General features: G+C 40.2%; 1 protein-coding gene across 2 annotated transcripts; it reads left to right on the top strand.

Annotated features, from left to right (window-relative positions):
- The first annotated feature begins 21,268 nt into the window (after positions 1 to 21,268).
- On the top strand, positions 21,269 to 147,752 carry AGTPBP1 (ATP/GTP binding carboxypeptidase 1). Of its 2 annotated transcripts, XM_075211064.1 has the most exons (27): positions 21,269 to 21,427; positions 23,643 to 23,709; positions 59,891 to 60,021; positions 71,817 to 71,884; positions 72,150 to 72,213; positions 74,059 to 74,202; positions 77,003 to 77,134; positions 79,266 to 79,359; positions 82,386 to 82,423; positions 83,281 to 83,489; positions 84,705 to 84,882; positions 86,514 to 86,611; positions 86,778 to 86,894; positions 95,137 to 95,840; positions 96,929 to 97,012; positions 97,842 to 97,928; positions 98,008 to 98,156; positions 99,225 to 99,312; positions 101,448 to 101,592; positions 102,935 to 103,088; positions 103,705 to 103,885; positions 104,727 to 104,856; positions 107,401 to 107,532; positions 111,652 to 111,828; positions 127,459 to 127,619; positions 131,529 to 131,561; positions 143,986 to 144,074. In XM_075211064.1, the coding sequence occupies exons 2-26, from the start codon at positions 23,678 to 23,680 to the stop codon at positions 131,539 to 131,541; spliced, it is 3,510 nt and encodes a 1,169-aa protein (XP_075067165.1). In that variant the 5' UTR covers positions 21,269 to 21,427; positions 23,643 to 23,677; the 3' UTR covers positions 131,542 to 131,561; positions 143,986 to 144,074. The 2 variants fall into 2 exon arrangements, with proteins under 2 accessions (XP_075067165.1, XP_075067164.1); XM_075211063.1 differs by lacking the exon at positions 131,529 to 131,561 and having other exon boundaries at positions 21,270 to 21,427; positions 143,986 to 147,752.
- Positions 147,753 to 244,725: the final 96,973 nt, after the last annotated feature.

The raw sequence follows: 244,725 nt of genomic DNA, 5'->3' as shown, positions 1-244,725 counted from the left end.
CTACCAATATGTTTTTGGATTGTGGGAGGAAACCGGAGCACCCAGAGGAAACCCACGCAAACACGGGGAGAACATACAAACTCCACACAGATAAGGCCATGGTCGGGAATTGAACTCATGACCCCAGCCCTGTGAGGCAGAAGTGCTAACAACTTAGCCACCGTGCTGTCCTATGTATGATCAATAAAGCACAGAAACACAATAAGGGTCATTTATACAACGCAAAAGTGTACATTCGTAGCACAAGTGTTCTTTGCAATGTAGTGCACCTATTTTAATCTGGAGTTATTGGAAAAAGTACATCTGTGCAGGTCAAGATGGCATGATTTGCGGTTTACAAAAAACAAGGCATGTGGAGTTAGGTGGATTGATGGCATAACTTGTGTAGTGCTACATTGGCACACAAGCATGCCAGCTTTTGTGGTGAAATGCAGAAATTATATTGCTTAGATGGCATTATTTAAATGAGTTAAAGTAATGGGTATGGCATATTTAGAGGGGCAAACCCTGCTTTGTGGACAGAGGAAGCAAGTGTACCTTCCCTTAAGAGGACAGAAGGGGAGACAAGAAAGGAGCAGGGCTACAGCAAAAGTGGGGTCTGAGGGGCGCAGGGAAAAACATGGTGGAGGATAGTTATGATAAATGTACAAGACAAACATTCTGTCTCTTAGGAGCTAAGAGACAGGTGCACTTACAAATTAGAGACTGGCACACCATGAGGAAGAAAGAAACAGACACACACACACAAAGGGGGCAGAGGTACACAAATACAATTGGAACAGCACTCTTACTACTTAAAACCACTGGTCCCCCACAGCCAATCCAGCACTATTTGCCAGGTCAGTACAAAAGTGGGTAATCCTGGTGGATACAAGCAAGTCACATGAGCTCAGCAAGCAGACTACTCAACCAAAAGTTTGATCCAGGAAATGCCTATTATATGCTCAAACAGATAACGGGATCCAATATGGATTCTCTTTCATGCAATATTGGCCATCATGGAAGAGGGCAAATTAAAAGGCAAGTTTAACAAATACAGATAGCTATAATGGCCGGAGGTGCAATTATCAGAGACATCATGTTTTACACTTACCTTTTTTCTCCAATAGCTATGCTTCCTTGGGTTCACCAAAAGATAAAGAGAGGGTGCTTTGGTTATCCTAGTGGCATTTGACCGGCCCAGTAAATCAAGATTCTAAAGATGGTTACCAGGATCTTTTACTGAAGGTCATATTTTCATCAGTATATTGACTGTAAGGTCTCTCAGACAGCGTGATTGAGACCATGCTTAAGGCTAGAAAGGTTGTTTCAGGCAAAATTTAACAGAGTATGGAAAATATATTGGAGCTAATAAAAGGGTTAACATACTTTAAGTTGGTCTGACTTTTGTCATTTTTCCAGGAGGGTCTGGACAGTGGCTTGAACATAGTTCCTTAACGGTACAGATATAGGGACTGTCAGTTTATTTTCAGAAAAAAAACTGGCTATTTTCACAGAGGTGCATACTTTTTTACAGGGATACCTTGTGTTCTTCCATCTCTGTGACATCTCCAACTTCTCCAATTTTGCCTTACCCCTCTCTATCCACAATCTCCTTTCCTTAAAACATCTCTTTATCCTTTGCCCCCATCTCCCACCCAAAGTCGCTCGCACACTGTGTCCCATCAACAGCATTAACTCCATTATCTTTCCGTCCTCCCTCGAATCCCTCATCATTCCCATTTCTTCCCTATCAGACAGCCACTGTTACTCTTTACAACTCCTCACAGTGTCACTCTTGACACTGGTGCCTTAGTTACCTCCCTTTGTCTCAGCCAATCTAAACTCTAACCCTGGCACTCCCCTCTTACTCGTCTCCTCCAAAAGAGCTCCTGCTCCTCTAAACGCCAATGGAGGAAATCCCGCTCCATTGCTGACTTCATCCACTTTCAATTCATCCTTACCTCCTACTAGTCTGCCCTTTCTCTTGCCAAACAAGCCTATTTCACATCCCACATCTCCTCCTTGTCCAATAAATCCCGATGCCTCTTTGCTACCATTAATTATCTACTGTGTCCTCCCCTTTCATCCATCACTGCTCTTGACTTTTCTACCTTCTTCAAAGACAATATTGACTATCTACAATGATATCTGTTCTCGTCAGACTTGCCTCCCTCCACCTGTCCTCTCAATCACTCACTCTGCCACTCTTGGCTATTACCTACCTGAAACTGTGCCTGAGATCCTCTCTTCTACAACCTGTCCTCTCCCTGTCCTCTCCTAGTTTCACTGCTCCCTCTCTTCCAATGCCTGTTGTCACCTTTCTCAGCTCTTTAACCTCTCTCTCTCCACTGGTATCTTGACTTAGCTCTCAGCTACCAAATCCTGACTTTTAGCTCCTACGTAACATCACGAAAATCCGTCCCTTCCTCTCTCAGGAAGCAACCAAAATCCTGGTCCATTTACTCATCATTTCTTGTCTCAACTATTGCAACTTCCTTCTCACTAGCCTCCCTGACTCTCACTTTTCTGACCTTCAATCCATACAAAATGCTTCAGCTAGGCTCATCTTCCTCTCCCATCACAAATCTTCCGCTACTCCTCTGCGTACAGTCCTTCATTGGCTCCCTATCCATTTCAGAATTCAGTTCAAGCTCCTTACCCTCACTAACATCTCTGACCTTGTCTCTAGGTACATACCTACCCGGCTACTCTAATCTTCCTCTGACCTCTATCTCAATTCACCCTTTCATTGCCTCCTCCCATGCTTGCCTCCAAGACCTGCCATGCTGCACCCATTCTTAGGAACTCTCTCAGTCCTTCAAACGCTCACCTCCTAACCACTCTAGCCATCACCTCTCTTTCCTCGCCTGCCATCTCCATTTTCTCCCAGTTGGTCCTACTGTCTCTCAGCTCCCCTTCCTCTAGAGTGTAAGATCTCGCAGGCAGGGACCTCTCTACCTGTTGTCCCATGATGGTCTTCTGTCTGACTTCCTCATATGTCCTGTCATGTATTTTGCTGCACTCTGTGTGAGTCCCCATAGCATTACGCACACTCATCTGTGCTACGTATGTGTATTACCTCTTCTATTTGTTACTTGCTTCTGTATCCGACACTCTGTAATCTGTGGCGCCTTATAATAAATAAATAATAATAATAATAATAATTCCTTTCTCTGATAGCTGCATGGGAACTAACTTTGGTACTGGCAGCCTTACAGCATCCACCATTTGGAGACTGCAGAGTTTACATTTCTCACTTTGAAGACTGTTTTTCTCATGGCAATCTCTTCTGCGAGAAGAGTTTCAGAGCTAGTTGCTCCACTATGTAGGTCTCATGTATTTCTTCGTATGTCATACTTTAGGAGCACATCACTGTCCTGCGTACAAAAGCCCCTTTTCAACCTCAGGTGCAGTCAAAATTGCACCTAGAAGGTGACTTCCAAAGAATAGAATTCCCTTTCTTTTTTGAATGTGGTCAGGGCTCTGAGGCTTTACATGGATATGACATTATCTATAAGAATGACTGATTACGCTCAAAAGAGGATCTGAGCAGCGACTAAACAAACGATTGCTAGATGGATCACTTTTGTAATATATATTAGATTATATAAATATATAAGATTAGGAAAACTATCAAGGCACATTCTGCTAGATAAGTCAGTGCCTCCAAGTTGTACTGTGTTCAATATATTTAAGTCCAAAAAGGTTTCGGATTGCATTCAGCAATTTCAGATAGTACCCTCCCTTAAGGGCAGCTTTTGAATGTTCCCATGGTGCAGTGTCCAGCAATTGATAAAAAGGCAAAATAATTTATGAGAGAGTGAGAGAAGCTCACCTTGTTCAGGTCTGTGGTTGTGTGCAGTATCGGTTGTCCTTGTAGAGAGAGTCTTGTGAATGTTTTTCCAAGTTAAATGTATCAGTTATCCTTGCAGTCAGTATCTTGTTTATCAGTTGTCCTTGTAGGAAGAGTTTGGTGGATATTTTCAAGATAAATATAATGGGCATCCATGGAGTCAGTGCCTTCTCTGCTTGTGGTTATAACATCTCCTTGTTGGTTTATAGCTTTTTTGCGTGCTGTGTATAGCTCACGTTTGTCCCATGGGTGGGGACATTGGGAGGTATCTTCCGTTCACAGTTGTTCTGCTTGTCCCGATGCAGGGAGTGAAATGTTGGAAGGTATGGCAAAATGTATATAGCTCTTGGTGTTTATAGCTTGTAGTAATGTTTGTGGTGGGCAGCTAAGATGTGTGCCGTGTTTATAGCTTAGTGTGTGTGCTAAAATAATGGTTAATAAAAGCATGTCACAGTGGTTGGGCAGAATATGGTTTGGACTGCAGGGATAGTTGGTGACAGAAGGCATCGGGGCACAGGATACACAGAGAAGAGAGGCAGAGTAAATGGAGTATGTGAGGTGGGACACCAGATGCAGAGATGAGGCACAGTGGCAGGTGACCTTCCACAGTTGTTCCTTCTGGCAGCAGAGGGGCTGCCAGTAGCTCAATGTACGTCATGTACCTTCAACTAAATTATACATAATTTGTGCTATAGTAATGTAAGGCTGGTCATAATATGTATGCCTCTTTACTATGCACTGAAAAGTTGAGCAAACACTATTTTCCTTTTTTTATGAAAATGTAACAATAACAAGACATATTCTTCCCTGCATATTACAGAATTATTCATACCATGTAGCACAAAGGGGCACATTCAATTAGCCGAGAGGTTCCATAGTAGCACGCAAAAATTTAATCAACCCCTTAGGATGTTGTTCAGTAGTATACAAATTTTACAGATTTCTTTTTTAAAATATATAGACAGGTATGGGATATATAGCACTTTGAAGTACGACTCATGAAGCCATCAATGATCATGCCCCAATGGTACCTGTACTTTGTGACGTATGCTTTGTGCTAGGCGTGGACTGCAGTGATGTTCTTCAAAAACACTTTGTACAGTAAGGGGGAGTGGGTTATAGGGGAGAGAGAGGGAGGTAATATAGGAATATGGGGGTTGGGAGAGAGACGAGGGGAATAAGGAAGGATAGGAAGTAAAAGTTCATGCGAGAAGAGACAGAGTATGGATGTAGAGGTAATCTAGAGTGTTAAACCAGTTCTTACTGTTCTTACTGATTTCTTATTGTTCTGCTTTAGTGTGATAAAAGGTTGCCTCTTTTATTCTATAGGTTCAAAGAACTATAATGTTTGGCCATCTGGCTGTTAGATTACTACAAGTGGAAAGAGCTTCATTTGAGAGCAGAAATCTATATGACAACAAAAGGGTTATTATTTGAAATGTAATTTTTCATTAAGATATAGGGCCTGATTCATCTATGAACATGTTCCCGGTTGGAACTGTGGGTTCGGGGTGCAGTGGATTAAATAACACGTAACACTCAGATTGTCTAACTTATAGTTTATTTGATGTAAAGAATTAAAATAAAAGAGTAAATATAATACAACGTTAGTATAATACAAAGAGTAAATATAAAAAAATACTTTTCCAACAGATCATCCAGTATATATGTTTAATCACAGATACTGATTATTGATTATTCCCTAGGACTCCGCCTTTCTCCGTGTCAGCCTGGCACGTAAACGCAAAAGCTAGGAAGTCTACTGGTAACAAACAGTTTGGCTGTAACAACAGGTGCTTGGCAATTCTGCAGCATCCCAAGCTGAGGCAAGGTTATGTTGCAGATCGCATATAATTTATAAACATGATCTTGGACTTTCCATTGGTTAATACTGATAAAAGCTTGAGCATGTGCAGTTGGCCCAAAGTCACCTCCTTAACTAGAAATGTGTAGAAGATTCTAGAAAGGCCTTGATTATATAAGCATTGCAAATTCACTTATTATATAAATAAATTCAGTCTTTTGATTGCTATAATAGAGATAAAAAGTATACATTTATCTGCATCTGCGCAGTAACCCTGAGACAATGCCCTGGCAAGATATGTTGGCATTGTCTCGACTCTTCTGTGTTTACTAAAAGCATTTAAAGTAATATGCACATGAAAGTATAAAACAACAAAATGGGGTTTCAGCAGGCATTTTATCACACCTGCCACAAAACGCAATGTGAATGCAACTTGCATTTAAAACAAATGTACGTAACTTGCAGATCTGAAGATACGTTTCCATTTGATTCTGGGTATAAGTACACTCTGGCTATACTTACTTGCCATATCTAGACAAAAAACAGACCACAGGATACGGAAATAAAATATTTTATTAAATAAATTACCAACTCATAATAGTATAATCATTGATAAAAATATGTTTTTTTGTTTATTTTTAATTGTAATATATATTTTATTTTTTACATGGATGTTCTTAATGCGCACTGTATATATATATATATATATATATATATATATATATATATATATATATATATATATATATAAATAGCCTCTGTATAGCTTCTCTTATTTTCAAACACATGTTCTGGCATGTATACGTGTAGTCATTGTCATTTGGTACTCACACCTGCCCTGTAGCTGGTGCAAATGATCCGGCTAAACAAACATGTACTTAAGAGATGCCCTGAACTTGAATTGGCCGCATATACATAGGCTCGCCCTCGCGTGGCCTTACTATATATTCCCTACATCAGTCCTCCACTTCTCATCACCATTCTGCCCTTTAAGTCATAGGCAGTTAGAAGTGTCAGTTGCGTTCGGACATGAATTACATACAATTGCATTCAATGGCGTAAATCCCGTTCTGGCTAATGCATAGAGCTTTTCCCAGCAAGATACGAAGATGAATCAAGCCCATAATGTACAACTGTAGCTGGAAATTCACTAGTTTCCCTATTCATGATTTCGCAATACATTATGTTAGATTATTGTGAGACTAGCTGTGCTGAGGACACTACCAGGAAGTAGTTATGGACATCATATTTATGCCACTCAGGCTGAACACATACCAGTTACCATTGTGACTAATAAAATGCCTGGCAACCTATGCAGAGGATGTCCTGACAAACGGATTTTTTTAATGTAAATATATATGGCGAAAAAGTAGACCGGTCTCTAGGATAACCTGAGGTGCTCATACATACTAATACCATGCCCACTGAAATCCTAGCAAAAGCATTGACTATATTGCCCATGCTTTCCAATAGCATTGCAGAGTCATTCTTTGTTAGCAACGGGAAGGTTGACTGGGGGCTTTTTTTGTTTTTACATAAAACTGGTGAAACAATAAGACAATTTTTCAGAGACATTTGCCACAAGTTTAATATACGCAATACTAGCAAGCTACTTCTCAAAGTAGTCGATATTAACGAGTTTCTCGTTTAAAACACTATGGTGCTATTCATGTCCTCTGTGGGCTGACCATCCCCGCTCTTGTTCTTGGTCATACCTCTCTGACAACTGGTCATACCGTGACGTGACGTGAAGCGCACACTATTTCTGAACCCCTACCATTACATTCCACTGTTGAGCTCTTCAAACCGCAGTTTGACTCAGAGAATACCAATGTCCCCACCCATGCCACAGCATACTGGAGCTTTTTGAAGTACATGCCCTGACTTTATTAATTGCCTAATTCTAAAGGGATCATCTTCTTTTTTCCTTGTAATCCAAAGGAAAAGACACATATGAATACCACTGAATTGCTCCTGGTGGAGCCCCAGTGCGTGTGACAGGACAGGAAGCCGCAACTAATCAATCCAGAGCTGCTTCGCTCTTGTCAAAAGAAAGCCGCTCTGATTGGATATCTGTTATATATACCCCACAAGGGATCTCAATGAAGTTCATTGTATCAATGACATTCATTGATGAATTGTACTTTTTTTTTTTTTTTTTGCTGGCATGCTTTGCCTAGGTCATTGTTGGCTAACCTGTGACACTCCAGGTGTTGTGAAACTACAAATCCCAGCATACCCTTCCAGCAATAAGCTGCTATCTATTGACAAAGCATGCTGGGACTTGTAGTTTCACAACACCTGGAGTGTCACAGGTTAGCCAACACTGGCCTAAGTAATTCAGCCCATACTGAACAGCATACTGATCCATTTAAAACAGGGGATCCCATGCTGCACATTTTTACAGTTATTGTGTGACCAGACCAGCTTGTTATAGCCAGTGCTAGTTACAGCTTTTGCAAGGTGACCCCCATGCTGTTCATTTCCCTGCCTTAGCGACAACCAGCCCAATTTATGATAAATAATTTATTAATGTAAATTTGCTTGTAACACTGCAAAGAGCCATGCTGATTACTATAAACATCAGCACATTTCCTTGCTCTAAGAGTGAAGCAACCGCATCACTTAGCCTGCTCACAGTTATATCTGCAGATGTGTCCATGTCTAATTTACTCGAAATTATGTGACAACGCCCAGGGCCATAACTAGGGTTGTGCGATAGGGGTTTTGCTCCCCTTTGCCTGTCTCCTGTTTTACACTGTGCCCTCCATGCTGCGTTTGCTCCCCTTTACTTTTTGTATTACCTTCTTTCTTCTCTTCTGTTTTCTTCTCTTCTTCTCGTGGCTCCTCTCAGTGCGCTCCTCACTGCAAGTGTCAGGTGTGATGATGTCATGCGAACATTCAGTGCGAAGGGAGGGGAGGAGGCAGCCGCGTCAGATAAGTATTTTCTTTTCTGGGCCCTGTCGGCCGCAAAATGCGTTTGGCCTGCGAGTTTGACTCATCTGGTCTTGAGTAATGTATTATAGAGTTTAGATTTATGTATATAGGACACATCAGAATGCCTTGCTGATTCTTTGCACATGTTTTTTCATTTATATATTCTCTTTCTTCTAAAAACTCCATGCCTTGCATTGTCTATACATGCTATTAAACTATAAAGCAAAACCATTAAACCATTATAGAAAGTACTAGACTCAAGTAGATAATAATACCACTACTCCCACTCCTAATAATATTGTGTATTTTAAAAATTAAATACAAACATCAATAATTAACATAACAAAATCAGGTATTAAATGCACTAAATTCAAGAAGAATTTCTAATAAGTCTGTTTTCGATGAAACGTTTTACAGGTTCTTTCAGGTTGCAAGAAGTTAAAGAGTCGTGACCACAAAGTTCAAATATCGATCTTTTATTGCAAACAAGTAAAAATATAATAATCAAATACTTAGCTTCGATAGTTCTCTTAGAAATATGTTTAATCAGCAATTATCCAGGGCCCCACTCTATCTCTCTCTCTCTCTCTCTCTCTCTCTCTCTCGAGCTGGATAGACAAATGACTGGCATCATTACCGACGGTCCAGAACGAGGCAACTTGTGTTGCAGCAAAACCAGCTTTTATAGAGCGGAAACTAAGGGTGTGGGATATTATTAACATATAAGATATAAACAGAATTAAGAACTTCTTATTGGTACAGCTATGAATAATAAACAGTTTCACTTATTCTACGCAGACGTAAAGCAGTGAAGTTACAGGGGACTTTCCAGTACATGCGGAGGTAGCACAGAGACAACGCCTAGCTGATATATGTATATAGACATATCCCGGCTTTGCCTTGGTTACATCAGCATTTCATGTTATACACAATAAAAGTACAAGAACAATAAAATGGAGTTCAGTGGCCATTTTGTTTGGCTTGTCACAAGGTCAGACTAATCATAGGATGTTAACATTAAAAAGCTTCATTGCTGAATAACATAATAATGGTATAAAAAAAAAAAAAACTGCGTATAGGAATAAGCCGCATCCAATAAAGACTATTTTAATGTATTTGATTGGTGAAATTATATGTCAATCAAAGATTAACAGCCAATAAATAGGTAGTGAGAATTTCACCGTGGCCCAAAATACAATCACCAGGATGACAACATAATGCCACTACTGGCAATATAATATTAACTACTGGTACAATACTCAAGAATATACTTTGGATTAATGCGTAAACACCTTGGATCTGATTCATTAAGGAAAGGAAAGCAAAAAAAAAAGTAACTTTGCATTTTGTCAAAACCATGTTGCATTGGAGGGGGAGGTAAATTTAAAATGTGGGGAAAGATTTATAGTTGGGGTAGGGCATGTCCTAGATCAACTTTATATTTCAGTGTAAAAATAAAGCGATCAAGTATTTGTGTGCTACATGAAAATATAGCCAGTATTTAACTTATTCGCAAAATAATAAATTCATTTGCACCCCTTTTTTTTTGTAACATGGTATGTCCAGGAGAAAACTTACTCCTTTTTTGCCTTACTTTCCTTAATGAATCCTTTATCGCTATATTAAGAGGGGTCAGCAACGAACAATTGAATGAGCAACATAATGCATTGAATAAATAAATAAAATATTACATTAATTTACACTGGTATTGATAATATTATTATGTAAAAAGTTTGTGTCTTATGAGTTGTCTTTTATTCCAATTGTTAAAGGGGTGGAAGTTTAATCAATAGTGAAATGCAGAATTAGTACTGGCCATGATACATCATAAGATAAATAGATACTGATATCTGTCAGACCACATACTGAGATGTGTTGGTTACAATATACTGCATTACAAACCTAAGTGAGTAACAGCTATACCAGCAAAAGTTACAAGTAAACTTAAGAAAGGTGAACTTAAATTGTATAACATAATAGTGATATTACTATTATGATTACTATTAACTAATCATATCAAATGAAGGTTAAATGCACCCCATTGGATGTAGGCATATTTGAAACACTATATTTTTTAATAATTATTTCTGTGTTATGATGATTGTATGTTAAGTGGTAATAGCACAAATATAATTGGATTAAGAAATGACAATCTTCCTAGGGTCAATATAGTGTAACAAAAGGAGGCATTTAGCTGGCAATATGCAGAGAAAGCAGGGAAGTAGAGTAAAACATTGGCACAGTTATGTACCTAGGTGGAGATTAAACCAGGTAAAAACATATGTGTAGTTTAAAATTGGTTTACTTACATGATTTAAAAGCTGCTTCCTCTCAGCAAACAGACAGGATGGGTCTGATAGTCTAAACAGAGCCAGGGATGGGTGTTTCCTTTTAAAGAGAAGGTGGGTGTGTCACCTGTCCATCAAGCTAGGCCTGTGGGAGGAGTGTCAGGTATAAAACCCTGCTTGTTTCATTGTTCAGGGAGATCAACGCTGGGCTAGCTGGCTGATCTGGACAGAGAGCTGGACTATGTATAGTAAGCGTTGAGGGTCTACATAATTGCTGTGCAAGTATACGGTGTCAAAACATTATTACCATCCTGACATAAAGAACCATAAAAAGGAAGAAGTTGTACGCGTGTGCTTCTGCAGTAGCGGGCTCTTGCCACAAGTGGTGTCAGGAGTGGGATTCTTCGGGAAGCAAGTTTCCGCTACCCAACCCGTGCAGACGTCAACATGGAGGAAGTACTGAGAACCCTCGTGAATGTGGTCGCTGCGCAGCAACAGCAGCAAACTCAGATGCTACAAGTCGCCGAGGCACAGGTGGAAAACACAAGTCTCTTAAGAGAAGAGTTAAGCCAGGTGAGGCATGACAGAAATGAACCACCTGGTCCTGTTCTCCAGAAAATGTCACCAGCTGATGACGTAGAAGCATATCTGGTGTCCTTTGAGAGACTTGCAAAAAGGGCAAAATGGCCTCCTAAAGATTGGGCTGAGAGACTGGCGCCATATCTGACTGGTGAAGCTCAGTGAGCTTATATGGATCTAGATGAGGAACGGGCCTCTGATTATCTGTGTCTAAAGTCTGAGATATTGGCTTGCATTGGAGTTTCCGGGCCAGGCCAAGCCCAGCACTATCACCAATGGTGCTATGATAAAGAAAAACCGTTCAGAGTGCAAGTGGCTGAGCTTTCTAAAATTTTAAGGAAATGGCTGCAGCCTGAGGAGAATTCGCCTTCTCGGATTATTGAAGTTCTGGCGATAGATCACTGCATCCGGGGACTGAACCGCAATTTGCAAAGGTGGGTTCTGCAATCAGACCCACAAACTTATGAAGAGCTTGCCACCGTGGTAGAAAGGTTTTGTGCGCTACAGCAAATGACTAAAGAACCTGCATTTGTGCCAAAGCCGCTGCCACGCCAAAATCCGGGTTTGACAATCCTTGCCACAGGGCCCAATGGCAAAACTGCTACGGACAGAGGGCCAGGTGCAAAGCTGTCTAATCTGAAGTGTTTTGAATGTGGTGAGCCAGGCCACTTTAAGGCAGAGTGTCCTAAACTACAGGAACCCATGGACTGTTCTGTAGCACATATTGGACCTGCATTTCCAAGTTGTTTTACCATGAGTCCCACATCAGGAAGTCCTTGTTTGTTCCGGGTGACTGTGCTAATCAACCAAAACCTTGTTCTGGCCTTGGTTGACTCGGGGAGTGAACTCTCATTGGTTTCCAGCTCTGCTTTACCCGAAACCATAACTTTTCGGTTGCCCAAAGTGAAAGTTTTTTGCGTACATGGCACAACAGAGGAGTATGAAAGAACAATACTACCAGTCACACTTAAAGACAAAACTGTTATGGTGGTAGCTGCCATAGCACCTAAACTCCCATATCCACTCATTTTGGGGCGAGACTTCCCACTGTTTAATGATGTCCTCGGTGAGCGGATCCGGCCGGACATGCCGGCAACTGATGCAACGGTCGGAAGCCCGGTCTTAAAGGAACTGCCTAAGAATCCACAACATCTGGACATCGATCTTTGGGAACCGCCAAACTGGAATGTCATCCTGGGAGTCACAGCAGGAGTTCCACAAAAGCATCCAACTGTGGGTAAAGATGGACAGTCCAAACTAGCATTGGTCGGTGATGTCGCAGATGAGCCCACCCCGCCTGTCAGTGAGGATACGGACTGGTCCGCAATACCAATTTTGTTTCCTTTGCAGGACTTTGCTCGTGACCAACTTAATGATGCCACTTTGGGACATGCCTTTAAAAGTGTGACTGAGGTAAATGGGGTAGCGAAAGCCGCCCAGCCTGCAGAAGGTATACCATATTTTATTGTTAAAAATAATTTCCTGTATAGAGTTGCTAATGTACAGGGGGAAAAAGTAGAACAATTAATGGTTCCTCAGGTCCATGTAACCCTAGTGTATAAAGCAGCACATACACATGTCTGTGGGGGACACCTAGGGGAGGATAAAACACGGGAACGAGTTCTGCTTAGGTTTTACTGGCCCGATGTACACATGGCAGTGAAAAAGTATTGCCGGTCCTGTCCCATTTGTCAGAGAACCTGTCCCAAACCCATGTACAGGGCACCTCTCATTCCAATACCAATAGTACAAGTTCCCTTTGAATGGATAGCTATGGACCTTGTGGGGCCCCTGGAAAAATCCGCATGTGGGCACCAATATATACTAGTGGTGCTTGACTATGCAACCAGGTATCCAGAGGCAATTCCCCTACGAAACATAAAGTCCAGCACCATAGCTATAGAACTTGTATTGATGTTTACACGCTTGGGAATACCCAAAGAAATTCTCACAGACCAGGGTACTCCATTCATGTCTAAACTGATGAAGGACATGTGCCAGTTGCTAGGGGTTACGGCGCTTCACACCTCTGTATACCATCCACAAACAGATGGCTTGGTGGAACGCTTTAACCGCACATTAAAGCACATGCTCAGGAAAGCAGTGGCTCAAGAGAAAAAAGATTGGGACACTCTTATTCCCTATTTGATGTTTGCCATCCGTGAGGTACCTCAAGCTTCAACAGGGTTTAGTCCTTTTGAGTTATTGTTTGGGAGACAGCCCAGGGGTATCTTGGATATGTTAAAAGAAGGGTGGGAGCAGCAAGGTCCCAGGGAGCCAAATCTGATACAATTTGTGTCCCAAATGTATGAGAGGCTAGGAAAGATAGGGCCCATTGTGCAGCAACATGTAAAAGAGGCTCAGGAACGCCTGTGTCACTCACCGGACTGTGAGTGCCATTTCCCGTGTGTTCAGGAACGGTGGCCGTCCGCCATCCTGAGGGTCTGCGCATGTGCAGCCCTTATCAAGCCTTCAATACCTGTTGCTTTTAATTGATTGGTCAGGCAACCCTCCCTATTTAAACCACCTGTGATCATTACCTGGTTGCCTGATCTTGGAGTCTCATTCCCCATGAGCCTCTGAAGGTGTTCCTGTGTTCCTCGTGTATTCAGCTTCTGCTGATTCCTGTTTACTGCTATTGTGGTTGCCAGACCACTTCAACTCTCCTGTGTTCATCGTGCCTGCACTCAGCTGATTCCTATCCGCTGCCTCCGTTACTACTACAGAGTTCCTGCTCACTTCAACTCTCCTGTGTTCATCGTGCCTGCACTCAGCTGATTCCTATCCGCTGCCTCCGTTACTACTTCAGAGTTCCTGAGTGTCTCAACTCTCCCGTGTTTATCGTGTCAGCTCCCCGCTGCCTCCGTTACCACTACTACTGGATACCAGACCGCCTCAACTCTCCCGTGTTCATCATGTTTCCAGTTTCACTTACTACTGCTTCCTGAGTATTGCTTCTTTGATTCTGGATTACCTGCCGTGCGCTGCACCAACCTGATTACCGCTTCCACCCTCCAGTGGTCTCTCCTCCTGCCGGCCTTCAGCCTTCAGGTATCCCTGCACGTCACTCTGACAGCCTGCTCTCCTGAACCGCGGTATGCATACTTTCCATTGACTTTGCTTTGGTATTGCATATCCATCTGGACTGAGTTGTGTTCTTCTCCGGAGCCTCCTATCCACTGAAGCTATTGTTACCATTGACTTTGTTTTCTATTGCCTGGATTGCTATTGTGACTTTGTATACTTCAAGCAGCGCTGGTCAGTTATTGTTGTATTGTGGATATCATCGTGGGATCAAGTTCTGTGTGCCCCGTGTATACTCTGCTTTACATTCATCTCCTCGTGCCCCTCCTCACATATATATAGCAGTGGTACAACTTGCTGACGCAGACCACTGACTCCTGTTCCCTGTGACACCCGTTTCAAGTATCCTCTCACATAGCAGTGGTACAACTTGCTACACGCAGACCACTGACTTCCCCGTTACCTACCTTCACCTGGATTCCATTCCTTCACTATAGACAGCGGTACAACTTGCTATACGCAGACCGCTGACTCTCACTACCTCCTCACTACTCCTGGACATTCCTCCTCACTATAGCAGTGGTACAACTTGCTATACGCAGACCACTGACTCTCCTCACATTTCCTTGTCCATCTGGTTCCTCGTGTACATTCATCTACTCATTACCAGTTGCTGCTAGTCATAGACTTTCCTCGAGCATTCTCTCACCATCTGCTGTTTCTCCTGTTCCGTTGTCACCCTGCTACCAGAGAACCATAGTACCAGCTATATTACTCTGGTAAGTCCATCATCTGGTGATATCCTGGGCAAAGACTCCTAGTGCTTGTGACAGCCAGAAGAAAAGTTATGACAAAAGTGCTGTTGTTCGATCTTTCAAGCCTGGGCACAAGGTCCTAGTCCTGGTTCCTACCCAGGAAAGCAAACTTTTCGCCCATTGGCAGGGTCCATATGAAGTTCTAGAGGCTGCCGGTCCTGTCAATTACAGAGTCCACCAGTTAGGTAGGAGAAGGGAGGAGCAAATATATCATGTGAACCTCATTAAACCCTGGCATGATGAGGAAACCTCTCCTCAGGTAGTGAGTACTGCCATTGAAAAGTCTGAAGTGCCCATAGAGCCAGCCTTGTCCATTCAGCAGAGACAACAGACTGAAGAAATGATTTGCCGGAACAGGGATGTCTTCTCTTCCATTCCTGGGCGCACTACCTTAATCGAACACGACATTGTCACTGTGCCAGGAGTCATTGTCAAGCAGAAGCCATATCGTATTCCAGAAGCCAGACAGGTGAACGTGAGAAAGGAGGTCGAGAAGATGCTCCAGTTAGATGTAATTGAAGAGTCCACTAGTGAATGGAATAGTCCCATTGTGCTTGTCTCGAAACCCAATGGGACAATTAGGTTCTGCAATGACTTTAGGCGCCTAAACAGTATGTCGCAGTTTGATGCCTATCCGATGCCACGTGTGGATGAACTAGTGGAAAATCTTGCTGGTAGCAATTATTTAACAACCCTTGATCTAACAAAGGGTTATTGGCAAGTTCCCCTGACTTCCACGGCCAAGCCAAAGACTGCATTTTCCACCCCTGATGGTCTCTATCAATATAAAGTCCTACCCTTTGGGTTGCATGGGGCACCTGCCACCTTCCAAAGGGCTATGAATAAATTGCTACGACCTCACAAAGCTTATGCAGCTGCTTACTTGGACGATATAGTGATTTATACCCCAGACTGGGGATCACATTTAGCCAAAGTTGAGGCGGTCTTAGCTTCATTACGGTCCGCAGGGTTAACAGCTAACCCAGAGAAATGTGCCATAGCCATGAGAGAAGCCAAATATTTGGGGTACATTGTTGGTCGAGGGCATGTAAAACCCCAGCTAGACAAAGTGGAAGCAGTCAAAAATTGGACAAGACCAGAGAAAAAGTCACAGTTAAGAACCTTTTTAGGCTTAGTAGGTTACTACAAGTGGTTTGTAAGCCACTTCGCCACTAGAGCTGCTCCACTTACGGACATGTTAAAAAAAAGTTTTCCAGATAGATCAACCTGGTCTGACTCTGATCTTCGATTAGCTCTTTGTTCCTCTCCAGTTCTACAAGCACCAGATTTTACCTGGAGGTTCTTCCTCCAAACTGATGCTTCTGGTGTTGGCTTAGGTGCAGTCTTGTCACAGGAGAAGAATGGAGTAGAAAATCCTGTCCTGTACCTAAGTCGTAAGTTGCTTCCAAGGGAACAAAAATATGCCACTGTGGAGAAAGAATGTCTCGCCATAAAATGGGCTACAGAAGCTCTGCGCTATTATCTCCTAGGCAGAGAGTTCACCCTAATAACAGACCATGCACCATTAAGATGGATGCAGAACAACCAGGAGGTAAATGCCAAGGTAATCCACTGGTTCTTGGCACTGCAACCTTTCAAGTTCTCAGTAGAACATAGGCCTGGGATTCTACACAAAAATGCAGATGCGTTGTCACGAAAATATGCGCTCCTCGCGAAATCCGCGTCCCCCTACTTGGAGACGCTAGGGGGAAGGATATTTAACAAAAGGAGGCATTTAGCTGGCAATATGCAGAAAAAGCAGGGAAGTACAGTAAAACATTGGCGCAGTTATGTACCTAGGTGGAGATTAAACCAGGTAAAAACATATGTGTAGTTTAAAATTGGTTTACTTACATGATTTAAAAGCTGCTTCCTCTCAGCAAACAGACAGGGTGGGTCTGATAGTCTAAACAGAGCCAGGGATGGGCGTTTCCTTTTAAAGAGAAGGTGGGTGTGTCACCTGTCCATCAAGCTAGGCCTATGGGAGGAGTGTCAGGTATAAAACCCTGCTTGTTTCATTGTTAAGGGAGATCAACGCTGGGCTAGCTGGCTGATCTGGACAGAGAGCTGGACTATGTATAGTAAGCGTTGAGGGTCTACATAATTGCTGTGCAAGTATACGGTGTCAAAACATTATTACCATCCTGACAATAAAGAACCATAAAAAGGAAGAAGTTGTACGCGTGTGCTTCTGCAGTAGCGGGCTCTTGCCACAATAGGTTGCACAAACTTGTTTGGAAAATCGACTATCTTTGCTACAACGCACTCTGCAAATCCGAATCTATGGCCAAGTGACTGCTAAAGTTTCAAAAAGCACCTGTGAATCACTTGCAAACCTTTAATTACAAGTGGTTCTCTAGTTCGGGTGTTTATACATCCACTACTTACACTTGCCCCTGACCACCCACCAAAAAACTATTTTTCAGTCATATCTGCAACTATGTCCTGGTCTGAATCTGTAAGGCAATTGCTCGAACACTCCCTTACTATACATTGCTTACGTTAGAACATCCTTCCCTCTTCAGGTGTAAAGAGTCGTAAGTTACTTACTCGAAATCAGGACCAGAATCTTGAGGTTTATTTTAATGCTATTTTGCCATAATAAATAAATAAACAAAATGTATAAAAAGAGAGGTTTGATGAATGGACTAAAAATTTTAATCAACTAACAAGATTTATTTTAATTACACTAAATATTTATTTTGATTTTTATAAATTACTTGTGGATTGGAGTGCATTTGTTCCGAACATTCCGATTTTCTGGTTATACACATGCTAAGGCTATGGCTATAGCCTAAATATCCTGAATATTATAAGTGTTAATAATATTAGTATCCAGGTAATTCCTTCTCGTTTGATTTCCCTGGACTCTGCTATTTTAACGTCACAGTTTCTTGTCTATGTTGAGTTGTGTACTCTCTGCAGTCCTTGTGCTTTAGTATTTGTTCCTTGCCCTTATTTATTTATTGTTTTGTTCTGTGTCATAAATAATAAATATTTAATTATTTCATTCACACATGTGCCTAGTTTACAGCAAGAGTGAGAATGGTCAGTATGCTTAAACCTGGGATTTCATAATCTCGCTGGATCTCCTGTAAAGGTTGTGACAGGATGCAAGGCTCAGAATAGGAATATATCTGAGTTACACTAGTCGGCTATCAAGATAGGTTTTTGGCATTTTATTTTTGTGACAAGCCTGTTCTATGACTGTTCTGCCCCCCAGTTAGTTATTTTTGCCTTCCTCTACTAATGTTCTGTTATATTATGCTTTGTCTCCACTGTTTTTTGTTTGTTAAGCTCTTCATTGCATAGTCCAATGTTTCCATATAGCCTGGTGTTTTTGGTTTCTTTCACGTCCCCACTATTAGTACTAGCTGTTAGTGAACTATTGCCATGGCTAAATAGAGTTATAATAATAATAATAATATAAAATTCCTGATTTGTTTAGTAGCGGAGATGTTGAAGCTTATAACATATCCTAATGGTCATTTCTCAATACATATATCAGTTAGTAGATACAGGAGAAAATCTATTTAGATCTGTTTTCTATGTATTATCAGTTTTGACCCTATGCAGTCATTTGTCCCTGTCAGCCCTGTCCGGTCATTTGTCCCTGCCAGTGCCAGTACGCTGACCGCCAACAGATGAGGCAAAGGGATGCGTTGTCTAATGTGCATGTGCGTGCAGCGTGCCCAAACAGGAACAAGGAAGCGTCCCGCTGGTAGGCAACGGGACGCATCTATTGAGAGGAGACAGGTAGCTGTCTCCTGCACTTAGGGGGGTATTCAATTGTTAGCGTTAACAAAAAAACGAGCGCTCAAAAAATCTTAGCGTTAATACGGTAATTACTCGCGGAATTTCAGCGAGTAAACTACCGTATTAACGCTTTTCGCGCGCAATATTACCGTATAAACGGTAATATTTTTTGAGCGCTCGGTTTTTTTCGTTAACGCTAACAATTGAATACCCCCCTTAATGTCAGTGCGGAGACGGCGCCTGACATATGTGAAATTAATTCTGTGAGATCTAACATCCACTATATTTTATGTTTAACTAACATTGATAATATAACACTAACGGGTCACTATTTCTTATTTTATGTTCAAGCACTTTAAACACTATATAAGTGGTATATTAATAGGAGTTTAGTACAAACATAATATTAGGATTATAAGTATCAATATATATAAATAGGGAGTACTAAAGTGGCTAGCAGCCTTTGGTTGCCTTTTTTTTAACAGTTTTTGATTATTTTCGGGATGTTATATTTCACTTTTCCTTTTTTAATATTTTGCTAGCTATACTTTTGTATATTTTTCAAGAATATTAATAAAGCAATTTGCAGATTTTATATTATTATTTATTTGGTCTTGGAGTGCCTCAACTTGACACATTTCTTTTTCTTTGTTTCCTGTGATCCCAAAACTGCCAGTTTTCAAAATAATTTAATTACTTTTTAACTTTATCATTGAAAGAAGTGTGCTAGTATGCTAATCTGTTTTACAATCGATGTATTGCCCTTTTGTCCAAGAACAGTTCTATTAATGAGTTCTAAAGCCAATTCATAACTCTCTTATGGAATATAGCAGAGATTTGACAATAATTCCAGTATACATTATATTATTTTCTGCACCTATACATAAGAAACATAATTATATTATTTTGATTCCTTGGGTTGATACATTATCCCTATAGGTTCCTTATGGGGCATATATGTGTTGTTCACACATATTACATTGTTACTTTCAGAGGTTGCAAATTTATATAGAGGTCTCCCCAAACATGAATTAAGTAAAGTATTGTTTGATCCATTATGTTTCCCATAAATATATAGTAAACTTGGAATTACCTACGTATAATTGTTCCTCACCAAAGACATTTTAATACATCTTTTAGGATCTGCTAAGCTCTTAAATGGGCAATAAAAAGGGTTGATTACTCTTATTTGATAACAGGGTATCCCTGAGTAAATAATTTGGGTAAGGTAAGAACAGAAAGCAGACCCCTGAAGTATGTATGTTTCCTTCATAAAATACATAAACTCCTTCTTTGCTTTTACATAGCGATTGCTGGAAATTATTTTGACTAAGGCTATTTAGATATTAGTATAGATCATGACAATATTAACATATTATTTGCATAAGTATCCTAATTAGGCTATAAACATAACATATTGCTTGATAATTTTGTTTCCAATACAGAACTATATTACATTTAAAATATAAAATGGTCCACAATGTTGAACATATCCTTTCCAGGTCTACATTTTAAATATTTGCCGCTGGAAATGTCCAATTTTCACAATTGCCCAATTCCATTTCTGTATATTTAATTCATTTTCAGTCTATTCTTATTGTCTGTACTTTGTAAGTTCATATGTATTGAAGTATCCAAAAAAAGAACATTATTACTACATTCAGCAAAAACATATTGATAAAGATTTGACACCAAGGCTCACCAAGAAAATAATGATTTTAAAATGTTTGCAACAATGGGGCAAAATGGCCAAAATTGCAAAACAACATTTGGGTGGATCACATCTCACCAGACTGTAATGTAAGATATGAGAAACTGCAAATGAAATGAGAACAATCTGGGAAGCTTGCATATAAATATGTTTTTACAAAAATGGTCTGCCCCAGACACAGATGATTTTATGAATAAATTGTATGCAATGTTAATAACAAATGTTACGTATGGCAATGAAAATAAGTGTAAATACTGATAATGCACAACAAATTACAGAACATGTTGTACAAAGAATGTGATTAGGATTGGTATATAGTTAAACAAAAATAACTCGTCTCTTGTCAGTGTTTTGTTGTGACCAGAACTGGACACCTCCCCACCCATCACCAACAGGATATTTTAGCCCCGCCCAGTACACAATATGTCTACGCCCATTGCGTGTAGCCCCGCCCACCTTGGAGCTCAGCGCCGGCACACACAGCTCATGGAAGCAGAGGCCACGCCCTGTGTCTAGTAGGTGTGCGGAGTCCGGACACGCCCAGTTCCCCTGTCATCGGATCCTAGCAGCATCGATCAGTAGCTCTTGCTCCGTTGCCATCTGCTGCTGCTGCGGTCTGTATGCTGCTTGCAGTCCTGGGAAGGAGCAGACTGGCCGTATGATCGGCGCACAGATCAGGTGATGAGGCCTGGGGACTGCGGGGTGTCTCTGATGCTGCTGCTGCTGCGGCAGTTGTCGGGGTGGGGGGAGGAGCAGCCGCAACGGGTGGACGCTGTGCAGACTGCTCACTGCGCTGCTCACACCCTGCACCTGCCCGGCTCTATGTGGCTGTATACATGTGTGTGTATAGATGGTTGTGGGGGAGACGGGCATTGTGACTGTGTTGTCATAGAGACACAAAGCGTCTTTCTAATTTGTGTTCTCAATCTTGGCCAAGATCTGCCTTGTGCGCAGTAATTAAGACAAGTAATGCCACTCTTGCATACAATATGATGGGCGGATAAAATGTCTTACTGTAAAGCTTCGTCAGCTGTGGCCACAAGCTGCAGAACTAACTTCATTATATGATGTGTGCAAGAGGGGTAGACAGTAGTGTGAGGTGCAATTGGATGAGTGGCAAACCCTAATGTCATAAAAGAAGAGTCCCTGCTCCATTGGAGCTTACAGTCTAAATTCCCTAACACACACACACACACACACACACACACACACACACACACACACACACACACACACACACACACACACACGTACGTACGTAAATTTTGATAGCATCCAATTAACCTACCAATATGTTTTTGGAGTGTGGGAGGAAACCAGAGCACCCGGAGGAAACCCACGCAAACACGGGGAGAACATACAAACACTCCTCACAGATAAGGCCATGGACGGGAATTGAACTCATGACCCCAGCGCTGTGAGGCAGAAGTGCTAACCACTTAGCCACCGTGCTGCACCACCATTTCCTTGATTTAAATTTTGCTTATTGTATCTTATTACTACAATATTAACTACTGTCTTGTGCAATTAAAATGGGCTCTCTTTTCACTTCTACACTTTGAACCCCTATTTTAAGGGTTGTTACCCACTACTGTTAAGCGAATGCCAGTGATACTGTTTGTTATATGTCACCAGTTTTACCATGTGGTGTGTGAGCAGCACTTGCATCTGTGATCAGGATAAGGGCTGTGTGTGTCAATGGAGGACACTACATTGCCCCACTTGAGTTCACTTGCAGGTTTGTTCCCGTGAACAGAGTGAGTTCTGCAGCTCTTGACAGCAGGTGTAAGTGGACATGTGGTCATTGGAACCAATAGGTTCAATCCTAACTTGTTTTCATGCTTTTACTAGTGCCAAAATTCAATATTCACTAAAAGTGACTGGAACAAGGTGACTAGAGCATCTAAGAAGACCTACATTATACTCTTTGTATGTCCTAAAAAGAACTCCCCCTATGCTCATTCCTGGAGCAAGCATAAAATATTTCTATGCACAAGAGACAAATGTCAGATGCTAGCTGTAAAAATGGCTCATGCTAGCTCCTGGGTTACTTCTGCTCTCATTAGACTAACAAGCTGTGATGTATGAGGAAGCCACCCAGGAGCAAGCAACAGTCTCTATGTAAACCATACTCTATCTTAAAAATGACAGGTTCTCATTAACTAGTAGTTTGCACTAACTGGACAACATTATCACATATTGCACACATCATCAACATTTATTTATATAGTGCCAGCAAATTCCGTAGCACATTATCACATATTGCACACATAAGTTTTGTCATAGTGAAGCTGTGTATAATGACAAACCAGTACTATGTACCGGTATGTTGTTTTTGACCTTGGCATTAGCTAGGTTAACCATCTCCTTAAAATAAGCACTTATAAACGTGGGTATCTTTAATTTGCCCACGGTGTAATGTGCTCAAGTGTGTTCAAACACTCTAGAATCTTTAGGGAGAACTCACAAAAATGTTTATATTGAATGCTATCATGCCATATATGTGAGACCATGTTAAAAGCATTTTCTTGTGTCCATGGTGCATCCATTCTCAATGAATGCTTGTGTGTATTGAGAATATGTTCTCCATATTAATCGGCATCCATTTTTTTCCATTTAATTACTGATGTAAATTATCCAGGTTCTGTGGCTTGTTAAATCCAAGTAACATAAAGATTGACTTCAATCAGCCACAGAACCTGCATAATGTAAAATTTTCAGTAATTGAACTGGCATGAGTTGGCAAGTCTACCAATTAATCATTTAACATGCATTTGAACAAACCTTGTATGAAATCATGCCATGGGCGTATAAGAAATAAATGTGAAATGCTGATATAATTTGTTGTTGTTTGCCTTTAGTTGTTCTAATTGGTGTTTATTACCGTTTTCAGGAAATGAAATGGTGGAGTGAACATATAATATCAAAATGAATAAAATGAAAGGGCCCACTGAAAAATGGTGAGTGCAATTAATAAAGAATGAGCCGTCAGTCTGGGTTAGACTGGCAATTTGTATTGTAACTATCCCTATCATTAATATTTCATGCCCATTTGATTGCAGAGCCAATTACTAACAATGAAGCAGAAAACGTACAAATAATAATTTTTGCAATGATGGGTAGACTACTTCTTTATGGTCGTCAGATATGGAATCCTTAACTGAAGCTACTAGATTCTAGAACAGGGGTTGGCAAACACCGGCATGTATGCCAGACCTCCACGGAGCATGCAAGTAAATGGGTAAACTGCAGTGGAAAAAGCGATTAGGTTGTAGTAATGCAAGAAAAGTAGGGGAGTCATTGTCCAGTAGCAGGAACCATATACCAGATACCATATAGCAGTGATTGGTCCTACAAGGAGAAGCTTGAGGCTGGGGCGTCATTTGTGTCTACTGACAGCTGCCGCACTCCTCTCGCAGGTCTGCGTTTATTGCTTTGCAGTTTGCAGCAAGCAGCGTTAATACCTTGTTCGGGGGGTTCCTGCTTTGTGACAGCAGTGAGGTCATGTCACCTAACTCCAGTAACCGAACGTCGCCGGTACACCACCCGTGACTGTTTCCTTTCACATGACCACCATCGGTATAGAAAAGTGAGTGAAGAATTTATTCCATAAGTCATTAAGATTGGTACACTGTCATATACCATCATTATACCCAATAACTTTTTGCATAATAATTGTTCCACTCTTTCTAGTACTTATTATACATGTCCTTATAAGCAATTAATAATAATTAATAGTATCATGTTATTAGCATGGTACAATAATAAATAATATCTATAAAAATGTACAACTGGCAGACGTGGGTTTGATTAGATTTTAGCCGGCACACGAATAGAAAAAGATGGCCGACACTTGTTTGAGAACACAGAACAACAACCACCAACTGTAAAGTTTCTAGTTTCCAGATACACTATATGGATAAAAGTATTTGGCCACATCTGTTAATGATTGAATTGAGGTGTTTCAATCAGACCCGTTGCCAGAAGTGTATAAAATCAAGCACCTAACCATGCAGTCTCCATTTGCAAACGTTTATGATACAAAATGGGCCATTCTGAAGAGCTCAGTGACCTCAAGCATGGTACTGTGATAGGATGCCACCTCTGCAATAAGACAGTTTGAGAAATTTCATCCCTTCTGGATATTCCATGTAGCCAACTGTAAGTGAAAGTGGTGTTTAGGAACAACAGCAACTAAGCCACGAAGCAGAAGACCACGTAAAATTACAGAGCGGGGTCAACGACTGCTAAGGCGCATGGTGCGTAAAAGTCACCAACAATCTGCTGATTCTATAGCTGAAGAGTTCCAAACTTCCAATGTCATTAATGTAAGCACAAAAACTGTGCAGCGGGAGCTTAATAGAATGGGTTTCCATTGCCGAGCAGCTATATGCAAGCCTCACCAAGACCAATGCCAAGCATCGGATGGAGTGGTGTAAAGCACACAGACACTGGACTGTGGAGCAGTGGAAACGTGTTCTGTGGAGTGCCGAATTGCGCTTCTGAGTTTGGCAGTCTGGGTTTGGCGGATGCCTTGAGAATGTTGCCTGCCTGACTGCATTATGCCAACTGTGAAGTTTGGTGGAGGAGGGATAATGATATGGGGCTGTTTTTCAGGGTTATCTCCAGTGAAGGGCAATCTTAATGCTTCAGCATACCAAGTCATTTTGGACAATGCTATGCTTCCAAATTTGTGGCAACAGTTTGGGGAAGGTCCTTTTCTATTCCAACATGACTCTGCACCAGTGCACAAAGCAAGACTGCAATGACATGGTTTGATGAGTTCGGTGTGAAAGAACTTGACTGGTCTGCATAGAGCCCTGACCTCAACCCCAGAGAACACCTTTGCGATGAACTGGAACGGAGATTGCGAGTCAGGCCTCTCGTCCAACATCAGTGCCTGACCTCATAAATGCTCTACAGCGGCGGTTCCCAAAGTGTGCGCCGCGGCTCCCAGGGTTGCCGCGGCGCTGTCACTGGGGTGCCGTGGGCCAGGCAAGAAAGAAAACAGAAACGTACCAATCCGCGCGGCGCCGGGACCCAGCAGCCTCCTCTCTCCCGCAGCTGTCACTGACGTCATTCAGTGACAACTGCGGGAGAGAGGAGGCTGCTGGGTCCTGGCGCCGCGCGGATTGGTACATTTCTGTTTTCTTTCTTTTTTTTTTGCCTGGCGCGGAACAGAGGGGGGCAGAGGGGGGCAGAGGAGGAGGGGGACAGAGAGCAGACCGAGGGCAGAGGAGGAGGGGGACGGAGGACAGAGGGCAGAGGAGGAGGGGGACGGAGGACAGAGGGCAGAGGAGGAGGGGGACAGAGAGCAGACGGAGGGCAGACCAGGAGGTCAGAGGAGGAGGGGGGCAGAGGAGGAGGACAGAGAGCAGAGGAGGGCAGACCAAGAGGACAGAGGGCAGACCAGGAGGACAGAGGGCAGAGGAGGGGGACAGAGGGCAGAGGAGGGGGACATATGGCAGAGGAGGAGGGCAGAGGAGGGGGCCAGCGTGACAGAGGGCAGAGGAGGGGGCCAGCGTGACAGAGGGCAGAGGGGGCAACGTGAGAGAGGGCAGTGTGTCTGGTTGCAGAGGGGGCAGTGTGCCTGGTTGCAGAGGGGGCAGTGTGCCTGGTTTTAGAGGGGCATTTTTGCATACAACTAAATAAGTATTTCTGTCGTGACCTAAATACTTATTACAACTTTTTGACCCAACTACCTCTAAAACAGGACTGTTAAGTAATTATTTTGGAGGGGTGACTCTAAGAGTGCCGCGAACTGCAAAAGTTTGGGAACCACTGCTCTACAGAATAATTGGGCTCAAATTCCACAGAAACACTCCAACATCTTGTGGAAAGCCTTTAAAAAAGAGTGGAAGCTGTTATCGCTGCAAAAGGGGGACCAACTCCATTTTAAAGTATATGTATTTGAATACAATGTCATTATAGTCCCTGTTGGTGTAATGGTTAAGTGTCCGAATACTTTTGTCCATATAGTGTGTGTGCCTACACAAAGAATGATCAGTTTGTAACAGTATATCCTCTAACTGGTTTTTTTTTTTGGGTTTATTTTTAATGTGTTAAAAACATGTGTTGGTTACAGGTGATCCAATACAATCAGATTTAATTGGCCAAATTGATGGATAATCCGATTGATTTCGGTGGAAATTTTTAATCCAAAATTGATTGGATCAAAGTTGGATGAAGAGTTTTTTGTTTTTTTTTTATATTTTAATCATGCAATTAAACTACAGCAATTCTACACATGCCATATGCCACCCATTGTTTTTGTCCTCTGTCAGGCCAAATTGTAATGTGGGTGAAGCAGTCATTTGTTTTTTGAGTTGAAAATAATTAGTTTGTAACGTGTGTCTGTGTGGTATGTTGGTGTGAGTATATAGAAATTCAATAGTTTGTTCAGAAAATAAAACAATTGAAGCATTTTTGACTGGCTGTACTCAACTTCCCCCAACTCCCCTGAAAAGCTCCCTCCTCTGGCCAGCACCATTTGTAGTAGGAAAAGGTTGTGCTTGTCAGGGGCAAACACAGGATTTTTAAGGGGGAGATCCCCCCCCCCCCAAAACAATATATAGAGAGAGAGAGAGCTGCAATGCTGTACTGTACAGCAGCCGCGGCGCTGTCAAAGAAGCGTCCAGTACAGTGCTGCTGTGTAGGGGCAATGTTTAGAGCCTGTTCGCGGAGGGGAGGGGTTTCTGGAGAACCAGAAACCCCCCCCCCCCCCCTGCGTGCACCCCTGCTTGTCTGTCTTGAACAACCAAATAATGTAAGTATGGTACATTAACAAAATGGATGACAAATAATAATAAATGGTGTCTAACTAAGGGTTTTTCAAGATCTTGCTGAAACATAGGGGGGTATTCAATTGTTAGGGAGATCGCTGAAATACTCGCGCTCCAAAAATATTACAGTTAATACGGTAATATCTCGCTGAATTTCAGAGAGTAAATTACCGTATTAACGGTATTTACGCGCAATATTACCGCATTAACGGTAATATTTTTGGAGCGCGAGTATTTCAGCGATCTCGCTAACAATTAAATACCCCCCATAGTGTTAAAAAGCTGTTTATTTTTAACATACAAACATTTTTTTTTTTTTCAATTTACACTTTTCCTCTAAATGAGGTATAATTGTAGTTAAAAACTGTGTTGCTGGAGTGGTTTGCTTTGATGACCCCACAGATACTTTCTAAGTTACAGCCTGTTGTATCTGTGTGTCAAATCGGTGTCGCCAACCACACTTGTTTGTTGGATTACCTCACAGGAGCACAAGAGTTAAAATTATTGTCCCAACAATCTGATCTATCCATTTACCTCGTGTGACAAGTTCCACAAACCGTTCACTGCTGGTTAAGACTGGTTTGCAAACTTGCTCTTTGAACAACAGACTGATGTCTTGCATGGATTTATAAATAAACTAAACTGAGAAACCCATATTACATGTCCCTGTTTTTATGGGTGTAAACTTAATGGGGGTAACATGCATTTTCAACATGGTGAGTAGATATTCATTTTAATATATCAAGAACATTTATATATAATCATATATGTTTTATTAGAATCAAATTATTTGATTCAAATTAATGAATTCAATTAATAAAACACTAGAATCATAATCCTGCAGTAATGGAGAGTGGTCCAAATTATGCAACAGAGACAAAAATACATTGTATTACTTATTCAGCCTCAATATTTAATATTTGTGATACAGGTGTATAAGTAGTATGGAAATGAAATATACATTGTGGAGGGATTGAGTGAAAGGCGTACTAGTACTTGGTAGGACCCCCTTTACAGGATAGACTTCAGTTGTTCATGGTATGAATTCAACAAGGTGCTGGAAACATTCCTTGGAGATTCTGGTCCTTGCTGACATAATAGCATTGCACAGTTTCTGCACAATTGTCTGCTGCATGTTCATGCTGCAAATCTCCTGTTCCACCACATCCGGAAGGTGCTGTATTGGATTGACATCTGCTGACTGTGGAGGCCAATGGAGTACACTGAACTCGTTGTCATGTTCGTGGAACCAACTTGAGATAACGTGTGCTTTGTAACATGGCTTGTTATCCTGCTGGAAGTAGCCATTAGAAGATGGGTAGACTGTGGCCATAAAGGGATGCACATGATCAGCAATAACACTCAGGTAGGCTGTGGCATTTAAACAATGCTCAGTTAGTATTAAAGGGCCTAATGTGTGTCAAGAAAACATTCCCACACCATTACACCACCACCTTTGACACAAGGTAGGATGGATCCATCGATTCATGTTATTTAATTCTCACCCTACCATTTAACTATTGCTGCAGAAATTGAGATTTCTCAAATCAGGCAACAGTCCAACTATCCACTTTTGATGCGCCTGTTCCCGCTATAGACTCGGTTTCTTGTTCTTAGCTGACAGGAGTGGAATCCTGTAGTGTCTTCTGCTGCTATAATCCATCCAGTGCAAGTGTTGACATGCTGTGCATTCAGAGATGCTCTTCTGCATACCACTGTTGTAACACATGGTTATTTGACTTACTGTCACCTTCCTGTCGACTTGAACTAGATTGGCAATTCCCCTCTATCATTAGCTAGGTGTTTTCTCAGTCAGAATTGTCGTTTACTGGATGTGTTTTGTTTTGTGCACCATTCTCTGCAAACTCTAGAGACTGTTGTGCATGAAAATCCCCAGGAAATACCAGTTTGATATACTCATGTAGCGCTGGCAGACACGAACGTCTGCACATGCGCATTAGGGAACTATAGTCAACCAGCAACTACAATCCCCGATTTGCACTGAGCTGAGACTGAATTACATGTATGAGATACTGTACAGACTACCTCACTATTTTCATTCACCTACAAGAGAAATTCACAAACCTGTGGTGTGAGGAGCCTACGATATTGAAGTGACTATATGGTCATATCTAAGGGATAGATGGTGAAATCCCCAAAGTGTAAACATATGTCTATGCTGCTGAACTTCTTTCATGTTAATTGTTTGATATTAGTTATATTTGCCAGATGATTGTAGTTTACAGAGAGGTACCTCTTAGTAGAATAATAGAGAAGAGAGAATATATATGTATTATATAGTACTATTTATCAATTTATATACAATTGTTTGTTTAAACTACAATTTATATTTTTTATTTAAAATATTGGAAAATCCCGTTAGAAGCTTGAACCACACTAATAAATGTGCCAGTGTGGCGTCTATACATAATTCATGTGTGATATTATTCATTAGTATGTGGTTCTGGTCCAGTGAAGGGGGGCAGAGGGTTCCCTGGTCTCCCTCTGGTGTTGCTCCAACCAGGACACTACCCAAAGAAGACCCTTGGGTAATCAGACCAAGGGGGAGGCACTGCGCAATCCGGAATACAAGATACTGGATTCATTTACAGACCACACACACAAATTGATATATACACCCTAACCGGAACAAGGGGTGTTACACTCAAGCCACTCCTTCTGGCACCAACAATCCTATAACGGTCAAACTCTCTTGGATCACATTTATTCTCCATTTTGGTGTTTGCTCTGAACAACCAATCGTTACCACATGATTTGCTGATTAGATATTTGCATTAATAAGCCAGTACTCCTAATAAAGTGTGCACTGAGTGTATATCCTGCAAATGATATGTCTGGCACTGTGTGAAGTTTATTAAGTCATCCTAAACTAATGCATTCAATTTATCAAGTGACCGATTTCTTCTATGTCTGTCAGTTAGCACATATTATGGTCAGTTAGGGGTCTGTGCGTCAAGCTACGATGTGCCATTGAATGGATAAATGGCCATCGCAGATTGCATCAGGGGCTTATTGAAGGAGGAATCAAATATTTGTCCTGCCATATTTACGTCTCTCTTTGCAGTCCCCATAGATTAATATGGGGACTGTGAAGTTCTGCAATGCATGATGCTTTGAAAAGTTTTGCATTGCACAGAAAGATCTCTCCATCTCAGGTTGGTGTTATCTTTCTTTTCCTATGGGATCCTGCTGAAGCCCTCCTGCTTTGCAGGACTCATTACAACGAAAGCGCTTCCTCTTCTCACCGACAGTGCTAGGCTGACGGTAAATTGGAAAATGAGATCCCAGCAGAGGACTCACTTCGCCGGGGCTCCCGAGATGCTGCAGCATGATGCATTCCAGCGGTGCTTCAATATGCATCGCTGCAAATCGCAGCGATGCATATTCAGTGGCACCGCATTGTAATGATGCATAGACCCCTTAGCCACTGGAATAAAAAAAAAATCCTATTGTTTACATTAACTGCCATGTGCAGGCAGTAGACAAATACTGAATTACTGTGGGTGACATACATAGGTACGGAAAGCTGCAGTTTCATTACCCCAAATCTTGTCTACATTCACTTAGAAGCTCTGAGTACAGGCATGGAAAAATAAAGTAGCTTTATTGTCCATGCTCTTGGGTGTCTGGAAACAACTATAGAAACAAAAAAAAATGTTTTTGATAATAGATGACATCCTTCTGGGCATACCTTGGAACAGACTATTCTGAACCCAGTCTTCGATACAAGTACCATCATCATCATCACCATCTATTTATATAGTGCCACTGATTCTGCAGAGCTGTACAGAGAACTCGCTCACATCAGTCCCTGTCCCATTGGAGCTTACAGTCTAAATTCTCTAACACACTCACATACACACACACACACACACACACACACACACTACGGTCAAATTTGATAGCAGCCAATTAACCTACTAGTATGTTTTTGGAGTAGGCTAAACTAACAATAACTTCCTTAACCACTAAACAACAAAATCACTTAATAGGGATTCAAGGGGTTAATTTTGGACGGTGGTTTATTAAAAAACAAACAAAAAAATATATAACTATTAAAAACCATTTGGTTTAAAACTAATGTACATCAACCCATGACAAAGAGTACTTGGTATTGAGGCATTCAAATTAAATCAATATCTGTAATGAGTACTATAAAAGCTGAAATCATTATTTTAGAATACATATACATGGGTATATTATAGATAGATCTGGAAAATTGTCCAAAAATATTGCCTTCCTCTGGATTAATATTGGTATTCAATAAACAAATTATGATCAGATATGAGAGATTTGAATGTTTTTCAATTTGGAAATTAAATTAACTGTACCCCTTTGGAATCCAGTCAATTAGGGTCACACATTAAAATCTCCATTTCAGAATGCTTCAAAAGTATAGCATACTGTGAAGATGGAAATCACCTTTTAGTTTTCCACTGTTGATGTGTTTTTTTCACTCCACTTAAAAATTGAATGTGGCTGATGATTTAAATGTCAGGAAGCATTTAAAGAACTACTTCACGTTGAAATAAGGTTAATATCTTTCATTGGAGATTCAAGATAAGAACTTTATACCATATACTACTATTAAATATGGATAAAGAAGCACAATGATAAATGGTCACATTTATGCATTTAATTTTAGGATTGTCTTGTAATCCATTTTATAAAATAAAATGTAATTTAATGTGATACATCTTACTTTCTTTACTCAGTAAGCCAAGTTAGTGATGTGCTTAAAGTGGGCCAGTCGCCTACATGCAATGGAGCCATCCAGTTTGTGGCGTGAACCAGGATGCAGCCTATCCATTTGTTATGAGCCAGTGACATCATTGACACAATGCCTGACTAATACTCATAACATATTGGTTCCTGTTGATGGGCTGCTTTCTTACGACTATAAAAAATAAAATTAAAATTAAAATATCTGTAAAAAAAAAGCACAAAATGTATTCTACCCAATGTATATATGTCCACTTTAGGTTGTTTGTCTGATTGTCCAAAATGCTTTGTCAGCAATTAACCACTCCGTATGGTGTCCCAAAACATTTTCTACAGCCACTTAGCCTCTTTGCTTAAAAATGTTAAATACCACTAGGTATTCGCTAAATAACAGTAATGCTGCCTCAGACCAATGTTACAACCGGCTCATTGCTTAGATGAGTTTCTAATTTTTTCCATTGAAATACACGGGGTGTAGCTGTTACAATTTGTCTTTAATGTGCATCTGAAAATGTTCCACTCTGTCACAACTGTTTGTAGCACCGTGAGAAGTGACAAACTGGTAGGACTGAGAGAGAAGGGCTGTTATCAAAACTGTATCCACATAAACAATAAAAAAATGTAATTAATGCAGCACATGACACTTTCCAAAGTAATGACCTTGAATCTGGTGCTGAAAGAAGTGTTTGCTTTTGTGCTGGTATAATATAAACAAAAGATATTATTTATCCTTAACAGAAGAATTTTAATTGTTTTTTGAATGGACTAGGTTTAAAATGCCATTATGCGATATACATGTAAATGCTAGTAACAATAACTGAAAGTAATGCTTTTACCAGCACTTCCCTGATAGAAAAAAATGGAAGCAGTTGTGGATAATACCAGTCTGTATGCAGATATAAATGGGAATATAGGGAGTACAGCATTTTGCACTGGCTGAAGGGGTCATAATGTAGAGTCTACTTAGGTGGGAAAACTTGGCAAGAGACGATCCTTAAGAAGACGAAAGCCCATGGCACACAGATGTTTTGAATGCTTCATTTTGTTAAGCCAGTAAACTGACTAGTGAAGGTTTTTTTTGGTTTTTTTTTTTACCGTCAGACAATACAGTACCCTAGTTAGACATTACAGAGATTGGAGACAGGATCATCTCATAGGTAACGCCTATTAAAGCAGCAGAGTAGAACCAAAATTTGGTGTGATGGTGCTAGAAATTTTTTCTTTCAAGATCAGGTTTTCAACATGTGGTTCTTAAAGTCTTCTAAATGGGCTTTGGCAATGATAGTCCAATCCCATCATTGTTTGGTCCGTTACACACACAATTTCTGGCAAACGTTTGCATATATTTGAATGACTGCTGCATTTATGATCAGTACAATAAAACAGAGTTTCATTGGAGCACTTGTTTAGAACAAAGTACATTGTACTGTAGGGAGGCTTTAAGCACATGCTTTAAACCAGGGTTGTCCAACCCGCGGGCCGCATGCGGCCCAGTACGCCTGTAAATGTGGCCCAGAAGGAGTTTTGGTTGTGGCAAGGGGGCAACACTGTTAATGGAAAAAAAAATCCTGCAAAAAAAAGAAAAGAAAATACTTACCTTGCGGTCACGTCAGCTGGTACTCCGGCTCCCTCCCTTGTCTCCTCCTCCGTGCGGTGCTCACGCCCAACATCCATTGCGGAGCGCAGCACAGAGGAGTCACCTGCGTGAGAAGAACAATCAGCATCAGAATTGGAGAAGAGAAGAGGACAGGAGAACAAGCCGATTAAAAGGTAAGTTAAGGGGGATTTTTTTTATTATTTCAAGGGACGCTGACCAGTGAATAAAAGTCACCTGGTCCTGGAACATCATGGACCTTATCTCCCTGCTACATACTTCTACTTGTAATACTAATGGGGCATTATATATTATTCTCTTTGGCCCATTATAAGTTGTTATCCCTTAACTAACATAGTGGTGTAATTAGCTAAACAGGTCACAATTTGGGGTCACAGTGATGTATATGTCAGGTACCGCAGGCCTGGTCAGGGCACCCTGATATACAATGCCTGGCTTAAATGCACTTTATTGATATTGCATCGAAACAATACAAAAAGTGATTATAGTATAATAACTAGAGAGGATTTTTTAACAGGGCGATTGAAAGGTAAGTAAAGGGGGATTTGAAAAAAAAGTGATTATATATATATATATATATCACTTTTTTTCTCAAATATATATGTTAACTATGTTTTCTATGGTTTTTTTGGATGATCAGCTATCGTTATTAATAGTGTATCTTATGTGCGGCCCAAACCAACTCGTCGTCTTCCAATGTGGCCCAGGGAAGCTAAAAGGTTGGACACCCCTGCTTTAAACACTCGTGTGTGTATATAAGCAAGAGTAAAGTGTAATGTTTTGTTTACTCCTTTGACCAGTGTAGTTTTTCAATGTCCATTGTACAGTCATGGGCAAAGGCTTAGAGAATGACACAAGTATTGGTTTTCACAAAGTTTGCTGTTTCAGTGTTTTTAGACCTTTTTGTCAGATGTTGCTATGGTATATTGACTTAAAATTACAAGCATTTCATAAGTGTCAAAAGCTTTTATTGACAATTACATAAAGTTTATGCAGAGTCAATATTTGCAGTGTTCACCTTTCTTTTTGAAGACCTCTGCAATTCCCCCTGCATGCTGTCAATCAACTTCTGGGCCACATACTGATTGATGGCTGCCATTCTTACCTAATCACTGCTTGGAGTTTGTCAGAATTTGTGGGTTTTTGTTTGTCCACCCGCCTCTTGAGGATTGATTTAAGTTCTAAATGGTATTAAAGTCTGGGAAGTTTACTGGCCATGGATCCATAATTTTGATGTTTTGATACCCAAGCCACTTAGTTATCATTTTTGCCTTATGGCAAAGTGCCCCATCATGCAGGAAAAGGCATTGTTCGTCACCAAACTGTTCTTGAAAGATTGGGAGAAGTTGCTCTTGGAGAATGTTTTGGTACCATTCTTTATCCATGGCTGTGTTCTTAGGCAGAATTGTGAGTGAGCTCACTCCCTTGGTTGAGAAGCAACCCCACACATGAATGGTCACAGGATGTTTTACTGTTGGCATGACACAGGACTGATGGTAGCACTCACCTTTCCTTCTCCGCACAAGCGTTCTTCCAGATGCCCCAAACAAAAATCCCGAAAGGGGATTCATCAGAAAAAATTACTTTACCGCAGTCCTCAGCAGTCCAGTCCCTGTACCCTTTGCAGAATATCAGTCTGTCCTTGACATTTTTCCTGGAGAGAAGTGTCTTCTGTGCTGGCCTTCTTGACATCAGGCCATCCTCCAAAAGTCTTCGCCTAACTGTGTATGCAGATGCACTCACACCTGCCTGCTGCCATTCTTGAGCAAGCTCTACACAGATGGTGTCCCGATTCTGCTTCTAAATCAACTTTAGGAGAAGTCCTGGCGCTTGCTTGATGTTCTTGGGCGTCCTAAAGCCTTCTTTACAACTATTTAACCTTCTTGAAGTTCTTGATGATCCGATAAATGGTTCATTTAGGTGCAATCTTACTAGCAGCAATATCCTTGCCTGTGAAGACCTTTTTGTGCAAAGCAATGATGACTGCACGTGTTTCCTTCCAGATAACTATGGTGAACAGAGGAAGTACAATGATTTCATACACCACCCTTCTTTTTAAAGCTTCCAGTCTGTTATTCTAACTCGATCATGACAGAGTGATCTCCAGCCTTGTCCTCGTCAACACCCTTACCTCTGTTAACGAGAGAATCACTGACCTGATGTCAGCTGATCCTTTTGTGGCAGGGCTGAAATACAGTGGAAATGTTGTTTTTGGGATAAAGTTCACTGTCATGGCAAAGAGGGACTTTGAAATTAATTGCAGTCCATCTGATCAATATTCATGACATTCTGGAGTATATGCAAATTGCCAGCATAAAAGCTGAGGCAACAGACTTTGTGAAGAATATTTGTGTAATTCTCAAAATGTTTGGCCATGACTGTATATAAGTACTTAGAGTATGTGTGTGTGTATGTGTACGTGTATATATATATATATATATATATATATATATATATATATATATATATATATATATATATATATATATATATATATATATATATATAAATTCAGGCACACACATGCATTAAGATTTTTGCCCATCAATTCCTATATTGGGATGTTTTTGTTGGCTATGAAACAGAATTTCCTTGGAGAATTGCTCTTTTTAAATGATCTCTGTAACCTTCTTGCAGAAAATAGAACAGGACTGTGTTCTGGAGCAGCATAGCAGACTAGTTCCCACATTTTGGCATTATACTTTTGGCATTTCTTTGGCTTTATCCCTGAGTTACTTTAGTTAGCATGTAATTATTGATCACTTGCTGGTATACAATAATCATGTTTTGCAAATGTCTAAATTGACCTGCAATTCTTCGGCCATGGCCAAGACTGATAAAATTAAGCTTATTTTTGTCAACCACACAAAACCTTTTTTTTTTATTTACGATTTTGATTCTCTATGTAAAAATGTGTAGCAACATTTTTTTTTATTATTCTTATTATTGCAGTACTGTATTACCCAGACAAATCTATGTGATAAATACTTTTGTGTCAAAAAAGACAAAAGTATTATAGGAGTGATACCTTTGTAAAGCTAACCAAAAAAAAAGATGGTTATATTTGCTTGCTCTCTCCAGTGCATATATGTGATTGATAGAAGTTTCAGGTAGTTAGAAAAACTAAATTGTGATATTGTTTGTTTAGTCTTTGAAGAGCCGATCCATGTTTTTTTTTTTTTTGTTTTTTTTTAAGACAAATTGTAATGATATTGTGTATGTAGATGGACAGGAAACAGTGTTCCTAATTATCTATTCAGTTGCCCCACCTAATGACTGGATCTATTCAGTATGGCCACACATCCATGTGACCAAATTGTCAACATCATGAAACCCAATCGTTTGGCAGTCATGCCGAGCAAATGGATAACAGTGGGTGAGAGAAGCTCTCTGCTAAGAAATACCATCTGTCAAGTGTGTCCGCTGAAGAATTGTAGAATTGGCTTTAGCATGGTGTATATTTGTAGATTACTAATAAATCAAATGAGGGAAATTCATTTTTCATGCACAGCATAACTAGTTGAGCAGTTTCCTTGAATGTAAAGTTCTGCTAATAAATAAAAGAATATGAGGTCAGTTAAAGCTTTGTGGGCAGTATAATATGAATGCTAGAGTAGGACATCTGCTGAAAAGGAAGAAAGATGTATTAGTCTTCAGTCCTGGAAAAAGCATGTAGTAAGATGGGAGGAGTCCTTATTACAGTCTAAAAAAAGCAAGGGGCTGCCTACATTTTAATGCTTTGTGGTTAAGCTTTTCCAGCACTACATGATGCAGCACATATCGGCTCACTTGTCATCTAAAAATGAAAGTGTTTTATTCCGGAGGAATACTGTAGAAGGAGTGCATCTCATGTGGCAAATGCCCTCTCTTTAGTGCCGATCTTCAACAGAAGACTAGGTGGTAAATGTATTAAGGTCCGATTTCTGCAAATTTGCGTTATTCGGTGACTTGCAGGCAAAATGTAAAACGGCAATGTGTTTAAAGGCACTGATGCTGGACTAGAAGGCCTGGCTCGCAATCTCCGTTCCAGTTCATCCCAAAGGTGTTCGATGGGATTGAGGTCAGGGTTCTGTGTGGGCCAGTCAAGTTCTTCCACACCGAACTCATCAAACCATGTCTTTGTAGTCCTTGCTTTGTGCACTGGTGTAGAATCATGTTGGAATAGAAAAGGGCCTTCTCCAAACTGTTGCTACAAAGTTGGAAGCATAGCATTGTGCAAAATGACTTGGTATCCTGAAGCATTAAGATTGTCCTTCACTGGAGATAACCCTGAAAAACAGCCCCATATCATTATCCCTCCTCCACCAAACTTCACAGTTGGCATAATGCAGTCAGGCAGGCAACATTCTCAAGGCATCCACCAAACCCAGACTGCCAAACTCAGAAGCGCAATTCGGCACTCCACAGAACACGTTTCCACTGCTCCACAGTCCAGTGTCTGTGTGCTTTACACCACTCCATCCGATGCTTGGCATTGGTCTTGGTGATGTGAGGCTTGCATGTAGCTGCTCGGTAATGGAAACCCATTCTATTAAGCTCCCGCTGCACAGTTTTTGTGCTTACATTAATGACATTGGAAGTTTGGAACCCTTCAGCTATAGAATCAGCAGATTGTTGGTGACTTTTACGCACCAGGCACCTTAGCAGACACAGACAGACTAGGGTCAATTTTGATAGCAGCCAATTAACCTACCAATATGTTTTTGGAGTGTGGGAGGAAACCGGAGCACCTGGAGGAAACCCACACAAACAAGGGGAGGACATACAAACTCCTGACAGATAAGGCCATGGACGGGAATTGAACTCATGACCCCAGCGCTGTGAGGCAGAAGTGCTAACCACTTAGCCACCGTGCTGCCCATGCACCATGCACCTTAGCAGTCGTTGACCCCACTCTGTGATTTTATGTGGTCTGCTTCATGGCTGAGTTGCAGTGTTCTTAAACGCTTCCACTTTCTAATATCACTTACAGTTGACCGTGGAATATCTAGTAGAGATTAAATTTCATATGTCTTATTGGAAAGTGGCATCCTATGACAGTACCATGCTTAAAGTCACTGAGTTATTCAGAATGACCCATTTCTATCACAAATGTTTGCAAATGGAGACTGCATGGTTAGGTGCTTGGTTTTATACCTTTTGGCAATGGGTCTGATTGAACACCTCAATTCAATAATTAATAGGTGGGGCCAAATACTTTTGTCCATATAGTGTATTTAGTATGACCTGTTGATACTTTGGAGCAATAGTTTCTTATTGGCCCAAGTTACCAAGTAAAGTATGTTGTTATTTTTGTTTGTTTTTCTGCTGGTATTTTGCTGTTTTTTTAAGTCATTTATATAAAATAACAATATATAAAAAACATTTCCTTACAAATAAAATATAACATAAGACCTTTCCATTGAGCAGAGTCTGGGAGAGAAGGGAAGCAATTAACAGGAAAAGAGGGATTCTAGTTAACCCAAAATCTAGTATCCCCCCTGGTGCACTGGAGAGTCGGGAAGGAAAACGTTATTTAGTAACTTTGGACTGGTTGCTCTAAGCAGGTTCCAGTGTTGAAAGGACTAATGGAGTATTAAGACTTGCTCTGGAATTAATAAGTTGTCGCCTCCAGAGTCCTTCCCATTTCCATGACCTCAAAGATGTAAAATAGAAAACACTAGACTTGGGGCTAATAAATATCACTCTGCCTCTATTGTATGGCCTAGGCTGGGGGCTAATTGATTGTGTTACCAAATGCAACAGGAGGGAAGGGACAGCTAAACTTGCATCAGGGGTACCTAGAAAGGCTCTATTCTATATTGCCATCTCTGTAACCCCTCTGCAAAGTTCTGCTTCTCCTCTTCAGCAGGGTGTTATGGGTTCACACTAGTGTAGGCTGTAGGCATTTTTGTTTTGCATTGCACCAGCGAGTTGACAGATTAATACAGTGCACAAGATGATGGCAGGGGCACACGCAGGGAGGGGGGGTTTCTGGTTCTACAGAAACCCCTCCCCTCCGCAAAGATCGGGGGCTAAACAGTGCCCCTACATAGAGGCACTGTATTGTACAGCAGCCGCAGCGCTGTCAAAGAAGCGTCCGCGGCAGAGCTGTATTGTAGTACAGCACTGCCGCGGACGCTTCTTTGACAGTGCCACGGCTGCTGTACAATACAGTGCCGCCGAAATGGAGCTGCTGCACATGCGCAGCAGCTCTCTCTATTTAGTTTTATGACCTAGTCTAAGGCCTATATGTTTAAAGGAGATTTAGAACTTATTTATTAATAGAGGTTGTTTGAATCTCCTTTTTTATTTTTGTGCAACTTTCATAAACCGTCCAGACAATCTGTGTTCCCCTACAGCCCCTCTGATTGGGCCCTGACTGGGAGCTGCCACAATGAAATCTCAAAGTGGGTGATACTTTGATGAATATGCTGAAAGCACAATAACTTCTGTGACTATATGGTATAGTTTCCCCTGAAGCTTATACATTTTAAATAGGGTATTTACATAAGCGAAAGAACAAAAAAGACAGTTTATCAATGGGTTTTAGAAATCACATGGCATATAATAATATTGACTTAAACAGACATATGGTAACATGTACCGCGTAACTTCTGCCATACAAGAGAATTGGAGACTGTACAGCTATCCATCATTGACCGCATATAAGATATTATTTTCAGACAGTGTTTTTCCTGAGATTAATACAGTAATTCTGTCACGCATGGCACGTTTTCACACTGTTTCTGCTTCTTGGTTAAGGGAAAAATGGATGTGATCAATTTTAATTATTGCTGCTGGCCGACCAGATGTTTGCTCTTTGCGTCATACGGGAGCAGGATTTTCCTCTTGTTAATGTCTGCAGCGATGGGATCCAAGAGATTGTTTACATATTAGCATTGCAGTAGGCAAAGATTCTGTTTAATAGAGTTTAAATTAAACTATCATCCTTCTCTAGATACCGGGCATGTGTTGATTTGTTATGCATTGCTTTTAAAATTAACTGGCACAAACTCTTAAAGGCTTTAGAGTCTCTTACTAAGAATCTTAAGGAGAGAAGGTAAGATAAACCCTCTTAAGTGGGTGCAGTGACAATGTCATTTAGTAGACTTCGAATATTGGAGCATTATTAGAGAACATGGAGTAATTAGAAACTTGATTTCACAATCCTGCTTTAAAAAAATCCTATTTTCCTATCATTTTAAATCAAATACAGGGTGTTCGGAAAGTCACTGTGTACTCGTGTATATTTATTAACACACGTTATACAATGTATGATACATGATGTAAACACGAATGATAGTTATAAGCAATGTTGAAAATTACCACCGTTGGCATCAAGACAGGCTTGGATTATTTTTATTTTGTTTCTAAACACCTCTATCAGTTGCTCGCTTGAAATAGACTGAAAGAATGCTGTTTTTTGACGGATGAATGCTGTTATCTGTTTTCACAGACGAACTACGCTTCATCTGTGAAAAAGGTCACATTCAACACTATCTGTATTCTCTGTGATAAATTGGTTAAACCATCTGCAATAGTGTATTCAGGGGCGGACGCAGGGGGGGTTTCTGGGTCTCAAGAAACCCCTCCCCTTCGCTAACGAAGTGCCCCACATAGCGGCACTGTACTATATAGCAGCATACAGCACCGCCGCGGACGCTTCTTTAACAGCGCCGTGGCTGCTGTATAGTACAGTGCTGCAGCAGCTCTCTCGTTTTTGTTTTTTTTGTTGTGTTTTTTTGGGTGCGTGCGCCCCTGGTAATCTTTTCTTATGGTCAGTTGCTTTTCAGTTCTTGTACCGCCATTATTTTGTATGGGAAGAGCCATAACTTCTTTCTCCCGGCTTTATGAACAGTTCCAAGACCAATATCATTCTACTGGGCTAACTTTCGTAATGATTTTGATGGACTCTGCAGCATACTGTCAGAAATATCCAAAAGTTTCTCCTCTGATAACTATGCTGGCCTTCCACAGCGTTTGGCATCAACCACAGATGATGTTTCGTGAAACTTGACGATAATGTTAAGAACTACATTGCGATGTGGAGCAGGTGTGTCTAGGAATTTTTGAGTAAATCGCTGTCGCACCACATCTGTGCATCTATCCCCTTTTCAGAATACGTGTTCGATTAGCCATACACGTTCAGTTGTTTAAAACCATATTGGGATCAAAATCTGAAACAAAATATGGGGTCTTTTCATAAAGCAGTGAAAACCGTGGAGAATTGAAGCAATAGAGAAGTTGCCCATGGCATCCAATCAGCTGCTCCGTATAATTTTATAATATGCAAATTAGGAGTTACCTCAATGCTGATTAGTTGCCATGGGCAACTTTTCCACTGCTTCAATTCTCCACTGTTTTCACTGCTTTATGAAAAGTGCACAGTGACTTTCCGAACACCCTGTATATAAATTAATGAAATAATCAAGACTAAAATTTACACAACATTAGTATCCCCTTCCCCACACATGCTGGGGATATATTTTATTAACCATCCCCTGGCATTGAACCCAGCATCCTGAGCCAGTGCTTTGCCATCTACCCAGCTGTCCTAATGCAAAGTAAGCAGTCAGCAAGGGTTCAACAAGAACAGGCAGCAATGAGGTTCTGTGGCAGAAGCGTGACCAATTCCAGGTTCGGTGAAGGGGTATGGCAGTGGCAGCTGTATAGTTTTACAACTGGGGACACCAGGTTGGTGTGTGACTGGCTTGGCCAAGCAGTTTGAGTAGGAGTAGTCAGTGACATCTAGTTGTTGAGAAACACCATAAAGTATGTTGGAGCAAGGTAGCAGATTAAACCCATCACTTCACAGGCTCATTAACACTGGTATTATTAATACATGATCAACACACATTTCAAGGCCTGGCACGTGCCCTTTATCACTGTGTGTGTGGGTTTCCTCCGATTGCTCCGGTTTCCTCCCACTCTCCAAAAACATACTAGTAGGTTAATTGGCTGCTATTATATTCTTGTTGGTTTCTTTCAGTCCGTGTGTGTATGTTAGGGAATTTAAACTGTAAGCGCCAATGGGGCAGGGACTGATGTGAAAATAGTCTCTGTACGGTGCTGCGGAATTAGTGGCGCTATATAAATAGCTGATAGTGATCGCTGATGGAAAAAACAAGAACAGTATAATGCACAGACCAATACATACACAAACACTTTCTGGCATCCTAGCTTCTCTTTGCATCAATGTCAGTATTGGTTGCACCCTGCAAAAATGTTAACCCTTGGTACATTGCAATGAATTTCTATAATAAGGGACACTGTGCATAGTGCAGGCAAAATGCTTTTATCTGGGGGTTTTTCCATTTATTTTTTTATTATCCGTCTGCACAAGACCTAACTTTACTGCTCCAGGCCACTTGTGATAAACTTTGAAGGTTAATGCTAACAAAGTGCAAATGTGTAAAAATTTAAGGCAACCAGTTTTTATCGATATGGTGAAAATTAGGCAATGAAAGTCTGGTTGCTATGTGTTATTGCACATTTTTGGGGGGTTGAATAAGTAATGTCAGCTTCTACTTCTAAATTATTCATTAATTGAAAACTAGTGCTCCAAAATCTCATCCATAAACATATATATTCCACAGTTGAATCCAAGGGTGATAATGGATCTGGTTTATTACCAGTGGGTGTCCATTGGAAACATTAGCTGTGTGCCAGGCACTTGCTTGTGATGGTTTTCATATCTGGAGTCTGAACAGCAGTGTCCGTGTTTACATTTCAGGTGTCAGTCTCCAGTTTCATAACAAAGATTATTAGCAGTGTCAGGACAGAATACATCAATTATTTCTTGTGTTTGACAATCCCTGTATCATACGCAGTACACCACAGATTTCAGATTGCTTTTAGCAGTATCCATTTAATATTACTCATGGAGAATTTGACTGACCATATTTAGTAATATTCATGTTCCTTTGACATTGCAAACTTCATACCTAACTATGGTATTGGTTAATTTTAGCTCAGAAAGTAGATTTTGATCCCAGTATTTGTGTTTGATTTAATTACAGTGATATATATCCTTGGGGAACCATTATTATTATTATTACTGGACCGTACACTAGTTTGGTGATTAAGTTGTGTGTAAAGGATCCAGTTTCTCTTATAAGGCAGCATTGAGCTCACAGTCCTTTTTAGGACTGTTTCTAAATGGAAATACATACAGAACATTACAAATATCTGCTTGAATTTAACTTAATTATTTTTGTATAACATTTCCAGGTATCACATGCAGATATTTCCATTAATAGGCTAATAGGGCTGCTGGTCTAGTCCGGTTCACGATCTGCTTACTAATTGCCAGTGCTGCCAACCAAGCGTTCCCTGTTGACAGAACTGTAATGTGTAGTAAGCTGTCGGCCAAAATATTTGTTCCTGACCTTTTGCGGCTGTAGACCAGCCACTAGCCGGCCAGGCAGCCTAAGCCTAAAATATTCTTGGTTTGTTTGGGCAGGCCAGTCAGATTGATTTGGGTGATTAACATAGCTCCGCAGGCCATCATTTGTGCACCACTAGTCAGTAGCATAGATTTCTCTTACAGGATTGTCTTGTGTTCTGCCCAGACTCAATGTAAAACTGTATCACTTCACATGCAGGTGATATCATTTTAAAGGAACTTTGCATACACCGTATACACAAAAATAATTCCTGTGTATTTTTCTTAGTTTGACTGTCCATGGACACGGTTATGCAGTAATCATATTGAGAAACTGACAGAGCATCTACTTTACACAGGCACACACAGCTCTTGTATATGGAGACGTTGCGATATCAGTAATGTCATACTTGCCAACCTTTTTAAACTTCTTTCCGGGAGATCCCAGGCAAGGGGGCGTGGTTGGAGGGCGGGATGGGCGGGGCGCGGTGAATTGCTCCATGTTGGCCCAGCCCCCGTGACAAAAATGGCATTTTGACGCGGGGGGGTTTGTGGGGCCAAAATGCAGCGATTCACCGCGAATCGCGTTATTTTGACAGCAAGATGCCGCTTGCGAGATATTTGCCTGCTCTCCCGGGAGACCTACCCGAATTTCGGGAGTCTCCCGGACATTTCGGGAGAGTTGTCAAGTATGAGTAATGTGGCTGTGGTTTAGATTCCTAAAGTGCAAGGAAAAAATATTTTTAACTTTTTGTTTTAATAAGTGATTGAATACATTTATTCCAGCAAAAAGAAAAAGGAATGAGGTTTTAATTTAAGTTTTAACAGCAGCAAATCAAATTTGTCACAACAGGAAAATTCCTGTTCTAATAAATACTTGGCACCTAAATTTAGTCTTGGCATTATTCTCATATGTGAGGCATATTTTGCTCCAGCTAACTAGGAATTTGGTTACATTTGCCAAGACTGCAGAGTGAATGCCTTCCTGGAGTGCAGCACGTGACATATGTCTCTTCTCTAGCTCCAGAGACTACTGTTTAACTCACACAATTAATATAACTGTTGGAGATGTCTTGTTTCACCACATTAAATATTGTTTTCATTCCTTGTTGTACACGCTGGCTGCTACTCTTGCAGAACACTGCCTGATGTTTTTGCATGTTACTTTCCCTATGGAATGAATAAGTCATTTAGAAAGAATCCGATGCACAGCAAGGTTATTTATGACAAATTAGAGGTCCTCTGTGAATTATGCATAGAATTTTCAAATTGCCTACAGCTATTTAAAAAAAAAAAAAAAAAATGTCCCTGGTCTTTGTAACCTGGGATGTAGCAATCTAACCATTCAAAGTGGACTTGCTTCCTCTTAAAACCACATTGCTGACTTTAACCCATACTCTATTCCTAATAAATTCACTGCCTGAATGTTGGTTCAATCTGCACAAAGTCTGCCTCCATTTTCGCAAATGAAAAGTGAAAATCTTTAGAGGCACAAGTGTAAACCTCACATCAAAGTCCAATTTCCTACTCTTTTAATACCACCCATTTTTAATTAAATACATTTGTTTTTTCTTAAATTGCTACTTGGTTTAGTCTTCCCAGCCGGCTGATCCCTATCTTAACAGAACTTTGTTTGTTTATGGTACCGTGCCATCTCACCTCGTATTGTAATCGTTCGTTCCTGTACGCCGCTGCGGACGCATAGTGGCGCCCTATAAATAAAAATTAATAATAATAACTTGGGCAGCTGACTTCTGTCTCACGTTACCTATGCGCAATGCAGAGCGGTCACAGGGTATATGAAAAGGGAGTGCACTTTGCTCTCCCTCCCTGTGTGGCCCCTTTGAAGGCTGGAGGGTTGTACCAGTTTTTGGCTGGTTTTCATTGGGTCAGGGAGAACCCCATGCTGGCTTAGGATTTGGAGATTGGAGCGTTCTGCTTGTTTTTAATTGATATATTTTTGTCTTTAAACAGAAGTGTGGGACATGATGAGTGTCTTTTTTACAATATGTGAAGATTGTTGACACTGCCTGGGTGTAACATGGAGGTGTAGAATAGGACCTATTTAAAGCCAGCTCAAACCTTGTGTAAAACTTGTGTCCTTTTGCATGGCAATGGGTGCCTCTAAAAATGTACACTCTAATTTCTGCACTGGTACATCTACTCCATACTTTGTTAGGAATGCCTTCACTCTGGCCAACTCCTTGCTCTGTGATCCTATGTTCCTTGGCGGAAATCTAGGCGTAGTTGTGCAAGTCGAAGCGCACGGCCAGGTCAAAGTTGTATATGCGATGTTGAGTGCTATGTTTTTGCTTCGTAATTTACCTCCACCGTGTACGGAATAAGTACACACTAAAACATTTAACAAATATGGATTGGTTAGCTTCAAAGTTCTCAAAGAAAATTTGTAACTACCTCTTTCGGAATGCATGGTGAAATGATTAGTATTATTTTTTTGTAAACTGACAATGCAAAGAGATGAGGCTTCTTTTTCTTTTTTTGGGGGGGGATTTAAGTCCCTGCAATGTGCCTCTGGCATGGTCATGGAGGCACTCTGCAGTGATTTTTCTTGCCCCCCCTCCCCATAGAAGTGCGCAGCAAAGTCAGCGATGTTTGAGTACCATATTACCCGGAACTGAGCGCAGACGAATATCGCCATGTTGTCTGGTGGCTCATAGCAGAGGTTTAAATTCCCCACCTCCTTTTCCTGTTTTCCTCTCGGTCTGTTATTGCCACATAGTAGTTAAATAAATGACTCTCTCACACACACTTAAACATTTTTCTGAAAGTAGTTTTGAATTATTTTTTTTGTATGATACAGATGAGCTTGTATGTATGAATTCAAAGTGAACTTTGATAATAAGCCAGATTTGGCCTTGCTACGTTCATATCCTGTGATTGGTTGTTTAAGGACTGGGTGAAGAAACACAGTAAACAGTGCTGGCTTTGAGAAGAATTATTTAGTGTTTGGCCTTGTAACTACTGCATTCATACTATACACAAAGTACAAAAGTAATAGTCAAGCCTCCTTCTTTCTGGCCACCTCTGCATATAAAATGTTCTTTTATTTCAAACATTTACGTTTCCTTAAGTGACGCCACTTCAACTGACATCTGGTTGATTTACTGTAAATTAGAGTCATGGTAGCATGACCTTCATCGGTTCTGTTGATGGTTTCAGTTTATTAAAACAAACATACTTATGTTCCATTTTTGTTTTTAGTTCTGTGTTTTGCTGCCATTTGATTATAGTGAAAAAAACACTGTGTTAGCGAAGTAAACATTGCAGCGCGTTTCCCAGATGATTCAGATGTGATGATCGCTATTTAGGATGTAACATTGACTAACTCCCAACATTTTACTTTACAAATCTCTTAATGCAGTGTTAAATATTAGTATGTCATTTGATCTTAATTTCTGGCAGGCATATAAGTTTCTTGGGTATTAGCGCAAGGAAGACTGGATCAGATGACAGTTTGTACCCAAAGAGCTTCAGCTGAGCTGATGTAGCTAATAGAAGAACCTGATACAGGTGGTGATTAGTTGGGATAACATAGTCTGCTTATGTGCTGTGCTGCAAACCTCTGGGAACTCTTCTTTGACATTATTGTAAAAATAATAAATATTTAATAGAATATACACTGTGGTGTTTTTTTTTTTTATCTGCACACAGCCTTCCCTGACCAGTCCAGTCATTAGCTTATTGGAATTTGTATTAGTTGGCTGTGCCTAACACAGTAGTGTAGAGTAAAACGACCTGGGAGCCAGCATAATGCAGTTTGACAGGTCAATTTGAAAGTTGAGTCTTGACTGTCCATCTAGAGCAGTGATAGGCAACTTGAGGGTGCGGCCCTCTAACATTCAAAAGGGCGACATATTACCCTTAATCTCAGTAACAAGTTAAAACAATACATTTTATCAATGGAAAAAGACCCCGATTTGTCATAACATATCAGCCAGCATTTTAAACAAGTGTTCCAAGCTATAACAAAGAAACCTGACAATAAAGGGGGTGGTGGCCTCATATAAAGGCTCAGAAGGGGCCTCCTGTTGCCCACCACTGCGGATAGAGACTTGCTTCTGGGCTGGCTTGCTCTGCGTCTGTGCGTGCTGGAGAAAGCCTGCCAATGAGAGAACATAGTGTGTTTGAATATATTGTCCTCCCCCTGGTGAACCCTGTGCACTCTGTAATAAAATACAAAATATGGAAAGAAGACCAAGTTACAGGTCCACTTTAAAGCATCTATAAAAATACCTAAAAATTGCATTTTATAAAAGTTGTCCTAATAATCATAGTTTTTGACCTGCCCTACATATGAGATGTTTCATTACGGTGACACTGATTGGCTCACACCATTGGCTTCTGATTGGTGCAAAGAGAATCCATTTACTTTCACCTTGCATATCATCGCAGTGCTATGAGTCCAGTGATTCTTCATTTGTTCTTTGCATGTCCCTGCAAGAATAATGGTAAATTTGCTGTCTGGTTACCTCAAAGTGTCACTAAACGCATATCTTGAAACATTGTCCCTGTGCAAACTGGGACTTGGCAATGCCATATCGGGGACAATGCTGAGTAATGTAGAGTTCTGCCAAATCTTCACAGGTGAGTGCCTGGAAACTCTAGGCCATCACCACAAACCCTTTCTCTGCCCTTAAAAGTGCTGTCTGCACTAGTGTCAGATAATTGCTCACTTTGCTTATGGTTAAATTTCAATATTGCCATCAACATTCATAAGCATTCTTCTTAATGCTAATTGACCAGCCATTTCTTGAATTTGACTTTCTCGATGGGGGAGGACAGCGCTTAAAGTGATAAGTAGTATTATTATTTTTCGGGAGCCACATGAGGTCCGCCGTACAGAGGGCAAACAACAAGACAGTTCATGGTATAACAACATGGTACAACTCTCAACATAGCTATTGTGGTGCAAAGGGTATATACAGGGCATGCTGAAACCTGTGTCCAGGTGGGTGCAATTAACAGGTTTAGAGCCATTGAAAGAGGTGCAAAGACAATGGAGGACTGAAGTCAACGGGCAGAGAGCCCAAGAAAGAGGTGCGCAGTGTAGCTGTTGAGCAAAAGATATAGGCAATGAGAATAGGAGGGACGAGAGCCCTGCTCACTAGAGCTTACAATCTAAAGGGGCAGACAAACTGTTAACACATGGGGTGAGCCAATGTATGGCAATTTTAGGGCAAGAATCAAGAGTGGGAGAGATGTAGAATAAAGAGGGTGAGGTATACTATAAGGTGAAATGGTTAAATGGAGGACTAGTAGGCTATTAGAAATGTGTATTTTCAATGACAAGTTATACAGATTAGGGGATAGTTTGATAGAACAAGGGAGTGAGATGTAGTTACCAGAGGGGAGAATACGTGATTGTCATTGGCCGACCGGAGTGGGCGGGAGGAAGTATGTATGGAGATGCATGGAGCAGTGGAGTTGGCGAGAGCCTTATACATGCGGGTGAGGAGTTTGAAGAGGATTCTGTAGGGGAAGGGGGAGCCAGATGTGGAGCTGTGAGAGAGGAAAGATAAGTCTAGCTGCAGCATTAAGTATAGGTCAAAGAGGTGCAGGGGAGGTTAATAAGAAGGTTGCAGTAAAAATAAGAAATGATCAGTGAGTGGATAATAAGAGTTTTGGTAGCATCTTGGGAAAGTAAGGGTATTACTAAGTAAGGGTTAATGCAGTGCACCCGAAGCTTACATACCTCGAATATATGCATCTCTCGATTCCTATTGTCCGTCATTTGTATATTACTTTTATATTAAGTATGTTTGTGCTTAGCCAGTAATTTTGTAAAATTTGTATTGAAGACATATTTTTTATTATTGTCTTACCTTGTAATTGGTACTAGGTGTTTTGCAGTATGCATCCGCTGCGTTTCGTAAATGCCTCCAGTCATTAGCAAACACACTTAATAGCGTTTAAATATTTATCTTTTGATTTTGTTTGGATTTATCTGTGTAGTTATTGTATACCTTTCCACCATAATGATGGTGAAAGGTGGAACATTATAAGGGAGATTCAGTCCAACACGATGTCCTGCTGTGCATATTGCTGTCTATTGCAGTAGAGAATATCCACTCTTTTTAGTCACACCTCTATGGGGAGCGAGGATCTTTAGCTGGATTGCATTGGATTGTTATCCCCTATGACTGATGAGTGAAATCTAGTGCATTGTGACAAGATTCTAAACCTACATAGATCCTCTGCACTCACCCTGCACAGACTGGGGTGCACCCCAGTCTGTGCATGGTGAGTGCAGAGGATCTATGTCTGTTTTTGTCTATACAATGTAAGTCCCATCACTCTTGCACCCCATTCTTTACATTAATTCGAACTTGTGTTAGGTGAGTCCCAGGTGTCCCATGGCTGCTAGTGCTTGGGAAAGACTTGCCTTTAAAAGCTGTGTGCAGGTAAGCCTTAAGCCCCGATAAATAGCATAGCATTTGATCATGTTAGGACTGACCAGATTGGGAAGAGTTTGGCGTGAGTTGGTCAGCTTAACATATATTGCAATATGTGGAACTAACATTCCCTGTTTTTAATATAGAACAGTACTTTTTAAGATTCTGAATCTGTCTAGTGTAACCTCCCATTAAGGTATTATCACCTATGTCTTTTTTTACAACAGACAGGTAAATGTACATCTGAATATTGCACATTTAGTGCCCAGAGTTTGCTCAGACCTCTCAATCATCCCCATAATATTTACTTAAGAAACATATGACCAGAACAATTTCTATCTCATGTATGTATTGTACTGGAAATACTTTTCTTTTTGTGTAGTTTACCTAAGTACATTTTATTTGCTCCTTAAAAAAAAAAAGTATGCTGCTTATAAATCTTATATATATGTACACCAGGTTCTTAGGTTGGGGACCTATGTCATTCCTTAACACAGGTCCCAAATCCAGTCCTCGGCCAGCCCTAACAGCTTATGAATTCCAGTAGGTCTCTTGAACTCCCGGGAGAGCAGGCCATTCTCTTACATCCTTTCCACTTCCTAGTGAATTGGGCAGTGTTGGAACCTTCATAACGCGATTTGTGATGAATTGCGTAATATCATCGTAGGATCGGGAACCAAGTGACGCGATTTGCCGCGCCCAGTCCCCTTCTGTCCTCACACTTCAACTCCTGTCTAGGGATCTCATGGAGGCAAAGAGTGGTAAGTATGCCTAACAGTGCAGGTTTTTCAGGTTACAAGTGACATCCTTGGTAGCACCTGTGCATCTTTTATAATGTGTCAGTCAGTAATGAATACACCTGTACCCCAAGATGGAGAGATGGAAAACATGCACTGTTAAGGTCCCTGAGGTCTGGATTTGGAAAATCCTGCCTTAACAGAAGAAATTTGTAATTTTAAGTCCTCTCTTTTGTATAGCAAATTGACTTAAATAAATGAAAAAGCAAAGATGATGGTTTTTGGAATCTCAACTAGAGAATACAGAGATTTTTGGTGTTTATCTCCTTTTGTTTAAAACTCTAGATGGATCATATGATTAAATAGACACGTTGCAGTGTCTGGGGGCATTATTCGTATCCGTTTTAAGTTATGAACCACGGCTTATGAATGTGACATCAAGAATTCACTGTTATATGGCTCACTTTATATAGAATTTGTGTATTTCTTATTTTAGAGGCTAGGTTAGCTGTTTCTATTACTGTAGCATTGTTTAGTTACAGAGAATTATTCTGACACTGCACTGATTGCTAAAGTTGCTTTAAATGATCAAAAATCAACACACATTGTAAGTTTCTGAAGGAAATGGATTGGTTACCAGTTTCATTAAATTTCTATTCTGTAGCTAAATTTACACACATAATTGTTATCTCTGGCGTTCCACAAAATTGTGTAATCTGTTGAGGGTGTCCATTTTGAGCTATTTTACTAGGCACAGATTAGATAGTGTGGTTTTAAGAATTCCATTTATGAAAACGAAGTGGACAGAGAGCCTTGGCTTTTACCGCTCCATTTTCTTGGAACTAACTTCTTTGCGAAAGTAGATGTTATTTTTGCTAAAATGTTTGTAGATGAACAATGCATGTTTTTAACACCAATTTGAGTGTACATTGTTTTTTATGGTTCTGTATGTCTTTTTGCATTTGATTTGAGTCATTTTATGTGGGGCATAACCTGTAAATTATTTTCCAGTGTATTTACCTGTTAAGTATTTAAATAAACTAGAACAAAGGCACTTTACATTGTTTTGCCCCTCATTACTTTTACATAGTTAATAGAACCCACAAATATATCCCAGACAATATGCAACCTCTAACTAATAATGATAGCACACATGAGTATTTTATTGCAGATATGGTTGTCTAATGAAGTTTTATATTATTATATAAAGTTTTATATATAAGTGGTGGGTTATATGTGGGTAACACCAGAGGCATTGTGGGGAAAGCCTTGCTGGGGCTCTTCCTCTATAAAAGCATTGCAACGTGTTGTAATGTTTTGAACCTGAATCTACGCCCTGGTGCGCTAATATTCCTTTAGGATAACACTTAATATGTAAAGATGCCAACCTCTGTAACAATATCTTTGTACCCTCCCACCACCACCCCCAATCAGACATGTTGGAAACAACTGTCATTGAGTTGGAACTTGATTGTTCATCTTCATTTGTACCAATGATAAAATTACTGGTGTTTAAGAATTCCATTAAGGCGAGTGCCATCTATAGTGTTGTTGTGTGCATGCGCTATCCACAATTTCTTTGTGCAGGTATTCACTAGTTTTGTGTGGAAAGGCTAGAAGTATATGAATGCCGTTTGTATTTCCAAAACCTTAGTTTTGGGTTGGGATGTAACAAATTCATCATTCAGCTTGGTCTTTTGGCTAAATCTGGCCATTTTTCTATAAGGATTCAACTTTGGTTGAATCCATTGCCGACACCAAACCAAATTCAAAGTGAGCAGCGCAATAACGCACAGGGAAGATTGTTTTGAAGATCTACTGGAATTCCATCTTGGGTGGGATTCCAGTAGATCTCAGGTTTATAATAATAATTACTTTGCAGTGCAATAAACAGGCAAGCAATTGTAGTTCACTTCACCAATTGCAAATTTCAACTTTTGGCATGAGCTGTCAGTTTAATAAAAAATGGTCCACTAGTATAGCTAATATTTCACGAGTAGTCATAGCAACAGGGGTAAAATCGCATATGTAAAGTTTGTCAAATGCATGCATTGTTTCATACATGTTGCTAGCATGTGAACAGCAGTTAGAGATGTCTGCACTTTAGAACAGCCATCTCTTACGTATATGCACATGTTTTGGGTTTTTTTCGCCCAGCAACACCTAAATAGGCACTGTGTTCAATTAAAGTGTTTCAAATACACAAGTCAGTGAGAGATCATAATTTTCAATTTTTAGTGCATCACCAAACAAGCTTCATTATGAAGATCGGATAATATTTAAAATCGTACAATAATTATTGAAAAGCACTATTTAGTAGTCAAATATAAGAATTATATATTGTAACAATTATATAGCAATGTAAGTAATGAATATGGAGTACTTGCCTTACTCTAGATTAGCGCTGGCCGGCCGGTGGTGCGGAGTCTAACGAACCCCCTGGTGGTCGCCAAGAACCGCCGCAAGGCGGGATGGGCTTTGCTGCGGAGGATCGCAGGTCGCGGTCCACTGGTCTGCCTCTAGAGGTAAGGGTTTAGGAGGTAGCCCACGATAACACTGGAACTGGAAGGTAGGATCAGGATAGCCGAGGTCTGGTACACTTTGAGTGTTGATAATACGTAGTCAGCAAGCCTGGGTCTGGTACACTTGGAGTGAAGATAATACGTAGTCAGCAAGCCTGGGTCTGGTACACTTGGAGTGAAGATAATACGTAGTCAGCAAGCTGGGTCTGGTACACGAGGAGTTAATGACTGAAAAGCCTGTAAGGAGCTGGTACACGGGAGACACACGAGAAGCACCTAGTCAGGGTACATAGGAAGTTAAGTAATGTAGAGATTTGAATTCCCCGCCCCGACTGTCATGTGACAGCGCCGCCGCGACCCGGAAGGAAGAGAGGATCGCGGCGCTGGAGCGAGGACAGGTGAGTTGTAACATATATTAACTTTAATATCCCCCATAGCAATAAAGGAAAGAAGAGAATGTAGCACAGCTGTCACAATCTCCACACTGGAACAGACCTTCCATACTTCTTTTTTTTTTTTTTTAATTCCATTTTATTTTTTTCATGTTTGCATTTATTCTGTTTACCTTGTTTTGTCCATGTTTTATGTATGTCCTGTTTTCCCTATTGTACGTTGCTGCGGAGCACTATTTCGCCTTACAAATCTATGATATTAATAATAGCACAAATGTGTCTGCCTAACAAGTAAGCATCTGTTCTAGGCCATGAAAAAGCCTATGGCAACAGTTTGTCTTAAATGACGGAGATGGGAGAAACTGTACATGGGTGAGCAACAGCCCAGGCAATTCAGAAATCTGTACGTTATGGGAGGGTAACAGAAATGAAAGCCATTGTAAAGGAAAATTCACATCATTTGTGTTGTTGGTATATGTTTTTCCAGCATAAAGAGGGTTAAAAGTGGAACATTATGACTCGTGTGGAATCTAGTGCATTGTTACAAGATTCTGAACCTGTCTGGCGCAGTCACCCAATAAGGCATGATAACAAGGGGACTTTATACAGTGGAAATACAACCAGATGATCCCTTTTTTATAAAAGACAGGTAAATATAAAGCTGAATATTAAGGAAGAAAGTGTGTGGGAGACCCACATAGCAAGTAGAGGAAGATTCTATGGTCTGATAAGGCCAAGTATGAACTCTGCAAGCCTAAGCCTATACTTTAGGCCTAGGACATACCTCCTAACGATGCCCAAATTAGATGTGACAGTCCTGATTTGAGGGCTCTGTCCCGCCATCCTTATCAGAACAGCTTTGTCCCGGTCTGTGGGAAGTTCTGTCCACTTATGCACTGCATGGCAGATCAGTGGTGAACAACACGGCAATGAATTTGTTTGGAGAGGAGGACAGAATGGGGCAGCCTAGCGCTTCAAATGCCACACCCCCATCCCACTGCTGGAGGGAAAAACATTGGGAGGTATGCTAGGACACTGTTGCTATTAGAGATGTTCACTGACCCCTGTGTTATGGTTTTGGTTTTGGATCTGGATTAACTTCGTGTTTTAGTTTTGGCAAAACTGCCCTTGCATGTTTTGGTTTTGGATCCCTATTTTTTTTTTGCTAAAATCACATGTAAATTTGTTTTCCCCCCCCCTACATTATTATCAAATTCAATAACACTAATTTCAAGTCATTTGCAGGCAATTTTGACCACCTCACAGGTCACAATATTATTGTCATACACTTTCAAACAAAGACTGCAGCAGTTCTTGCCAGTGATAACAAAAAGGCCATTGTCATGCCTGGGCATAAGACCAAAAAATCCACCTCTTATGTGTGGAATTATTTGTACACAAATCCTGACAAGTTGTCTAGCCATTTGTAGCATTGTAAAGCCACAGTCAGTAGAGGTAGAGACCTTAACCATCCAGGAATCTCATCCATGTTACGCCATTTGATGCGACTTCATGGAAAGCTTTTGTGAAAATCAGAAACTTATGCTAAAAAATAACAACAAGAAGTCCAGCATCAGCTACCTCCCTTCTCTCAGCTAGATCCCAACACCTGCAGTCTACACCCACAACACCTTCCTCATCAATATCCTCACACGTGATCGGAGTTAGTCCTGCATCCAAGTTTCTAAGGCGAGATGACTCCTCCCCTATCCAGGACTCCTCAGAGGAATCCTTGAGCGTTAGGCCCACCGCTGCTGATCCTACTACTGGGGGTGGATCTTCAACCCAGAAGCAGACCAAGAAGAAGACTACTAATAGTTTACAACAATTAACTGTTAATCCTTTGCAAGAGGAGGCAAGTATGAAAGCTGTCACCCAGTCGCAAAGCGGATCACAGACGCCATGGCAACTATGCTAGTATTTGATTTGCGTCCAATATTAATGCAGCTAGTTTTAGACAATTACTTGAGGTCTTGTGTCCCTGTTACCAAATTCCATCACTACACCATTTTACTAGAAAAACTATTCCTCACCTCTACCAGAAGGTTCGTAAAAATGTAATTATGGGGCTATAAAGTGCCATTCAAACCACTGTACACTTAACCACAGATATGTGGATAAGCGTAACTGGGCAAACTAAAGATTATATGATTGTGACAGCCCACTGGGTTGGTGATTCGCCTTCACCAGCAGGGACAGCAGCAGCATGTACCAAAGTACGTCACATTTTTCAGAGGCAGGCTACTCTTGTGTATCATCTGCTTCACTAAGAGGTATATTATTATCATAGATTTGTAAGGCACCACAGTGCTCCACAGCGCCGTACAGTAGGAAAAAAAAGGACATTTGTAAAACAAGAACAGACAAGGCAGACAAAATGAATGAAGACATAAAAACAAAGGGTATGGAGGAACCCTGCTCATTAGAGAGGAGCGAGTGTGGCTCAGAGTGAAGATTGAGGTAGTTGTGAGGGTGCAGTAGTGTGAATAGTGTTATTGAGGATAAGGTCATCTATAAAAAAAAAAGAAAAGAGATGGGTTTTCAAAGACCATCTAAAGATTTGAAGGCTGTGGGAAACTGAGTTGGTAGAGAATTCAATAAGTGGAGAGCAGCACGGGAGAAGTCTTGAAGGAGTGAGAGGTGGTTATCGGAGAATAGGCGCAGGTCAGAGGCCGGGGTAGGCTAGACTGGGGGGCAGGGGAGAATCTGCCCCCCATGCCGGTCCATTAATGGGCTAGTTTGGGCTGGCTCACTGGGCCACCTGCATTTTTTCCCATTAAAACAGGCCGCTGAGTCAAGTCTTGCCCCCCGGGCTGAAATTTGCCAGCCCTCCCCTGGTTAGAGGTGTAATATTGCTGATAACCTGTTTGAAAAACTAAGGGATGTCATTGCAACATGGCTTATCCTGCTTGGACTCTCCTGAGGATATGTGATTTCTGAGAACACCACCAATATTGTTAGAGCATTACAGCGGAAGGAATTCCATCACATTCCTTGTTTTGCTCACACAATCAACTTGGTGGTACAGAACTTTTTAAAAAATAACAATGACATGCACGAGATGCTGTCTGTGTCCCGAAATATTTAGGGTCATTTACGGGATTCTGCAACAGCGTGTAGTAGAATGCAGCAGCTACAAAAAGAATATAATTTTGGGGGAATGTACTTTAGTCCAGCACAGTGGAGAATACTTTCTGTGTTGTGCAAGGTGCTGAAACTACTCGAAGTAGTCACCTGTGAAGAGAGTGCAGATACTTTTAGCTTGAGTCAAATGATTCCCCTAATTAGACTTTTTGAAAAGCAGCAAGAGAAATTGAAGGAGGAAATGAAACAAAGCAATTCCACTAATTATGTTGGACTTGTAGATTAAGTACTTTATTCGCTTCACCAGGATCCAAGAGTTATCAACATCTTGAAATCGGATCATTACATTTTGGCAACTGTGCTTGATCCTAGATTTTAGAGCTATGTCTTCTCTTTCTTTCCAACTGACCCAGATCTCAAGAGATTGTGTACTTCTGCTCAGCAAGCTGACAGCTCAAGTGGTACATGACACAATGACGTCTCCTTCTTCAGTTTCTCTGGAAATTGCTGCTAGGAAAAATAATGTAGAGTGTTTTAGTATCATTATGACTGAGAATGGAGAGTGACGACAGCAATGTCACCCCTTCTATTTCTGTATGAGCTATGGCACAGTAGAGTATCACTGGATACTTTTAAGAACACTGGCAGCCCTATTATAATTTCTGTTTCAGCACTGAACCCTGCCACCTCTCCTATTTGAGTGACCTATGGTACAGTAAAATGTAACTGCAGATTTAGAAGACCAAGCCTGCCAGCTCTATTATTTCTATTTCAGCAATGACAATTAGCAATTGAGCAATGAAGCGCTCCTTTGTCTGTTACCAGTACAATGTGACTGCAGATTCACACCAAGACTGCCAGCCCTATTATTTGTATTTCAGCAATGACAATTAGCATTGCAGCTCTCCTGAGTGTCACTGGAGACGTTGAAGAACACTGCTACCCCTCCTCCTTCTTTTCTACCTATGACACTGCCCAATTGCACCAGAGATTGCCAAGAACTGTGCTACTCCTTCTGTGTCCCTCTATGAAATGGCGCCGTGGAGGGCGGTATTTCTAGAATCCAAAACTCGTGAGATCCGACAACGTCACAATGACGTTTTTCCTCGTTTTCAATTCTGAGTGCGTGCGAAAGTACAGAGTCTGTTCGATACTCCGATCTGCTGAGTTCGAGTGTGTTCGATTCTTGGGGAACTGAGCCTGAGCATCTCGAATTGTTGTAATATGGCCCAGTGCAATGGGGATGCTTCGATGTTTCAAGTAAAATTGTCAAAATAGAGGACAAACATACACAGGAGGAAAGGCTGCTACACCCAGCAATTGACCTAGGAGAAAATGTGTTTTTCATCATAACAATGATCTAAATTATAACAAAATTCACATTGTCTTAAAGGTAAATAAAATAAATCATGGGGTTGCCCGGTCAAAATGTAGTCGACAAAACGGCTGTGATGTCCTCTTATTTTCATGACATAAGTTATAAATGAGCATATTTTAGTAGAATAAAAAAGAAAACTTAAGGGGTGGTCCAAATATGATGATAGTAAGCACTTGTCATTGACCCCCAAGTCCTTAAAATGTCATTGGGCAGATTTAGGCATTTTCATAATTGCACTCCACTGAATCTCTATATTTTTTTCATGCTCTTGATTGATTCCTGTTCGTTTCCACTAGGAAAGTTGGGCTGCTTTAACCCCTTTGGTCTAGGCAGTCCGTTCCAATTTCTGGGGACAATTACTGTGATACACACTACAAAGAAGTTGCTTTCTAATACTGTCAGTTATGGTAATAAAAAGCTAAACTTTTTTTTTTCTTTGCCCACCTGAGGGCATTGTGAAACCTACAATAACAGGTAGGTGAGAATAACACCATTTTAATACATAATGGGGGGAATTTAATATGGTAGAAATCTCCACTCATTTTTCTTTGCACCGAAAAATGAGTGGAGATTTGTCAAAATCTCCGCCGCAAAGTTTGCGGTTATTTGAATTCCCCCCCATAATGTCATGTGTAAAGAAGCACAGCCACACCCATGTTGGCCACTCCCTCACCACTATGTGGCTACACCCCCGTCTCTTCTCCTGCTATGTGTGTGCGAAGGGGCCCCAGAATGTTGCTGTATTGGTGCCCCAAATTCCGCTTGGCGGCCCTGGTCACGGATCCTGTAGGTTGTTAATGTCCTGCTTCTGGCTCTTGGAGTAGGACAAATGAGTGACAATCTTGTTCATAAATAAGCCACAGACTTAGATGTTATGCATAAATATAATGTGTCCTATTTGAAAATATATTTGATTTATTTTTGTTAATTTTTATATAGGCATAATTTTGTTATGGTGTGTAGACTGCTAAAACACTTTTGTAATTACAAAACAAACCCCACATATCTGTAAAATAAAATAAAAAAATAACTGATTGTTTTCATAGTATATACTGTCAAAATACACAATTCCTGTATTTATGTAGTGCTTCTTCATTGTTATTTTGTAGCCTTTCAAACAATTCTCGGATTGTGACTCTCTTATCGCAGCTGGAAAAAATCAACACGGAATCGTTAGCCCTGGATCCAGATAATGCAAGATTTGTCACAGCAAAAATCCTGCACTTGGCACAAACCCAAGGTAGAATTACACTGTTTCAAGTAACAATACTAGTGATCATCTGTGAAATAGCAAGCCTTTTGAGTTTAATTCTAAACAATGTATGTATTTAATGTACCGAACAGTATTTTCTTTAGTCCAAAAAACGTGTTGCATACAATCGCAATATTAAATGGATTGCTTATTTACATAAAATTTAGGGTGGCATAACGTTCTCTGACAACTTAATTTGATGCTCCAAGGAAAGAGTTTGATATTTATAGGTAAAACATTTAGTTAAGCTACTCGTGAGAAATAGACAATCACCTACATCTCTCAGTACCCTTGAGGGTGAATGTTTGAAGAGCCCACCCACTCACCCTGCTCGGTCTCCTTTAACTCTGGACCACTCATTTACACTCTGTATCCAAGCGAAAAGCAACACTAGGACTTAACTGCAGGAGGAAGACTGTCATCAAATTCAGGCAAAGGTTCTACTATTATGCTGGTGTTGAGTTATATAAAATGTTACTTAATTTGTGTCTTGTGGCCTCTAGAATTGCACGTTTTTCAATCCTGTTTTCATGGCTGTGCAGAAGTGTGATTTGTACTACACCCTTGTTGGAACTGTCCTTATGCAAATAAACTTGGGCAGAATTTATGAAATGACATATTCTGTTATTACCCTTAAACTTTGAAAAATCAATAGTAGCTAGATACTAAAGGTGTCAATGTACAGTTATAGAGGTTGAAGCATGGGTGGGTTGGGGGGATTCTATGAGCTTTGGAGATGATTGTAGTATGATAGGGCTAGGTTGGACTTAAGGTGATCCATCACCTTCAGTAACATATACATGTCAGTTGAACCATTTCAATAATGGGGAACATGTTGAGGTAGAGAAGAGTACTCCAAGTGTTTCCATCTCCAACTAAATTGAACCTTCGAGATGACTTTATGAAGAGGGGCGGTGTAGGTTATTTCCAGAATTGAGCTGTAGTAGCCCTAGCGGCGATTAAAATATGGCCCATCGCGTATTTAGTGAGGTCTAGCTAGGGACAGAAAAACTGAAATAACTCAAAACATTGGGTTATAGAGTATTTGCTGGAAAGGGAGAGGTCCAGCAAAATATGTATCCAGGGGTGTAAGGCTTTAGTGGAAAAGCCTCAACCCATGTCAAAATTATACACTATGTCAACCTATAACAACCTAGTCTATGTGTTAACGAGAGAGAAAAACAAAAAAAGTGAATATAGAAAATTGAGTTGGAAAATACCTGAAATATCCTGAGAAAAATTAAAAAAACAGAGTTGCACAAACACAGATAAATGAACGTCCTCTTCAGTGAGTATATTGAAACGCCTAGAGGGGCAGCTGTAAATAGTCTGAGGTTAAGCTCATAGGGGTAATGGAGGGCCCTTGAACGAGTGTCACGGTTCAGGAAATGGATCTTTCGGTTTGCCCAGATTTGCACTACTCAAGTAAGGCGCAGAGTCTAATGGGGAGACTGTATTCACCTGGATCCGCCACAAGGTGGTTTGGCCTTTGCCGCGTCTATCCCGCAGGTTGCTGCCGCTACTAGGAGTACCAGGCGAAACCCCTTAGGAGAACATGCAAAGATGGTCAGCAATGGCAAACAACATGAGGAGAAGAGTAGTGGAGATCGGCCGGTACCACAGGAGAGATGGTAGCAAGTACACTATAATGTGTTCGTTTTGCAGTAGGCAGGTTACCACTGGAAAGGTGGTGAACTACACAGTAGAGTGTCAGCTCTGTGAACAACAGGTTACCACTGGGATAGTGGCAAGTACACTATGGAGTGTCAGCTCTGTAGTCAGCAGAAGAAGAGGAACCACATCTAGCACCTAGGCGGTAACTAAAAGAACAGGCACCAAACATCAGTAGGAAGTGCTTTTTAAACTTTGGAGCCAAAACCCTTAGCCAATGAGAATGGAGCAGAGAGAATGAATAGATCGATTCTTCGCATGCGCAGACCCAAAATAAAGATGGCGTGCGACAACGAGATATCATTGGAAGGGAAAAGTGACTGTCCGGGACCTACACTTATGAGAATGGTGCCTCCCCACAGTGGTGAGCACAGTCAGAAGAGGAATGTCACTTGAAATCTGGTTGGATTAAGCAAGAGGTTAGGAGAGAAATGTAGATGAAATGGAGATCCATCAGGAAACTTCAGTCTTTTTCCGATTTTGACCAATCTCTTAGGATGCGTGTCCTGGAGATAGCTCCTATCTCCTGGATTCCAATGCTCCAGGATTTCAGCAAATTAACACCATCTTTAACTGCAGAGATCACGTGTGTAGAATTGTTCTGTCGGATGATAGACTTAACCGGGAAGCCCCATCTGCAGAGAATCTTGTTGTCTCTTAGCGTTTTTGTAATTGCGACGAGAAGATTTGTGTTTAAAACACAATCAGAGCAGCCGGGCAGCACACTGTCAATGCTGAACGGACCTGCACAGTGTGCAGCCGTCAGCAGCAAGCCCCTGCTAGGGGGAGCGATCGCCCCCCCCTGGATCCGCCACTGGTCTATACCTCGACGGGTCAAAACTGTTTTGGCGGCACGACGGGGGACCTACACCATATTAAGCAGGTGGTTTTAATGTTATGACTGATCTGTGTATATCCTAGCATAACTATAATAATAACAAAAATAGTACCAGCAGCTGTGCATATGCTTTGTCCTATCCTATTGTTTTTGTTACGGTGTGGTTTTTGTTTTACTTTTCTAAACATTAATAAACATTTACTATTTAAAAATAGGATTGTTCAATTTAATTCAGAATTTCCATACCACCGACCCCTTTATGACCTCACTCGTAATGGCCCTTTATACACTGGAATATCCTACATTTCATAGCTTTACTTTTTCATTAAATGTACACATTGCAGTGTAATAAGGAGGCAGGGAAGCTTTCCACAGGAATATAGCTAAACTTACAGTGCTGGAAAGTAACAGGTGCCAGGATCAAATTAAACTAATAAACTGAGTGTGTGGAACACTTTATAATACACACAAAGAACTTTTTAATAAAACATAATAAAATAATCAAGCTGTATTTCAATGTAAATTGATATGCTGACAGAGCCCGTAGAAGGTGAGTATCTCATAAGTTTAATGCAACACACATAATGTTTTAGTGACCTTCCATGGGAAGAAAAAAAGTACTGTAATACAAGCACAGTCAGATAAGATCACGGTAATAAGTTAATAAAAGTTCCAAAGATTGAAAGCTTGATTATTTTTATACTGTTTTGTTAAAAAAGTTCTTTGTGTGCATTATAAATTGTTCTGCACGCTCAGTTTTTTTAGTTTTATTGATTTATTCACTTGTACTGGCACCTGTTACACTTCCAGTGCCGTGAGTTTAGGTATATTTTTGTTAGTACACAGTCTCCTTCACCAATGCAGGGGATAATTCAGAGTCCGTTTTTTTTTTTTCTACATGTATTTATAAGTATTTTTATCGCAAAATAGTGGTTCCACGTAGATTTATGTCCCTGTACCCATTACAGCCAGAAGACCCAGCACGCTGGGAACAGGTTCCTATAGTGGACACACCGGTGGCACGTCTGGCGCGTCACACTACACTTCCAGTTCCGGCAGCTGCCAGTCTTCAGGATGTCACTAATCGGAAGGTGGAAGGATTTTTTAAATCCATTTATGGAGCAGGTGGAGCTTTCTTTAGACCCATGTGGTCATCTGCATGGCTTGCTAGGGCTATGGAAACTTGGGCTGACTGACTAGCAGAGGCATTGCAGGATTTGGACCTCTTTCCCCTGGCTTTACACCTGAAGGTGGCCTTGGGGTATCTGTATGAGGCTGCACAGAACACGGCATCTATGTAATCTTCAATATCTGCTTCTGTGGTGGCGGCTAGAAGATCTTTCTGGCTTCGGTGGGTGTGGAATTCAAAAGAGCCTTGGAGGTCCTTCCTTATTCGGGCTCGGTACTTTTTGTACTGCAGTTGGATAACATTGTTTGCCAGGCTACAGGGGGGGGGGAGCACCTTTCTTCCTGTGAATGTGCTTAAGCCTCGTACCCCGAGGTTTAGCTCCTCCCGCTAGCCCTTTCGGGGAGGCTCTGCCTTTAGAAATCAGACAAACAGAGGTAGGTCTTCTGGTTTCAGAGGTCACTCCCATAGAGGAAGGTCCTCATCTGTTAGCAGGCATCATGCCAGACTCCTGGGTAAATCGGCAGTCTGACTCGCACCCCCCTCTCCTCGCGGGAGTAGGGGGGCGTCTGCGACTGTACACAGAACAGTGGATAAAAAATCCTCTCAAGATCCCAGGGGATAATGGCAAGGGGATATATTATAGATCTAAGTCAGGCCCCTCATCGTTTTTTGCAAATCTGCATTGCGTAGATTCTTTTCTTTCGGCAAGCGTAATCTGCCCGGTCCTAGAGAACCAGAGATGCCAGTGATTCTATTAAAATCTTATATTGGTTTCCAAGCCGGACGGCTCCTTCCGTCCCATTTTCAACTTGAACTCTAAGGCTACACCTTAGAGTAGACAGGTTTCAGATGGAGTCTCTTCGTTCAGTGATAAATGGATTGGAGGGGGGAGAATTCCTGGCGTCCATAGATATTTGGGATGCATCTCTTCATGCACCCATCTGGGAGGGACATCAGCCGTTGCCCTGCTTCACGGTAGGAGTGGTCTATTACCAATTCAGAGCACTTCCTTTTGGCCTTGCCACAGCGCTCAGAGTATTTACAAAAATCATGGCAGTAATGGCTGCCCGTCTCCGTTCTATGGGGGTGAGCATAGTACCCTACCGCGACGACTTGCTGATCAAAACCACTCCAGATCAGCTTCTGCATCAGCATTTACTCCTCACCATAGAGACCATGCAGCTTCACGGTTGGATTATAAATGTGCAGAAATCTCCGTTAATTCCAGACCAGAAGATGATTTTCTTTGGTCTCATCTTGTATACCAAAAGACAGAAAATCTTCCTTCCACAGGACAAGGTTCGCTTAGTACAAGACCTAGTGACCAGGGTTCTAGGCAGCCACGGGCCTTCCATGCTTCTTTGCATGAGGTTACTGGGCGAGATGGTCTCGACCTTCGAGACAATCCCCTACGGAAGGTTTCACTCGAGATGCTTTTAGTGGATCTCCTAACGAAGTGGTCAAGTTCAACTCTTCACTTGGAGCACCAGAAGATGCTGTTGACTCCAGAGGCTCACTTATCTGTCAGGTGGTAGAAAATTCAAGAAAGCCTAAGCATGAGCAGATCCTTTGCCCCGTGCTCCTAGATCATCATAACAACGGATGCCAGTCTAAATGGCTCGGGCGCAGTGGCACCTACATTTGCACTTTCAGGGTCTTTGGTCGGCACAGGAAAGTTCCCTTCCAATAAATATCCTGGAGTTGAAGGCCATGTTGAAGGCTTTCAAAGGGGCTCAGCCCTAATTCAGGGATTCCCGGTATGTCTATAATCGGACAATGCCACGGCCGTGGCATATGTCAACAAACATGGTGGGACAAGGAGTCCAAGGGCAATGTGCATAGCAGCCCAGATATTTGCTTGGGCAGAACAGTTCGTCTCATCTGTGTCAGCCGTATTAATTCCAGGCATTCAAAATTGGGAAGCCGACATCTTAAGTCATCACACAGCAATACCAGGGGAATGGTCAGTCCATCTAGAGGTATTTCAGATGCTGGTCCAGAAGTGGGGCCTTCTGGATCTAGATTTTATGGTGTCAAGACACAACCGCCAGGTTCCCAGGTTCTGCTCAAGAGCAAGGGATCCAGTGGCTGTGGCATTGGCGATGGACATAATGACATGCACTGGCATTTTCGGTTGGGGTATCTTTCCTCCCATTCCAGTGCTTCCCTGAGTCCTCTGGTGGGTCAAGCAGAGAGTGCTCCCAGTTATACTGCTAGCTCCCAGTTGGCCACACAGGGTATGGTATGCAGACATCCTTTTCATGGCAGTAGGACAAGGACTTCGTCTGCCTCTTCGCAGTGACCTCCTTTTGTAGGGTCCATTTCAGAATAAGGACCTGCCTCGGCTGACTTTAATGGCAGGGTCCAAAGGTTTTTACTCCAGGGTGGTGAATACCCTGTTACGGGCTAGAAAGCCGGTCTCAGCCCACATTTATCATAGAATCTGGCCCATTTACATTAAATGTTATGAGAACCAGGCACACCTTACAAATTTAGTTTGTCCAGGTTGCTGGGGTTTCTTCAAAGGGGTCTTGACGCAAGGCTCCGCTTGAGATCCTTAAAGGTCCAGATCTTGGCCCTCTCCATCTTTTTCCAGAGACGTCTGGTGGACCTTTCCAGACGTCCATACCTTTTTTGCAGGGTGTCCTGCACATTCAACCTCCCTTTGTTCCTTACACGGCACCCTGGGATCTGAATTTGGTACTATCAATGCTACAGTAGCCTCCCTTTGAACTCTTACAGTCAGCGGACCTTAGATTTCTGACATGGAAGGTGACATTCCTGCTGGCCATAGCATCAGCTAGATGTGTGTCAGAGCTTGGGGCTCTTTCCTGCTGGGAACCTTTCCTGATCTTCCATGATAGGGTGGTGCTTTGGACTGTCCCTTCCTTTCAACCGAAAGTAGTTTCCGGAGTTCACATTAATCAGGAAATAGTGGTTCCAGCATTCCAAGATGCTTTTGCAGGTTCCGTCTTAGAATATCTGGATGTGGTCAGGGCATTACTTATTTATGTCCAGGGTATCCGACGTACGGTTTTTCTTTTTGTCCATTGCTAGATGGCTTACCATTACAATAAAACAGGGGCCTCGGCTGATAAGCTATGGCGGGCAACCACATGGTCCTCAGTCACATTCACCAAATTTTATCGGTTCATTGGGTTTGCGTCCTCAGATGCTAGCTTTTGGCCATAGCGTGCTACGAGCTGGGCTTCCAGGACTGTGCCTCCCTTAAGGGGGCTGCTTTTGTACGTCCCCATTGTAGCAGTGTCCCCCAGATAGGATGAAGGAGAAAAGAGGATTTTTATACTTGCTATAAATCCCTCTGTTCTTCTGCTGTTTGCTTCTTGGTTGTTCTACTCCCTTTCCTTGATGGCTTTAAAATTACACTGACTAGCTACATGGGGTTGCAGAAGGGAGGAGTCTGTCAGCAGCCACAAATTAACTAGTTTAGTTGCCAACTCCACACTCTCCAACTACAACCCCATGGTAACAATGTCCCCTAGATGGAATCGGAGAAAGGGATTTATCGTAAATATAAAAATGCTTTTTTTTTTTTATTACACCGCAATCACTTAATTATTTTTTTTAAATTATTTTGCAACTAGTTATATTCAGGAAATTATAGGGATTCCCTTTTTCTATTCAGTTTCATTTGTTGTGAAAATAAGAGTCACGGAGTGCCCCAATGTTACGTTTCCTTTTCTTTTGGTCTTATAAATCTTGTCTTTCTCCCTCTCAATTTTGCATCTCCGATACCCACAAAAAGCCCCCAAATTACCTCAGTACATGTACATGTCCTTCACACCCCTATAAGTGTCTCAGCCCTCCCAATAATCCCCCCCCTCCCCATCATGCCCTCAAATGCCACAAGTACTGCAAAACTCCATTCAGACCTTCCCACATGTCACTTAGGCCCCATTCACCCAAATAACCACACTCACTCTTCGTAAGGGGTGGCAATGACAACCACTACTAACTAAGCAACTAATGGACACTAGTCAACAATGAATTACCACTGATTGATATAACCCTGCCCAAAAAAAGTGAATTCCTTGGCAGTCAGGATCAAGAATCACAGTATTTTCTGCGAGGAAGGAGGGAGATCATGTGTTGCTGACTGCTCTGCACTGCATCCTCCTCTGCACTGCCTAATCCTCCTGCATTGAGCAGTCATGTGACATGGAATCTGATGCTTCCATCATTCTCTTCATTTTTCTTTTTTTATGTTGAAGGCATTTAGCTGCACACGTTGCCCCAGCTCTCACTTATTCAATAGCAGTCTATACATAATCCAGGAAGGAGCTGGGGGCTACATCAGTTAATTAAAAAAATTGATATGTGTGATGAAATGATATAAGTTGTATTGAAAAGCATACTGCAAAGACTGCATTGGGAGTCTAACAAGCTTTGCATAATTCATTTGTCAAATATAAAGGTTTGTTTAATAACATGACACAAATCTGCTTTAGTCCCCAGAAATCAGACCTTTGCCCTGATTTCTGTAGCATAAGTTGCTCTGGGTTACAGCACACTTGTAATTAATTGGACATATTTAAATAATGTAACCTGTAATTAGCCTTCCAGCCCTGGCAATGTGCAAGTCTGGTTTAAAGGGAACCATGTTTTCTAGTGTGGAATTTGCAAATTTGCCTTCAGGCCAAAGAGCATAACATTTTGTAATAGCTGTCATAACTTGCTGTAAACATCACATGTAGTGGAAAAATCATGATTGCTAAAAATAATTTAACTTGGGATGTACAGACAGCTATGTGCCATTCTCAGTATGTGTGGGTTGGCATTTGTCAGCACTTGTCAACGTGTCAAGAGTTCTGTAATTAAACTTGTACCGTTCGCTGCACCTTGCTGGGTGTACTAGGTATGAGTGTAAATCAGAGTGATATTCAATGAGTGATATTCGTATGCCACGAGTTGTTTATGGTAAGTGTAAAACACAAAAATATGCACATATTGATATTATCATTTTGTGTAACCAGCGTTTGTATCACTGGGTTGCTTTAATCTTATGAGGCAAGTTTCCTATGAGTAGTCTGTTTGATAGACGTTTATATACATGTAAAATATCTGTTACGTTAACCATTTTTTTTTAATATGTTAATTTCATAGTGTTACACACGTAGACTATATAAAGCAACGGATAAGATTACAGATCTGCCAAGGAATAACATGTGAAAACAACTTGTACAAATTTAAATGCTAAGGCTACTTCTTGAGTTTGCTGTGCAGTTGGTTGAATTTTGTTCCTGTAGTATTATGTATCTTAATAAAATTTAAGTGGTGTTAATAATACTAATTGATAATTTAGTCTGCAAAACATTTCTTACTACAAACTATATTGAAATCTTGTGCTTATTCTATGATCTACTTGTCTTGCACACAGAGGGGAGTGGGCATTTATGGATGAATGTGCATGAAAAAAGCATTGTAGAAGTATAAATAAATGTTAAATGAGAAACCGATTGTGCAGAATCATTCAGAAATCAATGTGTTGAGTACTTGCAGTGTCTGAAAATGGATGCTAAAAATGTTATTGCGAGGGCTGCAAATAAAGTGCAGAATCATTCAGAAATCAATGTTTTTCATGTAAAGCTTTAGTGTTTAGTTTCCGGCGTTTCTGCATCAACGTTTCCAATTTTACATTGAAAATATATTTAATAAAAATGTAACAGCAGTTATATTGTCTCATTATTACTGAAACATACGTCTTATTTACTATATTTTGTCACATAGTCTAATTGTTAACAATTTGAACTGAATTAAGTTTATATTCCTTTTTTTATTGCTTTATACTCATTTCTATATGTAGATGTATTGTAAACAATAATAATACTATGAATATAGGCACACTTGAAAATTAATGTTAAGAGCTAGATTTACTAAAGGGCGGTTTGCTCAAACTCGCCGCTTTTTGACTATTTTTTCGTCGGTTTTGAAACCGTCGGATTTACTAAAGCCCATGCCGCTGTCAAAATGGCCAGAAATGACATTTTTCAAAACCACCACTTTACAAACCGCCATCCCGATTTTAACAATGACGCACATACAAACAGTCGGATTTTCTAAGCTGGGGCTTTCAAAACCACCGCAAAACAGCCTTCCAAACGGCCAAAATAAAAGAGGTGTTTGTGAATGGCGAAATTGCTCACACTGCATTCTGTTTGAGCTATTTTGCCATTCAGAACATAAGAGAAAGCACCATTGACATTTTAAATATTTGGAATATTATTTATTGATAAAGGGACACAATAAATTTAATAACTTTATAGGGGAATGTTTTGGTTTTTTTTTTATATATTTTTTTTGAAGGGACGCTTTTATAGCATTATATTATGTGGGAAATGTGAATATATAATATTACTAACTGATTGTTAATGGTGGATATAATTCTTTATATTGCACAATTTGTCATTACATATTGTCCGAATAATATATTAATGAAATAATTTTAGCCCCTTAATATAATGAAATTTCTTTTTCCCCTCATAAGTTATTACTTAATTCATTTTGCCCCTTAATCAATAAATAATGATTGCCAACCTAATTTAAATGTCAATGGGGCTTCTCTTATGTTCTGAATTGCAAAGTAGTTCAGAGCATGTTTAAGCTATCAAGCCATTCAGAAGCAGGTATTAAAACTGTCCTGTCCTGTCTTTTGGATGGCGGTTTTGATGGCGGTTTCATCCACCAAAGTTTAGGACTTCCCACTTCTTTTAACTACTGTAATAACCCGCAGCTCAGTTTGTTGATATCGAGGCCACACACTGTTCAGCCCTTTGCACTTCACAGACCATTCTGTCTGCCAGTTAATGGGAGCTGTAGTGTTGACTCCCTATTCACTTGCCTGTCCTATGCCTGCTCCTATAATAATTGATAGTCGGTACAAACTGCCCATCAATTGAAGCCCCTTGCACTGCTCAGCAAAGTGTTAGTGACAAAATGCAGACCTTAGTGACAAAATGACATCTCAAGGCATCAAACCTCATGTTGGTGGATGACTTTGTGTGCATTTGTGCTTTACAGATTGTGCATTTAATGCTTTTTAAATTATGGGGGTCTATCAAAGGGAGATAAGCCCTAAATTTAGGACCTCTCGTTATTTACCAAAGCCCCTGGACAATGAAGAGTATCTCTGAAGGGTAACCATCTCCAGGGACTTATTTACAAAGGACCTCACTATCATATCTGTAATAATGCCCAGTAATATTGTCACTAGTAAGCACAATAATAGTACTCAGTAACTTCCAAGTGTAAAGCACAGTAATATGGCCACTGTAATGCACAGTAATATATCAACAGATATGCCTGGTAATATATCTGCTGTAAAAATGACCAGCAATATGGAAACAGTAATAACCAGCAATATGCTAACATTAGTGCTCCATAGTATGCCAGCAGAAGGAATACCCAGCAATATGCTAGAAATGTGTATTAATATGCAAATAATATATCAACAATAAAATGCTGAGTGATATGCCAATATTAATGGCCAGTAATGGCATGCCATCAGTTGCATGTTTTCTTGATAACATCAAACCATAATGACCTGTAATGAATTAGCTGTGTTAATGGTCACTAATATGCCAGTGCTGGGCATAATTAATGTTAGCATTCTGATGGGCATCATCAAAATGCTAACATTAATTATGCCCAGCAGTAGTAATTGCAGGTAATGTGCTGTATAATGAGTAGGAGTAAATATTATATAGCTAGTTACTCATACCATCACTTCCATATCTTTCCAATCCTGCTCCTCCTCCCTACTCCTCTTCCTTTGCCCTCCCACATTTGAAGGTGAACGGTATGTACACTCTCTACCTTCGCTGTGATGTGGTGTGCTGCACCGGCTTCTGATTGGCTGCTGATGGGCAACTAACAAGACTGAGCACAGCGTCGTAGATGACCGGCTGCAGATGTGGACACTTGTCCATGCCGAGTTTCACTCTCTCGGTGCCTGCAATGCTCTAAATTATCTTGCTGTCCCTGTCATTTCACCCCATAGTACCACCTTAGGCGTGGTGTCTTTATGGATGCACCCATGGGTGGTTGTGTGTGACATGCTTGGGTATATTGTATTGCATTATGGTTGCAACTCTCACCTTGTTCTGTCTTTCTTTTTTCTGCCTCTAGAAAAAACAAGAAAGGAAATGACTGCTAAAGGTTCCACTGGTGTGGAAGTAATTCTCTATACGCTAGAGGTGAGGGGACATTCGTTCTGTGTGTGCATTGTTTGTGTTGTTCATTCTCTTTAAACAAACACTGCTCTTTTTGTGCAGTACTTTTTCAAGTAAATCATTTGGTTGCCTATTACTTTGCTATAAATTTACCTATGTGTTAAACAAATGCATGTCAGTATGTCAGTGCACAGAATGCCACATTTCTTTTACATTAATCTTCACAATAATAAAATGATTGGTAGACCTTTAGTTTGCTATGCTAACACATTCATTTTTATACTTGCAGAATACCAGGGATCTACAGACAATATTAAATATTGTAAATATTCTCAATGAATTAATGTCAGCTGGTAAGTTACTATATTCAGACACAAGGTATGAGATCTGTGGTTTCAGAAGGCTCTATTGCATCACTCATAACATTATTTCTGTTTAAAAATGTATGGAGAGGTTGGCTAACGCATACCTCACAACATTTAGAACTATGGAATCCCCCACTCAAACCCCACCCACAAATGAACGCATTTGTCTAAAAAGCCATCCGCCCCCCCCTACGCACGCACGCACACGCACACGCACACGCACACGCACACGCACACGCACACACACACACACACACACACACACACACACACACACACACTTACTTTACGGGACCTCCTGACAAAATCGGGACTGTTCAGAGGTATGCCTAAGGGCTCTGAATTTACTCTACATTTTTTTGTATATGGATGCAAGTCAGGCAATGCAAGTAAATTGTCAAGAAAATAGGGACATTAAAACAATGCAGCAAAATGTACAATTATTAAATTGTGTATATCATGTACCCTTTTGTCACTTTTACTAAATACATTACTCCTATTTTTCTGGTGTACTTCTGTGTTTTCAATGTGTTTATATGATGGGACATATTTATTTTATACTAAGATGTGACAAATCTGTGCTATGCTCTCTGCTTAGCTTCAGTTGTAGTCAGTGAGGAGTTTGTCTTGTGCTCGCGCAGCACAAATAAATAACAGAAGCTATGAAGCCATGGCTGAAATCTGTAAAGGAAACAGTGCATTTAGGAACAGTTGTAGGGGAGCATACACAAGCTAATAAATTAATCACCTGAAGATGGAAAGTCTCTTTACTGCCAATAATAACAGCGAAAGAGGTTGAATCGTAATCTCCTATGGTATTGTATGTAAACCATATAGTAGGAATAAGCCAGTCAGATACTTATATTTAAAGACAACATTCTTGTATATTTCGCAGAAATTAGTAGGGGTCTCGAGAACGCAGCAGAGTGTGCCTTATTAATCTGCTGTATATTAGCATGCTGTATACGTGTCAGACATTTGGCTGTCAGTCATAGCCTTTTATTCAGCATACGAACCTGTATCAGTTGCATCAGCCCTTGCATAATATACACATTTGGTATTTCTATACTCAGGAGAATTACAGTTATTTTTGTGTCACCTTCTTGTACTAATATTATAGAAGTAAATATTATTATTATTATTATTAATATTTATTTATAAGGCGCTACAAGGCATCCGCAGCGCCGTACAGAGACAAACAAAATCACAATACAATGGGAGACAGCACAGTACAGTAAACACAGCAACTCAGTACGCTCAATGCACAGCTAGAGAGGGCGGGGAAGGGGGAGGGAGGATCCGAAAATGACGGGGCCCAAGAAGGGGGGCGTGGAAGACAGGGAGACCCCCAGGGGGGAGGAGGGAGCGAAAGTGGATGTGGGGTGGAGGACCTTTGAGGAGGAGGGCTAAGTAGCTGGAGAGCAGAGTTAGAAGTGGTGGAAACAGGAGGAGAGATGGCCCTGCTCAGAGGAGCGTACAATCTAAGGGTGAGAAATATGAGAATAGTCGTGGAAAAGCGTATGTTATTGATTGTGCCATACACTTTTATATTAAAGTATTTTTTTTTTACTATGGTACCAACAGAAAGCTCTATACATCTAGGGAAAGTATGGTGATATTTATTAGGATACACAAAGTTATTAAAACCCACACATTGCAAAACTGTGAAATGTTGTCTTTTCACACAGAATACCCCCATCCCTGAAGGGGTTAAAGGATGGGTGCTAGGTACATAGAGCAGATGTAACGGAAAATAATCTTCGTGTATGAATGTAGCCTTTTGTAGTAACTATGGAACCCGCTACTTATACTCTCTCTCTCTTGTTTTTTTAGGTGGAGGGAGAAGAATAAATGTTCTGATATCCAAAGGAGGGACACAAGTCCTCCTACAATTGCTACTCCGTGCCAGTAAGGACCCGTCTAACGAGGAGTTAATGGTACTTCTTCATAGCGTGCTGGCAAAGATAGGTTCAAAAGGTGTGTACTATTTGTTACAGGCTTGGCATTGCTAACTTGCATTCTTCTGTAACCCTTCCCTAAATTCAATTACTAGTGACATCCCAGGGAAGCCCCTGGTTTATGGACTGATGTCTGACTTCTAACCACACATAAGAAAACATCAGTTATGTTGATCAGGGTAGGCAAAATAAAGCAGACCCAACATCTCCTAAGCAGCATTTATCAATATCGAAAGCTTACTGTGGGAAATGTTAAAATATAAATAAATAGTATGGTTATTGTAGAAGCAGAGCGAACCAAGATGATTACAAGCTATTTAATCAGAAAATAAAAAAATGTTTTATAAGAAATTTATGCAGAATTCATTGCAAAATGAGGTGAATAAAATATACATGGGTGGCTGCCCTCCATTAAGAGATAATATGGCTCCCTAGTGGGTTATATGCCTTTGTAAAATATATAGGAACACTTATTTTTTTTACATGTTCCTATATAATACATCCTTTTTACAATTTGATAACTATAATTATAACTATAATTATAACTATAATTGTACCATCACAAGTAAAGAATCAACTTCTCTGATTCAATTTGAATATATTTATGTAGAGTATTTTATTTAATTAACACTGTTTTGTGTTATATTAATAATCTCTAACATGTATAATAGATTTCAATAATCGTACTAAGGATCTGTTTATAATGGAATGTCAATATATGGAACATTTTATACTCCATCATTGTAACCTCCTGAGTCATTGATTAAAATGTGGACACGAACCGTCATATGAGAGTAACAGGAAAATTGTATGTGTAAATAGCCTTTCTTGATTATGACGACCAGTTGTGTTAAACAAAAAAAACACAACTATTTTGTTGTGTTTTTTTTAAGAAATTACATTAATAGTAATAGGTTTATAACATTAATATATTGAAGTGCTACAAACCCTTTATCCCTTGTGTTCTGATATACGTCACTGTTCTGGTAACGGTCAAACTCTTTAGATATGCAGTCAGGAATAACTTAACTGGAGTGGCAGTGATTGAAGGGGATTGGTCTCTGTTTTTTGTATGATCTGTTGGGTTATGCAGGACTATTGTACTATATTTAAGAGGTTGTAATCTAAAGACATTTGTTTTGGAAGTTAACCACTTTCTCTGCACTTTCTGGGAAATAAACTGCAGATAAAGTGCTTGTTTACATTCCCATTTAACTTTTCATTTGTCTTTTCAAACCAACATTTATTTTACAGACCTGTTATGAAATACACACTTACAAAACACTGTCTTTTATGGTGAAATCATAATCATTTTTATGCAACTGCACTTATTTACACATTTCCTAAAAGAAGCATCTCCAGTGCTTCAGATAGTAATGTCACGGGTTGATGGGGAAATTGGAGAAATAACATGTTTACGTTTAAGAAGTAGCAAGTGTAGTAAAAAAAATAGCTCATGTTAGTCTTTCTAAAAAGAGGAAATATGATTTTGTTTTTTTGTTTTTGTTTTTTAAATCTGACCTATATTGAGCTGATAGGTTTCTATTATACAGCCATAGGGGACTCATTCTTTTGGGCCACTCATTAAACAGGCTACACAAATTCAGGATGTGGTACATAAACTTTAGGGAAAGAATGTTTTTTGCCCCTTCTGGAATAATGGGAGATTTGTAGAATGAACCTATATGGAAGGTTGAGGGTGAGTTCTAATTGGTAAAAGTATGGCATAACAACAACTGGTAATTTATCTGACTGACCATTTAAAATCTTTCACACAGTATCAGGGACTGTACATGGCAGAAGGTGATAGGAAATATTGTCAGGGAGTCGGCCAGGGCAACTTTATAATCTTCATACAGCATATCTTTCCCTCCTCCGTTTAAGTAAATTTAGGAGAGGCACTGGGGCAGCCTGCCCAAAATACAAGTATAAGGCAGGGTCTCTTGCAACTTATTTTTGGAATGCTGTAACAGTGAATAAGGTAAATAGTGTCTTGTTCACCTGGGGTATGGACTGTCAGATTATCCATGAACAGGGGTCTGGAGAAGCCAGTCAAAGAGCTAGCCTGATGTGAGCATGGGTTTACTGTCCAGCATGCTTCCAGCCAATGTTATTTGAAGTAATACATTGTATTTTGTGCCGCATGCTTATTTGTATTCAGTCTGCCTCATTAGGCTGTGCTTACTGCATCCATAATATGTTATGGTAAGAAACTAATATCTAAGACCTGTAATTGCTAAAGGAATCAGTCATTTTAGCAACAACACGTTGTACTGTGCTGAACTATGCTTTAGACTAGTTTTCTTTTTCTACTGGGTGGTTGTGTTTTCTTTCTTTGTTTCTGTTTTTATTTTATTGCAAAACTGTAAAACTTCCATTAGAAGACTTAAAAAAGACATAAAAAAGTTTGACAGACAAAGGAAAAAAAATCCACATGACCTTTTACTAGAGTTGCATAGTGTCAGTCGGTCTGTGACAGTAATGCTGTGTTCCACACTATGCCATGGCCTGATATAGTTTTATTTCTAAATGCGTTTTATGCCAACAACACCAGAAGGTCTTTTGCTTGTTTCAGGTAAAGCTACATACACTCCCCTAAATTGTGTATATATCACTTAATTTTGGATAGGTAGGGTGTGTATTTGGAAAAATACACCCAAACGGTCTTTTCCTTTGAAACTGGTAAAAATACATGTATTGTCCACAAAGGTGAACATATCCTCTAGGTGTACATAATATAGTAAATTGTAAACGTTTATTCTTATATCCTATTTACTCATACATAGATCACCTGTCTGTGTATTTTTTGTTCCCTACAGATAAAAAGTTTGGAATAAAAGCACGAGTCAGTGGAGCACTGAACATCTCTCTAAACCTGGTGAAACAAAGCCAGCAATATCCAAAGCTGTTACTTCCGTGTCTTCAAGTCTTACGTGTGTACTGTATGAACTGTAAGTCCTGGACCTCAGTGTTGGGGGAAATGACAAAGCAGGTGCCACAAATGTTCTGCAGGTTTGGTCTGTTCTTGAACCTGGATATTCCACACCAATTTTGTGTTGCATTCAAGAGCAGTAATGAGAAATGACTCTGCCTGGGTGATACTAAGGCCTTGGAGATAAAACAGAGGAGGTTAGATGCAAAAACACATACCGAAACAATGCAATGGGATTTCATGATTTTATATCACTATAATTTTTTTTATCTCATAATGACCATTATTTACATTGTTATGACAATGACCATTTTGCATGTTTTTTTTGTCTGTCATGGAAATTTTTTTTTTTTTTTTACTTCTTGGCTTTATTAAGAAATAAGTTTGAAACAAAGTAAGAATAGCCCATAAGAACTTACTTGGAAAACAGTGTGGGGACTCTCTTTGGTTACATCATTACCTTGAGAGCTCCTGTTAGAGTTTTTGATTTTAGGAAATAGAAACATGAAGACTGCACTAAGGGAGTGTTGATATTTAGTAGGCTGGGCTGAGAATACTTCTCTAATAGTTAGGAGCTGAAGTCTTAGAAGAAGAATTTAGGTGCCAGTAATTTTGTGAGAAAAAATTTGTGGCAAACAGGGTCTGTTTATGAAGACTGGTGCCCAATTCACTGCACAGAAAAGGTGCTTTGACCCATAGCCAACAGATTGTCAATGGACATTTGTCAGTTTGGAAAAAAGAAAACAAACCACTGATTGGTTACTTTAGGTTTTGGTTTTTTTTTTGCCTTTCCACCACTTTTCATAACTATACCCCAGATGTGCTGTGAAAAATACAATGTAGGCTTATGCAGATTTCTGTGTTTGTCTGTTTGTTATGCAATATATGAACAGATGTTTGTGTAAGAACTATACAAACATGCATTGGCATATAATACTTGACCAACATTTCTGAAATGCATTAAATAATTCATAGCCTACATTATATTGTAGTTGGAATGGTCGTCATGTGCAAAGCAGATTTACTCAGCATACTTTAATCAGCAGATTTATCTAGAACATTTTCCCCAAGCACAGCTTACCGCGCAGTCATTTATCTGAGCACATCTAGACAGAATGCAGTTTGTCCAACAATATCAACAGACTCATTTCTGCTGCTCAGAGCTTCATAGCATATGAAGTACCTTGCTGGCTGGAGAACCGGTGACTAATGCTCAATGGCCACAAAACTGTGGCTGCGGTTATTAATACTAGCTTGAAGCAGGAGCTGGCTGGACTGGGAGGCATCTGCCCCACCCCTTCCGGTGCCATATTGAGCTACTTTGGGCCATGTCACTGGGCTACCTGCATTTTTTTTCTTTTAAAATGTTCCTAATAGGCTGCTGTGCCAAGCGTCGCCCCGCCCTCTATGATATGCACAGTGATTAGCTTACATGCCTCCCAGCACTGTGGCCATTGCATTTCTGTCCAGGGCCTTATCTGTGTGGAGATTGTATGTTCTCCCTGTGATTGCATTTGTTTCCTCACATTCCAAAACCATACTGGTAGACTAGTTAGCTGACAAAATTAACCCAAATGTGTGTGTTTGTGTGGTAGATCATTTAGACTGTAAGCTCTTATGGGGCAGGGACTGACATGAATGATTGATATAAGCCATACTTGTCAACCTTTGAGAAGGCAATTCTGGGAGATCCCGGTCAGGGGGTGTGGTTGGAGGGTGGGAGGGGGCGGGACACGGTGAATCACGTAATTTTGGCCCAGCCTACGCAACATAAACATCATTTTGATGATTCACTGAGAATCGTGTCATTTTGATGTGTGAGTTCCGTATGCGACATACTTGCCCGCTCTCCCAGGAGTCTGGGAGACCGACCCGAGTTTTGGGAGTCTCCCGGACATTCCGTGAGAGTTGGCAAATATGATATAAGCACTGCATAAAATGGTGGAGCTATATAAATAAACAATAATAAATGAGTAAATATAGAATCCATGATCCTTTTTAATTAAGATTTTAACAGAATGAAAAGTATTAGCACGTCTTATTAAATAATAGCTAGGTAGTTATTGATTCAGCTGAGAAAAGACATACTATAGCTAGCATCAGTATTGAAAATCATTTAGATGTGTTCTTTCGTGTTTCCTATATTTTAGCTGTAAATGCTGTGTACCTAGGGAAAAATGGAGCCGTGGAACTTCTGTTCAAGATAATAGGACCATTCAGTAAAAAGAACACTGGCCTCATGAAGTAAGTATGCTTCATAGATATATATCCTACGTCTAATTCAATGATGCTCTGTCTCACTGTTTTGTTCTTAAGAGTTTAAGGCAGACACATACAGACAACTACCTGCTTATGTTGTAGGTGTAGATAATCCACGAACGTGTTGCTTATGTATTTTATTGGTTAGCAGTCGGATGTTGTACTACCAAGATCCAATACATGGCCATAATAAATAATTTTTATAAATATATTTTTATTTTTCAAGAAGTCTCTAATGATAATAGACCATGGAACACTAGTAACTGCCAAGTCCTTCAGCTGACTACACAAACATCATTTTGGTTGTAGAATATAATGTAGTAGTTTTTTATCTCAATTAAAAAAAAACACCTATATGTGAGTAACATTACAGTGACATTTAGGTTTCCAAATTGATCGCCCTGTTTAGAGATGACTTTTTCCAAAAAATGATTGGATTGAAGCACGTGTTTTAATTGTTTGACTTAAATCAAAGTGTTATATATCAAAATTGTTATGTATGTGACATAATTGCTCATTGTAAAACATTTAGACACTGTTTGTTGATCTGATTGTTCAGCAATTACATTGTTGATGCCAAAATGTGTGGCCAACTTTTCTCATCTTTTCAACTTCTCTTTCTACAGTAGAATATTGCACACATCTACAATCATACTTATTACACCCTCATAAACAATGTACATCATCAAGCTACATTATCTCATTGTCATTATATCTCTAAACTGCTTGAAAGATTATATGCAGCCCTGTAACGCAGTCTCTTCCATTATGCCTATATTTCTTTAATGTGTATTCTGCTCTTATTGCTCTGACTGCTGTCAGCCCGTTATCTAAACCTTCCTCGTTCTCATCACTCTTGGCTTGTTTACCACTTTACACATGATATGTCACCACCTTCATAGTGATAAGCCATGACAAGAAAGTGTTACATGTGCAGCTTATGTCAAGTAATTGCTCCATCTTTGTTTTCTCTGGAGACAAAACTTTCTGTACACTCGTTTTCAATATCTCATTCAAAGTCACACACAGGGGTGGAACTACCATTGGTGCTGCAGGTGCAGTGCACTGGGGCTCATGGAGATAATGGGGCCCACTGCATGGTAGATGCAGATGTTTGGGGGCCTCGGTTCCCTCCTCCCTGCACCGAGGCCCACAGCTCACTTGTTCCGCCTCTGGTCATACACATTATTAGCTTTGTTGCCATGGAAACTCACACTTTCCTTCAGCCATATACACGTTGTTGTCCTCACATTATCTCATACTTCATCTATCCAAACAGTATTTTTATCTGGTTCAAGTCTTACTCTCCTCTTTTATGTCATTTCTCTTGTCAACAACAAAGTTATGAAATTTACTCAACAAGCCCTCGCTGTCTATCCCTTAGACTCTATGGGGCATATTCAATTCCGATCCGATCCGCGGTAACGCGCGTTACTGCGGAAAATGCGCACTACTGCCGGTAATACGGTATCGCAATAACGGGGATTTTCGTACGCAGACCTATGGGCTGCGAACGAAAATCCACGTTATTGCGGTACCGCGGATTAGGTTCGCGGCCGTTCCGGCGCGATCCCGCGAATCGATATCGGAATTGAATATGCCCCAATGACTTAGAGTCATGTCATTTTCTTACTGTTAAGTCCTTTACTTGAAGCATAGTTGGGACTTGGTATTACACTGACGTTAAGCTCCCCCTAGAGGATAAGAGACATTTTACATAACCAGCTCATTGGAGCTTCTGGAGTGGCCAGACTTAAAACGGAAGAATATGATATGTATTTAGCAGGAAATAGCCATTGTATACACACCTTTAAGACTACTCAAATATTAATGGTAATATCAAAAATGTAATGCATATAGTATGCCTGGTCTCATAAATAGTTGTTGCTGTTGTAAAGGTTTAAATCATACTTGCCAACATAGGTAAGTTGTTTCCCAGGAGGCAGGTGGTTGTGTGGGGGCGGGGCTTGAAGAATCACGTCATTAGCCCGCCCCCAAACTGGCATCAATATTTTAAACCAATAAAAACGGGACGGGGCCACGATGACGCATGCACAACATTACTAAGCCCCACCCCTTCCATTTAATTTAACAAAACTTGCTGGGATCCGGGAGAATTGCCTGCTCTCCCGGGAGTCCGGGTGGACTCCCAGAAATTCGGGAGTCTCCCGGACATTCTGGGAGAGTAGGCAACTATGGTTTAAATACTGTTTGGTTTAAATATTACATGTGGCAGCTTTACATTTTTGGGTATTACTTGCCTTGTGCTATAAAGTATCCATATTGGAAACTTACTGCATATGTACATTATCAAATGGCATATTCAAGTTGCATCCACCCTGAAACATATTTTGGTAAGTTGTAGAGCAGGCTGTCTTAACTCCAGTCCTCAAGCACCCCCAACACGTCCTGTTTTCAGGATTTCTTTAATCCTGTAAAGGTGAGTCAATCTATTTTGCTGAGTCAGTAATTATCCTACCTGTTTCTACAGAGTTGGGTACTCAAGGACTGGAGTTGAGACTCTGTTGTAGAGGAAAGCAAATTCCTCTCTCTTGCCTTTCCTTGAATGCCTGAACAGCTAGGTTTACTAAGCAGATCATTCAGAAGTTGTCAGGCATATGCTATATTTCTGTGAAAGTCTGTCACAGCACATAATCCAAGTCAGTGACTTGGATCAATAAATGGCTACAGTAGCACCAACTTTTGCTAATCTAATGCAGACATCTTTAGCTCGCTTGTTCAAATACACTCGTACATTCTTAGACAAACAAAGCAAATACTTTCTTATAGTGACAGATTCTTTACTTCAATTAGAAAATATGACATTATTATGTAAATATGCAATAATGTCCATTTATCATTTTCACACATAAAAATATTAAAATTGTTTACATTTACGGGGGTATATTTTTGTTTCTTATTGACGTTCCATTCTCATTCATATAATATGGTAATATGAACATGGGCATTCACAGAGGTAATGACCAAAGGTTCTTGTCTTCTTTCTGCAGAGTTTCTTTAGATACACTCGCTGCTTTGCTAAAATCAAGTAAGTGTTTTCCTGTCTTGGCCGGGTGGCGTTCATCTTTGTTTTTCTCCTCCCTTTTAATTCAGTTTAATAGTGATTATATAATTTATTGTGTTAGCAGCCATTTTCCTACTGAAATGTATATGCTTTCAGGTTCTCATAATAGTCAGCTGAATCCAAAATGTTTACTCATTAGAAAAGCATGGTATAACTTAAGAATAATAATAATTAATATAATAAAAATATAATGCTTTGTCTATTCTAAACATATTTAAAGTAACAGATGTTCTACATACATATATTTTGCCTTTACTGTTCATGTAACTTTGAGGTGAATTCAAATGTCCATATGTTACTGTATGGACTTATGTCCCCATGGTACGTTCCACCTGAACTGTGATCTTTGTGTGGTCATTATAGAATAAATAATTAATAGTGTTAGTTGATGACTTTGAGATATGTGACCACTGAATACACAGCATTCATAGTAAAACTAATAAGGCACGTTGTATCTACTTGTACCTATAGTCCATCAAGCATTTACTATGAATACTTGGGTGTACTGAGGCCATATTCCTCATAGGGGTCAATGAGCATGTAATAGTCTGACTGTTATCAGTTGGTGGTTAAGTTCTGTATTCTCTGGACCTATGTGGAAATCAGTGTTTTGCCTATCTGTGGTTTAACAGTGAAATATTATCAACAGCTTGTGTTAAAGGTGTACACACACGTTACAGTCTTGTCATTTGGTACGACTACCAAACAACTGTGTCAGTGACCCATTTGCCCATTAATGTGAATGGCCAAATCACAGACTGTCCAATTTATTAATGCAAAGTTATATGTTTATTTTAACCTTTTTCTTAATTTATTTGTAGAAACGAATGCCAGAAAAGCAGTAGACCGAGGATATGTTCAAGGGCTCTTAACAGTTTATGTAGACTGGCATCGTCATGACACTCGGCACAGGCACATGTTGATCCGCAAAGGCATTCTTCAGTGCCTTAAAAATGTTACGAACATTAAACTGGGTAGAAAAGCTTTCATTGACGCCAATGGTATGAAGATTTTGTACAACACGTCACAGGTAAATCTTTCTCAGAAATATCTTAATTAATGTGTTACAATCACTCCTCGTCAAGCCCAAAAGCAAAATGATACAATTAGCACTCACAAGTGTATATATACCAATACATCAGTCAATCTTCTCTCTCGCAAGATAGCGCGAGAGAGTTTGCGCTCTCAAGCGCTCTCTCTCGCGCGCTCTGTTTCTTGCGCGCGCTCGCTCTCTTCCTCTCAATGTGCCAATACTTTTAATGAGCTGACTGGAAACATAATAGACTAACTGTATGTGAATCTTCAATAAAATGTTTAGCTACTGGTGTATGCGATAGAGCTCATTTAGTAGAGTACTTGTGCTGAGAGTTGTGGTTTTGATTCTTATTTGTTTTTTCACCTTCATAAAATAATGCGCACAGACATTTTATTGCATAAACATAATACGTTGATTAAGGGTAAATTAAATTGTGAAATTCAACAGGAGAGCTGGTATGTAAAGATACAATATGACCTTAAGGATCTTAGAATTATAAGGATTATAGTTCTAAGAAACAAATGGTATCCATTCCGAAGTCGTTTTTGTCTCTATGAAAATAAATATTTTTTTTGAGACCTAAAACTCTCTCGGATTGGTAATGTATCATTCTGCTTTGGGCTTGACAAAGGGTAGACCACCTTTTTTTTTTATAGTCACACCTGGCAAATAACAAAGTAGAAATCTGTTGAGATTAGGTTGAGATGCTTCCATGGTTGCAGACTACTCGTTCTGCATGCTACCATTATTGTGTAATAATGCCCTGTAAAATACATTGACAACATATAACAACATACATTGGGGAACAGTGATGTCACTTGTGTAACATGACTCCTTGTGAAAGTGTTCACTGAAGGGAAAACAAATCTACATATGAAAATCAAACAAGTAATTTGAAATTGGTGTGTTTAATAAAATGGGTCAAAGACATTACTTTTTTGTTAATGGGAGGCTAATTAGTAGATGGTTGCAAAAATTAAAATGGGAAATGAGGAGTGCATGTATTAGTGATTTTCAATGTCCTAACGGAGGAATGGATTGATGCGAGAGATGTTTTTGAGGTGATAGTGAGTTGAAGTTGCGAAACAAAGGATGGAACAAATAAATTGACCCCGAGGCTATATGCTTGTGGTATGCAAATTGGATATATGAGATGTTAGTGAAGGTGTCAATATAAAGTTTAACTTTTTACATTTTTTTCTTCTATAGGATTGCCAAGCTGTAAGAACTTTAGATTCTCTTGTGAATACGTCTAGTCTGATAATGAGAAAATGTTTTCCCAAGAACCGTCTTCCTTTACCAACAATCAAAAGTGCTTTTCTTTTTCAACTGCCTGTGGTACCTACCAGTGGGCCTGTGGCTCAGATTTTCAGCATTCCCCCTGAAGGTAAATGGTAGCAGCATTCACTCTCTTACATTCACTATCAAATAATGTGCCGAGAAGTGTTTCATAGGGTTTTTCGCTACAATGTTACAGATTTATAAATAGGTTTAGTGATTTTAAAGATGTATCTGCTTCTGTGGAGAAGCAAAGTGTATACAGAATTGTATACCTTTTGGCTTTTCACTACTGTGACATGGAATTTATCCAGTCCGTGGTACCAAGTACAATAAAAGTGCATTTAATGATGTATGTTTGCAGTGGCAGACAAAACAGACTGCCTGTTACACCCATTGGGAGACAGACACCATAAGGGTAAATTATCCTTGGGTAGGTGTAGTAAGAAATCTACCGCTACCGGTAGGTACGTTTTAATAGACTATGTACACCTTACTGAACATATATATGGCTGTAGTGTTCAACACACCACGTGGTAATGACGTCATTACCACACACGCATGCCCCTTGCTCCACTCAGATGACTTCCATGCCTCCAATGACCAGGCGCACAACATGGCTGTCTGGAGGAAAATATGGAGGAAAGAGGGGCAATGTGGTGCTCTTTTCACTATATTAGCCTTGACATAGGCAAAAATGACAAGTACCTGAAGATCATTTTTTGTAATGCAAGTCGATGGGTGAATAAGTGTCTAGGGATATGATTTGCATACCAGGTTCCCCCATAATTGAAATGGTTGTCCAACACAACCAATGTAAACAGTGAAAATAATCCCAATTATTTGATAGCCTCTTGCAACAAATGATAACAGCCAGGTAGGTATATTTTCTACGAAAGCGGGAATACCTTTTACAATAGGAAACATAGCTCCTCCCCTTTCACGTTTGTTTTGAAAGTAGTTCTAATCTTTTTATTCTTTCTGAATGGATTGACTGCTGATGCTCAGTGAACTGCAACAGCTGCTGTCTAATAAGTGGCACGATCTGGAGGAGCAGGGCTGGCTGGATATAAAGAGTGGGTGCTGTTCAGCCTTTTTAATTTATTTAAACAGGATGAGAAATGTACAATGAACAATATACTTGGCACTCAGTTGTACCCACATTTTACTGAATATTCTGAATATAACCCCTACCTTGAATTGTTTTGCATTTTTCATCCAATATGTAAACTCATAGGGCCTGAGTCACTAAGGCAAGCAAAGGAGTAAATGTTCTCTGGGACAAACCATGTTACAATGTAAGGGGTGCAAATCAGTTTATTATTTTGTACATAAGTTAAATACTGGCTGTTTTTTCATCTAGCACACAAATACTTGCTAGCTTTATTATTACATTGAAATATAAAGTTGATCTAGGACATGCCCTACCCAAACTATAAATCTGCCTCACATTTTAAATTTACCTCCCCCTCCAATACAACATGGTTTTGCCCAGGTGCAAATGTTACTCCTTTTTTATGCTTTACTCTCCTTAATGACTCAGGCCCATAACGTTTATTAAAAATACAGAAAATCGCTTTGGATAGAAATATTTACAACAGACCCAGGTCGTCCTGGTGTCCATTGGGTTTTTATTGTGTCTCCCACGTCTATTGCCTTAGTGAACCCTAAGTCAGGATTATAGTTCTTAATCATGTTCCATAACAGTTATTAAGACCTTTTAACTTTTTTGTTACTTAGTGGATGATGTGGTGGATGAGAGTGACGACAATGATGACATTGAGACAGACGCAGAAGTGGAAGCTGAAAATGAAGATGATAATGAGCAAGTCTTTAAGGTAAGACGTCATGTTTCCTTGTGTGCAGTATGTTTAGTTTAGATGCTGCCTCCTGCACACATTATGATGCATCCGATTCTGTCTCTTGTCTGCAATATATTGTTTGTGATGCTGTCGCTGGTACGTGATATATTACATGAGATGTTGTCCCTGACTTGTTCCTCAGAATGATGACATAGAGACTGATATTAGTAAGCTCAAACCTGCACAAGAGCTGGGAAGGACATTAGAAGATCTGAAAATGTATGAACGCTTTTTCCCAGAGCTTTCCGATGATTTCCAGGTAAAATACCTCCAAAATGTGAATTACAGGGTTGTTTTTATTTTGTTTTTTTTGCTACCAAAAATGTTTAAGGTTAATTGTATGTGTAGCTGTTATTTTTTCGTTATTATCTGAAAATGTTACTATTACTGTAATTTGCATTGTTGTACATTTATTACGCCTATAAACTAAAGCAGTACTATCTAAGTTTGGTCTGCATTTTCTGTTTAATCTGATGTAGAGGAGCTCCAGTTTATACCTGTATCTCAAGCACTTGGTAGTTGAAGGATCAATCTCTAACTGTTGAAAAAACTAACTGTAGTAATTAAATAGAAGTGAAGGGTGTATGAGGGGGCAGGTCTGACGAGGTGTATTTCTCAAGTAGATTTGGCTTTTCAGTTGTATGAAATGTTAGTCTGGAGGATGGAAGATGGGTCAGTTGAGCATGTTGTCCCAGCTGGCCCATGTGTCTTAAAATGTATTTTATCTATCATGGATTTATTCTCCCTATTGTGGAGTTTGTGTGTTATATTTTCTATGTCTAACTTCTTTTACTAGTTGAAACTATTCTCCCGGGCTAGTAATGTTTGAGTGCCAATGTCTTAGATTATTGGCAATAGCAGCATTTAAGAGACGTGGGAGAACTTTCTTTTTATAGGTAGACAGTTAATCAGGAATCAGATTTAATAACATTAAGCCTGGTTCATTCTCCATCCCCTCCCCATAATTTCAGAGCACACCTGTGTCACCCATGTCCAGTATGGTGTAGTCAGGGGTGAAGTCCAAAGCAAATAGAATACAGTGCCTCTCGTCAATCCGCAACTCCAACATTGGTCGCTAACTATTTGTAAAGCCTTGTGCTCTCAGTGTTTGCATCTATACCCTATAGATATTACTTTGATTAGTATTTTGCATTTTAGAGCTAAGTGCAGACTGTGTGATGCACAGGAATACACTTCCCCATTACTACTACTTCTTCCTCTTACTTAAATGTCTCCCAGTATGATCTTCTCAACGTACAAGAGGGTGGTATACTTGTGATATGATCTTTTGGAGGGTCATAAAAGGATTTTTCTAATCTTGTGGGGGTTCTAAATAGTAACTGGTGTAAGACTATGTATAAAATTTGGGGATTCCATCAGCTGGGATGTAATGGCCTGGTACAGCGAGATCTGTAGCCTTCAGTGTTTTACATCAAGGGCTGAGGATCACTGAAACCCTTTCAATGAGATTTAAAAGCCCAATCTAACACCCAGCACCCTGGGAGGAGGGATAGGTGAGAGATAGGGCATGTAATTGGACCCACTGTTTATGATCTTGTTTGGTGCACCAGTACACTATTTTAGACAGATTAAAAGCTTGACAGTAAGTGAGAAAATCTGGTATCGTAAGGCTGCCACAATTGGGGGGTTTTTACCAACATCTTTCTTTTCAGTCTGGTATGATTATTTCCCCAAATAAATTTAGTTCATATGGTCTGGAGAAATTTTTTTCTCTTTTAAGTATGTTAATTCTGCCTCTCCAGGTAAAATACATAGGTTTCTGAGTAAAAGGACAAAATTATACTGGTAGATTTTAGGGCCTTAGGGGATCGAAGATCCCCATATAATTTTTGATATTTCATATCTGCCATTTGAAGGGGACAGATTGCTCTATATTTTATTTTCTAGTGTAGTATTAAGTTTCAAACCTTGGCTTAAAGAGGTGAATGACTTCATGAGATTTGGTAGTGAGATTGTGGGATCTGCAGTGTATAATATCAAATCATCTGCAAAAAGCTAGCCATCTTAAATTACTTTTCAGCGATCATGAGTCCCGTAACATTTTGGCATTTTCTACTGGCATTTGCCAGGTGCTCTATACTAAGGATGTGTAGCAAGGCGGGCATCCTGCATTGTGCTATTGGAACTCCAGAATAGGTCTGATAGGGAGCCAGTGATTTTCATTATAGCTTTTCAGAAGTTGTAGAGGGCAAATGTTTTTAGAAATAAGGATTCTTCAAGACCAATGCCTCTAAATACCCCTAAGGCCCACTGTCAAATGCTTATTCTGCATCTGTGAATTATCTTCTGGGGAGTAATTAGTTGCAAAGTCATCTGTAGGGGTTGAAGTGTAGTTTACAATCTGGACCTAAAAGATTGAGTTTTCGCGCCCGCTGTCCCTTAGAGGCTGAACCCAATATTCAGGACTTCCACTTGATCGGACATGAAGATCTTGTCAATTGAGGAATAAAGTTAATACGTGTATAATGTCATGTTACATTAACCAACCAGTTCAGATAGTGGGGCAGTAAGGGCTTGAGTAAAAAGTATAATCTGATTTATCAGTATATAAAGCATGCCAGGCATCCACTAGGTGCAAAGTGCAGAGTCCCTAGTTGGCTCAAAAGCTATGTTCAAGGCACTTTCAGCTAAAATAAAACACGCTTGACCATGATTAGGCACCTAGGGGTATATTTACTAAACTGTAGGTTTGGAAAAACAGAGATGTTACCTATAGCAACCAATCCGATTCTAGCTGTCATTTATTTAGTGCATTCTACAAAATGACAGCTAGAATCTGATTGGTTGCTATAGGCAACATCTACACTTTTTCAAACCCACAGATTAGTAAATATACCCCCTAGACATTTGCAAGTGTCACTTTGGAGAGGATCCTGCCTTCCCACACCTTCCTCATCTCTCAGTTCCACCTCTTACTCACAGAGTTATTCAAAACAATAGATACTCTGGCAGTTTTTGTTAGGATTACAACAATACCAGCTTACCAGTGTAAAATATTGGTAATTTTCCTGAATAAAATTTATTTACTGCACAAATAAAACCCGTATTTTATCACTATTTAATAGCCTCAAATTGTTGACCTATTCTCAAATTCTTTTACATTATGTAAGATGTAAACTTGATGTGGGATGCCATGGTGGTGGTACAAAGAGAAAGCATATGACAATCTTACCAAGTTTAGTCATTTCATCTAAGAGAGCATGTAAGGTGGATTGTGAGTGGTGGAGAAGGGGTATAGTAGGGCAAAGCCCAGAGCATATACTGACTGCTGTACAGGAGCCACTTTCACAGAGCCCCACCTTGGGACTCTGGCTGTGAAAGTTACAATAACACCTCCTTTTTGGGAGGGCGGGGGGAGAAGGGAGGACTTTGGTAAGGCATCAAAGAACATGAGCCACACAGAGGACTCCTTATCCCAATTTCACAAGCAAACTGTGGTGCACTTTTCAGCATTATCTGATCAAAATGATGACCTCCAAATGGTCAGAGAATAATTCACATAAATTCAGAGGCTAATCCACTTCAACATATATAGTCGTGGCCAAAAATATTGGCACCCTTGCACTTCTTTCCAATTGCTCACCATTTCCTCTAAACATAATTAATGAAATGAACAACAGTATTTGGTCTTTACAATTCTTTCTCTGATAATATTACATAACCTTTTTAATTTAATACTATATATCCTTTTACATCAGATAATGAAAACAAAACATTAACACATTTATTGAAGCACTAAATGTAATTTTTGGTAGCTCAGCTGCTTCTTATAGTATCTACTGACCATTTGGTCCACTCTTCCTGTACAAACTGCTGCAGTTCTCCCAGATCTGAAATGTGTCTTCTCCCAACTGCTGTTTTCAGATCTCTACACAGGTTGTCTGGGATTTACATCTGGACTCATTGCTTCAGAACACTCCAGCGTCTTGTCTTGAAACATTTCTTTTTGAAGTGTGTTTGTGGTCCCTGTCCTGCTGGAAGACCTATGATTTTTGATGGAGACCCAGCTTCCTGACATTGGGTTCAGCATTGCACTCCAAAATGCTCTGATAATAATCAGATTTCATGATGTAATGCACATGTCCAAGGCACCAGTGTTAGATGCAACTCAACAACCCCAACTTATCACTGAACCTCCTCCATGTTTGACTGTAGGGAAGGTGTTCTTTTCTTTGAGAGCTTTGTTTTGCTTTCTGTAAATATAGGAATAATGGGCTTTACCAAAAAGCTCTAATTTGGTCTCATCTGTCCACAGGACATTCTCTCAGAAGAAATTTGGCTTGTTCTGGTGTGTTTGGTAAACTCCAGTCAAGCTTTCTTATGTGTCGCTCCCTCAACAGTGGGACGCTTCTCGACCTCTCACCATATAACCCCCTTTCATTGAGCTGCCAATGGGTGTTGCTAGTTGAAACGGTCATACCTTGTAACTGAAGGACAGCTTGAATCTGTTTGGCAGTTGACCAAGGTACTTTCTCCACCATTTGAACAATCCTGCGCTGCAAATTTTGATCATGTTTTCTATCTTACCCATGTCCAGGGAGCCTGGCTACAGTGCCATGGACCTTAAACTTTCTAATAACATCACTTATGGTGGAAGCAGGAATATCAGTCTCTGGAGATGGATTTGTATTCTTGATATTGTCCATGCTTTGATATAATCTTCTGTCTGATCTCCCCTGACTATTCTCTGGCTTTCTTTCTTTTCTCCATGTTCATTGCAGTACACAAAGTAAAACAAAACAGGAAAATAATCCTTTTTCGCTTTTCAAGCCCGTTTAATAAGTAATTTTAAAATTGCAGCCATCTGCTACTTAACACAGGTAAATACAGTTCCAACATTAAGGAGAATCATCTGCTGAAAATATAATTATTTCTATCTACTTCTAAAATATGCCAATAATCTTGTCCAGCCCATTTAAGGATTTGTGTGAAGTAAGCTTTGACTTAATAACATGGCCTGATTAATACCATGGCCCGTTCCAACCCCCCCCCAAATTATTAAAGGAAAGTTCAGGAGTATTTATCAGCAAACAAATGTAGACAGATGCTCTTACCTGTTCTTGCTGTTCTTTCTTGCTTGTTCTTGCAGCTTTGTTGTCATTTAGCTATCTATCTTCTGGAAAGTTGTGGTCCTGTTTTAAAAAATCTGCAAACATTACAAACCCCCAATGATTAGGATCTTTAGAGAGCATCCTCCTGAACGCCACACATTACAGATATACCTCCCACAAGCGGCCAATTCTTGCCCCCCGCCCCCCCCAGCCATTTCATCACACAGCAGTGGCCAATTCATGACTCCCCTGCAGGGTTGGGTACGGTTTCTCGATTGCCAAAAATCCGACACCCATGAGCCCTACAAATAAAAAATGAATGTCTTAAAAACTGATCTAAATATTAATAGACTTGCCTGAAAACCGACTCTGCAGATCACGGATGGAGCAGCATGATGACAGCAAAGGATTTTGGGTTAAGTGTTTAAACACTTAACCTGCAGGGTCCCGACATTGCCGCTTTAAATTAACATTAATAGAACACGCAGTGACACAAAACTGTAGTGCCTGACAGCTCTTCATTCGAAATCACTTGCGGTCATCATGCTGCTCCATCGGTGATCTGCACAGTCAGTTTTCAGGTAAGTCTATTAATATTTATATCTGTTTTAATACATTCGTTTTTTTTATTATTAGAGCTCGTGGGTATCGTTATTGGGGTAATCGTGTTATCAATTACCACTGCCCCTGTACACTGTCCCCCTTACACCACACACACTCTGTCCCCCCTTTCTACACGCTGCCCCGCTCAAAACACACACTTTGTCCCCACTTTCTGCATAAATACACTTTGTCCACCCTGCATAACACAAATCTACTTACCTGTTTTCTTGCTTCCACCGGCAGTCAGTTCCTCTCACTGCAGCTCCTCACTGACACAGTCGGGACGTGATGAAGACATCACGCCTGACAGCCAGTGAGGAGGGGGAGGGAGGACAGGGGAGGAGGGAGGGGCGCCTCCGTATGAACATAATCAATAGTAAAAAAGAAAAAAGTGTAAAAAATAAAATCTTAAATGCTGCCGGTGCTGTCCCAGCGCCCTAGGCTGCAGCTTGATCAGCCTATTGGTTGATCAGTCGCTGCTTAATACATTTTTCTCGTATCTGTATTTTATTTAACTGCAAACCTAATAAATACATATGTGGATGCCAAAATATATTTTAATTTTCTTAAAGAAATGGTGCATAATTAAAAAAAATAAAGACTGAAAGGGTTCCAATATTTTGGCAACGACTGCATGCATGTCAAGCACAAGTTATGAATTGAAATCACAGCAGAGGTGTTTGAGCAGCCCATATGCCCTCCAATATCCCTTTAGCAGTTTTTTCTGATAAATATTGGGTTTCTGGGTAAACATTGGGCTTGGTTGCAAATGCTTGCATTTGAAAAGCAGATGGTGGTAGGTAAGGTGATAATTATAGCTAGTTGTATTCAGTCTTTAAAGCACAGAGACCCATTTAGCTGTTAATATTCAGTATGATCTTAAGCAAATGTTCCCTGCTGTCTGTTTCTACTTAATCTGACATAAGTTGGTGGTCTATGGGGTCTGTATTTAAGGTTGCAGTGTCCTCCATAATTTTGTGTCCATTTTACATTGGTACATCTGTCAGTCATGATGAGCTGGAGAGTGAACCTTGTCCCCTTCTCGGAATAAATCGCATTTTAATTGTAACTTCGTCAATAGTTCCAGTTTACTGCAAAATGAGTTTGTGTCTGAGAGGCCTCTTAAGATAGCTGACCTGCCTTCTTTATAAGCCAGTGGTTCCCAAACTGTGCGCCTAGGCTCCCTTGGAGATCTCACATGGGTGCCTCGGCCAGGGCTGGTGGTAAGCAAGGCGGGGGACTACTTGGTAATTATTTTGGATTAGGGGTGCCTTGAAAACATTTTGGACACCCTATGGGTGCCTTGAACTGAAAAAAGTTTGGAATTCACTGTTCTAAGCAATGATGGTGAAGGAGAAACTCCCATCTATAGGTAGTTCCATATTGACATAGCAATTCAGTTAAAGGCTTAACGGTCTTTTGCTCAATGGTCAACTTATCTAAGTCTGTAGTTTGTCTCCATTCATGAATTTTATTGCCTTCATTTCTTTTTCATTCAGCATTATCTCGTGTTTTAATGGGAAGTCAGACAGCAAGTAACAACTATAGGTGTGTGTCCCAGTGCTTAAGTGATAACAATATTATTATTATTAATAATAATAATAATAATAATAATAATAAGTGCTCGGTTGTCTATATCAAAACCAGGTGTGTTATCTTGTCTGTTAAGGATCATATTAACGCTTCTTTATCCTGATATTGGACCTCTGGCCCTTGTTAATCCAAATCTTCAATATGTTTGTAGGGTATATATCACAAATCTGCTGTGTAACTCCATCTTTGAGCAGGTCTGGTTATGCAGAATGCTGAGAACTTATGTCATCTAGGGCCTATCTCACGCTTTCTCCATGTCTGGCCTAATAGCTGTGATTCCTGGCTCTTTCAGTAAGCCTTGGGCTAAATGCAGCTTTAATATCTGGCTTGGTTGATAAGTGTCTAAGTTCAGCATTTCTTCAAGTGAGAAAGTAGCGGAGAGAGTTTATAGTCGGGATGTCAATTATACCCTGGTTTCTGGTGTTTTGTGGCCCATTGTGTGTGGTGCTTGAATTAAGAAAGCTTTTAGGGACCTAGTGCATGAGATACATGCTTAAGTGGCCACCTTGCCTTGTACTGAAGCCACATTACCCCTCTATAGTCCGTTCTAACCAGGAACAAACTACTTTATACATTAACAACAAAAGAACGGTTTACTATTACCTTAGTCTTTGACAACATAAATAAAAAAATAACTGCTTGTTTACTAAATTCTTCATTTGTATAGAGTGCTAGTTTCTAGCATGATATATAATTTTCCATGGATTGTAGAATCAGAATATGTTAACTATTTTCAAATGTCCATTTTAAGTACTGTCAGCAGATTGCATTGCCTCACACTGCTGCCTGCTCTTTGTAGCAAGTGAGAAATGTCAGAGTTGAAGATGCCTTTGTTTCTAGCCATTTTGTTTGTCTTTATTAACATTTATTTATATAGTGCCAGCATAGAGTAATAATGAAACAATCCTGGGTATTAGCAAACAGACAAAGATACCAGAGGGCCCTGCTTGCAAGATTTCAATTTACAGGAAAATGCATAAAGTACTTATTCAGTTTGGGCTTAGGTTTCTTTTTGGCCCATTATTTTCTGAGTATTTGTGTGGTTTTTTTTTTGTGCAGAACTCTTTAATGCAAATTAAAATAACTTTTACAGGTAATGACTTTTCCCTCATGTTTGCACCATTGTTATATTCTTCAATTCAAATGGATTGCATATTTATTAAACACTGTGCTGAAACTTTCAATATTTCACATTCCACAAACATTGTTTTTACACTTTTATCTATATCAAAGGACTTTGACCTGGTCTCGAATGAACAAATGACTGGAGCAAAGCGTGGTGGGCCCATCATTGTCCCCACTGCAGGAGAGGAACTACCATACCAACCAAGGCATATTATTAAAGAACTTTCAAGGAAAAGCAGTGGTATTTCTTTAGAAGATGAATGTAACAAAAGACCAACATTTTTGGATGTGCCAAAGAAAGACCTTAAGAGAGACCGGAATAGCTCCTTTCAACAGACTCAGGGTGATACAGACAAGCCCTCATGCTTTTACTTGAACAGTGATGTTTTAAGAGATCTTGACAGACTCTCTATACAGAAGTCTTCAGCCAACAACCATTGCAAAAATGGATGTGTACCCACTAAAGACAAGTCCAATGTTTTATCTCATTCCGGCAGTATGTCTGCACAGAATTCCTCATGTGGTAACAAGTTGTTTGAAAAGCATTCAGTGAATCTTGGACCATTATGCTGCTCTGGAGTCTTGCCTGATGATGATGATGAAGACACAAGTCCTTTAGATGGACTGGCATTGCAGGGAATGCTAGACACTGAAAACTTATTGCCCCTCCATGACCCAGAGCTGTACTTAGAAATTGTGAAAAATACCAAATCAGTGCCAGAATACTCAGATGTGGCGTATCCAGACTACTTTGGCCATGTGCCGCCTTTTTTCAAAGAGCCTATATTAGAAAGACCTTATGGTGTACAAAGGTGAGTTAAGATTTATGTATTCACAAAGTGCTATTTAAATAATTTCAGTTTTGAAGGTAAAACTAACTATTAGTTACCTAGTTGTTACTATAACAGCAAAAGAGACTATTAGTGCAGAAACAGCTGACTTCTCTCTTTTCTCATGGTTGTACACGGTATACATACATATGTCATGCCTACAGTATACATTGTACAAGCATTTTATGCCATGTGAAATAAAGCAATTTTGTTCATTTATTACATATGGGGCTTTAAATACCGTCTTACTAACGTTTTATATGTAAAGCTTACATATCCACCTAATAGCAAAGTACTTAAAAAGCTGTGTTGACTAGTTATAGACCCTTTCATTGAAAAATACAAATACCATATGACCATTAAGTAAACTCTAGTATAAACTATATATTAAGATGAAAATGTGACAGGTTTCTTCAGATCATCCATGCAGACATTTTTGAGCACATGGTTAAAATTACTATTACTCTCTGAACTAGGTTATTACACCAACCTGGATCCTACTTCATCAATACGGATTGGGTGACTCAATAGATAAAGACACTAAGACTTTTTAAATGTGTTGTATAATGTATAATTTCACATAAGGTGACCTTACATGTGAGATACATCAAATAATACAAAAAGGACAACTTGCATATTATTAAATATTTTGTATTAATACCCCTGTCTGAAAACAAAATGTGATTTATAGTGGCTACACAACTTGAACTTGTACAATAATGTTAATCTAAACCAGAGGTGCTTAAACCCTACTAACAGGTCATGTTTTCAGGATTTCTGTCTGTAGAAACAGGTGGAATAATTACTGTCCTAGAATATAGATTAACTCACTTGTGCATGATATCCTGAAAACATAAACTGTTGGTAGTTCTTGAAGACTGTAAAACCCTTTGATATGTAATTCAACAACACATAGGCATGCTTTAGCTATCTGCATTTTTAAAGTTGTTGTCATGCCTTCTCCCTTATTGTGTAACAGCATTGTTGGTAAACCTCAAAGTCTGAACATACACAAAGGGTTCTATCCTGTTTGAGTTTATAAACAATTTTTTTTGTGATCATTTCCACAGGACAAAAATATCTCAAGATGTTGAAAGAATGATTCATCCTAATGATATAATAGATCGGGTGATTTATGATCTTGATAATCCCAGGTAAATCACTTATACAATATGATCACTGAAAAAACATACTACATACAACATAAGTATTTGGCTACAGAAAAGAATATTACAGCACAGATTACGTTCTCCTTAAATATACTGAAATTACAAAATCCAGTCTTTGGCTGTAATGCAAACAAAAGTAGAAAATTGTCATTCTCCAATTATAAAGCATTTTTATTTTTTTAAACATATAAATGAAAGATATGTAAAAATGGAAATAAAAAAACGTAGATTTAAAATAGTCTATTTGCACAGTCCAGATTGTGATTGTTAACTAACCTGCAGTACAACAGTTTATATCATTCTGCTACAAATACAATAACCAGCTACTTAATGTATGTTCTGTAATATGACTAATTAATGACAAATATTCATTTTAAAACCCCAAATAAATGTAAACTTCAATACCTTCATTAATAAATTTACCCTTTAATATGGACTAATTTTTTTTTTAAGGTTTCCAGTTTTTGGAATGCTGTGGTATATTTTCAAATTTAATTAACTAAATTATAAGCTAAGATAAATTATTTTAAATTCTACCCTGCAACTGCATAACCATACAATAGCATAAAAGAAAGTTTCAACTCTGTGAACTGTAGTTTGTGTGTTTCATTGTTACCTATTGGTTCGCCACTTTCATTATAGAACTGTAGAGGGTTTGTACGTCATGCAGTATTTTTTTTATGCTGGTTGAGAGTAATTATAGTTATCTTTACATCAATCTTTGTATGTTCGGTGGGAATAAAAGTAGCTAGCAGTAAAATGAATGCGTGTATTCATGAATTAAGGTCCCTTTCCTTTTTTTAATGCACTGCAGCTGCTCCATACCAGATGAGAGTGACGTTCTCAAGTTCAACTCAAAGTTTGAATCTGGAAACCTGCGGAAGGTCATTCAGATTAGAAAGTAAGACAGCCCTTCATTCCTCCCGCTTCCAGAAGTCTATTCAAAATGTCAAAAACTGCATGTGTCATTTATATTCCAGAAATGAATATGATCTCATCTTGAACTCGGATATAAACAGCAATCATTACCATCAGTGGTTTTATTTTGAAGTGAGTGGAATGAGGACCGGAACTGCTTATCGCTTCAACATCATCAATTGTGAAAAGTCCAACAGTCAGTTCAATTATGGTAAGGCCAGGAGTGAGACTTGTATAACACTAGCAAATGGGAATGGGATCGGTCAACTGAACTTGTATATTGCGTGTCTCTGCAATGTAAATAGAGGATTGTAGTTCTTCAAGCCAGAAATCATATAATGTATTTTTACCTACTCATAACATTAGGATATAGAACAAAATGTTATTATGAATTACAAATTCATCACACTGTGACTTGCCTAACTGGAGATGAGTGTTTATAAACTAACTTTCTATTGCTTATTTACTAGCATCACTCATAGGTGCAAATGTGCTTTACCCCAGCAACCATTTGCTTTCATTATATAGCTTTCGGTAGATGGGTATATCACATTGCTGATTGGTTGCTATGGGTTACTGCACATTTAAGCATCGAAACTAAATGTACCTTGCTGTGTGTGTTCTATTATGGTACTGCCACTTTTATACATACACCCCTCTTACCTTCCAATTTTTGGAGACGGGACATGATCATGTCACAATGTGTACACAGCAGATCAGTAGTAAACAGGACATACCCCTTATGTCACGACTGCCCCGCCTAAATCAGGACAGTTGGGAGGTTTCCATATATGTGAATGTCACCAATCACATTTATATATTTTATGTTTTGTGGCTCTTTGAGCAGACCATTCCCAGTGACTTCTTTTTAGTGGACAGCAAAGCGGCAACATTCAGGCATTCCTAAAGGGATGGCTGAAACCTTCTGAGCTCTTCTTAATAGTTGTAATTGATTAAGCAGCTAATAGAAAAAATTTAAATGTAGACATTGCTTCTCTAATTATGGTGTGAGCAACAATCCCTCTCATCCGTTCTGATTTTCATGGGACAGTCCCAGTTTCTAGAGATCATAATAGGCATGGACTGCCATGGTATTGTGGGAAGGGGGTGTGAAATGTGCTGATCTGGGTAGATAATGGACATGTCTTATTTTGTCATGTTGTTACAATCTGGAAAATTTAAATTGTTATAGAAATATGGAAATTTCCATTTGTTAATATTGGCTTATTTATTTAGTAACCTAATAATAACATGGACTTATATGTGTTTTGTGTACTAGGTATGCAGCCACTTATGTATTCTGTGCAGGAAGCGTTGGTTTCCCGGCCTTGGTGGATACGTGTTGGAACAGATATATGTTATTACAAGTAAGCGCATAATTCCAATTTGTAGATGTGAATGGTCTTCAGCTCTATTTAGCTCCTTATATGCTTTTGTAAATGTTCATGTGTATACAGCCTAGGGGTCCATTTGTGTTATAATAGGAATGTATTGGAAAGGAACATGCGAACATGAGCGAGAAAGCCCATGATGTAGAACATACTCAAAGTGGAGATTCAACAGTTTGTTGGGCCCCCTTTCAAGATAAGAGTCCATAGAATCTCCTCCAGGTATCCCCCTCCCCTTACTCTGAAATTATGGGCAACGCATCCCAGAGTTGGGACACCCATTGGACTTCTGTCTCGTGGTAGGCTCCATAGTGGTAGAAGCTCCAGTTTGTTTGTTTCATGTACCCTGGACATAAAAAATTTGATAGCCAAGGTTGAGCAGTTAGGTCCGCACTTAATGAACAATGTCAAATATTTAGATAACATAACACTTTAGGGCAGTTCAGAACTAAAATAAATCAATACTTTTTACACTGATTTCATGTTACACATACAGATTGGTGCAATCTGAAATAACTTTACTATTGTTGTGCTGGATTGTCAGTTTTTAAATAGGTAAAAAAAAAACTGACAGACCTGTTCTGTTCTTGATTTTACAGCAGAAAGCCCTTTGGGATTTTTAGATGAGGGTATATTTTTTGGTGGTGTGAATACAACATACTTACTGACTTCTGAGATCTGCCGCCCATGTCCTTGAGGCGTGGCCATGCGAATCACGTCATTAGATTGTAAGCTTGCGAGCAGGGCCCTCTTACCTCTCTGTACCTATGTATTACCTAGTATTGTTTTATTACGGTTTGTTCCCAATTGTAAAGCGCTATGGAGTCTGCTTGCGCTATATAAATAAATGATGATGATGATAGGTCCTGCACGCAGTTAAACTTTACAGATTTTGCTATTGTGCACATCTAGTGTTAATAAAAAATAAATTATAATAATAATATCTGTAAAGTGTCAACATATTACTTTGCACGTATATTGGGTGAATCATGGTTGCAGTGGGGGTTTATACGGTGATATGCCATACTGCCACTTCTACTGCCTTCATTGTAAAACTAAAATTCCATTCACTTACATTCTCATTACGTTTTATATACCGTCACTTTTAAATTTCTACTTCCACCACTGGGGGGAATCATGATACAAATGAAATAATTAACATACTATGGAATAAAACAGTCTTTAGTAGTCGGTTATCTGGTTTTAAAGCTGACCTTATAGACAGGGGCGGGCCGGGCAGGGGGTCATCGGCCCCCGGGCCGCTCAGAATCACGGCTGTTAGGGCTGCCCGCCCGCCTGAAGTAATATAAATGTGATGTGGCCGCATCACATGACACGTGATGCGGCCGCGTCATTGATGACGCGGCCGTATCACGTGTCATGTGATGTGGCGGCGTGTGCCCCCCAGGCTGACGTCCGTCAGCCCGCGCCTGCTTATAGAGTACATTTATCAATGCCGGTGTAAATTAGTGTTTCTGTCATCAAAATTGTTTGGTTTCACTTTGCCCACTCTGCTAATGTGGTTACTGCTGGCGTTATTTTGCTTTTCTATTGGAGTATCTAGCACCAGCTTTAACAGTAATAATGGACTGAAAGAAATAATTTATTGATGCAATAAATAATTTTTCCCAGATTGGAGCTTGTTAAAATGAATGTGTATTTTGTATCACCCCAAGAAAAAGAAGCAACATTATGGTGGGACGTCTACTAGATATATTATAACTTATATTAAATGTTCCAAAAATACATTATATAATATACACATCAAAGGAAAGGAAAGAGCACAATATTGTGTAGTAGTTAATACATCAAATAGTATCCTTAAACACACACACACTTATTTAGAATCTCTGTGACAGCAAATATTTTTAAGAGCAACCGTATAGATTCAGCTAGGAATGGATCTGTGTATTGTCTTCAAATAAATATTGAAATATCCAATGGTATGTTGAAAGAATGTGAAAAACAATATCTATATTCAGTCACAAGCACATAGAAAAAATATAAATTCAGACACCATACTGAATAGAATATAGTTGAGTACTGTTATTTATATATGATGCAGGTTTATTTTGTTATATAACAGCAATAATGATGTTTCTGTGTTTTTATAGAAATCATTTCTCTAGAAGTTCCATAGCTACTGGTGGTCAGAAGGGAAAGTCTTACTACACCTTGACATTCACGGTCATGTTTTCACACAAAGATGATGTCTGTTATTTTGCTTATCACTATCCCTATACATATTCCACGTTAAAGGTAAGAATCTCAGCATCCCCATACAAAAATTAAAAAACTGTATGAAAAATCCTCAATTTACAAAGCGCTTTAAAGCAGACCTGTCATCTACACATTTAACTGATATCTGGACAGACCCTATATCAATAAATATATATTATATCTATTGACTTGCAACTTTATAGTTTTTATACTATTTAAATGTCTGTGAATTTGACCATTTTAGGGAAATAGATGTACAATGTAATTGCTAAAGAGAGTATTGAACCTACAATACATACAATGTACTGACAGGACAGCAATGATCACTGTGCTATCTTCAAAGTCTAGGAAGTGATCCTGATTGAATGTTCACATGGTGTCACAAGTTGCCATTTTTAGTCCACTCTGAAAGCTAATTTAAATAATGCCTACGCTAAGGAACCAGGAAATAGAAGGCAAAACGGGATGGGCATGGTGTTAAGACTTATTAAGACTGGTATGAGTGTTAATAACTTTAAATTACAATTAGGTTGTTATTAAGGCTGTGCTATTGATGATTAGTTTTTATTTTTCTTCAAAACTGCAGGACAAATTCCCTAATAGCTGTAAACTGCTGGTTACATTTAATAAGATTAGGTAACGGTTTGGATACAAATGTATTAATATTGTGCTTCAGTCTAGTTTAGGGTTGTTACTTAAGTATTTTTGCCTTTCCGACCCCACTCTTGAAGAGTGGAATAAATATCAATAACAATACTTACATTTATCTCCGTGCTGGCTGCAATGCCTGGAACACTGCAGACAGCATTGCTGCTTATTCCTTCATGTGAAGGCATTGGCAGATTACTACTCTCCCATATATTACAGTTCAGAGAGAGAGAATTAATCATAAAAAGTCATTATAGAACACTTTAAAGATGGTTGTTCACAGCATTATGAAAAGCTGTATTTGTGATTTACTTTTAATTTAAACGCTGCTTGACCACTTAAGGAATATAATTTACTAACCTGCTGTAGCTCTCGGTGTGTTACATTTCCCATGGCTCTGTGGTTCTGTAGTACAGAACTGTCAAATCAGCTAAGCCAACCATCTTTAAATGGTGGCGCAGGAGGACCAATCTCAATGATGACCCACAGTAAACTCTTCTGATTATTCCACGCACTCAATTCCCCCCAATTTCTGACTGGTGCTGTGAGAGAAACAGAATCTCTGGGGAAAAAGTAGCCGCACGGAGCAGCCCTTGGGCCTATAGGTAGAAGAAGGGCTTATGTTGGTAAAATATTTTCTTAGGTGGTAGTGCAAGCTTAAGATGTGATTTCTTCATTGCAGTATAGACAGATAGGGTGATAATATTGTGTTTTGTATTTTGTTCTCCCAAAGATGCACCTTGAAAAACTGGAGTCTCTACACAACCCCCAACAGATCTATTATCGCCATGATGTATTATGTGAGACTTTGGCTGGAAACGGGTGCCCAGTTGTCACCATAACCGCTATGCCAGAGTCCAATTACTATGAGCATGTCTATCAGTTTCGTGAGTAGACCCTTTCCAAATAATTTTAAATTTGTTCTTCAGTCACTCAGCAGATCGCCTTTCATTCTTATAGAGTTTCCTTTTAAGAGTACAGATTGTTTTAGTTTTGTTTAGATTGGTTCAATTTCAGAAATAAATGATTGGGCTTTTAATTTAATTCCATTGTACTTTGTCACTCTTATTACTTTTTTTATTTTTTTATTACAATAATATGTTTATTAGATTAAACGTTAGAATGCATGAGAGCTTGAGTTCAAGAATTACTTGTGTCATTGTGGTAACTAAAGTGCCCTGGTGCAGATTTTGCGCTGGGCACCCTATAACCACCATGGACATAGAGGTGCCTGTGTTCTCTGCAATTAAGTACACATGGGACAGTACCGTTACACACACTCAGATATATATTCATTTATTTATAACAATATCATTTGAGACTATTACTGGAGATTTATGGGTTTGAACATACATTACCAGATGCTCTAAACGTGCTGACCAGACAAGTGGGCTACAATGCAATATTTGAAATGTGGGCAATGTCCTATGATCAAGCTATGTACTAGACCCGTGAATAAGCCAGTGTGCAGTTAATGGGATGCTGTGTTTGTGTCTGCACTAGGAAACCGGCCCTACATCTTCCTCACATCCAGGGTTCATCCTGGAGAGACCAACGCGAGCTGGGTAATGAAAGGGACACTGGAGTTTCTCATGGGACATAGCCATACTGCACAGAACCTCAGAGAATCTTATATATTTAAAATTGTTCCTATGCTGAACCCTGATGGTGTCATCAATGGAAAGTAAGTAAAATAAACGTTTTAGTTTATAGAGGAATTAATATATGTAGTTCCATGACACATTTTGTAAAATAGATGCTACTTGTTTTTTTTTTCACTTTATTGTGGAATTTGACATGTTGTTTAAGCTACAATTCCTTTACCTGGATTGCACGTTTTCTGTCCTTGTTTGATTGTGAATGTATGCTGTCTTACTGGTCAGGCACACTATAGACTCCAATCATTTTAAGGCCAAGTAGAAATGTGTGATGCAAAGGGAGGATTCAAGTAATTGTGAAGTGACGAGAGGCTCTGGTGCCGTGTGCTCCTGTGCGCACTTCCAGTTATTACGGTAAAGGAAGAATAAGTGGAGAGATTCCAGGCTGGACAAAGCCGCGGAGTTTCATCGCATGAGGCTCCGCCCACCCTTCTCTTTGAAATGAATCTCCCTCTAAATGGCCACGGTGTATAGAATCTATGGCTTATATACTTCGGTGTGAGGGCCAAATGCAATAAAACTGTGTTAGGATCCCATTCTGAGGTAGGTTATCAGTTGTAAAATCAGGATTGTTTTGGGGAAAACAGGGACTCATCAGAAGCCTTGACATGCACATGTAAATCTTGACATCATATGTGCAGCATATTATGTGTGCTCTACTGGTATAAGTTCTTCTTTATGTTGGTATGAAACACTTCTGTATTTGTCAGTGGTGCTTCCTGGATTTCCTGCCCATTTGTAGCGTAATATTAGCCTAACAAAATAGACATATACACTTGTTGCATTTACTTTACGTGTACTTGTGAAACGTGTTTCGTCATACTATTCACCGAGGGAATACTAATGTGCTTTTCCACTATTTTCTAGCCATCGCTGTTCTTTAAGTGGGGAAGATCTTAACAGGCAGTGGCAAAATCCAAATGTGGATTTGCACCCTACAATTTACCACACCAAAGGTCTTCTACAGTATTTGGCATCTATCAAACGAGTACCTCTGGTAAGTTACAGCAGTTTACAGCAGACGGAAACACATTTCTTTTAAAGTTAGCAGCCAGGGCAGGAATTAAAAGCCAGTAATTTTGCAAGAAATAAAAATTGTGGTACATAGATCGTGATGCATAGGATTGCATAGGCAAACCGAGGGGGGGGGGGGGGGGGGGTTTAGTGCCTGGAAACCTCCCTCCAAGCCTGGGGCACTGTATAATTGAGGTGGCTGGATCCTGCCCCCGCTTCACACGGCTCTGCTTGAAAAGGGAGAGCTGTGTGCACCTAACAATAGTGCACGCAGCATTGCCCATGTATATTATGGGGATAGGAAGAGTTGGAGAGCAGCCAAGCACTGTCTATAAATATAGCCACGCCCCCATGCATGCTGGTCACGACGTGGTGTGGAAACCCCCCTCTACAAATCCTGCGTTCGCCCCTGGATTGGGTATGCCCAAAAGTGCCAGCAGCGTCCAACACATATTCCCAGCACAGTAACCCAGTAATGTCCACAATGTGTAGTGCCCAACACTTACCCAGCAACCCCAACATATACGATCAGTGCTCAACACATTATTCAGTAATGGCCAGCATGCATCCCCAACACATAAATCCATCAGACCCAGAATGAACCTGCAATCCTCAGCACATTTACTCAGCAGTGACTGGCAAAACAGTGTCCAACACATAACCCATCTGTGTGCAACATATGTCTGAGCGCAGAACTGTTATTCACCCTTGTTTCCAATGTCCGCATATTTACCCACATGTTCCCAATACACTTATCTGTTACCTGTAGTGGTGGTGAGTATATTTACCCCCTGTCCCCAGACATTTATCTACTTGTGGCTGCAGTGCACATATCTGTACAACCGTTCTGGGAGTCTCTCCTTTCTCTGCTTGAAGTGCAAGAAGCCACTAATAAGAGCGTTCATTTTCCCTGCTGTATGGGGTTTTGTCATAATATGAACCAATTTCAGCCTGTTTTGCACAGGGCTTGAGCTTCTGGTGGAGGTCTGAGGAGATCCTAAACAATGAGCAGGGCACCCTCTTAGAGCCAATTAGCCTCATGCTGAAAGCACTGTGTGCTTGGGCAGTAGTAAGTATAGACACACAGGGAGCACTGGAGAGGCAGATATATTCCAGCAAGCCTTGGCAGCCATTGGCCGGTGTATACTGGAGTTTGTTGAACTATATGGGCTAGTTGTGTCTGGGGGTAAAACTCGTTTTTTTTGTAGGCTGCTTGTAGCTCTAGTGCTGCTTTTTAATTTGGGGGAGTGGAGTGTTTAATTGTTTTGGCTGTTTTTAAACTGTAGAATATGTGCTAATGTTCTCATAATCATCATGTAACAGATACACCTAGAGGCATCTCTAAAGATACATTGAACTCTAAATAAGATGCAGCTCCAGGGACCTTGCTTTACTTGTGTGCACATGCCCTTACATGTGAACGTCCCCTTTCCGCCTCTCTAGGCACAAGTGGTCACGATTATATTTTATGTGTAACTGACAAACTGCACAAAATAATGCAATCATAAATACAAAGCGTATTTTTCTGCAGTGTACAACTGTAAATTAGGCCCATTCTTAACATATGTTTACAATGTTTTAGCAAATTATTCATTTATTTAATCAATCATTCAATCAGTCTTGCTTACTTGGGAGAAATGACAAGAAAATGACAGGGTATACTACTGGGCACAGAAGGGGGACGGAGTATACTACTGGGCACAGAAGGGGGACGGAGTATACTACTGGGCACAGCAGGGGGACGGAGTATACTACTGGGCACAGCAGGGGGACGGAGTATACTACTGGGCACAGCAGGGGGACGGAGTATACTACTGGGCACAGCAGGGGGACGGAGTATACTACTGGGCACAGCAGGGGACGGAGTATACTACTGGGCACAGCAGGGGACGGAGTATACTACTGGGCACGGCAAGGGCAGCGGTGCGCTAACTGGACACATTATTTGAACTATTAAGTATATTTATTGGTATCTTGCTACTTTTATTTGGAACATCGTGTATATTTGTCACCAGAACCGGCTCTGTATTATATATTAATCATCAGATGTATATGTAATATTGGCCATTAGATGGGGCTCCACACTGTTTGCTGGACATCTACTTTAAGCACATGTATATTATTTTCCTGATGTAATCTTCATCCTTCGCTGCCTTTTGAGGCTGCTGAATGTAATTAGTATTTGTTTTCTTTGTTCCTCTGGCCTATTCATGTACACCATCATGCTTTGCATGGTGCAATATGTCCTTTTTATTTTTTTTTGGTAAGCTAAAGCATGGTACAGAATGTTAGCGGAAGAGAAAGGATCCTGGAGCGTGGATAGTAGTCAGTAGGTAAACAAATATATGAGAGAGGCATGGACAACCTTACAAATACACTTATGATTACATTTTCTCTCTTTGGCAAAGGGGATGTAATTTGTGGTTTTTACAGTGGTCAGACTAAATAATTTTAAAAGGGATGTGTACAGCCTCTTTAATATACTTCAGTCAAAATTAACTTATTTCATTTGCTCTGTTCTATTGAGGTTTACTGTGACTACCACGGGCATTCTCGCAAAAAAAATGTATTCATGTACGGCTGCAGTATTAAGGAGACCGTGTGGCACACAAATGCCAGTGCTGCTTCGTGTGACATAGCAGAAGATAGTGGATACAGGGTGAGTACAAACAAGTGCCAACATGCACCTGATACAGATTGATCTAGCATCGGGAACGTGGTCTCATTAGCTAAAGGTTAGTTTTAGTCCCATCCACCTTGGTCTCATACAGACATCTTTAAGATAAAAAAAAGAATGCAGTATACACTGTCACCTGTGTGCTACTATATGGGATATGCACAACTATAATATGGCCATATAGGTATGGTATGCAGTAAATTAATTAAAGTAAATACCTCAGAAGACATGAGATGGCTCTGTTCAGTATTCGAACCCTTTCCGAACAATAAATTATGGGAATAATGTACCCTCACAATAAATGCCAATGCTCACTCTTTGTGTGTCCTATAATAAAATTTATACATTTTAATGGGGTTTTGTGTGTTGAAAACAATATTGGTGGTAAGTAAAGGTGACATTATAAAAGAGTGTATAAAGTTATTAGCCGCCAAAGAGTTTGTGATATTTGGGGGTTGCAAGATAACGTCTAATATCCTTTTTATTTTATATTCCTTATAATATTTTAATTTGGGAGTAAACACGTTGTTTATATAAGATGATCCTCATATTTACCTCTGTATTTCCTCCACTGAAAGTTATACATCTCATCATGGAACAATTAGCAACATTATTCATACAGCATAAGTGATGCACACCTACTCTCCAAATTTGGTGAAATTCATTACCTAGTATTAAATTCTAGACTGATCTACTTAAAATTATGCTTATAGGCACACATGTTGAGTATTGTTATAACTCTTTCAGATATTATTTTCCATTGTTTTGTCCAGGTAAATGGTGGTATTTTTTTAAAGATAGTCTGGTGATTTGTTTGATCCCATGCAGTGCACTACAAGAATCCACTTCTGTAGAAGGTGCCACAATATCACGTGTTCCTCAAATGGCAAATGCATCCGTATCAATACCTCCTTACTCAAGGGTAGCCTGCATAAACTAACTGTGCACAGAAATATTTCCTGTAGGAACCATTTAATAGTTTGGAATGACTAGTTAGAACTTTGGCTGTATATTGCCTTTCAAATGTGCACGTTTGAGATGATGATGAGGTACAACTGGGAAGCCCTGATGTAAAATGTTATAGTAATTAGTTGATACTGCCATCTTGTGGCAGTTTTACAAATATACAGTCATGGCCAAAAGTTTTGAGAATGACACGCACATTATTTTTCACAAAGTCTGCTACCTCAGTTTTTATGATGGCAATGTGCATATACTCCAGAATGTCATGAAGAATGATCAAATGAACTACAATTAATTTCAAAGTCCCTCTTTGCCATGACAAAGAACTTTATTTCAAAAACAATATTCACACTGCATTTCAGCCCTGCCACAAAATGACCAGCTGACATCAGCTCAGTGATTCTCTCATTAACACAGGTGAGAGTGTTGACGAGGACAAGGCTGGAGATCACTCTGTCATGCTGATTGAGTTAGAATAACAGCCTGGAAGCTTTAAAAGGAGGGTGGAGCTTGAAATCCTTGTTCTGCCTCCGTTAACCATGGTTATCTGCAAAGAAGCACGTGCAGTCATCATTGGTTTGCAGAAAAAGGGCTTCACGGGCAAGGATATTGCTGCTAGTAAGATTGCACCTATTATTATTATTATTATTATTAATAATTTTTATTTATAGGGCGCCACTAGGTGTCCGTAGCGCCGTACAGGGACAAACGAAATTACAATACGAGGTGAGACAGCACAGTACAGTAAACAATAATCACAGTAACTCAGTGAGCTCAAAGCACAGCTAGAGGGGCGGAGGAGGGGAGAGGGGAAGGTCCGCCAACGACGGAGTCCAAGAGGGAAGGCACGGATGACAGGGAGACCCCAAGGGGAGAGGAGGGAGCGAGAGGGGACGTGGGAAAATCAACCATTTATCGGATCATCAAGAACTTCAAGGAGAGAGGTTCAATAGTTGTAAAGAAAGCTTCAGGGCATCCAAGAACGTCCAGCAAGCACCCGGACCATCACCTTAAGTTGATTCAGCTGCGGGATCGGGGCACCATCAATGCAGAGCTTGCTCAGGAATGGCAGCAGGCAGGTCTGAGTTCATCTGTACGCACAATGAGGCGAAGACTTTGCGAGGCTGACCTGGTGTCAAGATGGTCAGCAAAGAAGCCATTTCTCTCCAGGAAAAACATCAGGGACAGACTGATATTCTGCAAAAGGTACAGAGATTGGGCTGCTGAGGACTGAGGCAAAGCATTTGTAAGGACTGTGGTTATAGGTGAGCTTTTAGAACCAGACTAACAGAGGTCTTCACCTTTAGCAGCTGCCTTTCCCGTAGAACTATACTTTTTCGGAGGTACACAAATGCCCCCAGGTCTTAAGCTCAAGGTAGTAAAAGCTTATGTAAATAACCACGGCGCAGGAAGTAAGCGTAATGCTGGAGGCAGATGTCAGGGAAAGGCTAGGGTCGTGGGAAACTTGCAAGCAGCATAACCAAGGGACAGGCAAAAGGTCTGGGCAGGCAGCGTATAAGAATAATCCGAAAACAGGCAGAAGTCAAGGCGTACAGAAGTTCAAGCAAGATCCAGAAAACAGGCCGTGGTCACAACAGGGAATCGGGTCACAGATAACTAATATCATCAGGAGCAAAAAGTAGGTCAACACACGTGCAGCACACAGGAAAATATAACTGGCAGGGAGGCTAAGCCCTCCCTGCCTTAAATACTTTGATGGGCCAATCAGACAGGAGGAGGCACTGGGCTGACAATCAGCCTCAGGAGGCTGCTAATTAATTACTAGTTTAGAACTGGCATAGGGAATAACATAACCCAGGAACATGTATAAATATAAATGAACCAATTTAATTCATAATAGAGCTCCCCTGGAGTTGTAGAATGTCCCTACACACACCTAAATCTGCCACAAAGATAGCCCCAAACAAAAGGCCACACGTATAAAATATAAAAATAATAACTGTATTATAGTAACTTATGCATGCACCCGGCTGTTAAATCATGCCGGGACGCGCGCTATTGACAGAGGGCTTCCCAGTCGTTGTCCTGGCAATGGTTGGAACGGAAGAGGAAATAATGTCTCGTCATCATGGTGACGGCCGCCTCCTTAGTGACGGCCGGGACGTAGCTGCAGAGAGGGCAGGGAGTTACGGCAGCTCGTGGCAGTAATTTTCTCTGATGAATCCCCTTTCAGATTATTTGGGGCATTTGGAAAAACGCTTGTCCGGAGAAAGAATGGTGAGCGCTACCATCAGTCCCGTGTCATGTCAACAGTAAAGTATCCTGAGACCATTCATGTGTGGGGTTGCTTCTCAGCCAAGGGAGTGGGCTCACTCAGAATTTTGCCTAAGAACACAGCCATGAATAAAGAATGGTACCAAAACATCCTCCAAGAGAAACTTCTCCCAACCATCCAAGAACACTTTGGTGATGAACAATGCCTTTTCCAGCATGATGGAGCACCTTGCCATAAGGCAAAAGTGATAACTAAATGACTCGGGGATCAAAAAAATCGTAATTTTGGGTTCATGGCCAGGAAACTCCCCAGACCTTAATCCCATTAAGAACTTGTGGTCAATCCTCATGAGGCAGCTGGACAAACAAAAACCCACAAATTCTAACAAACTCCAAACTTTGAATAGCCAAGAATGGGCGGCCATCAGTCAGTATGTGGCCTAGAAATTGATTGACAGCATGCCAGGGCGAATTGCAGAGGTCTTCAAAAAGAAGGGTCAACACTGCAAATATTGACTCTGCATAAACTTAATGTAATTGTCAATAAAAGCCTTTGACAGTTAATAAATACTTGTAATTTTACCTCAGTATAACCATAGCAACATCTGACAAAAGGTCTAAAAACACTGAAGCAGCAAACTTTGTGAAATCCAATATTTGTCATTCTCAAAGCTTTTGGCCATGACTGTACATGGTCTTTTTTACAGTTCATGTATGTACTGTTATTAACTAAATTTGTATTGACACATTTGTCTTTGCATTGATGAAGTGATCAGATGAAGCTTTGGGATACACTTCTATAGTTTACATTTGACTTGACATCTGCAGCAAATTATTCTCAATAAAAACATTATTGTCATAATGCAGATTTTAAATTTTTTGTCTGTTTCTTTTCATGCCCAGACTCTACCTAAAGTTCTGAGCCAGATTGCTCCAGCATTTTCCATGAGCAGTTGTAGTTTTGTGGTTGAAAAATCCAAGGAATCGACTGCCCGTGTGGTGGTGTGGAGAGAGCTGGGTGTCCAGAGGAGTTACACAATGGAAAGCACACTATGCGGCTGTGATACTGGGAAGTACAAGGTATGGTATTTCTCTATGACAACAATCACGATGAATGGTAACACAACAATAATAACAATGTGGGAGTTACTTCCATACTCTTAGATTACCAGTATGAAAAGTGTAGACTGATGACATTTCAGTCACTTTAGGGCTGGAGCCTTGCAGGGATTTTAGAGAATGTATGTACAACGTAAGTAGCTGTGATGTTGGCTATCAAGCCCACAGTATGAGGTACACCTGCATCTCCATACCCACAGTACAGTTACCAGGCCCATGGTATACTGTTGCCATAGTATCCTCTTTTCTCTTTCATCCAGTCTGGGGGACACTGCTTACCATGGGGTTGTGTAGGGGAGCACGGGAGTTGGCACCTAGCTAGTTAATCTTTAGCACTGCTGACAGACCCCTCCCCTCCCCTCTACAAACCCCCGCCTCTTCCTCTTCCTCCTCAGTTTTTTCTAGGTGCCCATAGGAGTTGGGCATGTTTTAGTACTGCTAGTGTTTTTTTCATTTAACTTTATTTTATTTAATCCCTTTTTGACATAGGAAGTTCTTCTTTGGTGGCAGACCTAGGAGTGTGTTCTATTATAGAGAGCACACTCCCAGAACAGCAGCGCAGGCACTGCTCTGTCAGGTGAGAGCAAGAGGCTCTCCGGACCGCTGTCACTCTTGGGGCCTCCTCGATAACCGGCACTCCATGCCCGCAGTGAAGAAACAAAATGCCAGCGGCCATCTTGGATTCCGCGGAGGGGAAGAAAACAGAAGGGGGCCATACCAAGATCCCCCCTCATACATAGGAGGGGGCATCGGGGTGCAAACCGCTGCGGAGACCTCAATTGAGGTCTCCACAACTCTGCCGTACACCATCTGTTTTTTTTTCCTAAAAAAAAAGACAGCATTATCAGAGGGGGGGGGGGGGGAGGGGAGCTAATACATAGAGCTCCCCTGCTCTCCAGGAAATATTGAACTAGCCCAGCCTTCTGGCGCCAAAGAAAAGCCCGGGAAAGGACACAGATCAGAGGGAACAGGCATCAGTCACTACTGTTGGACTTCTCCCCTGTTTGGCCTGTGGCTAAGTATCTGATTTATTTAAACACATATTACTGTATTTGCTGACTGCAAAGTGGGCTAGTAGGGGTTATGTTGTAGTTCTCCTACTTGCCAATATGTTATTTTGTTGTTTAACAAATTACAAGTACAACTTTTATGTCAGATTAGTTGATTACTTGTTTTTGGTTTTTTTTCCTCTGTCTCTCTCTCAGCTAAATTAACGATTTAAGGCTGTGTGTTTGGTGTGCCTTCCTTTATAAAATGACAGATAAAGGAAAGAGCCCTAAAGTAAAGTATTTCACATGTTCAAAATGTAATGCAAAATTACCTAGTGGGCAGAAGGACCCGTTGGCACTATGTTCTGTTTGCAATGCAGGGGGTCCCCCTACGCAATCCCAGCTTGTTACAGCCCCACTGACGGAGGAACCGGCATGGGTGGCCTCCCTGACACAGTCGGTTTCCTCTTTAGCACTGATGGTGTCACAGTCCAATCAGTTGATGTCTACTGTGGCAGCCGCGGTGGCTAATAGTGCTAGTACGCCTTTGAGCCTCCCTGCTGCCACAGGTTCTATTGAAGCGTCTATGCCCGGACCTTCCTTATTGCTTACAGACCAGGCCCCTGTTCCCACAGAACCGGCATGGTCCGCAGCATTTATAAAGGGTTTGGATAAACTAAACCAGTTACTTGAATCCCCAAACATCCCGCCTAGCTCCACTAATACCCTTATGGTCCTTTCAGACCCGGAGGGGGTTTCAGAGGAGGAGGGGGAAGTATATTCTGATCCTGACCAGGTGCAACCTTTAGAACAGGAAGAAGACCCTAAAAGCCATTTTATTAATGATTTGGTTTTAGCGGTGAGAGAGGCATTGGATCTCCCAGAACCGGAGGATCCTACTCCTAGAGACAGAAGTCTCTTTAAGAAGGCCAAAAGGAAGGCTATCCGTTTTCCCTCTTCTGTAGAACTCAGAGATATTGCAGAGGGAGCCTGGAAACAACCTGATAAAAGGTTCTCTGTTCCCAGAAAGTTCCCTTCCCTGTGTCCATTACAGGAGGAAGACGTGGCCCGCTGGGAGAGTATTCCTAAGGTAGATATTCCAGTAACCCCCGTTTGACACACTTTACTACCAGTCCCAGGTTCAGCAACTCTGCAGGATGTCAATGATCGCAGGGTGGAATCCCAGCTAAAATCTATATTTGTAGCTGCGGGTTCTTCCTTTAGACCCACATTTGCTTCAGCTTGGGTTGCTAGAGCCATGGAAACATCATCATCATCATCATCATCATCATTTATTTATATAGCGCCACTAATTCCGCAGCGCTGTACAGAGAACTCATTCACATCAGTCCCTGCCCCATTGGAGCTTACAGTCTAAATTCCCTACTATAGACACACACTCACACACAGACAGACAGAGACTAGGGTCAATTTTTTTTTCATTACAGCCAATTAACCTACCAGTATGTTTTTGGAGTGTGGGAGGAAACCGGAGCACCCGGAGGAAACCCACGCAAACACAGGGAGAACATACAAACTCCACACAGATAAGGCCATGATTGGGGATTGAACTCATGACCCCAGTGCTGTGAGGCAGACATGCTAACCACTAGGCCACTGTGCTGCCCACTAACATGGGCAGACCAACTGGCAGACGCCTTACAGGACTCGGATTTACTTCCCCTGGCTTTGCATCTGAAAGAGGCATCGGGGTACCTTTATGAGGCGGCTCAGAACACAGTGTCTGTGTCCTCCTCTATTCAGGCTGCATCCATTTCAGCAAGAAGAACGTTATGGCTGAAATCCTGGGAAGGAGACTCTGAATCAAAAAAGTCCGTTGAATCCATTCCTTTTTCAGCAGCAGGTCTGTTCGGGCCGGAATTGGATACTATGATTTCTCAGGCAACAGGGGGCAAAAGCACTTCTTTGCCGGTTTTCTCAGGTTGGGGCAGGACTCCTCGGGTCAGCTCCTTTCGTCAGCCCTTTAGAGGGAACTCCTGGTCTAGAGGACAGTCATTTAGAGGTAGACAACCAAATGCTCGAGGCTCCTCTGTCAGGGGTAGATCCTCGTTTGCGGCTAGGCGCCAGGCCTCTAGGACACAGGAGAAGCCTGCTTCCTGACGACCACTCTACTCTGCCAGAGGTGGCGCCGGGGGGGGGGGGGGACATCTGTCTATGTTCGGGAACAGTAGGCAGCATCATCCCAAGGCACTTGGATTCGGGGTATTATAGCAAGGGGGCTACATGATAGACCTGCTGGGTCCGGTACCATATTGTTTCTTTGTAACACCGCTACCCCGAGAGCGATCAAGAAGTCAGGCAATACAGGTTTGTGTCGCCTCTCTTCTTTCACAAAGAGTCATCTGCAGCCTAAGATTCACAGTGGGGTCCTCCCATTACCAGAGAGGTTGCGGGGCGGTAATCTTGCACCTTCGGCTCCAGGGACCTTGGTCGGTTCAGGAATCAGCCTTACCAATAAATGGGTTAGAGTTGTATGCAATGCTTTTAGCCCTCCTTTAGAGCCACCCTGTCAGAATTCAGTCCGACAATGCCACGGCTGTGGCATATGTCAACAGGCAGGGAGGAACCAGGAGTGCAGCCGCAATGAAAATTGCAGCTCAGATTTTTTGTTGGACAGAACAGTATGTCGGCAGTATTCATTCCAAGAATAAGGAATTGGGAGGCCGACTACCTAAGTTGAAATCAAATGAGGCCGGGGCAGTGGTCACTCCATCCGGAAGTATTTCAGTCTCTAGTTCAGAGGTGGGGTCTTCCGGATATAGATCTCAGGGCCTCCAGACACAACAAGAAGGTTTACAGGTTTTGCGCAAGGGCAAGAGATCCCTTAGCGGTGGCAGTGGACGTAATGACGATGTCATGGGAGCTCAGGTTGGGGTACCTGTTTCCTCTGATTCCCATGCTTCCTCGCGTGCTCAGACGAGTAAGGCAAGGGGGTCTTTCGATAATACTAATAGCTCCCTCATGGCCACGCCGTGTGTGGTACGCAGACATAATCTCTATGGCGATAGGATAGGGATTTCGTCTTCCGTCACGAAACGACCTCCTTCTTCAAGGTCCCTTCCGTCACCAGAATTTACCTCAGCTCAGTTTAACGGCCAGCCAGCCTCTGGAGGGCTAGGGGTTTTTCCTCCAGTGTAGTTAACACTATGATGCAAGCTCGAAAACCAGTTTTCGGCTCGCATCTATCAGCGGATTTGGAGAGCCTATCAGCGGCGCACGGAGGATTGTCGGGGGGGGGGTATTGTATACAGCTCCATTTCGCCAGCGCTGTCCTATACAGCAGCCACGGCGCTGTCTAAGAAGCGTCTGCAGCGGTGCTGTATACAATACAGCACCGCCGCGGACGCTTCTTTGACAGCGCTGCGGCTGCTGTATAGGACAGTGGCCACTTAGTTAGCGCAAGAGGGGGTTTCTAGAGACTCCGAAACCCCCCCTGCGTGCGCCACTGCCTATATCAGATGGTGTGAAAATAGTTTATATCACACGTCTTCCTTCCGTCTCCCTCGCTTATTGGCTTTTTCATCGGCAATTAGCGGATTTGCCAGATATCAAGACTTTTCTTCAGGGAGTCTTACGTATTCAACCTCCCTATGTTCCACCCACAGCACCATGGGATCTTAACCTGGTACTGGACATGCTTAAAGGGCCTCCCTTTGAACCTTTACCTGAAGCAGATTTTAGGTGTTTGACCTGGAAGGTTGTTTTTCTTTTGGCAATTGCATCGGCACGGAGGGTATCGGAATTGGGAGCTCTGTCTTGCCGGGAACCATATCTGTTTTTTCATGAGGACAGAGCGGTTTTGAGAACACTCCCCTCTTTTGTTCCAAAAGTGGTGTCCTCCTTCCATTTGAACCAGGGAATTGTAGTTCCAGTTTTTCATCTACTTCTCACTCTGATCGGCAGTCTATGAAAAAGTTAGATGTGGTCAGGGCTCTCCGTATTTATGTCAAAAGAACATCTCAAATTAGATGAACCGATTCTCTGTTTGTCCTATATGATTCTAACAAAAGAGGCTAGCCAGCCTCTAAACAGTCCATTGCAAGATGGATTACGACAACTATTAGGCAGGCTTACATGACAGCTAACTTGCCTGTGCCGGAGAGACTTACGGCCCATTCCACCAGATTGGTAGGGGCGTCATGGGCAGCAAGAAATGGGGCTTCTACTGACCAGCTTTGCAGGGCAGCCACCTGGTCTTCTGTCCACACATTTACTAAATTCTATCAATTTAATGTATTCGCATCCGCAGATGCAGATTTCGCTCGTAGTGCTCTACGAGCAAGGTTTTCAGAGCAGTCCCACCCTTAGGGGACTGCTTTAGAACGTCCCCATGGTAAGCAGTGTCCCCCAGACTGGATGAAAGAGAAAAGAGGATTTATATACTTACGTTAAATCCGTTTCTCTGATTCCGTCTGGGGGACACTGCGATCCCTCCCTTCTGCCTTTCCTCTGTATGCTCTTGGTTGATTGACCTATCTCCTTGGGGCTTTTTGAATTAACTGAAGAGGAATAGGTGGGGGTTTGTAGAGGGGAGGGGAGGGGTCTGTCAGCAGTGCTAAAGATTAACTAGCTAGGTGCCAATTCCCGTGCTCCCCTACACAACCCCATGGTAAGCAGTGTCCCCCAGACGGAATCAGAGAAACGGATTTAACGTAAGTATATAAATCGTCTTATAAACAACAGCACAATGGCAGAGGGACCATATTTGCACAATCCTAAGAATCACTGCACACAGGACTCATAAAACATACACATATAACACCTACCTCGCCTACAGCCATTTCTTGTACAGTGACTTTATTTTCCAGAGTCATAGGGTCTTTATCATTTCTTCCATCATGGTTTTTATTGACTACACAACTGTATCTTCTCGCGCCTCTTCTGCCCCCTTTTATATTTGACACTCATTGATTCTTTATATCTCATACGCAGCTGTCCCCTTGTCCCTGCTTGTCTTCCCTGCCTGCTATATGATCTTTGTCTGCACCACGTTTCTCAGTTGTGCTCCTCCTTGCCCCCCTATTACAGTGTATACAGGTTTGCAATTTATCTCTAGATTATTAATACCATCTTGCTATAACAAGGCAGTTACCTACAGTACCTAAAGGTGTGTATCATTCCTTCTTTGATTAACCCGCTTACTTGGCTCAAAACTGCAGATAGTTTCTTCCCATTCTCTTCTCACTATAGATCATAATCATCAACATTTATTTATACAGCGCCAGCAGATTCCGTAGCGCTTTACAAAATATATGAGATAATTTCTGAGTTTTTTTTATAATTTATTGATAATTATAGATAATTAATGACAATTTTTCCATAGGGCGTGTGGACTATTTCCTATTTTCCCATGTCCCAGTCATGTTCCCATATGTAACATAAATAATTAAATCATTTTATTGGATAAAAAGAACGGGAAAGCCCATATTTGTTACATACCCTAGTGTATGCAACAAGTAACACACTTATATTATAAACAATAAAGCCTTCAGTATTTTTATTATTATTATTATTAATTTTTATTTATAGGGCGCCACTAGGTGTCCGTAGCGCCGTACAGGGACAAACGAAATTACAATACGAGGTGAGACAGCACAGTACAGTACAGTAAACAATAAGCACAGTAACTCGGTGAGCTCAAAGCACAGCTAGAAAGGGCGGGGGAGGGGAGAGTGGAAGGTCCGCCAACGACGGATTCCAAGAGGGAAGATACGGATGACAGGGAGACCCCCAAGGGGAGAGGAGGGAGCGAGAGGGGACGGGGGGGAAGAGGGTCCTCAAGGAGGAGGGCTAAGTAGCTGGAGAGCAGAGTTAACAGTGGTGAAGACAGGAGGAGAGAATACCCTGCTCAAAGGAGCGTACAATCTAAGGGGTGGGGTAGACAGACGGAGAGACATGGGGGAGGAATGGAGGATAAGGATAAGGGAAGGGGAAAGAGGGGAAGAGGCAGAAGATAAGGTAGGTAGTTAAGTGGGAGACTGGAAGGCTTTAAGAAAAAGGTGGGTTTTTAAAGCCCGTTTGAAACTGGACAGATTAGGGGAAGTTCTGATGGAGGGAGGGAGCTTGTTCCAGTGGAGGGAGGCAGCGCGGGCAATGTCTTGGATACGCGCGTGGGAGGTGGTGATCAGGGGGGAAGAGAGGCGACGGTCATTGGCAGAACGGAGAGGGCGGGATGGAGCATGAATAGAGAGGAGGGTGGAGATGTAGGGTGCAGTGGAGTTGGTGAGGGCCTTGTATGTAAGTGTGAGGAGCTTGAACAGGATTCTGTAGGGGAAGGGGAGCCAGTGAAGGGCTTGGTAGAGGGTGGAGAAAGGAAGATGAGCCTAGCGGCTGCATTAAGTACAGATTGAAGGGGAGCGAGATGGGAGTGGGGGAGGCCAGTGAGGAGGAGGAGGAGTAGTAGTCCAAGCGGGAGATGATCAGAGAGTGGATAAGACATTTGGTGGCATCTTGGGAGAGGAAGGGCCGGATGCGAGCGATGTTACGCAGCTGGAAGCGGCAGGATTTAGCAAGAGAGAGAATGTGGGGGCCAAAGGAGAGAGAGGAGTCGAGGATGACACAGAGGCAGCGAAGTTGGGGGACAGGGGAGATAGAGGTGTTGTCGACAGTGATAGAGAGGTCAGAAGGGGGCGAGGCGTGAGAGGGAGGAAAGACTATGAGTTCAGTTTTGGCGAGGTTAAGTTTGAGGAATCGAGAGGACATCCAGGAGGAGATGGCAGAGAGGCAGGCGGACACCCTAGAGAGGAGGGAGGGAGAGAGATCAGGAGAGGAGAGGTAAAGTTGAGTGTCGTCAGTAGCCAAATGTGTTAACATTTATACTGATATGCAGGGCAGTTAAGTTGTATATATGATATTGACATGTTGCTTAAAAAATAATAGGGTTCACAACATATAAATGATTATTTGATGCTTTCCTGAATCAGCCCGTTTTTGTCGCTTCGGCCTGTAATTATGAGAATTACTTCTAATTCTCAGCTAGTAGTTATTATAAAGTCTCGATTACCTGCCTTACAATTGGTTAGCATTCACTGAAATCATGCAGCTTTTGGGAGTATTGTATTGAATCGAGTCCTGTCAAATTTAGTAGACAATGGTAATACTCCTTTGTTTACTTTTGGCTTTAATAGTTGATTTTACCATAGCACTTCATGAAACAGACACCTAATTGTGATCATTTTTTTTGTTGAAAATCCATGTTTTATTGAAGAGTTGCATTTTCTGCATAATACACAGATGTAATTAAATGGGAGGTTCTCTTCACGCCTTGAGTTTCTATGTCCCCATTTGGTGTTCTCAGAACACCATCTACCTGCAGTCTCTATTTTTCTAATAAGCCTCCTTTCCCTTCTGTACCATTGGTAGAACCGCGAGGGTCACATTCCCTGTTGGTGCCTGGAATGGTCACTTCTCCATGGTGGGCAGCCGAGAGAATTTGAAAAGCAAACTGCAGACATTTCATGGTTGGTGATGGAGCAGGTTGGGCATCTGCCGTGGTTTTGTTAAGTGAGCTTTATCAAGTGGCGGCAGTTTTTCTTATTAAGACATCTGGATGTAAAGTCAGGTAGATGAGACCTGTACAGTTGCAGGCAGGGGTAACTACGTCCCTATGCTGGGCAGCTCTGAGCTCTGAAGTTCACCCCTCTCCTCCCCGTCCTCAATTAAATATATTCCCTCTTCCCCATGAGGGATCCAACGAAGCCGGAGAAGGAAATACTTTTATGCTGGCATTTGGCCTCTTCATTATTTTTTTTAATAGACCCCTTAGTGTCATGTCAAATAAAGTGGTAAGTTGAACCAACAAAATAATACTATTATTCCATTTTACATATGACATGAGAACAATTTGATTTGTCTGTGTTTCTTTGTACTTAAACTGTTAGTTCATTGTGAAGTTATTTTTTTTCTCCTGAGAATAAAAGGAAAAAGTAATTGTTTCCTTTGATCTTGTGTGAAGGTGTCGTCTCCGACTTTAGCTAGAATAAATTTCCACTATTGTTTCCACTATGTAGTACTGTAAATTTCCACTAGGGGGCCCAGTCTTCATTTTATTACCTACTTTCATAAGGATGCAGATGCTTAGGGTATATTAAAGGCTTTATCAAGTCTTGAACATAAAGGTTTTTTGTTTGTGTATATACTTTGACACGTATTTTAAATGGCAGTTTAACTCGTACAGACCACATTTTGTACCACAGCTCAAATTAACTCATTTGAATTACATTTTAATTTTTGTAAATGGTTATTTTGCCTTGCTTGTGTAAGCACAGCGTTTGGCTTTGACTTTTTGCTAGTTGACATGGTAACATTGTGTGTGGGTGCTTGATAAATTAAGCAGAACCTACAAAAGAAGGGAATGAGCATTGCTGGTTCTGTAGCATAATTGGCAATGAACCCTAATTTTCAGAGACAGTCCCAGGTTCTCAAGATTTGTCCCTAGATTTTTTTTTTTTGTTACCGAAAAAGTCCTTATTTTTCAAAACTTGAGACCTGTATAGTATAATTTTGCTTACTTTCAATATATAATGCAATTCTTATTATCTATTTATTCTTGGGGTTGTGTAAGTTAATATTTAATAAGATGGAGTAAAATTAATGATATTAAACCCAAGTTCAGGAAACATTTCATGAAAGGTATAGTGCACCCTGGTCCATCTAAACCCACGTATGCCAAACTTGCTCCTTTTGTGGCCAAGTCATGTTGTCTTTAATATAGCGGCCGAGCAACAGTGTAAGAATAGCATTATCTCATGCAGTGCCAGGAATGTATTTCATTTTATTTTCACCTTTTTCCCCCCCTCCTTTTGCCGAAAGTGGGATTTCTGAGATGGTGTGGGAAAGTGCCTTGGCGTGGCGGATGGCTTAAACATACATTTGCAAATGTGTGCAACAAAGACTTTTGCATTTTTATCTACAGTAGAAATGGCAGATCTGTTGCTGGCTATAGCAGTGTGCTGGGGGAAAAAATGTTGTGTGTATGTTCCTTGCAGGATAACCCCACCCTTTCAAGCACCTGTTATGGCCTATAAATTGATTTGAGCAGCTTCCACTTTTGTATTTGTAATGGTGTGGGAAAGTGACATATATGGTGCTGATATAGACAGTACTTGTAAAGCATCAGCAGCCATTAGTGTCCAAATCATGTAGATTGACCTTTCAATATGCACTGCAAGCTTTTAATTGGCCATGAGCATTGACCAGTTAGAAGCCAGCAGCATAACCTGTGATGCCAATGACTGGAAATACTTAGCACTATTAGTGTAGAGACAACTGGCTTCATTAGGAAAAATAGGAGCTACCAGGTGTCAGCAACTATATATTAGAACTGACCACAGCTTACATGATTAGGCATTATTACTACTGCTGCTGCTAAAGCTATTGCTATTGAGTGTCACTACTACTTCTGCTGCTGAACCTATTGGGCATTACTACCATAGGCAGTGCAGCACATTTAATAAGGGTGTGAACCCAGGGAACCCTAGAGAGGGATACGCAACTTGCTGCCGGGTGGGCCTGTATAGTGCGGCCTGGGCTGGAGGGTGTCCCTAGTTTATATTGTGCCACACAGTAGTGCCCCTACTCACCTCTGGAGTCTCATAGAGACCTGGGGGTAAATGTATGAAGCTCCGGGTTCTTCAACACCCGCGAGTTCGGCGTCTTCAGCGCTTAAATTTAAAGCGGCGCTGCCTTGTAAAGGGAAACTTGCCTTTACAAGGCAGCGCCGCTTTAAATTTAAGCGCTGAAGACGCCGAACTCGCGGGTGTTCAAGAACCCGGAGCTTCATACACTTACCCTCTGAGCTCTTCAGTTTTACAATGCAGCTCTGTTTCAGCCATGTTGTATGTGTTGTGGCTGCTTGAGAGGAGCAGCCAATTCATGGCTGTTTTAAATGGCCCTCTTGTGTCCCCACCTTAATTTGGCTGTGCGCTACGGTGTGCCTAATGCACACTTACTATTGCTATTGGGCAATACTGCCATTAGTGACATTATTTAGCTACTAGTGGCATATTACGGAATATCACTGTTACTGCTGGACATGTTAACATATTACTAATGCTAGTAAAAGTGGCTTCTATGACAGGAACTACAGACACCCAGTCACTTGGCTGGTCCCCAGATTCCTGGCGATCTAGCAACACTATTATCTGTAAAACCTGCCCTAATATGAAGCAGGTTGCCCACCACCCATCTAGACAGCATTGCACATTACATGCAGAGATTCTCCTGCTCGGCAGCAAAGTGCCACTGGAAATTATTTGAAATGTCGAAAGTATTCTGTAGTGCATGTTAGTTTCTTTGTAATGCAGAACGGAAATTGATATCGCTATATGACCTCTCTCAAGCCTGAAGCCAGGATGTTGCTCATTTTCTTGACTCGTGCTGCCTTTCTGTGACATCTGCTTCCCTTTGTTGTGAAGCTAAAGATTGTGTTTATGCACAGCTAAAACTTTTGATTTGTAGATTTGCTTTTCCGGCTAAGAATGCTTCCTATCTTCATAGTTCCTTATATGCAGACTTGCATGTAATTATGTTATACATTGTATACCTCCGGACATTTAGGGTAGACTCTAGTTCTGGCTATTTAGTTTGCCAGGAGATTATTCAGTATGTTCCCAACCTATTTTACATGCTAAGAGAACATGCTATAATGACATTTTTTGATTTTACAGATGGACCCTATAACTTCATTATTATATGAAGTTTTATATTACTTTGTGATTTTGCAATGTTCAGCAATAGCGCTAGGGTTAGGTACAGAGTAAATATCAGTGAATGTAAAGGCAGGGGGTCCAGCATAGAATGCTCATTGACTAGAGACGTGTTAGGTTAAGAGCTTCCGATAATCCTAAAAGATTTGCATGTATTTTTAAAATAATTAAAACTATACACTTAGGGACTGATGTTGATTTATTTATTTTTTGCGTAAAATATGCAAATTTGTACTGCGCATGCCCACAACAAATGTGCAAGTCTACTTCTGTATGCAGATTTGGTTGCATCTGATACTTGCACCTCCTTGCATTTGGCAAGTGACAAGACGGAACGAGGGAGGAAAGAGGTGGTCAAACACAGTCCAAGTAACTGAGGCAGATCTGTGCGGAGATACTTATATACCTGTCAGTAGCCGCATCACTTGCTGGGGTCTGAGGACTGGTGCAAACATACACTGGTGTCTCCAGCACTAGCTAACTGTTGCTGCTTGCAGATTGACTTTTGAAGCTGATAGTGCTTTCATCATTGTTTATGCCTATATATTATATCATTTTGTGAGTGTATTTTAGAATTGTTGCTACTTTAATTTTACATTAGAAAGAACATCTGCTACACTGAATACCTGCTGCAGTGTACAGATTATTTTTTTTTCATTTTATTTAGGTCAAACCTAACTGCAAATGTGCTTTTCACTATCAAAACAAATGTTAAAAAACTTATCTTGTCCTGGTTGTGTGTATCTGATCTACACCTGACATAGACCTGGTGCATATGTTACTGGTGCAGAGCTGGATGCATCTTCAGATGGGCGTAAATACACTATATTTGTATGTGTTTCTTTTTAGAACACCTATGTGTCCAACTCACTGGGCATATACACCTTAGTGTGTGTGTGTCTCATTTAGTAAATACACAAGTAGTTATTTGATGGAAGTCTCTCATATGAAATCCCTACAGTTAGCTAAACTGTACTGAATGGAGCAATTTAAATTGAATGAAGATCCCAATATACATACCAGAACACTGTACATTGGACTAGAAATGACAGCCCTATGTTGGAGGTCTGTAGCAATCAGGGATGATTATGGGACTGACCAGTAGAGGTCCCTCTATAGTTTTAAGTATCATGACCAAGTAAAATTGAACAAAAGGCATTTAGCAAAGGACTTGTGTTGGTAAAGGAGGGATTATTTAAAAAAAAAAAAATAGAGTAAGATGGTTGCAAACCTCTTAGTATGGTTTTAATTAATGATTATGTTTTGTGCATTCCTCTATAAAACTTCATAAGAGCCTGTCCTCTAGATCTTATAGTGCTCTGCACTGGGCCGTTAATTAATCCCAATAGGCAGGTTTAGGGTGTTTATAATGGGATTCTGAATCATTTCTTCTGTTGTTTGTTTATTTACTTGTAGATTATCATAAGAATTTTATAGAAATGGTTAGAAGCTCTTCTGGTGACATAATTCAGTGAGTATTTTATCCAAACTGACCAGACACACCAGGGTTTATATTACACATTGTATTATATTGCTACTGTATATCCTCGTGGTCACTAAGTGGTTTTAGACTTGACAGAGACAAATTACTATCCTGCTGGCCACTTGCTTCCTTGATGCTGGATGCAGTCATCTGATTGATGTGCTGTCATACCCTTATGCAATTATGTCTCATAAATTAGAATTAGCTTGTTTAACACACCTGGCTCAATCTGCTATAGTACAACAAGCGGTGCAGTCCGTATTTGTTCTGGTTAGGGACGTAGGTAGAGAGGAAAGGGAGGTCTTTTAGATATGCCATACTGTGGTCCTTGCATAGGATCAGGGCCTGTTATTTTTTTTTATTTCCCTGTTGAAGTAAACACATACTTGCCAACTCTCCCGCAATATCCGGGAGACTCCCGCATTTCGCGAGAGTCTCCCGGACTCCCGGGAGAGTGTGGCAATCTCCCTGATCTGCCCACTTCCTAGTGAAGTGGGCAGAATTTTGTTCAAACGCCGCGATTCACCGGGAATCGCGGCGTTTGGCCTAAAATGACGCAATTTCCGTAGCCCCGCCCCCTATACGCCCACCTCCCTCCCGCAGCTCCCGGAAGCCATCTGAAAAAAGTTGGCAAGTATGAGTAAACATGACCTTTATTTATTCAATATGTAAACTAGTTATTGTTTCTAGTGTATTCTGCTAAGCTCTTATCTTTCATTAGTGCATTGACAAGCTGATAAAGTAATCATTTGTAGATGAAGCACTTCTACCTGTTCTTTTTATTTGAAAGCCAGCTTATAGAAACAGGTAGAGGTACCTACTAGCTGTTGTATATGGACATAGCTTGTTGTTTCCATATAGCCGGTGTTTGTAAAAATATCATTGGGTAAAATTACAGTGCTGTCATAAAAGTCAGTAGATTATTTATTTTAACAAGTGTTGGTTTCAGCTCCCGGTTAGAGCAACACAGGATAAAGCACTGTAGATGGGTGGATCTATAATATGTAAGTGTATATCTTGAGATAAGCGTTTGTTATTAAAGCCTGGGTCACATTGCTGTTCCCATAGAAATCTATAGGGACTGCAGTGACCAGCTTCAAACAGGATAAGGCAGGAAAATCTATTGCTTTAACCCCTTGACAAATTAAAAGAAGAGCTACAATTGCCATTCTCTGGATATAGCGGCTGTTTCTCCGGTTATTTGACCAATTGTAGCTTAATGAATAGACCTCATAATTTTATATATGAGCAAACTTGGTGAGTTGTGTGTATCTCCCATTTTCCTGCTGTCTGTAATATATTTTAGATTGCTGACCTGACCATGCTTTAAATAATACATACCATGCCCCTAATTATCTCAAATACACCGGATTAGTGTATTGTGAGTATTTTTACATCTGGCTAAGGTTGGCAGAAGGGGGATTATTGTACATTTTTTTTGTGCGTTTGTGCCTTAATTAGTTGAATGTTTCATTGTGTCCCTACAAAAGAGGTGAGAAAACAAACTACCGTATATACTCGAGTATAAGCCGACCCGAATATAAGCCGAGGACTGCAGAAAACTGGGGAATCTCACTGACTCGAGTATAAGCCGAGGGGGAACTTTTTCAGCATAGAAAATGTGCAGAATCTCAGCTTATACACGAGTATATACGGTATACAGTCTACTCAAGAAAATTGCTTCTTTTCCTGACTTTCTTTCGGTAACATATTAGGATACATATTGTTTACTTAATCATTATAGGATGAAGTAAGCAAAAATAGGAATCTGTTCACCGCCACTTCTCTTACTGCCTTGATTGTAAAACTGTCAAATTTCTTGCACTTAGACTTTCCATACCTCCACTTTCGTCTTCGCCCACTGTGTACCAGTTGTGCACTAAAATAAACTCCACTAGAACTGTACTATACCGCCTGGTTCGAGAACTGCTTAATGCACACATAGGAAAACCAACATATTTATTGTGAACATATAAGCTGTTTTATACCTCAATTTATGATTGTCCATAGTTGTTAAAAGATGTAGAATTTCAACACTTCAACCATACCACTTTGTAGTTAGTGCAAACCGTATCATTATTGTTCGGAAAAGGACTGCTTTAAATCACTGATAATAAAACAGTTTATTTACTCCAAGTCACTGGGTAGTATTCTGTGTAAATAACTTTTTCTAACTTTCAGTTTAAAGTAAGACAAAAAAAAGTTATGCTATTGAAGTTGAGGTTGCAACTTCAACTTCAATAACATAACTTTTTTAGTTTTTTTTTTTTGTTTGGTTGGTAAATTGTATCAGATTAGCTACTAAATAGTCAAAAAATAATGCATTTATGAAGTGTTGCAAATGATCTATTTTTAATATAACCGAAGTAGAACACTTTTATTTTTCCTCTAGGGTTTGCAGATCGGGACAAAGGAACTTGAAGAGATGGGTGCCAAATTCTGTGTAGGATTGCTTCGCTTAAAGAGACTGACCTCTCCCATGGAATTCAGCCTGCCTCCAAGTCTCCTAGATATCGAGAATGATCTGATAGAGTCCAGCTGCAAGGTTGCAAGGTAGTGTAATAACTTATTTTTATGTTTGATTGTCAAAATATTTGACTTTGTAATATACTAGCTCTTAATGTATCAACCAAAGCACTGTTACTTGTATTGTCATATTATAGTGACCTTGGAATACTTTGTAGATGACATGCACATGCTGTTCTACAGCTTTCATTTCACAAGTTTGATTAGAATCATTTTGGCATTAAAGTTTTTTTTGGGATAAAAGAAAATTGTTAAAACGATTAATATTTAAAAAGTAATTTCTTCTCTAGGAAACGGTGGTGCCATTGTTTCTGCTTATAGTCATTCTGTATTTTGTTTAAAATATATTAACCCTTTCAAGACCATAGGGGGGGGGGCTTAGACCTCTATGACCAGACCCATTTTCATGGTTACACACTCTGCTGATTGTGCCCTATAAGTACTTTTTAATTTCTTAATCTAACCAAGCAAAAACATATAAAAAAAAAGCGATGTAAAATTTCTTTTGGCAACATGTTTCATTGTTTTTTATGGTGATTAGCTGGGTGGATGAAAACTACAAAGAAAATAGTTCTCCATTTCCTTTCAAGGTTATTTTTTACATACTTTAGAGCAATCCGCCAGGAATGCATTTGTATCATTCTCTAAAGTATAGCGCTATTAAGTGTACGCACTTTTAATCAAGGGTGAGATACTTGACTCACATAATCACATTAATTTAACTTGCTGGCTTTTTTGCTGTCCTGTGTGGGTCCAAATAAGCAAATCTATCTTTTAATGATTGTTCTGCACCCACTGTATAACATTTCTATATATCTTACCCAATCCAGGCTGCTGTTTGGGATACACAACGGTCAGGGTCTAGGCGGGACATAGGCGGCTTTCTTTGGAAGAGTTTGTTTGCATGTTGTTGTGTTGATTACCCGGTTGGCCCAGAGTTGGTTAATGGATATTGGTTGCTGTAGTGTGCATTGCTCACCATTCACATCATGTAAATACATGTGAAATATATTATATATAGAGATATTGATATATAATTATTTTTTCAAAATGGCAGTGCCGTCATAATGGTCCTGGTACATTAGTAGGAAATGGTAAGAAATTAATATGTAAAGTAATTTGTAAAAAGAAAACAAACTCATTGGACTTAAAATAGCACTATTGCTTTTTATTGTTCTGGTTTGGGCCTGATTCATTAAGGAATGTAAACCCCCAAAAAATAATAACTTTGCACCGTGGCAACCCCATGTTGAAATGGAGGGGGAGCTAAATTTAAAATGTGTGGACAGATTTATAGTTGAGGTAGAGCATGTCTTAGATCAACTTTACATTTCAGTGTAAAAATAAAGCTGTCAAGTATTTATGTGCTAGATGAAAAAAACATCCAGTATTTAACTTATGTGCAAAATAATAAACTAATATGCACCCCTTGCATTGCAACATGGTTTGTCCCGGAGAAAATGTACTCACTTTTTTTGCTTTACTTTCCTTAATGAGTCAGGTCCATTATGCCAGGTCTTACTTGTGGTTGTTAATAGTAAGTATATTTATTTATAGCAACTTTAAAAAAACAAACACAGCTTTTGCATGTTCAACTTTTGTTTTAATAGAAGAGAAGGGAAAATGGCCATTTGTCCAATGCCTTATTATATTATGTGTTCTGCGGTCTCATTTTACATGCCATTTGTCGGCTCTCTTCTAAGTAATCTATGATGGCTGCATTGATTCCCAATTGAGAAGAGTATAATTGATAGTGAGTAAGCACCAAACACAGCACTTGCATTATTGATATGTTGCTGTATTTATTTTGTTACTTTAATCCCAAGGAATACTTTCTAAAATGGTGAAATCATTAGACCAGCAGAGAACATTAGTCGTACAGGGAACATTAGCGTACAGCTTTCCTGCAGTATACTTTGTGTGTATTACATTGCATTATGTGAAGCAATTCAGGCCAGAGTTCATGCTGTAATCCAGTCTCTGGGTGTTTCCAGCTATGCAAGGATATTTTAAAATATATCTAATAAACGTAATTTATAGTAGACCGAAAGGGTCACATCTGTGGAAATAAAATAGTGTGTGCGTCTTTCTATTAGCATTTAGGGCCATCACTCCTGATAACACCCCTCTCCTCTGCCTTTTCCTTTCTTTTAAAGAAAGTTTTTTTTTTTTTTAAGTAAAAAAAAATATTGGAAATCTAATAGCTTGTTTTTTAATAAAAGATTGTTCTCTCAACATTAGGTAAACCTTACTTTATTCTCTGCATGTACAGTTAGCCACGCTTGTCTGTTCTAATGAAGGTTTAATTAGTGTGTACACAAGCACTATGTCCCATTCATTGCACTAATTGATTCCAAACGATAGACAGATACTTTCTCTGTACATTGACTTTTTAGAAAACGAGGAAGGACCAGGAACACATCATACAGCATTCTTTGCCCTTTCTGGTCTGTCAACCTCTTCCTAAGAAAGCTTGTATAAGTAAAGTGTTCATTTAGCACCGTGATCTATGACCTCTTTAATTGGTTTACAGAGTGCTCAGATAAGTACCAGCCATAATAAAAAATACAAGTTGAACTGTTTGGATAAGCAGCGATTTTTGGGTTTGAATGTTTTATACATAACACTACATGCTGTGGTGAGATTTATATCTAAAACTAGAGAAATAATCTAGATAAGCCACTTATTGATGTCTCTGCTCAAAATTAGATGCAGCGGCTGGGGAGAGTTGGATTCTGACCAGCAGGGTAAATGTTTTGGCCTCTCCACTCAGTACAGTCATGCCCCACACAATTATACAAACAGTAGCCCCCACATATAGTTTGTACAAGCAGTCGGTACCCTTGAGGGAATATCCGTGGTGCCTATATGTTATTCTAGCAGCTAGCCCTGATGCAATCCAATCGTATGCATTCTACCATCAGACAATGCCCGTCTGTCATGCCAGGATGCCCCTCTACAGGCCCCACAGCAATAAGTTGATTCACATTGTAGTTGCCAGAGTGCTGCAGGCTGGGCATATGACAATAGTTTGAAGTGACTAGCACCTGGCGCTGGATATCCTGTTTTGTGTAGTGCAACTTTATTTATAACTTTCACACAACCATGATGTCACTACTGCATTCTATAGACTCAGGGGCAGTTTATGCTGTGCTAGACAACATGGATGTATAGTACCCTGGCTCGAATACTGAGCAGCACTGTTCTGGGGATCAAATAAACAGAGTACAGCTCTAGGCTATTACATGTGTTGCCTAGTGGGTGAATTCAGACCTGATTAAGGGTGAATAGAGAGTGTACTAAATATTGTGAACACTAGGTTATAGTCCTATAGATTAGCAGCCAAATTATATCTCTGTTTGATTCCTTGCTTTATGCCAATCCCCATTTTGGCCAAGACTGGAAGAGGTCTGTAAAATGACTTCATCAGACATGCTGTTATACCAGTGCTTTTCCTTTGAACCTATGCAAAAAATATTATGGCAGAAGTACAGGAGCTGGGGAAGAGTGGTAGTGGCGTTCTGAGTGAAATAAGTATTTAATTTTTGGGTTTATTGGTCCTTTAAATTGGAAGTAAAATATAGTAACAAACGTTACATAGTAAATAAGTAGTATCTGGTTGACTGATTTGGATCCTATTTATTTCAATTAGATTTAAAAAAAAACCCAAAAAAAACCAAACCTATTTTAAACTAGTTAAAGTTCTGAAAAATAAGTAGTTGATGATGTAAAATGAACTGTTCAATGATTGTAAATTAAATTAGCTTGAGTGTAATTAGAGGCTGATGGTTCAAAAATGAATACATACACAGTTCATTTAATCCCTGTTCTCACCTCTGTTGGCACTTTTTAGTCTGGTCACATTCCAAAATCAATATCAGTAATTTGTTTATGCAGTACCCAGTTATACCTTGTTTTTTTTCTTTGAATTTTCAGAAAATACCATTAGAACTTATACCTCCTGAAACGGTAAAGAAAATCTACTAAAAATGGACAAAAAAGTGTTTTTTATTGGAATGAAGTGAACAAAAAGCAATTGTGTCGATTTATTTCCCTAAACACCACCAAGAAATCCTTTTGGTTCTTGCTTTGGAATCCATCCACCTTACCAAAAAGTCAAAAAGCAAGATTCTACACATAGGCTTTCAGAATGAGATCTACACTTCAAAATGATGATGCATTTTTTTGCTAACTTGTACTGTCTTGAATGCAAGCGATAACATATGTAGGAATAATACAGGTAGCCCAACAAGGCATATCATTTTGAAACTAGAGAACTGCATCAAATGAGGATACCCCTGAGTTTGTTGAGGTCATGATGGATGAGATCTGGGCACTAAAACCCTCCCATCTCTGAACTTTATAACACTTTATGTAGTTAAGGGAGTTACTGCCTGGTGCTCACCAGACAATCACTGCTAAAGGGTACATAATTTGAAACCAGGAACTATTCTCTTTCAAATGAGGGGTTTCCATATTTTATTGGAGCCAGTAGGAGGGAGATCTGGGCATCACCCCACCACCATTACTGGGCTGCTCAATGTTTTCTGTTGTGTATGGTGTTATTGTCTTGTGATTCCCATTTCATTTGAATGAGGGGCTACCCCTGTATTTATTCAAGCCAGAATGGGGGAGATCCTGGCTTTGTAACAGTGTCCGCCTTCCACATCCCTGAACTTCTTAATTTTCTGTAGTGTAGCGTATTATTGCCTGGTGGTCACACGATTACCAGACAATAACTTCTAAGGGGACACAACATTTGAAAGAAGTACTCTTTTCCTGGCCCGCACCAACAGCAAATACCAGTGGGGGACAGATAAGTATTCTTTTTACACCTTTAAACCTGGCTGAGTGGGATGGACGAGTAGAAATTTGTCCTTTGCACTAAAGGGGTTAAGAGGATTTGTGATATTTTTGATGAATGTAACTTTAATTGTACAGCCTTAGTAAAAGTTTAGTAGCAGTGCAGTTATTAGCATATATAATTTCTGAGGAAATAATTTGCCCCATGCTTACTCTTGTACTTACTGATACAATTCCATAACATTATTTAAATTAGCCATTGGTGTTGGTTGTCCAGTGGGCTGAAGATCTTGCAACACTAATATCATAGAATGTTTCACAGCTAATCAGAACCCTGTTTTTGAAAGCCGGAACACTGTTGATGATCTTTCAGAAAGGTTCAGAGGTGCATATAGTGATTGTGAAGATACCGGGTTTTCTGGCCCACTACTATGCACTTCATGCTGGCTGGCTACCGACGGGTGCCTTCTTATGTCAGGGAAGTCTACCCAGTACCTTCTAGGATTCGTATAGTCGCTCAGGCATATGCAGTTAGGTAAGTATAACAGTACATTTATTATCATACAAACAACACTAGACTATTATGTGCACACAGTAAATAAATGCCAGGCATGTTTACCATATCATCTGTCCCTTACCCAACTAGTTTAAGGAGTTAGTCACCTGGCTGTCCAGACTTCACAACCCATGGATCTCTCTTAGCTGCATATATAGACTCTAGTAGAGAACGACAACTAAAAACCAGATCTTGCTCTCTTCATGAATGAAATCCCAGAATGAACACCCCCTCCCTCTTGGAGTGGCTCCTTATATCTCAGGTCTAATTTCCACAGTGTTTTCCCCTCCCTAGGCAAACCCCTGGGTCTATTCTTCCTAACCATTGGTCAGTGCAGGACTAGGGGGTGTTGGAGAGGGCAGTGAAGATGAGCTGTGCTTCCACAGAAACCCTCTGCTGGGATGCAGACAGAACGTCTGGACTAGTCCTAAGGAGAACAATTGATACTAATTGGCTTCCCCTACTTCCAAGGACAAGGTAGCAGTGAGCCCCTCCTAAAATTAACCCCTTACACTACTTTGTGATGTCACAGGGTCCCAAGCTGTTCCATGCCTCCTGTAGAGGAAGGAGGGGGGTAGAATGAATGCAGCTCCAGCCCTCTCACCTGTATCCAGGACACCACCTGATCTTTACCCATAACCCTCCTGGCTTCACTTTAAGGACAATGAATAACATACTCACTGCCACATCTTCAATAAACAATACACAACATACATATTTACAATGAGCTACAATGTCCCCTTATCCACATGTAATTAGACAATGCAGTTGTAGTCTGGTGAGCTGGGGAACAAAAAGCAAGGGCTAATCCACATTATGTGAGAAACAGAATGGTTACAGGGTTATCACACTCGTTTCGTCACAGTGATCATCCTAGTGCTAGTATATGGGATTTTGCCACACACACACACACACACACACACACATATACTCCACACATATTTGTACCTTTTGAAAAGATGACTAACTTCATGCAGACATGTAAAAAGTGAAAGAGAGATTATGCAGCTCTATCTCATCGTAAATATAACTTGTTTATTTGCATCTTGTCTGTTTGAATATTGATGTGTAGTTGTGTGTGGGTGACAGGTAACATTTAAATTCATGCAGTATTATTGATGCAATAACTAATAACAAGGGATATAAATTGCTGGATCAGTGAGTGAAATGTATAATGGAATCAGTATGGGAAAATTAGCATGAGTTACATGGATGAACTTACATGGAATGGACAAGCCCATCCTTAGGTGAGTGAATGTGAATGCTGGTGCATTTTTATAAAGGACAAAGAAGAATACATATGGATCTTTGAAGTAATGGGAGGGGACAATGGAGAGGAAAAGAAGGTAAGCGGGGAAATTAAACAATTATGTGCGACACCAGTGTAAGAAAACTTCAGGCCAAGACTGAGTGATGTGTGATTCAAGAGGAATAAGGCTGAGAAACACAAACTGATCAAGGTGAATGAAGAGCGAGACTGAGTTTAACCCAAGTGCACTGAATTTTCCACAAGCCATAAAATCTACACCAAATTTCCTCTAGCATTAAGACTAAAACATTATAACAGTTGCTGGAACCTATGTTGACATGTTGCTTTGGGAGCATGAAGTCTGAGTTATGGAACAGTAAGACTTTTGAATTAAATAACTCTCCTCAAAACCAAAATTAATTTTTGGTATAGATAATAAAGTTAAACAATACTGTATATTAACTACCATGGGTCTGGTGTTCATACAAATCCAGCAGATCCAGCAACGTTTTTAAGAGCCATTCTCCTGTTGAGTTAGGCCTGTCTTGAAACAAACCGTGTGTTGTCTTCCTGTTGACATGAATGGGAAGTTCAAAGGTGTTGGTGTTGACAACACTGCTGCCTGTTTGAAACAAGCAACGTAAAGAGTGAGGAAAGTATTGCTAGACCAGTACTGAGATCGGAAATCCCATCGGATAACGAGTTACTGAACTATATCCTGTAAAGATTTCTAGTGGGGGGAATGGAATACATTAGAGCCCTAAGGTAGTGGTGAAGAGTTTAAAGTAAGTAGACTAGAACAATATGAGTGTAACAAATTAATGGGGAACAGATGATACAAAGATGGTACAAAATGGCGAACAGAAAAGTGAATGACAACTATAAGGTAGTAGAGATTGATCGATTAGACAGATTGTATAGAAGGCATTATATATAAGTGCCATCCCTTTCAGCCACCCAAAATCTGGGAATGTGGAGTGGGATGTGTGCTTATAGATAGACACTGCAGTAATTTCTGTTATGGGTCAGAATTTCTGTTTCAAATTTTCGTTGATTTCTTGCTACACTGTGATAACTGATCAAGGATGTTGAGCAATTAACAGCTGACCTGGCCCAGAGCATGTGACTGAAAATCACGATGTGATGTGTCCAGTGGTATTGACAAATTGTGGGGTTTTATTATACCCCAAGACGTCCGTGGAAGCGCTGTGTTTCCTTCTTGCCTGGTCTTCGTCTCTGACACAGATGGAAATTATGTTGTTGTTATGAAAAGAAGCCAGCTATGGCTGTGAAATGATAGCATAGAAGGGAGCTTGCGGGAATTGATCACCCCAGCAGCTCTCTGCAGTTTGTAGGAGAGAACTAATATATGTGCATGCTGTCCTTTTGAAACTCCAGAAGTGTAAAACAGCTGCCTTGTTTGTAACTATGCCAATTCCCCATTAAGCTTTATACTGCTAAGTGTTGGAGAGCATGCAAATCGAGAGAATGATGAATGCACAGATTGCATTTTTGTCACTTAGCCACGCAGTTCTGTCCAGAAGGTATAACCATACTGTAGGTTAAACACACAGACAAATGCCTGATGAAGTGATTACAACTCCATTTATTACAATGGCTCTCAGATTACCACATTAACCAAGCACCATTTACAAAAATGTATGTGTTTAATTTATATTACCAGTACAATTTTCATAGGTTCACATCTAGAAAAATGCTAGTAGAAAGCCAAATATACAGTGCTATATACAGTGCTAAAATATGTCTTATTCTTTTTTAATTGTTTACAAATTGGATTCCCTACCATTAGGCTTGTTCAATATTTTGGTGCAGACCTAGGCGTTCGCTGCACATTTCATTAGGATGAGCACGCAGGGAAATCTAGAGAGGGATCTACTCTGTGTCGTGGAGGGGGCCTGTCTTGCACCGTCTAGGAGCTGTGAAAATATCGGACATTGACAGAATGTTCACAATAATCATCAAATAAGCACAGATCTTACCTGGCTGCTGTGTCCTGCTGAGGAGGGTTCAAAGAACTATTAATAGTCACACTGCTCCCCTTACAGACCTCAAACACCTCTCCACTTACCTTTGCGCAGGAGCCTGTGGAGGGGAAGGAGAAAGAGCACACTAAGTGCTCTCCTCCCCTGACGTGATGTGGAAGTTGACTGCTCGGGGTCAGTGTCTAGTGAAAATTGGGAGCGGCCAAGTCTGGTCCCTGCAATGCCCATCTTCTCCCCCGTCTGGAAGCCACATTTTAAATTGCAAATGGCTGCACACGGCTCATCCACCGCTGCATACTGCATCTCAGGAAAATGGACCTCCCTTTGGAGCATGTGATGTGCTTGGCAAAAGGAGCATATTGTTAGTTGCCTTCCCCCTCTCCCTGCTTCATTGGGAAAATTATTGGAAAATTGATTACAAAAAACACAAAAGAGATTCTCATCAGTCAAAGTAGGCCTGTGAGTCCATCACTTAGAGCAGCGGTTCCGAAAGTGTGCGCCGCGGCTCCCAGGGGTGGGGACAAAAACAACTTGCCAATCCGGCGGCGTCTGGGACCCAGCATTCTCCTCCCTTTTCACTGAATGTGACGTCATCACGCCCGACATATTCAGTGAGAAGCGGTAGGAGAGCTGAGGATGCTGGGTCCTGGGTGCCGTCGCATTGGTAAGAAGATAGAAGAGAAGACAGAAGAAAGAAAGCCAAGTATGGTAAGTAAAGAAATGGAGGGCAAGGTGAAAGGAAACCGCAATGGAGGGACAAAAGAATGAAGGAGGGGGCAGACAGTGAGTAAATGAAGAGGGGGCAGACAGTGTGTGTGGCTGAAGAGGGGGCAGACAGTGTGTGTGTGGCTGAAGAGGGGGCAGACAGTGTGTGTGTGGCTGAAGAGGGGGCAGACAGTGTGTGTGGCTGAAGAGGGGGCAGACAGTGTGTGTGTGGCTGAAGAGGGGGCAGACAGTGTGTGTGGCTGAAGAGAGGGGTGAGGTGAATGAAGGGGCACAGTGTGATGATTTTTGTACATGTTGTTGTTTTATTTTGTTTGATCTTATTCCTCTTAATATTAGATGTAAATTATTCTTTGACAGAAATATAATTGAAAAAAAAAATATATATTCTTTTTCCTTGTATTTATGTATATTATTTTTGCAAACAACTTACTAAGTATTTCTGTCCTGACCTAAATACTTATTACATTATTTTGACTCAAATACTTAAAAAACAGGACTGCTTGGTAATTATTTTGAAGGGGTGCCTTGAAAAAATTATGAAAACTCTTAAGGGTGCCGCGAACTGAAAAAGTTTGGGAACCATTGACTTAGAGTAAGAATCCACTAGCATTACACCCCAAGCGCAATTGGCAACTTGTCTTTAGGTAGCGTTATCTAATAATGTTTCCACTCGGTGTATAATAAAACAAAATACTATAGTACTTTAACATACATAACATAACATACATTTTGTAGACAAAAAATATTTTCATTGACTTGCCAGGCATCTGATGTGGTGTGTAAGATGAGATTAGCATTTCCTTGTTCATTTCAATCCACATCAAATATAAGTGTCTATCCTCGAGCTTTCATCTTATAAATAAAGAAAAACAAGAGTTATACAGTTTGAGTACATTGAATGAATATTACCTTTGATATGTCATGATGCTAACACTCCCCATTCCCCACAAAAAAAGCATTTATTAATATATTTTCTGTGATCATTAAAACAAGAAGGTTCATAAAACTCTTTAGGTTTCAGTGAAATAGTGATCTAAAAACAAAGCTCTGTTGTGGTATATACATAGGCATAGTTTACACAAGAATTTCATGGTAGTAACAAATGAAGGATGGATCAAAAATGTATTATATATCTTAACTAGTTTTATGGGTCAGTTGTCGAGTGTTCTGAATTTTTCGGGTGTCTCCCTCATTCTGCTCTCTGTTTCTCGCAATCTCTAGATTTTCACCCCAATCTCCCAGTTTTCATGAGACTTGGAGACATGAGATCATTATTCTTGGTAAAGAGCAGTGTTTCTCAAAGGTAGTGCCATAACTGTGCAGGTTTTGTGATATAATTATACCACCTGTGGATCTGTTACAATGTGTCAGTAAAGAATACACCTGTGCTAAAGCAAAGAGATATGGAAAACATGCACTGGTGTTTTCCTGAGGAACAGGTTTAAGAAACACTATATGCATCTCTCTACTAACTATACTAAAATGAAGACCATGTTTTGAAATCGAGGCAAAATGTCATTGTGACGTCGTCGGATCTCGGGGCTCGACAGCAATCCATCGCCATTTGACAGAGGGAGAGAGCAGGGTTAGGTCACAGGCTGTATTAGAGCAGGGACAGAGCAATAATTGTACACCTTATTCTTTCTATTATTATTTCAATTCTATTCTATTCTATTATTGCCAATTCTATTAGCAATTGTTAGAGCAGGAAGAGAGGAGGATAGAGGAGGCATTTTTTTTCCAATATTTTGCACTACAAGTGCTTTGGGGTGTCCCATATTCCCCAGTGTGAAACAATAATTTTTCTGGCTCCTAAGAGTCATATTTAGAAGCAGTATCTATCTATACAATATTTTGCACTACAAGTGCTTTGGGATCATTAAAATGGAAAGCAGTCCACATATGAGCAGGATCAGCAAGCAGGTGCTGACACCAGTCCTGATGGTAGTGTTCCCACTACGTCATCTGGTAAAGCCTATGTAAAAGTACATAGTCTTTTTAGATCAGGGAAAAAAACACACACAAAAAAAAAAAGAAGTGTAACTGAGGAAAAGTTAATTGACGATAAAAAAAAATAATAAAAAAAATAAAAATATTGCCAACATGCCATTCTACACACGCAGTGGCAAAGAAAGAAGGAGGCCTTCGCCTTTCTCTATTAGTGGCAGATCCAGAAATGTTACCGTGCCTTCTTGTACGGTCACTCGTGACCAAGCAAGAACAAGTAATTTGGAGTCTAAAAGTGGTGCACAACTACTGTTACGCGTGAAAGCCGAGCTGCAAGAAAACAGTAAGGCATTAGAGGATAATGTATGCTCTGAATCAGAAATGACACCAATCCCTGTGGAGAGTCCATCCACCAGTAGTATGTCTAATCGTGAGCATTCTGATAATGTACCCATAAAGAAGGGCCCTTTCAGCAGTTCTGCTGATGTGTGCCTGAACAGCCCGAGTGTAGCCGGTGATACACCAATTGAGGATGCCACTTTGGAATTAGAAGAGGATGAGGGGGAGATTTGTGTAGGCGACGAGGGCGCTAATGACTATGTTGATGAGGATGATGCAGAGAGATGTCAAACTGCCTTTCTCAATTTCTATTTATATTCTACAGTCTATAATGGCTGAATAGTTTTCTATTTTTCTCCTAGTGGAGAGGGGGGTCTGATGCAGACAGATACCAAATTGCCTTGGTCCATTTATTTTTATATTGTTCAGTCTATGCAGGCTGCTTTTTTTCTATTTAAGTAGAAGTGTGGGGGGGGGGGGGGGGTTTCATAGATAGCCACCAAACAACTACATTGGTCCATTTATTTTTATTGTACAGTTTATGCAGGCTGCTTTTTTTCTATTTAACTACAAGTGGAGGTGGGAGGGAGGCTATACAGACAGACACCAAACTGCCTTTGTCCATTTCTATTTTTATTGTGCAGTCTATACCGGCTGTTTTTTTTCTATTTTACTACAAGTGGAGGGGGGGGGGGGCTGATGCAGACAGAAACCAAACTGCATTTGTCCATTTCTTTATATATTTAACTATAAGTGTAGGGTGTAATATACACCCAAAGACGATGGCTGCATTGCCAATAGGCTAAGATGGAGAGGAAGACAATCAGGTTTGTGTGCAGAATTAAGGACGGCCTACCAGGGATTAAACTGTTTCTTTTTATAATTTATTAGCATTAGAATTACCTTACTTATCCAAGAAACAGGTGGAGCACTAAATTAGGTTAATTTAGGCCAAAAAAAATTTGATTTTTAAACAAAATTGCAAAACAAAACCAAACAAAACCAAAACCAAAACACGCAAGGGCAGTTTTTGCCAAAACCCGAAGGTAATCCAGAACCAAAACACAAGGTCAGTGAGCATCTCTACTAGATGCACAGAGATACAGTGCTAAGGATAAGCTCTGACAACAACTGTCTTTTTGTTTTGTGAGTGTGTGTGTGTGAGATATATATAGATCTAGATAAATGGATGGAGATAGATATATATATATATATATATATATATATATATATATATATATATATATATATATATATATATATATATATATATATATATATATATATATATATATATACACACACACACACACACACACACACACACACACACACACACACACACACACACACACACACACACACACACACACAGTCAGGATTCACTTATTGAATAATTATTATATTATATAAAGTGCCTAAAACTGGATGTTCCCACAATACAGGTGTATGTTCTCTCAGGATCGTGGGTTACTTGGGCTTTTAAGGCTTGCATGAGATTTGTACTGTAAATCTGAAAGTAAAAGGATTATAGTAATAAGTTCAGTGTTAAACAGCAAGTTTCAGCCATGTATTAAAAATCAATATGCTACTACTACGGCCAGAACATAAATATAGACAATTTAAATATGGTGTATTTTTTATGAGTACAGTAAGCATTCAGAAGTTATTATTTGCAATGAAAGCAAGTATATGCAAAATGCATTAAAATATAGTTAATGTAAAAGCACTTTGAAACATACAGTGCATTATTGGAGATTAAATTGCTGCATTTTGTATATGCTTTTACTGTCTACTGGCTCTGGTAAATTGTGTATGCTATCCTGGTACCTTGTTCTTTATTTAGCTTGCACAACGTTGGTTGAAAAACATTGTTGTTGGAGGAATAATTGTACAATGCTTTTTTTCAGTTCTTGCTCTTTGCGTTACGCCCTGCCTACTGCAAATTAAAGACTGTAAATTGCAGTCTGATCAGATGATGAAATCAGTGGACTTTGGATCTCCATGTGTGCCGAACTGCTCATATTGCAGTGAATCAATCTGATCAGATTAAATAGGAAATTGACATCACATTTCCCTACTACTAGTATGGATCATCTCTAACATTCACCTTGATTTTCCATCCTGCTGATCAAATCCTATCCATTTGGAGTTTCATATTGGGCAGTCACTGTGCAATAGTTGTCCAATGCTGTCAAAATTGATCAGAATTACACTTGTAGGCCTATATATTGTATATTCACAGGAGCCATGTGATTTTGATGCTTAGCAGAACTCTTTTCAGTTCAACAAATAGTCTGAATTGGCTGTGAAGTCCCGGTGAAAGTATGAAGTGTATGCAACACCCCATTAATTGAATTCAATATTATCCTGCTGACCTCCACCTTTTCCTCTGAGCCACATTTGGTATATATCCACTATTGTAATTTTGCCCTATACGAAACTATGTACATTCATCCAACTTTATTATAGTATTGTGTATTTAATGCCACTTTACAGCAAGTTGCCTATGAAAAAAGTGTAGAAATGGTTTTGTTAAATGCAAATGGTCAAGTATGCAAAGACATGCTGACAGATTAAATGGTGGGCAAAATATTTTTCTATGGCCATTGGTTACACAAGGTGTACCCACTTTACCTTTACATAAGTCATTAGATCACAGGTCAGAACAAGAACATAACGTGTTTACATAGCCCTACTGTAATTTCTGGTTGGATAGACAAGCAGATGTGAAGACATCACCAGTCTGTGACTTTATACACATTTTTACACATTTAATTAGCATGTTTAGTCTGTAACTGCGTTCAGTCTGTGAACTCTGAGAATTCTGGTTGGGGAGGGGGGGGTCACATGCGGCCCATAAAGAATTCCCATGAGCCCCCATGCAAGCTCTTGCCCGCCACTCTTCAAAATTGTTGAAGATGAGACTCCTTCTTAAAACTCCTTTACTTTTTTGATCTATTGATAATAGGTAATTAATTTAGATTGAAATACTGTAATTACATTTTTTTTGATAATTTAGATTGATAATTATTTTACCCAGCGGTCCATACTGATGTGTCATATATGTATGTAGTTTATTGCATTGGCAAAAATAGCATTTTGTTCTTCATAGCTGTCCAGAATTATATTGGTTTACTTGTGTCCTTGGCTTTCCATTCTCCAAATAGTGAAACCTACATCTAGGAGGTTGTACGGCTATTAAATCTTATAGATCCCAGGTGATCACAGAACCGTGTAGCCAGCACATTTGCAAGAAGTCCAGTATGACACTTTTCTATTCTATATTGAGGAAACATGCTGTTTGCTGTGATCACATAGGAAGGTAAACTATTAAGGAGTGTTCTGAAAAAACTTGGCTCATATTAACTGTTTCTTACCCATACCAGCAGATTTAAGGACAACTCCTAACCATGATTTTCCTGCAAGACTACACAGCTTATTTACTCAACAGCTGTTTTTAATTATTATTATTTTTATTTCTATTGTTAGTAAATATAATGTAGACAAGAAAGATAATGTAACTTTCAATTGGTGCTGGATCTGTGTTGGTATCTTGCGGTACTCTGTACTGTACAGCTATGCCCCTACTTACATCTTTTAGATGTGGCCATGTCATTGGCTTACTGTTAATATATTAGGATTGCCTAAAACTCGTCTGTGCACAATGTTTTAGATCAATATAATGCATATTATTTGATTAAGGAAAAAAAAAATAAAAGATGTAGCAGACTGTAGAAGCTCGCATGAGATACTTATCCGATGAAATATTTAGAAGCACTTAAAGCTTCTCAGCAAATATGTTTATCTAGCCCCACAGGAGAGCAATGAAACTGGGTGTATGTAGAGAGCTTGTTTCTTTTCCCCTAAGCAAGCCCTTTGGCCCTCAGGCTTCAATTGAATCTACGTCTTAGATTTTTTTACTAGTAACATAGCATGCAGTAGCAGTAACCAGAAGACCCAGTTACTAAAATATCTTGCAGTTTTCAATGTCATTTTTATATATGTACAACAAAAATACAAATTAATTTTACATATCTTAGCCAAACTTTATCACGTACAGAAACAACTACAATCGGGTGGATTTGTCATTGTAGCTGTCATTTCTAGTGAGAAATCTTGCAAAAAGGAAAACACACACTGTCTTGGTTATTACCATCAAAGAAAATTGGTTCTCACGTAGTAAATTGTTTTCTTGAATTTGGATTCCTGTGAAATCACATGACTGAGTAGTGGGTAAAAATGTAATTTAGAATTATTATTAGAATAGATGAGTATAGTTGGTTTACTTACTGTGTAGACTGAGGATATATACTTTTTATGGCACTGGGTTTTCTCATACTTGCCAACTCTCCCGGAAAGTCCGCGAGACTCCTGAAATTCGGGTCAGTCTCCCGCGAGAGCTGGCATTTCTCCCGCATCCCGGGACTCCCTTGTCAAAATGAAGTGATTAACCAAGAATCGTGTCATTTTGCCCCCGCGACACAACGTCATTTTACTCGTGGGGGCGGGCCAAAATGACGCAATTCAATGTGCCCCGCCCCCTCCCGCCCATTAGTCACGCCCCTCTCCCGCAAGTCGCCTACTGAAAGTAGGTAAGTATGGGTTTCCTGAGATTAACAGGTATTTCAGTACATGGAAAATATCTTTTCTATCTTGTAATACAATAAATCGGGTATTATGTAGCCACAATTTATCACAATGGCTATTATACACTCCTGACACAAATCTTTAGTATTTTAATACCTTTTTTTATTGCTATTCTTTCAGTCCTACCACCTACGTTTTGGATGATGATGAGCCCCGTTTCCTGGAAGAAGTGGATTACAGCGCAGAGAGCAATGATGAAGTTGATCCAGATCTACCAGATGCCGCTACGTTTTTTGAACCTTCAGCAGTAGAGGATGAAGGATTCTCAGACTCTGAAGTCTCACGAACTTGCTTGGAAAGTGCACATATCCATAAGGAGTGTTAACACAGCTTGGGGTTAGCAGTGAAGCACTGGAAGATGGGATTAGCCTTAGGTAGGAGTAGTTGGAGGCAACAAAAATAATAAAGTTGTGGCTGACTTTAGAGGACATTCTGTTGGGCTTAACTTGGATTTCCCAGCTCCCAGTCTGGGTATATAATAGTGGCGTAATTTATTCTCCTTATATTGCATGGCTTTCTGCAAGAATAGTTTCAAATGAATTCTTCAACCAATTCTTCAATGTCAAATGGCTGACATCCATGAAAAGCCACATTCTGTATCATCCATTTTACAATATTTATAGTACTTCTTGCTACAAACATATACTTCTGTGTAATTTATTCTGCTGATTATTGCACCGTTAAGTTTTCGGGACTTAGGAGCTGAAGAGAACAATTTGTGAACTTATTGTGTAAACTGAGCCTTTAACAAAGCTTCTGTTCATCAACTACACTGCTTCTTGTCTTTTACATTTGTCTTCGCATTCTGTGACTTGTGTCTCATAATGGTGGCAGCCTATCAATGTTTAGTTTGTTTTTTTATGTGGTATTATTGTACTGTTACTATTTTTTTATTTTTTTTGGGGGGGTGTTGCAAAAGTTTTGGAATATTTTATACAAACTTCAGTCCCCTTTTTTCACGCAAGTGGATTTGCTATAGGTGCAAGATACAAAAATTAAAGATGTAAGCAGCATTTAGGTTTCAATTGTTTCAGAGCTTTTAATTGTTCCAGAGCTCATTTTAAATGTTTCTTGCACATATACCTAAATTATAAATGAGCTCTTGCTATATGTAGTATCCAAGTGTAACAATGCTTTCCATTATATCAACTATCCAATTGAGAGCTTGCCCCATGGAAACACTAGTATAAAGATGGGCATACTTTGAGCGATCTGGCTTCTCCACCCAGCGTCCAGATACCGGTCGCATTTCACCATACACACATATATGTATGTATTACCATCATCACCATTTATTTTATATAGCGTCGCTGTTTCTGCAGCGCTGTACAGAGAACTCATTCACGTCAGTCCCTGCCCCATTGGAGCTTACAGTCTAAATTCCCTAACATACACACACACAGACAGAGAGAGAGATACTAGGATCAATTTTGATAGTAGCCACTTAACCTACTACAATGTTTTTGTGTGTGAGGAAACTGGAGCACCCGGAGGAAACTCACGCAGACACGTGGAGAACATACAAACTCCACACAGATAAGGCCATGGTTGGGAATTGAAACCATGACCCCAGCGCTGTGTGGCAGAAGTACTAACCACTTTGCCACCGTGCTATATAGAAAATAAGTGAACGGAATTTGATATTTTTAAAATGAAAGCAGCAAGAAAAGTGTCGGTATGGCATACCAACGTATACCAACCCACTTCCACCACTGTGTCTGAAAGCTCTGCTGCCCAAACACCTGTATCCATTATCCTATGGCTAACTTAGAGATAACCCACTACAGCAGCCACATTAGTACACTCCTGACCTCAGCTGCGGTAGCTAGTTCATTGAAAAACATAAATAAGGAAATAGTTAACATGGCTTATTTTTAATTGTGATATTGTTTGATCTACATTTTGCTAAAAACTTAAATTTAGTCAAGCAAAATGTCTACTCCATGTATTTTTTTGTTATTTTACCAAAGATAATGTACATAATGTTTAAAGGGTTTCGAGCCAGGGCCTGTCTGGCAACTCTTAGCCTGGGAGCAAACACATGCAAGTTTTCAACCAGTGCGCCATACAGAAAAATAGGTGTGACAGAAATTGTGCAGGTGATCCATCAGTTTTAGAAGAATATTCCTATTCCCAAGTAGCGTCAGAATCCTATGGGACATGCAAAGGTGGCTATATTTCTATATTAGGGGAGTCAAGCTATACGTAGCAAGGGATACCTACTATAATTTATATTTTGTTATCAATATAGATGGATTTGTGCACCGGGGTATTGTATGGAATGAAACCTTCTTTTTATTTTTAGGCTAGGTAAATAATAGATGCAATGAAACAAATTAGGGTTCATCAATGTGGAGGCACCCCTACTGCATGCTAGAAGGGATATCCCTTCCCCCTCCTTTTTTTTATCTTTGGAACACTTGTACTATTTTTTTTTTTTTATTATTATTAATTCCCTATAGTTTAACTACTTAATCATTAAATAAAATAACTTCAGCCACTTTAATTTGTATTATTTTTTTTACTCCCCTCTCACTTTAATCTTTTGTAGTGCTAAAATTCAGATCTCTAGGGGCAACCCAGTTAAATTACTTAATCCTCCTACATCCCTCTCTCGGGATGCTATAGAGGTGTCTAACAGCTTCTTTTGCTCTGATTGGTGGACGGTTTCCTGCCAAATTTGATGCCCCCCTTGCCCAGATGACCCCTGATTCAAGCCTAATTTGTATTTCTTTCAATTCAATTGCTATCTTTTCTTAAGTCGAATTTGCCTTTTAATTGCAGAACTATATTGCATATTTTGCACCTTTCGATTTGCTGAAGTGAATTGCATATTTTGCACCATTTTTTGTTTGTTGCAATTAAAGATAATTGACAATATACAGCTGGAATGATTTGTAACTTTCAGAAATACATATCTGTGTCTGAAGTTCTGTTACAGTTGGCAATCAGAGTGCACAGAAAATAGTTCTACCCCCCAACACTGTTGAAAAATAGGTTGCATTTTTTTATATTTTAATTTCTGTCAAGTCATGGAATCTTTTACAAATGTATTTTGCCTGTTATAAAATATTTCACATAGCAACACATTGTATTAAAACTATACTTTATTAATATGTTGCATTCTGTTCTGTTGTAAATTACAGATTATTATATGTATCCAGGAGACAATAGCAATGACCTGGGATAGTTTTTTCACTTTTGTAAGATAAAGCAAGCCTACATTAAGGTGCTACCTAAAGTGATCAAATACATTCATAATTAAATTACTGTATTATTAAAGCGAGCTGACATTGTATTTCTTCAGATTTGAATCTTAACATTGAAGACAGGCCACCCATGTTATGGTATCGTAAACACTATCAGGCAATTGGTCCAATACCATAGCGTGGAAAGTTACAGAATGACAGTGTTGGCAGGTAATGATCCTGTTGAAAGGATCATTATTGGGCTTGAAGGATAACAGCAATACACAGGCCAATATCTGTCATCTTCTATCTTTTGATCGCACAAACAGGGTGCAAATAAGCCAGAGGTTATCCAGCTGCTTGATCAGAGATTGAGATAGATCTCCAATTTAGTCACCCACTAAATGGCCATCATAACTTCTAGAGATTGTGGTACGGAAAGCAGGGATGTTTCTTGTGAGTTTAAGTAATTCAGTGGTTCATTTTACAAAATGTCACAAAATTTAATTTTGTTTGTGTTTTATTTGTTTCTTCTTTTTTTTCCCCTAGGATATCAAGGATTTGGGCTATGACCAACCTTTTAAATGCTATTTTTAAGTGCACCTTATATTGTACACTATGAAATTGCCTGTATTAACAATTTGCTTTATGTCCTTTTGTGTAATTTTGATGTGAAAATAGAAACTGGAATCAAAAGAATGTTGGTGTTTTTAGTTATATACAGTGGTTCTTTATTTAAGCAATTGTTTTGAAACCTTTCTGAGTTTGTTTAACTAAAAGTACATTACAGCTTTAGCTAGTTACATGTTAAATATTTAAGAGCACCTGTCTCCAGATACAACTTTTGCTTTTTAACCCCATTCTGGGGTTACACAATGGGGTTACAACTATGGGGGGGGGGGCAGTCCACCATTTAGTGGACTGCACCCCATATTTTAGAGGAGTTTGGCATACCACTGCTGGTGCGAGACCTAAGTATTGACCCTGTATGAGGAGCGACAGCTGATTGTTTCTAGTTTTAGTTCTGGGGAGTCCATCCATGTATAACATATAGGTTGAGTCCAAGTTAAAGCCATTCGGTCATCAACTGGGCAAGGCAAAAGCTATATCAGAGTTATGCTGACCCAATCATCAACAACAGGGACAGTAAGAGAGCTGTGGTTGGCAGTGAAGCTGGCCATGTTCTGAGTGGGAGTGCTGGGGCCGATAGTGCACCAAACCCAGAGATGATTGATTAAACCAGATAAGAGAAAAGAAACCATGAAGACAAGACACCTGAGCTTAATGATGGAACCTTGAAAAACAGTAATAGGTGCATGTTGGAGAGCATATACACCAGCCACTAGTGTAAACAGGGGCTACAAATTAATATCTATGTGGGGCCTTCCACTTCAGTGATGACTCAAAGGCATGGGACTGATGCAGGTAACCCAGCCAGAGCAAAACCTTTGGAGATACCAGGTCTGACCATCACTGGTTACCCCATAAGCATCAAAGGTTCCCTACAGGGGAAACATTTATCCCAAGTGTTGTGAATTACAAAAAGGCATGTGTGCCTGTGTAAGCCTGTTTCTGCCATAGATAAGCCCTGCTGCTTTGACCCTAACGCATTTTGAGGAGTGTGGTCAGAATAGCCCAGTCAGTGATTAAGTTGCACTTTGGTTTGCAGGGGGATATTAACAGAGAGATCCACTGCAGCTGTTTGTGGACTGAATACTGTCTCCCACCTAGAATTCAGGGGATCGAAGAAAAACAGCCCTAGATTTTTTAAGTGAGGGGAGCAAAGAGAGGCAGCCCCAAACTGTGCAGCATGCACCATATACTGCCCTCAGGATCTAGAGAGTACAGAGGGCGACGGCCTTAATTTGAGAGACTCATCTTTATGGTAACTCAAACCCCCCAAAAAAATATGGGTCTATAAAAAGTTGGTGGGCATGTATGTAACCCATACTTTCAAAAACTATTGCATTGTTTTGAAGGAGGAGGCAACTCATTTGAAAATTAATGCTATCAACCACCCAGAGGAGTCGAGGGATTGGTATTTTGGAAGTGCCCATCTCTGCCATTAGGACTGGTGGCAGTGAGTTAGAGGAAGAAGTGTGGAGGAAGTGAGAAATCCTGCTAAATATCTGCCTGGGGGATAGTAAAGGGGAATAAACTTCATTAAAACCTTCAAATTGTTGATTAATCCAGAGCCCATTGTAAGAAGAGGGGAGCAGTTAGAAGGGAGTCGGCTGCTGTGATGCTATTAACACAGAAAAAGATGTTGAGAGAACCATGTAGGGATATTTATTGCTAAATTCTAACCAACCTATTCTTATGGGCCCAGATAAAATGTCAGCCTCCTAGATTATGGTGGCCTGTTGAAGCTGATCAGCAATGTACAGAGAGAGTAAGGCAGGTCCATTGCTGAAGCTGGCAGAACCCCATGTGGCTGAGGTGAAGTGCCACTTGTGTCATCTACCACTGCTTAGGCCATTTGGGACATCTGTAGCACTGTAATTGATGCTTGAAGGCCTTGGGATCAACAATGATAATGATAACTGTGAATGATGGTGAGGGCATGGGCAGTGTCAGCTGAATGAGCTAATGCAATCAACATCCCAAGTAGAAATTCTGTTGAGAGCAACATGTCAATAATGCCCAGACCTAGAGAGGAGGAAACTGACCCAAATGATATGACAATGTCTCAAGATGTAATTGTGGAGGAAGTCATCATCATCATCATCATATAGCACCATTATTTCCACAGCACTGTATGAAGTACACACATCAGTCCCTGCCCCATTGGAACTTACAGTATAAATTCCTTTTCACACACAAATTGACTAGGGTAGCAGCCAATTAACTTGCCAGTATGTTTTTGGCATGTGGGAGGAAACCCAAGCAAAAACTGGGAGAACATAAAAACTCCACACAGATAAGGCCCTGTTTGGGAATCGAACTCATGACCCAGGTGCTGTGAGACAGAATTGCTAACCACTTAGCCACCATGCTGCCCTTGAGAGTCCTTGAAAACGATAAGTCAATGACCCTTGTTTCAGAGAAGTCTGGTGCAGGAGGAGATCAGAAATAGGACCATATCTTTAGATAAAAATCTGTGCATAAATTGTCAAGCCATGAGAGAGCTGGAGAATATCTCAGAGGAGGAGATATGTCTGCTAGTCATTGTGGAGGATGCAATTTCTTTCAGATGAGCCACAGAGACGTTGGCACTCCTTAGAACAACACTGGAACTGGCATACACAGAGGAAATTAAAGACTTATAATGACACCAAGGAATCTCAAGCAAAATGTATCATGGTTGAGACTGTCCTGCCCATAATCGAACATTAGATAAGGACAAGCAGGATCCCATCCAATATGTAAATTTAGATGAGGTTAGTAATGCTGAGCTAGTGGTATTAAACTTAGTCTGCAGTTGTCGGGGTAGTCACAAATGCATAAATAAATACGTATACTCACGTGATCGCGGCGCTGGCATCTCTCCTTCCTCTCTGCTCTGTTTACACTGAATGTCGGGCGTGACGTCATCAAGTCACGCCCGACATTCAGTGAGCAGCGCAGAGAGGACCAGGAAAGAAGCAAGAAGAGAGAAGACAGAAGAGAAGAAAAGCTAATACAAAGGTAAGTAAAAGTAGGAAGGAAAGCAAAAAAGCACAGTATGAAGAAAAACAAGGGGAGAGAGGCACAGTATGATTGAAAAAGTGGGGAAGAGAAAAAGTATGAGGAAAAAAGGGGGGGCAGCAGAGAGGCACAGAGGGATGAAGGAAGGGGCGGGGGGGGGGGGTGCAGCATGGCTCAGTGATGAGAGGGGGGAAAAGCAGCATGGAGGGCGCAGTGTGATCATTAGGGGGCACAATGTGTGCAGGGGGCTTGTGGCAGTGTGTGTGTGATGACACAGAGCTTGTGGCCATGTAGTTTGAAGTACGTGGTGGCTAATCGGTGCAATTTGGTTTGTGGGGTGATGGTGGGTCAATTTAATAGTGGGGACTATTAATTTAAGATGGGGTGGTTTGGGGAGAATGAGGTCTCTTTATTAAATGTGACTGTGAATTATTTAATGGCAGTGATGGTTGCGGGAAATAGGTATTTTTCTGAATGTAAATACTATTAATTTATTGCTGGGGCTGTTTGTAGGGAGGGAAATAGGTTTATTTATTAAATGTGAATACTATTATTTTAGTGTTGGAACTAGAGGAAGGCCTAATTAATAATTGTGGGTGGAATTGATTTAATGCCTGGGCTGGCTGTAATTTTTTAAATGTACCCATTTTTTTCCAAATAGGGCCCTCAACATTCCAGGATCCAGACAAGCCACAACTAAAGTAAACTGCAGCCACAGGTGGTGAAAGTGAGAAGAACAGTCTGTGAAATGTGATTCTAGTGGGACAATCCCAATTTTTAGTGACCGTTCAATGGTGTACACAACAATGCAGGGTTTTTTTCTGTAGGAGGGTGGCCTGGCCACGCCCAATGATGCCATGCCACCAATTGTATGAACACAATAATTAGAAATTTTGCGGTGGCCCCATGAGGTTGTTGTGCCGGGGCCCTGAATTCCTCTTGGCAGCCCTGCTGGTAATAGGTAAAGCGTACCCAACCCTTATGTATAGTAGACAATAACATCCTAATAAATGTGTTTTATAGGGCTGGTGGATCGACAAAAAAAACTTTAATGTTTTGTCATTAATAAGTATGTTATTAACATTTGGCAATAATTTAAGTTTTTTTCTGTGCATATTTTTGGGATTTTATATCCTACATATGTATTGGATGTATCCTGCAGTGTATTGTCTGGTAGACCAAAGCATACCTAGACCCTTATTCAAAAAAACACTACAGATATTCAGATTCGCTCCTCGTTGAATATGGACATGTGTATGCCTATCTTGTATTTAAAAATAACCCCACAATTTACGTTTGTTTTGCGTGCCTTAATGAATCGGGCCCAAAAAGTTAATATATATATATATGTATCATTCTGATGTTCCATCTGACCTGACCACTGATACTTTTAATCAGTGGAACTGTCCTTGTCAGGGCACCTGAGCAAAATAAAACATCACTCTTGTGATAGGCCAGGGGGGCATCCATCCACAGCACCCTGATCCATAGTAAGTAGTCAGGGGTACCAGCCCAAGTGTACCAGCACTGGAGTACACAAGCAGGGACAGTTACCCAGAAGGAACGTGGTTCTGGAGTTTGCTGCAAGGGACGTGCAGGTCGTGGCCCTCCAAGTTAGCTATCAGCGGAGTGGATGGTGAACAGACGTGGTCGTGCAAGCAGAGGTCAAACCGTACTGGCAAACTTGGTATCAAGGGACAATGCAATTTGGAGTCAGCAAGCCAATGGTCAGATACAGCGGGAGCAATCAGGTCGAAGGGAGATCCAGAAGCAGAACCAGGGATAACCGAGTCGGTACTCAGGAGATCAGTCAGAGAGCAGGGGGACAGGCTGGAATGCTGGAGCATAGGAAGACCTAGATACTCTGGTGTCTACCTAGTGTCAGAGGCAGGTTTAAATAGATGTACCCTATCCCTGATTGGTGGCAGTGGAGGAGAAGGCGGTCCGAACAGCTGACTGCCAACAGGAAGTAGAGAGAAGAGTCCTGTTGCTAGGAAAAGGGGACTCAAGAAAGCCCCACATGCGCACGGCAATCCTGAGAGAGGCCGGCGTCCAGCTGCCTAGCAACAGACCGCGCTGCCGACAGAGGAAGGCGTCCGTCCCTGGCACTGAAAGTGAGTGCGGGGATGGCGCCTGACAATATTTAACCATTATATATACACCCTCATGATCAAATATTACCAAAGCCCAGAATAGCTTATGAAAGGATCTTCTTGCCTTATCCATTGAAAGAGAGTGAATGCATGTGTGTCTGAGTCCAGTGTTTCTACAAAGTGCCCCACAAAAGGCTATTTAATTCCTAAGGGAAGGAGCAAGACATGTCACAAGAAGTTGGCTCTCTGCATTTGATATGTAAATGAAGGAACCTGTTTTTCTAGCTATTGTGTTTAAGCATATAAGGTGGGAAAGGAGAGCAAGGTCCAGTTAACTGAAAAATGTATTATATATGTATTAAATATTATACTTTTTTCACCTTCCCAACAGCTGCAATTGTTGGGGGTGAAGATAGATACAGCAACAGATATTGTGTCCTTACCATATCGATCAGGAAATCATACTTCTGTCTCTCTGCCCACAACAACTAATGCTATAGATCAGTGGTTGGCAACCTTTTTCTATCGGAGTGCCGGCTAAAATCTAGTCAAGCCCAGGTGTGCCAGTTGTGTGTGTGTATGTATATATAAATATATATACACACAAGTTAACCCGTGCATGATACTCATGCATTCTAGTCAAATCAAGCTACTTAAGGTCTTAAAAAGGTTCTTGTCATGCATTTGGGCCTAGCCCAGGCCTCCTCAGGGGAAGAGCGTTACTTCCCGACGCAAGCGCCCTTTTTAATGTGTGTTCATGAGGTAAAATTACCTCACGAAAATTAGTTTGACCCCTCAACTCGTAAATTTACACACACACACACACACACTGACACTTGCGGCTAGGCTTTTACTTTTATGTATTCGATAATGCTAAGAATTTAGTAGGTCAGTGTATAACTCCGCCCAGCAGGTGGTGCTGCAGCTTGTTTTTTTTTTCCACACACAAACTAAAACACGCCGCTAGGCTTTTATATTATAGATGTATTCATATATATTAAGAGTAAAATCACAACCATTCATTTCCTACAATTACATGTATTATATGTTTGGTAAATACACATAGGAATCTATGAAACATAAAGGTGCTCATGTTTCTTAAGATCTCTCAGACACCAGTGGTTCAGTAGTTTATAATAATTGTAAAATGTGTCTATGTTTTATAAAAGTATATATATTTGACACCTCTATTATTTTTGTGTTTGCTGTATGCAGGGAGAGACCCCTGTTCTCTTTTGACCCTAAGAAGGAGGTAGACACAGGAAGGTGCCACGTTTGGCTAGTTACCATTTGTTGTGTTTAGATGAGGATTCTTACACAGAAATGACCATATAATTCCTTTTCCGAGGGACCTGGAGCATTATTCCTATGAGTCCTCAGTATCAGGGATACTGAGGACTCATAGGAATAATGTACACAGTTTTACTATATTCGTGTGCCTATTATTAGGATTGTTGTCACAAAAAGGAGGAACATATCAATGTTTACTACTTAGTAGGTAACTTGGTAAATTGGAAGGAGTTTAAAGTGCACTTATAAATTGTTACCTCATGGCATGTTATACTGTGATTATGGATTATTATTCATATTTTATGTGTTTAGTAACTGTGAAATGTGTGATTATATTGCACTATTTTTTAAGGTGAGTAAATTAGATTAATAGACCTTGATGGTGTGACTGCATGTCTTTAATGGGGGTAGGATTTAAAACTCTTTTGGTTAAGCACCATTTAATGGTCTGCGCCCCATAAGTAGATGAGTTTGGAGTACCACCGCCAAGTGGGTTTGGGAGTGAATGGTGTGTGATCTGTGTGAGGAGAGGTTGTTGATTGTCACTAGCCTTAGTTCTGGGGAGCCCATTCACATGTGCTTCCTTTGTTAAACAAAGGAGAAGGCATGGTAACAATACAGCACAGCAAACTGTTTTGGAGTCAACGGATTGTATCATGTGTCCCAAAGAAACATACCCCATATATAGAAACTTGTGCACTATGTAATTAGCAATACAAAGTGGTTTCTGTTTTTCTGAGTAAAAGTTTGTTCAGGTCTGCGCATATAGTATAGCACCCTTTCAGCTGATAACTCAACTTAGAAGCTGGGCCAGGATGTCTGCATATGCTTTGGTCTCTCCTGGGTTGGCTTGCTCTATTCCTTACACCTTTCCTGTTGGGTGGTTCTGTATCGATGAAGCCATACCAGGAGGGAGCAATGAGCGTGCACTGTATTAAGCTCTACACTAATCAAACAAGATCATAAAATAATCCTTTTTTTTTATTTTTCCTTATTAAGAAGTCTACAAGGCACTATGTAATAAGCAACAATTGAACCTGGTGAAAGGTTCTCTTTAACAAGACCGTCAAATCTATCAAAGCTTCTCTCAAGCCTTAGTGCTGCAGCAGCTGCCGTCATAATCTGTATGTTGTAGCATAATTGGAACAAAGCAGCTGCATAAGAGTTGAAATGATGAGGCTGCACCTCTATTTAGTATATATTAGAAACAAATTTCTATCTTCATTAATATTAAACTATGTAAAAAGGTTCAGAATTTTACTAGTCACAGGGCCTAATTCATCAAGGAATGCAATTTGCATTATTTTAAAAAATCTGACAAATTGCATGCACCTATGTCCATATTCAAGTAGATGTGAAGAAAGCTTTCAGGATGAATACGGGTATAAGTACGTTCTGCATTATGCATTTGCCATATGCAGACACAACGCACTTCAGAATATGCAGAGTTCAATATAAAGTTACATCAGAACACACAGAAAAAATAAATAAATACATTAACACCTGTTAATAGTATAATCATTAATAAAAATACATGAAAAAAAGTTGTTTATTACATGAAATACATTCATCATGATGTTATGCCTACTGTACATAAAATACATTTTTACAGTTGCTCTTAGTTGCAAACACATGTTCTAGCATGCACACACGTTTTTCAGCACTATCGGAATCTATGGAGCCCAGAACTAATTAATCTGCCCCCCCCCCAACGCTACCATCCATCCCTCTTCGCTGTACATGTGCCCCCCTTCTTCTACACAGTACATGCACTCCCCTCCCTCTTCACAGTTAATGCACCCCCCTCCCCATCCCAGTAAATGCTCAGTACCCCCCCTCACCATCCCATCCCAGTAAATGCTCAGTACCCCCCCTCACCATCCCATCCCAGTAAATGCTCAGTAACCCCCCTCACCATCCCATCCCAGTAAATGCTCAGTACCCCCCCTCACCATCCCATCCCAGTAAATGCTCTGCACCCACCCCCTCACCATCCCATCCCAGTAAATGCTGAGTACCCCCCCTCACCATCCCATCCCAGTAAATGCTCAGTACCCCCCTCACCATCCCATCCCAGTAAATGCTCAGTACCCCCCTCACCATCCCATCCCAGTAAATGCTCAGTACCCCCCCTCACCATCCCATCCCAGTAAATGCTCAGTACCCCCCTCACCATCCAATCCCAGTAAATGCTCTGCACCCACCCCCTCACCATCCCATCCCAGTAAATGCTCAGTACCCCCCCTCACCATCCCATCCCAGTAAATGCTCAGTACCCCCCTCACCAACCCATCCCAGTAAATGCTCAGTACCCCCTCACCATCCCATCCCAGTAAATGCTCAGTACCCCCCCTCACCATCCCATCCCAGTAAATGCTCAGTACCCCCCCTCACCATCCCATCCCAGTAAATGCTCTGCACCCACCCCCTCACCATCCCATCCCAGTAAATGCTCAGTACCCCCCCTCACCATCCCATCCCAGTAAATGCTCAGTACCCCCCCCCCTCACCATCCCATCCCAGTAAATGCTCAGTACCCCCCCTCACCATCCCATCCCAGTAAATGCTCAGTACCCCCCCCTCACCATCCAATCCCAGTAAATGCTCAGTACCCTCCCTCACCATCCCATCCCAGTAAATGCTCAGTACCCCCCTCACCATCCCATCCCAATAAATGCTCTGCACCCAACCCCTCACATCACAGTAAATATTCAGCTCCCTCACCATCACAGAAAATGCTCCGCTCCCCCCTCGCCTATCATAATAAATGCCCAATTAATATCCCTTTCACACTGCCGCCCTGGCAATATCCCAGTTTTATGGGCCGGGATATTGCCGGGTGACAGTGCAGGACACCCAGGCAAATACCTGGGTAGACCATGTTCACACTGAACATGGGTTGGCCCAGGTCTCCCTGGCAACATCACAAGAGGAGCTTTGGTTGGTTGTTTGTTTGTTTTTCTTGTTTTTTATTAACTTTACAATACTTTTATTTACTTTTGGTGAGGCCCCTGTTGAAAAACACGAGCCTCACCGTTCACAAAATAACCCTCCAAAGGACCCGGGTCACCTGACCCGGAAATTAGACCTGGACTCGTTCACACTAAGCCTCAACCCGGTTTGTCTGGACTTGGCCAGACACTAATCCGGGTTTTTGAGGCAGTGTGAACGGGGCATAACTTACTTTGTTCCCGAAGCGATGCTGCAGCTTCCAGCCTATCAGTGTCTGTGAGCCACAGCATTGCAAGGGATAGGAAGGTGGTCGGTCAGGCTAAGTGGTACGGACAGTCCAGGGGGCCTGAACAGATGGAGGTGCCTGTCCAGGACACCTACTCTGCCCGTACGCCCCTGATGGCGGTCCTGCTTACGCCTGCTCTGTAACTGACCCATGCATGATGATAAATCCACCACTAATAATCCCCTCTGTGTGGTCCTTCCTTTGCTACATACCTAGCATTTAGTGACTACCTCCAAGTTACATTGGGGTGAGCTGTCAATGTCCTTGCTCTTCCACTTCCTGTACTATTCTAGCTATATGATTGATGGACTGAAATCTAAATAATTATATATAAAAAAGTATATGCAATACTCTTCTTCCTGATGTGGGACTCTCAGGAAAAAAATATTACAGTAATTTATTTTGGACTCTATTCCTTTTTTTCTCTAACACAATCATTTTATATTTGACACATGGCACAGTGATAGACACCACTGCAGAGCCTCACTGCATTACTAGAAATGCTCCCGGCCACACCCCTCCACATTCATCACTAGGACTTCATTAGATGGCTGGCCTGGTGCTTGCCACACTAGGTTTAAATAGACAATAATCAACCACAGGAAGAGAACATGGGGATTCTGTTCATTCTCTTATCCGATAGAGTTCTTCTCTCAGCCAACAGAGGGACAGAGGGTGTGTCCAATACCACTGATTTAGCCAGTCATATTCCTTCAAATTATAAATAGAAATCCACAGGAAATTAAGGAGAATGACAAATGTAACTTTAAATTTTAGTACTGGCTAAAATAATATATAGAAATAGTGAATTTATAAATAGAATGAAATTTACAGTAGTATACAATACACAGACATTGGCGATCCATAATAAATTACATAATAGGTTATACAATAAAAAAAAGACCAGACATCTTCTAATTAAGAGATTATAACGATAACTTGGTAATGTAGATCAAGTTATAGCAAAGGCAAAGGTGTTAGGAGGAGGCTTGAATAAAGAAATGAGTTTTAAGGGCACATTTGAGGCATTGGCGAGAAGTCTAATTTTGATAGGGCATGGTAGATCATTCCACAGGTGAGGAGCAGCCTGGATGAAGTCCTGGAGGCGGAAGTGGGAACAGGTAATCATTGTGGTAGTGAGTTGGCAGTCATTGGCAAAAAGGAAGGCGTGTGGGTAGAGATAAGGCTGGAGATGTAGGGGGCGTTGGCTGAGGGCTTTGAAGTTGAGGAGAAGGAGGAGGTGTTCAATTCTGTAAGCCAAGGGGAGTCAGTGTAGCAACTGGCAAACAGGGACAACAGAGATAGTGGTGGGAGGAAAAATAAGGTGGGCAAAGGCAATGAAGATAGACTGAAAAGAGGCAAGGCTGGACTTGGCTAGACCTGAGAGAAGGAGGTTACAGTAGCCACACAAGGGAGAAAGAATAACAGCTTCCATGGGCTGGATCGTGGATATATTCTGAAGGTGGAAGTGGCAGGATTTGGAGAGGGACTGAATGTGAAGTTTAAAGGATTGGAAGGAGTCAAGAATGACCCCCTAGGCAGCAGACTTGAGGGACAGAGAGGGAGCTATGGAAGGGGGGAAGACAGTCATTTCATTCTTAGAATGAATTAGAATTAGAAGTTTTTAAGAAAACCCTGGGACATCCAACATGAAATGGCCAAGAGAGGGCAGGGGACGAGAGATGAGGGAATGGGAGAGGTCAGGTGAGGAAAGATACATTTGGGTGTCCTCAGTATACAGCTGGTACTGGAGTCAAAAGCAGCTGATGAGGTCACCAAAGGAGGACGTGTAGAGGGAGAAGGCAGGGAGCCAAGAATAGATCTTTGGGGAATTCTGACAGGTAAGGGAAGACGAGGGATGTGGAATCGAGTGTGGAGACCGAAAAGGAGCAGTTGGAGAGGATGTAGTATGGAGGCCTATCGATTGGAGACTTTGCAAAACTAGGTGTGGTAGTAGAGAGCAGAGAGGTCAAGAAGGATGAGAAGGGAAAAGTGTCTCTTGGATTTAGCTGAGAGAAGATCGTTATCATGCGTCTCACTGGTTTAGTTCCGTTCTGAGTCTTGTATACATGGGTTTCCTGTTGTTACTTCTATTTGTTGTACAGCCTGGCTTTCCTCTATTCACGGACGCCATTTTGCCAAGCATTCGGTACATGCGCAACCCTGGGAACCTTTTAAAACCTCTGCTCCACGCTGATAGGAAGATCGCTAGCCAGTTCCCTTTATAAGGGTCCTCCTCCTTTCTAAGGGTGTCAGAATCATCAGGTCTCCCTACCTGATAGGAAGCATCTCCTCTGACTCCCTTCCGTGCTCATACTTACCTTTGTTCCTGTACTCGCGAGTTAGGATGTTCGTTCATCGGCTGCAGCATCGCTTATCATCGGTCCTGTTCCAGAGTTATAACACCTGTGTGGATCTCGGTGCTTTTACTCTCCGCAGTTCATTGCTTCACAGCATTACCTGTTCAGCTTATTCCATAGTCAAGACCTGTGACCTCACTGCAGGGTATCGTTCATCATGGTCAAACACTATACACAGCGCTGATTGCAAAGAGCCCAAAACATGTATAATGAAAAACTATGAGTTCATGTACACAAATAAAATGATAATTTATTAAAAATACTGTATAACTATAAAATAGAGAATAAAGCGGTATTACAGCGATATAAAAGTCTAAGTAATAGACAAATATATATATATATATAGAACAAACAATATTCAGAGCAATAACTGTATGTATATACACATCAAAGATAGTTATAACTGTGAGAATAAGAAAAATCTTTCAGTGTTGAAAACACAAAGAATAAATGTAAATCCAAACTCCCGTAGAAAGGGAATCTGTAGTATCATATTCCTCCAATAAATTTCCTGTAGGTGAACAAATATGTATCCGTATGTGATTGATAATATAATCATCAGTAGAATAATAATAAGATAGGTCCAACTCAAAAGTATGGCGTCACAGAATGACAACTGATCACCTGTATATCAAAGCAAGGTCCGTCTTCACAGATAAATAACTGGGCAAACTGCTAGTGCTATACAGCGCATGCACTCACGGTGTGGTATCGTTTTGATCCTGCGCCCTTCCAATCCGTGTGATGATTCGTAAGCAGACTTAGATGAACAACAGATGGTCCGCAATAGGTTAGAACACTTGCACAATGAGAACTGATACACAGTCCGATAGAACGTCAGCGCTGCTAGCGCATACACTTACGTGTAATGTCCCGTTTATCTGGCATCTTGTATATCAGAAATACAATAGATGAGATGACCTCCGGAAACAGGTGATAAGTAAAAATGTTGAACGCTGTGGCAATTGTTTACCAAGTGATGAGAAGTGTATGCTATACACTATGCTATGGACTTCTCATCACTTTGTAATCGATTTGGCTTTCGTGACAGTCGTTGGTGACTTTACTGAGGGAGGTTTTGGTGGAGTGAAGGGATCGAAATCCAGAATGAAGTGGGTCAAGGAGGGAGTGAGAGGAGAGAAAGGAGGTGAGACTGTTGTTAACAATATGTTCAAGAAGTTTGGAGACAAATGGAAGGTGGGAGATAGGGTGATAATTAAAGAGAAAGTCAGGGTCAAGGGACAGTTTTTTAAGTATGGGGAGACGAGAGCATTGTTTGAAGTTGGGTGGGCTAGCGGAGGGGGAAGGACAGGTGGTGAGAAGGGACTGATTTTGGAGGTGAAGTGGGTAGCAAAGTTGAGAGCAGAAAGCAAGGAGGGGAGAGAAAGTAGTTCAATAAATTCATTTCACACTTAATTAGATCTAACATCATACACAAAAAATGTCATCTTACTGAAATACTAAAAAATTATATAAAAATGCATAATAACACCATATGTAATAAATTAATAGAATTATAAGAGTTTACCGAAAGGGAGATTCCAAAAGGATGGAACCTTCATTCAATCGTTTTGGATATAAGGCATTCAATATTAAAATCTAATCCAATTGAGATCTGGAGAATTTGGGATGTGCTGGAAAAACAAGTTACAAGTTGCAACACACAGGGCTTAAAGGATCGTCTTGGTGTTAGATATCGCAGGACACCTTCAGAGGTATTGTAGAGTCCATGCCTCGACAGGACAGAGCTGTTTTGGTGGCATAAGGGGGACATACACTATATTAGGAAGATGGTTTTAAAGTTGTGGTTGAATGTTGCATAAATAGTAATTATTAAAGAGTTTAGTTAGACACTGGTCATGTTCTAAATTTGTAGCTTACATAGTCTTCCTTGGTACATTGGGTTGCATCATGGTTATCCAAGTATGTATCTCATTCATAACTTGTAGAATACAGTTTAACTACATTCAATGAATGGTATCTTGCCTCTAGCTTTGGTTGTATTTTTAATGCCCTTGGTTGGTGTTTGGGTAAAGTTGATTTGTCAGATACTTGGGGATCTCATGGTACGTATGAATCCCAATAGTTATTTGCCATAACCCAAACTTTTATTATGTTTGTAATGAAGCCTTGTCCCTAATGGAAGAGTAGAGAGCAGATGTTAAGATAAAACCAGTACTCTTTATTGCAGGGTAAACATGAACCAGGTATGTAGTCACAGGTACATAAATAATGAGAAATGAGTTCAGAGAATGGACGTCAGTGACAATGACAGGACTGATGATTGACTGCTACAAGTGTCACAGGAGTTAAGGATTGCATACAAGATTACAAAGACTGGAGATACTCTGGTACAGGAGTTTAGGGATTACAACCAGGAAAACACTAGTAAGGCCAGGCTGAACAATAGCAAGACTGAAGACAAAGAAGTAGTCTAAGGAGTTTAGGAATTGCCTACAAGAACACAGTACAGAACAGAAAACAAGATTAGAGTCACTGATGTAAGTTACCAGGCTGAGCAATAGCAGGACTGGAAACATACTGTAGTCACAGGAGCTTAGGATATGCACACAGAAACACACTGAGAATTATGATGGGAAGGAAACATGGCTTGAATAGCTGGCATGCACACAAATGCATAGTACAAATAAGCCAATGTTAGAGAGAATGCAAGTTTATAACATCAAGGGTTTCGCCAAAGTTCAGGTATCAAGAATTACAGTCAGAGGTTGCAGCACCAGGCCTTGGAGATTGCAGTGTGGTAACAAATAATAATCTATCAAAGCTGCAATGCAAAAGGGCCCTATTTAAAGGGTAGTAATAAGGCCTCATCGGGGGCAGCTGGAGAGTAGTGTAAATCATTCTTACTGGGCATGCTCATAGACTATGGGGTATATTTACTATGCGGCGGTTCCGCATAGTCATTTTCTTCAAACTGCACTTTTATTAAAGACAAAACCCAAAGGGGTGTTTTAAAAAATGACCTCTAAGTGCCAGGAATCAGCTGTTCTATGGAACTGCCGTATAGTAAATATACTCCTTAGTCCCTGGAAGCTTTTCTTCCTATACCTACTGGGACTCTGGAAAGCGAGAACGTGACTGTTTTCATGTGACTTTGACCGAAAGCAACGTCCATTTATCTGTTCAAAACAAACGTGTCATGTCTATTTTGGGTCTGTTTTGGGTAGTATGACTGTATGATTGAGGCTACACACCACTGGGGGTAAATGTATCAAGCTGAGAGTTTTCCAGCGGGTTTAAAAAGTGGAGATGTTGCCTATAGCAACCAATCAGATTCTAGTTGTCATTTTGTAGAATGTACTAAATAAATGATAGCTAGAATCTGATTGGTTTTTCAAACCCGCCGAATAACTCTCAGCTTGATACATTTACCCCCAGGTCTGTAATTCCATTAGAAGGAGGCTGCAGCCAGCCTTTTTCAAACTGAAATGACCGAGTACAGAGAATAATAGCGTAGAAAATGTACATACAACATCAGTTATCTCAAGTTCTTGAAGATACAGGGAATTCTACTTACAAATATACAAGCATATATGTTTCTGAAGGTTAGCATTAGCTCTCTTATATAAGGCATATATTTAAGGTTTGCTGTCCTTTATATTAGCAGGGTGGATTAGATTTACCCAAGGGCTATGAACGGTATAGGTTAGTGACACTGTTTGCTAACCCCAATATGCATAGATCACCAATACCAGGAAACTTTGATTTGAAACTTTCACTGTCGCAATCTGAAAGAGTATGTGCACCTTTAAATTATGTAACTAGTTGCACCTGTTTGCCAGCAATGACTTGATACTAAGTTGGTATGGAAGGTTGGTTGATATCCAGACAGTGTGTGAAGCTGTTTCATTTTTTTCTATTACATTTTTCTATGTTTTCTCCAGATGGAATTTATAAAAATCTAAGTTAAATGGAATAAATGAAGTGTGTTTAACCAAGACTTTTTCTTTTAATACAAGTCATTCTGCATTTGAAGCATTCCTCACCTCTTAGTTTCTTATTCAATAACAAAACACCTTTTAATCGCCTTTGAAATTAAATTTGTGAAAAACAAGTGTACATCTCATTTCATCCTGCTAAATGGTTTTTTCATGATGTTCATGTTAATCCAACTTTTTTTTCAGATTTCTACTTTGTGCTCTTAAGTCTGTTACTTATCACAAGAATTAAACAGGGGAGTATGTGAACACTTTAGAATGTTCTGAATCCCTGCATTAATTTGATTTAAAATGTGATCTGATGTTCAATTAAGTCTTAGTAGTAGATATTGAGTATTTAATAAAACGAATAACACTAAAACATTTCATCTGGTCATGTATTTTATGTAACATGTCATCACTGTCATTGTTGGTATGTGCAGCACAGTGGCCTAGTGGTTAGCACTTCTGCCTCACAGCGCTGGGGTCATGAGTTCAATTCCCGACCATGGCCTTATCTGTGTGGAGTTTGTATGTTCTCCCTGTGTTTGCGTGGGTTTCATCCGGGTGCTCCGGTTTCCTCCCACACTCCAAAAACATACTGGTAGGTTAATTGGCTGCTATCAAAAATTGACCCTCGTCTCTGTCTGTCTGTCCCCCCCTCTGTCTGTCTGTGTTTGCATGTTAGGGAATTTAGACTGTAAGCTCCAATGGGGCAGGGACTGATGTGAATGAGTTCTCTGTACAGCGCTGCGGAATTAGTGGGGCTATATAAATAAATGATGATGATGATGATGTGTCCCTTAAGATTATGGAACTAGTTGCTACCTGCTTCAACAACAACGATTTCTAACAAATGTTTCCTTTTCCTGTTGACCAATCTGGGCTATGAGCTGTTTTTGGGCAGTTCTATTTTTACAGAACTGTTTCGACTTGATGCTATTGGGCTGTTTTGCATAAACTGCTTGCTGCAAATTATGTAACAATATTTCACTTGGGAAAAGGTTTGACTCTACCATTCAAAATTCTTCTTATTGACTTCATAACCCAGATTCTGTCAAGCTTTAGCTATAATCGTATATGTTACTTTAGACTTTCCTGGTTCAATCAAGAGTTCATTGTTCTCACAATACTTGTGAGCTGTCCAGTTTGCATTACATGTGGCTTGCAGTGGAATTTGTGCAAACTTGGACAAGAACACCGCACTGCAGTATTCATAACTGTTGTTTCACAAGATCTTCACCTATAGCAGATCCCTTTCCAAGGAATGAAATATGTCCCATAGTGTTCCCTTGCCTCCAAGTCTTAGTTTATGATAACAACATCTTGATTTAATAATCTCCTACTAAGTAAGGTTGACAAGACATGGAATGAGGCACGTGGTGACTAAAGTGATAGAGGCTGAAGTCAGAAAACCAAGTAAATTGCAAGGGTAAAGTACAATAGCAAGTCCAGTAACCATACTGAGGTCTGGGCCCTCAGAGATCAATAGCAAGTCTGGTAATCAGGCAGAGCAATACAGGTAAAGCGGACACAACACATGGTTCAAACTAAACTATCACAAGCACAGGTGATAGAAAGGAAGTCATGATAAGCCCAGCTAGATGATACCCATGTGAATAGATTTGTATCGAACAAGATTTGCCAGTCACTGCTGCCAAGCAACTGGCTAGATGTCGGCACCTTGATAACGAAGAAATATTGGTTGCCATTGCTCTGCAATCTACTCAGAATGAGATTGTGCCTGTTGTCTCCTGACGCTGATTGAAATTACTAGGCAACCGGCTCGATGGACAGCAGTACCCACTGCTAACACTAACAACTGTTAAATATTTCCATCTCCAACAGTAACCACTCCTTCGTGCACAGGGCTCAGCTGCTCATGATTGCAGTGCAAGTTCCAACTGCTTCCTCCAGTAATTACAGTAACATGGCAATCTCTTCCTCTCTTGAACTGGAAGCTACACACCTGGTATCCACGGCTACACCCTTCTTCCACCTCAGCATCCAAACTCTTTGAAATAATGGGGAATTTGCATGCATTGTAATAAAGATGTATCATATTGCGTGAATCTTTCCTTTCAGCCCTCTCTTATACCCTCTCTGTCCGTCCGTCCCCAAAGCCATCCTATACTGCACCTCACTCTCCTTCTCTCCTCTCCCTCAATCCTCTCCCCTTACTGTTCAAAATATTGATGTAAAAAATCACTGCGCTTCATATCTAGCACACAGTGAACTTCACAATGTAAGGGCGACATTGGGGCATGATCATTGATGGCTACAAGTGTCGCATTACAAAATGCTATATGCCTTATATCTGTCTATATATTCCTTTTGAATTCTCTGTTCATTTGTAAATGATGTTAATAAACAGTATTTTAAAAAATAATATAAATAAGCGTATGTTTGTCAGTATGTGCCACATATGTAGTAGATATATGAGGAGAGTGACTTTCCTTGCACCTCCCTTTACCAAAGGGACACTTTGAGATGAGAACAGGTAATATGTTTACAGGAGAGTGGCAGGAGTGCCAATGAGAGTAATCAGTGCAGTCCAAGTAAAAGCAGGATAAGGTGTAGGATCAGTAGCAGAACTTAGGGATGGCAGCTTAGGTGCAAGATCCTCACTACAAATCAGGAGCAGGAGTATCAAAGTTGAGAACAACTCAGAGTAGAGGATTCAAAACACTCTGAAGATCTTCCAGCAAAGCATGGATTACACTAGCCTCCTTAAGTAGAAGCTGTGTAACCATCATTGTCCCAGTGTGTCTATTCCACCCGTGTCCACTCAGACGTGCAGATACCTGGATGTGAGTGTTGCTGAACATATTAAATTGTGTATGCTCCTACAATCACAAGTACATAGCAATAGACCTGCATGTGTGTACTAGCGTGGGACTTGAAATGGAACTTGCTGACTAGTCTGGCAGTATGAATATTAATGTATGGTTCTTATGATCTGAAACATATATAAAAATGTAATTTAGTTTTGTTTCTCTTCAAGCAAGAATTACTTATACTTCAAATTTCTTTTCCCCTTCGGCAACAACTGACTTTGAAGCAGGGTGAGTTCTCTCTATGAAGGGGGCACCTGCCACTGGTTTTAGTAGGGGGGCATGAAAAAACGGATTTAGTTGGCAGCAGTTAGGTAGCTGAAATTTGAATATCACAGGGTTGACTTTTTTTTTAATAGGCAAATAGCTGATGAATTTCCTTCCAAGTTTCCAAGATGGAAAATGAAGTCTGAGATGTAAAGTGCATATATAAACATTGTCTGACTTTTTTAACTCATATCATGATGTGTTGCAGGAGAAATTACTTATTTTGAAATGTTTGGAGGAATATTAGGAAAAAGAGGAAGCCATCATGAAAAGGCGTCAGAGAAGTAGAAGAATGTTGAACATTTTAATATGCAAATTCTTCCTGTCCCTAGTGAAGGCCTCCAAAACTTGAAGGCGGAAGAAGAGGGATCATAACGGGATAGGGGGAAAATTAATACGAATACTGGTACTAAAATAATGCTGGAATGGATATTAATGTGAATACTGATACTAATGATTCCCTCTCTGGCATCAATGGAGATGACTTTTGCTGACCTGGCACGATGTGAGAATCCTGCATTGTTTAGAACTTTTGAAAAAGTGTAATTGTAAATGAGAAACCTGTGTCTGATGTTGCAGCATCTCCATAATGATATTTTTATCAAAGTGGAAGAGCATAATAAATAAACGGGGACACTATTACATATTGTACCATACTATATGATGGGAAAGTCATCTGGTTATGGCTGAAACCCTTGGCAGAACAACAGCTTAGTTTTTCTGGCCTGGGGTTTATGCCAAGGTAGCAAAGTTCTGCACTGCCTGTCTGGAGTATCAGATGACAGCACCAAGGAATCAACCATTTGAAAAAAATAGATGTTAATTTGGTTAACATCTCTTCATTAAGAGGATAGTTTATGTTAGAGGTAGTTTCCCATTTTGTGCTGCCACTGCTAAACATCTGGCTAAAAAATTAATAGACCTTGTCTCCCAAGTGGGTCTACTGAAAGTTGTCCTTACAGATAAAGGTACAAATTCTATGACTGATACAAGGGATCCCGAGGTTCTTTATAGTTCAGTTAGAGCATCTGTTTTCCATCTACAGACTTGACAGTTTAGTCAATCTATTTAATCATACCTTGAAGGCTATGCTTAAAAGATTTTTGCAAATGGAGAAGAATTAGAATGAACTTCTCACCTTTCTCCTTTCATTTATTTAGTGCTTTCTACAAATGACAGCTAGAATCTGATTGGTTGCTATAGGCAACATCCCCACTTTTTCAAACCCGCAGCTTAGTAAATCTAGCCCTATGTCTTGTATATATTAATAGTATCTTTAGGGTGCTACCTCTTATAACTAACAGACAAATATACTTGCAGCACAAGAAAAAAGTTGCAGTTATTTTGTTCGGGTGCACTTGGGTATTTCTAAAACTTAAATGTTTATTGGTGTATTTTAAAACAATTTATTGCAAGACTATTCTAAATAAAAACCATAACATTATACTAACAAGGTGTTCAAGGTAGAAAATTGTTAGCAAAGTACAGGAATACAACTGTAATTGTCTCCTGACATTGTTTCAATATAGTCATTTCAATCTGTATATACCTATTTTGCCCTATGTGAAGATTGTATTTATCCTAACCATTATATTTATACCACTATAATATCTCTGTAGAGATTTTATTTATAGATTCTATTGGATATTTTTATCCAAAATAGCATTTCTCTGGGTGATGAATACTATTATGTGAAGATGCCGGTTTTATCTGGCCCAACTATACCCCCTTCATGCTGGCTGGCTACCTTGGGGTATCTCACTATATCAGGGAAGTATACCCTGTACCGTCTAGGGGTTCATCAATCACTCAGGCAAAGCAGTTATCAAGTACAACAGTACTTTTATTATTTTACAATACACCAGAATAAAAATACTCGACAAATAAATGTCAAACAGGATAATCTGTCACAATCTGTCCCTAACCCCTCTGTAGCCCAAAGGACTGCAGTCACCTTTTCTTCTGTTTTCTGGAGTCCTGGCTGCTTGGCCAAATTTTCTTCCCTTCTACCAGTGTGGTAGGAATCTGATACAAAGTCCCCCTGCTCCAGCAAGACCACCAAGCTATCAGACTCACGATGTGATGCGCTGAGGAATTGTGAGTGAGTTCTAGTCCAGCAGAAGCCAAAACTTACAACACATGGACCTTCCAACAAAGCAACTTCTGCACTCTGAACTCTGTTATTTTCTTTCCATTCTGTACCACCGGTGTCAGAGTGAGTCCTCCCTTTTAAACACAGATCTCCCTCACTCCTGGGACTAGCCCATGTGGTGTGCTTAGATATATCATCCTTCAGGAATTTAACATCTGTAATAAGGGGCTGTTACAGGGCTGTACCTTCTCATACCAATACACCCCATGGCCTCCTGCTGATTTCACACCAAGGTGTCTTTCTGGCCACAACCTGTGACAATGGGGGCATAATCAGATTAATTAATGGATTGTGCCTGGATAATTAATTGTTACTCACAGTATTAACCCCTTACAAGCTATTTCAGCATTAACTACATTTCAGCTGAATAGGACTGGCTTCCAGCTGATCAGGAAGAGGGAAGAGAGGAACACAGCCACAGCCCCCTCACCTGAGTCCTGGAACCAGAACTCCCCTGATCCTTACCCATAATGCACTTGGCCACCTTTAAAAAAACATTTATATTTTTAAACCTTGTAGCAATGCTATGTCATTACTATACATAATTACAAAGCACATCACATGTAGGAACACACGATAAACAAGGGGGAAAAAATTACCACCAAGTAATGGGGCACCGCACTTGCGCTCTAGGGTTCTGAGGAACACTAAAGGGCTGTAAATGTATATGTTGTCATAGTTCACATTTTGGGCCTGCTTCATTAAAAATGCAAAACGAGTGTAATGTGTCTTTTTAAAAAAAAAAATAAAAAAAAAAAAATGCACATACTTTGGGTATACAAATGTTCTATTCAACAAAGAGTGGATCTGAGGATACGTATGTTAAAGAATACGGGTCTAGGTTCACTCTGCTCTATCAGGCAAGACACTGCAGGATACATCAAATACATATGTGGAATATCAAGTCACAAATGAACGCACAGAAAAAAAATTCTATCAATGTCACCTGTTAAAAATATAGTACCTGATTCATTAAGGAAAGTTAAGCAAAAAATTTTGTAAGTTCCCTTACTCAACTTTTCTGGACAAAACCATATTGCAACGCAAGGGGTACAAATGAGTTTATTATTTTGCAAATAAGGAAATACTGGCTGTTTTTCATGTAACACTAATACTTGATAGCTTATTTGTACACTTAAATTTAAAGTTGATCTAGGACATGCCCTATCCCAATTATGAATGTGTCCTCACATTGTAAATTTACCTCCCCCTCCAATGCAACATGGTTTTGCCTTACTTGATTACTTTTGCTTAACTTTCCTTAATGAATCAGGCCCATAGTCACTAATGACAAAACAAAAAGTTTTTCTTCAAAAACATCTATTAGGATGTTCTTAATGTCTCTACATAAATACATTTTTACAGTTGCTCCTGATTGTAAACACATGTTCTAGCATGTATACACAGCTGTCATCACTAGTAATGACACTTACACCAGCCTTGTAGCTGGTGCAAGTGTTACTACTGAAAATCATGTGCCAAAAGTTTGAATTGGACACTGATGCGTGCGCTTGAGATTGGCACACTCTGACGATTATGTACTATTGTTATTTTTCCTTAATATTCAGGTATGACAATGTATATTGTATGTAACATTATAATGTAATCTCAATGTGCTTTGCTAAATGACATGAGTCTGAACATATGTAAGTGTCAATAATCGTTTGAAATTAGCCAGATCCAGGGATAGATAAGCATCTCTGAGAAGTTTTTTGTATGCAGAGGATGTGGACCTGACCAGTCAAGCAGAACAAGCAAAGGTAAGAACTCATGCCCTGTGAACATTCTAGATCTCAGGACATCCATAACTCACTTCGGAAAGCTCGGTGTCATTTTGGGAATCAATCTTATGTAATTGAAAATGTAATTCCTAAGGTGGAGGTGAAGAGCCTGTAAGAAGGGTTTAAAATCTTTTGCTTTAGACATTACAGTGTGCATTTTCATGAGGGGGTCTATCAAGACTAAAATATACCATATTTTTCAATTGTGTTCCCTCACACACGCCAAGTTAACTAGTAAGTAGTGACTCTGGTTTTATTTCCTATTATATTTCTGCAACTTATTGTGTGTCTTGTTATTAACTTTTTTGTAACTAAGCATTATAAACATTTTTTATATTAAATAAATTCAATCTAGTGTATTCTTCGTGATTCTTTGTGAACTTACGAAGCCCAGGGGGGCTCATGCTACATGTGTATGTGATTTAAATGTGAAACATTAATAAGTGATTTTGGTGAACATAAGGACACCATAGTAAATCCTTTGTGATGGCATAATCGGTGTATTCATTGCTAAGTGACTAAGGTGACACCAGCCACGGCCAGCTGTTCAGATTGCTGTATCTGGGACAGACTGGGCGTTTGTGACACACACCCTTACTGTACAGTGACTATGAGCCTACGCCCCATCATCTCTCCATTCCGCCTCTGAAATTGTTGGCTGTAGTAAGGGCCCTTTGCGCTCGAAGATTACTTGGATGTTTCAGCATTATCTGGAGTATGGTCTGATTCTAGGCCTGCGTAGTTCAATTGTGCACAAAATATGCAATGTATCAGAATTTAAGCTCCTTAATGAATCAGGCCCTTTGTGAGAAACTAGGAAGAGGCTTCATTTTGTCACAACCAATAATCCAATAATAAATCCACAATTTTACCATTAGGCACACCACACTATAGGTGGATTCATTCTATCACTTCACTGTACTACTTTGAGCTCTAATAATTTGTAGCAACATATAACTATTATAAGTTTTACAACAATGTTGTATTTGCCGGCACCTAGTGAAAAACCTTTACAGTGATGAAAATGTGTACGCAGTGCATTTCCCCCGCAGCTCAGTTTGAATCCTCATCCTCTCTCACCTCTCCACATCTGCTGCACCTCTTTGCAAATCCCTACACTGACTCCCTTTGTCCTCCATAATCAAATTTAAATTACTCACCCTTACCTATAAAGCCCTCAACATCACCACCCCTTCATACATCTCAAATCTCATACCTAATACTCTCCCTCTCACCCTCTTAGATCCACCCCTTGTCTCGTCTCTGTTAACCACCTCTCACTCTCGTCTACAAGACTTCTCCCGAGCTGTTCCTCTCTTATGGAAGTCCCTACCACACTCAATCAGATTTTCCCACAGCCTTCAAATTTTAGATGTTCTCTAAAAGCCCATCTCTTTATTTTTAAAGCTTACATTATGTCTGATGATACTATTCACACTAATAGACCCTCAAAGCTGTCCCAACCTCCACTCTAAGCCACACTCGATCCTCTTGTTTCAGCTGTGCCCTCTTCCATTAAAATGTAAGCTCTCTAATAAGCAGGGTCCTCCATACCCTTTGTTTTCATGTGTGCATTTATTTTGTCTGCCTTGTATGTCCATGTTTTATGTATGTCTCTGTTTTATGTATATCCTATCTTCCCTACTATACAGCACTGTGGAACACTGTGGCGCCGTACAAATCCACAATAATAATAATAATAATAATAATTAATAATAATAATCATCCTCGGAACAATGGTTCTGTCATCTTTAAACAATAAATAATTTCACCACCACACACAGCACACAGTGGGTGCCTACTCCCCTGTGCGATCTGGACCCCTGTGTTGCCTTTGCCTACAAGAGGAGGAAGTTTCCGAAAATCAGAATAGCCAGGCTGTGGAGGGACCTCTGCCAGGTCAGGGTGTCTCTCACACACAGGAACAGGTCACCCCAGAAGAGCTGCCTGCAACATTCCCGTACTCTGTGTGCCGTTATTTCAGTCATTATCGGTGTGCAACATCCAGTTCTGGCAGCTTCTTCCTTGGACTCACTGTCCCCCTGCATCATGTAAAATATCTGATGAGTATTCACGAACCCACAGGTGGGATCTGCTCTGCCCACCTCTATTCTGAGAAGTATTCTTCCTGGGAAGCCTTGCTGTAAAATGGGCATTTGAAGCTCTCCAGTTCTACCTTGGGGGAGTTCATTCTGTGGTTGTCACTAACGCCGCTCCTCTAGGTGGTTATCTGGCTCTCTGTTCTAATTCTTTTGAGGTGTGTCTTAATACTGACTTTTTGTTACACTCAGGGCTGGACTACCTGACCAGCCTCTAACTTGGGAGGCATGTTGCAGAGTGGAGATCTGCCACGTGGAGAAGTCCTCATGAAGTTGGGGAGCTCAACCTCATCCTCACATAACTGGATAGGGTAATCATAAGGCATGAGGAAAGTTACTGTCTTGAAATTATGTGAAACCTCTGCCAGACCTAGCACTGCTAAATATGCCTGAGCATATAATTACCTAAGGGTTTGTTTTCTTTATTATTTATTTTCTGTGTCCTGTTTGGTTTATGTGCATGAATCCTAGAACAAGGGCCCAGAAGCTCATGGGTTTTTAGTTATGTAATACCTCAGAAAGGCATTTGGTTCCTAGTGATTTGATAGGATGAAATATCATGAACATTGCATTAGTAAAAAAAATGGCTGCCTCCTTTCATAAATTTTTGCTCTTGGACCTTAAGTACACACTGCCTACTTATCATGCAAATATAAAATGACCACTGGACATCAACAAATACTGTCCTGTATTTTACTGTCCTGTTTTTCCACGTGTCCTCTATGTTATAGGAACACATATGTAAATCTAATAAAAAAAAAATGTTAAAAAAAAGGTTTCACCAATTCATCTACACTGGTTATAGTCTGGTCAATGCAAGGGTGTCAACCATTGACAATCTGGTTATAATAGTAGCATCTAGAGGAACAAGAGTTCCATTGACTGATAATATCAGCTCATTAGCTTATTCAGACCTAAAACAATTTGTGTGTTAAATGTGAGATTTAATACTGTTTGTTGCAGAGCCACACCTGTTATCTAGTTTAATATGATGACTCATACCTGGTGTCATGTTTAATATGATGACCCATATCTGGTGCCAATTCTAATATGCAGGGCCTTAGATGGAGCCATGTCGTATATGCAGAACCATATTGTATCACATGCAGATGCACATCTAGTGGTACATTTAGTATGCAGAACCATATCTGATGACAAGTAGAAGTACTTAACAACTATCACCTACTACCCATACAGTGACGCGATCCCTCTCATATATCCTGTTTACAGCCGCTATCAGCTTATTCGCCGATTGTGGTGTTTACTATAATGCACTGAACTGCAGTATCTAAAAGGGGTTCACTACGACATAAGAAACTGAACATCTACAGTCACTACACCTCTGGCCCAGTAGCAGCTAGAACACACCTAATTCCAGTCTGTTCTCCACATATTTTACCAAACTGGACCCCGACATTATTATTTCAAATTGTACCATACACATTGCACAAGCCCCACACATAATATATAAGACATGTGCTGGCATATAGCGAATGTGAACTTCCCTTTGTCAAAGTTTCCATTGTGGTCTCAAACGTCTCAGTACTTCTATACAGATCTATGATAAGGATGTTAGATCTAAAATCTGATCCAAGTTTGGCTGTGGTGTCAAGTATATCTGGAAGCGCTTCAATCAGCTGGAGAGAATTGACACAGATCAAGTTCTGTATACAAGGAATATTCTCTGTTTATTGATATCAAGATACAAGTCTTTATAACCTACTGAATATACAAATCCTACGTCATAAGCATACAAAGTCTATGGGAAGCGCTACTAATTAACTATCTCACGTATTCTTGAGGTGTTTACTTTATCCCCCTTCTTAGGACAGATGTGTCAATTATTCTTATCCCAAGGGGAGCTGGAGGTTTATCGCCTGTCTGCCATATCCAAAGTCATGGGTACAGCTCCCACACTACGAGCTGAAAATCAAACTACCTATTGTTCACAAATCTTGCTACATTCTTACAGGAGTTCTCTATGTCAGCTTAACCTTAAGGCCGTGGGCTTACATCCTGCAAAACTACATTTCAGCAAAAAAAATGAATAATCTCTTTTAGCAAATATTATATCTATGCGAGTTACAAAAATGGCTGAACAACGGCTTTATGAGGCCTTAACAAAAAATCATATTTAACAAGGACATTAACAAATGTCGACTACCTGGTCAACAGAGAGAGTTTAGGCACATTACAAGTAAGTTTATTTATTAACATATTATGTTGCTGAGTTATTATGTTGCTGACATTCCAAGGAAAGCTACGGGAAACCTTGTGATACATACACATTCCTACATTCATGCATACCTACTCATGCATACCTACCTTATAGAAATTATGTTATAGGTATCCTAATAAAGTAGTGCCTGGACTTGGTTTAAGTAGATGGTAAATATAAGAAACTCTATTCTGTGTCCTTTTGTTGACTTTATCATTGCCATGAGCTACAGATGAATTTCATACAAGTGTCCTATAACTCATGTATTATTAGACTTCAATTATTGAGATGATTAGAAAACAAACACTGTACATCTGGGAACATGGCGATTGGAGCCCAGACTTGTATTCCTTCCACTGCTCTATGTCATTGTTTTTATTCTCATTAATGAATCCAGACCAGATATCTTTTTTTTTATAGAGGTTGGAAGAGGTCTAGACTGTAGATCACTGTTTAGGCATCTTTTTTTTTTTTAAGAGACATTTGGGGGAAACCTTAGACTTGTGTCAGATGCCCTCTGAGTATAAGGCTTGTTTACAAATCAAATGTTTAGTCTGCAAATTCAATTGTATTTATATTTCTGGATGACATTTATATTACAATCTCTGGTCCTTCAAAGATAATTTGAGCGATCAAAAGAAATTCTAATGTACAAAATATAATTAAGCACAAATGGGTCTATGCTATTTTCTGTAAACTAATATTCTCAGTCTACGGTTTATAGGGACAATTTTCAGACAGTATTTCACTCTATTGCACAAGAGTATGTTTTTAGAAGATGATAAAGTTATTTCTTAATCAAAACCGTGACATTTATCACTTTTCAGAAAGAAAAAGCCGTGTGGAACCATGATCTGCAGCTTTATTATCTTACCAATTCTTCAGTGCATTGTGCTTTGTGCAGATGTTTTCTCTTTTATAAACCTTTCTATGGTTTTAGGAGTCCATTGTACTACAGAAGTTAATGTAATCCATGTCTTGGCATAGGAAGCTCTGTAGCCTGTATACTACATCTGGACTAGAAACGTCACGCTGTAAGTGATACGCTTAATTGCTTTTACACACCCCCTCTCTATAAACATTTTGCATCTTGCTGGAAGCAACAAACTATAGGTGTCCTGTAACTCATAGCAACCAGACAACTATTTTACCTTCCAACTGGCCTAACCTCTAAAATTTAGGACAACTCGGAGGTAAAATAGTTGTCTGGTTGCTATGAGTTACTGCACACCTGCACTTAGTTTCTATTTGTAAATAACCACCCTTGTGTGTTGGTAAATATGACACTAATGACTATAATATATGCAAACATATTGGGCCTGATTCATCTATTAAACGCAACCTGTCCGCAACTTGCGTTTAAAAAAGAGCACAGAACTTGAGCATATATCTAACCATATTCAAATCCAAACGGATCTCAATATACATATCTGGGTATAAGCAGGTTCTAGCTATACGTTACTTGCCGTATGTAGACAGACAGAACAGAGTGCAGGATACGCACATGAAAATAGGCAATATAAAAGACTCATCAGAACACATGAAAAAAAAATTATAAGACAAAGGAACAATTATTTATACTATTATCATTAATAAAAATATTTGTTAAAAAAATATTTTTTTAACAGTAAACACATAAATCAGGCCTTTCTTAATGCGTGCTATACATATAATGTATTTTTATAGTCTATCCTCCTTGCATATATCCTGTGCTATCTAGTGGCATGTATACGTGTAGTTTTTAATACAAAGACTATGCTGGGACAGTCGGCACTAACAGTCGGCACTTACAAATAGCCTGGAGCTGGTGTAAAAACCACATTGGCATGACCTCACTGTACACTGCTTACTTTGAATCCTCCCCGGTTCCGCCCTTCAAGTCGTAGGCAGTGGTAAATGTAATTTGCAATCACAGAAGAATTCATAGGAGTAAGGTCAATTTTCAAACTATAATCACTCAAGATATGGCACACAAAGGGCATATTCAGTGGTTGAATTGTAAATTTAGAAGTGGCGGTATGAAAAATGTAATGGGAATATAAGTGAATGGAGTTTTATAGGTTTATAGTGAAGGCAAAAGGAGAAGCGGAGGTATGGCATACTACTGTATACACCCCAACTTCGACCACCGGACATATGTCCGAAGATGGATTGGGCCCGTTGTGTGCATGTACATGTACACATTTACCTGACTTAGAGGTCTAATTGTCATGACCCTATGATAGAAAATCTTCAGCTGCACATTTTATCAATAATCGTTCAAAAATGGCTGATAGCAATAAAAGAAGTCTTAGGGGTATTATTATCATTTATTTATATAACTCCACTAATTCCGCAGCGCTGTACAGAGAACTCATCCACATCAGTCCCTGCCAAATTGGGGCTTACAGTCTAGGTTCCCTAATACACACACAGACTAGGGTCAATTTGTTAGCAGCCAATTAACCTACCAGTATGTTTTTGGAGTGTGGGAGGAAACCGGAGCACCCAGAGGAAACCCACGCAAACACGGGAGAACATACAAACTCTTCACAGATAAGGTCATGGTTGGGAATTGAACTCATGACCCCAGTGCCTTGAGGCAGAAGTGCTAGCCACTTAGCCACCAAGCTGCCCAGGGGTATATTTACTAAACTGTGGGTTTGAAAAAGTGAAGATGTTGCCTAAAGCAACCATTCAGATTCTGGTTACCATTTATTTGGTACATTCTACAAAATGACAGCTAGAATCTAATTGGTTGCTATAGGCAACATCTCCACTTTTTCCAAACCGGCAGTTTAGTAAATATACCCTTTACAGTTCACTAGGTCAGTCTGGTGTCCATCTTCGCATGCCCAGACTTGAACTTCCAGGTTCAGATTCAATAGCAAAAAAAAACAAAGTTGTTAAAAAAAAAAAAAAAAAAAAAAGGAAAAAAACCCCAAAACTTTGTTTTTTAAACAAAAAATAATAAAAATACTTTATTTTAATAATGCATTTTTTCTTGGCACATTGGCAATAAGGAGTACATTGGTACTTATAGTGCCATAGTGCATGATAAATAGCCCCCCAGTAAAGCCCATCATCAGCTAGGGGGCTTTAATAATTAGGGAGAAATGCTAATTTAGGCATAATCTTACATATTTGCCAGATTTAGGGCTTTTCTCCTTCAATAAACAGATCCCTTAGTCTTAAGGTTGTAAGCAAGCTAAAAGGTGTACCATTGGTACAGACGTGTGCAGACTAATAATGTTGTCTTCTGTTGTATGTCTTAACTAATATTAAGGCTGTCTCACTTCTTTTTATTTTGCATATTTGTGTGTGTTAGTGAAAGGTGCAGACATGTGTTTGGACAACTAGAAAATGATGAAAATAAAATGACACACTATACACTATGTTAATTCTCATGAATTTTGAACAATATCAAATTTTTAATTCTTTATCAACAATTGCAATAGGTTGACAGCATTTATCTGGCACATTCCATGGATGCTACATTACTCCTGAAGGGCTCTCCTCCAGAATTACTGTCTCCCGAACTGACAATGATTGGAGCACCTTTCTAGCCGGAGGAGACAGCTAACACAAAACAGCCACAGCACGCTCCCCAGAGATGAGAGATCAGAACGCTGAACATCGGAAGAAGGAAGAAGAGACGAGGAAGAAGATACACTTAGGAGTGCATTCCTGCACAAGAAATCAGGCCAAGTCATGGAGTTCCAGTTAATGAAAAGCACTAAATCTTCATTATATTTAAACAGCACATAAAAATACAAACTGGTTCACAGAGGCTTAGGTGTTCCCATTGAGTATTTTTTTACAGCAGTGCAACATTGACCTATGCAATATTATCTTATTTTCCATGTCAGAGAGAAAAACAATTAAAACATATATAAAACCCCTGGAATACAGCTTAGGAACCATAAAATGTAGACAATTGTTCTTTGAATGTGTTGACAGACATGCAGCATCTCTTTGCTAGTGAAGGTCTATAAATGCTAAATTCACAGTATGGAAAACTGAAAATTGGCAAAACAGGGTTTCCATATCAGCTATGTAATACGCAAGTTCATATATATAAAAAAAAAATCAATCAAACAATCTTCTGGGAATTAAGTTTCCAATAGAGTGTGGCTACTGTCACACAGTACAGGTTAGGAAAAATGAAGGCCAATAAGGGCTGAGATAAGGTTGGGTGATTTACAATGGCACTCCAACTCTCTAATTGGTTAATAATATTAGCTCAACCCATCTCCTCTCTGTTAGTATGTTAACCATCCACATTTATATATCCCCTGCTACTTCCTGCATCTCCCTCTTAGAGCTTAGACCCCCTGCTTTTTTAACTGGTTTGAGAGTCAATTTTATTACTTGAACCTCCATTTTGCTCTCAAGTTTTTCCTTTTTTTCTTCCCTATCTTTTTTTTCAGTTTTTTTTTCCTCTCTTTTTGTTTTTTTCTTTCTTTTTTTTTCTTTTTCCCCTCTTTCCCCTCCTAACTATTAGCTGTCTTCCTGCCTTTTTTCTCTTGTTACCATCTCCCGTCCTGCCCACTATACTTTAGTGCTGCGCAACCTCCAGCCTGATCCCTAGGATGAATCACGTCGGTGCCTCATGTCCTATACAAGCCACAGTCACTCCTCCTTTACAGTATTTGTTATGTGGCGCTACATATCTCAGCAGTCCCTGGATGCCAGGGCATGCTGCTACTTGTAGTTCTACAAGCACTAGCATAGTAAAGGAATTCATAGCTGCCAGGGTTTGCTAAAACAAGTAGGTTCAGATTCAAAAATACTCTAATGATACTATTTTCTGAAATTAACTTTTTACACACCTGGCTGTTTTATACTAGATAGGATCCCCACATGTTTAGTGCATACTTACCAACTTTGAATAGTTAGTTTCCGGGAGCCTGTCATGGGAGGTGGGCGTGACGGGGGCGGGGCTCCAAAATGTGTGGGAAAAACGCCGCGATTCCCGTTTGGGAGCTAATTCTGCCCACTTCACTAGGAAGTGGGGCACTTCCTAGTGAAGTGGGCAGAATTCGGGAGATTGCCACACTCACCCGGGAGTCCGGGAGACTCTCGCAAAGTGAGGAAGTCTCCCGGACATTCCGGGAGAGTTGGCAAGTAGGGTTTAGTGGGTCCGATTCCCTTAGGAAGTTCAGTCTGTGTCACTTTATGACAGGGGGTCCTATCGCTGCAGGTTTCCCTGTTGTAGTGTGACAAGCCCAGCTGTCATAGCCTGGTGCTGCTTGCAGAGTTTGCAGGGGGGGGGGGGGTATGACACGCTGTTCTTGTTCACTGGGTAAAATAGTAAACTAGTGCAGTCATTTAGCAGTTATATTTCTAGAAACTGAAACTCATCATTTATAAACAGACATTGTATTTTCATCCTTCTTTTACAGAAGTTTTCGTTATATCTCCAAGAGGAATATGTTATTTCAATCTTCTGGACCAAATTAAAAACAGTCTTTTTCAGACACGGTTTTTTTATTTAGTTTTGAAGCTTCAGTGGAGGAAATAAACTTTCTGTCCTCCAAAAAAACATTCATTGCATAACATTAAGTGTTTTATGACCACAGAGCTAAACTTTAGCATTGAAAATGTTTACTATTGCTTATGCATATGCTCTTTTATACAGTTTGGTTTTCAGAGTTTATGGCACCCCAAGTACAATATAAATTTTTATTAGCCATGGAAGTTTATTTTACAGGATACTTAGGAAATCTGATTTTTCTATCCAGGTTTGTTCCTATATGAAAACTATAAGACAAAATGAAGTGCCTTTGTACTTAACTGATAATGGCATGAATACAAATATTAGCTATGTATACCTCTTATCGGCATCACCATTGTTTTTAGGAACAAGCATGTCAAAGTTTATAATGAAACAGATGTATTTTCTAGATATTTTCTCTTTCTCACGGTATCAATCGTTATGTCTGCTTACCTTTCTAGGCTTTCAGGAAATGATGTACAGTTGAAAACATAAGGTTTTATGTAATGGAAAGAACTGCATTAGTCATTAGAAATATATCTTACAATAATGGCACAAGGCAGTAAGATTAATGTTTTTTCTTTTTTACTTAATTTGTGTTTTGCATTTATCTTTTCTATGTTTGCCATAGATTAGTGATAAAAAAAACACTATTAAAGAAGTATGTTGTGTAAAAGGCAAAATTAAGTTTATTATTTTTACTTTTAATAGAAAATATGAAATTGTAGCATTATAAAAAGCCTCTTTGGCTTTTCCTGTGTAGCACAAAAAGTGTTTCTGCTTGTTTTATAATATTGAAACCGCTGCCTATGAGATGTAAATACGAAGCTTTGTCTTAGCAAGTACATTTATGCAGTCAGTCTCAGTAGGTGAACAGGTGGATATTTGCATGTGTCTACCCACAATACATTTGTGCGTACGTTTAATCCTGCATAGCCTCCATCTCTGTTGAAATACCACTCTGTGGCATGCTAAAGTCTTCTTGGTTTAAGGAGGTTCTCACTGCTTTGGTGATACATAGAGACAATGGTTGAAGTGGGGGTGTATACGGTGGTACGCCATACCGTCAGCTCTCCTACTACCTTCATTGTAAAACTATCAAATTCCATTCACTTATATTTTCCATACCACCACTTCTAAATTTCCACTTCGACCACCGTAGAGATCTAGAGATAAGTAACATTTCTTACAATTTCATGTGTAATTTTAGCTTAAAAGCCTGCGGAATTTTGTACTACTTTGTGGTGTTTCGTTTGTGTGGAACGTGTTTAACGCTATATAACGCTACTGTGAGGGTCTTATTTATTAAACATGGGAAAAAGTCCTGTCTGGCTAAAACTGGTGTTTTCGTCTGAGATAGGGCTTCATCCTTTTATGAAAGGCTGCTGTGATTTCTCCTGTTTCTCCTATTTAACAAGTACTATGGCTGTACATGTACCAGAGTAATCTTCCTTTCACTATCGTCATTGCAGGATGGAGTTAACAGAAGGTAATGCTTGAAAAATGCTATATTATCTAAATAAAACATTTTTTTCAAAGGGAAATATTTTAAAATACTTATTAATTTTTTCTATTATTTATCTTTGCTTTGTTAAATTTTTTTTGTGTTTTTTACTAAATGGAACTGAAAGCCCAAGCCAGCAAGCTGGGTCACACATACACATATGTCTCTACAGTGGCCCAGAGAAGTGGTAAGTAAAGTCTTCCCCTCCCGGAAAAATATCGCTGGACAGTTGAGTATCACTCAACAACGCCAGCGATATATTAATAATACATTTCAGCAATAATAGATTTTCTATCACTGTGATAAACCGCAATAGACAATCTGTGTTATCACCGCAGATTAATAAATATGGGCCACAAAGAGAGACTAAAAAGGAGAGTAATGGGGGAGATTTTTTTTTTTAAAAAAGGAGAGTGAGAATATAAAGGATGATAAGAAGGTAGAAATAAAATCAGAGAGTATTAAAAGGAGAGGGAGAAAAAATGTGAGTAAGAGTGAGAGTAAGGGGTCTCTTTATCCTTGGTGGGTAGTAGGTACAGTAAGTATAATTTTGTGTTGCTGCCAACCACAGTGATAAAAAAAAGTGCTGCTGGTATTTACCAAGCCAAGGCTCATTGATGAGCCCTGTCAAACTTTGCTTCATATGATGACAAGTTGCATAAACTCAAAAACTGAATAAAAACAAAAATAAGATAGTGTATTACCCTTAAGAAATATATTTATTTAAATTCAATCCAAAAATATTGCACGTACGTCCAATACACTCATAACATGAACTTATCTGAAACCTGATGTCACATTACAGATGATAACTCTGGAACAGCATGAAGATTCTTTCACATCTGTAGTTTACATAAATTTGATCCAAATTGATGCATATGTATCACGTTTGAAGAGTGGAATGGTTTAACTTGGTGGTATAAGTTATCCACAGAGTACCTTTGGAAACGAGTTGTGTAAGGTATTAATCCACTTTTTGAGTGTGGTTTGAGCATGGAGGTGGTGTTTATAAAAAGCAATACTGCCCTATTGTTGTTTCCTTTTTTGTATATACCGGATTTATATGATCTCCATCTGATATATGGAGCAAAGATACAAGAGACACAGTGGATCATCGTCATAATATGCCGGTGAACATAACTGAATATCTTTATGGTAAGCGTGCTTATAGCGCTGAATAAGACAATGAAGAATAAAAGTATTGCACTAGGAGGCGCTTGCTGATCATTTGTTTTAAAATGAGTGGAAGGATTTCCAATAGCACTGCTAGGTGCTTCAGTACAGTAGTGGCTATTTGTTAAGAGAAACTAGAGATGGGAAGGTCAATTAAGAGTATATGGGAAGGTTGAGGTCAATAGAAAAAAAGCCACAGATTATGTGTACCTCAGGATTTGAAAGTAGTCAGTTATAAAACACAAATAAGGTTATATAAGTAGAAATGAGATGATGAAATTGAAAATAATTGCCATAATTGCTTTTAGGGAACAAAAAAATGAGGTTTTCAACAGTGGAGGGGGAAGGGGGGCTAAGCAGATTTGCAGGATTTGCAGTATGTTGTTTGCATTTTCCCTTGTTGTCAGAACTGTCTTAAAACACCTTTAGAATGTCATAATCTTGGAAGGATAAGTAAGTATTTTTTTAAAAAAAATGTAAACTTTGACCTCCCTTGAGAAATACTCCACAGCAACAGTAGAAGGGGTTTAAAAAGCAATAGGGTAAACAATAACTTTCCTTTAATAAATCATATAAAAACTCATAAAATGAGAAAGTAAGTGTATAAGAGTCTGTGTTCATGTTTAAGTAATACATATACATAAATATTTTCTACCTTCAATGAGTCTATCTTTTTTCAACTAGTTTGAACATTACCAAATATATACAGCATTAATAAGTTTCACTTAGTGCTTTGTAGTCATAACAAATTCAAATAACTGTTAATAATAGTTCTTCCTATTCAGCCATGTCAGATTTGTAAAAATGAATCTATGTCTGTTGTTGAATATGTTTCCCTGTGCACAGAATTCACTGTTTACCTGTTGCCAGGCAATAACTCAACAAATAATTTTCCATCTACTCACAAATGAGATGAACATATCCACTGGTAGACATGCAAGAGATGTGTACAATTATGGGTGGAGATTTCTCTTTAGAAAAGGTTTTACGTGAGGGACTTGAGCCCGACCAATTGTTTAGGTCCTGATGAAAATCACCTAGTGATAGATGTATAAGATAGTAGTAGTGTTTCAATTGAGCATTGTCAGGAAGGAAAAAAACTATCCTTTTCTGGAAAATTTGCCTATTGTATGGGAAACAGCGCTTTCATCAAGAATAAGCAGCAGGGAACCAACTATTCATTATTAGAACCATCTAGTCAGTCTCTAGCAATTACTAACAAAACAGCCATCCTATTTTCCTAATATGACAGGTGACTACAGGTACAGGGTGTCTGGATAGCCATGGTAGGCTGGGAAGCTGGAGATGCTGGTTTCCATTGTATATCTGGTGACTGTAAGTACAAGGTGTCTGGATAGCCAAATTTAGCTGAGAAGCTGGAGGGACTAGTTTTCCAAGTTTGACAGGTAACTCCACAAACAAATAATCATCAGCTACACAGGCTGAAGGACAAGAAGATCTGGTAATTTATGAAAGGCACAGGTGCCTTAAATAACTGAGACAGATAAGTGGGAGGAATAACTAATTAATAACAACTATAACTGTGCCTGGAAAGCCAACAAGATAAAATATCTTTTAATTTATATCACTTATAGTTATGAGACCCTCTACAAGGAAAATATCCCCCAATTTCTCATCTCAATGAAGAACATTTTGATCAGATCAGATAATATTTTGGTTAGAAAGGTTTATAGTGATTAAAATGAGCCTGCTTCCAAAGCGCCTTTATTTATTTCAGACATTGCAGTTACAAGTATCTAATGCCACCCTAGAATAAATTCACAAGTGACAAAGAAAGAAAAGGGAAATGTAAAGAAATACTGAGCTACTTAATAGTAAAAAAGCATATAACTCAAATTTTCAAGTAGTTTTATCTGAAATACTTCAAATTGAATTTATATATAATCTTGGATGCATTAAAAACAATTATAATAGAGCAATAATCGGCATCAATAATTATTTATTTTAATTCTTTAAATTCACAAATGGTTTATGCAATTAATGTAAGAGAGAACCCCCCTGCAACTAGATCTTTTACTCTCCATCACCTAACCACAAACAGAGGTAGAGGTTTTCCCGACATAACATACTACTACTTCTGCTCCCATCTTAGCCAGGTGGTCATGTGGTTTTCCTATCATATACATTAAGATGAGTAGGTTTGGAGGCATCACATTGTGTAGTATAGTCAATGTTCTCAGGGGTACCCAGCAAGAAAAGACCAGTTTGCCAATGTTCTCATCCGGTTGTTCATTTTTCATAGTGGATTTGAGGTCAATGTAGAAAAGACCTTAAATGGTCTACCCATCCATCTCCCTTCAACCCCATATGAAATAATCTGTAATTTGTCCCTAGAGACCCATCTGTCTTGCTTTCACGCTTGCCAAAGTAAGGTTATTAATATGGTGGAAAATGTAATAGAGGGGGGCACCAGCTTATAGGAAAAAGGGAAATAAGACCCTTTTAGTATCTCCAACTTAACCATTTTATTCTCCAGATCTCTTACATAGATCTCTGTTATAGCAAACTTTTAAACAAAGGTGTAATCTCTACAGGTTATAATATTTAATTGCTGGACAAGTAACCTCCAACCTGTTAACATGACCATAAACAAGAAGCTGACATGCAGGCCACCAGAGGACTCATGTATCATAATCAAAGAAAATATAGCTATATTCTCCATCTATTACAGATAGTACCTGATCCCCATTAGACTTCAAACTAAGTATGGCTCAGTCTCTTATATGTGCTGGAGAATTCATGGACATGTTAGTTTCTTCCTACACATCTGGTGGACCTGTCCCAGATTTTAGCTGGGATGAAGTTTTCTTATTGCAATTATTAAACATGCCTTCCTGAAAGATCATTCCTTTCAGGCCCACCAATAGAGGGGATTGCCAAAAATTATAAATTGGCCTTTTAGATTCTAAATGCAACAAAATGTTTGGTTGCAAACAATCTGAGGAACCACTCTACTACTCCATAACAAAATATAGCACATAGTGACCATAGAGAAAATGTATGACTTATCTAAACAATAAATCAATTAAACTTGTCCAGACTTAGGGATTCTGCCTCCTGTTCAACAGAAATACTTTCCATCTTTGCTCCCCCCATTGGGTATTCAGGTATCTTTATAAATCAAACAAAGACTTGGCTTTGCGTCATTATCTCAGTTCTGGTTATAAGACCTTCTGTAATACGACATTGGAATTTTGAATTCTTTATTTCCATCACTACTTCACTAATTCTATGGGTGTCTAACCTTGTCTTGTTGGTGATAGACTCCTATCAATAAAAACTGATGACAGTTTAGATCTAGATTCCATTATGAGGTATAATTGTAAAGCGCTACGGAATTTGCTGGCGCTATATAAATAAAAGATGATGATGATGATGATGAGGTATACCTAATCTTTAAATGTGAGCAGCATCTGTGGCGTGAACTGCCAGTTTGAACTTCTGCCATAAAATTTCTCCTTCAGCTGGATCTGTATTGATCTGCCTGCTCACAAGCTGCACACAGTTCTACATCTGTGCGTTAAAGCTGCAAATGTGCCATTGTTTGAGATTGTGCATAGGCTGGTTCCACTGCGTGTCTAGTTTGCATGCTCATAAGTGGCACGCATCTCTTCATCTGCAGTTGTAGCTTCAAATGTCCCTGTGTCTGTAATTGTGCATAGACCAATTCCTCTATCAGCCTGGAATTATTATATTTTTCAAGAAACTATTATGATTGTATTTTCTCCATTTGCCTGCTTGGCCTGTGCTAGGCAATTGTGGACAGAAGCATTTTATATGTCCATAGTGTAGGCACAGGACACACTGCACACTCCCCTGTACTTTACCAAATTACATGTTGCAGCCATCTTTTGATTTGCTGCTGAACACAATGGGCCTGATTCATTGAGGGAAGTAAGGCAAAAACAAAGTTTTCTCATGTTACAATAAGATAAGTACTGGCTGATTTTTCATGTAGCACACAAATACTTGATAGCTTTATATGTACACTGAAATTTAAAGTTGATCTAGAACATGCCCTACCCAAACTATAAATCTGCCATCACATTTTAAATTTGTCTTCCCCTCTAATGCAACATGGTTTTGCCAAGGTTCAAAGTTACTAATTTCTTGCTTTACTTTCCTTAATGAATCAGGCCCAATATGCTCCCTGAACTTTACTGACTTCCAGTTTGATATGATTGTTTTTGCTACAATACAGTGTGAGTAAGAGCTGCCATGGTGTTTTCATTGCATTAAATAAAATAGAGGTCAACCAGCAGACAACAATATGTTTAGACTATTTTTAGAAACTGGGAACTCAATTTAAGCAGCTGAATCTACAAATCTATAGAATAAGACCAAATAAAGGGATAAGTAGGGGATTTTGGACTAAAAGAGGCACAATATCAATAAATGATTAAATCCAATAATTTCATCCCATCTAGAATCACGTTTAAATATGTGTCTTAATCCTTTTCCACTTATATGTTTTTACATATATGTTTGTTATACTGCTTTCTCTTTTCTATATAATTGTTAGCACAGAGCAAAACAAGAACTGTACACATCTAATATATATAAGCCTAGCGGCGTGTATTAGTGTGTGGAAAAAACTATTTTCTCAGAAAGGGCTCATCCAATTGACCTGAAATTTGGTATACTGACATTATTTGACAAAAAAATTAGAATAGTGAAGTCAGTTAACTTCCATCATCCCCCCTTCCCCCCGTGGGAGGGGTAGTAAAGGCTAAATTTACGAGTTGAGGGCTCAAACTCTTGACTGTGTGGGTATTTATTTACCAGAGCCTGTGTTTGGTCATGGACAATTGTATGTTGCATTTTCTCGAGTACGGAGAAGCAGTGATGTGAAAGTGCAGGTTCTGAATGCTGCCCTTCAAGGAAGACTGACTGAGCACAGCGATAAGGTGTTTAGCAGAAACGTTGTGTATCGAGAGGTTTTAGAGCAGTAAGACGATGGAGATTAAGGATGTGGCGATGAAGATGAAGGATGAGGTGATGGAGAAGAATGATGAGGTGGTGACATGTGGACAAAACCCGTTAAAAAAGGGCGCTTACGTGGGGAAGTAACGCTCTTCCCCTGAGGAGGCCTGGCCTAGCCCCAAATGCATGACAAGAACCTTTTTAACACCTTAAGTAGCTTGATTTGACTAGAATGCATGAGCATCATGCACGGGTTAACTTGTTTATATATACATTGGTGGGGCTACAGCACTTGAATAAATCTACCTAGCAAGTAAGCAACACATGAACAATTTCTACAGAAAGTATTAGCAATACCAGCACCATGCTTATAAAGTTAAGCAAGGGAAAATCAATTCCAGTCCAGAATTGGTTTGAAAACATTTCCATATATCCCACTACATAAGAATACCTATATGATATTCAGCTAACAAAAATACTTTTCTAGTACATAAATACATTATTATTGTGTTTTTATCATTTCTCCAAATATATGTATTTGCACTACTGATTGCATTTACAGTGCTACTCACTAAGACACTGGCCATTCGTTTTCGTTGAGTGTATTTATAACTTTTTATTACTTTATTTGTTTTTTGGTTTTGCTTTTTTAAAAACAAAACAAAACAGAAAGCTCAATGCTTAAACAATTATGTTTAATTCATTATGACATTTAAGACTTGCAATGGGTCGCTTCTCATGCCATTATATTTAAAAATAAAAATGCCAACTGATGTTCATTCATCCACCAATGTGATTACAAGATAATTTTATCTGTGTTGTATGTAATTGTATACATGGAAATATAATTAGCCTCTCATTATTCTGCTATAAATCTACCTAACCAATGTTTTGATTTATGTAAATGCCCCTTTTAACTGGTTATTGATCTGTGTGTAGATTACATTTATTCATCCTCTTTCTAGATGAAGGTGAATCCTATTATGACATTCATGCAGTGTGTACAGTCTGGTAAGACAAGACTGGCCATCCTAAATATATTTAAACTCAACCTGTCCCTGGGGATTAATACTTTGTAGTTCAATAGTCATCACAAATGGCATGCACCAGCCATTTGTTCTATAAATTCTTATATTTTAGTTATTTACCTTTTTCACCTTCTTCCCTCTCAGGTCAGCCTATCCCATATGATGTTCCATGTAAGGAAAGGTTCAGCAGACATTGCAATAGTATAGAAATGTGGGGCCTGATTCATTAAGGATCTTAAATGAAGAGGATCCTTATTTCAGTCTCCTGGACAAAACCATGTTACATTGCAAGGGCTGCAAATTAGTGTTCTGTTTTGCACATAAGTTAAAAACTGGCTGTTTTTTCATATAGCACACAAATATCAACTTTAAATTTCAGTGTACAAATAAGCTATCAAGTATTTGTGTGCTACATGAAAAAACAGGCAGTATTTTACTTATGTGCAAAACAGAACACTAATTTGCACCCCTTCCATTGTAACATGATTTTGTCCAGGAGACTGAAATAAGGATCCTCTTCATTTAAGATCCTTAATGAATCAGGCCCGTGGTGTCTGCAGGAAAATGTGGTTTCAACTTCCCGTCTGCCGTTTAGGAGATGACAAGTCCACTTTAATCGTACAAAGAGAGCAGAGTTTATTGCAGTCAGTGAGCACCGCAGCTAAGGATCAAGTGGAGAACTTTGCCTGTCTTTTGACAGATCTATGTTTAGCTTAGCTGTGTATGGCTTTGGGTATTCAAGTAAATTGCAAATGGTTATTGTGCCATGATGCGCTGTCCTCTACACCACCGTATCTGTAGTCTGCATAAGATCGAATGACCCCCATATGAAGCTTTGATCAGCACGTAGTGTATATTCTAGGAAAGTGAAAAAGATTTGAAAAAATAATTTAATTTCCTCCCATCAGTACAAGGTTACTCATGCAATATTTTTATGCAATCTGTTTTTGTTGAGAAGCGTGAGTTTACATGGGAAGGGCATAGAACAAATGCGTAATAAAGTAAAAGTCATTGAAGATACCACTGGTAACAAGATACAGTTTTTGACTGCACAGGTATCTAGAGCATTAAATAAGTAATCCGTAAAATAAACAGATAGGGGGAGAAGAAGGGGAAACACTATACATTAACAATATAAAACATAAAGCATGAGTTGATGTCGAAGGGAAAACAATGAGGTACGAGACAAGGCAAAAGTCTGAGTGATTTATCCTAAATGTGCTCTACAGCTCATAATGTGGTACACGTCTTTGCAAGATGCGTTCAGATTTGAATCAGGCCCAAAGTATTGTTCATCGTTTTACTGTTATTTATCTTCCATTGCATTGAAAGTTATTTGCATTCAGATATTACCTCATCTTTATATTGTTTTATTATCTTCAAATATTGTTACTCTCAACTATTGTCCAGTTAATATTATTCTTCAAGTATTTTTTATCTTATTGTCATCATCTAATTATCATTTTGCGGAATAGTACCCCCGTGATGATTGTAATTAATAATAGTGCCCTCTCGATGAGTATAATAAATAATAAAATAAAAGTGTCCTCTTGATGATATACTTATCTTTGGGCTTCTCTCTTCTTTCTACTGTCCCTGCACTGTATGCAGAGAGGCCCCTGGCTCACTGTCACAAACACCACGTAATAATGCTGCAATGCTTAAGGGAGTCAAGAGCCCCTGCATAGAGTCGCGTGCGGGACCAGGTGTTACCTGCAACACCCCCCTTAATCTGGCTCTGCTCTGGATCATGCTCTGCGCTTGCCCGGTGCACTCATCTTTGCAGATCTGACAATCAGTGGACTATGTCAACCCATCACTGCAAACAAGACTGCCAGGACTTGGACTTCTACCTGTGAAATCCTCTTTACTTTGCCTGTGATTTCATCAATAAAGTGTGGGATTTGCACCTTCCTCCTGCTTCCACCTGAATTCTGTGACATCTAGGTGTTTCCATCTCTTGTGCACTACCTGTGTGTGCCTACTGTATTCCATTTAGAAACAGCCTAAAAGTACATTTACCCCTACTAATTATGACTCCCTGTTTAGTGTTTTAACTACATTGTAATTAAGTGACACTTTTTCAATAATGTAAAAGAAATCCCTTGAAAAAAACATTTTCTGCCCTCTCTTTCACAGGAGGGAAAATAAGTTGGACTCTTCATTAAAATTGCTGTACGAATTTCGCAATTATTAGCTTTGCCCCTGATCACTTTAATTGAATTTCCTCTTATTATTTTCACCTGAACTAAACAATGCTTAGATAGGATGACTAATGTAAATGTAGTGAGCTTTGTTGTGCGGCTGGGTCCCAGGTCTATTGAGACCCTAGCCCCTGTTTACTGGAAAAGTAATACTGGAATAGTAAAATAATGCTCAGATGTGTCTTCAATATTAAGATTTTTATCATCAATATAAAAACATCTATGAAATTGACCACAATCCCACATGTTCTCCTAAACTGTACCCTTACTACAGCCAATCTTATAACCAGGAAATTAATCTATGTATAACAAAGGTGTTACTTTTCATAAACTATTTTTACAGTGTTTAATAATGTTCCTGGCTTAGATATCTTTCTGATCTTGTATGAGGTGCCATACCCCGACACCTGGCTGAAACAGGAAATATGGAAGTACAATAAAATGTATCTATCTATCTATCTATCTATCTATCTATCTATCTATCTATCTATCTATCTATAAGTCTATGGCCACACGGTAACCTTAAATGTGATTATACCAGTATTGTTACCTCACGTTTAATCAATGAAATAGAATACTTGTACAGAGTAAGATACCGATAATCAGAGCTCATTGCACAGATGCTTCATTCCATGTATCCCCTCATTACATATATGCTCCATTGTACAATTCTCTCTCATTGACAAGAGCCCAATAATTGCACTGGCTCAGGCCTCCATTACTAGCTACTTTGCAAATGCCTTCATTATATGGGTGACCCATAAGACAGACCCCAACAACCACATAGACCCCTTCCATTGTACAGATGTCCCTCATTGCATTAAACTACTTACAATTGTAAGCAGTTTAGTTATTGTGGGTTAACAATAGCATATATCGTAATTTTCTTTGGGGAGAAAGTATATCGTTGTGTCAACAAAATAAATACCTAATTCACTTAAAGTACTCTTCTTATGTAAGCATTGTTGTCCTCTTGTTCAGTACCCAATTATAGGTGTCCTTTGTGATTTATCTGTTCCATATACTCATTTAATCAATGTGGTTACCTATTTGGCCAGTTTTCTGAACCTTTGGAATTTCATGGACATGAATTGTGGTCCATTTACACTGCATATTTGCTCAGGCGAGTCATTATGTGGAAAGATGTTTGTCAGAACCACAACAGTTTTTTCTGACGTGGTGGATTTCATCTTTATTGCCTCTGGCCATATTAAACGAGTATCCACTGCAATGAAAAACATACAATCCATGAATGGACCAGCAAAGTTGATGTGTATCCACTGCCATGGTGATGATGGCCATTCCCAACAAGGTCGTGGGAAGTTTGAACTTGCAGACACCCTTTCCATCCTTTTGTCAAAGCTTCGATTTGGCCATCAATTTCTTTTTCACCATTCGTAACTTCTAGCAAAACTCTTAATTTTCACAGTGTCCAGATGGCCATCATTCAATTTTTCCAGAACCCTGTTTCGCAGATTGGGTAGTATAACCACCCTGGACCAACACATTAGAGTTCTTTCAAACTGAAAGTTGATCTCTCCTGGCTGAAAATCCATAATATTGGGCATCGCCAGTTTAGGCAAACCTTTGAGAGTTAGGTCAATTACTTTAGATAACACAGGATCTTTCTTTGTTTGCCGTTTTATAATTTCATTGGTATTAGGCAGCTGTTCTACCAACATGTTCTGGTAGACTTCCAGAGGGTCTCTATCAGTATTCTCTCCACGTGAGGCAAGAGGGAACATGACAGGTCATCAGCATTGCTGTGTAGTGTCCTTCCATTAAACCAGTGATTGGTGATTGATACCAGTGGTTGATGATCAGTTACTTAAGTGAACTTTTGTCCATATAAGTACTTATGAAATTTCTTCACTCCCCATACTAGACTTAAGGCCTCTGAGTTAATTTGAACATGATTCTGATAATGTCAACGACCTTGAAGCAAACGCTATCAGTTTCTCACTACCATCTCCCGTAGAATGTGACAACAATGCTCCTATGCCATATGGTGAGATAAGCAGATATGTTTTTTATCAGATGCTTTTTTACACACTTTAGTGCACTTCCAATCTGCATTTTTCTGTAGTAGTGTATTTAGTGGGTGCAGTACTGTGGACTTATCCAGCAAGAACTTGTGGTAATAAATCTTAACTCAAGTAAAATCTTAGATGTGATACAGGCTGGGGCCAGGGTGCTTGCAGTACTGCCTCATGATTATCATTTGACTTATGCAGGCCTTCCCTGTCAATTACATGACCACAATAGGTGCTCTTTTCTTTGGAGAATTCACATCTGCCTTTATTTTCTCTCCATATTCTTGCAATTGGAACAATACTCTTTAAATGGTCCTCATTATCTTTGTTTCTTTCCTGTCAGACGCCATCCTTCCATATTTACCCAGTGCCAGGAATGGACGCCTTCCTCTGTGGTGGTGGCGACGCATCTCTCCTTTCTGGTCACGGCTGGCGGACGCATGCGCAGTAGGTGCGTGTCCTCGTTGCTAGGTAACGGGTTTGTTTGCTGTTTGGCGGTCAGCTGTTCTGCTGCCCAATTCACTGCCACTAATGAGAACAGTATTGTCTATTTAAGGAGGCTCTGGCGCCATTCTGTCGCCAGAGTATCAAGATTCCCTTATGCTCCAGCGTTCCTGTTTGCTCCCAAGCATCCTGCCTGACTCCTCAGCTCCAGACTTGGCTTCTTCTGACCTCCCTTTTGGATCTCCTTCTGGTATTGATAGATTTCCTAGCTTTACCTCCAGCTTCCTGACTACGCTCCTGTCTGACCCTGTTGTACCTTTCTGCCCGCATGGCCTGATCTCGGATTGCTTGACCACACTTATTCACCTATTGCTTCACTGGTGGCTAACTAGGAGGGCCGCGACCTGCGTGTCTTCTGCAGCTAACTCCAAACTCCCTTGCAGGGGTTCCTGCATAGACCAGAGGCACCTTTGCGCCTGCTTGTTTAGCAGTGCAAATACCAGTAAGTAGGCCTCAGTTTTCTTCTAGCCGTGACATTACTATTATGACATCCAGGTCACAATTTGTGCCTGGTGTCCCTTGCATAACATGATCTGAAGCTATTCGAATACATTTCGCATACTGGAATCAGCCTTTGTGTGTATTGACAGTCAAGTATTTCTTGGTCATTTCCTCTATTTACATCAGTAAGTATGCTTGAGCTAGATCGAAATGGTCAAAAGAGAAATGGTCTAAAGGGAGCCACAAAGTTGTCCTCTGTTTTAGGTACTGTATTGTGTGTAGCACTGGATTTATTGTTTGAAATCTCCACAGATGCAGATACTTCCAGTTTTATCCTTCTTTAATATGAGGACTATAGACTTAGCCCATTTGCTCCATTCTTCAAGGGAGAAACATAGAAACATATAATTTGACTGCAGATAAGAACCACTTGACCCATCTACTCTGACCATTTTTTAACCTATAGTAACCTCCAACCAACCCTATTTCTTCCTTTCTTTCTAAGGATATCCTTATGTCTATCCCAAGTGTGTTTAAATTGCTTTACTGTACTAGCCTCGACCAGCTCTGATGAGAGGCTATTCCACTTATCCACTACTCTTTCTGTGAAGTCATTTTTCCTCAAATTGCCTCTGAACCTACTTCCCTGCAGTTTCAGTGCATGTCCTCGTGTTCTAATACGTCTCTTGTTTTGAAGAATGTTTCCCTCCTGTAACTTGTTAAAACCTTTGATATATTTGAAAGTTTCTATCATGTCCTCTGTCACGAACACCCAGCCTGTCCCAGATACGGCAATCTGAACAGCTGCCCGTTAATTGGTGTTACCTGAGTTAATTAACAATGAATACACCTTTTCTGCCACAACAAAGGATTTATTATGGTGTCCTTATGTTCACCAGAGCCACTTATTAATGTTTCACACTTAAATCACATACTTATGTAGCATGAGCCTCCCTGGGCTTCGTATGTTCGCAAAGAATCACTGAGAGTACGCTACATAAAATTTGTTTAATCTGAAAAATGTTTTCAAGGCTTATTTACAAAAAGGTAGTAAACAGACATACAATAAGTTGCACAAATGAGTTTCAGAAAATAAAATAGGAAATAAAACCAGAATTCCTACTTACAAGTTCAGGAATTGGCGTGTGAGGAGTACACAGAGAAGAATGGCACAATTCAGTTGTGGTAGACCCTCCTCAAAGAAATGAACCATCTGATGTCTCAAACAAGGGATTTTTAAACCATTTCTTTTTGGCTCTTCACCCCCACCTTAGGAATTTAAATTTTCACCTAAGTTAGATGGATGCCCAAAATGACACAGGGCTTCGAAGTAAATCATGGATGTCCTGAGACCTAGCAATTTCACAGGACCTTGATTTCTCACCTCTGCTCTTCTGCTTAAGTAGGTTACAACTTTGGGCTTCAAACTCCTCCAAGATTCTATCTCTCCCTGGTCTGGCCGTTTTCAACAGATTAATGACACTAAGTTCAAACTCATGTCATCTAGCAAAGCACACGTTGAGATTACATTACAAGGTTACATACAATATTCACAGTATTATACATAGATTCAACAGAAAATAACAATCAGTCATTAGAAATACTACATTTCATCACATCCCCCCTTTCTCTTTTCTGTTCCAAACTGTTCATACTAAGATCTTTTATTCTATTCAGGTAAGTTTTATGCTGTAGGCCATGCACCATTTTAGTTGCCCTTCTTTGTATGGATCTATACAGGGTATACCGGAGTCTTCCAATTTCCACAGCTCCTTCTCCACCCCTGATGCCTTTTAATGTGCCTATTCCATTTTCAAATATGGGTTGAGTGGCAGCTAGCAGGTGTGAAAGTCCTATTAGTTGTGTCACTCTTGGACACACTAGACATGGTAGACTTTAGCATATGAATGTACTATCAATCAATTTCAATTTTCCTCATCCATGGTCAAGTAGGAGACTGTACACTATAAAGAAAACTTCTCTTTTACGAAGTTAGTAGCTGTCCAACTCAGGCTCTATTACTAGTAAGTATACTGGTGGGTGCGCTGTACTGATGACCTTTTCCTGAGACCGCTTTTGCATTGAGAGGCACCACATTGGGACTGTCTATTTACATTGGGCATTGGTTATGCCTCAGTCAACAAAGAAGGATAATCAAGGATAACTGGAGAGTATAAAATGTGGTGGCCCACATCTGTGGACTCTGGGGAGGCACTCATATTGTTGTAAAATTTAGGAGGAGGTTAGAGCATTATAAACTTATCTGCATAAAACTTTAAGGATGAAACCTATGCGACATCTTAATTCCCTGTTTCTTACAATGAAGCAAAAGAACAGATTTATATTAAGCACAGAACATGTTTGTTTGACAGTTTGACAATACTTTTTTATATAAATTTCACTGAATGATGATTAGTTTTTATGATCTTTGGATCTTTGCTTATTATGTCCTTAAAATACTTTCATTTTTGTGATTATATCAGACCAATATGCTTCCAAATAGATAAACTTAAATTATAAGCTCTATTATTCCAATATACAGATCATTCATTTCAAGAATTTTAAAGTCTGTCCTTTTATAATTGTTTGGGAGTTATTCTGATTTTGTAAAAGCTGTCTTTATAAATCCAGCCAAATTGAAATGTTCTCAAACTCATTAGGGCTTTATGTAATCAGTTGTTATTGTTATGTCCCACATCAAATTGAGGAGTTGTTTGGATGAACAGCGATGGTACATTCTTACATAGAGTCATATCTATCCCAAAAATTTTTTTTTGCTTTATAATTATCAAGCAGAGACTTTTCATTATATACGTTTACCGACATATTACAGAGCAGTAACCTGCCCATATAATCATACAACCTTTGCCAAGATAAACTTGTCAAATTGTTTGAACAAAACCCAAAGTAACCATAAAATCTGTTGGATTTAGTAGAGTGTTCTTGAATGTTGTGTAGTTCATATCTGTTCTGAAGTGTACCTGATTCATCTATGGTCATAAATACTGTTGCGTGCAGTATCTTGCGTGAAATTGCTCAAATACAGGGCAGGTGCAAGTGTCAACTGATAGTGATGACTGACAAGTTATCATGCCAGAACATGTGTTTGCAAGTAAGAGAAGTTATAAAAATGCACTTTTTATTTAGTATGCATTAAGAACATCCTGATTTATGGTTTTCATGTAAATAAAACATTTTTTAAAATGTATTTTTATTAATGATTATAGTAATAAGAGTTGTTCATTTATTTGATATAACTTTTTTGGCATGTATTTTGGTGGTACTTTATATTGCACATATGCATGTGCATATCCTGCAGTCTGTTCTGTCTCTCTGCATAGGGCAAGTTAAGTATAACCAGAGCATACTGTCATAAGAACTTATTGGGGTTAACATCTTCTGGGGTAGCCGGCTGTACTTCATACACTTCAGTCAAGAGTATCACAACATCCATTGCTTTAGTTTAAGTAGCCTAGCCTGTCAGGCTTCTAACTGATGCACTGGATCACCCTCTCTAAAATGAAGTACCTAGTGTCCCACACACACATACAAAACAACAGCACTTGTTGGTCATAAATTTCAGTGTCTCTCAGCAGCATCCAACTACTCCCCAGATTGTGAGAGACTGAATGAACTGACTAGCAGCCTTTTAACATCACCTCATCAGGTGCAACTACTGATTAGCCAGCAAGCTCTTTGAAAAACCCAAAATGGGCCATATGAATGGAGCTCGCCCTTCTCTCTTCATTCATAACCACATGGACCCTTTCCAGTTTTTCTTACATCTGAAGACAATCTCTGGGAAGCTTTTCCCAAACACTAACAATCTCCCTGTGGTTCTAAAGCATAAATAACAGAAATTCATGACTTATATACCTGCCATTTACTACTTTCTTAGTGCTTCTGTCACAGTACTTATACCCATATTCAAACGGAAATGTTTCTTGAGATCCTCTTGTGCTTGAATACAGGCAGACATGCGTGCAAGTTGCGTCAGATTTTTTTAAATGCAAGTTACGTTCCAAGATGAATATATGTATTCATTAACAACCATGAAGCATAAGAAATAGGGTTTCCTATTGTCCCCTTACCACTTTTGAATAATTATGCTTAAGAATTAATTAGAATCAATGCTTTTGATAATCAAGTATTATGGATACTTTCTGCACCCTTATTACATATAGTGGTACGTTATAAATAAGAAGGTATAGGTGTACCCAGTGTTGTTAACTCTAAACAGACTACCCAAATGATTGATCTTTGTGTCAGGAGCTCTTAACATGCCCCATGGGTCAATTTAGATGTACAACCTTGCTCTCGGTTTGTTTATTAGTCTCTTCTGACAAATAAAATAACACAGCTCAGAAATCCCTGAAATTCTCCCAGCTGTACAAGTATGGGACCGCTCTCTTACCATCATAACATTAGATTCCCAATAGAAAGTCTTTGACATAATTGGCACTACCTAGTGACCTACAGCCCTGACAACCACTGGATCCCTAGCCCACATACAGATAACACTCAGCAACTGCATATTGGTATTCTTCATGAGATTTGAAATTGAGTTTTGAAGTAATAGTTAGCTTTCCTATTGGAAGAATGCTCTGACTATACAAGCTGATGAACAATTATGACTCTAAAACACATATTGCCAACAGAAAGCAAAATAAAGAAAGGTTTAAACTAGGGATGTGCACCGGCGACTTTTGAGGTCTCGTGTTTTGTGTTTTGGATCCGGATTTTCGTTATTTTTGGGGTTCGGATTTGTCTCGCAAAACACTTGACGAAAGGTCTCGGTTCGGATTTAAGGTTTTGGATTCGGATTTTTTTTGAAAAAAACATAAAAAGTTTAAAAATCAAGTTTTTGGGCTTATTTTCACTCCTAGGCTATTATTAACCTCAATAACATTCAATAACAAGCATTTCCACTAATTTACAGTGTATTCTGAACACCTCACAATATAGTTATTAGTCCAAAACGTTGCAACAAGGTATCTTTCTGGACTGCGTAGAGGAGTGGGTCACCACAATATATATTAAAAACCCTGAACTTTTATGATTCGCACCAATAAATGTACCTGGACTGCGTAGAGGAGTGGGTCACCACAATATATATTAAAAACCCTGAACTTTTATGAATCGCACCAATAAATGTACCTGGACTGCGTAGAGGAGTGGGTCACCACAATATATTAAAAACCCTGAACTTTTATGAATCGCACCAATAAATGTACCTGGACTGCGTAGAGGAGTGGGTCACCACAATATATATAATAAGAAAACCATCAACTAGTTTGATTCGCACCAATAAATGTACCTGGACTGCGTAGAGGAGTGGGTCACCACAATATATTAAAAACCCTGAACTTTTATGAATCGCACCAATAAATGTACCTGGACTGCGTAGAGGAGTGGGTCACCACAATATATATAATAAGAAAACCATCAACTTGTTTGATTCGCACCAATAAATGTACCTGGACTGCGTAGAGGAGTGGGTCACCACAATATTTTAAAAACCCTGAACTTTTATGAATCGCACCAATAAATGTACCTGGACTGCGTAGAGGAGTGGGTCACCACAATATATATAATAAGAAAACCATCAACTTGTTTGATTCGCACCAATAAATGTACCTGGACTGCGTAGAGGAGTGGGTCACCACAATATATATATAATAAGAAAACCATCAACTAGTTTGATTCGCACCAATAAATGTACCTGGACTGCGTAGAGGAGTGGGTCACCACAATATATTAAAAACCCTGAACTTTTATGAATCGCACCAATAAATGTACCTGGACTGCGTAGAGGAGTGGGTCACCACAATATATATAATAAGAAAACCATCAACTTGTTTGATTCGCACCAATAAATGTACCTGGACTGCGTAGAGGAGTGGGTCACCACAATATATTAAAAACCCTGAACTTTTATGAATCGCACCAATAAATGTACCTGGACTGCGTAGAGGAGTGGGTCACCACAATATATATAATAAGAAAACCATCAACTTGTTTGATTCGCACCAATAAATGTACCTGCACTGCGTAGAGGAGTGGGTCACCACAATATATTAAAAACCCTGAACTTTTATGAATCGCACCAATAAATGTACCTGGACTGCCTAGAGGAGTGGGTCACCACAATATATATAATAAGAAAACCATCAACTTGTTTGATTCGCACCAATAAATGTACCTGGACTGCGTAGAGGAGTGGGTCACCACAATATATTAAAAACCCTGAACTTTTATGAATCGCACCAATAAATGTACCTGGACTGCCTAGAGGAGTGGGTCACCACAATATATATAATAAGAAAACCATCAACTTGTTTGATTCGCACCAATAAATGTACCTGGACTGCGTAGAGGAGTGGGTCACCACAATATATTAAAAACCCTGAACTTTTATGAATCGCACCAATAAATGTACCTGGACTGCCTAGAGGAGTGGGCACTGGGCACCACAATAAAATATATAAAAAACCTTCAACAGGTCTGCATTACACTACACATACGGCTGCTCCTCCATCCTCTCCATCATATACATGTTGGAGTTTTAGCGTGTGACAACCTCTTGTTTTTGATAATGTCAGTGCATTTTGAATATTATTCAATTTGCCCCACACCACTGAATGTACTTTATCTATGATACGCATCTATCTATCTTGACTGCGTAGTGTGGTGGCCCCGGTACACAATTTGGTACCGAGGCCACAATATAATTAAAAAACCCTCCACGTGTCAGAATTCCACCAAACAAGTATCTGGACTGCGTAGTGGGGTGGCCCCGGTACCCAATTTGATACCGGGGCCACAATAAAATAAATACACCCTCCACGTGTCAGAATTCCACCAAACAAGTATCTGGACTGCGTAGTGGGGTGGCCCCGGTACCCAATTTGATACCGGGGCCACAATACCTCCTCCAAACATGGTACAGACAATTCGTCATTGAGATCCCATCAAGTATGTTAAAGACAGACAGGGTCCAAGTGTTATTGGTTGACTTTGTAAACAAAAAAACTGTCCCTGTTGCACATAGTCGTGCAATGAAGACTGACTTTTTCATTTAAAGGCACCATCTTTCAAGTGTAGTGTTTGTAAGTCTAAGTCATATTATACTTTTGGTAAAATTGGTTTATTTTGTTCCTCTTTATGGTAACTACTAATAGAATTAAAGTATTAAATAGAAGCGCCAGTTCCTCTTTATGGTAATTAGTAATAGAATTAAAGTATTAAATAGAATTAAAGTATGAAATAGAATTAAAGTATTAAATAGAATTAAAGTATGAAATAGAATTAAAGTATTAAATAGAATTAAAGTATGAAATAGAGTGGTATAGAGTTGTAGTGTGGTATAAATAGAGTGGTCCCCACAATATAATAATAAAACCCTCAACTGGTCTGAATTCCACCAAACAAGTATCTGGACTGCGTAGTGTGGTGGCCCCGGTACACAATTTGGTACCGAGGCCACAATATAATTAAAAAATTGGGCATCAACTGTCACCGTTGTTTAATATCTGATACACCTAAATATGGACTGCACAGTGGAGTGGCCCCGGTAGTAAATTTGGTGCCGGGGCCACAATACCTCCTCCAACTTCCAAGTGTAGTGTTTATAAAGACAGACAGCGTCGAAGTGTTATTAGTTGGCTTTCTTAACCCTAAAATTGTCCCTGTTGCAAATATTCGTGCAATGGACAGTTACTTTTTTATTGAAAGACTCAAGCTTTCAAGTGTAGTGTTTATAAAATATAAACAACAATACAGTAGTTTTAGAGCACGTCAAAAACTCTTGTTTTAAATTATGACACGGCATTTTACTTTTGGTTTAATTTCTTGAATTTTTTAAAATTTGGTTTTACTTTTTGAACATGGCAAACGACTGTTGATTGGTCATATAATGCCAAAAAAAAAGTTCCAAGATGGAATTGTCCTTGGGCCCTCACACCCACCCTTATGTTGTTGAAATAGGACATGCACACTTTAACAAACCAATCATTTCAGCGACAGGGCCTACCAAACAACTTTGGCTGAAATGATTGGTTTGTTTGGGCCCCCACACCAAAAAAGCTATTCATCTCTCCCTGTACAGACTAAACAGGCTCTACTGAGGCAAGATGTCGTCCTCATCCTCAACCTCTGATTCCTCTCCCCCTACAGTGTGTACTTCCTCCTCATCACACATTATCAATTCGTCCCCGCTGGACTCCACAACCACAGGTCCCTCTGTAGTATCTGGAGGGCAGTGCTGTACTTCATTGAGGAATTGATTATTCATTTTTATAAACATCATTTTTTCAACGTTGTGAGGAAGCAACCTCCTTCGCCGCTCACTGACCAGGTTCCCCGCTGCACTAAAAACTCTTTCCGAGTACACACTGGAGGGGGGACAACTCAGGTAAAATAGAGCCAGTTTGTACAGGGGCTTCCAAACTGCCTTTTTTTCCTGCCAGTAACAATATGGACTGTCTGACATGTCTACTTGGATGGTGTCAGCAAAGTAATCATCCACAATTTTTTCTATTGTGACAGCATCCAATGCAGCGAGAGTAGACATGTCTGCAATGGTTGGCAGGTCCTTCAGTCCGGACCAGATGTTATCAGCATCCCCGCCAGTGCCTCTTTTGGGAAAACTGAGCTTTTTCCTCGCAGCCATAGATGTGGAAGAAAATGAGGGTGGAGCTGTTGGCATGTCACGGTCCTCTTCAGAGGACAATCTCCTGACCAGCAGGTCTTTGCACCGCTGTAGACTTGTGTCCGCCGGAAACAGAGACACAACATACGCTTTAAACCGAGGATCGAGCACGGTGGCCAGAATGTATTCCTCTGACTTTAAAAGAGTGACCACCCTCGGATCCTGGCAAAGCGTACGAAGGGCTACATCCACAGGAGCTACATGCTTGGTGTAATCGCAATGGCTTACCAGCTCCTCCCTCACTTTCTCCAGCTGCTTCTGCAACAGCCTGATCAGGGGAATGACCTGACTCAAGCTGGCAGTGTCGGAACTGACTTCTCGTGTGGCAAGTTCAAATGGCTGCAGAACCTTGCACAACACGGAAATCAGTCTCCACTGCGCTTGACTGAGGCGCATCCCCACTCCTTTGCCTATGTCGTAGGTGGCTGTGTAGGCCTGAATGGCCTTTTGCTGCTCCTCCATCCTCTGCAGCATATAGAGGGTGGAGTTCCAGCGCGTCACAACCTCTTGTTTGAGGTGATGGCAGGGCAGGTTCATGCTTTTTTGATGTGCCTCTAGTCTGCGGTAGGCACTGGCTGAATGCCGAAAGTGTCCAGCAATTTTGCGCGCCACCGCAAGCATCTCCTGCACACCCCTGTCACTCTTGAGGTAATGCTGCACCACCAAATTAATGGTGTGGGCAAAACATGGGACGTGCTGGAAATTGCCCATATTTAATGCCCGCACAATGTTACTGGCATTGTCTGACACCACAAATCCCCATGAGAGTCTAAGTGGGGTAAGCCACTGGGAGATAATTTCCCTCATTTTCTCTAATATGTTGTCAGCGTTGTGCCTCTTATTAAAGCCTGTAATACACAATGTTGCCTGCCTTTGCATGAGCAGCCATTTTGTAGATGCTGCTACTGATGCAGCTGTTGCTGTTGCTGCGGAAGGGGATGCATCTACCCAGTGGGCTGTCACAGTCATATAGTCCTTCGTTTGCCCAGAACCACTTGTCCACATGTCCGTGGTTAAGTGGACAGTGGGTACAACCGCATTTTTAAGAGCACTGAGGACACTTGATCGTACTTCTCTGTACATTTTTGGTATCGCCTGCCTAGTGAAGTGGAATCTCGAGGGGATTTGGTACCGGGGACACAATACCTCCATCAACCCTCTAAATCCCACTCCACTGATGGCGGACACCGGGCGCACGTCTAACACCAACATTGCAGTTACAGCCGCAGTTATACGCTTTGCAATAGGGTGACTACTATCGTATTTTGTGGTCATGGCAAACGACTGTTGGACGGTCAATTGTTTTGTGAAAGACTTAGCGGTCTTATGACTTCCCCTCTGGGAAGATGACCGACTAACAGCAGCAACAGCAGCAGTGGCAGTAGTAGGCGTACCGCTGCAGGATTCCTCGGATGAATCCCGTATTGAGGAGGACTCAGTCTGGCTGCTGACTTGGGCTGCAGGACTGAATCTGATGGAGATTGTGGAGGAAGTTGACGAGGAGGGTGTTGCTGGTGTGTATCCAACTGGACCACGGGATTTAGGTGTCCCTGTACCGATGAGGGTCCTAGCCCCAGTTCCTGAACTAACCACTGAACTATGAAGGTTATTCAGGTGACGTATAAGGGAGGATGTTCCTAGGTGGGCAAGATCCTTACCCCTGCTTATTTGAGCTTTACATAAGCTACATATGGCCATACATTGGTTGTCTGGATTTGGATAAAAATAACTCCAGACCGAAGAGGTGCATTTTTTGGTCTTCTGACCAGGCATGACGATGGGCTTTTTCATCCCATGGACATCAGCTGTTTCCCCCCTTGGTGCCTCATTTACAATAATCACATCACCATCCTCATCATCAAGTTCCTCCACAGCGCCAGCTACATCATCAATAGCCTCCTCCCGAGCCACCTCTTCCCGTACAGTGATGGGAAGGTCAGGCTTGACAACCACCAACATCCTTGGACTCGCCTTGTGGATTTGTGATAATTTCTCTTTAGAAGGCAGAGTTGTTTGCTGTTTTGTTGCTGACAGCATAACTCTCTTCAATTTTTTGTAGGGGGGGGGAGGAGGAGGAGGGCTAAGATCCGTGGGTGAAGCTGAACCACTAGTCATGAACACGGGCCAGGGCCTAAGCCGTTCCTTGCCACTCCGTGTCGTAAATGGCATATTGGCAACTTTACGTTTCTCCTCAGATGATTTTAAGTTTCTCTTTTTGCTACTTTTTCTTAACTTGGGCTTTTTGGATTTTACATGGCCGGTACTACGAGATTGGGCATCGGGCTTGGAAGACGACGTTGATGGCATTTCATCGTCTATGTCATGACTAGTGGCAGCAGCTTCAGCATTAGGAGGAAGTGGGTCTTGATCTTTCCCTACTTTATCCTCCAAATTTTTGGTCTCCATTATATGTAGCACAAGATACTGCAGAATGTGTGAACTTGGTAATATTGCAGTACCAATTGACTTATACTGCTGGATTGGTTTTGCAAATTTGGTTATAATTATTATATATATTTTTTTTTTACATTTTTTTATTTTTTTTTACTTTTTTTTTATTTTTAAAAAACTTGGGAATAGTGGGGAAATAACTATGCCCTTAGAAGCACAGAGCACAGGACACAGCACCACTGGACTGAACAGGACACGGCACAGGACCCAGCAGCACTACGGAACGCAGCAGGACAGAGCACAGGACACAGCACCACTGGACTGATACTGCAGAATGTGTGAACTTTGTAATATTGCAGTACCAATGGACTTATACTGCTGGATTGGTTTTGCAAATTTGGTTATAATTATTATATTTATTTATTTTTTTTTTATTTTTTTATTTTTTTTTACTTTTTTTTATTTTTTAAAAACTTGGGAATAATGGGGAAATAACTATGCCCTTAGAAGCACAGAGCACAGGACACAGCACCACTGGACTGAACAGGACACGGCACAGGACCCAGCAGCACTACGGACCTCAGCAGGACAGAGCACAGGACACAGCACCACTGGACTGATACTGCAGAATGTGTGAACTTTGTAATATTGCAGTACCAATGGACTTATACTGCTGGATTGGTTTTGCAAATTTGGTTATAATTATTATATATTTTTTTTTTTTTTTCCATTTTTTATTTTTTTTTACTTTTTTTTTATTTTTTAAAAACTTGGGAATAATGGGGAAATAACTATGCCCTTAGAAGCACAGAGCACAGGACACAGCACCACTGGACTGAACAGGACACGGCACAGGACCCAGCAGCACTACGGAACTCAGCAGGACAGAGCACAGGACACAGCACCACTGGACTGATACTGCAGAATATGTAAACTTTGTAATATTGCAGTACCACTGGACTTTTACTGCTGAATGTGTGAACTTGGTAATATTGCAGTACCAATGGGCTTATACTGCAGGATTGGTTGTGCAAATTTTGTGGTAATTAAAAAAAATTAAAGTAGTTTTTGGTATTTTTTAAAAAAACTTTTTTTTATTTTTTTAAACACAGGGGAATATTGGGGAAATAACTATGCCCTTAGAAGCACAGAGCACAGGACACAGCACCACTGGACTGAACAGGACACAGCACAGGACCCAGCAGCACCACTGACCTCAGAAGGACAGAGCACAGCACACAGCACCACTGGACTGATACTGCAGAACACAGCACAGCACAGCACAGCACAGAACTAAACAGCACAGCACAGAACTAAACAGCACAGCACGAGATCTACCAGGACAGAGGACCACCTAACACACCCTCCCTCTACCCTGATCAATGCCCGAGTGAAGATGGCGGCGACTAGCGGGGAATTTATAGGATCCGAGTATCGCGAGATCCGACAACGGGATTATGAGTCAGAGCCTCAGTTTCACATTTGAATTTGGCGCCAATACCCGGATCTGTCTCGGATCCGACTCGGATCCGCAACGTTCGGGTGGGCTCGGATTTCATAAATCCGAGTGCGCTCATCCCTAGTTTAAACCTCTATATTCTCCCTGTAGGAAAAATGTATGCCAGGGGTTAGCAAACTCCGTCTACCATTGTACCATCTAAAATCTAGTCAAGCCCATATATATATATATATATATATATATATATATATATATATATGCACATCTAGTCATTTTTTACTTTCTCATGCTAATAGCCTGATAACATTATGACAAACAGATGAACATTCATATCATGACAAACAGTGGTGCCCATAGTCCAAATTGACAATCACACTAAGCTCAAATCAGTATGCTCCAGTGTCTTCACCCCAAAAATCCCAATACAATGGGATTCAGAATGATAACACATACTTCCATTAGGTTATAATGGACTACATAAGTAAAGGCAAACATTGTACAAACACACTTGCTTCTTATATAGTTATAGTAAAGATAATCCACGCCATCTGCATATAGGATTGTATAACTTGGCCTGGTGGGCGCCTTTCATGACGCAGATGGAGAGGACTATGGTCTGGTCCATTGTAGGGAATATAATGGAGAATGAGATCATATGAAATTGAAGCAGAAAGAAAAGGTGGCTGGATTCAAGTACCCCGGGCAGATAAGTAGTTGGGTGGGTATGTGATTGTGTGCTGATCTCTGCAATATATGACTCACTTTGCATGGTGTTTAATTGGATGCTCTCTATATTGTATAGTACTGACTAGAATGATCTCTGTATTGTATATCACTTGGATGCTCTCTCTATTCTATAGCAGGTACTCAGATGATCTCTGCATTAGATCAGTTAATAAGATGCTTGCTTATATTTCAATTATGAGGATACTCTCTGTATTGTTTGATGATCACTTGGATGCCAGCTGTATTGTATGACAGTCATTAGGATGCTTTTTATTATATATCTGTCACTAGAACACTCTCTGCATTTTATGGCCACTTGGATGCTCTCTGTATTGTATGGCAGTCACTAAGATGCTCTCTGTATTGTTTTGCGGACTCTATGGTGCTCTTTATTGTATGTCGATCACTAGGGTACTCTTTGCATATGAGTCTTTAGAATGCTCTCTGTATTGTAGGGTACCATTAGGATGCCTTCTGTATTGTATGTAGGTCACTAGAATGCCCTCTGTATTTTATATATATATATATATATATGACTAGTAACAAGAAAAATATTATTCATAAGAGTATAATACCTGCCTTGACTTACTTGCAATACATGCAAGGCTGTTTTATGAGTGCATTTTTTTTTTTACATCAATATTTTTATTCAACATTTTAAAAAATATAAGGGGTACAGAAAAAAGAAAAGAAGAAGAATCATACAAGGGGGGAACACACAGGGGATCCTCACGCAGGTGGGGGGGAGTCACTCGGTTGAAATAAGGCTCACAATTTCAGCAAAATACATTTAAAAGAATGCAAGAATATATCAAAACATGTTAACCCTCATTTTGACAGTCTGGAGACCGGTGGTAAGCGTTTCAACGAATACGATAACACTGACACAGACGTCACACAGTGGTGCTGGAGCCCTGGACAGTCGGAAGGAGGTGCTGTCACCCTTCTGCTGGCATCGGAGATCTGCACAGTCGTTTTTCTGGTAACTCTGTCATTCTAGCTGTCGTTTCTTCATTCAATCGATTTTTTGTTGTAGGTGTCCTCTGTGTCATCAGCATCGGCAACCCGTACCCCACCCCTGGAGACGCTTCCAACATGGGAGGGGTACTAGGGGATGAAGTCTGTTCAATGGGATGGGGGGATTCTATGAGGGCCGCTGGACAGTGGGCTGGTGTGATATATTCATACCACCTAAACCATCTTATGATGGGGGCTGATGCAGATGAGGAATAGGGCATGTCTATTGTTTCCATCTCAAAACTGTACTGAATCTTGGAGATGATTAGGGTAATAGTGGGGGAGACATGGGACTTCCAGTTTTGGGCTATTGTCGCTCTAGCGGGTATCAATATATGCCCCAGGAGGTAATGATCCTACTTTGGAATGGAAGTCGGGTATACGCGCAGAAGAGCTAGGGCGGGGTCTGGAGAAACAGTGGTGTTTAAGACAGTTGAGATCAAGGCAAATACTTCACCCCAGAGCGGCTGAAGCACCGGACATGTCCAGAAGACGTGAAAAATATCGGCTATCTGAGCAAAGTTGCGGCAGCAAAATTTTGATTGACTTGGCCAGAACTTGTGTAATTCGGGGTAAGGTACAGCCAATTGATATGTTTGACCTGCATCTCTGTGTTATAGATGAATTTTGATATGCGATGAGAATTTACATACATTTTTTCCCATTGTTGCGCAGTGAAGGTTAGGTTCACATCCATTTCCCACCGAATTTGTGCTGGGGTTTTGGTGGAAGGGATCAAGGAGTGGATGTAATGATACCAGAACGTTATTCCACCTCTACTGCCACCCTTTGTCAGTCTATCCAAAACAGGCGGTGGAAACGAGATGAGGGAGTAGGGGGTCTTAGAGACAGTCCTCACCCAGTGCTTAACTTGAAAGTATTGTTATGTCTCAGATGAGGACAAGCTAAAACGATCCTGGAGCAGAGAGAAGGAAAGAAAGAGGCTCTGGGCAAACAAGTCTGATAAGGAGGCAATCCCCCTATCCTTCCAAGCGGCAAGATTTAAATCTGGAATAAGTTGGCATACCACTTGAAGGGAGAGATTACGGGATGGAAGTGCAAAATCGGTATGCAACCCAATAATCCTGTCCCACACCTGCATGGCATCTGAGATGGACCATAGTTTATAGACAGTTAAAGGGCGGGTGGACCTGGGAGTCCAGAGAAGGTCCAACAGAGGGTAGCTAGGGCACAGGGCTCTCTCAGTATCCACCCATGGCTTAGAAGTTTGGGGAAGTACCCAATCCCGCAGGTGGCTCAATATTCAAGCTTCTTGGTAGTAAGTTAAGTTGGGAAGCATCAGCCCCCCGCGCTGTTTGGATAAGGCCATACGCTTGTGGGAGAGAAGGGGGCATTTCTGTTGGCACACATATGTCATCATTAGTGTAGGAAAGCGGGCCATCAATTGTTTAGGTTCAATAAAAGGTATAGTACGAAAGATACACACGAGTTTGGGTAACAACATCATTTTAAAGACCACTATACGACCCAGCCAGGAGACCTCAAGGTTAAGCCAATTCTTGGTTAGGGAGGAGAGATGGAGAAAAATCAGGGTGAAATTGATTTCAAATACTGTAGATAGGGTAGGAAGAATATGTATACCCAAATATGGCAGAGATTCCTTTACCTAGACAAATGGAAATTGCTTTTGCAAGAACGATAGTGAGGATTGCAGTATATTTATAGGGAGAGCTTCAGATTTAGTGATCTTAAATTTGTAAAACGAGCCCGAACTATAATTGTCTAAAATGCATTTCAAGGCTGTCAGCGAGGTCTCCGGACGGGTAACAGATAAGAATACATCATCTGCGAATAGACATAGTTTGTGTCTATAGGAGTGAAAAGTAATACCCGGGAAATAAAGAAGCCTTTCTAATTGTATGTGCCAGAGGTTCTATAGCCATGGCAAACATCAGGGGAGAACGGGGAAACCCCTGCCTTGTTCAATTGGCGATAGGGAAAGGGGAGGATAGAAAACCGTTACTAAATACCCTTGCAGAAGGTCCTTGATATAGGGCTAATATAGAGTCTAGTATATTTCCCTGTATACCAAATTTAAGTAGTACTTCTTTCATATAAAGCCAATGGAGCCTATCAAAGGCTTTCTCTGCATCTAGAGATAGCATAACAAGCTCCTCTCTGGTCTCAGACAGAAGGTCCACCACATCCAAAATGCGGCGCATGTTATCGGACGCCTGACGACCCAATATGAAACCCACCTGGTCCGGATGGATCAATTGTGGTAACAGAGGATTCAGACGGTCAGCTATCAACCTAGCATAAATTTTTTGGTCAGTGTTGAGTAACGCTATGGGTCTATAGTTCTTACAATCGGAGTGGTCCTTACCGGGTTTGGGTATCGTTATTATTTGCGCCGCCAACATCTCAGTTTGGAAGCTACCCCTGTTGAAACATTGTTATAGAGATTAGTGAGAAGCAGGGCCAGCTCTGACCTAAATGTGGTATAAAAGGCATTCACAAAGCCATCCGGACCAGGGGCCCTGTCCTTAGGGAGGCGTTTGAGGACCTCATCAACCTCTCGCTGAGACTAAGAGAGATTAATCAGCTCCACACTATCTACATCTAACAAGGGGAGGTTAAGATGGTGGAGGAAAGTAGATATGGAAAATTCTGATGGCTGCACCGTGTCTTTGTCATCCTGTAAGTTATAAAGTCTAGTGTAATATTTACCCAATTGATTTGCTATGTCCGCGGAGTTGTGAATCTTATTACCCCTAAGGTCGTGAAGAGTTTTTATGCAGTTTCTGGCTTGTTTACCTCTAAGTTTGCGGGCCAAGAGCCGACTGACTCTATTGCCCGTAGCATAGAATATCTGATGCAATTTAGTGAGGGCTGATTTTATTCGGGATGTGAAGAGTGTATTGAGCTGTTCTCTAACTTCATTTATTTCTTTTTGGAGGGCTTTAGAGGGGCGCGTCTGGTTCTGTAATTCTAGAATGTTTAGAGTAGACTCAAGCGTTTGTTGATGAAAAAGATATTACTTTTTTAAGCGAGTGCCTATTTGGATGGCTGAGCCTCGCAGGACTGCTTTCAGTGCACACCAGTGAGTGGAAAGATATGTATCCTCTATGTATCCTCTGGGTTGTTCATCTGAATATATTGTGTCAGTGCTTCCGAGAGATCGAGCCTGGGTTCCAAGGAGGTAAGTAGATAGGCCGGCATCCGGCAATGCCTTGGTTGAATGGGTGCATTTTTTGTTTCATTTGAACTAAAAAAAGCCACCCATGCCAACAAGAAGAGGGCATTGGGAGTATGGAACTAATATTCAGTCTAAGTACATGCCCATCTCCATGGCTGGGTAAAACTAATGTGATGGGTACAGGTAAGCAGAGGCAATGTGATTTATTTCTTTATTTTACACTGCTAGAGAAAACGTATTTTAACCCTGCATACTATTGTGTTGACCCCCACCTAAAGTTTATTTGCTCCTGCCTACATGTCACCACTTTCAGAAAAGTTTCCAGGGTTGCTGTAAGTTTACAATCTGACCTGGTTTACTTGCACATCTTCTGTCCAGCTATATATTACTACATTTGCTCCATGTCTACCACATGGGTAATAACTGTTTATGGTTATGTCTCACGATAGTGTAGAGAAAGCATTGGGATAATGTAAAGATGTGGCATGGTAGGCTTAGATGTAAATAGTTAAAGTCGCATTATCCAATGTGTCTACAATATAATAATGCAATGAAGTGTTGTGTATATACACAACAGAATAGTCAAAAATGTAATGAAATACAAACTTCTGTTTTTTCCCCTTTAAAAATGAAAAGGGGATGTTCTTTCCTGCCGCAGTCCAAATGTAAATATCAGTTAATTTATGAAAACAGAGACACAACTTCATATAATTTATGAGCGACACTAATGATTTAAGTACTATCAGCTAGAGAGGACAATCTGCAACCAGCCAATCAGAAGCGACTAGCTAGTGCCAGCTAACCATCTCGTGCAAGAGTTATGCCCACTGACAGGTGTTTCTGCATCTGGATCTACTTCAATTACAATGAACACAGACTTATTGCACTCAGCCTACACTTGGCTGACCCTTCTCTACCCTGTTCCTGCCGTCCAATCGGAAGTAACCGTAAACATAAGTTGAGCCCAAATCTGCAAACATATGCATGCATACACATTTTGGGTGCGCATGTGCAGTATGAAAATGCTTATTTTAGGAACTCTACATGAGATCTTTGATGTTTAAAGTCATCAGTGTAGTGGTACATGGGGATGATAAATTCACTTTAAAGCTAATTACTTTTGCATAACACCCTTACAGAATGTTTAGGATAACAATGTCTTCTTATTTCACATTTATGATTCTTTCATCTACATTAGGGCTTTCCAACTGGTGGCCCTAGAAGGTCTACATTATGTTCTCTACTAAGTTATCATTTCAGGAAAATGTTATCTTGCCCATAAGCAAGCATTCATACTTATACATGGTCCTTTCCACTAAAAATAAAAACCATAAAATACTGATCAAAATGATTTATACATATGTCATTATTTTGTCTTGGCATATAGTTAGATAAAGGGAGACCACAATAAAAAAACTGGTTGGATGCTGAAACCACGGATAGACTAAACAAGAAAAATAACATTGTATGGTAGGAAGATTCTATTTAAAGCACTAGATGACGTTCACACCTTGTGAGCCTGCAAACATTCTGCTCTTTCAGTGGCATATTTCACTTGGTAAACAACCATTAAAATTCTGATCAGAGATACATGGCTGGCAGCGAACCTTCGCAAAACATCAGCCACCATCCAGCTACATTTAATAATAGTAACTTTTACAATGATTTTTAAGCATTTCTAAAACATAATCAAATGATTTTCTATGAAATAATCTTGCAATTCCATATGAAAAGGTTCTGCTCTGACCTTCTCTGAGATGTTGCCATGGTGACAACATACATCAATTGTTACAATTCTTCTTTTAATAATTTAATTAAAACATACCTGTGTTTAGAAGCACATGGATTTTGTCTTTTTATATAAATTATTAAAGCTATCTTAACATGAAATGTGATTGTTAAATCATTTAGCATTTCATTTATCATTTTTTTTCTTTTTCAGAAAAATACATGCGATTTAACCAGAAACCTCTAGATGTCAGCAAAGAGCAGCCTATTAACAAGGTGTATCGCTGCTACATACAGAAACCTCTAGATGTCAGCAAAGAGCAGCCTATTTACAAGTGTATTGCTGCTACAATAATTATTGGCGGTCATTTATGATGGCCATTGCTGGACAGTGCAAATATTTACCAGATTTTATGTTGCTGAGTCTGCTTTTGTGCATTTGCATCTAGATATGTAACCAAAGTAGTGTTTATACAAATGAACAAATAGCAGCATCTTTTCATAGAACTTGGCTGTACACTGGGTGCTTTTGGGGGTCCAGTGGGTTTTGCTAGTTTTTCCTATGTTCTGGGAGCAGTGCAGTGTAGTTGTGAAAACCCAACTCTGTGCCTCAATGCACACAGAGAAAATGTTTTCCACACAAGCACGGCAAGGCATGTTATGAGCAGACATGTGCTGGGAGAATTAACATATGTAAAGGAGAGAAAAAAACCTGACTGATGAGTGAAATAATCACTCCCCCCCCCACAAACTTCTGAGTTAAATAAAATGAAACTTAAGATCAACTATTGTATGATGTCTTACAGTACCTGTGTTCATGACCTGTTAGTTTGCTGTGATTGCAAAAACCTATGCCTGTTATCAGGATCAATAGATCACTATTTTCACAAGCATTAAATGAAAAAAGCAGAGTAATCCACCACAAGTTGCTGTACAACAGTGTGTTATGTACCCTAAATACTCTTTCTCAAACTGGGTGGTAGAAGTTCATGAATAAATTATGAATATTCTAAATGTGCAGTCTGTCTGTGCTAATTAGTCTCTGATGGTATCTGCTGTCAACATTCTGTGTTTCTTTATGTGATAAGATTTGTATCACAACTATCACCTTACATGTAGAAAAATATGTTAGGAAAGCTTATATCAAGGTGCTTGGCTGAGAAAAGTAAGGCAGACAGGAAGCAAAGTGATCCAAGGTTTAAGAAACTTTGCCATAGTCAACAAGTACTTGTCTGCCCCCGCAAACAGCACACTCCATCACTGAGTACTTTGGTTCAGATTTATTTTTAAAGCTTCCCCGCATTTATAAAAAGAAACACACACGCACAAGTGAGTCAGATTTAGCTGCATTTCTTTCATCGGCTGTCATGCTCACAGCTAACGACGCGAGAAGCCACCCCAGCAACGGCTGAGCTGATTGTTAGAAGGCTTTAATTTCTGTGCAGATTTGCGTAAGAGGAGGGATGGAACACAAGGGGAGATGGAGAGAGGGGAGTTGAGGGAAGAAGCGGGGGCAGTGACTTGCAGACCAGGGACAGGAATTTATGCAGACATAGAAGCACACACGTTGAACAAAACATTTGTTCTGTCATAGAGAAATCACCCAAACTAAAACCTTCAACATATTTTTTTTTAAAAGGAAAGAATGCATTTGACAATGATTGGTTACATGTTACTTATATCAAAACATGTTCCAATGATGGCTAATTACAAGGTGCTCTGTGAATAAAAAAGCAATGCATTGTGAATTACAGAAATTTGTTTAGTTTCATTTATATTTATCATTCAGCTTTGTTACAGTTTTACTAAATATTTATGCAGCAGCAGCAGCAAGTTTCAACCCCAAACTGGGTACTGTTCCTGAGTTTAATGTTGAAGCTAAGGGCTAGTATTTGGCCCGAAGGCATATAAACTGCCAGGATGTGGATATCCCACATTTGGGCCATGAAAGAGTTAATGTTGTAGCCTGGAGTGCAGGCCTAGTTGGAGGTTTAAGGGGACATTTTGGGACACTAGGAGGCTATAAAAACTAAAGCCTAGGAGAAGATCTTCTTATGACTGAAAATTGATGTTGCTAAGGCTGCTATGGTGCAATCCAATTGGTGACACAATATTTTGCTGTTTTTCCATTCATTGATGTGTGAAATTTCTATTGCTTACCTATATTTATCTCTCTTATTCTGTATATTTTTCTGTTTTCCCACCTTCTGTTTTTTTCACTGTCTTCCTTTTCCTTTTTTATCCTCCTCCTTCCCCCACCCCCTGCTATACTGCATTATGCTGCACCAGAAACGCTGTAGAGTCCCTCCACATTGTATCATCCAGGATTCATCTGCCCTGCCTCCATTTGTGAGACTCCCTCTGTCTTCGGCCATGGAACTCTCAGCCTCCTTCTCCTATGTTGCCCCTTACCAATAGTGACTAGCTGGCGGGTGCTAGGCCTGCTCGCACACCCCACAATCCCAAGCAGCAGAGCGAACGCTGGGGCCTCAGTTGTGATTCATCCTTCATTACCAGGCCCCTCTAGCCACTTTTCACTCGAACCCTCCTTCGCAATGTCTGATGTGCGGCTGGCGTCATCCCACATCTTCTCCGCTCCCCATGGCAACATCTGGGTTCATGATCCTCCCTCACAGGCTGCAATACAAATTAATACAAGTGCTATAGCTCTGGTCATTTTGCCCCTGCAATCCATGCCGCAACCCCCAAGTCTTCCTGCCCCTATTGTGTCATCACAGCTGCCCTTGTTATGTGGTCACCTTCCCAATCCATTGTAGCTGGTTCACCCAGCCCAGCCAGCAAAGTTGCCTGCTCCCCAGTCTCCTCCCTCACACCTCCCAATGGCCAAGGGTCCCTTCGTTATGGTATCATTTTAGCACAAGTTTCACCCCCTCAATTTCTGGTTATTTGGCCCTTCCATGCCTGGTTTTCGCCAATTTACCAGTGGCCTCCATTTTCCAGACAGTACCCTGCTTAGGTTCACACCATACCACCTTTTCATCAACCCTATCTTTCACTTCCCTCTGTCAAGCATGTTTCCCTCACCCTGCCTGTTACCCACACCACTGTCCTGGTGGCCCTTTCACCCCCAACTTCCTTCTGTAGTGCCCCAGTTGGCCCCACCTTTTATGGTTTCCCTTCCACCTAGTTGGTCCCAACCCAGCAGGAACACCATACAGGTTTCCCTTTTCCTCACCATGCCTTAATGGTTGAACCTCTTTGTCCAGCTCCTGGCCCCCTCTGTCAGGTTGCCTCTGGTTTGCCGTGCCCAAGGGCTTGACCTCCCCTACCCTTGGCTAGTGTATTCAAGGTAAAATTTCCATGATGTTTTAATTAATTGGAGGGAGGCTCGAGGTGTGGGGAGCATGGTTCATGGTTCCTCTGTTGCAGTGTCAAGTGTGCAGGTAACTTCCCACACACAAGGTCGGAGGAGTCAAGGGGTCAGCTCAGCAACTTTATCAGCCTCTTGTGGATGTGGAGGAGGATTTTTATAAAAAAGCAAGATGGGATGATTACTATTGCTTTTGGGAGCAAGGACATGGAGGTATAGCTGGGCATTACGCAACATAGATCTGTGTTTCAGGAAAGTTGGACCTCACAGAGTAGGGCAGGGGCCTAGCATGCCCTATATCTCCCGAGGAAAATATTTATTTTTAACAGTGTCCAAAGCGACAGAGGTTCAGGCTGTAGATTCAGGCAAGCTTGTGCTGGTTGCAGAGTGGGATACCCCAGGAAGGATCGCAATAGATGGACAAGTCAGGGCCCAGCTGAGCACACAGTGTCTGGTGGTCCCTCTCAGTAAAGCTTGTTAATCTGTGGTGCTGGGAGATATTGCAAAGTGGTTGGTGTGGTACCCCAAAAGAGAAGAGGCATAATTTTTAGATCTTGGATTTTTGTAGGGTTTTCAGCAGCCTATACTAGGAGGCATCTGGCCTGGCTCTTCACAGAATTTAAAGTCAGCATGTAGTGAGGTAGTGAAGGACAAAGTCTTGCGAGAAATTCAGTTGGGGCATATATGTGGCCTGTTTCAATCACCCCATGTTTGATATTGTCCCCTGTGGGGGTGGTGCCCAAGAAGAGACAAATAGTTTAATTCACCATCTGTCCTCCCCAGTGTGGCAATCAGTTAATAATGCTATTAGTGCCCATGAATGCCGGAAAGTGTTTCAATCATTTATGGAAGCTTTGGAAATAGTTATAAGCTAAGGGCTGAGAGCTTTGATGGAATCACTTGATGTGGAATCGGCCATCTGTCTCCTGTTGTATGCTATTCATTTTAATGTATGTTTTTTAAACTTCAGGATGGGTTCTATATTGACAAATGTTTGTGCTGTGTCATGTGCATTTTTTGAACGATTTGACTCATTTCTTAACTGGTGCATTGTTGCAGGTACAGGACATCATGGTATCACGCACTTGGATGATTTGTTGTTTGTCGGACCAGGGGGTTCAGAGACTGAATGTGGAGGACAATAGGAAGTCTTTAGATGAAAATCTTTTGTGTAAGCTGATGGTGGAGGAGGTAGCATCAGATCGGTTCAAGGCTTGCTTATTTAGATTGGCTTTTCCTTTTGTTTTCTTTGGGGCCTTCTTGATGACGGAGTTGGTAGCATCAGCTAAGTTTTCCTCCGGCGTGGTATTACTGAAACGTAATATGGTTTTGAATGATTGTAGTTTGGTTTATAAAATACACATATCAAAAACAATTCAGCTTGGTAAAGGAAGATTGATTACTCCAGCTAAGTGTGAGAACAGAGCAGTATGCCCAGTACTTCTAGATCAAGATTATTTGGAATTCATGTTAAATACAAGGCTTAACTGGTTGATGGATACGAATGGCCATTCCCTTACCAAATATCAGTTCAGAGGAGCATTTAAAAGGTGTTTAAGGAAGTTTTGAATTAACCAGGAAAAATATGGTATGCAGTCTTTTAGAAATGGTGCTTCTACACAGCTGCAGAGCAGTTTCACGCTTCAATGCAGAAAATCACAGCTAAGTAGCCCGGAATATGGTGAAATACACAATTCTTATTGCAGATATGTTTTCAGAAAATGAAGTATGGTACAAACCGGATGGTGTAGATATAAAAAAGGGATTGCAGGAGATTCAGAAAGCAAATAACAGGACCACGGCTGATGCAGGTAAACAGGTATTTTGTAGAAATCCCAGGGAACATTTGAACCAGGAGCACAACAAGGAACAGCACAGCAACATAAAACAACAACAATGACCAGCACAGGAAAGAGAGAGAGGCAGGTATACATAGGGAACACCCAGGTGCAGAAGATAATGGGGGCAACAAGGTTAACTCCTAAAAGACATAGAAACAAAGCACAATAGCTGCACCTCTGGTGGATCAGAGATAATACATTCAGTGAAACTCCAGAGACAGGAGCTGCCAAGATGAGGCAGCATCCTGACACAAAGCTGCAGAAGGCCCTAGACTACAACTTTACTGGCAGCAAATTCATAAGCTGATTGAGTCTGTTACACAGGTTAAAATGCCGGATTCCCCTCTTTACTCCCTTCTCCCCAGACGGCTCCTTGACGTCACGCAACCCGTACAAAAACTCATTGGTCATATGGTAAATGCAGCTAAATCATGAAGAATGCCAATAAGCAGCCATATATGACACATTGTGTGGTGAAGGATCACTCTCCCTGAATGGGAGCTCATTGTTAGTAACACTTCCCCTCTGGGGAAGGGGACTATGGGGTGCAAGGGCCTCAGCTACTAAGGCAAAGAAGGGGTGGTGACACTTCATGGTCTAGAGGCGTCAGGGCATTTTTCACCCAATTTTGGTGTTTAGTAATTGGGCCATAGCTAGTTGGACTGCTTACTTTACCACTGGTGAATGATTGGAATTTGGATCAACCACTAAATGGGCTTATAAGTCACCTAGCAGTTGTTTTACACTTTTACTTTTACCTGAGTGCACTTACCAATAGTTAGCTTACCTAAATAAATTAGTGGCAGTTATTTAGCACAGTGCTTCTCCACAAATTGTCTGCACTGAAACATCAAGTGGAGGAGCCAAATATTGGGTAGAAGATAATTTAAAAATGGAGGTGACATGCGAAATAGGGACAAAGTAAGCCTCAATCCGCCCAAAATTGCCCATTATGGGACAAAACTCTGCCCATTTTTGCACAAACTCCACCCCTTTTTGTTTTGGGACTGTCTCTTTGAAAGCTGAACAGTTGACAGGTATGGGGTGGGGTAAGAAAAGGAAGAATTGAGCCCTGTTTATTCCGTTTGTACTGGGCCTTGCAATTTCTGATGGCAGCCTTATTTGGACCTTGGTCCTCTTGGAATACAGGCCAAATCGCACCCACGAACCTCTGACATCCTTTGTATACCATGATCTTACTGTACTTGTTTAGGTTGTGTGAAATTAACTAGTTCCATTCATATTCCTCATAAACTGGGGCAAATAATGCAAAGATCTTCCTTTTACAGTACTAAATGAATTCAACTAATACATATGAAATATTGCCAATACTAAAAATAAATACATTTTGACAGTATCTCTCGTTCTGAAGCTTCTCAAAAATAATACAATAAGATATATGTTTTTTTTCCCTGTAATGGACACAACCTGGACATGATTTGATGTACTTAGAAATGTTCTTCAAACCATCAGTACCTAAAGAGCAAATCCATAGTACATTTTTGATTATTTATAGAACTTTAAATGTTATTTAAATTTTACATAGTTTCCATCATTGAAATACAGTATCCATTAACACTTTGCTGATGGGCGAGAGACATCCAGGGTGGGGAAAAGTATATTTCTTACACTGCTGGTTTTTGTGTTGCCATGATTGCATCTCTTTCATTTGCCCCTTGATTTAAACTGTATGAATGGTCTGCAGAAGAAAGAGGAAGGGAATGGAGAAGAGGAAGGAACAGAGGCATGCATTGGCAGAGAGGAGGAGAGGACTGGAGACTATTATTTGTGCAATTGTGCCTATTTATGCACCCACATCCTAGTTGAACACCTATTTTGGCAAGTCCACCCGGAAGACGTCACTATAGAGTCCTTACCACTACCACTTTAGGACAAGTTGTGCATTAATTTAAACTCTTCTGTTTTTCTCCTAAACTAGGGCTCAGTTTAGCCTAGAGCATATCTACAATTAATAATAAGACTCAGAGGACATCAAGGCTATCTTTATTACATGTTCTACTTTTGGGTTTTAAACTTTTCCTCTTACATTGTAAAAATATGATTAAAAATTTTAATTTCCCATATAAAGGGGGCCTGGAAGGTGCAACTGATTCCATTAAACGTCTAGGCTATGGCTGGTTAACCAATACAGAGAAAATCCCCCAGAACACTGCTATTACCAGCAAAGAAGCTGCCATTGCTACTTGTACATAAAATTGCAGAAGTTTATGGTGTGAGCAACATCATTTTAATATATAATGGGGGGAATTAAATTGCCGTCAATGTGGCGCGTGGACATTGTGCCGCACACATTCAATTACGGTAGAAACTTCTGTCAAAATCTCCATCGTGAAGTGTCTTACGGACGTTTTGGAGACATTTAACGACTAATTTAATTCCCCCATAATGTCATGTGTAAAGAGGCGCAGCCACAGCCCATGTTGACCACGCCCAATTACTATGCGGCCACGCCTCTTTTGACATCCCTTCTCCTATTATGTGTGAAGGGGGGCTCAGAAAGTGGCTGTACCGGTACCCCAAAGAAAAGGAGGTGCAAAATGACATGGAAGCCAAGACACTAGCTGAAATCTATCGGTAATCAGAGAGAAATCCTGCCAGTTGGTTCAGCCACAACTGATGGCCTATAAAAAGGTTTCTCAATACGAATGTGTCACACAAGTAACATCTCATGATGGGTAAAAGCAAAGAGCTCTCTCAAGATCTTCGCTACCTTATTGTTGCAAAACATACTGATGGCAATGGTTACAGAAGGATCTCTAAACTGCTGAATGTTCCAGTGAGCACTGTTGGGGCCATGATCTGGAAGTGGAAAGAACATCATTTCACCATAAACCAGCCACCACCAGGTGCAGCTCGCAAGATTTGTGACAAAGGAGTGAAAAAAATTGTCAGAAGAGTTGTCCAAGAACCAAGGACCACTTGTGGAGAGCTTCCAAAATACCTGGAATTGGCAGGTACAATTGTTTCAAAGAAAACAATAAGTAAAGCACTTAACCGTCATGGCCTTTATGAACGCTCACCACGCAAGACTCCTTTGCTGAAGAAAAAACATGTTGAAGCTCGTTTAAAGTTTGCCTGCACAATATTTGGACAAGCCTGTGAAATACTGGGAGAATATAGTGTGGTCAGATGAGAGCAAAATTTAACTCTTTGGATACCATAATACACATCATATTTAGAGGAGAAATGGCAATGCACATCACCCCAAAAACACCATACCAACAGTAAAGTTTGGGAGGTGGGAACAGTATAGTGTGGGGCTGTTTTTCTGCACACGGTACTGGAATACTGCATATGATTGAAGGAAGGATGAATGGAAAAATGTACTGAGACATTCTTGATAAAAATCTGCTGCCATCTACCAGGATGTTGAAGATGAAACAAGGGTGGACATTTCAGCAAGACAATGATCCCAAACACACAGACAAGGACACTCTAAATTGGTTCCAGAGAAGAAAATAAAGCTGCTAGAATGGGCCCAGCCAATCACCTGACTTGAATCCAATTGAAAATCTATGGAAAGAACTAAAGATCAGAGATCATAGAAGAAGCCCATGGAAACTTCAAGATTTGAAGACTACTTGCATTGAAGAATGGAGCAAAATCATACCTGAGCAATGCATGCGACTAGTTTCTCCATACAGCATACATACATATATATATATATATATATATATATATATATATATATATATATATATATGTATATATATATATATATATATATACACAGCATATATATGTTTTGCACCATATTCTTTGCAGTTTTTATAGCATAAACCCTATAAAGTGTGTTGGAGACCAGCAGCATCACTGCTGACAGGGCTCCTGTGTTCCTCTACATGGAAAGAGAGGAGGTCAGAGTTGTGCACCAGCTTGTCTGCCTGACATGTGAGTGTGGATGCAACCATACCTCAGATAGACGTTATAAGTAAAACTTTAAGTCATGTATGTACACTGCTATAATAGCGGGAAAGGGGTACGCTGGCATTTTTAGCAATAATCACTGGACAATAGACACAATTTGACCTGCACTTTAGCCAGAAGGTCTACTTGTATTTTGTCTCTCCGAGTCAGATCCTTAAAGTGAATCTATCACCTACACACAGCATAGGCATCAAACTTATGGGCTGAACCAGCATGCAGCCCATCTATTTGGAAGTTAACACTTGCAATACAATATATTAATAAATCCTATCAGACGAATTTCTGCTTTCTTATGTTCGGGTGCTGTGTGTCATCAGTTTGTTATTGATTGCCAGGTACTTAAAAAGACAGTATTACATTTTCAACTTAATTGTCACAATTTCTGATCCTCTTTGTGTTATTATTGATTAGCTTTCAGTACTGGTAATAAACGTGCAAGCCAAATAACTAGTATTCAGTGGCCTCAGATTAGTGATAAATCTGTTCATGTAGCACACACCCATGACAGGCTATTGATTGATATTGTAATATTGATTTGTGGATGTTAATGTCATTTTGATACTCTTTACTATGTAAGAAAGGAATGTGTTGTACAGCCATGCTAGACACAGTGAAAGCTCCTAGTAGCTATTTAACCCCTTTTCTAATTCAGGGGCGGAAAGAGATATAAGGTAGGAGGGCAGCAGCGGGACTAAAATAAAGTAACGGTTTCAGTAAGCAATAAAAATTAGATAAAATACAAATGATTACACGTCCTAGTTTTTAGATATTCATCACCCATTATTTTTTCATTACTACAGCTTTATTAATCACTAGGCCCCTTTAAATAACATTATTTTATTTTTTCTCTTTTTATTGCTGATATACAGTTTTTGGCAACAAGTATAGCATGTGCAAGTAGTAAAGGTAAATGTGATATTTTACTTTCTTCACCTGTTTTGTTCATCCGGGAACACGTGTCAGCACAAACACTTGATTAATGAGCCTCTTACATGAGGGATTTGAGATACAATGTATGTTTAAAGTCTGCTAGCGCTTAACTAGAGAGTCAAAACCTCAAAGGGAAGTCTTCACTCAGCTGTGAAAAGTAAAATTGGTTTTGCTCTACACTGTGGATTCTGCTGTTATATTATTTCTTAATGTGAATACCAATGATGTAAATCGCTGTGTGCATGTTTGCCTTTGTTTCATCATTTTCTGTTCATTAAACTTGACTGAAAATACTTATTAGGGACATCAGTGAAACAAATGCTTATTGCACAGTGTCTATACATATGTGGAATCAGGCTTTCCATAACTTTTTTTATTCCATTTTTATGTATGTTTAAAACATTTCAATTTTGCTCTTTGTAACCCCCATGAATTTTTTAATTTACTGTTCTGTTATCACATCCTTCCATTGGTTCATATATACAATTTCTCCAAATCCACTGCATCTTTTGGTCCTCCGTTATACACTTTATCTAAGTTCATCCCTACATTGTCATATCCACATTTTCTTACACTACTTGTTCAGCAAATAAATACACAATTTGCTTTTACTTAAATCTAAAGAACCCAGTGTCTGATTTCTGTCTAGTTGGTAAGCTGACTGGTGCCCTCCAAACTTTCATGTACTTCGCCACATTGCTAATATCATCCAGTCTGCAAATGTGTATTTATAACATATATACAGACCCATCTCTGTAAAAGAGAGAACGACACTGGCAAGATGGGGGTTAAAGGTCAAATCCACTTTTTAGAAAGTAAAATTAGTCTGTAAGTTCCAGGAGACAGACGCTGGAAGTGAAATTAGGAATATATTTGCACACTTATAAAAAAGTTCACACAATGAATTGGCCATTGTGTGTAGAACTACATATGCGAATATACTGAAAATTGGACTGAAAAAAATTGTGTTCATGTTCTCAGGGAATCAGTTGGGGAAAATGTTTTATAGGAAATTTGCGGCCAGACTGAATGAAATGATAGGACGTTATTTGTTGCAAACAATATCATTTGCATTGAAAAATCAAATCCCTTAAATTGAACAAAACAGAGCCTCTGTATATAGTGTCATTGAAAATCCAGATTAAAGTTAATTCTGTTCTCTGTTCTTTACAACGTCCGTACTTGTCAGTGGAATGATTTTGTTTACATGTAATGTAACAGATCCCTTGCTAGAATTTTGTTTTCCTTGACAATAGCAATCCTTCAAGAAACATGACATGTCCTATGAGTGTATTTTGGCATGTCTATATAAATGCAAATACATAAAAACAGAAGGAACACCAGGGGGTATATTTACTAAACCGTAGGTTTGAAAAAGTGAAGATGTTACCTATAGCAACCAATCAGATTCTAGCTATCATTTTGTAGAATGTACTAAATAAATGACAACTAGAATCTGATTGGTTGCTATAGGCAACATCTCCACTTTTTCAAACCCTCAGTTTAGTAAATATACCCCCAGGAGTTTTCTCAGTCAAGAAACATTCTTAACACTTTCACTCAAATCTTGCATGGATTATCAGTTTATCACATATTATTTTCCCTGATGTCTCCAGTATAAAGTAAATAAATCTTTGGATGAATATTAAATTATAGACACCAGACTAGCATTGGCCGAAGGATAAGTTTGAAAGTAGAATAGAGTGTGTTAGTGGTGGATATGGGCCAATTGCTTACGCCAATTCTGAAATTTGACTGATTTTAGAGATCAGCCATCAGATAATTAATTTGCAAATTAATTCCAATTCATCAAAAAGCTGGCTACTAAGCAATGCCCATTGTAGAATCATGTCAATCATAGTGAATGGAACATAAAAAATCCAAAAAGCAATCAGCAAAACATCTCACATACCAATAGCCTTATAAAAGAGATCTTAGAGCCCCTTGGATACTCAGGGGCTCATGCTAAATTGAAAGAAATTGCAGTTTTGGCGTACAACGTACTAGTTCTGAAACTAGTGCCCCTTAAACATGAACCCCTCATTCTTCCTTGATTATTCTAGGACAAGACATCTGTATTTGCTTCCTGTGAGTCTGTCTGAGACTAATAGCATTAGTAGTCCAGACTACTGTACACTACTACTGTACACTCGTGGGCACACTGTACTGTACACTCTGTGCCTGATTAAGGTTTTTACACTTTTCTTTTCTTTCTTTCTTTTTTTTTTACACATTTTCAACCTGTATACTTAACCCTGTTATTATATGAAACACATCGTAAAAAACATACATCTCATATACTTTGCAGTGACTGTGCTCTGTCCAATAGAATTGTAGGTTTATTTTACCGCTTTGCAGATTGTCCTTTTCTTCACTGTCTAATTCTTAATAGAAACGTTGTGAATTATTTATAAAATCAATTATGACATTTTTTGTCATATTTCTATTGGCAGCAGAGACTTCCACTATATAAACTTTCACTGGCACTGAGACTTCTTGTAAACAGCACAAATTGTGACAGTAAAGTGCTGTCTCTGTTAACTCTGTGTTAGATTTACAAAACCACCTTTTGTTTCTTTTATTCATTATTGTTATAAGTGGTCAATTTTTAAAACACTCCAGAGGTCATTGCTTGATCGCGGCTCCTCTCATTGGCAGCGTTGTGACGTCACCACACTGCCGGAGCCGGAAGCAGGACACACACTAAGATGCGGTGCTGCACTGTAGCAGCACCACAGAGAAAAAAATAATAAAATGTTGAAAAGTTAATTAAACTTTGTAAACCCATGGAAAAAAGGTGCTGAAACGCCGTTCTGAGCGTTCTATGACAAAAAAAAAAGCCCTGGTTATACTTATCTTAATAAAGTATATTTTCTCCTAAGTACAAACTGTACAGTATAAACAGTACATATTTTCCCATACATAAAATTTTAAAAAGTGTCCAAGTCATATATCAAAAAGGTTGTGCTGAAAATAAATATAAAAAAAGAAAAAAAAGTCCTTGGAGTTTTTCCTATATTATCTAGTTTATACTTATACCTAATATTTCTTTGTTCCAAATCAATGTAATGATACACCTATGTTGGTACAATGTATTTTATGTCTAGCACCCTTATAATCTTATGAATATTGAGTTACTGTAGTCGGTGAATTTATGAAATATCCGTCGTTGATTCATTGGTTTAGAAATGTCAAAATTTCCACATTTTTTGGGGGATAACTAATTGCACTTCAATTACAATTCCACCAGCAGCATCAACTACATGTTCAGACAATAACTAGAACACAGGCAAAAAAGCGTTTTAATTGCAAATATGGATATTTCTGCCCATTGGTCAAGATTTGTCTGGCAATTTTCCAGTAAATCAAGGCACAATGTGGCTATATAAATATGTATATGTAATGCTATAGTATGGAATCTTATAGTGTGATGCTGATATAGGGATTATAATTTAAACACACTTTATGGAATGTATTGAAACAGTTTTGAGACTACTTGGCATACAGGGGGGAGTTGGAGATGGCTGCACCTTAGATCAACCCTGTGCCCTATCTCCCACATAATCATCTTCTCCCAAATAAAAAAATCATTAAACATTGTGAAGGCGGTGGGAAATTACATGGTAGTGCTGTCATCACATCAAGGACAGGGTTGTTAGAAGATCTACAGAATACCATCTAAGTTCAGATGTTCGACCCAGTATGTTCAAATGTCATTGCTGTCCGCTATCAGGGCCCTCTTAAGAACCTCTTGGGCCCCCGGGCACAGCAGTGCACCGGGGCCCCTATATATACAAAAATAAAAAAATAATGATTATATATATGGACCCTGCAGCCCAGGGGGGCTCGTCGGAGGCAGGAAAAAGAAAACCCTGAAAAAAAGAAGAAAATACTTACCGTGCTGTCAGCTGGCGATCCGGCTCCCTCCCTGGTCTCCTCCTCCATCGCGCTCCGCAATGGATGTCGGGCGAGCGTGATGACGTCACGCCCGACATGCACTGCCAGCGCGACGGAGGAGGAGACCAGGGAGGGAGCCGGATCGCCAGCTGACAGCACGGTAAGTATTTTCTTCTTTTTTTTTAGGGTTTTCTTTTTTTTCCTGCCTCCGGAGGGCCCCCCTGGGCTGCAGGGCCCCCGGGCACCTGCCCAGCGTGCCTAATGGGAAAGACGGCCCTGTCCGCTGTCTCTGATCCTCCATTGGTGACAAGTGTTCTGGCTCTGTTTCCAGCAGCGAGTATTGTGGTAAAGAAATACACCAGGTTCCACACAACAACTCCAAGCTGGAGGATAACTACAACCGCGCAGCACAAATCTGACAGAAATGCCATTCACCTACCGCTGCTTTATTATTGTCAGACAAAAATACTGCTGCCTTACCACAGCCACACACACTTTCCCCACTGGAAGCTACAATGATCACTTCTGTCCCTTACATTTTAAGGGCCTGATGCATTAAAGAAAGTAAAGCAAAAAAAAAAACTTTTCACTTTGGCCAATCCATGTTGCATTGGAGGGGGAGCGAAATTTAAAATGTGGGGACAGATTTATAGTTGGGGTAGGGTATGTCCTAGATCAACTTTATATTTCAGTGTAAAAATAAAACTACCAAGTATTTGTGTCCTACATGAAAAAACAGCCAGTATTTAACTTATGTGAATAATAAATTAATTTGCACCTCGTTCATTGTAACATGTTTTTTTCTAGGAGAAAACTTACTCCTTTTTTTGCCTTACTTTCCTCAATGAATTAGGCCTCAAGTGTTCTCAGACTGTTAACGCATTAGGGTGGGGCCATTTTTACCTTCTATTTCATCATAATCTATTTATATAGCGCAACTAATTCCGCAGCGCTTTACAGAGAACTCATTCACATCAGTGCCTGCCCCCATTGGAGCTTACAGTCTAAATTCCCCAACGTGCAAACACAGACAGACAGAGAGAGAGAGACTAGGATCAATTTTGATAGAAGCCAATTAACCTACCAGTATGTTTTTGGAGTGTGGGAAGAAACCAGAGCACCCGGAGGAAACCCACGCAAACACGGGGAGAACATACAAACTCCACACAGATCGGTCGGGAATTTAACTCATGATCAGGGCGCTGTGGGGTCATGAGTTCAAGTGCTAACCACTTAGCCACCGTGCTGCCCAATTGTATTTCATGTCATTGTATGTAATTTATTTGGGTCATTATTCCCTCAATGTACAGTGCTGTGTAATATGTCAGCATTATACAAATAAATAATAATCATAATACTAATTTGGGATATACATAGTGTTCAAGGCTTATAGGAATATTTCTGTTTTTACAATTAGTTGCACGTGGATTGGTCAGAATATATGGAGAATATGTTAAACTTTACGTGCATTATAGTTAAGATAGTCAATTGAAAATCAGTAGCTAAATATAAATAGGTCATACATGTATACAGCCAAGTAAGGATAAGACTGAGTAGATGCAATTGGTAGAATAAAAAAAAGTCAACATATTATCTACAAATAATATTAGAATGGTAGAAAGTGCTGTAAGCTTCATTTAGCCCTGTTCTAGTTTTACGAGGTCTTATGGAATGTCCGTATCACAATAAAATCAAACTTCGTTTCTTGAAACTGGCTTGTTGATTCTAGACAATTGGATAGTCCTGTACATTTAGTATTCACAACAGAGAGACAATTCCTAGAAAACAGTACTTATGGAGAGAGCGAGAGTGGAATGTGGAGGACACTAGGCTTTTAACTTGCTCATGATAATGATGGACTTCCTTTGAAGAGCATTGGGGCTTTCAAATATCACAGAAGTGCATGAAGGTCGTCCATAGTTTTTTGAATTATTAACACATGCTTAACCATTAAAAGAAGAAAATATTGATAGGATATTAGTGTTATCAATTATTTACTCGCAAAGAGTAAAGTGTACACAGAAAAATTTACTTCTCGTTGCTGCACAGTGAAAGGAAGTCTGAATAAATGCAGCACTTAATTTTTTTTTCTGTTGTTTTGCTAAGGCTGTTAATAAGTACCAGTTAAGTGACCTTACTGTGCACACATTAATGGTTTTCGTCTTGGATGCAACTGAACCCTGCATCATTTCATTATTAGTGGTGAATTTAAAAGTGTAAACTTGGGCTTTGTGGTAACGTCTGACAGATTAGTATACAGTCTGGCAAATAGGAATTTGAAGGTTTCTTATTAGGCATCGTTAGTTTGATTTTCTTAATTATAAATGTCATCAATGAAAACTAAAATACATTTTATTTTTAAATTATTAACATTTTCTTGAGTGGATAGATAGAACATTACAAACCGGTTACATTCCTTACTAGTACGGCATGCATTTTAGTATTATGCATAAAACATCACAAACACAATGAATATAAAAAGTATTTACCCCCTTTGGCATTTTTACATTTTTTTTTCTTACATTATAGAATGAAAATGGAGATATTCTGGAATTGTTACCACTGATCAACACAGGATACTCTAAAATGTCAAATCAAAAAACAATTGTAAAACTTTATCTCAAGTCATTTTGCTAGGCCACCTGTACTTTTGATAGAGTGCATTATGTGCCTTCCAGTTACCGAACAGCACTTTGTCCAATGTAAACAGCATCTTAAAAAACACAGAGAAATGTCACATTTACCATGTAGTACAGGAAATATCAATCTTCACCCATATGATTAATTAAAATAATTCATGAGATTATGCAAAACAGAATTTTAGGCAAAAACCTGGAAAGTGTAATATAATGAAAGAAGTGTATTTAATGCGGTAGAAGTTTGGACTTTTAATGTGGAGTTTACACTTTTGCACAGTGTACCTCTTGAGAGTTTAACATCTCCCTGCAATCCTAAGCACACTTCTAGAGTCTTCATGTGACTTTTTCTATTATTATTATTATTATTATTATTATTATTATTATTAGTAAAGCAGATACAGATTATTCTCCTGCCACCATGCTTCACGTTACATATAGTTTTCTAGGCGTGATATGCAGCGCTATGATTGCAGGAAACATAGCTCACTGTGTTAAGACCAAAAAAGTGTAATCTGAGTCTCAGCAGAATCTTCCTCCGTTTGGTATTTGGGTGTCCCACGTGTGGCCTTGAAAAGTCTAGTGAGACTTCATGCACGTGTTCTTCAGCAATGATTTTCTTTTTACTACCGTCCATTAGAGTAAAGCTGGGTAAGTTGGTTCTAACTTTGTTCAATGAGCATAATTATTATAGCAGAGTCTTGTTAGCAGATTAATGTATGAGCCCTTTCATCTTAATGGATGGACAATATGTTTTGTCAACAAATTCATATAGACCCACTAATGACAGTAGTTCTAAGTAGAAATACCTAAAACACAAAGATGGCCTTTTCTCTGACAACATTCTATTTGTAAGATACAGGTCCTTCCTTGGATGTCGGAGGTTAGACACATATACTATTTAATCTCTTAATATCATGGTGTGTAGCCTGTCAATACATACAGATATCATAAGCACTTCAATTGGGGGCATATTCATTTAGCTGTGTAGTACCTCTGGAACATAGAGGTATGAGGAGAAATCTGCGTTGTTGTGGTACTGTAGTACTTGAAAACATGCATAGCATATTCAATTAGCCGCGATGTTCCTCCAAACATGGATAAAGCAACTTTTATTGTTCATTTGATGCATTAGTCTAGTTTTTTAGATGCTAGTCTAATGCATTTTTGTTCTTTTTTCATTCTATAATATTGAAATGTCACGAGAATCAATAGCCACTCAGCCAATCACAAACATTTTCCCACACTGAACACTTGTGATTGGCTATTGTTCGTTCTAGACAATTAGGGTACAAAGTCATTAAATAATGCTGGTCCATTTGACAGCCCATATAACATTCATATGTTTTGTTGTTTAATATTTTATCTCTAGACAACCTAGAGAGAAGATCCTTGTCACAGATTTAGGGTATTTGCTTACTGATTTTTGCACTACTCACCCAAGAGGTGCGGAGTCTAACGTGTTCCTGGTTTTCAACAGGGACCCCCGCAAAGAAGTGTGGTCTTAGCTGCGGGAACACGCAGGTCGCGGTCCTCTAAGGGAGTAATCAGTGAAGCAGTAGATGAAAGCGGTGTCGTACAGGCCCAGTCCAAACCGTTAATTCAGGAGATGTCCAGGGGATAGTTCAAAGCCGTAGTCAGGGAAGCCGGGTCGAGGTCAGAAGCACAGGAGGAAGAGTCAAATATCAAGCCGAGGTCAAGTTCACAGGGAGCACAGAACAGGGGTAGTCGGTAACAAGCCGGGTAATACACAGGAAGCGCTGGAAACGGTACACAGGAACGCTGGAGCTAGGATGAGACCTAATACTCTGGCACTCTCCATGTGCCAGAGTGAGGTTTTTATACAGGTGCAGACCAATCACTGGCGGTGGTGACGCTAAACACCACCGCCGGAGTTACTAGGAAGCGTTCCGTTGCCTAGCAACGGAACGCGCGACCGCTGACCCGGAAGTACGCTCGGTTGCCTGGCAACCGAGCGCTCAGTCACAGAAGCAGACGTCCGTCTCTGTGCGGCAGGCATAGCACGGAGACGGCGTCTGACAGTACCTCCTCCCCTACTTTGTTGGATAGATCTTTGTTTGAAGAACTGTTTCAATAACCGTGGGGCATGGAGATCTTCTTTTTGCACCCAGGATCTCTCTTCTAGCCCAAAGCCTTTCCAATGTACTAAGAATTGGTGTCGTCCATGAAGGATACGGAAATCCAGGATACGACTAACTTCAAATTCTTCACCTTCCGTAGTACGTACAGGAGCTGGACGATGAGGTGACTGATGAAATTTATTGAGTACAAGTGGTTTGAGAAGAGAGATATGAAAGACATTGTGGATCTTCAGGGAAGAGGGTAACCGGAGTCTGTAGGTTACAGCATTGATCACATGTGTTATGGAAAAGGGACCAATAAAACGGGGAGCCAATTTTTGAGAAGGTACTCTTAACTTAAGGTTACGTGTGGATAACCATACTTTGTCGTGAACCTGTAAAAGAGGGACCAGTCTCCGATGGCGGTCTGCTGCTTGCTTATAGCGTAGGGAAGTCTCTTGGAGTCTAGCTTTTGTGTTAGACCAAATCTGAGAAAGGTTCCGCATGACATCCTCCACTGCGGGGACTGACAAGGAACTTTGGCTGGAAAAATCTGGGAGGGTGGGTTGGGAACCATAAACAATAAAAAATGGAGAGGCACCAGTAGACTCGTGATGATGGATATTGTGAGAAAACTCCGCCCAGGGTAAGAGATTAGCCCATTCTGCTTGATTATCTGAAGAAAAACATCGTAAGAAGACTTCGAGATCTTGGTTAACCCGCTCTGTTTGACCATTGGTTTGTGGATGATAACCTGATGAAAACTTGAGGTCAGACCCAAGTGTTTTACAAAAGGCCCTCCAGAATTTGGAAACGAATTGCACTCCACGGTCAGAGATGATCTCACGAGGACATCCATGAAGTCTAAATATTTCTTTAATGAAGATAGAAGCTAACTGAGAAGCAGATGGTAGAGCAGACAAAGGTACAAAGTGGGCCATTTTAGAAAATCTGTCCACAACAACCCAAATAGTGGTGTATCCATTGCTGGGGAGAAGGTCTGTGATGAAATCCATGGATATGCTTTGCCAAGGGGAATCTGGAATGGGACCGCACTCGTAATGCTGGAGATGACACCGTTGCTGACACGGTTACCATCCACGGCAGTGAGGGTAAGCGGTTGGGGCAGATCTGACAATCCTCCTCCTCTTTCAAACAAGGGCAGGGCTTGGCGCCCTAGGCACACTTTCAAAATCCGCCCCCCCAGGCACACTTTCAAAATCCGCGCCCCCCCGTCTTTCCTTACCTTAACTTGCCTCCATAAAGCTGCTCCTCTCTGCTCCGTCTCCTCCCCTCCACTCCACTCACTGACGGGCCCTGATGATGATGTCACACCCAACAGTCAGTGAGTGGAGGGGAGGAGATGGAGCGCTCCATCAGCTGTCGGAGGGGAGGGCGGCGGTGGTGATCCATAGCCCCTTCCCCCTCCCCGTGGATTTATCTGAAGCTGTGTGGCAGCCGTGGAAGGTATGGTCAGCGGTCGCCGCACAGTTTTAAAGTAATTTTAATTCTGTGGCGCCCTCCAGAGCCCGGCACCCTAGGCAACTGCCTAACCTTGCCTAATGGGAGCGCCGGGTCTGAACAAGGGTGTCCCTTTTTTAGCCATCATGGAATAGCAGGATTGTGGCTCTAAAGGAAAAGAAAAATCCCCATTTATTTCAAAATCATGGGGGGGATCTCAGCTCCTCCCTTCTCCTATTTACTTCACTGTTATTTATTGTCAGCTGATCCAAAACAATCAACAGATAATAGTTAAACAGGGAGACTCACATTTGTAAGATGGTACTCCCCTCTTGAGGATGCCCTTGTTAATTTTGGAGCCTTAGGAATGAGATCTAAGCTTTATCAAATCCACCCCTCCGCCATCTCCTCTAGTTAATTGTTATTTATTGCCTGCTGATCAATCAATTGTGAGATGGAGCATCATTGTTTGAAGAAAGAAAAGGAATATAAACTCTCTGAAAAATCATCCTCATGGTCTTGACATTTCCATTGCTCATTGCCAGTAGTCGTGTGCATATCTAAATCGGGACGTGGGCGCTGATTGGTTAGTTCTCTTATAGCTAATTATCTGCATGGTGAACGAGACTCACTCTTAGCAGTTTGAGCTGCATGTAAAGGTGCAGTCTCACCCACCCTTAGCAGATAAAGGATTCTAAGTCCATCATAGAAGAATGGGGAGAATATGCGACAACTGAGAATTTTGCGAAGAACACTAATTATGAAGGCAACCGAGAAGCCTACAGCAACTCGGAGTTACTGTCTTCCATGACAGAGATAGGGAAAACGTCTATAGGATAACAATACCCACAGCAATTCAAAACAAGTTGACCCATAATTAAGACTATTTGAGTCAGGCATTTCTGTATTGTCCTACCATTCAGTCTGTTTGTTTTACCTGTGTATTACTACATTGTGCACCATCTAATTTTGTTCTTTGAAATGAAAGATGTAATAGAACATACTACTACATTTTGATTAAAGGCAAATGAGTATTCCAATTAGCATGTAATGCATTAATGTAGTACAGGAGTTAATACAATGTTTTGGAATGTATTACTTTCCCGATACATTTGCTTGTCAAAACCTTTTTGTGCTCTTAAGGTTGACCACTTTTAATAATGCATTATAGTGTTTCCATGCAAATAAATATTAATTCTTTGTGGTTGCCCCAATGAAATATGTTATTATTTTTGGACTGTATTGTAGATATTATTTAATAGAAACAAGAAAAACAAATATACACATTTAATTAATGTGTTGTTGCCACTAAACTGTTTATGTTAGGATGAACGGATTTTTATGTTTTCTAGTTGGCTCTTTTTTCTTTCAATTATACAGAAGATAGGACGTGCCTGAATAGTACAAATAATAGTAGAATTATTGTGGACAGATAATAGAGTGAATGACATAGCTGCACTAAGTGATTAACAGAGATGAATGGTCAATGGCTAAAAACTAAATCAGTCTTCTCAATAGTGTGATGGGCACTGTGGCTTTTATTGTAAAGGTTTCCTTAGGGGAATGAGCTCATTACGACAAAATGCTTCTGGGACTCACGGAAAACTGGCCATGCAATCTATTCAACCAATGATTTCAGAGAAGGTGAATAATGACAGGTAGGGCAGCATTGAATGTGAAATAACTGTGAAGAAGAGTCACAGAATTAGAGCTCATAACATGTACTCCACATGTATATTACAAAGGAAAGCAGAAACATTAAAATATGTCAGTGTAAGACAGTACAGATGACGTATAATTTATGTAGAGAAGTGGCTGAAAATGTTTGCAATTTCTTGTATGCTATGACGAGCTTACTTGTTTGTCACATCTTACATGGTGCCCTGTAAAAGATGGCTGTTCAGTGAGGGTCTCTGTTTTAACAGTGTATTCCTTCTGCCCTCAGATGAAGATCAAGCTAACCCACTCCCAGAAGGAAAATAGGGGGAACCCACGCTGTTTGTCCCCCCTGAATTTCCTCTGACCAGCACTAGGCTGGCAGCACTAGGGTTAATATGACTGGGGAGGGGTGTTTCCGCTTTTTTTATTTTACATTTATTGGTTTCACAGTTTACTGGCCATTCACATTGCCTTTTTAATGCCAGCAGTGTGATAGTCGGCATTTTCACTGTCATCAATCACATTGTCGGTATTTTGTCCGTGTCAGTATTTACACTGTAAGTATTTTCTCCATGTCAGTATATATAGTGTCTGTATTTTCTGCTTGTCAGTATTTTACACTGTCAGTATTTTCTCCATGTAGGTACTTAATTCATGCCAGTATTTACACTGTATTTTCTTTTTTTCAGTATTTAGACTGTCAGTGTTTACTTCATGTCACTATTTATAGTGTCAGTATTTTCTCCATGTCAGTATTTACACTGCCTGGATTTTCATTTCAGTATTATTTTCGTTGGTATTATTTCCGCCTGAAATATGATTACCACTGTTTTTACAAGTGTGAGATGATTACATTATACAGATATTTATATTTTTATTTACGGACTGCTGCTACATATATTGGACTTATGTGGATATCCATATAATCTTAGTCCATTATTAATTCTCTTGTGTTGCAAATGTATCCAGCTGAGTTCCCAATACTTTTATACTTTATGGTTGTTGGGTGTTGTAAATTATGATTCGATCATATTGTTAATTATTGAGGTATTAAACGATTTATATGTCATTGTTTTTGGTTTTGACCAATTCATATGTATCCTGTCATGGTTTCTATCAAGTTTTAAATTCAAACACCCACTTTTACATCACACTTATAGCGGTGCTTTCTATGTGTTTTGGACAGATATATTTTTGACTGAAAAGGGGAGGATAATAATGGGGTGTTATCTAGAGAGAGAGGTAAGGTCAGGAGATGGTTTCTTGAGGATCGGACAGATGAGGGCATGGCTGAAGCTGGAAGGGAAAGTGCCAGAGGTGGATGAAGTGAGCCAGTTGTAGGCAAGCATTAGGGGGCTGGTGTGGAGAAGTTGGGAGGGGACGTGATTGAGGGGACAGCTTGGGGGGGAAGAGGAAGAGAGCAGTGTGAAAACGTTGCCTTCAGTAACAGGAAAGAAAGAACTGAGAGTGGGTAGGTCAGTGGAAGAGAAGGTAGATTTAGGGTGGTGCATCTGGCTAGAGTATATTTTGATGAGAGGTGTTGATTTTGACTTTCAAGTAGGTAGCAAAGTTGTAGCAGTAAGAGAAGGAGGGGAGGGTGGTGAGGGTGGGCAGAGTAATGGTAGCAAAGAGGTGATGGATGTTGATCAATTGTGTGGATATTAGGGATCTAAAGTAGGTTTGCTTTGCAAGAGAGATGGGGATATATTTGTAATGGAAGAAGTCTTTGTTGTAGCAAGACCTTCTCCATTCTCACTCGGTGGTGCTGGAGCACTTTTGCTGGAGGCTAGTCTGTTTGGGAGTGCCAGGACTGGGATTTACATTGTCAGGTGATGTGTTGTGGCTGGGTTTGTCTATGGTTTCAGTGAGTATAGTGTTGTATAATGAGACTGCAACATTAGAGCAGGACAGGGTAGAAATAGAAGAGATGAGTGTTTAAAGTGAAACTGAGAAGAGCCAGGGGTCAATGCCATTTATGTGTCGCTGTGAGTACATGAATTAGGGTGCATATGGAAGCGGATGAAGCAAGGAAAGGTAGAAATAAAAGTTGTGATCAGAGTGAGAAGGTAGTTTTTGAGGAACTGAGATGGATCAGAAATGGGAGAACACGAGTTTCAGGGAATGTCCTTCATGATGGATGGAAGATTAGGTCCACTGGGAAAGACCACAGGAGATAGTAAGCATAGGAAGTTTAGAGATGACAGTGCCAATAAGATTTAGATGGGGATGTTGAAATCCTCTACAATAAGAGTAGGTAGGTAAGTGGAGAGTTAATAAGAAAGCCAGTCTGCAAAGTTGTCAAGGAATTGGCAAACTATGCCAGGAGGGACATATATGACATCCACATGGAGTTGAAGTGGAGAGAAGAGACCTATGGACTTCAAAGAAGGAGAAGGAGAGGGAGGTTATAGATAGGATGACATAGAAGTTCTTTTGAGTGGTCAGTAGGAGGCCTACTCTGCCACCTTTTTGATCACCAGGTCATGGACTGTAGGTGAAGGAGAGACCCCCATAGGAGAGATACAGGAGAAGCAGTGTCAAGGGGATGGATCCAGGTTTCAGTAATGGCAAGGAGAAGGAAAGAGTCAGAAAGAAATAGGAAATAAATTGATGCTGGTTTATTGCAGACAGACCTGGACGTGGGAAAGTGAAGAGATGATATTTAAGTTGGCAGGGTTGGAGGTATGTGTTGGGGGGGAATTTTGTGGAGGAAAAGGAAACGTGAACAGATAGCAGACATTGTGAGGGTCCAGGATGGTTAAGAAAGAGGATCATGGAGAAATATATATGGATGAAGGGCTAGTACCAGTTAATGTACATTAGGCAGTGCTGAAGGTGCTGGGAGATTTGAAGCTATAGGCAGGATAAGTAATGAAGTGTATGTTAAAGTGAGATGTTAGAGGAGGAGGGTGGAAAATGTGTGCATATAAGGGTGGTGAGAGAGAAGAAGAAATGTGATATTAGAGGGATGAGTGTAGTTGAATTGGATTAGAATAGCTGAAACCGCTTGTACAGGGCAGCGGAGGCTGTAGTAAATAAGAGGATTGCTAAGCAGGACTAAGAGAGAGAGTAAGAGATAACCGAGTGCATGCATTAAAAAAAGTATAAAGTTTCAAAGTAAATAGTGGTGAATAACAGAAAATGAGCTCATGAGAGTAATTGAAAGCAGAGGCGGATTGGGAACTTAAAGTGGCCCTGGAAAAAATTCTGAAAGTGGCCTCATATAGGCGGGACCAAGTAATTGGTAGGCGGGACAAGTAGTAGGCGGAGTTAGCACTCCATTAGCCCTAGCCACAACGGTTTTTAGGCAAATACAATACGCAATGGTAGGCAGAGTCTGTCTGTTACAGTTGGCGAAGCTAACACACAAGTAGACAGTTAGCACAAAGAGCATTCCTATGACCGCCATACAAGACAGAGAGCATTCCTATGACCGCCATACAATACAAGGAGCATCCTAGTGATCGCCATACAATACAAAAAGCATCCTAGTTACCACCATACAATGCAAAGAGCATCCTAGTGACTGCCATACAATACAAAGAGCATCCTAGTGACCGCCATACAAGACAGAGAGCATCTTAGTAACCGCCATACAATACAAAACGCATCCTAGTGACCATCATGCAATGTATTCAAGTGAATGCCATATAATACAGAGGGCATTCTTGTGGCAGCTATAAAATGCAGGGGGGATTCTTGTGTCCGCAATACAGTGAGCATCCTAATGACCCCATATAATACAAAGAGCACAATACCACCCCCCTGATCATTAATTACCCCCCTCCTCAAAATCATTAAGTCCAGCCTCATCATAAAAAAACCTTCATCATTACCCCCTTTATAATAATTAGCTCCCTCGTCCAGTTTAATTATTAATCTCCACAATATCAATTAATTCCATACATGTTCATTAACCCCCACATTGCCTCCCTCAGTGTCATCAAAAGACTGTATATGTATGTCCAGAGTGTATGTTTCTGAATGAGTGGGCCCAGTCTGTCTGTCCTTGTATGTGAGTGCCCAACGTGTCTGCCCTGCATGTGTGCATCCAGCGTGTCTGCCCTGTATGTGTGCGCCCAGCGTGTCTGCCCTGTATGTGTGCGTCCAGCGTGTCTGCCCTGTATGTGTGCGTCCAGCGTGTCTGCCCTGAATGAGTGCGCCCAGCGTGTCTGTCCTGTGTGTGTGCGCCCAGCGTGCCTGCCCTGTATGTGTGCGCCCAGCGCGTCTGCCTTGTATGTGTGCGCCCAGCGTGTCTGCCCTGTATGTGTGCGCCCAGCGTGTCTGCCCTGTATGTGTGCGCCCAGGGTGTCTGCCCTGTATGTGTGCGTACAGCGTGTCTGCCCTGTATGTATGCGGACAGCGTGTCTGCCTTGTATGTGTGCGCCCAGCGTGTCTGCCCTGTATGTGTGCGCCCAGGGTGTCTGCCCTGTATGTGTGCGTACAGCGTGTCTGCCCTGTATGTGTACGCCCAGCGTGTCTGCCCTGTATGTGTGTGCGGACAGCGTGTCTGCCCTGTATGTGTGCAACCAGCGTGTCTGCCCTGTATGTATGCAGCCAGCGTGTCTGCCCTGTATGTGTGCAGCCAGCGTGTCTGCCCTGTATGTGTGCGTCCAGCGTGTCTGCTCTGTATGTGTGCGCCCTGCGTGTCTGCCCTGTATGTGTATGCCCAGCGTGTCTGCCCTGTATGTGTGCGCCCAGCGTGTCTGCCCTGTATGTGTACGCCCAGCGTGTCTGCCCTGTATGTGTGCGCCAATCGTGTCTGCCCTGTATGTGTGCGCCCAGCGTGTCTGCCCTGTATGTGTGCAACCAGCGTGTCTGCCCTGTATGTGTGCGCCAATCGTGTCTGCCCTGTATGTGTGCACCCAGTGTGTGTACGCAGCAACAGGCAGACTCGCAATTTGTTGCCTGTATCTCTCCACTGACTGAACAACAGTGGATCCCTTTGATCGCAACACCCCTCCTGAGGGCCACAGGTGGAGGTTCAGAGGGTCGCCTGTTGCCCACTACTGCATTAGAGCCTATAGAAGGTGGATGGTGGGAGGCCAAAAGATTTTACTTCTAGCTGCACAAGCCTGATCTATATATTGAAGTACAGGAAGTAGAGGACTATCAACACTTATTGTCATCAGGTAGAGAGAGCATAAAAATCTGTATTGCAATAGTTTGTGCAGAGACAATATTGGTTTTTTTTTCTCCACTTTTCAAATGATTACTTATGCTGACACTGGATATTTAGATATGAGCTAGAGGCACTCTGAGTTAACATACCTGCTATGTAATGTACTTTTTTTTTATGTGAAGGAAGTCAGAGGAGCCTTCATCCCACACCCCTGCCCTGACACACAGGATCTGCACCTGCGGTGATCTCATCACAGATGGACGCGTAGCTCGCTCCCACTCAGCAATAGGATGTGATCCTTTGATCAACACTCACTCACTCGGCTTGCAATAGGTGAAGACCTCTTGTATACTCCTTGGTTCTAAGAATTTATGTGATGTCCAGCAGGAGCTCTTACACTGTAACAGTGTTTCCATATAGACTGTTCTCCTCCTCTTTACCTCCTGTTTAACTCCTGTAAGCTATATAAATCTAAATAGACACAAGATCATACATTGTTGGATGACTTAATATCACAAATGTAATAAACATATAAATCATATTTTATAAAACAATATGTGGCTTTACTATAATGACAAAATATTCCAAGATCTTGCGTATAATTTAATGTTATTTAAAAACTCACTGTGGAAGGATTATCTACAGTTTCATTATTTTGCTTCTGTATCTAACCTCGCTCTCAGTTAATCTATAACTGCAATTATGCAAAAACTTGCATTCCCATTTTTCTTATTTTTCCTACCATTCTTCTCACAGTTTTGCTTGTCTTTGTATTTTTTAAGTGAATGCAAAAATGTTCCAGGTATTTGTGCATGTAACATTTATGTTATCTATCATTTTGTAAAAATGCTGTTTCTGAACGTAATATCTTTAAATGTTAACTACACATAACACAGCAATACAACATTTGTCCTGCAGGTGGCTATCCAACACACAATACGTCTGTAAAATGTTCAGTATCCTTCTTTTCTTCCAATGACATTTGAGAATTGCTGAAGTGATCATTTCCTCTTCAGTCTCCTGTGAAATGTTCAAAGACTTGGATAATTGACATTGCCTTTGCTCTATCTTTGTCTTATTGTTCTTCTTTCTCTTTTTAATACAGGTGTAAAATCATCAGCCCCTGGCTATTGGTCTCTGAGTCTGGGTGGCTATGTTGGCCACAGATTAAATTGGATTCTTTGTGACTCATAACGTCTTAACTGGGGATTTATAAATGTCACAGTTGGCATATTATATGGCATTGTATTGTTTTTCTGTTTCCCTCAGGATTTATACAAACTAACCACATGGTTTAAATCGGAAGATTTTGAAGTGGGTTAGAACAATGGAAACAACAAGTTGTCCCCTAACCTTTCCATTGCGGCATAAGCCATGATGAAGTTCTGAAGAATGTCTGTAGCAGAGTCAGAGAAAACACTTCCTCATTTACTAGAAACTCTGCATCATCATCATCATCATCATCAATTATTTATGGAGCGCCACCAATTCTGCAGTGATGTTTAGAGAATGTTTGTCAGTCCCATTGGAGTTTACAGTCTAAATTCCTTATCACATATAGACAGACACACCCAGATTAGGTTTCATTTTGTCAGCTGCCAATTAACCTACTAGTATATTTGTAGAGTAACCAGAGCACCCGGAGGAAACCCACGCAATCACAGGGAGAACTCCGCACAGATAAGGCCCTGGTCAGGAATTGAGGCAGAAGTGCTAACCACTGAGCCACCGTGCAGCATCTATTTTACCTGACACCATAGATATAAGCAAGATGTCTTATGCAGGGAACTAGTCCCTCTACTGAATGATGTTTCTTGTGTCCTGTGAATGACATTATCTGGTTTGCTATTCATTGGTTGACAGCTTCGGGCCCGGGGGTGTTGCTAGATTGTCAATAGACGTGGGGCACATGCCCATTATTACTGGTGTAAAATAATTAAATAGTAGTGCTCAATGAATAAATTATTCTAGCCCCCATAATTAATAAATACCCATAGTCAACACTTACCTAAAACATTTATCTAAAATCTTCTTTGTTTCTGTTTTTGCACCAGAATGAAAGAACACTCACAGGCTGACAGTGAATGCTGGTGCTTGTAGTGCCACAAGACTGTGCACTACAATTTCATATTATTTCCATGGTACTCAACAGCAAGGGGTACCAGGAGCGCCCCAGTGTTGCTCAGCATCATATCAGTACTCAATCATTTTCGGAACTGTCATGTAAGGGAGTGTTTTTTTTCTTTCTTTCTTTTTTTTTACACAAGTTGATAAGGTTGGGTGGCGCATGTCCAGCCTATCAGGCCTGGCTCAGTACACATCGCCAGGACTCTCATTTGGTTTTACCATGCAGTTTGGCCTAAACGGAATGCGGTTCAGAAAATTGCAAACTGCCAGACATCGCATGCTGGTTCACTTATCAGCCTTCAAAACACCAGATAATGAAACCGTCAGTTTAGCTCTGAAAACTGGAAGCAACGTGTGATGGTTTGTAAACCGCATACAAAACCACACCTTAGTAAATCCCCACCTTAGAGTAGGCCATGGGAGAGTTTTCAGCGACACATATGTTAAGATTTGTGCAACTCAAGATATTGCGTAAATATGCAGCGATATTATGCTGTGGCTGGAGTAAAGATGTGGCAGTTATTGGGATCAAATTAATAAGGATGACTGCAGTTATAAAAAAAATAAGAAGAAAATACCTCACCCACTAGATCAGTGTTGGCTAACCTGTGACACTCCAGGTACTGTGAAACTACAAGTCCCAGCATGCTTTGCCAATATATAGCAGCTTATTGCTGGAAGGGTATGCACTAACTTGTAGTTTCACAACACCTGGAGTGTCACAGGTTAACCAACACTGCACTAGATAATCACCAACAATGTTACTATAACTTGGGCTGGGTACTGCTAATGTAGGGGGACAACATGCTTGGGATCTCACTGCAAAAGTGGTAACCAGCTCTAGAGTGTGCCAGGCTGGGGTGGTCACATTATAAGAGGGAGACCCGCAGCATGGAGTCTCCCTGCTATAATGTGATACCCGGCTGATCCTTGTCAGCACAGGTTGGAACTCATTAGGGGAATTGAACATGCAGAAAGGTGAAAATTTCGCCCAGGGCAAACCAGTCTAGTGTTCAGTAGCACTGGGAGGTGGGTGCCGGGGTAATGGATTAAAGTGTTTAAATAAATAAGTAGGGGCAGCACGGTGGCTAAGTGGTTAGCACTTCTGCCTCACAGCACTGGGGTCATGAGTTCAATTCCCAACCATGACTCTTCTGTGAAGAGTTTGTATGTTCTCCCCGTGTTTGCATGGGTTTCCTCCGGGTGCTCCGGTTTTCTCCCACACTCCAAAAACATACTAGTAGGGTAATTGGCTTCTATCAAAATTGATCCTAGTCTCTCTCTCTGTCTGTCTGTGTGTTAGGCAATTTAGACTGTAAGCTCCAATGGGGCAGGGACAGATGTGAATGAGTTCTCTGTACAGCGCTGCGGAATCAGTGGCGCTATATAAATAAATGGTGATGATGGTGATGATGCTTGTGGAACTCCAATTCCCCTGCCAGCCACTCACTGCTTGGGCATGTTGGCTTGAAGAATTAAATGCTGCCATGAAAGAACTGAATTGACCTTGTGGATTCAATACGCAAATAGTTAATCAGAGGTAAGCCACTCTTATTGGCTATTGGCATACTGGCCCTTTTTCATTCATTGCCATTGTGGCTCCGCTAGGATCATCTACTCATCGACCATTTGCACACGAGCAGTAAAACAAAGCAGCATTTAGTAGCCCGCAGTTGGACTTACATCCAACTCTAAATCAGGCCCAAAATATTTATGGAGAACATTATAAATATCCAGTCCTGGAACAGGCTTCCTATCACTATCAAGGGGCTACTGCAGTGCTTTGCTGTAAATGGCAGGTACACAGTTTTTATTAAGCAGCACGTTCTGACTTTCTATCTCCCTATGAATGATAATTCAATTCTAATTGACCATTGAATTCTAATTCAATGGTCATTACATTTTGCATTTGGCCCTATATAGTATATAAAGTCTGTATAAAGTGCTCAACAAAAAACATGTACAGATTCACAAGCCCAACAGCAAAGTATCCCTGGGAGTATTTTTTTAAATGCTTGTAAGTATGTATTAATATATTCCATAGCCTTAGACACAGCTCTGAGCCCTTAAACCTCCCATAGAGATGCTTTGTGGTCTTATATATATACAACTTTTCCACTCTCCATTTCCTGAGCTGTCCCATTAATATGATGAAGCTGACCACAGAATTACATGTTATAAATGTAAACCACATACAGAGCAGCAATCGGCTGAAATGACTCTGATTTCAACACTGATCCTGAT

The sequence above is a fragment of the Mixophyes fleayi genome, chromosome 1 (genome assembly GCF_038048845.1).
Source record: "Mixophyes fleayi isolate aMixFle1 chromosome 1, aMixFle1.hap1, whole genome shotgun sequence".
In the NCBI taxonomy this organism is placed as follows: Eukaryota; Metazoa; Chordata; class Amphibia; order Anura; family Limnodynastidae; genus Mixophyes; species Mixophyes fleayi.
This window is presented reverse-complemented; position numbering and strand designations above follow the sequence as displayed.

Bases quoted from the DNA above. Each gene is read 5' to 3' on its own strand.
- AGTPBP1 (XM_075211063.1), top strand. From the start codon at position 23,678: ATGAATAAAATGAAAGGGCCCACTGAAAAATG. The intron at 77,135-79,265 runs GTAAGTCCTGGA...CCTATATTTTAG, and splicing joins ACGTGTGTACTGTATGAACT to CTGTAAATGCTGTGTACCTA. The intron at 97,013-97,841 runs GTAAATCACTTA...AATGCACTGCAG, and splicing joins TATGATCTTGATAATCCCAG to CTGCTCCATACCAGATGAGA.